This window comes from Mirounga leonina, unplaced genomic scaffold, assembly GCF_011800145.1.
Source record: "Mirounga leonina isolate KUSES-001 unplaced genomic scaffold, KU_Mleo_1.0 Mir_174, whole genome shotgun sequence".
In the NCBI taxonomy this organism is placed as follows: domain Eukaryota; kingdom Metazoa; phylum Chordata; class Mammalia; order Carnivora; family Phocidae; genus Mirounga; species Mirounga leonina.
In genome coordinates this window covers 63,461,833-63,686,560 of record NW_023270451.1, presented here as the reverse complement: position 1 = coordinate 63,686,560, position 224,728 = coordinate 63,461,833, and the positions used below count along the sequence as shown (strand labels likewise).

Below are 224,728 nucleotides of genomic sequence, written 5' to 3'. Positions count from 1 at the left end.
GACTCCACACGCAAACTGCTTGACATAATAAAGCAAGTATCTTTCAACACGTGGAAACCACTGCTGTATCCTCACCCTGACAAGATAACACCACGAAACTGAGGATAGGGATGGGCAGTGTAAAAACTATGAAGGAATTTTTTGAGAGTTGTTCCCCCCAAAAGCTTCCAAATACACAAGTTTTTTTTAAAAATATTAATAGGAACTGGTGGCTAAAGCAAGAAGGAACAGGAACGTAAGAAAATGTTCTCCTGTATCAAGTTCCCGAGTCTTCAAAAATTCCGACCTCTTATTTTTGGAGCTACTGGGTGAGTGCACTTGAATGCAAGTGTTATTATCCTAATGTCCTATGTTTAGCCAAACTACTTAAAATGAATTATTGTTACTGTAAATTGGAAGTAGGCCCCAGAATAAAACAAATCTGTTGTTCTGTACTAATACATCTCTAGATCAGGAAAATAGAAATTCACGTGGCCACATAATGCTAAGACCCACTGAGAAATCAGGCTCCCCACCTCCCCTGCCAACTTTGTAACAGGTAGTTTATTAAATCACCTTGATATAGTTTAGGAATAGAAGGTATGCTCATGACTGATCATGAGAGAATGGCTGACAGGCATGCATCAGTAAAACAGGAAAGGAGGCTGGAAAAACCTTGACACTGGATGCTGGAGATGCTCTTGTGTGGCTACCAATGCATGTGAGCCCCTTCCAAACCTGTCTCAAAATACAAGGTCCGCTCTAGCAGGTCACTGGAGATGCAACCTTAGAGCCATTTAATGTTATTTAAGAAACTGTCTTTGTGTTAGTGGGCATGAGCAGGAACATTTATGTATATTGATGTATACAAAATGTATTCATGGATCCACCTGACCTGCAGAAATTAGCTTGCCCAGGTAGGAGAAAGAGGAATTAGTGCACAAGGACTTGACTGGCTCCATTTAGATTGAGAAATAGCGTTTGAGCCATAGGTCAGGATTTGTAGAAAGTTTACATTAATGCACTCAGCCTCTAATGAGAAAATTTGGGGGGAAACAAAATGATAAGGAAAAGATTTGTATTTGTAATCATTACCCACAAGACTGGCAACGGGTCAAATGGTGAAGACTTAGGCTAGTTTCAAGATTCGCCGACTACTGGCTACTGAAAACAGGATTGTTAATATCAGTCTACTGTATAATTTATAAATATGGCAAGAGTTTAAATAAGTCACTGATACAACATAGGAAATATATGTATATCCTTTAAGAGTTGTCAGTGCTAAGTCAGGATTTCTCCATGGCTGGTTTTTCTTTTGTAATTGGGGAAAAGGACCAACCATTAGGCATGGCATTTTGGGCATGCAGGCTGTCAATATCCAACATACTGTCCCGCAAAATGTAGGTGCTGACAACATGTAGACTGTAATCTATTTCTTCTAAAATAAGTGGCCTGAATTAATGTGACCTTGACAGTGGTATTAATTGACTTACCAGAGCTGTTCTGGCAAATCTTTTGGAGGAATAAAAATGATGCTGTGTAAAGTTCAAAATAAAGAAAAATTTTTCCCAAGTTGTTTGGTTTCCAGATTTAAATTCCCATTGGCAATTTTTCACAGCATCTCCCTCAAAGATAGAAACTACTGCACTATGTTGAATAGGAAACCAGAAGAAACAACAGGTTTCAGAAAATTACGGGGATTGCTTTCCTGAGTTAATGTTTCTCCTGAAAGCATTGTCCCCTTAAATCACTCTCCAGCATTACTCTTTCTCTTAATATGGTAGCAATAACCTCCCTTGTGCTTACTCCTCCTAGAAATTATCTAATACAATTTTTTATTGTATGGCTCCTGTCATTCCCTTCTACTTCCTTCCCCCGTCACAGAAATGAACAGTAATTGTCAGGTAATTAAGAGGGCTGGGAATATAAAATGCACAGAATAGGATTGGGTTTGCATGTGTGTGTTCTTGAAACTTGTGAGTTGATATTGGGAAGTAATGTGGTGAAGATCCCATGGACATGTAAGTAATAGGAAGAAATATTGGCAATACATTTACTAACCTGTACAAGTGTTTTGCGGGTTTTTTTGCTTTCACTTTTTTTTAATTAAGTTTTAATTTTTTTTTTAAGATTTTATTTATTTGAGAGAGAGAATGAGAGACAGCATGAGAGGGAGGAGGGTCAGAGGGAGAAGCAGATTCCCTGCTGAGCAGGGAGCCTGATGCGGGACTCGATCCCAGGACTCCAGGATCATGACCTGAGCCGAAGGCAGTTGCTTAACCAACTGAGCCACCCAGGCACCCCAAATTAAGTTTTAATTTTAATTCCAGTGTAGCTACAAGTGTTTTTCTAATAAACACTTTCCCCAGAGGGCATAGTCAACACCTGCCCACTTAGTTTGCAATCCCCAGTGTCCACTGCTCTCTCTGACTTCCTCAGAGAGACACCCTGAACCCTGTCTCCCTTCTGCAGGGTGAACTATAAAGTGGACACTCATCCAGTTTCAGACTGGGCTACTTTTTGATGATAATGATGAAGCCATTTAAGGGGCCTTCCAAAAGCCCCATGGCCGTGCTTACTCTGTGCCCATTTATTTTTCCTTTGAGATATTTTTCCTTTGAGGAAAGTCATATTTAAAAGTATCCATTTTAATACTATCCAGTATTTATTAGAGCACTTACTAACATGCAATTGGACACTGCACAAAATATTTTACGTGAGGAACTTGTCACAATTTTCAGCCAAGGCAAACAAAACAGGTTAAACAATTTGCACAAAGTTAAATAGCTGGTACCTGGCAGAGCTGAGCCTCAGACTTAGGTCTGTCTTAATACAGAGGTTGTGCCTTTACCACTACGGTTCCCTGCCTCGCAGGTGCATTAAGTGATCAGTGATAGTCTGGGTAAAAAATAAAAATATTACTCCAGCAGCTTTACTTCAGATGTAGACGGCTTGGGATTGTTCTGATTATGCACGTGCAAAGCCCAAAGGGAAGCGCTGTCATTCTCTGTTTTCCAGAAAAAAAAAAAAAATTCAACAGAAAGGAAAATATGATCACACAGCTAATCCAGCAGCAACTGAAGCAAGCCAAGACCCAAGGCAAGTTGTGAGATTAGTGTACAGGCTCGTATTTGGGAGTATTCAGTGAATAAAATATAGTATTTTTATCATCTGTCTTTGGTTTGCTCATCCCCAACCCCCGTTCCCCTTTCCGTCAGCATTAAAATGTTTTTTTCTATTTGAAATATTAGATGAGGTAACTAACATGTTTGAGTAATCCCAAATGCTTAATAAATGATGACACAAGAATTTATTTGGAATTACCTCAGAGTCCTCTCTCTGAACTCAAAGTAATCTCTGCCAGTGTGTCTCCTTTCCTTAGGCATTTCCATTTATTTCATATTTTTATCACCCCAATGGTGACTTTTAATTTAAGAATATCATATGTGGAGACAAAATTGGATTTGTTTTGCCTTTTTTTTTGCTTACGTTAAAAAAATTCACATTTCTTTAAAAACAACATTCACCACTAATGGCTCCTGAGGTAAAAGCATAATTATCCTTCCTAACAAATCAAGATTCCTGTTAAACTTCCTATGAGTGTCTCTGAAAAGAGTCACAGAAACGTTCTTGGCAGCATTTAGAGAAAAATAAATGAGGGTGTTAGTATTACCTTGCTCCTCCTGAATGTGATATTTTCAGCTTTCTGCTGGTCTCCTGGGTAGGCTCCACAACTCCCAGATGGTACCATGTGGATAAAAAGTAAAGCTGCAGAAGACTAAACTATAACTTCTAAAAAGACAATCATAAATATATATAAATACATGTATTTTTCCCTCTGATTCCTCCTTCCAAAGTCCAAAAACAATATCCAAAAAAATGTCCTTTAATTTTCCCACTTTTGCTGAAGAGTTTGTAAAGAGTTCCTCTGAGCCGCTATTTGTTGGATTATGTTCAGATGGATGTACTGGTTTTTAATCCGGGGTGCTGCCACCACCCGGCCACTGGCTTGAAAAGGAATCAATACAGGATAAATTCACGGAGGGCAACTTGCAAATTGTAACCTGAGGCTGACTTTTGATCATCTGTTTTTGTGTTTATGTGACAGTGACCACTCAGATGGATCGTCTGAGATTCCATTCAGGAAGAGAGAAAATTTAGCAGTTTGTGTTAGTGTCAACACTATTTTGACCACAGATTAGTATGCTTTTCAATTACATGTCTAATTTTTAAAATTTCAAAATATATAACCCCACAAAAGTTGCGTTGCTAAGAAACTGTTCAGTTTATAATAAAGGTTATATAGCTAATTACACAGTGTTTCAATCTGGAACAAGTGATTAGTCATCTGAAAATTAGTGCAGCATATTAATATACAAATAGATAATGTATCCAAGTAAAAACTTCCACTTTAGAGTGCAAATTTGTCGTTAGGGTTTTAAAGATCAGACTAAGTTTACATCAGGATCGTTCATTTAGAGAATAGGACTTTCATTTTCCCGTTTTTCCTGGCTTGCTCAAAGATTGCATAGCCACTATGCAATCTAGATCCAGATCACACATAGAAATCCAGATCCACACATAGAAAAGGTGTGGGGGCTTTGAGCAGCAAGAGTGGATGCTAATATTCTTAGAACTCTGGCCTACAACGTGCACAAAGGAAATGGTACCATTGGGTGCTCACTGGAGCCCTTTAGCTCCATGTGTAGGATCTGGGACCGGTCTTGCGTCTAGAACTTCATTTCTCAACCATGTTCCTTTTTGATCCCAGACCACTGTTGGCCGCTCCAGGAAGAATGATGAAAAGACACTGTCATGTTGTCTCTTCATTGTTGTTGGGTAGCTAATATATCCGTCTATTCAAATACGGGTATCGAGTGCTTGGCTTTATTAGGCACAAAGGTAAGATACAGTCCCTGGTCTCCAGAATCTATAGTCCAGTAAAGATAGTGGGGAGACTAAGACATGTACACAAATAGTATATAATGCAAGGCAAAATGTATTGTGAGACTGTGGGAAATTGATTATAACAAGGGCAGGTGTTGAAGGAGGTAGATGAGTTCAGTTTTCAATACATGGTGTCTGATGTGAATGGTTGCATTCAGAATCACGGGGGGCATTTATTTGTGCTGGATTTGGGGGTCATGTGGTATGAGTAGTATTTAAAGATAGCACTTTGGATGAGATCATCCAGGAGAATGTGGAGAACAGAGGCTCTTTTGAAGGATGCTCTTGTCTACATCAACTTGGGTCAATAAGCTACTTGTCTTTCAAGGCCTCTTTGGAAGGAGGAATTAGGCGCTAACCAGATTTAAAGGGTGGAGGGGAACTCCAGGCAGGTAAGAGGGTATGTGAAAGGTGGTGTGTCAAGAGGGGGCACCACTTGTCCGATGAGCTGCAGGTCGCTCAGTCCGGCTTAAGCACAGGGTACATGAGGACAAGTGGTGCAGAAACATAATCAGGGCCATGTTTTGCCATGCTAAGGGATTTGAACTTCATTCTGGAGAATATGGGCTACCCCTGGAGAATTTCAAGCAGGTGACTGTTGTGATCGGAATTGCATTTTGTAAAAACGTATCCCTCTATAGCATGTTATAGACAAGTTGGGAGGAGTGAGAATGGAAGTGGAGAAGCCAGTTTGGAAGAAACCAGCTCAGAAGCAACAGTCCAGCCAACAGATTGTGAGTGACTCTGAGGGTTTTGTGGTGTTCAAAGAAAGCATATGCCATCTTCCAGGGGGGAAGAAATTCTCTTCAGAGCCGTAAGTCTAGGGGCGGCTCCTGTTAAATAAAAGGCTCCTGGCATCTGCACCACACTAATGAGTTTGGAGGTGTAAAGGTAGACAGGAACTGCACCTTGGGAGGGGACCAGAGACAGCTGAATTTGCTGTGCTTAATAGAGTGAAACGGATCTGGAATTCCCAGGGGTAACGTAGGAGGACAGTAGTGATGCAGAAGCTTGAGGGGAGAGGAAGGAAGTGATACACTAGCAAGAAAATACAGACTATTAAGTGGGGTGAAATAGCCAGTGGGGAAAAAATCTGTGATGGTCAGTGAGGCAGAGGACTTCTCACAACAGAAACGTCTCGTGTTTGGTTTGAAGTCGTTTGTGTTGCTCTAATGTCAGCCCTTCCTTTGTTTCCCAAATTGTCATGCAATGTTGAGGCTGTGGAAATGGAGAAAGAGGGCTAATTGCCACATTAGATCAATATAATTTGGAACAGGGCCATTAAATCATAGGTTTGCAAGGTGCGGGCTTGGAACCAGGGATGTGGAGACAACTATGAGCAGGAATTCTCCTCCATCCCAGGAATTCTCAGAAATCTTGCAGAAGACCATGGCCTGTCACAGAGATGGAATGAGATTTCCAGTTGACTTTATCTAGAACATACACACAGGTTTCCCCCACTATCCTAAAGTCGTGTTCCTATAAAAACTTCCACATGCAGAAATGGCCTAAAGCAAAGAAGCAATGACTTAATTTATGTGGAAAAACTTGTGAGTATTCCCAGACCCCAAAAATAACCTTTCTTAGGCTTTTCTAATACACATCTTCCTAAGAGAGGTACAGAAGAAATTGAGATAAAGCACAGATGCTCACAGACATGGTGCAAAGCTATGGAGGCTTGATGCTGAGACGCCGAGTGCAGGTCCTGGGGAGGGGACTTGGGGGCCCTCTCGCTGCTTGGCATGCACGCTACCTCTGCAACGGCTCGCTGACAAACAAACACTGAATGGTTATTCTCACTTTTTGTAAAAGTGACAATCCTCTTTGGATTCCTTCTGGTCAGAGAAAACAAGTTCTACTATACATCTTCCATAAAAACAAAGTAGCATAACGCAAACTTTAAAAAATCAGGAGATATATATATTTATGTACACACATATGCTTGACATAAAATATATATATATAAATTTATATGTAAGTATATAAATAATATTTTTGCTTGACATAAAATAGATATATAAATTTATATATAAATATATAAATAATATAATTTTTTCTCATGTCAAGTAAAAATGACATACCAGGAGGATGTGCCTTTTTTATTCTGAGATTTGGGGACACTCTGCTCTCCCACCAGCAGCATCCCCTCTAACGAAGCATTGCACTACTCCCTTCATCCTGGTGAGTGTCCCACCCCAGCCCTACAATCGGATGTCCATCTCCACTGCTCCCACAGACTTGCTCTCACCTGACTGCCAGTGAAAGTGAACACCATCAGGCTCCAGAACTTGCTGAGACACTTTATGGGACCAACGGCTCCTTCCTTAGGGCAACTCTCTGCTGTGCCACACGATTCTCCTCTCCTTCTGTCTGGTTATACTCTGCCTCTGCATTCTCCACACTCCCTGAGTGACCTCACCCAAACCCCCATCTTTAAATGCCACTCAGCCATGTGACCCCCAAGCCCCTATTTGCAGCAGGAAGCCCACCGCCATCATTCTAGACCCACCCACACATTCAAGTGGACCGGCACCTCAGACACAATGTACTCAATACTGAAGTCATCTCCTTCCTCCAACACCTGCTCCTGTCCCAAAAGGCCCAGCCAGGAGCACAAATGTCAACATAGACTCCTTTCTTTCATTGCCTCCTACCCCCTACACCTAGCCAGTTACTAAATTCTGTGGAGTGGGTGCTTTCTTAGTCTCTGCTCTGTTTGGACCCCTTTACACTTAGACAGCATTCACAGTTCAAATTTGTATCACTTCATTCTTAAATGATTATAATGGTCTGGACCTCACAGAATCCATCCTTCTCTTGGTTACACAGGTCGTATTTTCAAAACCTATATAAACATCATGTCACTCCTCCTCTTGAAATTCTCTGATGCTCCCAGGACTTTCATAATTAAGTCCACATTCCTTAGCTTGCACTAAGTTGTTCAGGTTGGGCTTCTGTAACTCTCAATTCCTCTTAGCCTTTTTTATTCAGAAGTAGAAAATTGTATGAAATTGTATGAACTTTTTGAAAGCATCTTACTAATGCATGTCTCTGCGGTTCAGATAGGCATATAATTTGGCTATGAGAAAGTTGGTAAACATGACAATTTGGTTGAAACCCAATTTCCAGTTTTGGTACCACAATGTTGGCTCCCAATTCTTGTCTATCTGGGAAATGGCTTTTTAGCTACCAATCATTCATCAATCAGTTCTTCTAAGGGCTTTCTGGAAGAGTTTCAAGTCAGAATAACTCAAAGGGATGGGTTGACACAAACTATATATCCAACATCAGAGGACTAATCAAAATAATCTAAATATCCAATAGTTATTGAACTTTCTTACATAAAATATGGTGGGTTGTATAATGGTATGTATGCTATCTTCCCCTTTTTGTAGAAAACATAGCAATATGTACATTTAAATATGCATTAAGGAGACTCTAAAAGATATACACTAAAGGGTCATCAGTGGTTGCTCTGTGTGGGTGGGAATATGGGGATTCATTAGGTTCTTTTGATTCCTGTACATTCTGATTTTTCTTAATGATCACATGCTATTTTTGTAAAAAAGAAGCCCACAGAGAAAATATACAATAGTTCTACTTTTAATTCACCAAAATTATCAATACTAGAAAAAAAAGACTGAAGTAGTAATTCTTTACCAAATCTTTGTTTTTACAGAATTACATTAAACCCTATGATTTTCAACTATTTTCTGTATTGCCCTGTTTCCTCAAACTTAAATATCCTTCCTTATTCCCTAGTCCCATCATTTGACTCTTTTTTTTTAGCCTGGCTAAAAAATCATGTGTTACTGTCCCTGAGAAGCCTTTCTTTTCTTGCCTTTTTTTTGAGAGAGAGAGAGGTGGGGGAGGGGCAGAGAGAATCCCAAGCAGGCTCCACACCCAGTGTGGAGCCCAATTCGGGGCTCAATGTGACAACCTGAGATCATGACCTGAGCCAAAATCAAGTCAGATGCTTAACCCACTGAGCCACCCAGCCACCCCTAACCCACTGAGCCACCCAGCCACCCCACTGAGAAGCTTTTCTTGACCACTTACCTGCTTTTGGTCAAGGGTCTATGGTAAACTGTGGCTCACAAGTCAACTACATCCAACAGCCTGTGAACTGTGAACTAAGAAGAGCATTTACATTTTTTAATGGTTGAAAAAATTGAAAGAGGAAAGTTAACTCAGGAAGGTTATATAAAATTCAAATTTGAATGTCTATAAATAAAGTTTATTAGAACACACACATGCTCTCTCAGTTACATATTGCCTGTGGCTGTTTTTGTCCTGCAGGGGCAAATTTGAATAGTTTTGGCAGAGACTGAATGGCCCACAAAGTCTAAACTATTTATTCCTTAATTCTTTACAGAAAAAGTTTGCTAGCACTAACTTTAGATGATGAGGCTTCCTCAGTGCCCACATAGGACCCTACACCTGTCTTTAAGTCAGTTCTTACCACATATTCAGGAAGGGATGGTTTTCTCAGGATTCCCACTGCTCTGAGGTGGAGGACACTTTCTAATTTAACTTGGTCTCCCCAGCACTGAGCAGAGGCACTTGGTAAGTAAATGCATGATGAGCTCCCTCCATGAGAATGTCAGTTACACAAGGACAGGGATTGTTCCTCCTTCGTTCACTGTGTATCCTCAGCGTCCAGAAAAGTGCCTGGAACATGGTAGGCCCTTAGAAAATCTTTGTGGACATTGTCAAAGGCATTAACATTGTACCATACTTCTGAGTTCTGTAATTCTTAGGTCAATTCTTAGTCTTTTAGACCATGCTCTTTGATGATTAATGAAAATAAGACTCCACCTTTCAAGCCTCAGAGAAATAAAAGATAGTGTTAACTCTGTCATGAAAGGAATCTTTTCAAGAATCTATGGATTTGCCCTACTCCTCAGTGCATCTCAGCAGCCTGTTAGTACCTCTACCTTTCTCTCGCTTGGAGCAACTACATCAGGGCAGGTATTAAATCAACATCCTGCTGACACTGAGTTATAAATGCCTGGGGCAGCTGGGTTCCTGACGCGCACTAAGACTCAGCATCCTGGCCCCGTTTCAAACCCGGATGATGTGTACTTCAAGAGATTAATGTGCAAGTATAAATCACAGCCTAAACACTTCATCTGGTCCTGGACACTCCTCTCCCTGTGAGCTGAAAGCTCTTTATAGAGGATGAACTAATTAGTTTCCATACAAACTCTATGAGTTTGCAGGCAGGATGAACTCATCCCTGTCCTGTGCTGAATGGAGTCATAGCACCTTGAATGTTTAAGCACTATATTCTGAAATAACCTTCTAGCAATGTCTTTCCTGAATGAAAAATGTCCCCGCTCGGTCTCTGATCACATCATACCTGTCTTATGATGGACTTTATAATATTTTGTTTGTTTTGCCCCTTTTAAAATTTTTTGGGGAGAAGTATACCTGAGACAATTCAGATAGTACAGAAAGCGTCAGTCACTCCCCACATGGAGCCAGGGCACTGACTGAGCTCACAGGCCTCTGGCCCCCTCCTTCAGAGATCATATAGGTGGTGCTCACCAAGTAAGAGAACAATAGAAACAGACTAAAAGAAACAGACCCAAGAACTATTGGACAAATTTCCTAGTGAAACATAATCCTCTTGATTGGAGATAATCCAAAGCTTTGTATGTAGAGCAAACAATCATTGAACGAGTGGCCCAGAGAGCTTTCCAGGACCACTGTTAGACTGTGCAGGATACAGAGGAAACATTGCTAATCATAGTTAATACAAAGGACTTTAGAAGAGATTTATAGCTTTCATAAGTTGAAGTGGAGCACTGGAGTGGGATGAAGGTAATCTCAGAAATGTCTTTCTCTTTTTTGAATTCAGACCTTCCTTGAGTGAGAGGGAGGTGGGATTGAATGATATTTGGGGATCAGAAATACATGTGCCTTTGTCCTGGGATGTGTGTCAAGGACGCCCATGTTACCATTTGTGTAGGGCACAAAAAGGCTGAGGCCCACTGGACTAAGGCTCATCTAAGGACAGTTCAAAGGGAAACTTGAGAGTTGTGAATCTTTAGTATCAGCCACAAGATAGCTCTGAATTCAGGGCTTATTTTCCAGGAATTCCCCTGACACTATTTCCTCTACCAAGAAGCCTTCCTTCATTTTTTTTTTTTCTTCCAGAAATAGTTGTAAATATTGAGTTGACTTCTTGGTACCTATCAGCCTTTTGGGAATGTGGGAGTGTCAGCTGACATTCTAGGTCTAAGGTCAATGTACCCACTATGATAACGGCCACTTTGGGGTCTTCTCTAGAGCTTTTATCTCACTACCAAGAAGACTTTTAAGCAAATTTTTGATTTCAGGATGCCTGGGTGGCTCAGTCCGTTAGGTGGCTGCCTTCAGCTCAGGTCATGATCCCAGGGTCCTGGGATGGAGTCCTGCGTTGGGCTCCCTGCTCAGTGGGGAGTCTGCTTCTCCGTCTGTCTCTGCCCCTCCCCACTGCTTGTGCTCTATCAAATAAATAAAATCTTTTAAAATTTTTTTTTAAAAAGAAAATTTTTGATTTCAGACTTTTTAGAAAGAGCTCTGATCGAATTTTCTTGGACATGAAAAAGCAAAGAAAGGAAAATGCTAAGGACCCAAGCCCTTTTTGGGTGAGAATGCATATTTTTAATATTTGGCAATGTTACATACATACCTGGCAGATGTATCAACTCACACACACAAAAATTGGTTTGTTTAAAAAAAAAAAAACTTCAATTCAAATTTATTGGGATTACAAAAATAACAGCACATTTCATTAACTCATTACAGCTCAGAGTTATCAACACATCCAGAGATAAAAGAGCATCTTTAAATAACCTGCTTCTTGCCAATACAAATCTCATAACATAAAAAAAAAAAGTAGTTTATTTTCATATTTACAGAAGAAACATGCCGATTGTTTCTTAAAATTCTTTTTGGAATTAATGGGTGAGGCTATTTTTAAAGTCAGGAAACATTTCAAATCGAAGAAGGTATTTTAGAAACATCTCACAATGTGTCTTATTTAATACCACTGAATGATTCTGCATCCTCTTCTAAAGATCATGTTTTTATCGCAGAGCTTCTGGAACTTCCACCTATAAAAATAGGGGATTTTCTTTCAATAAAACAACACAAATGATAAAGTGAAAAATATCTGTAGGGTATGTCTCTAAGCAGTATTCTCTGAGACAAACTCGGAAATAGATTGATTATTGCTGTGTGCTATTCGATATTCAAATTTTATATTATAAATGAGGTTGTAAATCACTTGCAACTCAGGTAAAAATGTTGACAAGTGATGAATCTTTTTTGGAATGTAAATTATATTACCCCATTTTCTTATTAAGGAAATCAGGATTTTTAAGTGTTGGAGTGTCTTAAAATAGTCCTGCTCTGTCCAGAACGGAGATGCTAAGAAGGTGGTCCCAGCACACGTCTCAAATGGAAATGTGCTCACTGGTGACCTGCTCCTGGTGTTACAAATTTGGAGGCTTGCTCTTGCATACTAAAACATTTTAAACATTAATAAACATCTTTAGAGGTGACTTCGGTACCATCGTGCAGTGGAGGCTCACTCATGTACTACATCCGTGCCCCAAATCTGCTCTTGGGTTACTTACCCGCCTTAGCTGTTTTATGCTGCTTCCCCGAATAGCTTCCATGAGATTCTCATGAGCTGATCTCAGTGGGGTAGAAGGTCGGGAACTCTCTTCCATTTTCTTTTCTTGCACTGACCTCAGGGAATTTTTAATTTCCTTTAGGATATTGTTTGGTTGTTTCTTCACCTTTTTCCCTTTTTTCTTCTTCTGTCCATTTTGTAATGCCCGCTGGGCACTCTCCTGTTGTTTGATGACTTCTGCGATATTTCGGGTGATTAGTTTTTTCTCTGGGAGTGGAGGAGGTGCTAGCGGAGGAGGAGGTGGCAGCCTTTGCGGGGGAAGTGGCGGGGGTGGTGGCGGAGAAGGAGGGGGTGGAGCCACAGGAGATAGAGGACGGCTCCTCACGGTTTGGACTTTCTTGGGGAGTTTGGGGGATGACCAGGGAGAGTGCCTGGGAGATGCATAAGGTGAAGAGCCAGGTGTTCCTCTTTGCCAGACTTTGGTCCTAAGATTGGCTCCTCCATCATAGCTCTCTTGCTGTTTTTGCTCCTGTATCCGCTTCTGCCTCTGTTTATCCATGTTTCTCGTCAGGAGGCTTGTCATGCTCATTCTTGGTCCTGGGAGCTCAAAATGGTAGCCCAGCCTCAGCAGTGTGGTGTTCTCCCTGAGCAGCTTGACGATCTCCATCTCCACCTGGCTGCCCATGATGTGCCTCTGGTTGTGGAAGCGCAGCTCCGTGACCACCGTGTTGTGCTGCAGAGCTCTCATGATGGCCAAGATCCCCTTGCCCGTGATAAAGTTGGACTCCACGTTGATGTTGGTGATGTGCTCGTTGACTTTGAGCATTTCCGCAACGGCCATGGCCGCGCTGTCGTCCGCGCGTGTGTTGGCCAGACTGAAGGTCTTCACTGCCGTGTTGCCCTTGAGGGCCTCAGCGAAGCGGGCAAGGGTCTGCGACGTGATGTTCTCGATGTTGTTCAGGTTGACCTCTGTGGTGTCAGGGTCGTTGTTCCTAATCTTTTCCAAGGCATCCTCGATCACCGTAGGGTTCCCGCAGGGGTGAATGGCAGCCGGGGACTCTGTGCTCCTTCCACTGTGGCCATTGGTCAAATTTATGTTTTCTATTTGACTTTTAAATGTCTTTGGCTTAGAGTTATCAGAATCGATGCCATCATAATTTACAGTTCCATTAATACCTTTCTCGTTTTCAGTTGTTCCTTCCTCTTCCTCCTCTTCCTCCTCCTCTTCCTCCTCCTCCTCTTCTGTATACACCTCCTCAGAAACCTCACTGTTAGTTTCAGTGAAGATGAGCTCTTCCTCACTCTCCTCTTTGTCTTCTTCGGCAACCTGAAGAGCACGGTATCATCATGAAGTTGGTCATTTTTAAGCACATTTTTTTTTTAATTTACAAAAGTCACACATGGTTTTGTAATATATGAAATCATTATGTTGTACATCTAAAACCCAAACAATGTTATATGTCAATTATATCTCAGTAACTAAAAAAAGGGAAATAACACATGGCAAATAATACAAAAGCGTGTAAGGAAAAAGTCCATCTCTTGCTTCTGACCTCTCTAGTTGGGGCAACCAGGGTTAACATTTCATTGTATAACTTTCAACAGTTTTTTTTAAACAAACATTTCTTTTGTTTTCTGCGGAATAAATATCCAGAATTCTATTTATTATATTAAGAAAATTTACTATCATTTTGCCAATTTGAAAAATGGGTTGGAACTTCAGCTTTGGAAAACCCTTGGTACATTTTTCATTCTCTTAACTACTTGTTTGGAACTACTTGACTCCCTGTCTACTTTGAATGTAGCAAATTCAACCCTCCCTTCTAGAATCACTCCTCTATCCTTCCTTATTTCGCCACCTCAAATAAAGAAATGACAACAAAAATATACAACATTTTAATGGATTCCCTTTTTTAATGTTCAAAAAGTCTTCCACCAATTTGCCTCCAGTAGCAGCTGTGACAGTTGCCAGGTGCTCTATGCCCTGGTTTGCGTACGTGTAGACAGAGGCAGGGGGTTCTTCGTTTTTCCAACATTCATCTACCTCTGGGGTAGAGCCTGGCACAGGGTCTCAGAGACCCCATAGCCGCGATACCTGCGGCTGTCCCTGGCTGCTGTGGGGAAGGGAAGCCAAGGGGGCAGGGCTGCTTGCTCATGGCAAGCAGCAGGTCAAAACCTAGCTCCGCAGAAAAGCATCCAGGTCACCCTTTGCTGCAAATCAACTTGAAATCTCATACTAGTGCAGGGTTAAAGGAGATGGACTGCAGAAGACACAGGGTGGGAAAGATAATCGCCCCTGGCACTAACTAGAGTCTAACCATAACATGAAACAGCAGAGAAAAGTAAAAAATCTTGAAGCAAGCCATTGCCCCAGCCTGATGGTCTTAAATTATTTACCATGTATCAGTTATGAAAGACTTTCGGGCAAACACAGTCTCAGTTCTATCTTTGTCTTTCCTGCTTATCAGACTTTATACTAAGAAGCCGAGTGACCCCTTCTTTCTTTTTTCTTACCATCTTTCTGATCAAAAAAAAATTTTTTTTCTGGAAATTGCTGACAGAGTCTATTTTCTCCTAATGCAATCTTTTTACTCCTTTCTTTTGTCTCTTTTGAAGCCCCAAGCCCTCCTCTGTCCCCAAAGCCTTGGTTACTCCCTCTACATTGGCAACTTTCTTTTTTTTTCACCCCCAGGGCTCCTGCTGCCTGAGGCATGTGGAATGAGCTTTGGAAAACACTGCCTGTCTCCAGGTTTGTTTGCCCAGTTGCTACCACAAAACAGCCTCCAGTTATCCACTTGTTTGGAGTGGCAGGCACCAAGTGATGGCCTGGGGAAGGGGTCAGCCACTCCTGGGCTGGTTGTCTGGTCTTTATTTACTACCTTCTTTAGGAGCAGGAGGAAAGGGGATGCTGTGTGCATGTGCGTGCGTGTGTGTTTGTGTGAAGCTTTAGCTGTTTCAGTATTTGGAGGAAAGGGATCTGTCTCAAAATCTAAGCTATACTGCCTTTCATGCCACCATTAAATTTTATCCACTTTGGTTTTTAAAAGACCTTTGGGCTCTATCTTCAAGAGATGTTTTCCCCTCAAAATGTGTCTGAGAGACAAAATCTGAAACTGTTATCCAGCAGTGAGTCATCGTGTAATATCTACATGACACTTCTTCCAGGAAACCTTCTTTGACACCTCCTCGCATTGTCCCCTTATATTATCCTTGCCATATATGGCATGGTAGTGCCCCCAGTAAAGTACCTATTTTAATTACTTATTTGTCATTTTCCCCAAAAGACTGTTAGCTGGGTGAGGACAGGGATCATGTCTGGTTTGTTCATCTAGCACAGTGCTTAGCATGTAGTAGGGACTCCATAAAGATTTGTTGACTGAATGGATCTACACTGACATTGGCTACCAGCCACTGAGGATCAGGACAGGGCCTGGGCTGGGTGAGTGACTGTCCTGGCTCGCCTGGGGCTGAGGGGTTTCCCAGGATGCAGAATTTTCAGTTCTTAGGCCTAGATAGCCCCAGACGATCTGAGATGGTTAGCTGCCCTAGGTGGGGGACATCTAGGAGAAGGACACCAGAAGGGAGGAAAGGGTCTGGAGAGGGAGGTAAGAGGATGCGAAAAAAATCTTTGCCTCCTTCCTGTATTATCTGGACGTTGTGAGAATGGGGGTGGGAAGGTGGGGATAGGTTGAAGCCTGAGGGGTGAGTCTAGAGAAGGCAAATGTTGGCACTCTTAGGGAATAAATAAGGCAACAAGAAGGGGCCAACTATGTCTCCTGATCACCTCCCTGGCATCATTACATAAACAAGGAGGCAAGAGGCTTGCCTTTTGGTTCTGGGTCTGGGTCTATCCCTGAAGAGCTGGTTGACTTTAGTCAAGTCATTAAAGTTCTGAGAGGTCTCAGAGAAAGTACGGTATTAGTTGAGTGGTCCTCAACTGCAGTGTGTGTCATAATCACCTGGGGGACTTGTGAGACCGCAGAATGCTGGGCCCCACTCCCAGGAGGTCTGGGGGAGCCCTAGAATGAGCACTTCTGAGAAATTCCCAGGTGACGCTGAGGGGTTGGGCACCCACATTTTGAGAATGGTGGTCTTGGCACCAGCAGACCTTGGTTAGAATGTCTGCTCTCCTTATAAGCTATTCATTTCAACTGAATTTCTTAAGCTCTCCTGGTCTCAGTTCTCATGTGCAGAAGGTGAGAATTAAATGAAATAATGTGAGTGAACTGACTGGTACCTATGCCTGACACCCAGCAGATACTCAGGTTAGGGGAGCTGTAGACCCTCTGGTCTCCAAGGCCCCTTGGAGCTTAAGGCAGCATAATTTGTGTGGACCCAAGTGAACGGAGGCTGTCATTCAACAGGCACTGAACATGAATTTCATAAGCCTTTACAGAGCCAACAGCCTGATAACCAAGCCTCCCGTTTCCTTCTGGTCCATTCTGCACTGCTCTTCACTTACACGGCCACTCTGCCCCCACCCACTTGCCCGCTGCCTGGAGCTTTGTCCTGTGGTGGGGATGGGTTTACACCCTCTACCCATTGTGTACGTATGTACAAGCACACACACATTATCTTAAGGAGAAGGTCTGTAGTTTATCAAAATCTCAAAGGGGTTCTTGATTTACAAGAGAAACCCTGATTCAACTCCCTCGAGGGACAGATGGAAAAAGGAACCCTGCAGAGATGACTACCTGTTCAAGGTCTAACAACTTAGGGACAGCAAAGGGACTCGAGATAAGGTCCCCTGGCTCCCAGTCCCACAGACTTTCCACCTCTGCTCACTTCTCGGTGTTGGAAAAAAAGAATTTTGTTTACTGTAGCCACCATCACAGTCAAAGCAACCAGAGTACCCACTTCTGTCTTTATAGAAAGAAATAAATTTACTCAGCTGCTATATATATATATATATATATAGTCACAGATATCATGCCTCATTAGCAACTCACAGCTCAAATTAGACTTATGTTTGGCAATATATCTAAACCCATGCCTTGCTTGTGGGTTTTTTTCCTCTAGAAAATCCCGTCTTGACTGACTAAAGTCAATCAAAGGATCCCAGCTAAAAGTATTACATATTATGATCCACTGGGTGGCCTGAGGAATTGTTCTGTAGCAGGTGCAAATGGGTTATGAGAAAAGACAAGTGAAGCGGACTGAAAAGTTAGGAAAAACAGGTTTCCCGGGTTGGGGGTGGGGGGCCGAGGGTGGGAGTAGCTAAGGAAAAACCCGAGAGCCTACCTTTCCACACTCCCCCAGCCTCTCCTTCTCCAAGAGTTTTTGGGACTCCTTTTCCCAATAGGCCATCAGTGCCTCTCTGCTGAATGTCCCCGTGGGGGTTTTCTCGGTCAGACTCTTTTGCCTTAGCCCCACGGGAAGGCTGTGATCAGGTTCAATGTCTTCCAACTCCCTCTCTAGCTCCTTCAGCTCCTCAGCTGACAGGGAAGCGAGAAGTTCATCCTCATCGATGGATTCATATTTGCTAAGTCCTCTCCTGTAGCCAAAGGTAGACATGGTCCCTGCTTTGTCAGAGCCACAAGGAGCTTGAAGAAGCAGGCATTCAAGGCGGCCAGAAACAGGCAGGGAGGCAAGTGGTCAGCAACCAGAGCTAGGAGTGGCCTTTTAAGAGCGGTGATACAGGGCCGTGACAATGCAGAGAGGGGGTGAAAGCATGGGCTGTTTTAAGCAGCAGACGTCAGCTAGACATTTGAACACAAAGAATGTCACATCGGTGGTGGAGGGAGGTCTCAGAACCAGTGGGGATTATGAACATACTGGCCAGGGACATATTTAGCTGAGCCTGATAGCTGAGGACAGGCAGAGAGTGTTTCAGATAGGCAGTAACACAGTTCTCACTTTATATTCAAGCAACAGGAGAATAAAATTTATTTTGAAAATGACTCGCTACCGCCACCATGGCCATGAAAAGATTCTTTGATGATAATCTCAGAGGTTGAGAAACGACTACACATCACTCTATGAGTGGTTATTCGGGTTCTTCTAAAAACATACTGTGGGTGGTATTGATGGTAACAGAAGGCCATCCTAATACACCTTAAACTTTTATTGTATTTTGCAGTTTACAAGGCACTAATCGTAACAAGTCCTGTGAGATGATTATCCTCCTTTACAGATTTTGGCAATGGAGGCTCTGAGAGTTTATGTGAAAACGTTGAAGTCAGGCAGCTAGAAGGACAGAAGTGGCTTTCTCCACTGCACGACATGGCTTCCTTCTCCTCAACCAAGAGTATTAGTCAACAGCTAGACTTGCAAATAAAACTCCACAACGACAGATAACAATACTGGGTCTGGCTTATTAGTGCTAAGCAGTTTAAACATTTTATCTCATTTAATCCCACAGTCCTGTCAGGGGTATATTATCCTCCAGATTTTACGAGTACAGCCCCAGAGAGGTTAAGTAACTAGCCTAGAGCCACAGAGCTAAAAAAGTGGTGGAACTAGAATTTGAACCCAGATTTGTGTCTGGGCTGAAAACTGAAGAGATGCTAACATGAAATTATAAACATATAATATATACATATATATATATGTCCATATTCTTATGAGTGTGAAAATTATATACATATATATATACATATATATATATGTCCATATTCTTATGAGTGTGAAAAATATATACACAGTTTGCAGGACTTCATCGATAGATCATTTTAACATACAGATAGATAAAGAGCTGTTAAAATGTGTATGCATAGAAATATACACTTCTTAATACATGTATAATAGACCATATTTTGTTTATTACATTCAGCAGTTGGTGAAAATTTGGGTTGTTTCCAGGTTTGGGTTGTTATAGATAATGCCATGAACATTTACGCGCAAGTCTTTGTGTAGCCATATGTTTTCATTTCTCTCGGGTAGATACGTGACAGAGGAATTGCTGAGTTATATGGTATATTTACAGTTAACTTTTCAAGAAATTGCCAAACTATTTTCCAAAATGGCTGCCCCCCCTTATGTTCCCATCAGCAATGATGTGAGTTCCAGTCTCTCCACATCCTAATTTGTTCCTGCTTGTCTTTCTGGTTATAGCCATTTTAGTGGGCGTGAAATAGATCTCCCTGCAGTTTTAATTTCATTCCTCTCATAACTAGTGATGTTGAGCATAATTTCATGTGTTCATTTCTACTTTGATAAAAAGTTTTTTGAAAGGAATCTTACATTCATTTAAAATTGAGTCGTCTTCTTATTAGTGGCCTGTAAGAGTTCTAGAATATATTCTGGACTTTAGCAAGTATATGATTTGCAGGTATTTTCTTCCATTCTATGAATTGTCTGTTGGTATCTTTTGAAGTGTGGATGCTTTTAATTTTAGTGAAGATCAATTTATCAATTTTTTTTTTCATTTACTGCTTGAGCTCTTGGTGTTACAGCTAAGAAATCTTTTCCTTACCCAAGATCAGAGATTATCATTCCTATGTTTTCTTTCTGAGAGTTCTACAGTTCTAGGTGTTTGTATTTTAGGTCTGTCACCCGTTTCAACTTATATTTGCATATATGTAACGTAAGGGTCTAAATTCATCTTTTTGCATACAGATATCTGATTGGCTTAGCATGTCTTTGGGAAAAGACTATATACTTTCCCCTATTGAATTTTGTTGGTGCCTTTGTGGAAGATTAATTGGCCATACATGTAAGGGCTTGTTTCAGGAGAGTCGCTTCTGTTCTGTAGATCTATATATCTATTTTTTATGCCAGTATTACATTGCTTTAATTGCTATAGCTTTGTAGTGCATGTTGAAATCAGGAGGTGAAAGTCCTCCAACTTTTTTTTTTTTTTTTGCAAGAATGTTTTGGCTATTATGATCTTAACTCATGATGGTATTCTGCCTCCAAAAATAACTATGACTCTTTTCAGTGATACTGATGAGAGAGATGATTATGAAATTAGAAATGGTGAGTTTGTTGGTTTTCTTTGGGCTGTGGCATACACCTCTTGTGTAGCCTTACTGGTCATACATCTTTTTTTTTCAATATGAAAATGGATTTGATTTTTAGAAATGACATCAAATCACTATAGCCAAATTTGGCGAATGAGGTGAGAATCATTCAGCTGTATAAAACATTTTAGGTAAAGAGATGAATGATGATTACAACTAAATATAAACCTCTTTGAAAGCAAAGAGATGAGAAGAAAATACAAGGAGTGTATAATTAAATACCAAAAAGTAGTGGAATTGTGTTTTTCTCTCTCTCCCTTCCTCTTGTTCTCTCTCTCATGTTTGTAATTTTTCTGTAACATTTTAATATTATTTTTATTGGACAATCGATTAAACACACACTTTATGCCAGATTCCAATTTAGGTGCTGGGGTTAGAGCAGTGAAGAAAACCAACAAAATCCCTTCCTTCATGGAGCTTACATTCTTTCTTTCTTTCTTCTTCTTCTTTTTTTTTTTTTAAGATTTTATTTATTTATTTATTTGTCGGGGGGAGAGGGAGCGGCAGGCAGAGGGAGAAGCAGGCTTCCCACTGAACAAGGAGCCCAATGCAGGACAGATCCCAGGACCCTGGGATCATGACCTGAGCTGAAGGCAGACGCTTAACGACTGAGCCACCCACGCATCCCTACATTCTTTAGTGGGGGGGGAGGGGGGAACAATATATAAATAAACAAAACCAAAACATATCAGAAAAAACTCTATGGAGAGAAATAGAGCAGGGTAAGAGAGAAGAAAGAAGACTGTGGGGTAATATTTCATGTAGGTAAGATCTCTGTAATAAGGTGACGTTTGAGCACACACCTGGCTTGATGCATGCAGATTATAATATACATTTAGTGTGACTATCAAACAATTAGATACTCCTGAATCACAGATTCTCAGCATTCAAAGGGACTTTGAAGTACATTAATCTTCTATCACTTCTGTAAGTGGTCATCTAGGGTTTGCTTGAATACTTCCAGTGAAAATTATACAGTAGCAAAAATCCATTTCATTATTTGGATAGCCCAAATCATTAAAAAAATTTTTTTCTATTGTGTTGAAACTGATCTCCTGAAAATCACCCCATATAGTTCAATTTTCTCGTTGGAACAACCCAGAATAAATGTAGTCGTACGTGACTTTCTTCTCTCAAATCTTGGATGGCTGACGAACGACTTTGGAAATGAATCTGGAAGAGTTTTGCTCTGTGACAGCATCACTGAAAAAAAAATTATGGCCTCTCAAGGACAGTACCTTCAGAACAATGGTCCTTAGATATCCTAGTATATATGTTACAAATTACTCTGATTACCATAACAATTATAATTCATGGATGATCTTAGTTCACTGGATCCCCTCTAAGTATTCTCCACAAACATTAAATCCATTGGATGAAATTCTGCTGAGCAATTAAACATGACTACCTGAGCCTGGCCAGACTTAAATATAATGAATAATTTAGATTTCTTTGCAACTTTGTCTACCTTGAGAAAAAAACCCTTTTTCCTTGAGGAAAAAAATCCAATCAAATGTCTTCCAGGCATCGGCATTTTCTATTTCAGGAGTTTTTTTTTACTTGATTACATTGTTTTGGGGGTTGAATTGTTTTTAGAGTCAATAATATACAAGCCTTTTGATGATTAGCATCTTTTGTTTAAAAAATATCTATCTTGGGGAGAATTATTTTCATGGTTCTTGATTCACAATCAGATACACACGATTTCACATTATATCAGCGATTTCCTTTTTAGTAAAAACAGAGTTGGCCCTTTGAATCTTTTTTCTCTTTTGGTATCCTCTTGAAAATGCTATCATCTGTTTGTTTATTCAACACACATTTACCAAGCGCCTGCTGTGTGGACAGGTACTGTGCTGGAAGCTAGGATTACAAACAGAAAAATAGAAATTGATCTGGTCCCTGCCCTCAGGAGCTCACACTCCTGGGAGAGAGGCAGACAGCTGACAGTAACACAGTGCAGGGACAGCTCAGCCAAAGTGCCAGCAAAAGGAGAGACGTGGAGTAGAGGAAGAAGCAAAGCAGCCCACGTGGGGGGAGTTGGAGAAGGCACAGAAGCTGATAAAGAGCTTTCCAGGCAGAGATAGCAGCCTCTGAACAAACACATAGGAGTATGAAAGCAAAAATAAAAACAAAACCTGGGGCATTCTTCCGCATCGGGGTGGGGATGGGCAGAAACTGACCCTGGCTCATGGACTATTTCCAATAGAATGCCTTGGTATCTTGCCCCCCAACCTTACTTCTTTTCTTTTTTTTTTTTTAAGATTTTACTTATTTATTTGACAGAGAGAGACACAGTGAGAGAGAGAACACAAGCAGGGGGAGTGGGAGAGGGAGAAGCAGGCTTCTGCTGAGCAGGGAGCCCGACGCGGGGCTCCATCCCAGGACCCTGGGATCATGACCTGAGCAGAAAGCAGATGCTTAAGCGACTACGCTACCCAGACGTCCCTTCTTATTTTTTTTTTTTTAACAGCCACAGCATCACGGTAGATGCATAAAGATGTTGGATACTTTTTACTTGAAAGGCCATGTCAAGGAGTTTTGGACTTCATTATCATCTACTGTTAAATGGAAGTCTTTGATGTTACACCCGAGCCATAGTTTGCCCTCTTAAATACAGGCAACTGTTAATCCCAGCAAGTGTCTTAATATTAATGGAAACTCAACAGGAGCAAAATTCATCAGCATCTTCAAAACTCAGCAATACCCGTCCTGCCAGCAGATCTGGTATTTCAGTAAATAGTATTTGTAGGCAGTCATCGGAGACCTCCTACCTCCTCTTGTAAGTAAGAAGTACGTCAGCCTAACACTCTAGGAGGCAGGAGACCCTCTGCCTGGGCGAACTACTTCGCTTGTGGGTTGTGTACTTTTGGCTCTCAATGTTTAGAAGTGTTCTGAGGCCCTACCGATTGTTTCTGTGTTTTCTCTAATAACCTTCAAATTGCTGGAAGAACTTGGTCATTTTAGGAATTGTTTGTATGTCAAAATATATACGCATTTCTATTTATAACCACATAACAGAGTGAAATGAATGCATGATAGGAATCTCTTTAATAAAAATCTCATTTCCGCGGGTCCTCTGTTTTATTCTGCAGTCAGACCTTATCAGTCACAGATTTCATGAGTAGTTTCAGTGATGTGAAAGGACTTCAAAAATCCAGATTTACAGTGAGGTGTTATTTTATTTTACTGAGCTAAAATTTATCTGCATCTGGGTGTCTCTCTGGCACCTAAAACTCAACTGGTCCCAAACCAGTATCTTGAATTCCCTCTTTCTGCTTCCCCTACCCCACACGCAGACTTCCTCATTTCTGAAAGTGGCATCCTCATGGCCCCATCCCCCCTCCAGCCCTCCCCCCCTCCCCAGTTACTGGAGCCCATGTGTGACCTTTGGCTCCCTCTCTCGCCATCCTGGGCGTATTCAATCACAAGGTCTGGACTCCTGGATTTTAAACCACCCTTGAATTCCTGCTTCATTTCTGACTATTCCTCTTTGTCTGAACTTGAGTATAAGCTGCTGTCCTCATTTTTTTGGAAGACTGACATTTTCCCTTTTCCACAGTATAGACAGAGTAACTTTTTTTTTTAATTCCGGGATAGTTCACATACAGTGTTATATTAGTTTCAATCATTATTTTAGTACAATATAGTGATTCAATAATTCTGTACATTACTCAGTGCTCATCAAGATAAGTGTACTCTCAACAGAGTAACTTTTTAAAAGCACAAATCTCCTTGGGTCATTGTCTGCTTAAAATCCTTGAATGGCTCCCATTGTCCTTGGGACAGAATCTTTACTGTACCCTCTGGCCCCTCCAGCACCAGGCCTTGCTGACATCACAACTCTCAGCTGGGTCACTTCCTGCAACTCTCACACTGGGCTTCTGAACTCCCCACATCTGCTGCATCATCCCCAGGTCATTGTCCATGCTCCACCCTGTGCCCGGAATGCCTTTGCCTCTTCTACCAGGCTCAGGTCTTAAGTGCGTCTCCCAAGGAGAGGCTTCTCCTGATGCTGGAGTCCAGTTTAGTTTTCCCAGCTCCCACAGACTGCATTCCGCAGCATCCCACTTAGGATGGCTTGTTTCAATTTGGTCTTTGCCCTAAAGGCATTTTCTCCAAAGGGAGGGGCCACACCTGCCCCACTCACTGTCCCCAAGGCTTTGCATAGTTATTAGGTGTTCAAGAAGTATGTTTAAAAAAACAAACCAGATGAATTACTGTATAGGCAGGAGTCGATCCAAGTCTTACAGAGCCTGAAGATTATCCAGTGTTAAGGCCTTCTTTAAGAAGAATAATATAAAATTATAAATATAAAATTAGTTATGAAAGTGAGGCTATATTTGAAACTAATAGAATCATGACAAACTTCTAGGTCTTAGGTGATCTGAGCTGCTTTCTTCTGAGGTCTCTTTAAGCAGTTTATCAAAAAGGCTTATAGAAGAGGGCTGCCTAATTGTAACCCAGCTCCTCGGCTCCCCGGCCCCCACAACACCCTACTCCTCCTGTGAACCCCAATACTCACAGGGGCACAGAAGCTCCTGCTTTATGGCCAGTTTGCCTCTGAGTGTGGTCTCCAACTAATGAACGAGCCCAGCTAGCCACAGAAGTGTTCATATCTCAGAATGGCATTCCTGCTCATTTCATGGAGACCTTTCTTATTTAAATTGTCCTCAATTTGCTGGTGAGGAAACATGGAAATCATACATGATCGTGTCACTTGCAAAATTGGGAAACTGGCAATTCTCTTATTCTCACAAATGCCAAGGGTCTCTCTACTCTTTAACAAGTTGTTCCTCACTTCTACCCTCCCTCCACGCTTGCCCCCCGCCTTTTAAGGCTTATCTAACCCCTTTCAATGTACAGGTGCAAGATCGCTTTCTGAACTCGATCTAACATATTTTATACTTACACGGAAGGATTTGGGTTTTCAGCATTTCCTACAGACGGTATGTCACAAGGGTGCTGGACTAGTGTAATGACCCCTAAGGAAGTGAAGCTTCCGACTTCCCTGTCTGTCTGCTGGTGCGTCTCAGATTAGCTCCCCGGGGGGAATGTCAGGCAAAGGTCAGGCTTTGTGCAACAACAACCCAACAGGCCACAGGGTTCAGCTGAGAACTGGCAATACCCTTATCAAGTCTTCTCTCTGAGGCCTGGCGGCCAAGCAAATCTCTAAGCGATGCCAGCTTACGGTAGTGAGCATGAGTCAAATTTAAAATTATTAGAGCTATTTATAAAAATAATATCTTGCAATTGTATAACATCTGCAGTTCACAACATGCTTTTGCATACAATGTGCAAGGCAGCCTTATGTACTAATACAGTCTCCGCGGAGTCATTGTGTGTTGCTCCCACTTACCGCGGGTAAGGCAGCCCTTGGTGAAAGAGGTATCATTACTTCTACTTCGTGAAGGACGGAAATGGGTTCTGAGGCTCTGAGAGGTTCCAAAAACTTCTTTAAGCATACCCAGCTAGTAAGAGATAACTGTGGTTATGTATCAGAAGTCCAAGCTGCTTCTCATACTGAGATTTACTCGTGTGTCATTTCAAAACGTACCGAAATGAAAGACAGATGGGATGAAAGACAGAAATTTTTAATAGAGCATCTGGTCCTTTGCCTTGTGTAGAGTAGGTCCAATTTTCGTTTGTTGAACTAATTCGAACATGTAGAAATGAGTCCCATGCAAGCAGATGGACAGATACACTGATAATGTGAAAACCGTGAAGGCAAAAAACCGATTTCCAGAAAAAATTCCAAAATGAGGACTGAACAGCTGAACTTCATCAGTCAGGTCTTTCATTTTAAGCTGCAGATCATGGGTATGGAATTGCACTTGCAAAGCAAGAGCAGATTTGATATATTTGATATATGTTATATGAAGTTCTAATAAAGGAAATTTTCCTTGGGGTGTCCTGGAAGGTCTGAAGCTTCCACTCATTTCAGGACCTAGTTATTTGTTACCTCGAGTGTTGATATTGCCCTTCTGGACAGATTTGCTCACTGTGGTATCAGAAAGAATGATGTAGATGGAGGGCTGGCTCCCAAGACATGGATCTTTCCCTTGGGATGGCTCCCCTGTCAGGTTCATGACAAGTCCTGCAGGGAAGTGGTATCTTAAAGGGCAGAAAAGCTGACATCCTGCTATGAAGATTGGCTCAAAAGGTAAATTCAGAGTGAGAGTACAGGAATATGGCGACTCGGTGTACCCAAACACGGGACAGTTCCTGCTTGAGAGCTGCTATCTGGCTACTGAGCTTTTTCATTTGCGATTGTATCACATCAAAGGCACTGTCTTTTCCCAGACTCACAGATCCTCACTGACTTTTACCTTCATAGCTCCCCTGTGTTTTTGAGATCTTGAATGATTGCCTTATTTTCCCCTGGCCCTCATTTCTGAATGCCACCCCCCCTTCTGCTTGTTGCCCTTTCCATGGTGTCCCCCGGGAATTGGAGCTGTTTTTCAGGGGTGTTACAAAAGCCCCAACCCACTGGTAACACAATTCCTTGCCAATTCATGCCCTCAATAGAACAGGAAACCTTCATTTTTAGCTCTCCAATTGGTATGTTTCTCTATGTTTTGTAATAGCAATAAGAACAATGACAACAATTAAAAAAAGATGGGAAAGTCGTATTACAATCAGCATGAAATCTCAGAGGTTGGCAGAAAGGCTACATTTGCCTGGGTTGAGGGCCAGTAAGACTGGCTAAGGCAGCAAGCATGGTGCTGCCCTTGAATGCTGTGTCATCTGCTTTTAATGGTCTTATCAGCAGAGCAAAACTAATAAATCATGTGCTGCTCGCACAAGAACCAAGTGCTTCTGAGCCAGATGATTCCATTGTTTAGCTGAGCTACTTCAGTGAGATTGTAGACGTGGCATCACCTGTTGGTGAGAGATATGTGCCTCCTGTTTTTTAAAAGCAGTTTATTCAGATTAATTTATATTCTATAAAATGCACTCACTGTAAGTCTAAAGTTCAATGATTATTTCCAGTAAATTTACCAAGTTGTAATTTTAGAACATTTCCAGTACCCCACAAAGATCCCCTCTGTAGTCAACCTTTGTTCTCACCTCCAACCCCAGGCAACCACGAATCTGTTTTCTGTCTCAATATATTTGTTTTGTCTGGACATTTTATATACACAGAATCATACAATAGTGTTCTTTTGTGTCTGACTTCTTTCACCTAACCTAATGTTTTTCAGATTCATCCATGTTTGTAGTATGTTTATAGTATTCCATTGTATAGATGCCCTGTGTTATATGTATTCATTCATCAGTTTATGGACATTTAGATTGTTTGCATTTTTTGGCTATTATGAACAATACCCTCCTAATCTGAACTAAAAATGATGGGGTGGTAAGAGCTTGGGATTTGGAGTCAAGAGTTTCAGGTTGAGCTCTAGCTCTGGTATTTACTACCTTAGTTAACTCTTAAGATTGTTTTCCTTAGTGCAGATAATTAACGCCTTCCCTGCCCTGCTCTTCCAAGAGTTGTAAGAATCAAGTAAGGTGAGATCTGTGGAATGCTTTGTGAGCTGTAAAACACCGAAAAAATGAAAGGCACTGTTACTGAAGTCGTCTTTCGAGAATGTATTAAAATAAATTAGCTGTTTCTCAAGATTCTTTCCACATTCATAGAACAAATGATTAAACTTTTGATCTGTAGGAAATATTTACCTGTTTCCTTCTATTGACTTAGGGGTCTCACCATCTTTTCCTCACTAAAGCCTGTTACTTAGAAAGGCTTTTAATATCATTCCACTTCTCTTAAATTTACTTGCATTCTAAACCTTACTTTTTATTGTCAAACAAAAGGTTGTGTTTCCTGTTGAAGAGAGGGTTTGCAGATATCCTAGAATCCCTGTAGGAAATTGGACTCAGTAAAGTAGAAGGTCAGATTTGATCAGGGAATGCTCCAATCCACAATTCAATATAGCCTCTTGGGTACTTCTGGTCCCAGTGCAGAGCAGAGCCCTGATGAAAGGTCTGGGAGCAGAGCTGAGCCAGGTTGAGGGCCTTCCCATGAGTCAAACTTAAGCAAATGTTATCATCCTCCAGTCAAAGGGGATTAAAACTGTCACTTCACTGAAACAATATTAAACCATTAAGGGTAACTAGATCAGGGGTATTCAGACATTCGGGAATGTAGATTGTTGACCACTGAATGTCCTGTCTAGTTACTTGACTTCTACAAAGCATTAAAAACAAATAAACAAACAACTTCCTCTGAGAAGCCAGTGCCGACTTCACTTCAGACAGAAAGAACCAGATACTGTTATCTCACACCCACTCAATCCCAAGGTAAGTATCACTTTTAGCGCCCTCCACACCTTCTACCTTATTCAACACTATGGGCTGCTTCCAAGGAGTTATATCTTAAATCTCATTGGGAGATCTGGGATGGAAGACTTCCAAGGCCAGAGAAATGGCTGTCCCCAGTTTACTGGAATCTCAAGCACAGAATGTGAGTACCCATCAAGTGCCTCGGGTGGCATCCCGAGCCAATCTGATATTAGAACTCAGGCGCTCCCAGTGCCCAGATTCAAATTACTAGACTGTCCCCTTCCAAAAACAGCAAATCCCCAGACATCTCTAGCACTCCCTGAGGTTGCAAAACATGGGCCACTGAGGTCAGATAAGTATTCCTTCCGCACATCTTCTCCCCTGAGAAACCTTTCTTTCTGTTTCAACGATTGATGACCAGGGGTTTCCTAGTAAAAGCAGAGGTGGGGTGTTATGTGCTTGGGACAATCCTCTGCAGTTTTCATTCTGTGAATCTTCTCACAGTATTTATAGATGATAGTGAGATGTCATATACATCTCTAACATTATTTTTCATATTTTCACATGCAAGCACGACAATTGGCAGACATATCCTAAGGCCAAGGTTCTTGGCTTTCGCAAGTCTGGCACTGACGCTGCCACTCTGTAGTAATCATGGTGAGAACTCGAGTTTCACACACACTCACTCTAGGTTGGATCTGGTGTTTGTATACTTATGTCATGTCTTGTGCAGCTGATAATTGGTGGAGCCTGGTTCAAACTCAGGTCTGTTTGACGACAAGGTGCATATTTCCACACGAAAATACCACACTACAATGCACTCATGTATGTATGTAGAATATATGTGTATATGTCACATAGATGTGCTGTGTGTGTGTTGAAAGTATGGACATAGGCATATAGTGTTTCATTTTTGACCCATTAAAAACTTGAAGCTGCTGAGAGTTTTTATATGTCCTACATAATTTCTGACTTGGAAGGTGACTATATACATTAGAATAATGTGACTTGAAACCAAAATTTGGATAGGAATGTGTGGCAAAAGTCAATGACAAGGCTTAAGTGTGTTCTCTGGGTCATAAAAAACTCCATCTTCTTTGTAGTTTCCATGCTGTCTGACCCATATGTTCAGAGTTTTCAAAAGCCTGCATCAAAGGGAGCGTTACCTATGAAAGTTTGCTGTATGGCATTGCTTAACACACTCCTTCTCCCATCTTTTGCACTGTCATCCTATTGCCTAGAAACATGTCCTGTGACCAACTGAAATGACTGAACCACAGTCTTCAGGAGGCACTTGGTTCCAATGTGCTTATAAAATTATTTTTAGTCAGAAATGTAAATACTCTTTCAAGATTGCCTCCTGAAAAACTAAACAAAACACACTCAAATGAGAGGTCAGAGCTGCTTCTTTGCATGCAGGCTGTCTGTCCGACATAAAACAAAATTCCCAGTGACCCAAACAACCATGCACATCTTGGCAGCGTGGGGCGATGTCATCAAAACTCTAGCACATCAATCCCACAGCGGTTCAACGGGCACCACGGTACCATGTTTGGCTTCTCCTATGGCTCAGTGGGGAGAAGCAGCTGTTGTCCTCTCCCGGATAAAGTGACATATTCTGGGAGAGACAGCCCTAATGAGATAATTAGTTCCCTTACCACCCAGCCCACACACAAACAAAAGCACAATTAGGAAACTTCAAAATATAAGAATAAAATATCAAATGCATTTCAGATACAGCGATTGTGTCGGGTTCATAGAAAATATCTCTCTCCTGCTTCACAAGTAACAGAAGACCCACTTGCAAAACCGCTAACATACGCCAGGAACTTGTATCTTTACATTCAAATGTTTCATGAATATATTTACATAAAACACATTAAAGAAAAATGTCACAGCTTTAGTGTAGTAGACTTTATTTACTATATGAAGCAGCTTGAATGTACTTACACAAAACTACATTAAAGAAAGTGTCAATGCTTTGGTTTATCTAATATCTGAAACATCAGAAAGTAGACTTATATCCCCAGTATTAGTTTTTATTTACTTAGAGTGCTACTTATAGGTAACAATGTCTTTAGCCACAACTAGGAGAACAATAGAGGAATCATGCAATACTATACACAAAACATTATGGTTATGAATTAAATACATTACAATTTATATAAAAATATATCCTCTAGGGAACACAGGAAGTTTACACTATAGCTCTAATTGCACAGGGTGTTTTTTTTTTTTATGCTTATTTATCTTTTAGAGATAACTGAAGCTAAATATAATTTGAAAAATTCACAAACCAATCAGCCATTGGAAAAATACAGTAACTCTAAAGATAAAAATAAATATAAGAAAAACATTATTAAAATCTAAGAAAACCAAATCTAAATAATTACATGATTAAGGTTACATAGCCAATTCACAGATTCAGAACTATCAATTTACCATGATAGTGATGAGGTCACTGATTATTTTTGTCTGGGTATTATACAAAATGTACTCATTCTTTATATTCAACAAATAATTATTGAACTTTGTGATCTAGGGAATGTGTTCAGCTCTAAGAAAACACTGGAAAACAACAGACATAGATCCTGCCCTTGTAGAGCTTCTAGTCTAGTGGGGCAGGCGGATGAGAACCAGGGTTCTGGTTCAGCCTGAGAAGTGCTGTGCTGGGGCCTCCCCTCCGATGGGAGGGATCGTCTAAGCTGAGACCTGGAGGAGAAGGGGTGACAGGGGATGGAAAGAGGATTCCAGGCACAGAGAGAAAGAAATGCAAAGACCCTGAAGTATAAGAGAGCATGGTCTATTGCTACAACAGTGGTTCCCAAAGGACCTCAGATATTTGTTGGGGCAGAATGAAATTTTCACCCATCAATGGGGAAATGAAGACAGTGTGGTAAGTCTTTTCAAACCTAAAGTCATTCAATTTTAATTACTGGGTTTAAGACCGACTGGCTTTCTGGCATTAAGATGGTCCCTCTTTTATAAAATGACAGTGATAGTAGATGATAGATTTTTAAAAAATAGATGACCCTATTTTTGAAATTAGCAAAGCAAAAACTACAGGTGTAGAAAATCTGAAAATCTGGGAATCACTGTTCAAAGAACATACTTCTAACCGGTGTTTAATATGGTTAAAGGAGAGGGAAAACGGAGAAGTCAAGAGATAAAGCTAAGGAGGAAGGCAGGGATTTGGATAGGGAAGGGCCAGGAAGAACTTTGGACTTTATCCTTAGAGCAATGGGAATGGTTTTAAGCAGGGGAGTCAAACTCTACTTAGATTTGTAAAAGATCACTCTGGGATGTTGTGGGTAGACTGTGTGTTGGATGGAACAAGACAACAGGAAGGAAGGCCAGTTAGGCAGCACTAGAGTATCCCAGGAAAAAGAAGATAATAGATAGCTAGAATTAGGGCCAAATCAGTAAGACTGAGTAGAAGAAGATGTCTTCAAGGGACAAACTTAACCAGGATTTGGTGATTTGCTGTATTGGGTAAGAAAAATGGGATGGTTAGATCTGACGTTCAGGTTTTTTCTTAAGAAACTGAACTGACCATAATTGGGCTTAACTAGTGAGCTAGAGAATGTAGGAAAGGAGCCTCTTTGTGGAGGAAGGTAGTGGGTTCATTTGGGGACATGTTGAGTTTCAGGTACCTTTGTGTTTAAAAGTCCATTAGAGGGGCGCCTGGGTAGCTCAGTCGGTTAAGCATCTGCCTTTGGCTCAGGTCGTGATCTCGGGGTCCTGGGATCGAGCCCCACATCGGGCTCTCTGCTCAGTGGAGAGTCTGCTTCTCCCTCTCCTTGTGACTCTCCTCCCTGTTTGTGCTCTCTCTCTCTCTGTCTCAAATAAATAAATAAAATCTTTAGAAAAAAACCAAAAGTCCATTAGAACACTTGTTTACATAGGATGAGAGAAAGAGTTGAACTTCTGATATAAATTGTCTAGCCAATAGCATACAGTTAGTTATTGAAACCATAGATGTGGATGACATTTCTCCCAGAGAACATAGCATAAGAAGAAAACAGGGCTTAAGACATCCTAACGGGTTGGCAGGAGATAAGCAACACAGAAAGAAGCCAGAGACAAGAGTGCTCAGTAGGGGAGGTGAGCCAAGAGAGCAAGGTGTCCTGAAAACAAAGGGACACCATTTCAAGGAGGGAGCAGACAGCAGTGCCAGATGCGCAGGATTCAGCTGAAAGGACTAAGAATGCTCATTGAAATTAGCAAGAAGGCAATTATTAAAGACTTTGAGAAAGGCAGTGGAGGGAGCCCAAGCCCGAGGACCGTGTGTGCATCTGCAGGCTGGAAGGAGCTCGGTGTGGGTATAAAAGAAAGGAAAGAGCCAGCAACTGGCTGGAGATGGGGGTTTGAGAAAGTGGTTCAATGTTTTATAAATGCAGGAGAGATGGATAATTTGAAGACTTGTTGGAAGTGAAGATAATTATTAGAAATTCACATACAAAATATTGACCAGCTTTAAAAACATCACAATGTAAAGTCTTTAAAGATGTAAAATATGGTGTCCCGATAAGAACACACGATCGTTATAAAATTGTTAATGGATTTAAATACACTTAAGGATGTAAAATGATTCCAAGAAATTCTGAATGAACCCCATTTTAAAATATTTTTTAAATCACATTTAAAAGATTATCTTTTAAATCACGGCAATTTTAGCTCTTGTCCATAGAGATCATACTCTTTAAATAATATATATCTTTGGATGGTTGGTGGTAGAGAGAGCTTCTTCATTGAGGCTGGCTGGCGGAGTCGCTGGAGTCCCATAAGCCTTCGAATTTTTAACCGACACAAATGCTTTAATGAGCAAGGATTCTCTAAAATGTTGGGAAAAAATAAGCAAAAAATAAAAACAATATTAGTAGATTAACCTGTAAGATACAGACTGTTTTAGAATAACATTAATAGTGTCATTCTGAAAAACAGGTATGTACCCATTAGCAACTAGCGATTTTAAAAGAAATTCAAAGTGTAATTAAGCATCCCAGACCCCTCCTCCAGAATGCAGTCTCCATGAAGACAAGCATTTAGCTTCTTCCAGTGTCAGGAAGAGCCTGGCTCATGGTGGGTGTTCAGCCAGGATATGTTAAATGAATGAATGGAATTGACTTAAGAAAGCAAATGCTCTCCTATTTATGTTTTAGAATTGAGTACTATAGAGTTTTATTTATTTACTTCCTCTCTCGTCTACCAATCTTTCTAATGCATAATTATCCAGGAAACGCGATAGAAATGATTCAATCTTAGGTTTGTTTCAGTGTCTGACACCAAACATTTTATATTAAAAAAAAATCTAACATTATTTAAATATTTGATATTAGTCTTTATTCTCAACTCTTACTTTATCTATATTACAACACTGACATATTATCCCAGCAGTATGAGCTAGTGAAAAACTGCTTGGCACTTTGTAACCACTCAATAATATGAACTATCACTCAATTCAGTAATAAAAGACATCACATTTCCATTGCCTTTGTGATTATAAACAAATTATCTTCTTAAAAAATTAGAACAATGGGGTGCCTGGGTGGCTCAGTCGTTAAGCGTCTGCCTTCGGCTCAGGTCATGATCCCAGGGTCCTGGGATCGAGTCCCACATCAGGCTCCCTGCTTCACAGGAAGCCTGCTTCTCCCTCTCCCGCTCCCCCTGCTTGTGTTCCCTCTCTCGCTAACTCACTCTCTGTCAAATAAATAAATAAAATCTTAAAAAAAAAAACAATGTTTTTCAAAAACTATGGAGGCAAAATTATTGTTACTGAAATAGGCAAAATAAGCCCATCTTTTTAAAAAAAATTACATTTTATTTTCTTCTTTAACAAATATATGGCCTTACATATGTCTGGACGAATCCTGACATCCAGTGGTTAATCACACTCACAGCATTCAACTGACTTCCACTCCAGTTGCATTAATGGATGACTGAAACAATATCACAACTTCCTGGTCTTCTTCTTCCTTAGATCGCCTTTCTACAGTTATCAGAATTGGTTATTCTTTTGTAATAAAAACACATGGACAATTGATTACCAGTTAGAAGCAAACTCTGTTCTGCCTATGACAGGAAGCACAGTGCTGTTGGAGAGAGTGGTTTGAAGTAAGATAGACAAGGATTCAAATCTTTGCTTTGTTGTTTTCTAGGTCTGTAACTTTGGGTAATTTGCATATTTAAGACTTCTGGGTTGTTGGGGTTTTTTTTTTCCTCTTATAATCTCCAAAATGTTTTAACCTTTTTATTGCAAAATAAAATATAAAGTAATGGGGCGCCTGGGTGGCTCAGTCGTTAAGCGTCTGCCTTCGCTCAGGTCATGATCCCAGGATTCTGGGATCGAGTCCCGCATCGGGCTCCCTGCTCGGTGGGAAGCCTACTTCTCCCTCTCCCACTCCCCCTGCTTATGTTCCCTCTCTCACTGTGTCTTTCTCTGTCAAATAAATAAATAAAATCTTTAAATATATATATATATAAAGTAACTACATACATGCATAGCTTCATGAATTATTATTATTAGTGATTATGAGATGAAGACCTTTAATCACCTGCCAGGCCATGAATAGAAGAATTTCCCCAGTCATCCAAGAATTCCCTCCATAATCCATTGCAATTTTCATTCCTTCCTCCCCTATAAGTTACCACTATTCGGACTTTTATGGTCATCTCTATTTTTTATTTATTTTTTTAAGATTTTGTTTTTTTAAAAGTGATCTCTACACCCAATACGGGGCTCAAACTTACAACCCCAGATCGAGAGTTGCATGCTCTACTGACTGAGCCAGGCCAGCACCCCGGGTAATCACTTCCTTTAGAACTCCAACATCTAAGTGTTCTATCTCTATGCGATTGTATTGACAATATATATATTTTTTTAATCTGTTAGGACCTTTAAGTCTCTTAATCCACAGGTTCTTTTCTCCATCCCTTTCTCTTTCCTTCAATTCATCTTTGAAGAACCAAAAAGCCCTGCATTTTCCCACAGCCTAAATTTTGCTGATTGATTGCCTTTTCATAGTGCAGCTCCATGTTTCACTGCCATTTCTATTTCTCACAAACTGATGGCTGGATCCAGAGACTTGAGCAGACTCAGGTTTGATCTCTTTGGCAAAACTATAGCTGGTGCTATGTTCTTTCATCAGGGGCCACATAATGAGATATTAGGAGCAGCTGATGCTCAATGATTATGTCCATTAGTTGACTGGGGGCTGCAAAGTGGTGACATCTATTTCTTTTTCATTTATTATTTGGAATACTTTTATAAAGAGACGTCTTTGCTCATCTACTCTTTGGTTACTAGTGGCACAAATCATACAGGTAAGGCAGAATAAAGGCTCAAATCTTTTCCTTTATCAATTTTCAAGATAATGAATTGATTTTCTTATTCTCTAGAGCAGACTGATTTTTTAAATATCATATTTGAGCATATTTAGTTGGTTTCAATTCACTAAAATAATTACCCTTTGGAAGCTGAATTGTCCCATCTTTGGCCAGTAGGAGCTTCTTCAAGTTGGCTCCTAAATTCTATTGGCATGCTCTGGTAGACAGTTTCTTTGCAATGTAGAATGACAGATATTCCAGGCTCATCTTGCACATTCCTTCCTGAGACCTGAAATCATGCTTTCTTTTTTTTTTTACTAGGAAATGGTCATTGAAGACCACAGTCTGGGGATGTTCATCGCTGCTCAGTTTGCTATTATTTCTAAGACTTTACTGTAGACAGACAGACATACCCAGGTAAAATAGCTTGAGTTCATATTGATATTTCCAATTCAAGTTCAGGACTACAAGATTTTTCTTTAACCTATTACATCTGTATTTCCTTTCTTCCACACTGACAATCCTTTGTATTCTCAAGGATACAAAGAATAATAGAGTTAGAATATCCCACAATCACTCACTTACTGAATGCCTCTCATTCTCAGATAACAATATTAATATGATGCCACCACCATATAATTTGGTATCTTTAAAAAATGTTTTTGTGTGTGCTCTCCCCATTTTAAAATATTTGTGTCATATGCACATTATCTGACCATGCAACCCTACATATGGTATCTCCTCCCTTTTAGCTCACACTTGGTCTTGGTCTTCTGTCTAATGCTCAGTACTAGTCCTTATGTCATTACTTCTCCAGTTATTTTGGTTTGTCTGAAGCTCATTTTCTAGTGGATTCTTCAGAAGGCAATCAGAGAAACAATATTGTCTGAGGGAATCTGATTTTTTCCCTCATAAGTCAGTTGTTCTTTTTGCCTACATGATTAAAGGACATATTAATTTGTAATTTGTAGCTTTGCCTTTTCTTTTTATCACAGATTTTTTTTGTAATATAGGTTTTTGTATTTGTTTTGTTTCCTCAATTTGGTTTTCCTTTTTAAGGAATCCTGTTGTTCATTTCTTCACTCTTTATTGCCTGTCTTCAATGTCTGGCACTGTCTTTCAAATCCTTTGATCTATTCCTTCATTTCTATTTTATTTAAACGTTTTTCTTCCATTTCAGCTTCTGTTTCTCTGAAGATATTATCTATTGCATTATTAGTTCTTGCTTTCATTCTAGTTCAGTCTTTAAATTTGAAATTATTTTTTTCTTTTTATTTCTAATTCTTCCCTCAGTTCTGTTACCTCATTTCTGAATTTTTGTAATTCTGAACTTGTATTTTTTCATATCTTGGATCATCTTCCTTATGCCGTTTAGCTTGTTTTGAAATGAAATTTTTAGTTTTCATCTGTTCTAAGGATATGCTTTTCTGGTGTGCTTTCTGGTCTGTGGGGATGTTATTCTGTTCCTCTTTCTTTATTTTCTTATAATAAATTTATATGAGACTTGACTGTGATAATTTTCTGTTGCTCATTTTGATGTGACGTTGGTTGTCCTCAAGTTTTAGAAGGATACTTGGTCCAAGACAGCTCTTCTGACTTTACAGAACTCCCTATTCTGTTATCTTCTAGTAATGATCCAAAATAGTGGCTTGCTGCCTGAAGTTGCCTTGTTCTCTTTGCTGCCTCTCCTTTTATGTGGACTTTCTCATGACTCTGTCCTATGGTTTCGATTTTATTCCCATTGCGGGCCGTGGCTCAGAAAGGGAGCCTTGACAGGTCAGCTTCAAGATTTTATAGGGTCCAGGGGCTCCTGGCTGGCTCAGTCAGTAGAGCACGTGACTCTTGATCTTGGGATGATCGTAAGTTCAAGCACCACGTTGGGGATAAAGCTTACTTAATAAAAAAATAAAATAAAGATTGGTTCCCAAATATTAGTGAGCTTCAGAATCACTTAACATCTTAAAAAAAAAAAAAAAAGAAGAAGAATTTATAGGGCCCAGATTGTTTTGTAATTGCCTTCAGCCTTAGTTTTGTATTTATAGTATGAATCACTTTTATGACTATAACTGAACTTTAAACTAGAGAATAGAAAATGGCCTGCCTATAAGACAAACTTTTGTTAAGAATTTGTCAATAAACACCTGAGAGAGAGCATATCAAAAAGGATAACTCTAATTCATTCCATTCACTCATTTACTCAGTGTTTATTATTTACTACTCACTAGGTATCATGCAAAGCCTTGAGAATACAAAAATAAACAAAATAGATGCCTGTTCACATGGAGACTACAGTCCAGGTATCTTAGGGTATTATAAGAGTAACCTTTTAAAAAATGAATTCTAGCCAAAATGGTAATATAGTTTTAGTAGTACTCATTACACAATTAAAGAATTGGAAAGTATCAAGAAAAGCAAAAAATTAGCATCTTATATCAGAGGAAGTACTAAGGATGATTTAAAAACCCAGATAATTATGAAAATGAAGTAGCACTGAAAAAGTAACAATGATGACATTGAGAGACTTCACCTATATACATTCTTCAGGAAAAAAAATTCAAAGGCAAAACCCTTTTTTTTTTTTTTTACCTAGTATTTGACGGATTTCTGGCCATTCTCTCTGTACTTCTAATGCAGACTTCAGCTTAGCACACAGAGGAATATAATCCATGTAATCGATTAACACACGAATAACGCTGCCTACCAAGTGTTTCATCCAAGGAACTGTAATAAACTCACAGAACTGAGAGAATTGATAAAATTTAATTTAGTAATACATTTATTATACTATGTACATAAGCACTCAATTTTGTTATGAAAAATTACTGTCTTTGTCTTTTTACAGAAAATAAAGTACCCTCCTTGTAATGAACGAAAAAGAAAAATAAATTGCTTGTATCTGTGAAACTATGAGCCCTGAAGCTATATGCAGGACTCTGCTGTTATTGTAGTCAACATAACCTGGAAGAATCGTGTTTCTTTCCATGATTCTTCTTTCCATGTTTCCATACCCAATATTCCACCAAAGAAGCATAAATTATTAATTGCATATATTTTCACATGCTTCCACATTCAGTTTCCAGCTCAAGAAAAAGAAGAAATCTTGTTTGCCTAGTTTTATGCTTATATCCCCATATTATTGCCAACCCAAATTCAAGAATAAGAAAAATATGAGAGTTGATTTTTCTTTTCTTGTAACGTCCCTAAATGAGCAAATGTTAGGATGCTGACCCAACAGGAAGAAGAAAAGGATGTAACTCACCGGGTTATCTTTTATTACACAAGATGTCCACCCCGGTAGTACCTCTTCTTCTATCTCTGACCACACAAATGAATTTCCAAAGATGTTCCCATGCATGCACTCAAAGCACATCTCCACTTGGTAGCCATTATTCAGCAACAGGCGCAGCATCACCTCGTCATTTAGGGCATATTGAATGGCACTGGGGAAACGCGTGTCATTCACGTGCATAAAATAACAATTGACGTTAGCTCCGTGGGAGAGAAGCAGCCGGACAATTTCATGGTTATTGGCCCTCACTGCCACAAGCAGACAGTTGAGGGGGTCTAGGTTTGGGTCTGCACCTGCAGCCAGGAGGACTTCTGTGCACTGGATGTCATTGTTAGAAACGGCAAAATACAGCGCCGTCTTCCGTTCGTCATCATAGCTCCCAGAAATGTGGTCCGCGAGCGGGGCATTGACATCAAAGCCACTTTCAATGAGCAGTTGGAGGCACTGCACGTTTTGTCCATCTGCTGCGGAGTGGACTGGTGTTAGCCCGCTTTTCTGGATTGCATTTTTGGATGTTACTGGGATAAGATACTTCAGCGCACTAAAAAAAAAAAAGAAAGAAAAAAAGTCAAATACCCTCATGGCCTGAAGAAAATGAAGAATTTAAATAAACCAGCTTCCTCACCAGACAAGTGAATGCAGGTTGTTTACTTTCTTTTATTTTCTCTAGATAACCTCGTACAAAAACATGTAATATTTAACCTTTGTCCATTGGCTGACTACTTAGTTTAGTATAATCTAGTTTTGTTTTTAGTTTCCCATTCTAAATATTCCCGGGGAACATGCTGGAGGTCCTATATTTGGTCCTAGAATTGTGGTTCCTCAGGAACCCTCCCCGTCTTCCAGTCCTTTTCGGAACAACATGATACTTATAAACAACCAAAGCTATTTAGTGGAAAAAATATAAAAGAAAGATAGGAGCATCTGATGCCATAGAAGAATGCTTCATAATCTTGACCATGAGAATCATGGAGTCACAGGAAGTGACCTTGGACATTGCTCAATCCAACCCCTCATTTAACAGAGGGGCAACAGGAAGTCTGCAGGGGTGAAATGACTTGTCCAAGGTCACACAGTTGGATGTGGAGCAAGGACGAGGGTTTAGGCCTTTTGAATTCTCATTCCTCACTTCTCTTTCACTGCTTCCTGAGTAGTCTATGTTTCAGGAGTGGCCACGCACGTCCTGCCTGCTTCCATAAACTTGCAATTGAATTACCAGCCACAAAAAAGAGTATTATTCCATCAATCTTTATCAGTCCAATGGGGATAACTAACTACAGCTTATGTTTCTAAGAACCTGTGATAAACAGTTGTGAATTTCACACTTGACCGAATAACTAGACACACATGAGAGCCACAGGCAAGGAAAACTTGATCTCTTGTGCCTAATTCAGAGCTACCATGTGTGAATTTATGAACGCTGGGAGTAAATCCAGGTAAACTTTAACAACATGTCACTTAGCGTCAATTATGTGTCATTGGCCACTTAGCCAATGTGGCCACTGCAAATGATAAAGCCTAATGATTTCAAAGTTTTTAAACTTATAAAATATATTTAATTGCCTAAAGCTGTCCTCTTACGGTGGGTAGCTTAATATAGTGATTATAGACTTCAACTGATGCGTTGATTGTGGCACATACTGTGATTTAAAAATCTATCCAACTTTTTTTTTTTTTTTTTTGAAAAAAAAAAACTGAACTTATAACAAAACTTTTCTAGTCAAGGATAAATTTGACATCATATCATAATATCTGTAGGTATTAGTAAAAATGGGAGTAATACTGGTAATATTGTCACAAGATCCTTTGCCAAAGGCAAAAGTTTTAGAAACCCTGTAGCCTTTTGTTAAACACATTGAAAAACAAAACAAAACAAAACAAAACAGAAAGGCGTATTTGGGTGGCTTGTGAAGAATGTTCGGTTGTAACTTACTTTTTTCTGAAAGAAAAATTTTTTATTATAAAAGTAGTATAAGGAATGTTCCCCGGACCAGGGCAGTTAGGAATAACACGTGAAATTTCATGAGGTAGGTGAGAATAAAAAGAAAGGGAAAAAATCAAACCAATATTTATACTGTCTTTTTCTTTTCAGATTTTGGGAAGTATTATATAGACAGACTTGAGACTATATACAATTTTGTACTTTTCAGCTGAAAACGATCATCTTACTGTTACTCACAGGTAGTGTCCCTCGTAGGCAGCTCGGTGTATTGGAAGATGGCCTGCTCTGTTGGGTACATTTCCACTTGCTCCGTATTCCAGCAGGAGGGAAAGGCAGTCGGGATTGCCGCCTCCTGCTGCCTCGAACAACACTGACGCCCCATCATCCGCCAGAGCAAACACATCACCACCTGGCGATATAAAACATATGCCATAGCGATAACTGGAGTTATCATGAAATCGTCAAGATAGTCCCCTTAAAAACAACCTGTTGTTTTCGTTTCTGGCTAGGACTTAAAAATATAGGATTAAGGACGTCTGTGTTCTCGGTTATTTTCAATAAACAATTATGCGTGCATGTTTTGTTTTATTAGCGAATCTTTGCATCACAACAATGTCTGAGAAATCAACAAGTCAGTTTACGCTGTAGACAAATGCTCCCAGGGAAAGGGGTAGTTAGCTTTTCAAATTTTTTTTTTAAGAGTTTATTTATTTATTTGACAGAGAGAGAGGTCGAGAGAGGGAATGCAAGCAGGGGGAGCGGGAGAGGGAGAAGCAGACTCCCCACTGAGCAGGGAGCCGGACATGGGGCTCGATCCCAGGACCTGAGCCGAAGGCAAACGCTTAACCGACTGAGCCGCCCAGGTGCCCCAGCTTTTCAAATTAAACGACAACGTTAACCCTCTCTTTCGTTTCAACAACTGCCCTCTAGGTGCTGTGTGTGACCCAGCAGAAGGTCCTAAAATGAATAGATACGACTTCCTGAAGCAGCTCACAGGGGAAATGAAACAAAATATCAAAGAACACAAACCGTGCGACATTCATGTGACATCAAGACTAAGTAGGAGTCATGATGTAGAAGGAGGGCTGCGTTTGAATTCTGGCTCTGCCGCGGCTGGGAGAGCCCGGGCAAGCTACTTTTACGAATATCCATCTCCTCGTCTGTAAACTAGAGTGATGCTGCTTATTTCATAGGGCTCAGATGACAATTAAATGGGGTTGCATGGGGGGGGACTGCCAAAATGTTAGTCTTTTCTCCATAGAGGATCCTTGAGGGAGCATGTGGTGCTAGCCTTTATTTACACATGGGGAAACTGAGGACCGGAAGTTGTAACAAGGCTAGGGTTGGACCGCAGGGCGGTGGTAGAAGCCAGTTGAAGAATTTGGCCTCTTAATTCTCGATTCAGCCCTTGGAGGGCTCAAAGGAGGGCTCAAAGGAGGGCAAGGTCACAACCTGTGCGAGAATCAAGAAAGGCTTTAGGGGGGAGGTGTCTCGAGAGAGCGAGTTCTGTCGGCGAATATTCCAGATGAGGGCAAGGGCCTGGCGCAAGCGCAGACGGAGGCAATGCGGGTATAATACCCAGAATCCTGCTGGGGTCGTGCAGCCGGGGTACAGGACGCACGTTGAGAGCAGTGAGGGACAGACCCGGCAAAACAGTTCGGGATGATGCAGTGGGGCCCTGCGCGTGACTCAGAGGCAGTGGGGAGCTGCTGAGCGTTTCCCGAGTACACCGTTGGGCTCGAGCCCCCGCAGCTGGCCTTCGGGGAGAACAGCCGAGTTGCAGCACGTCCCCTGGATCCTCTGACGCGGAGCCCGGCAGCCCGGAAACGGGCCGAACGGTTGGGAAACACGTGGTCCAGGGAAGACGTGAGGAGCCCGCCCGGGATGCAAACCAACGGCGCTGTCCCGGTGCCAACAGGTGGGAGACACCCGCGGGACTGGGCGGTTGACTGCATTTGGAAAGGAAGGCGATGGAGGGCGTAGAAGTCAGCCTGGGCCTTCCGTCTTGGTTGAGAGCGATTCTGTTGTCGAAAGTGTGAAAGAAGGGACGCCTGGGTGGCTCAGTCGGTTAAGCGTCTGCCTTCGGCTCAGGTCATGATCCCAGGGTCCTGGGATCGAGCCCCGCGTCGGGCTCCCTGCTCCGCGGAGAGCCTGCTTCTCCCTCTGCCTCTCTCTCTCTATCTCTCATGAATAAATAAATAAAATCTTTAAAAAAAAAAAAGTCTAAAAGTGTGAAAGAAGAGAAGTCCGCTTCGAGAAGCTCACCAAGTGTGAGGCCCTGGCGAGCCGTGTGTGCGAGGCCGGCCGCCGCTGGAGAGCGCAGCCGGGCCGGCCGTGCAGACGTGCAGGCCGGGTCGTAGAGGGTGTCCCTGAGTCGCGGAGGAGGCGCTTTCCGGGGGCTCCGGGGGAGCCGGGTACAAAAGCCTGATGCCCAGTTACACCCGGGAGAGGAAGGGGAGCCAAGGAGGGCTGGAGAACAGGAAAGGGAGAGACGGGGACTCATCCAGAACGTGCGATTCCTTTGCACGTACCTCTGTGGATGAGGTGTTCCAGCACATCGCAGTGACCGTGCTCGGCAGCAACACCGAGCGGTGTGACGCCAAATCCGTCTCTCAGGTGCACGTCGCCTCCGTGGGTCAGCAGCAGGGTTATGATGTCGTTGCGGCCCTGTTTGGCCGCTTCGTGCATTGCCGACCATCGCTTGACGCAGGGCTGGTCAAGGTTGGTGTTGTGTTTAAGCAGAGTGAACACCATGTCATAGGAGCCCTTTTTCACAGCTGGAAGGTGATTTTAAAAAAGAATATCAACGTAGGCATATGAACCTGGATCCTTCAGATGGTATGAAGCGAATTATGACGTTTATTATGAAAGTAGATATTTACTATTCCCTTTTCTTCTACAGGAGGATATTGTCGTTTCCATTCCCCTCTATTTCTCATACCCAAGATGATGTTGCCTTCTCTTTAAGACCCTGGCCTGAGGCGGGGTAAGAGATTCATGGAATACAGGGCTCTTCCCTATAATAGGATGTTGTGTATACTCTTTCTAAACTTTAGAAAATGAAAGTAAATGAAATGAAAATAGCCTCCACTATGGGGTTGTATAAATTAAATAATGTATGGAAATGCTCAGTGTATACTAGGAGCTCAATAAATTATAACCGTTATTAATCTAATTTCATCACTTCTAGGATCCTGGGGCTACATGTGTAAATAATGTTCATCAAGCCCCCTCCCCACCCCCAGGAAAGATTTTTTTGTTTTCCTCCACCAAACAAAGCATCGAGTATTAAATGAACTTCTCTTTTCTGTGATCTTAATGGCAGGTTAGCAATGAGAATGTTTTTAGGGTTTTTTTTTAAGATTTTAAAAATTTATTTATTTGGCAGAGAGACACAGAGAGGGAACACAAGCAGGGGGAGTGGGAGAGGGAGAAGCAGGCTTCCCGCAGAGCAGGGAGCCCGATGCGGGGCTGGATCCCAGGACCCTGGGATCATGACCTGAGCCGAAGGCAGATGCTTAATGACTGAGCCACCCAGGCGCCCCTGTTTTTAGGTTTTTTGGAGAGAAAAAGAGTGCACGAGCAGGGGGAGACTCCTAAGCAGGCCCCATGCCCAGTGCAGAACCCCACTCGGGGCTCAATCTCATGACCCTGAGATCATGACCTGAGCCGAAATCAAGAATCGGTAGCTTAACCAACTGAGCTCCCTAGGCACCCCAGCAATGAAAATGTGTAGAATCTGGGTAGGTCTGCTGTTGTAAACAGGTGAAGTATATGACAGATAATGTACTACAATGTAAGAGATCCACTAGATCAGAGGTCCCTCTCCCCCTCTGCTGTTTCTAATAGATAAAATTACAGTTAAAAGCACCCCCTTCCCCCGACTTTGAGTTATTAAGAGATTGTCCCAGTTTAGATATGAATAATTCTGGAAGATGTAATGTCTTTTTCTCTTAACAGTAAGTAAAATCTTTTTTTTTTTTTTTAAGATTTATTTATTTTAGAGAGAGAGAGAGTGCACGCACGCACGTGCACGAGTCAGTGGTGAGGGGAGGGTCAGAGGGAGAGACTCTTCAAGCAGACTCCCCGCTGATGCAGGGCTCAGTTTCACAAACCTGAGATGAGGAATGACCTGAACCGAAACCAAGAGTCAGACGCTCAACCGACTGAGCCACCCAGGCGTCCCGGTAAGTAAAATCTTAGTAAGAAACAGAAGGACGAGGGCTACTTCCTGCTAATGGAGGTAAATATAGTTTCATTCATTCATTCACTCATTCGGTTCATGCACTCTGGCTGTATGAAAGGCGCTGTCTTACACTGTGCACAACAGGAAAAAGGCAGACTTAGTTCTCACTTGTGGAATCTATAGTCTAGGGAAGAAGCCTATACTGTCTTCTCTTTGAAGAGAGACTCAGAGGTCAGGTCTTTGTTGGGAAGGCAGGAGAAGATGCAGGGCCACATAGAACATCCTGGGGAGCAGAAGGCAGAATACAGAAAGCATCAAAGTCCAAGGCGAGGGAAAGGGCTTCCACAGGAGGACGAAGACAAACTCTGCCTACTTCATTTGGAGGCAGGCAAGCCATCACTGTGGTGAGATTTGAGTTTTTCTCTTGCTCACTAAGTAGTCTGTTGACAAATGCCTTCCTCTGAATGGCCCACCGGCCACTGGCAGCTCTAATTATAGTGAATGACCTCATCCTAGCTGGTGTCATTGCAGAGAAAAACATCAGTAAGTGAAATGAACTAAGAGATATGTGTCCTCATTTATCTTCTTGCTCCTATTGCATTTTTTTCTAGAAAAAAATGTATTAAAATAATGAATCTCTTCCATCATGATCTATTTTCCTTTTGTCTGACTCAGAAGACATGTTGATTAGAGGTATTAGTCTTTCTTCATGAAAATAATATCACATATAAGCCACAACTTAAAATAAGTTTAAAAATAAAACCTTACATGCAATTTAACTGCTTTGGAACTAAGAATATATTTATTTCCTATAGAAATAATAATGCAAATCATGGGGAATCCCTCCCAACCTAACCTGTGAAGACATTCTTAATCAATAAGTGTCTGAAATAATGAAAACTAATAAGGCACAGATACAGTATTTGTGTAACATAACTAAGTAAAATAAAACTTAAATAACTTACATAGTAAAAATAAATATATATCTACATATCTTCAACAATAACGCTTAAAAAGAAAACCAAACGTCAATTGAAGAGTTAGGGAATTAGAGACTTTTCATAGGTTATAGGCACTTTTGAACACTTTATAGTTTGCTGGCACATTTCCTTTCAATTTCTGTAATTTTTTTTCATTTTCTGGATATATGTGTTTTGCTCATGTAATTGTCTTATTATCAGCACTGATTTATCTTGTGACTCATAAGACATGCAAGGATAATCCTGAACTGGAGAAAGGTGACACCAACTTTGGAGGGTGGGCAGAGAGGGAGTCTGAGTGCAAAATACCCTTAATAAGTGTCAGGTGATCACAAATTAGATAGCACTCAGCAAGTAACTGTGATAACTGTAATACATCAGAGTACTACGAGGAAGGACCAGATGGCTGATGGGGAAGAAGAGCCCTGGAGGGACACAAAGTGGTATTTGTTTGGCCATCTAAGGATATTCTATAATAAAGACAAAGATGATGACATTGGGCTAAGAAAAATAAAAATGACATCACACGGAAAATCCAAAGAATGGCATTTTTTCTCTTATTTTTCCCTTTATAAGTTAATGGGCTATAAATAGCAAATTTCAAAGTAGCCTATAGAGTCAAAAAGAAAACTGGGAAAGTGCCATGGATGATCCATTTACCTATAGAACCTGAAAATACTTGACATGGGCTCTACAAAGAAGGTCCTGGAGAAGGTAACCCAAGAAAAACTCCATTCTCCCGATACATCGGTGATGGAGACACAAGCGAACACCTTCAGAAAATTTCCTTCGTGAGACTTCTGTCTTCTCCTGATATTACCATTTAGCTTTTAAAAAATATTATTTCCAGATGTTAATTCTATTTTGGCTCTGATAACTCAGTGACCAACTCCCTTTCCCACACTTCAGATATCGCTAGAGTAGAGAAACAAACATATGCAACTTTGAAATGCATGTAAATGCTTAACGCTCTGTTGTAAGCATTAAAGAAAAACAGAATCAAATAAGGCAAAAAGAAATCAAATGAGTGGTAATCATGACTTAGTTGTCCCTTAAATAAGTGAATTGAGAATAGCAAGTAGAAAATAATTCTACATTTGCAAAGTGAGATAGTATATAAACTCTGGAAAAGTGTGTGTGTGTGTGGATGTGTGCTTTGCAGAAATCAAATATCTATAGATATCTAGAGAACTATCTAGAGAAACAGCAACACATATGTGGATGTCATTGCAAATACCCACTGGTATATGGTATATGCCTTTAAAAATAATACAGATCACATTAATAGTGGTGATGCAACCGTAGGTGAATATTCGTGTGTATAGAACCCGCTCAGGATAAGAGTTCTGGTTTACTTATAAGGAGCACAAGTGTTATTGTGACAAATTCCAAAGTAGCAGGAAATGTTATCTCTGGTCATTTGTAGTTAATCTCATGTCACTTTTGCAAGCAGACTTGCCAGTTTTTACTGGTCAACAAAAATAGCAGGATACACAGACTGAGAAGAAACGGATAAATGACACCTTTAGGTTTACCATCATTCCTTGTGTCATTGTTGTGAAACCGTTTGTAGGTGCCCAGTGCTGCATCTGTGTGATCAGAATCTGCTGGCACCTTGTTGTTCTGATGTGAACCTGATGTCTCTCTTTCGAACCCCCTTTCTGCCTCTTTCTTCTGGCTACATACACATGCAGCCCTACTTATAACCGGACCCTACCTAGAGAATATTCCTTTAGAACTGGCACTTCTGGCCTCACAACGCTCCGAGGTTGGATCCCTCCTCGTTAGTGGGTGCTGAAGGATCTTTCACATTTGACCCCTTTGTAGGATTAAAACACCAAACGCATAGGGCAGATGAGATGGGTGTTAGGGGGGAGGAGCTCAGGGAATAGTAGGGGATGGGGTCACATAACTTCAATACATAGCGGTTTCCAATACATACTTATTAAATATTTCTTTGCCTCAAACTCAAAGCTCTAGAAAAAGAAGTCATTTACCAATCAGAAGCGGTGTCTCTCCTTTGTCATTTTTGGTGTTTGGCCACACTCCCTTTTCTAGTAAAGTTCTTACATTTTCCACCAGACCAGCTTTGACTGCCAAAGTCAAGGGTGTTTCTCCATCAGAGGTCTTGAACTCCCAGAGTGTCTGGTAGGATGCTGAGATGTGAAAATATTGTATAAAGTTAAAAATCTTTACTTAAAGGATATCACAGAGATCAGAATAATCCAACATTATGTACTTTAGATTGAACAGTCAATTGATGAAAAAGATTAAAAGACATGATTAAACTTTATCAAATGATGATGAGTATAAGTAGATGAGCATGGACTTGACAGCTAGAAAACCAAAATCTATGTTTTAAGGGGTTGTTGTTGTTTTTAATGGATTGCAAGTTCTTATTTTTTGATAAATTGTAACATAACTCCTCAATCCTTTGTATTATTTAAATTGCACCTGAAATTGTTTTCTGTCAAGTGAAATCTGTGAATGTAGGAATAAGTATGTATTTGAATACTGTCAGAATATGTTAGAAAATACCATGCTTAACATCATCTTCTATATCTATTTGTCTGACTATCTGCTTAGCTATTTTTTTCTGGCTGGCTGGCTGCATAGTTAGTTATCAAGTAGCTATGATTGTCTCCTAGAGCATAGAATGAGGGAGCAACATTGATTGAAAGATAGGGCACTCACAAGACATGTTAAAAGTTGCCAAGATGTGACAAATATTGTGCTGCAACATCAGAATTATCAAAATTATTATCAATGCTTAACTCTGGGTTGATTTAACATGATATTTACTAATGTTTACATTATGAAAAAATTAATATAAGCACAAAATATTGTAAATATACTTGTTATACAATAACGATCTTTTGGAAATTGTTAAGAGATAGTTCAAGATGATAAATTAAAAACTGACTCTCCAAAGCAAAAAGCTTTATATTCGAATCAATTAATTCATGATATATATTAACTTTTATTACTTTTAGGTTATAACCACATCTTTTTTTTTTTTTTTAAGATTTTATTTATTTACTTGGCAGAGAAAGACACAGCGAGAGAGGGAACACAAGCAGGGGGAGTGGGAGAGAGAGAAGCAGGCTTCCTGCTGAGCAGGGAGCCGGATGCGGGGCTTGATCCCAGGACCCTGGAATCATGACCTGAGCCAAAGGCAGACGCTTAACGACTGAGCCACCCAGGCACCCCTATAACCACATCTTTGAGCCAACTTCTGTCATATTCGTAGAAAGATGCAAAGGGTGAACCCTGAACCTCACAAAATGTGCTAACTTTTTTTTTTTTAAGAGAGAGAGCGTGGGTGTGGGAGTCAGGGAGAGGCAGAGGGAGAGAGAAAGGGAATCTTAAGCAGGCTCCATGCCCAGTGTGGAACCCAACATGGGGCTCAAGCTCACAATCCTGAGATCATGATTTGAGCCAAAAATCAAGAGTCCAACACTTACTGACCTAGCCAACCAGGCGCCCCATAAAATATACTAATTTTTATAACTCTGAGTATAAAACATGGATATTTTCTTTTCCATATTCCTAATAATCTTTTATTCTGCTTTTTCTTTTTGCTTATGTTTGTTGGGAGCACTCAAAATTTCTACATTTTTCTTCGGTTTGGCTAAAGGGATTTTATGTTCTCTTACCATCCAGAACAACTTCAAGTATTTGTTGAATGGGTTGAACGACAGCTTCGTGCAATGGAAACCATCCTTTTTCATCAGCTTCATCCAATGCATATCTATATTTCACATATTCCTGGAGCGCAAGAATGTGACCTAAATCAAATACAGGGGCTGGTAACACATTTCTGTCTCAGCAAAGTGAAATCTCCAACCTGCCCCACTGTAGGCAATACACCCATTTACCTTGTTTTATGGCTTCCACAAGTTTTCTGTTTTGATCACTTAGTGGTGCAAATCTGCCAGAGAAAGAAAAATAAGCCGTATTTATCCCAGACTTCAAAAAAACCCAAACACTTAACTTATATTGAGTTTCTGTACATGATTTTAATAATCAAGATCTATAGGAAATGCACACAACTAATTTTATCTACTTTAAAAATGTAAATGTCTAAGAATCAGACACAGTACATTTATGATACACTAGACATAAGCACATTAGTACAGATGACAGAATTCAAGATTATAACGCTATCTCTGAAATTAGTTCTAAGCAATGAAAATGGAGTAAACAGTTGTAGTCAGAGTCAGAGGAGCTGGGTTCAGGTTTCATGATTTTGTGATCCTGGGAGGCCAATTAGCCTCTCTGGGTAGTGGTTTCTTCATCTTTAAAATGATGGGATTAGGGGCGCCTGGGTGGCTCAGTCGTTAAGCGTCTGCCTGCCTTCAGCTCAGGTCATTATCCCAGGGTCCTGGGATCGAGCCCCATGTCGGGCTCCCTGCTCTGTGGGAAGCCTGCTTCTCCCTCTCCCACTCCCTCTGCTTGTGTTCCCTCTCTCGCTGTGTCTCTCTCTGTCAAATAAATAAAACCTTTAAAAAATAAATAAATAAAATGATGGGATTAAATAGAAAGATCTCTAAGGCTTCTTCCAATTTTAAAAACTCTGTGCTCAATAAAGTTTATTGCTTTGAACTTAATAATTGCTTATTTGGGAGCTTATGATCCACACTGCATGTTAGAGCCTTTGATCAACTTATCTACAAGTGAAAGCAGGCTGAGCATTTACTGAACAAACTCCTAGTCGTTGGGCCAACAGGTCGTGATTTCAACCCTCATGGCAATTCTCTGGTGTGTGTGTTTATTCAAAGGAAACAAGGTATTTCATAACAAATTGATTCAAATCTATTAAGCAGAAACATCTGCTGGCATTCTAGGATTGTGAAAGCCTTCTTGGGAACTCTGTTGGAGATAAGGGAAAAATTAAAGAGACCTAATTTAAAGGTACTATGTCCATTTTTAAGAAGCTCAAAAGCAATAATTTTATAGCATGGAGCCTATTCAAAAGTATTACTAATTTCAGAATAATACAGGATTCTAAATACTACAATAGAAAGCAAACTAACGTTTATTTTTGTTAGAAGTATAATGTGTGTTGTTCAAGACAGAAATCTACTTTTTCAGTTTCAGACTCTGTAACTTCTGCTAAATCAGGATTGATTCAACACAAAATTGACATTTTGTGTCTAATTTGTTAACTTCTGTCATTTGGATAGCAGATAATTAAATAGGCTGTGGTTTACATAGTGCTTGTTTTTAATAAAAGCCCTCAACTCTTTCCCATTCTTTGGGGCTAGACTTAGGGGCTAGTCCACATTATTTTTTATAGTTTGAAGATGCAAAAATGAAATGCATTACTTATAAAGGTTGTCTGAGTCAGTAGCAGAAGGGGCTTTAAAATATTCAGAGCAGACTTCTGTATACCTATCTATATTTTAGTTGTAGAAACCATACTTGCAAATTTGTTCAAATTTATTGTCCTTTTTGATTCTATATTAATTTTTAAAAAATAGGCAATCTTCTACAATCAAATTCAACTAAGAATTTCCCATTGAGGTTATTTCCATCTTCCACCAGAGGTGGGGGTTTGTGGAAGATCCTATTGCCGAAGCCTCTATGCACAGTGGCCCTTGGAAAGCCATTGGATTCTCTGCCAGGAAAGAAGAGTAAGCATTTTCCTAGAGGAAGAGCCAGGAAATGTCTTTCATTTTATCTGACAACAAAATGAATGCCATAAAGAAATTCTGTTGAGGACAGTCAACTTGAATGTTACCTTTCAGAATAAAATGTAGACTTGCTGGCTTCAATGGATTCTTGAATACTGAGCTGAATATCATAACTTGTAAGATGGTCTTCATCGGGGTCATCATTAGTATCCATGACTGGATAGAATTTTTGAAAGAGGCAGTTTCTTATTATCAGCAAATGACACAGAGCAGTACATACAGTTAATGTGAACAATGCAAAATGAAAAAGTAAAATACATTCATCTTTCCCCATTGAACAAACATCAATGCAGTGAACATTTTAATCCGTATTCTATATTAAGCCCATCCTAAATTTTGAAACCTGTAATTACCTGCTCTTTAGGTATCTGCATTTTCTAATTTTGGGCTTTTTCTTTTTTCTTTCTTTAGTTAAGCTTTTAAGAACTCATTCCCCCATGCTTCTGACTTGCACTAATTTCAGCCCACTGGTTTTCTGAAGACACGGCTCTACAGAGCACATTAGAAGTTTAAAACTCAAGCCAAGAAGAAGTAAGGTGGAGACAGGAATAGAGAACAGTGAGCCTTTCACATTCCTAACTTTTAATTCTGTGTCTGCTGTGTTTGCTTGTTTGCTAATTTATTCATTTCCTCGCATTGGTAATAGTTTGCGTTGGCTGCCTTGAACTGCAGTTATTCTGTATTTGTGTTCAACTTCTAAGACTCTGTGCTCTTTGAGGGAGGGGCTCTACCTCATTCATCTTTGCACCCCTTGTGACTCTAAAAGGTGCTTGGCCCAGAGAAGCTTCTCAATGAACATTTGTTGAATTAAAATAGAAAGAACAGAAAGTCACAAATGTAGTGGCCTAGCCTTGCCCTCAAGAAATTACCAGAGCAAACAGAAGACATGAAGGAAAATTTAAACAGAAGGAACTGAGAACTGGGGCGCCTGAGTGGCTCAGTTAAGTGTCCAACTCTTGATCTCAGCTCAGGTCTCAATCTTGGGGTCATGAGTTCTCTGGGTCATGAGTTCAGTCCCCATGTTGGGCTCTATGCCCAGTGCGGAGCCTACTTAAAAAAAAAAGAAAGAAAGAAAGGAACTTTGAACTTCAAGCACTGTTCTTCCTGAGAAACTACTGTCTAGTTTCACATGTGAAGTGAACAAGTTTCAAAATTCCAGAACTTTAAAATAAAACAGGAGAGGGTTAAGGTGATAAAAACAAATAAACAAAAAAACAAAACAAAACAAAACAAAAAAACAGCTATAGGCACTTGGAGAATCTCCTTATTGACTGGCTCTGCTGGGTGTGATAGACTGCATGGTTCTTCCAGTGCTCAGGGAAATCCACCTCTATGAACTTGTGCTACCTGCATTCCTGGCCGTGGAAAGATCCTTTCAACACCTTGGCAAAAGTGCATCCTTAATACAGTTAGGGATACTGGACCTGCTACTACAGGCGTAAGTGTGGTGAAGACCAACTCTATTGAGAGGCTTCGTTGTGGGAACTGCCAGCAGGTAAATTAACCTGGCAAACAATAAGCAGAATAAAAATGAGTTTGTGCTTTTGAAGAAGAGCAAAAAACCAGAGAGGCTTCTGGGCTGATTTGCATCATTTATTGATGGCTATTTCAGGTCTCTAACACACTCACTCGTTTTAACCAAATCAGAGCCATCAGAAATGGTTGTGCAGGATGTGCACTACACAAGTCTTCCTGGCCGAGGAGGAAATCCAGCTGAATCTCCCCTAATCAAGTTGTACAATCTGGTAGCGTGCTACGCATGCCCCAAGGAGGCAGCATCTTCTCATTTGCACCAATGTGCTATGCTCTGTGCAATTCCTGAACTGAGTTGAGCATTTTTCAACAAAAGGAAGTTAAACAAAAAGATGCCAAATTATTTAGTGTTTTGAATAATAAATGAGGAGAGGTATCTTTTAGCAGCTAGTTTTCCAATCTTTTCCCAAAGTGGCAGGGTCTTAGGCTTGGGTTACTCTCCTTCAGAAAAGAGAAGAATACCGTGGCAGTGATGTTCATGATGCTTCTTGACTTGAACCTTCACATGGTTATTGTTTGGGCCCCAATTTTTGTTTTTTGGCTGGTCTGACAGGGCAAGTTGTAAGGTCTGACAGTCTCAGAGCATCGTTTGAACAATTGAAATAGGGACCATCTTACTCCATCCCCAGACCAGAGACCAACCCTCCTAGAGAGTCTCTATCCGTTCTCTGGCATAGCTCTGTCCATTACCAGCCACTTCTCTGAAGATAAACACAAAAATGTAGACTCTCATTGGCTTATGTCTTCCAAAGATCAAATTAAAGGACTGTCTCTCATTATTATTGGATCAATTGCTCTCTCTTACTTAGAAAGGAAATTTAGTAAGTGTAGAAATCAAAGTAGTTCTATGACTAGGTTTAATGATCCATATGAAATTATTTTTGATTAGTGGTACTTTATGAGCCAAAATGTATGATCTATTTGAAATTTTACATAGTGGTGTGTCTTCCCAAGGAGAAAAAAAAACAGTTTTCTGTGGGCAGTTTTCAAAACACAGTTGATATTTGCTTTACCACCTCTCATTGTACAAGTTAAGCTAAGCTCAGACTTTAAGGATGGTTCTACACATGCCGATAGCCAGGGTGCCTAACCTGTGGACACCCTGCACGTGAATTTGATGGCCTCGTTTTGATTGCATTTTCATTGTTCTGCACCAGTGCCCTACTATCATCTTGGAACATAAAAGAGAGAATAGTAGTAATGTTGGGAGGCTGCCCATGAGAGAATAACAGCATCCACTACGTGCATTTCCTCACACAGTGATATCTCAGTCTATTCAAAAAGCCAACATGCGCCCGAAGAGTCTGATTCACAAAATGGATTCAAGTAGTAGTTTACTTTTTATTAATTATTCATTGGCTCATTGTGTATCTTCCCCCCCAACCTAGAATGTAAGCCAGTAAGAGCAGAGCATTTGTATCTCCAGTGCCTAGAGAAACACCATCTCAAGGTTTGTGGTCTCTAAATGTGTGTCGAATGAATGAGTGAATGAATGAATGAATGAATGAATGAATGAATGAATGAATGAATGAATGAGTTAATTAAAAACCCACTAACATAAGCTGGGCCCTGCTTTATTCGTACAACTGACCATGTACTCAGGTATGGAGTCTTTCTTCCAACGAAACAAGTGTGATGGCCCACTCTGTGCTTGGCTTCCTTTTTCTCACTTCTGTGCTCTCACATCTTATTCCTCTTCCTTCACGAGCCCCACCAGCTCTTCCACACTCATGGCCCACCCTGCCTCAGGCCTGGCTCAAGATGTTCCTCCCGTGGAAGCCTTGCTGAAATGTTCCAGTTCCCCTTGGGCCTTCCTTATCTGTAAACATCTCCTCTTCTATGATATTTTTCCAATATCTGGATTTACCCTCCTTTTGTATTTGCCTGGGAAATTCTTCACGTATTTGTGTTTTGCATCACTGGATCATTAGTTTCCTGAGGGAAGTATCTTACTTTCTTTTTCTTTTCTATCTTTTTTCTCTACCTCCACTCCGAGTCAGCTGGGAGCAAATGGCTGTTCTCAGTAGAAAGAATTGTTGACTCCTTACTAGCAGACAAGCCCCGAGTCCTTCCAACAGCACAGTTAGGTCATGAAGTTCAGCCGGTGGCATTGCCGGCTGCCTGTCTTGCTGGTATCCCTGTGGTGATAGGGGGATTGCTGGCTCTGGGATTAGTAATGGGATCCAGAGCCTTTTTACCTATTTAAATCATCAGCTCAGCTCTAACCCTGCTTGCAATTTGGACTTCCAGTACCATAGACTCCTTATAGAACTGAGGTGATCTGTGAAAGTTTTGGTTTTGTTTTTTTTAGATGCCATTTTCACCACCATCCAGGAGAAAGTTATCTAAGACTCTTAACTATTTTGTCTCCTTAACAACAGCCGGATAGAAATAGTGAGGAAACGCTTAGCATGTGGAACAACCCCTACCTAACACAAGCTTTCTCCCACCTTTTACTGAAAGCTTGGGATGAAATGAAGATCTGTGTGCAGGTGAACGAATGTGTCAAACAGACAATCAAAGAGCATCATTGGAATGACCCCAGAGACATCGAGATGCAATGAGAAGAGCAAGAGGAGAGTTATTTATCTGCATCTCAAATTTAAAATAACCAGGACTCAATCCCAACTGAAGGCTGGCAGTACTCTATTGTCAGCCTTTATGTAAAATTGTTTAGAATAAAGCACCAACCAGGAATCTGAGGAAAGGCCAAATAATATTTTGACCTCCTTTAAGGGCTCCACTTCTCAGTCTAGAGAAATTAACTGATCCTTTCTAAATAATGGTTTGCCAATCTTATTCTGGAGAAGCCTACTAATGAGATTTATTTATTACCAATAAGTAGCAGCTAACAAAATAACTAGAACAATCATATCAGACAATTAACCTTTTCACTTAAAGCATGGGTTAACCACTGATAGATGAATGGATAAAGAAGAATGGGTAGATGAATGGCTATGTATCATGGAATATTACATAGCCATCAAAAGGATGAGATCTTGCCATTTGCCACAACATGGATGGACCTAGAGGGTATTATGCTAAGTGAAATCAGTCAGACTGAGAAAGACAAATACCATGATTTCATTCATATGTGGAATCTAAAAAAATAAAAGAAGAATAAACACACAAAAAAGTAGGATCAGGCCTATAAATACAGAAAACAAACTGATGGTCGCCAGAAGGGGATGAGAAAAATGCGGGAAGTGGAGAGGGAGTTACCGACTTCCAGTTATGGATGAACAAGTCATGGGAATAAAAGGCACAGCAGAGGGGATATAGTCAATGGTACTGTAATGGTGCTGTGTGGTGTTGTGTGGGGACAGATGGGAGCTACACTCGCAGGGAGCATGGCACAACATATGGAGCTGTTGAGTCACTATGCTGTGCACCTGGACCTGATGTAACACTGTGTGCCAACTATACTCAAAAGAAATTTATACATAAAAAAAAATAAAGTGCTGGTTAACCTTCCTCAAGGTCAAAAACACATTTGATGAAAGCGATGGATTCTCTCTCCAGAGGGATACATGCCCACTCAAAATTCCGCAAAAAATTTTGGGAAATTCATGGATCCTCAGAAGCCCTGTCACCTACGCCCGTAAAAACCCACCGAATTAAGGATTTCCAAATGCTAAATGTATTATTCAGGTATCAGTAATTAGTAGTTTACTTTACAGGTGGGCTGAGTAAAATCCTAGGTTTAGATAGTGGGAACAGGGTAAGTTTGGTGGTCATGTAAGTTTTAGAATATCTTTGGTAATTAAAAAAAAAAACTCGGTGATTATGAACCCACTTTGCATATACTGCCTTGCTTTAAACCCCCCAATTCTATTTTGTCGGTATTATAGATTCATTGTGCATAAGGGGAAACTGAGGCGTCAAGAAGTCAGGAGACCCACCCAATGTCACAGAGCTACTGCGTAGAGTCTGGAGAGGGCACAGGTACCTTCATTTTTAAGGTCTTTCCCAAGTGGCAGGAAAACAACCCACAGTCTGTTGCCCTTTAAAGAAAACACTTTGACCTTGCTCTTAACAGCCAGCTCGAAATGACAATAACTTCCAAAAATAAAAAATAGCTCCCAGGGACACATAAATCTTTCTCTTTGGCACCCTGCAATAAGGCTTTGAGTTGCGTAGGGTGGTCTGCAGTGTCCTAAACTTGCCTCCATTCTGTACTTTTTGTCTTGGAGTCCAAACATTACTGTCTTTAAAAAAAGGATCAACGTAGCAGTTGGTGCCCGACTGAAGTGGTCAAGAGGTTGGGGTGATGTTGCAAGCGATGGTGCAGGAGCGAATGTGGGTACATGACGCCTCTCTGCATCGGATTCTCTAAACTACCTCCAATCCATGTTCCATGCTAATGCTGCACCATTGATGAGTTTGTGGGCCCTAAACGGGGCTGACCATAACAGTTTCCAGCATGTCCAGTCACTTCCATGCAAGGAAGGCCTTTGTGTCCAGAAAGATCACGCTGCCCCCGGCACCTGTCACCCCAGTGTCATTCAGTTGCATCAGGGAGAGATTCTGTTCTTTATGGCTTATTGTTCCATCTTCCAGTGTAACCTTTTAAAATGCCGGCCGCACTCTTTGGGTTCCCAGTGCAGAACTAGGGTCTCTGGGAATGGTTAGAGGATGGCATGGGGTGAAAAGGGCAGAGGGTCTAAGACCTAGTCGAGTGGGGGGTGATAAGGGGGAATAAGAAAAGGGACATACAGTAAAATTTAGATTTCTTCACAGTTTTATACCCAGCCCCAGTCCAAACCCGGAGGTTCTGCCGTGTGGAAGGGGGGACCCTCATACCCTGAGGCAATTTTCTCTTACCTTGAAACTGCTACGGTTTCAGAGTGATGTGTTCATCTACTGGAGGTCCCAGAGAGAATCATCAGGATTTCTCCTACCAGAGGAATAGCAACAGTGAAAGAGGATTTTTATGTTTTGGTCTTGTTAAGAAAATACAGTTATTATATTCAAAGCAAGGTTCATTCTCACTTGCCTGCATTTTGACCATTTATATGTGTAATTTTATTTATTTTATTTATTTATTTGTTTTTGGATGTATTGGAATCAGTATGAATAAAACGTGTTATAACTTTGGTATTTACTTGGTGGTGACACACTTCTGCTCTTTCAGAATCCTGTGGCACAAAGTGGCCAATCAGATCAATGGCTTCATTGGACTGATTTCAGTGAGTCAACCAGTCAACCAAGAGATTTCAGAGAGTGCTAAAATTTTGTCAGAATTGGGGTCCAGCCCACAGACACAGCTCACTTTTTTTTTTTAAGATTTTATTTATTTATTTGATGGAGAGAGAGAGCAAGCACACAAGCAAGGCGAACGGCAGGCAGAAGGAGAAGCAGACTTCCCGCTGAGAAGGGAGCCCGATGCGGGACTCGATCCCAGGACCCCGGGATCATGACCTGAGCCGAAGGCAGACGCTTAACCGACTGAGCCACCCAGGCGTCGACACAGGTAACTTTTATTTATAAGTGATGTTACAGCAACTCCGTCCACATGGTGTAATCTGATAAATGACAGGGAGAACCAGACCAGTTCTCCTTCCTCGGTAGCACAACTTGCTCTGCTGGTAAATTGAACACAGACGCACGCATGCACAAACACACACACACCGTTCAAAAAAATCAGTGTTACTTTTACATTGCTTCAAAGAGATACAGTTTGACATTCTAGAAAAGATATAAAGAGGCAAAGTATACTAACTATTGGCTAAATAAATGATTGAATAATCAAATAAACACTACTCTTAAAACTAGCAAATTAATAGATTCACCTTGTGTTTCTTATGTCATATGTTTTTGCAAGTTCACTTCCTGTTTTAGAGCTGCATTAACTGAGGCTTAGTTTTTACGTAAATACACTAGTGATAAGACCTATCGTATTAGTTTCGCTTATCTCTAGTTTCATATTATAACATTAGATATTTTTACTCTCTACTATTGATTTCTGTGTCAAATCCAATTACAACAGAGATATAAGAAGATGCATGCTAGTTTGTGAAAATGGTACACAGAACAGGAAGGAGCTCTAGATTCACAAATAGGTGGATTTCTAGAGGAATATAGAATAGAAAAAAACAGCAAGATGGCCTATGAAAAGGCAACTTAATAGATAATGCCCTTACCACGAGCTCAAATGATAATATGATTTTTTTAAAAGCCCTACCCTTTGTTTATAATTCTAAATCTAGGAATCTATCTTATAGAAATAATCAAAGATATGGACAAAAAAATTATATGTGAAAATGTTCACCTCAGCCATATTTAACTGCCAAGACATTAGAAACAATCAGATGTCCAACAAGAGGAAATTTGTATAAGACATTATAGTATATCTAAGCAATGGAAAACTCTACAGTTACTAAAATTCATATCCTTGTAGAATATTTATTGCCATAGATAAAGTGCCATGTATGAGAATGATGTTCATTTCATCAGATCTGACCGGCTGCTTGGAAGAAACTAAAATTGACTTTATGGAACCAAAGTTTACAAAGCCTTCCAGAAAACTGGCCTGGCATCTGGCCCACAGGCTGAACCTTACAGGTAGTGAAACAGGTCAGGGACCGTGGTGACTTTGGTAAGAGAGAAATTTGCACAAATTTGTAGTAAAGCAGGTGAAATCTGGTGGAGAGAGTTTCTTGGCTTGGGGAAGAACAGAAATCTGAAAGACTGATCCATTTATCTGAATCATCCAAGTAAAGGCTTTGTTACTGAGTTATTCTGTCTGCACGAGACCAAAAGTTCATTTTCCACTAATTAATGAGTGGCAGCTTCTGAGGAAGATGAGGCCAGTTACAGACAAAATAGCTACATTTGGTTTAGACAACTGAGTGCTAGGGTAAAATGTTTTGACTACATTAATTAGCCACAATAATAAAAATGAAATGCCTCTAGACTTTAACAAAAGCATTGTTTATGTACTATATATGTATATGAACACACTACTATAGTATATGTCTATACTATATATATGGTATATGTATATACTACTATATGGACGTGTTCATTTCAGATGGCAGAAGTTCCTGCTTGAGGCTCAAGTCAAATCTTTACCCATTCGAAACTCAAGCAGTAATGAGCCATTGCATTTCTTCATCTTTTATTTTGAAATCACATACAGGCCATTGATTTCTTTCTGGGGGAGATAGTTGGGTGTAGCAGTTGAAACTTTGTTCAAATCCTGCCCTCTGGATTAGCTGCCTCATTAACTGTGTTTGATGTGAGTCGTCAGCAAACATTACCTGTTATTTTCCTGTAGTTGAACTCCTCTGGAATGAGGAACTAGAATTCTAAGGGTTGTTAGGCAGTTTTAGCTCTATTCCTCACCCTTGAACAGGCACTCTGACATACTCATTATTTCCGTCTCCTTCCTTTTCTCTAGAATCACCAGATTTCAGAGTTGACCATTAGGTAGCCCCACCTGTAAATTCCATTTACAACATGCCCAACGAGTAATTGTTCAGCTTCAGCCCTCACCACCAAAGTGACAGGAAGCTTATATCCCCACAGAGCCCTTCATCTTCGGCCAGCTTTAGCAATTAGGAAAACCAGTGAAGTTGAATCCATCTCCTCAAATCATTATTCTATGATCCTAGTTCTATTCCTCAGAGTCACACTGATAAAATGTTGTTCCTTTGCTACATGAGAGCCCTTTAATCATTCCCCAGGAAGGCTGTTAAGTCTCAGTGAGCCTTCTCCTCCCGAGGCAAGACAACTTCTCTTCCTGTGCCGTGGGTTCACCTCCCTCCGCCATCTTGATCACTTTCCTGTAAACACACTCGTTTATCCATTTCTTTCTAAAAGTGGCTCTGGACCATGGGCTCTGATGGGAGCACAACACCTGTAGTCAGACCAACACAACATTAAGCAGGTGTGACCACCTCCCTTTTCCTAGACACTATAGATCTGTTAATTTAGCCTAAGCTTAGATGAATATGGGGGCTATCATGTTACACGCTTGATTTGGACCCCTACTGGCCCAAATTCTACATCTCATATTTTTTCTCACATTGCTCTGCATTTCTGTGCAGGACTCTTTATTTAACCCTATTACATTTCTTTCTTTCTTTCTTTTTTTTTTTTTTTTAAGATTCCAGTCTGGGGGCGCCTGAGTGCCTCAGATGGTTAAGCATCTGCCTTCGGCTCAGGTCATGATCTCAGGGTCTTGGGATCGAGTCCCGCATTGGGCTTCCTGCTTTTTGGGAGCCTGCTTCTCCCTCTGCCTCTCTCCCTCTCTGTCTCTCATGAATAAATAAATAAAATCTTTAAAAAAAAAAAAAAAAGATTCCAGTCTGCTAAGATCTAATGCATTTTCTATCCCTCCAAGTATTGTTCTATTTGCAGATCTATTTGCATGTCTTCTATATGTCCATCTGCTCCATTAATAATGATAAATGTTGAACAGAAATTGACACAGGACAGAGAGGTCTTCAGGTTGACATTGATCTATTATTTAGCACCTTTCAGGAAAAACTGTTTATCTAGTTACAAATCCTCCCAAATACTCCACCATCTAGTATTAATGTCTCCTTTTTGATAACCATCATCAAGAAATACTGTCAAATACTTTGTTGAAATACAGGTGCATAATGTCTATTACATTTCCTTTCTCTACTAAATCAAAAAGATAAAGGAGGAATATTGACCCACCAGTTCTCGGTGATTATTATTTTTTTTCCTAAGGATTTTCAAACCATCTTATTCATTCATTAAAAAATATGTGTTCAGTGTCTGCTATGTTCCAGGCATAGTGCTAGACACAAGACAATAGGATCCATGCCCTCAGGGAGTTTGCTGTCTTTAAAAATGCATTCTAGACTTTTCCCTAGAAACAACACCAGTTGCTCCCCTCCTTTCCAAAGTTTGGCAGAAAGTCAAGCACGGCACATCCTCAATAAAAATTTGTTTTATTGAATTTAATAACTATTATAAGTAACAACTATTGAGTACTTACCTGTGACATGCATTATGCTAAGTACCTTAGTCAGTTATGACATTTAATTTTGATAACACACTTTCCCCTCTTTTGCAGATAAGGAAACTGAGGCACAGAGCTGTGAGGTAATTTGCCCACACTTGCACATCTAGTGAGTGGTGGAGATGTGGATAGAAACCCAGTTGTGTGGCATGAGAGGTCACCCAGGCTTAACCACTCTACTCTAACTGATGATTCATCTACTGTAATAGAATTCATGAAAAGAAGGTCTCATTTTGTAACCCAAATATTCGGAAGTTTTCTAAAAGTTTAAGCAAATGATCAGCAATCTATCAAACAATTCTAGTGGAAATATACATATTTTATGTAAATTTTCATCTGAAAACAAGCTATTCCCACAGAAACAACCGAAGTGTAAAATTACAATACTTTATGACGATAATATAATGTTCTCAGCACAATGCTGAGTTAGGACTTCCTCATCCACATCACTGCTATTTCACAGAAATCATTTCCTTTTAGATGTAGAAGGTTCTTTAGATGGTGTGTGTTCATTTACAAACCAGATGGGTGATGGGCTCAGGTAAATTCTAAGGGCTTTCCAGTCCCAAGATTCTATGATTTATTTTGCAGAAGTAAATTTCCAATTCTACTGAGTTCCTTTTTTTCATCTGATTTAAAAGAACTGAAAGGAATTTTTTGACCTGAACATAAAGCATCTATCTTTTGCTGTAAGTGATGAAAAAGCCTTGATAGAAATTTATTTTAATTAGTCACAAAAATCATTTAATATTTTTCTCAGAAACGAGGGCCAGCTAAGACCCTTCTGAGATTCCATAGTGTATATATTGACACTTTCTCTAAGCATACTCATTCTTGATCTGTTTTTCTCATGATATTATTATGCTTCATAACTATGCCATGGAGTTAATATTCTCTGAACAAACAAAAAATAACCCTGCCTTTATTCTCTGATTAAAAAGGCCCTAGAAAGGCAAACCCATGGGTGATCAATTAGAAAGAAAGTAATGAGAAGCTACCACTACATGTATTTCCATCCTTTTAAAATATTCCCAATACTAAACTACTTAATAAGCAAGCTGGTGAGGTACAGATCAAATATTTCATAATCTCACCTTTTGGAATGATCATCTTGTCATTCTTATCCAGGGCCTTGCCTTCCTAAACCAGAGGAAGTGCTTGGAGCCAATGTGTTCCTCTGTGTATCTAAAATTAAGTACCCAGTTGGTGGTTAAATTAAGATCTGACCTTGAACAACTGAAACATAAGCAGTTCCTGGCACACAATAAAGTATTACCCATGACTTCTCTAGACTCTCATCAAAAGAAACATAAGCCCACAGAGGTATAATAAGATTATCTGTGTCCTGATTGGTTCAAAGAGCGCTCATGAAAATAAATGATCTGCCAACCCAGCTGCAGTGAGGGGTCCTGCAGAGGGAACCAAGCAAAACCACTTCAGTAGAATTTTTACGTATCTTAAAATTAATTGTTTAAGAGACAAAACTGTGAGTCTGTGTGTCTACAGATCCAAATCCACTTGTAATCAATTTTTAACACACACTATTTCTCGTTCTTCATCTTTTAGACTCACATCAAATCTCATTAAATACAATCTTCTTGGTGTATGAATTTACTGCCCTTCATTTGATTTGCATTGCATACCTGCCAGTCTGATACACCGATGGGGATATGACATTCAGTGACATCTAATCTGATCAAGGATTTTTAGGTCAAGTTATAAAACATATAGTCTGAAAAAAAGTGAGCAGCTGATGTAAAGCAGCAGAAAAATCAGGATTTTAATTGGGGAGGGTTGTTTATTTCCTGTTTTAAAAAAACCCAATGCAATTGAGTGTCTTACTAATTTTCTAATGAAAATAATCGGCCTTAAATTTGTTTTGACATGGCTCTTCTTGGATTAGCTTGGGCCACTGTCAGCATTCACAAAGCCATCTGGCTTCTGTCCCCAGCACTTAACTAAAACAACTCTTCTAAAGGGCGTCAATGCCCCCCTAGTGTCTAAAGACACTGTGTGTATTACTTTTCAGACTGTCTGTTAGATTTCTGCCATCAGTCCCTCCCTTTCTCCTGAACTGACTACTCCCAGCCTTCGGGGAGAACTGTATGCTTTTGTTTTTCTTCTGTCTGACCCATTTTTTGGACTTGGTGTCAATGAATAAACACATCAACTGTAGTGAATTTACAGTTTTACTTTCAAACTTTGAATGTCATAAACATGAAATCAGAGGTCCTGGCTCTTCTTTGTGATAGAAGAGGCTGTACTTCAGTCATTCTCAGAGCAGACCTTGAGAAATATTATGTATTTATACCACTATTAACTGTATCTTGAAATGGTCAAGGTTGAGGGTTAGAACATTGTGCATGTTTTATAACTATTAATATAATTTGGAATTTTTCAATAAAAATTCTTATAAAAAACAAATGGCATTGTGAAACCCTTTAATTTTTATACAGTACGTTTTTAAACTAACAATATTAAAAATTCATATGAAGGCTTAGAGTACAATGCAATTTATGGATAAAATCTATACCCAACATTTAAAAATGTGGTTTGGCACATTTCAGGGACATTTCTGCTCTTATACCGATAAATTTATGGCTGTTTTATCCATTTATATAATAGTTATTATAGATCTCCTTAGATCACACAATATTTAAAATAATGCTTAAAATAACAAAGGACAAAAAAGAGACTGGGTGCCAAATAAATGAAAATATGTTCCTGATGTCGTAGGCCCATGAACAAGTCTTACCTTACCACTTACTGTCTCTGTCACCTTAGATTTGCTGTTTAAATTTTTTGAGACTCAATTTTTTCATCTGAAATGAATAATAATAATAACCATAATAATGAAAATAATAATATAATGACCATGACACCCACCATTTTTAAGAGGCCTATTCCTTGAACAGTTAATCTTCTCTACACACACAATAAAGCATGTTTTGAGTAATTCAAATATTTAAAAGAATGATCTGTTCATATGCTTATAATCATTTCCATATTTGTCTGTTTTGGAAGTTGGCTTTTCCTGTTGATCTTCTCAAAATGGAAACAAAGTGAATCAGATTTTTGAACAGTGGACTTCGGGTTTGCCTGGAAAGAGTGTTTCAAGCAGAGAGTATGATCAAGCTGTGAATTTTGTATACAACTGCTGTTCTGAGGAAGGCACATATAGTGATACTGACATCCAAATACATGTCCTTGCGTCTTTATATGGCAAGAAATCCATGTCCTGTTCCACAATGATAATTACAGCAACTAAAATGAGGAGTCTTAGGTTGAAAGGGTTGAATGAAGCACAGTGTCAGAAGGACTGTCCCTGGAAGCACCCATCTTATTTGGGGAACGAAGGATTTGGGTAGCATTGTACATTAACTTCCAGAAAGCACGTGGCTTCCTGGCCTCCATGTTTAAGGCACCTGCTGCCACTCACTCCTTACTTGCTCACAGGTACTACGTGTTCCTGAAAACATGGGTCTTGCAGGCCTTTGCCGGTGAGTTAAAAATACAAATCTTGCTAAGATTAGCCAAACAATCACATCCACCCCCACCCCGACAAAGCCATTTATCAGATTCCTTTGGGATCCGGCCCTTTCTTTATAAAAGCCTTATCAGACTGCAATTTTATCTTTGCCTTCTGGGCAAAATGGCATGGTCCAAACTCCTTGGAGAACGCTGCTTTGTTTTGTCCCATTATTTTGCAGTTTAGTAAGCAACATCTATGTATGTGTCACTTGGTTTCATTTTTACTTTGAAATACAGTATTTCCAATTTTCTCCTCCTCCTTCCTCCCTTTCTTGCACTTGTTCATTATTTTGGTTGTGCGGGGTTGTGATTAAAAAATGCACATTTTATTTCAATTGTATATAAAACAGCAGAAAAATGTGAGAAAGACAAAAGATACTTTATTTCTGGTGTTCATCCAGGGACTTTGATAATTGGTGGTTTGCTTTCACTGTGCTTTCTGCTGTTTTGTTTTGTTTCTCAGACTTAAAAGCCGAACCTGTGAGTCGAATGGATCAGCACCACACTCCACCAGGGTGCTGACGTCACAGGCCTCTGAGGAAGCTGCATCCTTGACATCGCTCCTGCCATCTTGTTTCCATATAGCAGCAAAGAGGCAAGTGACAAGAAAGCAGTTTTTAGTAAGGCACCACTGTAGACAGCATGCTAAGCCAATGGTGAGCAAAAAAGGGGAAGTGTTCTGTCCTGGCACTTAGTTATACGCACTTTATCCCCGGTGTCTGCTAAAGTGCTCACCATGTTGGGAGCATACATGAAATATATGCTAAATGCTCTCTAAACACTGTGACTTGTTCATCTGGGTTAGCAGTTTTTTCTTTTCCTTTTTTTTTTTTTTTTTTAAGATTCGTTCATTTATTTGAGAGAGAGAGTGGGGAAGAGAGACAGAGGCAGAGGGAGAGAGAGTCTCAAGCAGACTCTGTGCTGAGTGTGGAGCCCAACACGGGGCTTGATCTCATGATCCTGAGATTGCAACCTGAGCTAAAACCAAGAGTCGGAAGCTCAACCGACTGTGCCACCCAGGTGCCCCCGCATTTATTTCTTATTTATTTTAACTAAAGTTGAATTCAATTAATACTTAGTCATAGTAAGTTTCAAGAAAGCAGGTTGATGTAATTAATTTTCACTACCATGGAAGACATTTCAGGAACATCAAAGAGAAAGAACCCTGGATTGAAAGAAGGCAGGGAATTTGGATTTTAGTTTCAGGTGTGCCCATGTTTTTGTGAGTTAAGGCAAATCACTTAAATGTCAATGCCCTGGTTTCCACCTATATAATAATTCTGCTCTTGTTATTTCACATCATTCATATGAGAGTAAAATGAGAGCATAATTAGGAAGTTCTTTGAAAAAATAGTAATCACTCTACAGATCGAGTACTTACTATCATATTGTTCAGTTGGCCCTTGAAGGTTTGAACTGCATGGATCACTGATACATAGATGTTTTTAATACAATACCATAAATGTATTTTCTCCATAATATTGTCTTTTCTCTAGCTTACTTTATTATAAGAATACTATAGAAAACACATATAACATACAAAATGTGTGTTAACTGCTGTTGGTAAGGCTTCTGGTCAACACTAGGCTATTAGTGGTTAAGTTTTGAGGGAGTCAACAGTCATACACGGATTTTTGACTGCATGGGGGCTGGCGTCCCTAATCCCCATGTTGTTCAAAGGTCAGCTGTATTATATTTTGGAGACCTAAAATGGACATTAAAGAAACTATCCCATTTGGCTGCCTAGTCTATATGTGGACACACACACTGTAATATACACAGAATGGTGCAGTGGTGCGAGGCCACATCAGGATATACATGTGGAGAGAGGTGGGACATGCAGTTCTGGTCCTTAAGAAGTTTACCATTGTGGGGTGGCTCAGTCAGTTAAGCATCCGACTCTTGATTTCAACTCAGGTCATGGTCTCAGGGTCATGAGATCAAGCCCCATGTCAGGCTCTGCACAGAGCATAGAGTCTGCTTGAGATTCTCTCTCTCCCTCTCTCTCCGCCCCTCCGCCACCCACTGTCACTCACGTTCTCCCCTCTCTCAAAAATAAATAAATAAATAAATAATAAAAAAAGAAGTTTACCATTGTGTAGAGAATAAATAAGTAGAAAAGGAGCCAGAATTGGGTAAGAGTGATAATGCATAAGTAGCCTTAGAGGAGAAGGCCAGAGAACAAAGACATACACATGTTTGAGTTTTAAAAAGAGAAAAAAATGTCTTTACATCAATAGACCATCAAAGTACTTTGAGAGTATTTATTTTTCTTCTTGTCTTTTGTATATTGATCTCTTATCTATCCCAAATTGATTGGGATTGATACTCTTAGTATCTTATTTAAGATAAACATAATCATAATCAAGACTATATAATAGAACTTTATATTGGTAACCAAAGTAAAATTTGAATTACTGAAAATTCAGTATTGTATACTGTACTTTCTGAAAAGAAGGATGTTTTTCATGTGCACCTGTTATGTTTCAATGTTTTTGAAGCTACTAATGCATGAAATTCCATCAACTAATATTTGTTTATGAACAAGAACATTTTAATATTAATTGTTATATAAAAGTTATCTGAAGTTGGTAAAGAAAACTTACCATGTTAAAACCCAACAATCTCAATGTAAATCCATCCTTTCTACTATTAAAAGACCCTCTTCTTGCTGCTCTTGCTTTCAGATCTTTATTTTTTTATACTTCAACTTTGACCCACTGTTTTGTGTGTATTCAAATGATTTCAGTATAAAAGGTAAGTTTGGTGATTCTTTGAGGAAACTAGAAAAACGTGATTATTTCTGCTAGACTTAGATATATCTCTAGTAAAACAGTATAAGTAATGGGACAGAATAGTCTGGATTTTCCAAAATGGTATTTCTACTAAATATTTGGCTTAGTTGTGACTTGATTTGAGGCTCTAATATGCAATTATCATACAAATAGGGCAATTCGCATTTCCTTCACAGGTCCTATAATATCAAAAATATTAAAATCAAGTTGAGTTTTGAGGGTTTCTTTTTTTTAAAGATTTATTTATTTATTTATATGAGAGAGAGAGCAGAGTGAGTGAGAGAGAACACGAGTGGGGGAGGAGGGGCAGAAGGAGAGGGAGAAGCAGACTCCCTGCTGAGCAGGGAGCCCAAGGCAGGGCTCCATCCCAGGACCCTGGGATCATGACGCTTAACTGACTGAGCCATCCAGGTGCCCCAAGTTTTGAGGTTTGTTAAGGTGTTTTTATGCAGCTTGGAATGTTTAGGTAATTTCCCAATCCTGAAGATCTGAACCATTTAGTCTCAGTGTAAGCAAATACTTTCAAGGGGACTTTGGGTGGGATAGAACAGTGAACCGATTCACCGGCTATGGAGCATCTTACAAAGTCAAGAATGGTAGGACACAGAGAAGTAGATGAATACAGGATTCTCACCCGTGCTGTATTTGGCAAATATTTGTTGAGCATGTACTATGCCAGGTACTGCCCTAGGCCCCCAATGACCTACCAGGTCCCTATTCTTGAAGTATTTACTTTTACGTTGGTGAAGTAAATATTAAACAAGAAAATAAATTGTAGTAAACTTTATGAAGAAAATGAGCATGACAATCGTTGGTAACAAATATGTCACATAGGAATCCCCACAAGTAATGGCTCAGTTTGGGGACTTAATTCTAGTGCTTACTAAATTGGGATTTAGGGAATAAGGAGGCGTTTCCTGTTTCAAACAAGTTGTGTGTTTCTTTAATCACTTAACAAGGTTAAGCAGTTTATTTTTCAGAAAATTTAACCAGAAAAAATGAATCTCCGAGAGGGGGATTTGGTACCCAATTCAAGTACGAGATTATTTGATTTCGTATTGAGGTAATTATATCCCGCAACTGAAAAACACAAGGAAATGCTAACACATTCCTATATCCATCTGTTCCTTCACTAGGATAACACTATTTAGATTTTTACAGCTGAATAGAATGGTGTGTTATTTGGGAGGGCAAGTCATCACTCATCATTTTTCTTTTAAAAATATTTTTGTTATGGGGCACCTGGGTGGCTCAGTCGGTTAAGCGGCTGCCTTCTGCTGAGGTCATGATCCCAGGGTCCTGGGATTGAGCCCCACATTGGGGTTCCCTGCTCTGTGGGGAGACTGCTTCTCCCTCTCACACTTCCCCTGCTTGTGTTCCCTCTCTCGCTGTCTCTCTCTGTGTCAAATAAATAAAATCTTAAATAAATAAATAAATAAATAAATAAATAAATAAATAAATAAATAAATAAAATATGTACTCATTCTTACTTAGTCTCAAAATCATACATTCCCTTATTCGATAAGTCTTTTCAGAGCAGTGCTATGTGCCAGACATACTGTTCAGGATACAGGAATGAATAAAACATACAGGGATTTTTATCTGTTGGAGTATTGGCTTGAATTGAACATTGGGTTTATGAGAGAGGAGACCAGGATGGAGCCCAAGCAGCTGGAAGGATAGAGTTACCATTAACTAAGATGGAAAATGTTCCAGAAGGAGCAGGTTTAAAGAGGAGGAATAGGAGCTCAGTTTGGATCATGTAAAGCTTGAAATACCTATTAAAGTCCAAGAGGAAAAGTCCAATAGGCTGGTGAATGTGAGTCCATATTTAGGGAGGTAGAGGGAAGGCTGAGCTGCAGAAATAAATTAGTGATATTTAAAGCCATGAGGCTAGATGAGCTCACCAAATGAATACCTGTAGATGTAAAAATAAATACATTCAAGGGATGAGGCCTGGGGTTAACCGAAGCTTCAAGATAGAATGCAAGCCAAGGGAAGAAAAATATTTGCAGCATGAGGGAGTGACCAACTGTATCAAATTCTGCTGCTAGGTCAAGTAAGATGAGGACTAAGAACTGACCATTGGACTCAGCAAACTTTAGGTTTGTTTTCTATTCCAAAATCATCTCAGTAACCATCCAGGCTTCCTTTTGTGATTTCCCGTCTCTCTCCCACTCTGCCCCTCTTCTCGGTATGGGGAAGGGAGACAGTGTTCTTATGTTTGGGGGATTATAGGACCCATATGTAGCTCCTTCAATCGGGGAATGTTGCTTCCTTTTCTTATACCTTTTCTCTCTGAAAAATGTCTCTCTGCTCATTTTGTTAGCCTTATGTTGAATAAGGGACATGGATTTGTAAAAATCAGTTCTTTTAAAGTTTATACTAGCAACTGCTTTAGAATGAGACAATGTCATATAATAGACATTTAAGTAGAATTTACAATTCTAATAATTCCTTAGAAAATCACCCAGTGCAGGATGAGCAAGTGGGTGAGGTGCAGGGCAGGACCAGAGCACTAAGCACCACACGTGAGGGCTTTTGGAACTGTTCAGAGTTTTGCTGCACTTCATGGCCCTCACTTCTAGCTTCTCCTCCGAGCTCATTCCCCACGATAGCTCCTCCCATAACCTGAGATCAGAAATGGCTGGGACATTTGGAAATGGGTCCATCTCTTACCTCTTTTGATCTTCCCTTTCTCAGCGAGAATATTAAAATGAGGCCTGGAATTAGATGAGCTGTTTCCCTTTCAATTTTAAGAATCTATAATGCTTTCTACATTTTATGTTCTATAGCTTGAACAGTCTTTACTTTTAAAGTTTCTGCTAAAATATTCTGTGTGTGACGTTGGCCATTCCTTCGCCTTCTATCTGACTTAGATTTTAAAACAGGCTATTTGGGGGAAGCCTGGATGGCTCAGTCGGTTAAGTGTCCAACTCCTGGTTTCGGCTCAGGTCATGATCTCAGGGTTGTGAGGTCAGGCTCTGCGATCAGCTTGAGTCTGCTTAAGACACTCCCTCTCCCTCTCGCCCTCCCCCCTTTCTCTCTCTAAAATAAATAAATAAATAAATAAATAAATAAATAAATAAATAAATAAATAAATCCTTTTAAGAAAAACAGGCTAACAGGTTAGCCCTTAAATAGCATTTACATCCTACATTGCCATTGAGCTGAGCAACCTAAATGCAATGTGTTTCCCCTTGAATAGTACTGCATTCATTTATTTACTAGGCATGGATTTATTAGCTATGTGCCAGGTACAACGGTAATCTCCAAAGCAGTTCTTCCTAGAGAGATGGCCAAAAGAGGGTGATATTTAGTTTCCAGGAGGGGACAAAGAATGTGTCACAGAGAAGATAAGGGCTTGAGCTGAGAAGGATGAGAAGGACTTTTTTTTTTTTTTAATAATCTAAAAAAAGGACAGCCATTCCAGGCAGAGATAACACACATAACTGAAGGAAAATGGCATATGTGGGAGGAAGGTCACAGAATGCACTGAGGAGCCTGTAGTAAATGAGCTGGAGTTTTTGGCAGGAGTCGGCATATGGAGAACATTATATACTAAACGAGGTAAGTTATGTTTTATTTTATTTCTTCCTCCAGGGCAGTGGAATTGACAAAGGACTTACTCCTGGGCATTAACTGGGGTGTGTGGTATTGTTCACCAGAGTCTCAAAGGCTGTGTGTATATTCTGAACATTGAACATGCACTCCCTTGGGGCATTCCAGTATAACCCCACCTCCCATCCTCACACATCCTTCCCTTCCAAAAAGCCATAATCTTCAAACGCTGTGGAGTAAGTTTGTCCAAATGTGTCAGAGTCTGAGAACCACTACAGGAGGCAAGAAGCAGCCACAGGAGCATCTTAGGTAGGAAAATGTCATGATCTGATTTGATGATTTCTCCTCCCTCTTCTAGTTTTGCAGGTATGTTACCATTAAAATTGAGATGTAGATTCTGTTCGGAATTTAATAGGATGTGTTCTGTTCACAAATGAGTGTGGAACGAGAGCAGCATGTCTGGCCCAGCGTTGCCCAGAATGCATGACTGGAGCAGTCAAAAGGCTCTTTTCAGTTTGTTAACCAATCCATTTGCTTTACCTAAAAAGTTCATTTATATTGTTTTTAAATGGTTTGCAGAAATCTTTTGAAAAATACCCTCGAAGTCTCACATTTTTCCCTCAAAATCTGTCAGACTTCGGAGTGACAAAAAGGGAAAAACTATGTAAACATATGTGGTAAATTCCCAACTGCACTTCAACAGTAACAAAAGAAAGCTTTCGTTATACAAAATAATTTGTTGAATAATGTATTAAGTAGCAAGTTATCCTTATAATGTCATATGCACACAACTAAAGCTCAAGTAGAGGACTTGTCAGAAACCTATCTTTTGGGCAGTGACGCTCGCAAATTCCTTAGAATGAAATGCATTAAAAAAGAGGAAGACAGAAATAATGAAAATACAACCTTAGGACTTAAGTTGGGCAGGATCCTCCTCCCCCGGCTTGGAGCCTAGGTGTCTGAAGAAGAGCTTTTTATAACCACACAGTTGAATGATCTTGTCCTGCCTCCCCTCTTACTAAAACAGTGCCGAAGGGGGTCAAACGCTAAAGTGAGGCTGTTATGTGGTCAATTAATTATTGATGATGTTCTGGTTTCTGACTTTAAAGAGTCAGGAAGTTAATGGCTTTCTTCATGGCGGCTCACAGCCCTCCTGTAGCTTTCTACCATCTAGGGAGAGTCATTTCCTTGGAGCAGTGCTTAAGTATATTGTGGAACACAGATGCGTGGAGAGAGAAGGAACACCTCCTCCTCCACAAAGAGCTGAAGGAAGCCTGTGGGAGACAGATACCACCTGGCTATCGACCGAGTTATTGGTAAATAAAGGCCATTTCTAAACGGACATCAGTTCCCCCAAACAAGCTGAAGCTGCGCCTGCATTGAAGGACAGCACCATCTAGTGGGAGGAGAGTCACCCAGGAGTGGACACCCATTGGTATGCTTTCCAATTCTGTATTTTGAACACTTATTCTAAGACTTAGGGGTGCACTGTGAATACAGCAGTCTCTTTTCATCACCGGCTCACCCAGATAGTCTCCAACTGAGCCTCAACTCTGCATTTTGCAATGGTTTGCCACCTAATAGTTAGAATGATGGCCAATGTTTATTGTGGTCTTGTTGTAACGAAGTATTAGGCTGTCCTTTCCCCAGGGTTTCTGTGTACAGTTGTGCAGGCTGCGCCCTGCACAGGGATGCCTTGGGTGAAGGCACCAAGGGAATGAAATCATCTTCATCTCTACTCATTGATATGAGTGCTCTGGCGAACGGTTGTGCCTGCCTGGAGAGAGGGTCAAAATTTTCTAAATTGCACAAAGGTTCCGTATGATGCAGACCTGTATGTGCATTTAATCCTCACAACACTCCTGCAAAGTAGGTGTTATATTATCACAGTCCTTTCTCAACGGGGAAGTAAGCCTCAGGAAGGGTTAAGTAAATTGTCCAAGTTCTCATAACTATGAGGGGCAGAGCTAGGATTGTAACCCAGACGGACTTGACCATATGCTAAGAGACCTCCTGGAAGTGCGAGTGTGAGTGTGAGTGTGAGTGTGTGTGTGTGTGCGCGCAGGTGCTTACATGTCAGATCACTGTCTCCATCCCCATGCTGGAGCGAGAGATGTAGTGCAATGTCTTCTCACTACTGAGGAACTCCTGCTCAAGTGGCCCAAAGCAGCGGCCAGCTCAGAGCTGTCCCTGTGCCTGGCAAGTTTGATTGAATGGCTGCTTGGCTCAATGATTCAAGCACCTCAACAAGTAGCTAAATCAAAAACACATCGAGCATTGCATTGGAGAACCCAGGGTTGCCATGCACCTCAAGACTTCCCCTGCTACTTTAGCTTAACTTGTATGCTCTCTGCACAGGCTATGCACATTCTTCCCCCATGTCTTACTCACACTGTCACCCATCTCCAGTGTCCTTTGTCGTCACTCCCCAACTCTGTGTATAGAAGTCCTGCTCCTTTCAGACCCACCTTCACTCTTCCTTCTCCACTTCTATGACGTTTTCCCAATCCTGTCAGAGTCCATCTTCTTTTCTTCTTTATTTTCTGATTATATATTTTTTGTTTGCCTTATACTGAAATTAGCTATGTGCATTTCTTACATTGGGTTTTTATCTGTAACCTCTGAAGACACAGGATGTAACCTGTAGGATTTGTGCAAAGCAGGAGTGCAATAAATGGGAATTAAATTAAAGGCCTGGGGACCTAAACAAAAGCAAAAGAAACCTGCAGCTTCACCATGTTTCATGTTCTCATTTAAACTAAATGTCTAAATAGGCATTTCATAACACAGGGAATGAGAAGCTGGGAGTCTGAAGGCAAATCCACAATGCATTCTATAATACAATCGATTTGTTTTTAATAAAGACCCAGTGAATAATTTAATTACTGTGATTTGCCATAATTAACTCAGCTCCCAGGAGCCAAACAAGTTATAACTGCAAATCTCTTGGTAGCAGGCAGGTTGCAAACTAGTTCAGAGTTAATTTTTAACTTTCACTTTGGCTGACTGTCTATTAGACACTCAGGCTAAAGTTAAGCAAAAATTAAGTAGAAGAAAGAAATAGAAAAGCCATTCTGAATATTTCTGAGAATATTTATAGAGAATTCATTTTACATAGAAGTGAACTGGTATTAAAAAAAGACTTCAGAGAACAAACATAACTATTATAACCTCTGCAGTGAGTCTATAGCAATATAGAAATTTAACAATATTCATTTAAAAAATAAATTTAAGATTCTTCTTCTTTAATTCTAACTAACAAGATATTTTTATCTAAGATTCTTTCCCAATTAAGCTTTGCCATTATTAAGGAAGACATATTACAATGGAATCAATGTATTCAAATATAACTGGTAAAATAAACATGACCCCCATTTTCATATATTAGACAACACTATTAATACTGTTTCTTGTTTCTTACCTTTGCATATAAAATATCTTGAATATAAATTGTGTTATCATAGATTTGTATTAAGAAAGACAAAACCGAATATGTCAGATAAGAAATAGGAGAAATAAGGCTTCATAAAGTTTACTGATGGCAATGGTTCAGTTGCCTGAATATCTACAAGAGGGAGGGTGGACTATATAAGACAGAAAATTATAACCATGCACACACAGGTTTCACTGAGAAAGGAAAGGGTGAGGCATTGAATGAAATTTCTGTAGTTCATAGCAATCTCTCTCATGAGCTTTAATATTAAAAGGACATATCCAAAATATGGCCAAAGTCCCTATAATGCAGATACATATATAGATAATGTTAGGAAAACTAAAGCCTCAAATTAACTGAGCTCCCATGCATGCATGCATGCATGAATGAATGAATGAATACTAAAAATATAGAGATGACTGTTTAAAGAACAGTTCTTTAAAGAGAAAGAGAAGTAGAAGCAGGAAAGAGAGGTATGTTCACAGTTTAGGAGAACAGAAAATATTAAAATAACAGGTATGTAGGTCAAGGCAAGTTATTTCCTGGAGACTGAAAAACACCCAGTTCTGATCACAGAAATACTGCTGGTAAAGTTGGGAGCAAGACAGAGAATGAAAAAGGCATAAGATGACTTTGGATGGTTAAATGCTGTGGTGATTTTTTTTTTTAACTGATGTAAAATATAAGCAGCAAATCTATGAGCAGTTAGGACAGAAATAGATTATCCGGTATGGATTGTGAATAACTTTTATCATATGAACCTTATTTTACCACTCATGTACTCTTTTATTTATCCAATATTATAAAAACAATTTCTAAGTTGTTTAGAAACAACTAATGCTAAATGCTTGGCATTTTTTTCCACAAGGAACACTAGCTCGTAAATGGAGGTCATAATTTCCACAAGGCCTTCAACAGAAACTCACCTAGGAACCCTAAGGATGAGGTAAAGAAACATGGATGAAGAAAAGGTTAGTGGGTTCAAGACTGAATAACCATACCCAAAGAAAATCTTACTAAAAGGCTGATGTCGATTTGACCTTGTTGTTCAAGAAGTTCCATGTCTTTATTAACATTTTAAGTTATATTGCCATGAGCAGAAAATTTGGGGGTTTTCAAAACCTGGGAAGGAGAGAATTATTGTAGAAAGAATTAGAGTTGACTTAGGATGATAAATAGAATAGGACAAAACTGCATGAATTAAAATGGATCTGAATAAAAAAAGTGGAACTAAAGTAAAAGTGCATAGAATTATGATGGGGTCACCTGTCTTAAATGAACCCAAAATCGGGCCTTAAGTTTTCTGAAAGCTGTTAAGGGAAACCAGGTCATTTATAGAACTACTTAATGTAAAACATAGCGCTTGGTTCTAGAAGGGTGACAGTGCTAATAATATTATAGTGAATAATAGTAAAATAGTGAAATACATAGTGAAAATAATAGTGAAACATATCTCTGGAAATAATAGAACACAAGTGCCCATGTTCTTATCAAAATACAAAATTATCTCAATATGCTAGAAAGATGGGGAAAATCAAACAATGGAATTTATCAAGAACATAGTAAAGCCATACATTGAAGCTCAAAATATTAGTCATAGGTCTGTGAGGTAAAAACCCGCCAATAATATGGAAAAAAAAAAAAAAAACAACCCAGAGATTTCAGTTGGTGAATTAAGTATGAGTTAGTTATGCTATAGCTATTTTTTACAACTATAATCGTAAACTTATAGGACATTAATAAAAGAATAGTTTTCCAATCAAAATAGATGACAATAAGCTTTCTGGTTTGAACATGGGTAATACGTTTGTTATTTTTTTCTTTTTTTTTCCTGGAAAATTATGCCAAAGCAACAAGGAGAATGACCACAAGACAAATGTAAACGTCATTCTTAGCAAAACCAGACTAAAATAATTAGTAGACTTCACAAAAAAGTAAGGGCTGCTAGAAGCATAAAGATTAGAAATAAATCTTTGCAGGAGGATGTAAAAAGAAGTACAGAACAGCCAGAAGGCCGGTGGCAGCCGATCTTAAAAACACCAGCACATACACATTTTCTAAAGGTGAAGCCCTCACGTTCAGATTGAGTTCTGTAGTAAAAGCTATTACCTTTGACTGTAGCAATAAGTGTGGTGTCTAAAGACAGGACGGTGGTGGCACAAACTCTTCTTGTATCTGGTTTGGTTCAGAGAACCAGAGGGAGGGAGCTACACCAAGAACCACACAGAGGAGTGATAGTTGCAGGAAGCAATCTCTCTGTCCTTTCCCAAACATAGTCAGCCCAGGAAAATCCAACTTATTTTAAAATGATTAATAAATACCGAAATCTTATAGGATAGAGGTAAATACAATGAAAGATAAGGATGAGAGTAGCAGAACTTTCCAACAGATAAATTACACTCATACAGAAGGTGTTGCCATTGAATAGATGAAAATTATGGTCATCTATTTTATCATTAAGTGAAATAACAATGACACAATTTCATCAGTGAAAAGACTATAAAGTAGAAATGTGAGAACTAAGTGAACATATGGAAATAGAAAAGCAGAAAGTAAACAACAACAACAACAACAAAAAACCAGCAAGCTTTTTTGATCAAATTTGGAAGACTTCTCTAGGGAGGGTAGACCCTGAAGAGGACACAGTGTGAAATACAGGGGATAAAAATGAGAAAAGAAAACAAAATAGAATGACAAATTTAAAAGCATTAAAAAGGATAGTAGAGTATATATCTATATATCTTCATGTTTAAAACAGTCAAGGTCCAACAAACGCATAGTCAGATACTCTAAAGGAAGAAGTTAAAAAAAAAAAAAAAGAAGCAAAACAAGAATTGAAGGACATAAATAAAAACTTCCTGAAAGAAAAGATTTAAATATAAGTAGCTACAGGATGCACTGTGTGTCAGGGGAAAATGACCTAAAAAGTTAATACAAAGGTATAATCTACTAATGCTACTGGATTTTAAAGATAAAGAAAACTGTGTTGCTAGGGTAAAAAAAAAAAAAAAAAAAAAAATATATATATATATATATATATATATATATATATATATATATATAAAGGGAATAGCAATCTGACATAAAATTTCTCCAAAGCAGCACATAAAGATCCTCAAGGGAAAAAACCATGAGCCAATAATCTTGTATCTGGTCACACTGTCCCTCAAGGATCCACTTGTAAAATTCAAAAAATACTGTATATTGTTCCTATGAGACCTTCTTAAAGAAACTGCTAAAGGATTAATTTAGCCAAAACAATAAATGACTGGGGTAACTTTGACATATGGATTAGCAGAGAATATTGAAAAAAATATTTACTGTAGCACTAGTAATAAAAGCAAGGTAGGAATTAGAGTTACAGAAGAGATTGTTGATGTTACGTACCCTGACAACATAGAAATGATACAGCTAACATAAATTTGGGACAGAAAGGAATAGAAGGTTAGTGCAGTATTAACTGCCTCGGTGTGGCTGGGAATAAAATGATAAAAAGTAAATTTGACATACCATATCATGGAAGTATAAAAACATGTAACATATAAAGGTGAACACAGAGAAAAGTAATATTTTTTTTACTAAAATTGAGTGGTAGAGAAAACCCAGGGAGGCAGGGGGTGGGTGGGGTGGAAGAAGGAACATGACTATTTCATCAATTTTTTCCTAGTAGGGAACTAACAGCAACTGTTAAAAAATTGGAAACCAAGAGAATTATGTAATATTACAAATATAAAGTCAACCACTAAATAAAAAAATGCATGTTTTTCTAAATGTGTGATGACCTACCTGAGAAATAAAAGCTGACCGTGTAGGAAAAGGTGTTTTTAAAAACTACAAAAATCAGAGCAAATACACCTGTTATATCATTAAATGTAAATGAGCCTAACTTATTGATTAAGGAAGAGGATCAATTTCACACATTCATGGAGAATTCTTACCTTTCTCTCCATATTTTTCTCCCATTTGTGTCGTAAATAGAGCCCAAGGGAGCTGGAAGTTAACAGAGTAGGATGTGAATCCAGTAAAGTATCTGAGACTGAAATAGAAAAAATAGAGTACTGTAAAGGAAAATGAGACTGGAAGTACTTAAACATGATACGAACCACCCATTACTGGATAAGACATGACTCTGTTCTTCAAGAAAAAAATATTATTTGATACAAGTTCTTTTGAACAAAGTACAGTGGGTTAAGGAATTAACTGCCTCGTTGTATGAATGAACTGCTAGAGTAAATAGAGATTACTAAAAAAACAAATAAACACTAAATAGTACAGCCTCAGGCCATTTAGGCTTAAAGAGGAAAATATGCATGTGAAGAACAGAGAATAGCGTATGCAGGATCTTCTGGACTTGTCTTCAGAGCCTTCTTCAGTGTTTTCCTTCCGTGATCTTTAAGTCTGAAATACTGACGATAAAACCAGAATATTGGTGGTAAAAAAGAGAATGTTTTATGGTTCTCAAATCCCACCTCTTCCATCACTTCTAATTTCTGATGACTCCCTCAGTGCACTGACAATCTGGCAGTTGACTCAAGTCTATTTGTCAGGTTTGCCTACAATACCACTAGCTCCATAGAGAGTGCTGTGGGAAAGTACAAGAAGTAAAAATCTGGTTTTTGCTCTCAAAATTAGCAAAGAGGAAGCAGAAACTAAACTATTTCTAAATTTAGTGGTGTGCTGGTGATGTTTTAGTTTGCTCACTTTTCTGAGGTATAATTGACAACATTATATATATTGAAGGGTGCGATGCGATGATCTGATATATGTACATATTGTGAAATGATTATCACATTCAAGGTAATTCATACATCTATCGCCCATACCTCATATCGCTACCTTTATTTATTTATTTTTGGTGAGAAGACTCTATATAAAGGGCAAATAAACACATGAAAAGATGTTCCACATCAACAAGCCATTAGGGAAATGGAAATTACAACCACCATGAGACATAACTCTACACCAGTCAGAATGACGAAAATTAAAAACAAAAACAGTGACAACACTAAATGCTGGCAAGGACGTGGAAAACCGGATTACTTGTGCATTTCTGGTAGGAATGTAAAATGATACAGCCACTCTGGAAAACAGCTTAATAGTTTCTTAAAAACTTACACATGAAATTATAGTAGACCCAGCAATTGCACTCCTGCGTAGTTAATTATACCAGAGAAATGAAGACATATGTTCACTCAAAAATCTGACCATGAATGTTCATAACAGTTGTCCTTTGACAGGTGAGTAGTTAAACAAACTGTGATACATCCATACATTGGAACATTACTCAGCAATAAAAAGGAACAGACTATTGGTACATCTACTATCTGGATGCATCTCCAGAGAATTATTCTGAGTGAAAACAGAGAATCCCAAATGGTTATATACTGTGTGATTTCATTTATAGAACATTCTCAAGATGGAAAACAGACTGGTGGTTCCCTGGGGTAAAAGGGGGTGAATGAGAGGGAGGTGGAGTAGCTATAAAAAGGCAACATGAGAGGGGCGCCTGGGTGGCTCAGTTGGTCAAGCATCTGACTCGATCTCAGCTTAGGTCTTAATCTCAGGGTCATGAGTTCAAGCCCCGTGTAAAAAAAAAAAAAAAAAGGCAACATGAGAGATCCTTACGGTAAAGGAAGTGTTCTGTGCCTTGACTATCCTGACGAAAATTAAAAGCAACTTAATTCTAAATAACAGTCAAAACTGTTGAGGCTTTCTATGTGCAAGTGTGATAAATTGCTCCCAAACTCATCTGACCTCCACTAAGCACAGCACATATTCATCTGCTGTGCCCTTGGAGGCTTTCAGATATTCTTGTTTTTTTTTGTTTTTTAAAGATTTTATTTATTTGACAGAGAGAGAGATAGTGAGAGCAGGAACACAAGCAGGGGGAGTGGGAGAGGGAGAAGCAGGCTTCCCGCTGAGCAGGGAGCCCGATGCGGGGCTCAATCCCAGGACCCTGGGATCATGACCTGAGCCGAAGGCAGACGCTTAACGACTGAGCCACACAGGCGCCCCCAGATATTCTTGTTTTAATAGGAAAATTTTATTTTTTTATTTTTATTTTTTTTAAAGATTATTTATTTATTTGACAGAGAGAGACACGGTGAGAGGTAACACAGCAGGGCGGGTGGGAGAGGGAAAAGCAGGCTTCCCGCCGATGCAGGGCTCGATCCCAGGACCCTGGGATCACGACCTGAGCCGAAGGCAGACGCTTGACAACTGAGCAACCAAGGGCCCCTAATAGGAAAATTTTAAAGTGTTTATTTATGACCTACAAATAGAAGTCAAAACAAATACCATTACAACTTATATTGACCTGAATGCCCCAGAATGCAGTCTTGAACAGCTAGGGGTTCTTGAACCACCTGTCAGGAAATGATGACTTAATCCAACCATTGTGAGCTTCACAGATGGACCAGTGAAGCTGAAGGAACTGCCTACGCCATAAAGCTACATTCCTGCTTAGAATCCTTTTCAGTTCACAATGATTTGGAAGAAAAGACCATAGGGGAGAGGTATACATATGAGAATGGGAATGGGAAATGGGCAGGACTGAAAAAGTAATGATATATAAGCCCACTTGCCTCTTCTAAATAAAGGATAAGGAGGGAGAAATTGCTTAATATCCCCCTTGCAGTGTGTCCCTTGCAGAACTAATACCCACTCAGACCATCATCTGTCAAGGTAGGTGGGCTCAAGCCCAGGGCTAGAGGTGAGCGGGCGTACCTGCTGGAGTAAGTGAGGACATAGGAAGTCAGTTTCTTACTATATTCAGCTTTTCTTGCTCATGCCTAGAATATCCCAGAAATAAAGGCCAGTCAAGAAGGCATCACGTGAAGGAAAAAAAAAAAAGGCATCACGTGACTGCCAACTAGTACAGTGTCCTGGCAACTTTCTTGGAAGGGACAGTCTGAGACTTGTGAGCATGGTGCAATGGTCTGAAGAAAAGCACTACCACCCATGACAATGGCAGTAGTTATAAGCTTTCCGTATTGTTGACAAAGATCCCTGAGATGGGGGGAGGGGAGAGAGATAAAAAGAGCAGGGACAGGGGCAGAGGGAGAAGCAGACTCACCATCTCCCTCAAATAAATAAGAATTTCATTATCAACCCAGCTTTAATTCCCAAGAGCTCCATTATTTGCAATATATAATATTATGCAATTTATAATATGTAATATAAAATGTAGTAAAAAACAGGGATCATCTTATACATTCAGGCAACTTGCCTCTCTCCATTACAAAGTAATCCTGTAATATAGACGCATTACAAAATATCCCAAACTGCCTCTGTTTTCCGTAGAAAGCCAGTTATGACTTCATAATCCATGCAGTCAGGACCCTGAGCCGAAGGCAGATGCTTAACCAACTGAGCCACCCAGGCGCCCCTAGAAATCTTTATTGCTCGATCCTTCCATAGGTTCTGTTTTTCAATAGAGATACCTGTGTTTAACCTCAATGTTAAACTTATCCTAAATCTGGGTGGCAGTGTCGGATATCCCCATTTTCACACATCAGGTAACTCAAATACATGGAAGCTGACAGGCACTAGGATAAAACTTGGTAATGGCTTTCATCTAAGTTCTACCCCAGTTTAGAGTGAGGTTCTAAAAACCACCATATAGAAAACATATCGAAAATTATCTGGTTATGGATGCTTTTTACAAATATCCGTAGCATAGATAGAAAAGCCTGGAAAAAATCCAAAATGTTTTGAATATGCCTGATATGAATGGAGGCAAAAGAGATGGGTAATATCCAAACAATTCAAATTTTAATATTTCGGTCTAAGAACTAACTTGAAAAAAAATGATTTTCTTTCTTGCTAAGTCTGGGAGAGGAAAGAATACTCCCTGAGGGGACATTATTTTTACCCCTGCTCCCTGACCATGAAAACTAAGAGTAAACTGGCCAAGGTAGTACTTATCTCCTCTACATTATTAGGAATGAGCCCCTCGTGCCCTGAAAATTGAGATGCTTTCTTCTTTTTCAGCCATTTGTTTTCATGCCTCCTTCAAGTAACTGGTTGGGGAGCATAGCTCCAGAGCCCTAGATTCTAGAGAAACACTTTAACTACCTAACTTTGGTAAGACCCAGCCCTTCACAGAAGAGCCTCTGTCATTAAGAAGCAGGTAGAAGGTCATAACTCTTCCAGTTACTTAATTTTGGGGAAACAAGACCTCCTTATTGGATAGGCTGGGGTCCTCCACAGCATATTGTGTAAAACTTGAGATCCAGATTTTAGTTCTAAGTCACCTGGCCTGCTCTAATTTTGTTTACAGAACTTCCTAACATCTGTCTCCTTCCTTAGGAGGATTCTAACACTTACCCTCTGGGAACTCTCTCCCAGCTGAGACTATCATGCATTTGATGTCCTTGCTACTCACAATAAGATATTCCCAAATCCCTTTCTGATATCACAGGTGCCAAGGTTGATTTCTTTGTAGCCAATTCTACTGTCACCAGCCATAGGACACCACTATCAAGCCCCCTCCATACGTAGCCTCGCACTGCAAAGGATTTGCCTCAGAAAACCTACACATCTTCCCACCACATAGAAATGGTTAGCTATGCAGTACCTTAGCCAGGATCAGCTAGGTCTGTCTAACTGTGGTGTCTTCAGCAAATACGGTACGGCAGAAGCCTGAACTCCCAAAGCTACAACAAATGAAAATACATGCATCTTTTATAATCACATGATTCTACATTCTAGAACACATCCACAATGACAAAAATTCTTAGAATCTGGAGGGACAAAGAATAAAGTTTGTGACCTCATAAACTTCCATTCATTTAAATTCCGGTGATTATTTCAGTGTTATCTGGTTTGAAAAATAATGACATTTCCTCTCAATCCTAATATCGTTTCCTGAATCTAATCTAGTGTGTCCAAATATAAATATCACTGTTGCAGGAGCAAATTGATGCATCAGATGGTTTGTTCCAGTTCAGTAGTTTGTATTTTTGTATGTGTATACATCCATACACATGTCTGCTTGTATCTTTAGAATGCCATTCATACGTGCATGTGTGTTAATACATATTTCCTCTGTCCTGAATTGTCATGGTGAATGATTTAAATATTAGAAGTTAGAAATTGTGATGGAAGTTATGGTGAAGCCTAATTCTTGAATAATCTGAGCTGGAAAGATTATGACCCCCATAATGGGAATATGAAGCTGAAAAAACATGATCCTCATGGCTCATATTTCTAGGGACAGCTATCCTAATAGAAGAGAGGAACATATGATCAAATCAATCAATTACTCAATGTTAGTTTATAGGACTGCTGTAACAAAATACCATACACTCAGGGATTTAAACATCATTAAAAGTATTAGCTCATCTGTCTGGAGGCTAGAAGTCTGAGATCAAGTCAGAGTTGGTTTCTTATAAGGGCTAAGAGAATTTGTTCCCTGCCTGTCCCCTAACTTCTAGTGATTTTCTAGCACTCTTTGTTGTTCCTTGGCTCATAGAAGCATCATCCCTATCTCTGCCTTCATCTTTGCATTACGTTTGCCATTCTTCCTGTGTACATTTCTGTGTCCAAATTTTTCCTTTTAATAAGGACATCAGTCGTATTAGACAAGGGCCCACTCTAATTACCTCATCTTAACTAATTACATTTGCAATGATCTTATTTTTATATAAGGTCACATTTTCAAAATATGAATTTGGGGGGACATAGTTCAAGCTATAACACTCAGTTGTAGGTTTTGCGTATCTTCAACTAACTATTGTGAAATTATTCCCTAAAGTGATTATACCAGTTCACTCCCACCAGCGGTGTATGAGTTTTCCTGTTGCTCCACATCCTTGCTATCACTTGGTATTGTTGGTCTTTAATTTTTGTTCATAAGATGGCAGTAAAATTATAGTTAATTTGGATTTTATTGATTATTAGGGAGGTTGGATCTTTTTCATGTTTATTGACTGTTCCTGTCTCTATTTCTGTCAATTGCCTATTCATTTCCTTTGCCTGTTTTTCTATTGTATTCATTAGAAATATATTTATTGAGTGCTTATTATGTATGAGGTACTATTTTAGGCATTTCAGATATGGTAGGAAAAAATTTCCACTGCATATGGTTTATATATTCTAGAAAGTGTGATGCACAGTAACAAAATAAGTAAGATAAATTAGCATATTAGAAGGGGATAATGACTATGAAGAAAACAAAACAGAGAAGAACACAAGGAGTACATGGTAATTTGTGATTTTAAATCTCATGGCCTGGGAAGGCCATAATTAGAAGGTAATATTTGAGCAAGGACTTGAAGGAGTTGAAAGATGGAGCCATGTACCCATTGGGTGGAAGTGTTTTCCAAGAAAAGGGTTAGAAGAACAGCTACCTAAGCAGGGAGAGGGGATTAGGAGGTCAGGTCTGAGAAATGAGAGGCTGTGGGGCTATCTGGTGCAGGACCGTATAGGCAGATGAAAGGACTTTGATTTTTACACCTTGAGTGAAAAACCATGCGAGAATTTTGAGCACAGTACATTCTAAAAGGATTATTGTATTACTTGTTTGAGAATAATAACCATGAAATAAAAAATTAAATAACAATCACGTGTGTGGTACTGTGTTCCATGCACTGAGCCAGGCGCCTTACATATGTTAACTCATTTAATATATTCCAGAGTGGGAGGTAAGAATGGAAGAGGGGAGACCTGTTCTGGTTATCAGTTATCTTCTTACTGATTTATAGAAGTTTCCTATGTATTCCAGGTGCCACTTATCTTTTGATGATTTTATGTGGTTGTAAATATCTTCTTCCATTCTACGGGTTGTTTTACTATTTGTTACACCACTTGCTACCCAGAATATATATATATATATCTCTCTTTGTACACGTGTTCACTCAGTTTTTTTGTGCTTTTCTGCCATTGACTTTTTAGCAAATGCCTACTTTAATTCCAGTTACCTACCATTTTTGGTTAGTTATTTCCTCTTCCCTGCTACCACTGCACTTGGCACAAACCTCTTTTAGAACACTTACCAAATATTAATGCATGTTTTCATCACTGTTTAGTAAATTCCAGGACGTGGGATCCTGTCTTACAAATTATGTCCCGGTAACTAACACATAATGCGTACTCGATAAATGTTTGCAGAGATAACTGGGGAGACGTGGTACGGTCCGTTATCACTTCACCTGGGGAAATGAGAAAGTGGATGATGTACTTCCGAAAGTGAAGTGGGAAAGTGTTGAGACAGGAAATGGCCTCACACTGCAAACTGCTTTGGTGCATTAGACTGAGAACACCGATATGCTTGCGCCATGAATTAACCTTTGCTGCCATGAGACCACTTAGATGATAGCGCCAGAGAACTACTCTCATTTTACTACACACTACACTATGGAAGGGAGATTGAGGAATTCGCCAAAGGTTAAGCCGAGCGCAGGTTCTGTCGGAGCTTTTTGGAAATTTGGAGTGTTGCCCTCAACCTTTGGGCAAGCCGTCAACGGTAGTAAGGGCAAGAACCGAGACGTAAAACAGCTTCCTCCACCGTCTGCTTTAGACTCTTGCGTACTCGTTGCGCATGCGTCAATTTTCCCCTTAGAAATGGGCGGGGCGCAGCCTTTGCCTGGGTGGAAATCCTGAGCCCGGCGGAACGAAGCTGTTTCCAAGGTGACGACGGTGTGGCGGCCTCGGTGCTGGATTGAGCGGGTCTGAGCGAGGTTCCCAGAGGGCTGCGCGTCCCCGTCCTGTCGGCGCCGTCATGGCGGGTTTGCTGAAGAAGGTAAGGTGAATGGAGGTCACTGTTGGTATTTAGACTGTGGGGGTAGAGTCAGCCCGAAAGCCCCTCATCCCGCGGGTGGTGGCCGCAACTGGCGCGGGCTTGCCGGTGTTTTGGGGGGACCCATTTTGCTGTGCCTTCAGGGATGACAGATTTGGTAGCTCCGCTCGGAGAGGCAGAAAAAACGCTCCAAACTGGTGGCTCTGCGAGACCGATAGCTGCTTTTAGGCCAGTTGTAGCCAGGGGACTGGTGGTTTTGCCTTTCTTTAGTGTGGTGGGCGCGCGGGATACACAGCGTGAATCGTGTCTTGTTTTTGAACAGACCACCGGCCTTGTGGGACTGGCTGTATGTGAGAGTCCACACGAGGTACGTGCTGCTTCATTCCTGACTTCCCAAGGACGACTAGAACCCTGTGACCTTGTGGGACAGGCTCAGGGGATGCGGGTATTTCAAGCGTGAAATTACAGCTCAGCCTGAGAGCTGTCTTGAGACGAGAGCAGTATCTACTTTGATCGGTGCCGTGTGTTTGTATGCGTGCGTGCGTGTGCCATGACCGCGTTCTTAAGCCACTTTTTTCTTTTTTTTTTTTTTTAAAGATTTTATTTATTTGACAGAGACACAGCGAGAGAGGGAACACAAGCAGGGGGAGTGGGAGAGGGAGAAGCAGGCTTCCCGCTGAGCAGGGAGCTTGATGTGGGGCTCGATCCCAGGACCCTGAGCCGAAGGCAGACGCTTAACGACTGAGCCACCCAGGCGCCCCTTAAGCCACTTTTCTTGTTTAGTTTTTCCGTAGCCTTCTCGTGGCTTCACTTGTACTTTAATGAATGCCCTCCCGTACCTATATCTCCGTTTTCCACCTTTAACCCCGCCTCACATTTTCTGCCTAGCTGCCTTAGATTCCAGTACACTTTGGCTTACCGAATATATCGCTCTAGCAATTAACCCCCTGTGTCATCAGTTTTCCCTTTTAGTGGGAATGCTTCCATCTAAGAAAACTTCAAAACCTCCTGCCTCGATCCCTTTCTTCCCTTCAATAATCACACCATTTCTCTCCTCCCCTTTATAGATAACTCGGAAGAGTTATCTGTACTTAACTGTCTCCAATTTCTCTTACTCCCCTTTGAACTCACTCCACTCAGACTTGGCTAGAAATGCTCTTTTTTTTTTTTTCCCCTAAACATTTTATTTATTTATTTGACAGAGAGAGGTAGCGAGAGCAGGAACACAAGCAGAGGGAGTGTGAGAGGGAGAAGCAGGCTCCCCGCTGAGCAGAGAGCCCGATGTGGGCTCAATCCCAGGACCCTGGGATCATGACCTGAGCCGAAGGCAGACGCTTAAGGACTGAGCCACCCGGGCGCCCCTAGAACTGCTCTTTTTTCTTTTTTGATTTTATTTATTTGAGAGAGAGACAGGATAGTGAGAGAGAGAGCACAAGTGGGGAGGAGCGGGAGAAGCAGGCTCCCCGCAGAGCAGGGAGCCCGATGTGGGACTCGATCCCAGGACCCTGGGACCATGACCTGAGACGAAGGCAGATGCCCAACCAACGGAGCCACCCAGGAGCCCAGAACTGCTCTTTTCAAGGTCACCATGATTTCCGTCCTGCTAAATCCATTGGTCATCTCATGTTTCTCATCTTAATTGACCCAGTAACAGCTCTTGCCACATTTGGCACTGTCTCCATCAAGCACTTTGTGCTTGGGAACATCTCAGTGTCCTGGGTTTTTTTTGTTTGTTTGTTTGTCTTTTATCCCCCTTACACTTTTTGCCTTCTCCTTTTCTGGTTATTTCTCATATCCCAATTTACAAATTTTGGAGTGCTAAGACTTAGTTCTTGGAACTTTTCTCTATATTTGTCTCCTTGTCTGGACCCAATCTAGTGGTTTTATTATTGTTAATATTTTTTTGTTAAAGATTTTATTTATTTGACAGAGAAGACACAGCGAGAGAGGTAACACAAGCAGGGGGAGTGGGAGAGGGAGAAGCAGGCTTCCCGCTGAGCAGGGAGCCCCATATGGGGCTCGATCCCAGGACCCTGGGATCATGACCTGAGCCGAAGGCAGACGCTTAATGACTGAGCCACCCAGGTGCCCCAATCTAGTGGTTTTAAATACCATCTGTACACTGATAACTGTTAGATTTCTGTGCCAAGCCCTGACGTCTCTTTATGAGAGTCTTCTGTATTTAATTGCTTAGTGATATCTCCACTTGAATGTCAGACAGGCGACCCAGACTTAATGTCCAAAACTGGGTTCCTGTTCTTCTGCCTAAAACCTGCTCTTTTTTCGGGCTTGCTCACCTCAATGAATGGCAGTTCCATTCTTGTGTTCACTCAGGTCAAAAACTTTGAGCTCATGTTTAATTTCTCTCTTTTGCTCACACCCCATATTAAAAGTTTCTACTTTTAACATATATCCAGATTTTGAGTACTTCTCACCATCTCCTCTGCTACTACCATGTTCTCAGCAACCATCATTAAGCTGTAGATAATCGCATTTGCTTCCTAACTGCCTCTCCTTCCTTGTCACTTCTTCAGTTTGGTCTTTCTTCAACCAAGCTAGAGTCAGCCTGACAAATGTGAGCCTGGTCATGTCACTCTGCAAAACCCTCCACTGGCTTTTGATTTCACTTTCAATAGAAGAGTCCTAACAAAGGCCCTCCAGATAACTATTCAGCACACTGTATACTACTAATTTATTTTAATCATTTACTCTCTGTATTAGAAGATAAGTTTTCATGAAGGCAGGGATTTTTTATTATTTTGTTCCTTGCTAGAACAATAACCAGCACATGGTATGTGCTCAGCAAATATAAGGTTTGTTGAATGAATGTTGTGTACTTATGAGTTCATAATGACTCATTATTGTCTAAAACGGAACTCATGGTTTTCCCTTTCTAAATCTATTTCTTTTACTGTGGACTCTATTTTTCCTGATGGTATCAGAGTCTTTCTACTCCCTAGGCTGGCAGCTGAACATCACAGTTGATATTTCTCTTTCCCCTGTATCTTCATGTTAATTCCAGTGACAAGTTCTGTTGATCCTTTTCTGTAACAGCTCTCCAGTCTGACGTTTTTCCTTTTCTGTCTGTTACCCATTTTCGTCCTCTGCTATTGTTTAGAGAATTGCAGCAACTTTGTTACGGGCCTTTCTGCCTTTTTCACTTCCATCCAGTCTTTTAAGTCACTACTACCTGGTTAATTTTCCTGAAGCACAAATCTAATCATGCAATTTCCCTAAATCTTTTAATTGCCCATAGAATAATCTCAAATGCTCTAACTTGGCACACAAAACCACTTACAGTCTGACTCTTTCTCTAAGCTTATCTCCTAAACATTTCCTGTGTATTCTATATTCTAGCCACATGCTGTCCAATAAATGTATAATGTGGGTTATAAATGTAAACCATGTTTGTAATTTTAAATTTTCTAGGATTCACTTTTTTTAATACAGAAAAGGTAAAAACTAATAATATATTTAATATATTTAAAGCATATTAATATGTATTATTTATTTTAATAAAATATTTCACAATATAATCAATATAAAAATTAGTATATTATACTCTTTTTTATACTAGATTTTCAAAATCCACTGTATATTTACATTTATAGCACTCTTAGTTCAGACTAGCCACATTTCAAGTGCTCAATAGCCATATTTGGTCAGTGGCTATTGAACAGCACAGTTTAAGGAAAATAGAACTATATACTGATGGCTTTATGTTCCTTTTATTTTTGCCATTCAATCCTATGTGTGTATTCCATGTATAAAATTGTCTTTTCCTACGTCTTTAAAAGAGCATCCAAGTCCTACCATTCCTCCAGGTTTATCTCAGTTCTTTTTCTTGAAACTTGCTCTGATACCTGCTGAAGTGACTCCCTCCAATGGAATAATACTAGCATTTATTGAAAGTTAATGTGTGCCAGATACTGGTCTAAGTTCTACAACAACCTGTGAAGCAAATATTATTAACATCTCCATTTTAGAACCGAAGTCTCTTAATCTGACCTTTCTATTGCCATATCCTTTGCTAAAATTAAGAAGAAGTGAGGCTAGGGGCGCCTGGGTGGCTCAGTCGTTAAGTGTCTGCCTTCGGCTCAGGTCATGATCCCAGGGTCCTGGGATTGAGCCCCGCATCGGGCTCCCTGCTCAGCGGGAAGCCTACTTCTCCTTCTCCCACTCCCCCTGCTTGTATTCCTGCTCTCGCTCTCTCTGTCAAATAAATAAAATCTTTAAAAAAAAAAAAAAATGAGGCTAAAAAACCCACATATAATTCAGATTATATGTTATCCAATAATTTCTACATTAGTATAGTTACAGTACGCTCTTATGGAACATCATATTCAAATATATAATGTCTAAATATGCAGATTACTTTTTAGGAAAAGCAATTCTTAGAGGCCCTGAAGATTTATTTGCTTATTTGTATGTATATTGTGAATATATATGAATGAAACTAGGTATTAACACCTATGGATTTTGTACAATTAAACTAAAACAAATTTCAAATTAAATACAAATAATAAAAAATTCTTCATCATGTATGTATATTTATGACTATACTTACTACTTATGAACACTTGTGAGTTAGGATCTGCTATAACAGCTTCTTACCATGTGACTTTACTACTTTACTATGTGAACTTGAAGTTCAGTGTGCTTTAATACAGGCTATACAGTGACTCAGTTCTCGTGCTCCTTTTCTCTTAAGCCTGTGGTGAAACCTTCATTCACATGATACCAACTCAATCATCATAAGCTGAAGTATTATGACTATATTTAGTTAAGTTTGATCATCCTTTATAATCATTGTTTGTATGTTTTACTTCTACAGAAATTCAAATAAGAAAAATTGAAAAAAAAATCGAATTTGTAGTGCTTAGGATATCAGTTTGAGAAAAAATGATTTAATAAATGATTTGATTTGATTTTTTATTTATTTTATTTTATTTTTTAAAGATTTTATTTGACAGAGAGAGACACAGCAAGAGAGGGAACACAAGCAGGGGGAGTGGGAGAGGGAGAAGCAGGCTTCCCGCCGAGCAGGGAGCCCAATGCGGGGCTTGATCCCAGGACCCTGGGATCATGACCTGAGCTGAAGGCAGACGCTTAACGACTGAGCCACCTAGGCACCCCAAAATGAGTTGATTTTTATTTTATTTATTTTTATTATTATGTTAATCACCATACATTACATCATTAGTTCTTGATGTAGTGTTCCATGATTCATTGTTTGCGTATAACACCCAGTGCTCCATTCAGTACGTGCCCTCTTTAATACCCATCACCAGGCTAGCCCCTCCCCCCAGCCCCTCCCCTCTAGAACCCTCAGTTTGTTTTTCAGAGTCCATTGTCTCTCATGGTTCATCTCCCCCTCCGATTTCCTGCCCCTTCATTCTTCCCCTCTTGCTATCTTCTTCTTCTTCTTCTTTTTTTTTTTTTAACATATAATGTATTTGTTTCAGAGGTATAGATCTGTGATTCAACAGTCTTGCACAATTCACAGCGTTCACCATTAGAATGCAGTTTTATTTTTACTTATCATACCTTTGGCTTATACACAACTTTTGTTCATGCAACATAAAAAGTATCCATATTTATTATACACTTGACCCTTGAATAGCATGGGTTTGAACTGCATGGGTCCACTTATATGCTGATTTTTTTCAGTGAATACAGTACAGTGCTTAAGTATATTTTTTCCTTACGATTTTCTTAATAACATTTTTTTTTCCCTAGCTTACTTTATTTTAAGAATATATGTGATACATACAACATATAAAATATGTGTTAACCAACTGTTTATGTTATTGGTCAGGCTTCCAGTCAACAGTAGGCTATTAGTAGTTAAGTTTTGGGGGAGTCATAAGTTATATGTGGATTTTCAACCATGCCAGGGATCGGCCCCCTAACCCCAGCGTTGTCCAAGGGTCTACTGTACTCACATTTTTCCTCAGTTATAAAGGTGATGGATAGGGCATAGACATGAAGAAATTGCAACAAGAAAGAGTTAAATGCATTTTAAAAACAGATGTGAGGTTTTTTTTTTTGGTAATTTGTGAGACTTTTTAAAGTGTTCTATTGAATCTTTGATGATATTTTATTTTATTTATTTATTTATTTATTTTTAAAAAGATTTTATTTATTTATTTGAGAGAGAGAGAATGAGAGACAGAGAGCATGAGAGGGAGGAGGGTCAGAAGGAGAAGCAGACTCCCCGCCGAGCAGGGAGCCCGATGCGGGACTCGATCCTGGGACTCCAGGATCATGACCTGAGCCGAAGGCAGTCGCTTAACCAACTGAGCCACCCAGGCGCCCCTTTGATGATATTTTAAATTGGAAATGTGTATGATTTGTCTTTTCAGAGGCTAAGAATATTGTATACAAAGATTCTTGATGTTCTTGAGCAAATTCCTAAAAACGCAGCATACAGAAAGTATACAGAACAGATTACAAATGAGAAGCTGAGTATGGTTAAAGCGGTAAGTAGCTGTCTTGATTTGGATTTATGGTTTCAATGCAATATTAACAAAAAAGTTCAGTTGCTTATTTTTTGCATATTCTACATGCTTTCCTCTCCTCTATTCTTTCTTCTATGCTTTCCTTCCATCCTTTTTCCCTTTATTCAGCAAACTCCTGTTTACTAAGTGCTTTCCATGTGCAAGCCACTGTTAAATACCAGAGTGAAAGAATAACATCAAGTCTCTAAGTTCACATTGTTCTTTTACCTCTCTTCCCTATCAGGTCCTTTGTTGATTATTGACTTTCTATAGATACATCAATCCTTACCTCTTTTCTTTAGTTTCAGAGTAGAGAAGAATGAAAGCAAAACAAAAAATGTCTGTTGTGTTTAAAAAAAAATTCCCAGAAATTATTATTTTAGAAAGTGCTTTGTTGCAAAGAAAACCAAGTCAGTCTCTTAATTACCAAAAATTGTATCAAACATTGTTATGGGCTGACTGTATTTCCCCCCTCCCTCCCCAGATTCATATGTTGAAGCTCTAACCGCCCCCCCGCCCAGTATGGGTAGAACATCTATAGAAGTAATTAAGGTTAATGAGGTCATAAGATTGGCCCCTGATTCAGTAGGATTAGTGTTCTTATGAGAAGAGACAGTCATATGAGGAGGACACAATGAGAAGGTAACTATATGCAAGCCAGAAAGAAAACTCATCAGAAACTGACCCTATTGTACCTTGATCTTGGACTAACAGTCTCCAGAGCTGTGAGAAAATAAATTTCTGTTGTTGAAGCTACACAATCTATGGTATTTTGTTGGCAACCTTAGCAGACTCATACAAGCACTTTACAGGTTTTAAATCAAAGGCCCTAGCCAGACACACCATAGACTGCTGCTAGTTCTTTTATACCAAACTGTATTGCACTCTTGTGCAATTAAATTTTTAAATTATTAAATTTTCACACCAGCAATTATTTCACAGACTTTTGTGATTATCCAAAAATGTTCATAAACTCTAAAAGTAATTTACATGTATGTAGTAAGTGGCTCTAATATATTTTTTCTTATTATTATGTTACCAAACCCTAGCCCAAAGAGAATAATTATTTTTCCCTAGGTATGCAGCAAAACAATGCAATTTGATTTAGAACTTTTATTCTTAGTTTGGCAATTCTGAAAGTGACTTACAATTAAAGTCTCCAAGGGGAAGTTCAACATTTCTTTTGATTTCATGTTTTCTTTAAGGTAAGTGGGCTTATGAATTTTTTCCCATCACAGAGTAAGAAATTTCCCTTTCTTTTTCATGAGGTGAAGCTCTTCAACTCTGAGTCTCTGCTTTCCTTCTCCATAACCTTATTCCACTTCAATTGTTTTTCTCTATTTCTCTTTTTAGCCTCTGATCTTCTTATCTTTCAGATAGCCTCAAAATGTATTTAACTTATTCCTATCTTAAAAAGAAAACTGTTATCTTTATATCTTCCTTTACTTTTGCCCTATTTTTCTTTTCCGTCTTAGCCAGTGTCAACCAAAGAATAGTTTACTGTTATTACTTTCACTTACTAGTTCTAAAATAGTTTTCTCTGACTTGGGCCCTTTTAGTTGTCTTGTAACTTATTGGTCTGTGTGTAGTTCCATCATACTTCATTATATGCCCCACACTGCCAATAGAGTGATTTTTTTTTTCAATATATAAATCTGATCCAGGTTCTTCCTGCTTAAAAACCTTCCTGTGGTTTATTGGTTAGTGTTTCTCAGAGGCCGAGTTTAAGAATGTTTGCTGAGTTAATTGTATGAAACTCACCTAACTACTTTTATCTGCAAGTCTTTGATGTACAGCCAGGTTTGGGAACCACTGGCTTACAGGATAAAGTCCTTAGCATGGTATGGAAGGTGCCCCAAGATCTGACTCTGGGTTATCTTCTCAGTCTTACCTTGTCATTTCCATTTCGTACCCTATACTTCAGAATACCAAACAGCTGATAGTTATGTGAATTACATGCAATTTTATTTTTGTGTTTCTTTGTATTTTCTCTTCCCTCTTCCTGGAATGCCCTTACCTTGTCTTCCTGGCAGTTCTTACTTGGGCCTCAAGATCCGTTACTTCTTCCTCCGTGAAACCTTTCCTTATCTCCCCAAGTAGAGATTAACAACTTCCTTGCTTTTCTTCCATTGTACCTGTCACACTGTATTTTATTTATGTCCTCTCTACTAGTCCATAAGCTACTTATGATTGATGTTTGCATTCATCTTTGTATCCCAAGAACCTAGCATGGTACCTGGTGCTTATATAAGGTCCCGTAGAAATGTTTGTTTATCCAGAAGGCTACATACAAGTAGTTTTTAACAATCCCAAGCACTGCATAATAGTTGTATCACTGATTCCTATTTTTGGTAAAATTATTACAGATTTTTAACCCTCAATAGAGTCTTACACAAAGTCTTCAGTAAATATTGTTATTATTTTAAAGTATCTACTTACTAAGCCAAATATGAAAATAAAAGTAAATATTTTTTCAGATTATACTAGGGAGATAGAATATTGGTGAAAAGTATTGGTTTGTGGCCTGTCCAAAATTTTCATCTCAGCTCTAATCCTTATTTGCTGAGTGACTATTGGCATATTACCCATTTCTCTGTCTCAGTTTCCTCATCTAAAAGTTGGGTATAATAATACCTACCTGAATACTTATTGTTAGGACTGAATGAGGTAATACATATACAGTGCTTAACATAATTGCAAGCACATGTGATCAGAACATGGTAGCTTATTAAGCTTAATTACATTCTGCCACTGATAAATCGAGGTCATATTATTAACTTACCTTCAATAAGACAAATTTTGAGTTGTTTTCCTAGCACAAGATTCTCTTGAGTTGAAAATAATGAACCTTCCTTGCCTTCTTTTCTTCACTCTCCTGGGTCTCTTAACAGTGACCACCTTCCCTGTTTTGCTTTTGAAGTTTGGCTTTAAAGCTCAGTTAATTCTGAGTTAAACGATCTTTCTCAAACATGTTACTCTGCTTTCCTCCCCTTTCCTTTCCAACTCTTTTCATTTATTCAAGAAACAACTGAATGCCTGTTATATGCCATGTATGGTTGTAGGCATGGAAGCCAGTGCTTATATGACAATGAACAAAACGGATAAAAATCCCTGCCTTCTTAGAGATTATACATTAATGGTGGGAGGCAAAGAAGTAAGTAAGTAAACAAAGAAGTACATTACATAGCATGTTAGAAAGTAGTTAGGGCGCCTGGGTGGCTCAGTTGGTTGAGCGACTGCCTTCGGCTCAGGTCATGATCCTTGAGTCCTGGGATCGAGTCCCACATCGGGCTCCCTGCTCAGCGGGGAGTCTGCTTCTCCCTCTTACCCTCCCCCCTCTCATGTGCTCTCTCTCTCAAATAAATAAATAAAATCTTAAAAAATATATATATATAAAAAAAAAGTAGTTAAATGCAGTGAAGGAAAATGAAGAGAGAATGATGTGTATCCGGTGATGAGGGATGTTATAATATGTATTTGCTTCCTCTGCCTGTTCTAAATAACTTGGTGGCTGAAAACAATAGAAATTTATTCTTTTACATTTCTGGAAGCCAAAATTCTAAAATTAGTACCAACGGCCCAAATCAAGGTGTTGACAAGACTGCATTCCTTTTAGAGGTTCTAGGGTAGACCCTGTTCCTTGACTCTTCCAGCTCTGGTGGCTTTCAGCATTTTTTGGCTTATGGCCACATCATTCTTATCTCTGCCTCTGTGGTCACATTAGTTTCTCTTCTATGCATAATTTTCCTCTGCCTCTGTCTTATAAGAACACCTGTAATTGCTAGGGCCCACCTGGAGAATTTAGGATAATCTCTCTGTCTCAAAATTCTTAATTACATCTGCAAAGTATTTGCCACACAAGGTAACATTCATAGGTTTTACGGATTAGGTCATGTACATTTTGTGGGGCATTATTTAGCCTACCACAATATAAATTATTATCAGACTGGGCCTCACTGAGAAGGTGATATATGAGCAAAAACTTGGATGGAAGTGAAGGAACAAGCCATGCAGATATCCGTGGTCAGCCAGCAGATGCCCAGAAGCAGAAGCATGCAATTCCTGTAGAAAATAGCTTTGTTTTTTTCTCCCTCTTTTCATTTCATTTATGGGCCAAAAAACCATCCTATTTACACCTTACTTATATAAGTGTAAGTATGTATAGAACATGGTTTCTGGATCTCACAAAGCTCAGTTTACTAGCAATAAATACATGTCATTGTATTTTCTAGGTACCACATTAGCATTTCTTTTTTTTTTATTAAAGATTTTTATTTATTAATTTGACAGAGAGAGACACAGCAAGAGAGGGAACACAAGCAAGGGGAGTGGGAGAGGGTGAAGCAGGCTTCCCGTGGAGCAGGGAGCCTGATGCAGGGCTCGATCCCAGGACCCTGAGAGCATGACCTGAGCCGATGGCAGATGCTTAACGACTGAGCCACCCAGGCACCCTAGCATTTCTTCTTTAAAAAGCCTTTTATTGAAGAATAATGTACTAAAATGTACAAAAATCATAAGTGTAGAGCTTGATGAATTTTCACAAAGTAATCACACCCATGTTAACACCAAATCAAAAAGAGGACATTTCCAGAATGTCCAAACCCTCTCTTTCTCCCCTCCAAGTTACTACCCTCCTAAAGATAACTACTCTTCTGACCTCTGTCACCACAGATACATTTCACCTGGTTTTTAACTTTTTATAAATGGAATCATCAGTCTGTGCTCTTTTGTGTGTGGTTTCTTTCATTTAATATTATGTTTGAGAGAATCATCTATGTTTTTATGTATAGTTTTAATTCGTATATTTTCATTGTTATGTAGTATTCTGTTATATCCAAATACTATAATTTATTCATTAATTCTATATATGATTATTTGAATTATTTCTAGTTTGGGGTTATAATTTGTGCTGCTGTGAACATTCTTGGACATGCCATTTGGTTAATGTATTATACATTTCTGTTTGGTATATACCTAGGAGTGGAATTCTGGGTCATAGGATAGCATTTATTTCGAATACTAATGCTCTCAGACGAAATATAGGAAATACTAAGAAAATAAAGTGGTATTTTAAAATCTGTATTTTAGAAAGACCGGGTTGGACATCATATTTCTTACTCTTGATAAGCAAGTTAATATTAAGGCAGAAAAGCAATAAAATAGTAGAGAGATAAAATGGGTTTCCACCAGATATTTGAGAAACATTAGTAAGGGTTTAATGAAAGAAAAATTAATTATGTTTGCTATAGTAAGCGCTATTTTATATTTGGGTCTTTTTAATTAGGATATTAAAACATTCAGATACTCTGCTCCTTTCTTTAAATCTTTTTTTCTTTTTTTCCCTTAAATTACAGCAACCAGATGTTAAGAAATTAGAAGACCAACTTCAGGGTGGCCAGCTAGAAGAGGTGATTCTTCAGGTAAAGAAAAAGTTGAATATTTAGATGTTTGGCTTTTTAAATGGTCAGAGGCACAATACTTAGACACACAAAACTGACATTCCAGAAAAAAAGGGAAAACTAAATTTCTTTATATCAACTCTCAAATATAAGAATAATCACATATAGGAAATATTTCTATCATGTATATGTCAATTAAATATTTATCAATAATTATAACTTGAATTTATGAGGCTTCTTTAGGAAATTTGGAGTTGGATACACCTTGAATTTAATCAGCATGTTCTTCTTAGCCTTTAACTCAAACTAGTAACACAATATTACTGTTGCTTGAATAATTTTATCTTTTTAGATACATACTTTTATGTTTTAAAGGCTTAGTATATTTTGAATATGGAGAAATACAGATTTTTTGAATCATAAAATCATAAAGTTAGAATGTATTTTTATTTTTGACTTTGATTAACACATCTATGCCTTTTTCTTTTTAAGTTGTACATTTTTTCCCCAGTTACTAGTAAGGTTAAACTTAAAATACGTTCTTGTATTTTATGTTTTATAAATTATATCATTAGTGGTTTTACTCTATCATTTGTTTTTAGTGTTTTTCTTCTATATTTCTTTGAGTGTTTTTTGAAATAAAAGAGATACTAACCTAAATTTTGCTCTATTATCTGCACATTTTTTCTGTCTCTTCTTTGCCTTTTGACTTCAACTCAATATTTTCTCCCATGTAGAGATTTTTAAAATTTTTATTTGGTCAAATCACCCCCCCCGCCCCAATATTATAGGTTTAGATGTCTACCCTTAGAAGCCGTCTGATATTCAGTTCTGTTTCATTTAATTTGTACATTTTTTGTATTTTAAAAAAATACAACCATTTCTTCTTGAGTTTTATTAAAGGACAAATAAAAGGAAATATTGGGTAGTATTGGTGATTAGGGAGGTATATCACCAATAGACATGATATACAAATTCAAAAGAATAGTTAGATGGCACTGTTAAAAGAGGAATAGGGCATTCAGACAGCTTTTTATGAATGTAGACTATTTCAATCATTCAAAGGCCTATTTTCCTGGCCTTCTATTCATTTGCCAGCTGTTTGTTGTACCATATGGGAACTTGCTACTAACTTATTATTGTCCTTTTTCTGTTCTTTCTTTTCTGTCAGATCTCACTTTGATCATGACTTTAGTTTAACTTATACACTAATTTATCATGCAGTTACAGTCTCAGGGTACAATAGGTATTTTTATGTCAGCTGTGCCATTCTCCACATTTTCATGGGCAGTATTAAAGTTAAATTTTAATAATGTTTTACTTTACCTAATATATTTAAAATATTAAAACATATAATCAGTATAAAAATATTGACATATTTTATATTCTTTTTTTATACTAAGTCTTTAAAATCTTTTTTTTTTTTTTTAAAGATTTTATTTATTTATTTGACAGAGAGAGACACAGCGAGAGAGGGAACACAAGCAGGGGGAGTGGGAGGGGGAGAAGCAGGCTTCCCGCTGAGCAGGGAGCCCGATGCGGGGCTCGATCCCAGGACCCTGGGATCATGACCTGAGCCGAAGGCAGACGCTTAACGACTGAGCCACCCAGGCGCCCCTAAGTCTTTAAAATCTTTTGTGTATTTTATACTTGCAGCACATCTGAATTTGAACCAGCTGCATTTCAAATGCCTACTCAGTCACATGTAGGTAGTAGCTACCATTTTGGACAGCCCATTTCTAGAGGGATAGTATGAGAGGAATAAGGAAAAGGTGGTGTGTTAGAAGCCAAGGAAGAGGGGGCACCTGGGTGGCTCAGTCAGTTGAGCATCTGCTTTTGGCTCAGGTCGCAAGCGTCAGGCTTCCTGCTCAGCGGGAGGCCTGCTTCTCCCTTGCCCACTCCCCCTGCTTGTGATCCCTCTCGCTGTGTCTCTCTCTGTCAAAAATAAATAAATAAAACCTTAAAAAAAAAAAAAAAAGAAGAAGAAGCCAAGGAAGGAGGGTAGGAGTAGGCAACAGGGGTCTCATGCAGCTGGGTCAGCTACCTGAATTGGGGTTGACCTCAGTGATGTTCAGGCCCTCACACTACACAATGCCTTGGGGGCTTAAAGAAAGCATGAATGGTCAAGAGACCCAGGCCAAAGGGCCATCAGGGAAACAGCCATCTTTAGGGATATTTTTAGTTAGTATTTATACTATTTTCTCATTTCAGCATTAGTAAATCCCTCTACCCTCGATTTCTATTAATCTACTTTTTAACTCATTGTTTGTATACATTTTAGACTTGCTGCTAAACGTAGTTTGGCTCTTTTGCCCCACTGGCATAATGAGGCATTGCACTTACCTGGCACTTACTCTGTATTTGAATTCCTTCTCTGACATCCTGACAAGTGTTTAACAGCGTTCTTCTAAGTTGGCTAGAGTTGTCATAGGTCTTTTTGTTGTATAAAAATGTGGAATAAAAAGATATCTAAAATATTTGTTAAATATGTTATAAATTTGCTTGAAGGGAAACAAGTAAATGTAAAATAATCTGACTAAGGAAATTAATTCAGTCAATAAATAATTTTTGTGTACCTATGATACTCTACACTCCATAGATCACTGTTTTACAAACTGTGGGTCTTAAGTGATTATGGGTCAAGAAATCAGATGGGTTGTGACTAGCAAGTAAAAAAATAATAGAAAATAACGTATTATAGCTAGTAAAGGTAATGATATTTTTAGTTTTTTTTTTTTTTTACTTTTATATATGTATTATGGATCCTTTAGTAGAATTTGTTGTGTTTTACTGTGGCCCATGATAAAACATAGATGAAGAGACATACTTCTCATTCTCAAAGAATTTGTAGTCTAATGGTGAAACAGACAATTAAGATTGAAAATTCACCAAGTAAACTTTTGAACACTCTAATAGCAAATTTTAATCAAATAGAAAAAATCAAAAGCCATCCTTTCTTACTCATGATTATGTATAGCTATGAGAATTAAGATAATTTTATTAATAATGTTCAACATTTGATGGTAGAACGGTTTATTAGGTATTAATATGTTGACAATAGTTCTAATAATTATATTTCAATCATTAGCTATGATAAATACCTGTTGAACAGTGTAATCAAATGATCTTTTAAATATTTTTATTAACAGGCTGAAAATGAACTAAGTCTGGCCAGAAAAATGTTACAGTGGAAACCATGGGAGCCTTTAGTGGAAGAGCCTCCTGCCAACCAATGGAAGTGGCCAATATAATCATCATTGAATGACTAGTGTGTTCATGGGAAACGGATGTAATTAAATGTTCTGTTATATTAAAAATGTTTCTATATTATTGACATAATCAAGAAAACTAATACAGAGCATATTTAGGACACTTCTTAAAATTGATGACTATGGTAATAGGGACTTGTGAATCCATTTTTGATATGTAAAGCATTCATTTAAGCTGTCTTAAAGATTTTTTTGTTGTTGGGTTTTTTTGTTGTTTGTTTGTTTTGTTTTTTTTTACAGGGAGATTGTGGAAAGATTTGAAAGTTAATTGGAAAAATTCCATAGATTTTCAATGCAGAAGCCATAACCAGAATGTGAAGTATTTATAGTGGTATCTTCAACACATCATTTAATGATTTTTATCCTGAAAAAAAAACCAGGAAAGATACTTAATTATTATTATTGTTTAGACAAATTTAAAAGTGAAGTAGTAAGAGTAAAAACCATCGAGTTATAGTTGTACAGTTGAGGAAATTGATTTGGTATTTGAAAAAAAAATTTCTTTCTTGAAAGAAAAAATTTCTTACAGTGGTAGTTGGAAAAACTTTTCCATTTGTCTCATTTAAAGAAGTTAGCTTTTTCTTAGCCTTTAGTTTTCCTAATCACCCAAAGTACATCAGGATAGAGATAGAATTTATGTAAAAGGAAAGACATCAAGAGTTCCTGAAGTTTTTCATAGGCTTATATTCAGAACATCGTACTCATACATGGGTTGTAACTTCAAAGTGGAATCACTAGGTAGTTTTCACTAAGTTTCCAATATGAGTGCAGTTGGGTATCAAACCCAAGATAAGTGCTAATTCAAGGAAAGAAACAGTTGGCATAAATTACTTTTCACGTGTCCTCACCCTTTCACCCTAGACCCTATCATTTCTAAATACTTATATTTGGTATTTTTTAACTTCAAAGATAGTACTTTTGTGTGTGTTTATACACATATGTTTTTGTGTCTTTTGCTATCCCTTGGGGCAAAGTAGAATCATTCAGAATTTTCAGAAAGAGAAAATTGTATTTTTTTTTTCTGATATATTTCTCTCCTTACAGAGCTGTAAATTGAATGGTAAATAAATAGTAAATGAAGTGGATTGAGTTACTTTTCAGCAGTCAGAATGCAAGACAAAGCTTCTGTGGGGGAAGTGGGAAAAGCTTTAGAGAGAGTCAGAAGTCCAGGGGTTCTCATCCCAGGGGTCTAGTGCTATCAACTCAAGTGGAGGCAAGTTGTCAACCTCTCAGATTGACCTATTTCCTTCTTTATAAAAAAAAGTAGAACTTATGATTTATAACTTCCTTTTCAGTTCTAAATATTTGCTTTAAATATAATATATTATATTTATAGATGTAAAAAAAATACATGATCCTAAAGCATATCTGTATAGATACTTTCAAGCAAATTTCCTAACCAACCATTTTTTTTCAGGTCCTTTGAGCACATGAAAACAGAAAGATGGCTTGATGTGTCTATCAGACTTTTTAGCTTCACCTTCTACGATTCATATATTGCACCTACAGGGCTCCTGTAGCTGTTAATAAAAAGGGGACGGTATTAATGTTTGCTCTAGAAATGCTAGTGGTAGGATAGTAGTAGTATAGTAATAATATAATAATAGCTAATACTTGTTAATGCTTGCCAGGTACTATTCTAAGTACTTGACTAATTTCACTCTTATAGCTGCACTACAACTCTTAAAAGTGTGATCCTGCAAATCATCTCCATTTCTCCAGGTAAGGAAACCAGGATTCAGTGTGAGTAGTGCTCTTCTGCAATTGTAGGCCATTGTAGGCAACATGGGGCACCTTGGAAAAACAGGTGAAGAGGTGGTGTAATAATAACCAAGGTCGCATAGCTAGTAAGATGTGGAGCTAAATTTTGAACCTAGACTGTCTTGCTCCAGAACTCATGTTCCTAACCATTATATTATTTTTTACGAATATTCTTGGGTTGCTGTCACTCTTGCCTGTACCAAAAGAACTTATTTCCTGCTTTCTTGATTTGTTTTGTCAAAATGACTATAAAGAATAAATAGGAACAGGGGTAGTAAACTGGATTTCATTTTGTGTAAAAATCTTCATATGGATTATAGGAAAATAATGTAAATGGAGTACATATTTAAAAGGCATTGCTGTGTGGTCCATGTTTTTACATTTATTAACTGCCATTCCAACTGCTCATATACCTTACACCTGATAGTTTTTACTCCTTCAAATATTTTCTGGTTGCTTCCTATAACTTCCAGATCAGGCTTTCCTTACCACTTTACAAATAGTTCTTCAGATCCTCAGTGTTGCTGAGTGGCTTCTAGACTAATTTGAGTAATTTTCAGAATGGCTTATTTCAACTCCTCCTAGGCTCTCATGTTTCATTCAGATTAATCATACACCAGACACTTCAAAAGAAAAAGAAGCTAATCAGTTTGAGCTTTGCAAACAAGAAAATGGCAGCAAAGTCGATGCTCCCTTTCTTCTATCTGTGAACTGAGTGCAGAATATTCAAATTTATCCCATTCTTTCCTTTGGAATGGAAATGATTTGTATCTAGGATGATCATACAATTTTTCATTCAACCTGTAATGATTTTGAGAGAAAAAGGAAGTATTAATAATTTCATAAGGGTAACAGGTATAGACTATGACTATCGTGGGCAACAGGGTATGTGGCACCCACTGGAGTAACACTCAGTGTTGAGGGCTGCCATCGTTTCTACACCAGAAGTTAGAGAAGTAGTCTTACCTGGGTAGAAGGGATATGTCGGCAGTGGCAGCCATTGTGAACCACCAGGCCTCAGGTTTTATTGTGTCCCTTCATTCTCCATTATTCTACCGTCTGCCCCTCCTTCCTCCCTCCCCCCACAAGCTTCCCCTTAGAATTGAGGGATGGAAGAAAAGGAGCTTATCTTTGTCCTTTCCTTTTCTAATCTTAAAGTGCAATTAGAGAAGTGAAGCTAATTGACCTTTTTGCTGCTATTGTTATAATGCAAAGCAGATTTATTTTTAAAAATTTTTTAAAGATTTTATTTGACAGAGATCACAAGAGGCAGAGGGAGAGGCAGAGGGAGAAACAGGCTCCCCACTGAGCAGAGAGCTCTATGCAAGGCTCAATCCCAGGCCCCAGGGATCATGATCTGAGCCAAAGGCAGACAACCGCCTGAGCCACCCAGGCGCCCCTGCAAAGCAGATACATTTTTAAGCACAACAATGAGGATTAGGATACTAGGTAAAAGTGATAGCAGTCTTTCATAGCTGACTGGAACCTACTACAATGGGGAGGCTTGCTGTGTTGCCTTCAGACGTTAAGTCTTCACCTGATACTTTAGCAGGCTTTTCAGACAGATTCCCTTTGGGCCAGCTCTTGTAATTCCTTCTGACTGCGAAGATGGTATTTCAGAGAGTCTATGTTCTGTTTATTCAGGATCTCTCCCATGAAGTCTAAGAGATCAGTTTCACTGTTCTCAGAAGACAAGATCTTCAGGTCTTGCAGGACCTTGCTTCACATGTGCTCCAACTGCAGAGCAGAGTATGCCACTTCCCTATTATCTACAGGCGTCAATCACTGGAAGGCAGATGCTATACCCTCATGTTTTCCGTCAAAGGAAGGAAATCAACAATGTTCTGTATAAGAAAATTTCCATATTTTGGCTCATATCCGCTTTTTCTTTTTCCTCCCAGGCTCCATGGTTATATAAACAAATAAAAGTTAAAGAAACCGAGGCAAGTGTGTTCTGGTGTCTAGGGTAAAGTAGTAAATCGAGGAACATACTATGAGTGTTTTCCATCTGGGGATAGAATTTCCTTTAAAACTCAGTACTTAATGAGATTGCAGCCTATGCTACAGTAATAGTAATACTAACGTTTTGAGAAAAAAGTAAATGAGAAGATAGAAGTTTGGCTTACAGGGGGATGAAGAGGTTTATTTTTAATAGAGTTCACAAGAAATCGAAGTGGAAATGTGATACGTGATTTAAATTATTGATGGGGACTGGAGAAATTTAAAGTATTTAGAGGGAATAAGCCCAAACTCTAGTTAGTGAAGGAAAGTAGTGAGAAAAACAGTGAATTAGAATAGGCTACCCCCAAATCCTAATGTCTTAACACAACAGAAGTTTCTTATTCATATTACAGGCCTAATGAGGGTTGACAGTTCAAAAGAGTCACATAAGGGATCTGGGCTGAGGATGATGCCATCTCAACACATGCTTCCATAACCATAGGGCAGGGGAAAGGGAACATACCAATCACACACAGAAGCAAAAAAGGAAACAATTTTTGAATGTGCTTTAAAACTCATACATTTAGCTTGCCATGCATTGCTAATAATGAGTTTTCCCAAAGTGATCTTTAAGTTTATATTAGTAGCTAATTTTTTGTAGTGTTCTTAAATGGAATTTATGATGGATTAGCTTCTTTCTGTATATGACTAAATGAGAAGCATTGCAGAGATTGTTTTTTGGGATTTCTCATGATCTTCAAATATGTTTTTTTTTTCAGGTGAACATTTTAGGCTTTTTTTTTTTTTAAATGTTGTTGTTAATCAAGGCCAATGACTTCTTTTTTTTATTTTTTTAAGATTTATTTATTTGACAGGGAGAGACACAGCGAGAGAGGGAACACAAGCAGGGAGAGTGGGAGAGGGAGAAGCAGGCTCCCCACTGAGCAGGGAGCCCGACGCGGGGCTCGATCCCAGGACCCTGAGATCATGACCTGAGCTGAAGGCAGATGCTTAACGACTGAGCCACCCAGGCGCCCCTTTTTTAGGCATTTCTAAAGATAAACATTACCATTTTATGACAGAATATTTCATTTTACTCTTTTTTTCTATAACTGGGTAAAACCAAACTTTTTTGATAACTCATTTGGAAGCAAAATCTGACCTGACTTAACATAAAGCTATTTGTGGTCTTTATCTCACTTTAGTGTGAATATGAATACATTTTTGCTACAGAATTCTTAATGTATTTGATTCTGGACTACTTCCCCAGACCTACTGACAGTGTTACAGAATATACAGTATATGCCCATATTACCTTTCAAAAATCTGAATTAATTCACATCTGTCTGTTAAGGTTTCAGAAAAGGGACTATAGATCTGTATTTATACAGTTTCCTAACAAGGTCATAGAGGTATGATCCAAATTTAGTTCAAAAGCATTACTTTCAGATTTTCTAAATTCTTCTAATATTTTCTCTCATTCATTTATATCAAAATACATTTTAGCTTGGAGTAACAATGGGAAATACTTTGAGTTGCTTGATTTCATAAAGCCACTAGGTGGCATCTTTATGGAAATAAAAGCACATTAAAAGAAATACTTATTGTATAAATAAATACTGAGATAAAGGTAGATGTTTCATGAAAAATAAAGATAAGTCATTTTGGGCACTAAATCCTGAGAAAATGCATAAGTTTATTGTGAAAAGTAAAATATGAAATTTAAAAATTACCACTTTCAGAATTGAGAGTCTTTTTCCTATTGGTTTTCAGTTTGCATTCACATTTATTTTGTATAACCAAACAACTATATATTTGTGTGTGTGTGTGTATATATGTGTGTGTGTTTCGGTTGTGTGTGTGTGTGTGATTTTGATACGTAATAACCATTTCCACCTGCAGACACTACCTCAGAAACCTACCAATTAAGTTAGGCTCATTATTTTATTATTTTATTTTATTTTTTTTTAAAGATTTTATTTATTTGACAGAGAGAGACACAGCGAGAGAGGGAAGACAAGCAGGGGGAGTGGGAGAGGGAGAAGCAGGCTTCCCGCGGAGCAGGGAGCCCGATGCGGGGCTCGATCCCAGGACCCCGGGATCATGCCCTGAGCCGAAGGCAGACGCGTAACGACTGAGCCACCCAGGCGCCCCAGGCTCATTATTTTAAGATTGAGTTGTATAAGATCATCTCTACAGCCAACTATAAATAAAATATGAACATACAGTGGTTATCAAGTCACATTTAACACTGGGAAGTACTTAAAGTTCTCTACCACCAGGTTTTCTTCCCTCCATCTCTTGCCTGTATGCTTAAACCCAGTTTTTTCATACCGTCCCTAACATTGAGGACAGCAAATGATACATTTTAAAGAGAAGACCCAGAAAGGTGAGTGTTTTTAAAACCAATGGAATTCTCATTACTAATAAAATTTAAGATACATTATGATTTACCTGGTTTGCCCATGAAGGACTAACCCTAGCAGTTATATGAATGCTTCCCCCTCTTTTCTCTGCTCTTTATGAATGGTGGATTCATGAAGTGATTTAAACACATTTGCTTTTATTTAAAACCATTATTAAAGACTTGTATTTGAGAATGTAATGCATATTTTATATTCTGGTAAGAAATCTGTCATAAAATGGGATGAGGACATTGGGCAAAAATGAAATTGGACATTAGGAAGTTATTGGGGAGATGAGTGCAATTTGAGCAGAATGCTATAAATGAATGAAGGCAATGAACATTATGAAGGAAGAATGGACTTGTACTATAGACAACAAAAATTTTCATCACTTAATCTTACATGCTTTTTAAATATCAAAGGGTGTTAAATCAAACAGCATAAAATAGTGGTTTAAAATCGAGGTTCTGGAATCAGACTGCTTGGGTTTAATCCTGGCTCCCTGACTAAACCTCTCTGAGCCTTAGTTTCCTCGTTGGTAAAATGAGGCTAATCAATAAAATCCTTGTAAGGATTAAATTAGAAATATATGTGAAGTGCTTAGTAACAAGTAATACTTAATATTAGCTATTATTATGAAGCCACAGGATAGTTAGCACTACATTTGCAATAGGAACATAATTGATCCTTTTCCCCAATAACGTGCTTCTTTAAAAACCTTAAAGAATTTATAGTGATAGAAAAACACCTTTATAATTCCGTGATTAACAGAAGTTTTGCTTCTCCTGACTTAAAAAGGGGAATAGCTCCTGTCTCCCTTTTTTCTTTGGCTGCCAGGAAGCTAAGAGCCAAGTTCTAATCTTAATAAATGCAAGTAGGCACCTACTGTGTACAACTGTGTTCTCCTCTGTCAAGGTCTTCACTCTCACTTTATATTTACATTTTCGCCAATCCCGATCTTTTATATCTAAGCCAAATTGCTGTCAGCGTTTGGTTCAGAGAACTGTGCCGTTCACAAGTGTAAGGGAGTTTGGAGAAGAGCGTCCCATTCACTTTGGGATAGGTAACCTGAACCGGACAGCCCTCCCGGCCGCCTTCCTCCTCCCGCCCCTCCCCCTGCCTCACTGCTCCCCCCGCCGCTCGCCCCTTGGCCCCGCCCCTTCCCGGCCCTTGGCCCCGCCCCTTCCCGCCCCTTGGCCCCGCCCCTTCCCGCCCCTGCGTTTCTTCCCAGCGAGAGCACCGCCTCTTCTCGCGGGACCTGAGCCTGGCGGGAGGAGGTGGCTGCAGAGCCGTTGCTAGGATATAGCCGCAACACAGAAGAAGGCGGGCGCGGACGCCGCTTCCTCCGAGCGCTTCCTGAGAAACCTCTGCGACCCGAGTAGCTGCTTTTCTCAGTCAGGTAGGAGGACAGGTTTGGGCTGCCTTCTCCTGGCCCCACCCCAGACCGGCCTTGAACCGGGGACTACGGCGCGGGACTCCCAGAACTTTGTGCGGGGCGCTTGTCCCGCCTGAGCTCTGGGGACTGCGTGGCTGATGGAGAATGTCCCACCTCTACTTCAGAAATTGTGCAAAGCATCCCATTTTTCTTGGTTCCTTTTCTGGTTCTGTATCTCAGATTTGGGGTTCGGAAGCAGCAGCATCAAGGTGGGAGGTGTACCTCATCTCCCACCCGGAGTGCTTATCACAGTGACAGTAAAGAAGTAAGACGTGCGTGTAACCCAGATCTGGCATTAGAAGACGTGTAGACATCCGTGGTGACATTTCCAGTCTAGTAAACAGAGGGCTTTCACACTTTCCTCCTTGGCACTCTCCTCTCCTCCCATGGTCTTTGCCGTGCCTCCAAAAAAACTTAAAAATTCAACAGGTTTATTTGGTAGAAGGCAAAGCTGGACCCCTGCCTTACTAGTCACACTAACATTCTAGATACATCAGTGAAATCATGCATTGTTGGTGAAAGAGGGACATTTTTGGTATGCAATCATAATAGGGACTGCTTTTTGCTTTTTGCACAATTTTTTAAGATTAAAACATTTACAGTTGAATAGGTAAACGTAAACATGAAAGTTCAAACATAAAAAGAATGAATGTGCAGTGAAAATCTGTTTTACACCCGTGTCCTCCCGTCTGCCCTTTATCTTCCACAGTTATTCTATCCCTATACGAATATCTAGTTGCACCTGTGACATGGTAGCTCCTGGCATGTGTTATTTTATTTTATTTTATTTTTATTATGTTCAGTTAGCCACTGTATAGTACATCATCGATTTTTGATGTAGTGTTCAGTGATTCATTAGTTATAACACCCAGTGCTCATCACAACATGTGCCCTCCTTAATACCCATCACCCTGTTATCTCATCCCCCCACCGCCCTCCCCTCTGAAACCCGGAATTTGTTTTCTGGTGTCCATGGTCTCTCACGGTTCTTCTCCCTTTCTGATTTCTCCCCCTTCAGATTTCCCACCTTTCCCCTATGGTCCTCCGTGCTATGGGCATGTGTTTTTGTTGGAGGAGATGTGATTGCTGGTTGACCCGAGAACTGAACTGGGGCAATCACAGGCTCCCCCGCTGTCCTTAGAATGGACCTCCCACCCAAAGCCCCAGGGCAAGGGGCTGCTTCAAGGATCCAGCCTTGAGAGAGTGATGTGCTGTTGAGACCTCTAGACTGGATTCCTGACTGAACCCAGTAAAGGCCTCTCTGTATAAACTCTTTAAGATTCTGGCTGGTGGGTCCAGAGATCTACTGTCTTGCAGCTGCCAAAGATAAGCTTTGTGTGTAAGTTCCCTCACTTATTAAACTTGCCACCTACCAGTCTGGAGTGCTGCCTCTTTCCTTGGTTTCTCCTTGCAGTCCGTGTTCGGAGCTCAGTATCGGATTTTACCCTAGAGAACTCTAGAGGTTGTGAACCATCAGCTTTGCTTTTCCCATTAATTGATCATAAAGTATGTAGCTTTTAGAATTGGCTTAGCATAATTTGAGATTCACCCAGGTCGTATCAGTAGTTTATTCCTTTTTATTGATGAGTAGTAGTCCATTTTGTGAATGTCTCTTAGTATGTGGATCCATGCCTCAACTGAGGAACATTTGTGTTGTTTCCAGAGTTCGGTGATTAAGAATAAAGGCTTTATAAACTTCTGTGTGCAAATTCGGTATGAATGTAGTTTTTCATTCTGTCTGGGTAAAGAACATAGATTGCTGGGTCATATGATACGTGTATGTTTAATTTTATAAGAAGACTGACAGTTATTTCAAATGCTGTACCAATTTTCATTTCCACCATCAAGCTATGAGTTCCACTTGTTTACATACTCAGCAACACTTGATATTGTTGGGCTAAAAATATGTATTTGAAGTTGCATTTCTTTAATAACTAATGATACTGAGCATCTTTTCAGGTGCTTGTTTTCGGGGCCAGGGCTAGACTGAGGCAATTGAGGCAACTAGGCTCCAAATTTGAGGAGGCATTTAACTTCAGGTGCACCTGCAAGTGTGGCTCAGTCCACACAAGTCACACTTGTGCCACTCTAGTCCTGGCCCCCCTTCTTTGCCTTCTGTATATACTCCTTGTTGACTTACCTGTTAACTATTTTACTCATTTTTAAACTGTTACTCTTTTCTTACTGAGTTTCGAGAGTTCTCTATATATTCTGGTTACAAGTCCTTGGTCCAAAAAATTGTCTCCCAGGCTATGATTTGTCTTTTTATTATTCTAGTTATGTTTTTTGAAGAGCAGACATTCTCGATTTTGTTGCTGTTTTAGAAGATGACATCTTGGCCATTTGCGGGGAGGATGATCCACCAGATAGTAACAAAAACATTACCTCAGCCTCTCCAAAGGGGTGGGATGAGTATGTTGCTAGGAGTCAGGGCTTCTTTATAATGCTCTCTCTCTAATCAGACTATTAAGCCCTGTTACAGGAGAAAATAGCGAAAAGGAAAATTTTTTGTGGGTGAGAACCTGAAGAGGTTTCTTGAGCTTTTTAAAAATTGAGTTTTTATTCATTTTTTTTTCTAATTTTGCTTTTTTCTTTATTATTTTGGAAGTGTAAAACTTTATTTCAGTTTTTTCATTGGTTGTACTTGAAATTCAGCTATGCCTATTTAATTTAACAAAGTCTAGGGTTAAGAATATCATATCCCTGATACAAATATAGTGATCTGAAGGGGTACGTGCACCCCAATGTTTTTAGCAGCAATGTCCACAATAGCCAAAGTATGGAAAGAGCCAAGATGCCCATCAACAGATGAATGGATAAAGAAGATGTGGTATATATACACAATGGAATATTATGCAGCCATCAAAAAAAAAAACCCCGAAATCTTGCCATTTGCAGCAACATGGATGGAACTAGAGGGTATTATGCTAAGCGAAATAAGTCAGTCAGAGAAAGACATGTATCATATGACCTCACTGATATGAGGAATTCTTAATCTCAGGAAACAAACTGAGGGTTGCTGGAGTGATGGGGGGTGGGAGGGCTGGGGTGGCTGGGTGATGGACATTGGGGAAGGTATGTGCTATGGTGAGCGCTGTGAATTGTGTAAGACTGATGAATCACAGACCTGTACCTCTGAAACAAATAATACATTATACTTTTTTTTTTTAAAACAAAAAGATAGTAGGAAGGGAAAAATGAAAGGGGGGAAATTGGAGGGGGAGATGAACCATGCGAGACTATTGACTCTGAGAAACAAACTGAGGGTTCTAGAGGGGAGGGGGATGGGGGGATGGGTTAGCCTGGTGATGGGTTAGCCTGGTGATGGGTATTAAAGAGGGCACGTATTGAATGGAGCACTGGGTGTTATACGCAAACAATGAATCATGGAACACTACATCAAAAACTAAGATGTAATATATGGTGATTAACATAATAAAAAAAGAATATTAAAAAAAAAGATACGCTGTAAGTATAAAATAAATACTGATTCTGAATCTTCAGAAAGAAAAAAAAGAATGCAGAACATCTCACTAATAATCTTTTCATACTGGTTACGTGTTGAAATGATACTATTAAATATTATAGAATAAACAAAATAAATTATCAAAATTAAAAAAAAAGAATATCATATTCCTCAATTTTGTGAACACTATAAGAATTTGAGAACAGTTCACTCTATCTTTCCCTTCCCAATTACATATTCTTGTTGTCTAATATTTCAGTTTTCTACTATTATTTTGTGTTGACAGTATTTGTGTGTACCCGTATGTTTATAATTTATTTGTTCACCTTTCCTTTTGCACTTTGGACTTCTGTTGAGCCCATTTTCCTCTTCCTTCAAGTGTATCCTTTAGAACTTTCTTTAGAGCAGGTATTTGGTGGTAACTTATTTGCAAATATTTCTATTTTCTTTCTTGAAAGAGAATTTTGCTAGGTGCACAATTCTAGGTTGATAGTTATCTTCTTTTAATTATTCCATTGTTACCCTGGCTTCTATATTTCTGGTGAGAAATCTGCAGTGATTTTACTTTTCTTTCCTTTGTATTAATGTTAGCAAATTAATATCATTCAAAACAGTAGATGATATGTCCTTTATCACTATATGCTTTCTGGACCTTCTCTTTGTTATTCTGTAATGTAATTACAGTGTATATGGCTTTGAATTATTTTTACTTATCCCATTGGGTATCCCTTATATTTATGTTATGCCTCTTGGATCTTTGGATCCATATTTTTCATCAGTTTTGTAAAATTCTCAGCCATCACCTTTAAAAATATTTTCTCTCTTCTATCTTTTTGTTTTCTCTGGGATTCCAATTTGGCATACAGTAGATCAGGGGCTGGCAGACTTTTTTTGGAAAGGGCTTCTCAGGCCACATATAGTCTTGGTTGCATATTCTTTGTTATTTTTTTATTTTAAAAGTACAAAACCATTCTCAGCTCACAGCGAGATATACTTAGCAGTAAAATATGCTGGAGTTTTTCTCTTTTGCATGGCCCTTAATCTCTCTATTTTTCATATCCTTATCTCTTTGCAGCATTCTATATAAAATCCTTTTATTTATCTTCTAGTTTACTAATTCTCTCTTCAACTCTAATGCTATATTCATTGAATTCAACAAATACATATTTTTATTCCAGATATTCCACATTTTTGGAAATTTGTCATCTTGTAGCCAGAGAACTTCACTAAGGTTATTTTTTTTCTCTCTATAAGGATTTGTGCTTAATTTGTTAGCCCCAAACACAGCTTTCCCACCTCAATACTGTTCTAAATTTTTATCAGCCCCTGCTGTTGCCACAGAAATATGCCTCAAGGCCACTTCTATCCTCCCTTCCTGGCTGCCAGCTTCTATACTTAGGCTCCCTGCTGTACCGGGCTCCTCAGTGCTCCGATCCAGTTCCTGCCCCTGCAGCCTGGCTGTTGGCTGCCCTAGCCCACTCTGGCCCCAGTCCTGGATGCTGTCATACTGTCTCCCAAGCCAAAGCTCTTGGTTGCTGTGCCTCAGGCCCCAGTCAGCTCCAAGAGCAACTCACATTTGTTTGTTGATGTGTTTGTTTTGGGGAACAAAGGTCATTGGAGACTTGCTACAGTTTGTGAGAACAAAACTACTGCAGAGAGTGATGCTATCCAGGGTATGGTTGCTGTGGAGCTGGCAGATTCCTTGGAGCTTCTAATCAGTTGTAATACCAGAAGCATAAATCCTGTGTTAGTTTGTATTCAGGAAAAAAAGCTATTCAAATAAGTCCTTTCACAAGGCATTGTTCTTTGAATAAGGAAGAGGTGACAATATATTTTAAAATACTTTTCAGTATATTCTAGACAGTAGATTTTCCCCAAATTGATTGTGTTTTGAGGTTCTCTTTTGGTATAATTTTTACTTTCTGTGGTGTTTTTATTAAAAATTCACCAATGCTTTTTCCTGATGCCATTACTAAAATAATCAGTATTTTAAAAAAATAATGAGCAACATTGCAGTATGTTACGAACATTGCTGTATACCACCAATGAATTTGATATTTGGTGTAGAAATTTTTATGTGTAGTAAATGTATTTATTTTTCTTGGTTCAGGAAAATGTCTGATCAGGAAGAAGAATTTGATTCTCAGAATGTTGTTAATGCATCAGAAGAAAATGAAGATGCTTTTGGGATTATCAGTATTCCAGTTCCCCCAGAAGAGTTTCCAGAGTCAGATCAAACAGAAGATAATGAATCTGAAGTTGAACCATCCAGTGAGGGCCCTACAACACATGTTAAGGAGGAAAGTTACCAGAGCTTATCAAATGTGGAACCAGAAGATGAAGAACAACTCATGGAAGAAGCTTTGTTGCCCAAACAAGTTTCATATTCTCCCAGAAATTCTACAGAGCACTATGTAACTAAAGATGATAATGCAATGCAGTCAGCCAAACAGTATTCAAATGCTGGATCCCTGGCATTTCTGGATAAGATAAAGGCCATAAAGGAATCTCTGAAAGCATCAGTGAAAGATCCTTTAGCAACAGGTATTACCTAGGGAAGATAGGCATTTCTTTTCCTCATTTTGAAGAATGGTAGCTTTTTCAGATTTGTTTTGCTTGAAGATTTGATTACTTTCCCTTTCCTTTATCCACCAAACTTCTGTAGCTACTGCCACTTGATCTCTTAATTAAGTGTGAAGGTACTCTATTCTGTACTATTTTCCCTAAATAGACGAATACCATTAAATTTTAAGTTGATATTGATCCATTTTTTTTCTAAATAAAGTAGGTTTTTAAAATGTTTAGGGACCTTGGAAAATGGACAAATTTTTGAGTATAATTGTAATTCTTTTGCATGCCTCTTTGGAATTAATTGTTCATAGTTAGCAAGAAAGAGTTGGAATGGAACTTGACTCCAGATTTCCTAATTTCATATCCAGTGCTCATTCTTCATATCTTGTTACTTTTACATATTTCCATACTTCTGCTTAGGGTTAACTTTATATTTAGCTTTGGAAAAATTGTTGTTGTCTTGCATTATTGGTTAATACCCATCACCCAGTTACCCAATCCCTCCACCCCCTTCCCTTCTGCAACCCTCAGTTTGTTTCCCAGCCTCCAGAGTCTCTCATGGCTTGTCTCCCTCTCTGATTTCTTCGTATTCAGTTTTCCTTCCCTTCCCCTATGGGTCCTCTGCATATGAGTGAAACCATATAATAATTTTCCTTCTCCGCTTGACTTATTTCATTTAGCATAATACCCTCCAGTTCCATCCATGTCAATGCAAATGGTAGGTATTCATCCTTTCTGATGGCTGAGTAATACTCTATTGTATATATGAACCACATCTTCTTTATCCATTCTTCTGTTGAAGGACATCTCAGTTCCTTCCACAGTTTGGCTATTGTGGACATTGCTGCTATGAGCATTGCGGTGCAGGTGCCCCTTCTTTTCACTACATCTGTATCTTTGGGGTAAATACCCAGTAGTGCAATTGCTGGGTCGTAGGGTAGCTCTATTTCTAACATCTTAAGGAACCTCCATACTGTTTTCTAGAGTGGCTGTACCAGCTTGCATTCCCACCAACAGTGTAAGAGGGTTCCCCTTGGTATCCAAGATCTATAAAGAACTTACTAAACTCAACACCCAAAAACAAATAATCCAGTCAAGAAGACATGTTTGTTTGTTTGTTTGTTTGTTTGTTTTTTAAAGTAATCTCTATGCCCAACGTGGGACTCGAACTTGCAGCTCTGAGATCAGGAGTCACGTGTTTTACTGACTGAGCCAACCAGGCACCCCCTGGGCTCCATTTTTTGATATTTCTGTGATTGCCTGATATTGTAGTATATAACAAGCACATGGTGATTAGAATAAAGTTGTCTTGGTCCTGTACTTTCTGAGGCTCACAAATTCCTTCACACACCTCCCCTTCCCAAAGCTTAGGAAGTCACTGCTATGAAAATGTTAAAATATATTAATCATAGAAATTTGAATCTATAAAACAACTGAAATAGCTTTGTGATAATTTAACATCTCTGAGAGTATTTTCTTTGTTGATAGCTGTGAAAATAAGTTTTAACAATCTCAAAGAACCTCAGCATCAACAATGCCTAGTTAAATTTTATTCTGGGATTATTGATAAATGTCTCATTTAGCTTTATGAAAATTTTCATGTATTAGGAATCTAGAAATATACAAAACTTTTTCTGCCAACAGTGTACACTCTGCCCTCCATCTTACTTATTACTCACTTCTTACATCTTACTTATTACATCTTCTCCATTAAAATTTAAAGTCTGTAGATGTAAAAGAAAAAAATTTACCCCATTATAATAAGCTTTTAAAAAGTGTTTCTTTATTATCAACATGTAAATGCCTTGATTTTCTATTTTATAGAATGGGTAGTGAACCACATAATGTCTATTTTTGTGAAAAGTAGATTTGTATGTAGTTATTCTAGATATTTGTAATGAACAGTGATTTTCTGTTTTACATTTTGACAACTATAGACATAAATCAATTATGGGAAGAAGAATGGACTTAGATACCTTTTTCTTTTTTTTTTTTTTAAGATTTTATTTATTTGACAGAGAGAGGGAACACAAGCAGGGGGAGTAGGAGAGGGAGAAGCAGGCTCCCCGTGGAGCAGGGAGCCCAATGCGGGGCTCGATGCGGGGCTCGATCCCAGGACCCTGGGATCATGACTTGAGCCAAAGGTGGACGCTTAACGACTGAGCCACCCAGGCGCCCCTTAGATACCTTTTTCTTTGAAAATTTCTCTATTGGATTTTCTTAATTTCATGAATATGCATTGCTTTACTGACGCATGCTATCAATATGTAATCAAAGAATGCACATGCACATCATAACTTCAGGGACACTCTCTAGGTCTCTGGGTCTCTTGTCCCAATACTCAGTACACAAAAATGCTTGATTTTTCTGAAATGTTCCTATATTTATATCTGAGTAATATAATGCCAGATACCAATACCAGATTAGTACCAATTAATACCCGTATAATACCAAATATTGGGACTCTTGAAAAGCAGTTTAGTCTTATTTCCTATTTCTTGTGGTATTCTGAGTGAAGAGGTGATCCTGAACGTGCACTGATCCTCAGAGCAGCGAATAGAAAAAAGATCGGAACTGGAAGCTGGGGATGGGGGAACAGGTACTGACCACTGATGCTAATTCTTGAGATTCTGGATTAATCTGCAAAAGAAAATCTGAGTGTCACTTCTCATAGAAATTAAAAAGTAACTCTTACCATGGAAGTGCAGTTGGGGAACATGGTAAAGGCAGTCTGCATTCTATGTGACTAAAAATTGCTCCATCATTCTCTATCTGCTTATGGACTGTAGGTTGCTGACCCTTGCTTTTGACTATGGTTCTTTCTTTTCTCTTTTTATATACAGTAAAAGTTGTACTTTTTCCTCTGGGCCAGGAAATTATAATGCCTTTTAAAATAGACATCATTGTAAAATACCTCAAGGATCATTTTTCATACCTACTGAAGATCCCATCTAATGTACTGCAGATAAGATATTCAGGTAAGCTTGGAAGCTAATAAAACTTACTAAGACTTCTTTGGTTTTATCCTGTAAATAATCAAGATCTTTGATTTGTTAAATGAAATATATTGATATCTACTGTTTGAACATTATATTGTGATTATGCATTCATTCAACACATTTTTATTGAGGACATATTTGTTCTAAATACTTAGCTAAGAACTGAAGATGTAAAGAAACATGAAACAAAATCTTTGCTCTCAAATTGTTTACAGACTAGTCAGAAAGATGATGTATGCAATAGTTACCACATAATGTGTAAATGTTTTAATGGAGATATGCACAAAAAACTGTGGAGAACAGAGAGGAAAGAAACTGGGAGAGTCTAGAATGCTTCATTTAATAAAAGTGATAATATTTGTGCTAAGTCCCAAAGAGGTGAGAAAATCTGGGACTCTGGGTGAAGTTTTAAGAAGCTTAGAGCGGCTAGAAGTCGATTCTGTGTGGGGAGTGGGAGACAATGAGGTTAAAAGAAGTTGATGAGGAATGAGTATGTATAGAATAAGAAAAGGACTAAAAATGGTTTATCTATCAGTCTTTATACACTGAGGTCAATTCACATTCCCATGGTGTCCAAGTTTACTTATATTTTATGGGCAGTATTGAGCAGCCCACTTTATAGTAGCCTTGTGTCACGAGAGGACGTAGTCCTTGTAACTGAAAGAGTGAGCGAGAGCAACATAGCTAAATAAATGTTTCTATAGAATATGTCTGCACAGATGCTAATATTTTAGTTTTGAAGTTTTGGTATTAACTTATAAAGATGCCACAAAAAATTTTCCAGGGAAATAAAAACATTTTTTTTTTGTAGGAAAATCCTAAACACTAAAAAGGAGTAAGCCATACCTATTAAATTCTTCCTCGTCAAATCAGAGAAAACAATCAGTTCAATTTCAAAATTATTTTTAGAAAACTATTATAATGAATGTGCTGTAATACTAAGATGCTCATGTATTCAAACAACTGATTATTAAAGCCTGGGTCGGGAAACAGCGCTAAAATTTAAATAGTTATTAGTAATAACATTCATGATGGTTAATTTGTTGAGATGTACTCTGTGCTAGTCCATCTACAAAATGTTTTGCCTGCATTATCACATTATCATTCAGTCCATACAACAACCAACAGTAAGGTAGGTATTATTATTAACTTTTTTTGAAGGAAGGAAACTACAGCCTGGGAAGCTTGTACAAATTCACACAGCTAATGAGTGGTAGAATCTGAACTTAAATATAGGTATGACTCCCAAAAGGGAATTTGAAACTGCTTGCTTGGCATTAACTATAAGATGAAGTTCAAAACTGGAGAAGAGAGAGCACTTTGAGACTGGAGTAGCTAGCCAGTGGTACCTGAGACTCTCTGTTCTTTGTACTTCATAACCAACCTTTATGTGTAGGTGCCAGTCATCACCACTAGGTAACAGGCTTATGTCAGCCATGATAATAAAAGAGCTTGATTCTATGTCAACTGCTCTCTAACACAGGTGTTTTTTTCTAGTACTAGAATTGGAGTTCAAATTTGGTGGGACTAAGTCTACTATACAAACTAGAGGAATGAAGAGGGCTCTGGGAATCTATGTTAGTTTCCTATGGCTGTTGTAATGATTAACCACAAGCTTAATAACTTAAATGATTTCTCTTATAGTCCTGGATGCCAGAAATCGTAGATCAGTTTCACTGAGATGAAACCAACATGTGGGCAGGGCTGTTCTCCCTCTGGAGGTTCTGGGGGGAATCTACTCCCTTGTCTTTTCCAGCTTCTAGAGTTGTACACCGTGCATTCATTAGCTCATGGCCCCTTCCTCCTTCTTTAAAGCAAGCAGCAGAGCATCTTCAAATCTCTCTCTGCTTCTGTTTTATCATCTTCTCCTCTGTAATCAAATCTCCTTTCCTTCCTCTCTAAGGGCATTTGTGATTACATTTAGGACCCACCTAGATAATCCAGGGTAATCTCTCCATCTCAAATTTTTTTTTTTAAAGATTTTATTTATTTATTTGAGAGAGAGAATGAGATAGAGAGAGCATGAGTGGGGGAGGGTCAGAGGGAGAAGCAGACTCCCCGCTGAGCAGGGAGCCCAATGTGGGACTCGATCCCGAGACTCCAGGATCATGACCTGAGCTGAAGGCAGTCACTTAACCAACTGAGCCACCCAGGCGCCCCTCCATCTCAAAATTTTTAACTTAATAAAATTTGCAGTCATCTTTGCTATATAAGTTAACATTAATAGGTTCAGAGGATTAGGACATGGATATATTCTGGGGCAACCTATCACATAGTCCATATAATATTCATGTTAATTTTTTAAGTTAAGAATTTGGGGTGTGAAATTGAAACTCATGGATCTTTGTGCTTTCTTAAACATAGCTAAAATAGACTGGTGGTATCTGATATATTTCTAAGAACGAGTGTAACAAAATCTTTGCTATGTCCAAATTACTAATTGTAATTTAGGAAGACCATGCATTGGAAGAGTGATAGAGATTCTATCAAAACAGCAGCCAATAACATTATACATAGTTTTGTATTCCTTAAAATAGATAAGTAAACTTTGAGTAAATTTACAGAATAAACCAATGAAAGGAGAGAGAATTAAAAAAGATATAAAATAATGTAGAAATAAAGTGATGTACACTTTTTCCAGCACAAACCTGAGGCTTAACTCCACGTTTTCATGAATTTATTTACATGAGTTCCTGGTTGTAGAAACAGAAAGGGAAGGATGGAACTCTGAGTATATGCTTTTCTGCACTGGAGAGAGGAATGGGTATGAAAATAATCAAATTTTCCCTGATATAGATATTGCCTGTATTTACATATAACACATTGTGATTTTTTAGAGAGTCAATGTTTAGAGTATGCTCATAGAGTATGTTTTTTATTTTTAAATAGTTACAGAGTTGCATGGTTTATTATGTATTTGTATTTCTGATAAGAAATCCTGTGAGCGTTGTAGCTTTACTTATAATGCTGAATTCTTGCACTTAACTTTTCCCGTTGTGGTGTTTTCTGTACTAACATTTCAGCAAGGGGTGGACATCATCAATATTCTGTTCAGTAATTGAACTATATGTGTTCATATAATCATCTTTGACATTTTCCATCCCCTTAAAATGAGTATGTATAGTTATTTCTTTGTCATAACACTTCTAATTTCATGTCATTTTTAGGAATGATTCTTAAAAATAATGAGACTCTACTGCAACATGGAGTTAAGCCACAAGATATTGTACAAGTGGAAATTTTTTCTACAGATCCAGATCTATTTCCAATCAAAAGAATACATGGATTAAATGATGCCTCTCAAATCATAACTGTCAGAGTACAAACTGGTTAGTTATGCAATGTCTTTTAGATAAAGTATTTTAGAGTCCCTTTGTAGGTGAACTTTCATTCAATCTTGGTTTTACCTCCTTAGGTATTACTGAGTACCAGGAGGTAGCTGTTGAGATTATAAAATCTGACTTTCACAAACCATTTCTTGGTGGATTCAGACATAAAATAACAGGAATAGAATATCACAATGCTGGAACACAAACTGTACCTAAAAAGATTCCCGAAAAAGACAATGTATTTTGTAGGGATACCCAGGTAATATTTTTATTTTTATTTGTATGTTTTGAAACTGCAGAATCAACAGATGTTCTGTGTACCTCTCTAAAATTAAAAATTTCCCCATTTGCCATGATGTGGATGGAGCTAAAGAGTATTATGCTAAGCGAAATAAATCAGAGAAAGAAATACCATGTGATTTCATTCATATGTGGAATTTAAGAAACAAAACAAACAAGCAAAGGGGAAAAGAGAGAGAGAAGCAAACCAAAAAACAGACGCTTAATATGGAGGACAGACTGATGTTTATCAGAGGGGACGGGGTGAGGAGATAGATAAATAGGTAATGGGGATTAAGGAGTACACTTGTTGTGATGTATGAAGTGTTCAATCGCTATATAGTACATCTGAAGCTAATATTACACTGTATGTTAACTAACTGGAATTTAAATAAAAACTTAAAAAATTAAGTTAAAATCTTCCAAGGAATTATATGGTAGTTCAAATAATAATAGAAAATTAACTGAACACAGAAAAATGTGCTCTTTACTCACTTAGATGTGTATATAGTGGATATTTAAATTTTTATGTTTTTATTTTAGACAGTTTTTCAGAGAAAAAAGCTCCAACAGACTACAAATACAACATCCACACAGATGACTAAAATTGGTGTGTATGTATCAAATATGACTGATAAACTGATAACACCAGGAAAATATTTTTCGGCAGCAGAATACCATGCTCAAAGATTACAGGCGGTAAGATAACTTTTATTATGAGTGAATACTAAAAATGAAATAAATGAGCCAGTTGTTCTGTGTGTGTCTCTGTGTGTTTCCTTAAGCCACACTAGCTTACGAAACAACCCGCATGGGTGTTGTCAAAGAAAAAATTATTCATAACACATATTAAAGATGGTAAGGCAGACTTTATTTAAGAGGGGCTACTACAGTGGAGTTTTGTGGTAGGGAAGACAGACTGGGCTCAACTCTACATACAAGGAAAAGTGGAAATTTATAGCCAAGGAGTAGGGTAGGGGTCAATGTATGGAAAATTACTAAGAAAACATCAGGGGTAAGGGAAGATTCTGGCTAAACCATTCTAACAGGATATTTTATTGAAGGCAGGCCAAACTGATTAGGCATCATCTGTGGGGATATATTGTAAGTTAAGGAGCCTCATTAAATATTGAGGATGGGATTCTGGTTAAACTGACTTAACAGGCTTTTGCTAAAATTGAACAATGCAGAGATGATCACAGAAGCCCAAGAGTTGAGGCCTAATTGAAAAACTGCTCAGAGGAGCCTGATTAGAGTTTGGTCAAGGAGAGAATCTTTATCAGTGTAAGTTATGTTTCATTGGTATTAAAAGCAGTTTTTATCTCCAGTCTCCCCCCAGTAAAAGGAACCATAATCCTAAATGCTCCTAATCCTTCCCTTTCCCTTAGGGATTCCTAAGGGTTGTGTGTTACCTTTGGCCATTATTAGCTTTGTCTTCTCTATACCTTGGCCTTAATCTTTGGGACAGTAGAATCACCTAGGGAGCTTTCCAGAGTAATTGAAACCAAAAGGACACTAAAGTCTGTTTTCTCTGATATTAATATAGCCACTCCATCCCTTTTATGTTATTGTTTGCATGGCCTATCTTTTTCTGTCCTTTTACTTTCAACCTATTTGAGTCTTAATCTAGAATATCTCTCTCATAGACAGCATATAATTGGATCTTGTCTTTTTATCCAGTCAGATAATCTCTACCTTGTGATTGGAGTGTTTAATACATTTATATTTAATGTAATTATTGATAAGGTTGGATTATATCAGCCATTTGCTATTTATTTTCTGTATGTCAGATGTCTCTCTTGTCCTCTCTTCTTCCTTTACTGTCTTTTATGTTAAATAGGTATTTTCTTTTCTTTTTTTTTTTTTTTTTAAGATTTTGTTTATTTATTTGACAGAGAGAGATATAGCAAGAGAGGGAACACAAGTAGGGGGAGTGGGAGAGGGAGAAATAGGCTTCCCCCTGAGCAGGGAACCCAATGCAGGACTCGATCCCAGGACCCCGGGATCATGACCTGAGCCAAATGCAGACGCTTAACGACTGAGCCACCCAGGTGCCCTAAATAGGTATTTTCTAATGAACATCTTAATTCTTTTTTTTTTTCCCCATTTAAACCCTTATTTTCAATATAATATATACTTTTAAAAAAAGTATACAATTCAATGATTTTTACTATATAAACAGAGTTATACAACATTTTAGAATAGTCTCATCATTCCAGAAAAAAGTCCTGGACCCAATAGCAATCAGTCCCTATTGCCCTCCAATGTTTTCTGCCTTAGGAAACCACTAATCTACTTTCTGCCTCTATTGGTTTACCTATTCTGGATATTTCTTACACATGGAATCATACAATATGTAGTCTTTTGTGATTGGCTTTTTTAAAACATAACATAAGGTTTTCAAGGCTCATCCATGTTTTGACATGTACCCATACTTCATTCTTTTATATTGCAGAATAATATTTCATTGTATATACTCAATTGGATTTACCTATTGTATCCATGCCAATGTATATACTGAATTTTGTCTGTTTATCGGTTGATGGACATTTGAGCTGTTTCCACTTACTGGCTGTTAGGAATAAAGCTGCCATAAACATTTGTGTACAAATTTTTATGTGGAATATGTTTTCATTTCTCTTGGATATATGTCCAGGAGTGTTATTGCTTGATGATAAGGTAAGTATATGTTTAACCTTTTTGAGGAACTGCCAGATTGTTTCCCAAAGCAGCTGCACCATTTTATGTTCCACCAGCAGTGTATGAGGATTCCAATATCTTCACATCCACATCGACACTTGTTACTGTCTGTATTTTTCATTATAGCTATCCTAGTAAGTGTGAAGGGATTTCTCATTGTGGTTTTGATTTTGCATACCCTGATGGCTAATGATATTGAATATCTTTTCATGTGCTTATTAGCAACGTTTTACATTATTGGAAACATTTTTGATTATGATGACATTGGGGAGATGCTACCGTACTTTAATGGGTAGAGAACAAGGATGCTGCTAAACATCCTATAAGCATAGGAACTCCAACCCCACTGCAACAGATAATTATCTGTTCCAGACTATCAACAGTGCCATTGCTGAAACCTGCTTCAGAGTCTGTCTCTATCACAGTAGGTAGCCATTGATGTCTCTGCTCAATTTTTTTTTTCTTTTTTTTGGTTGTTGCCGTTTTTCTATTTTAAGTCTGGCTTCCTGAGGGTTGCACCTGGTTTAGCATAGCCTAATGGTTAGGTAACGATTGATCAGAGGTTGTACTCAAATTCCGTGATCTAGTAAAGCTTCCACTTTCACTAATGGACCCATGTGTGGATTAAAGGATGCATTCAAAGTTCAGACAAGTTCAGTTTCTGTTTATCCTGGCTTTTACTTTCTGCTGGGTTTTCTTCTTGCATTTCTTCTGCACAAGACCTCACAGCCTGGGATATGGAAATAGGGAGGGCCTTTTCCACTCTCTCCTGAGTATGTGTTTATCCTTGTACATGTGTTCGGCCTTCAGGCTACAAGGGATATTTGGGAGGTTATCATGGTTCACTATGGCTATCTCCTTTTCCTGATCTCCCTGATTGATTTCTGGCTAGTCTGCCTATCTATTGCTTGCTCCCGAATACAATCTCAGCTGAGTTGCTGGCTGGTTTGTTTTTAGTTTTTTGTGGGGTTTTTTTTTTTTTTTTGCACTGAGATTACTGTTGTTTGCGACATTGCTTAGGGCGTATGGAGTTTTTCCTTGCTTCACTTTAAATCAATTCAGCCCCCTGAAAGTGGACACAGATGAAACCAGGGTGAGGAGAAGGGGGATATGAGAGCAGCCCTAAGTTGAACTGCCACAGACTATCAGTGTTCCTACTTGAGGTTTAGTAATTTTTCTTCAATAAACATTTATTTGATGTATGCCTTTGGTCAATTTCCAGGATCCTGAGATGGTTATTATTTTTTAAAAACAATTTTGTCCAGTTTTATCATTCTTTTTTGGACGGAGTATTTGCTGAGACTTTTACTTTTCCAATCTGGTAGTCCTGCTCCCAGGTCCAAATAGAATTTTCAGTGACTTATTTTGACATGACAGAATTTTCACAATTGAAATAAGAGATATTTTAATATACATAAAATCTATTTTAAAATATGAATCTCTTGGATCTTTATCAGAAATGTGCATGCATGCACACACACGTGTTCCTAAAATTGTAATCTGTAATCATTTATATGTATGGTCCAGTCACTGTTGTCTTCTTGTGTATTTTCCTAAAGGAGCTTGGCAGATGTCTGAACTTGTATAGAATTGAGGCTGCAGGCAACCCGTAGGTAAGGTGGTTGCTCTTAATTTGAGAAGGTATGCCCTGTCCATTTCTTGCATCATCTTTGGAAAGTCGGCCAGACACTGTAGCTGGTACAGGCTTTTAGGGTCTGGGGAAGGTAGGCTGGATTGGTTGCTCCACAGCAATGTAGTTTGGAGAGCAAGGAGGCCTAAGAACACACAGGCTTCCTTCCATGCTCCAGCTCATTTGTTACCAGATCACTCATATAACAACTACCATACTCTCACCACCTGCAAGATCACTGTCAACAGCCCTGTGTTTGACCTGAATGTGTCCTGAGGAACCTACCTCCATGAGGAAGCAAAGAAATTACAACCCATGCAATAGGACTCATTAACTTGAAGGAGGGAGACCAACCAGGACAATTTGCTTGGCTTTTATTAAGGGTGAAGTTGAAATAGAAATTTTTAAAAAAATAATACTCTCTCATATTATTGTATTGGCTAGAATATTTCCTTTCAGTAATTTTCCACATGTATAAAACACAATTGTGAGCATACTGTGTGTCAAATTATGTGTCTTGAATTCTTTACTGAATAGCTTCTGGATTGGGTTAAGTTTAAAGAATACCTATTAGTTTCTTCCTACCCCAAATTGCTCAACTAAATTGCATACTTTTAACACTAGGCATTTGAAAGTGGAAAAGAAGCCTACTTAATAATGAAGAAAGTAGTACTGACTAGCAATCCTCCTTCTTCCTTGCTGGATATTTCTGGCAGATTAGACTCAGTGTTAGGGTCCTCTTGGATTATGACTCAGCTTTGCTGGGTCTCCTGCTCAGGGTACCATTTGAACAGAAGGAGTCCTTGATGATGACAAAGACTTAAGCCTGTCAGGCTAGTGCAACACAAGTATGTGAAAAGTTAAAGAATTTGTGCCAGAATATGTCAATTCAGTGCTTCTTTCATTGAAAAAATCTTGCTATGAGAAAAAAGTCAACTAAATTAAATAGTGTGTTTGATTTACATCATGGTGCAGGGTTCTTGAAGACAGTTGTAGCCTGGTAACAAGGTAAGAAGCAGTCCGTGGGCCAGCACTAGAATCATAGGCCACATTTTGTGTACCACTATGAGAATTATAAACAGGTTCCTCCCCACTCAATGTCCATCTAGTGCTGAAGGCTGTTAAATCAGAAGATGTTCTTTGTTCTTTTAGTCCTTCTTTTTGAGATTCAGAAGAAAGCATCTAATTATTAGGGCCAAAGATTGACTAATTTTCTAAATTAGTCTATATCAAATTCTTTGAATTACCGTCTTACTGACCAACTCAAAATTGTCCAGTACACCATATATTTTGTTATTTGTTTTTTCAAAATTAAAATTTTTATTGAGGTATAATTGACACATAATATATTTTTTTCAGGTATATAACACAACTTGATATTTGTAATACATGTGAAATGATCATCACAGTAAATCCAATTACCATCTGTCACCATATGAGGTTAGCTTTTAGGATTTACTCTCTTGACAACTTCCAAGTATGCTTCAAAATATTATTGACTGTAGTCACCATGCTGTATATTACATACCTATGACTTACTTATTTTATAACTGGAAGTTTTTACCTCTTGACACCTTCACTCACTTCACCTGTGCCCTAATCTTCCTCCCCTCTGGCAACCACCATTCTGTCCGTGGCATCTGTGATTTTTGTTTTGTTCATTTGTTTTTCCCACGTGTTAAGTGAAATCATATGGTATTTGTCTTTGACTTATTTCGCTTAGTATAATTCCCTTTAAGGTCCACCCATGTTGTTATAAATGGCAAGATGTCATTCTTTATTATGGCTGAGTAGTATTCCATTGTGTATATGTATCTTGCATCTTTTTTGTCCATTCATCAGCAATAGGTTATTTCCATATCTTGGCTATTATAAATAATGTTGCAATGAACATAGGGTTCATGTATCTTTTTGAATTAGTGTTTCTTGCTCTTTGGATAAATACCCAGAAGTGGAATTGCTGGGTCAAATGGTAGTTTTATTTTTAATTTTTTGAGAAACCTCTATACTGTTTTCCATAGTGACTGTACCAATTTATATTCTCACCAACAGGGTATAAAGGTTCCCTTTTCTCCACTTCTTTGCCAACACTTGTTACTTCTTATCTTTTTGATAATAGCCATTCTAACAGGTGTGAGGTGATATCTCATTGTGGTTTTGACTTGCATTTTCCAGGTGATGAGTGATGTTCAGCATCTTTTCATGTGTCTGCTGGCCATCTGTATGTCTTTGGGAAAATGTCTATTCAGATCCTCTGCCCATTTTTTAATTGGATTGTTTGTTATTTTGCTTTTGAGTTTTAGGAGTTCTTTATATATTTTGGATAATAACTGCTCCTCAGATAGATGGTTTGCAAATATTTTCTCTCCTTCAGTAGGTTGTCTTTTCATTTTGTTGATAATTTCCTTTGCTGTGCAGAAGCTTTTTAGTCTGATGTAGTCCCACTTGTTTATTTTTGTTTTTGTTACCTTTGCTTTCGGAGTCAGATTAAAAAATCATTGCCAAGGGGCTCCTGGGTGGCTCAGTCGTTAAGCATCTGCCTTTGGCTCAGGTCATGATCCCAGGGTCCTGGGATCGAGCCCTACATCGGGCTCCCTGCTCCACAGGAGGCCTGCTTCTCCCTCTCCCACTCCCCCTGCTTGTGTTCCTGCTCTTGCTATCTCTCTCTCTCTCAAATAAATAAAATCTTAAAAAAAAAAAAATCATTGCCAAGACTGACGTCATGTAGCTTACCACCCATGTTCCCTTTAGGAGTTTTATGGTTTCATGTCTTACATTCAAGTCTTTAATCCATTTTGAGTTAATTTTTGTGTATGGTGTGAGATAATGGTCTAGCTTCATTTTTTTGCATGTGATCGTCCAATTTTCCCAGCACCCTTTATTGAAGAGACTGTCCTTTCCTCCACTGTATATTCTTGCCTCCTCTGCTGTAAATTAATTGACCATATATGCATGGGTTTATTTCTGGGTTCTCTATTCGTCCATTGATCTGTTATGTTTGTTTTTATGCCAATACCATACTGTTTTGATTACTATAGACTTGTAATGTAGTTTGAAATCAGGGAGCATGGTATCTTCAGCTTTGTCCCTTTGGTAACAAAGTTAAGAGAGATGAAGAATGTTTCTTCTTTGAAGTTCAGTATAATGGTTGTAAATCAAGGCTGCTTTTCTCTGTCAAAGTGACATAGGTCCTCCTGGCAAGAGTGGGATAGTTCATTCTTAGTTATCTAATTTCAAATAGCAGAGTTTCTGATAGATGATGATTTTAGAGAACTAAGTTTCTCAGTGAGTAAGAAAATAGTAGTTACTCCAAGGAGGGAATTGTTAGGACATTTTATAGCTGTAGAATGTCCTTGGAAGAAATACTGTTTCCTGTTAACTTCATAGCTTACTTTATTAGTGCCTGTTATTCCAGCCTGATAGATTTTTATGTTTTCAGGCCAAACTAATTTTTACTTTCTTACTGTACAGGGGACTTGGTTGGTGGCTCTGTGATGTCATTAGGAACCTAACTCCTTTTACTTTTTCATTCCATTAAACTTATCATGAGCTTGTTACTATATGATAATGAAATGGTTAGTCAACCTTCAGCATAGTGTCTGCATTCTATGCAGGAAGAAGGGAGCAGTCAAGGGAGCATGCACCATGTATGCTACCTTCAAGAGTTTTTCCTGAAAGCCCCACCCAGTGACTTCCAGTTACATCTTATTGGCCTGAGCTGCATCAGGTGATATCCCTGCGAGTGTGTGATAAATTCATTTTTAAAGTTTCATACTGTTGCTCCTTAATAATTTTTTTAGTAAGGAAGTTAGGGAGAATGGATATTAAGTGAGGAGATGGAAATCTCTACAACACTTTCCAAACTCCAGTAAAATGATTTTAGAGGAATAAAAAAATATAAACATACAGGAACAAAGAATACATGAGAGAAGAGTAAATGTGTCAATTATTTTAAAGTTGTAAAGCAGATGGAGAAATGTTACCTTGACTTACTTAAACTGAGGAAGTGAAAATCTTTAACAGGCTTTTCTGTTTTTCATTTCCTTGTCCTCCTCCCTCATTCCTCTTATCGAGTGAGATTTGATCTGGAATTACAATTATATATATAATTTACTATATAGTTATAATTTCCTACATAATTTTTACTGCTTATTGTTGTTTCATATATTTACATTGATATATATGATTTTTCTGCCCCAAATAATATGTGTTTAGCTTGATAGCTCTCTTGGAAGTTTTTGCTCAATTCTTTAATTTTTCCCTTTTAACTTATTTTTCTTTCTGGAATACATTCTCTAGTAATTCTTTCAGAGATTATGCATGGGAGATAAATCATCTTAGTTCTATTGAATCAACCTCATTCTTAAAGTTTAATTTGAGTGTGTGTAGAAAGTTAGATTTAAACTTATTTTCAAGATTATTTTTTTATGACTTTTGAAGCAATATTTGATTAAAAGTCTGACATCAATTTCTCATTTGTTTCCTCTTTCTGGAAGCTTTTAGGATTTTTACTTTATGCTTAGTAATCTTATTGTGATATGCTTGAGACTTGGTCATGAACCCTTTCTATCTGAGTGCTCATGTCTTTCTTTAGTTTGGGGACATGTTCTTTTATTATGTTTTGAGTAATTTCTCTAATCAACTTTCTTCATTCTGTCTGGAACTTAGACATATTTTGGAATGTCTGCATTTATCTTCCATGTCTCTTAACTTTCCTTTATTCTTTATAATTTTTACGACCTTTTACTCTACATTCCAAAAGATTTTCTCACCTGTTTCTTGCTTACTAATTCCCTCTTAGGCTCTGCACATTCTGCAGATCAGCTTACAGTCAACTACTTATTCTCAGCCAATATCCATTCTTCCCATTGTGGTAAAGCTTTAGCTGGGCACATGGCTGCCTCACTGCAGACTACATTTCATAACCTCTTTTGTATATTGGCAAGGCCAAGTAACTAAGGCTTGGAAAATGAAATTTGAGGGTAAACGATGTGTGCCACTTTTGGATATTGCTTGTAAAGTGACTGGGTTGCAATTCTTTTGTCTTTTTCTCCCTTTCTACTGGTTGAAAGATGATGAGAAATGAACCAGCCACCTAGGGCATAAAAGTAGGAAGCCCTAGGTGTTGAATTTGTTGAATATCATAGAGCTTTCTACCAGTCATTCTAAAACTTTAGCATGCATCAGAAACACCAGGAGAACTTGTAAAATACAGAATCTGTGCCCTACCCAGGATTTCTGATTCAGTAGCTCTGGGGTGGCGCCTGAGAATTTGCATTTCTAATAGTTTTCCAGATGAAACTGCTGGTCTGACCATCACTCTTTGAGAACCACTGTTCTAGTAATTCTGTTTCACACAATAGTAAACTTTTCTTTGTTGAGTGAGGAGCATTATATTTTGTGGGCTCTTCCCGAATGTTTGGTTATTCTCGAGTGTGTGTAGGTAGGGTATTTGAGGTCCCTGATGTCCAGTGTGCTACGCATATTTGTTTACTACAGCCTTACCACAGTGGATTTAGGGGATGGCCAAGCCTTGATTCTGGAAGAGAGAGAGTTTTCTGAAGAGGGAGCTGCTATTCATCCTGGGTGTCACCAGCCTCTGGGACACTAACTGTTCTTGCCTAGAGGCAAATATTTTTGTTGCTGTTTACCTAAATTGCTCTAGAGAAGCCTGTTCCTTTTGCATTTCTCAAGCGGTCACCTTGTCAGTTGCCCTAACACCTCTTCTGCTCATAGGATCCACTGATTTAGGGCTTGAAGCTGTCTTATAGAATCTTCTGTATTTTCTAGGGGCGCCTGGGTGGCTCAGTTGGTTAAGCGACTGCCTTCGGCTCAGGTCATGATCCTGGAGTCCAGGGATCGAGTCCCGTGTCGGGCTCCCTGCTCGGCGGGGAGTCTGCTTCTCCCTCTGACCCTCCCCCCTCTCATGTGCTCTCTCCTCTCATCCTCTCTCTCAAATAAATAAATAAAATCTTTAAAAAAAAAAAAAAGAATCTTCTGTATTTTCTAGCTTGCCTTTCCACCTTTCCCTTGCATGATTAGGCATAGATTCTTTCTTCAATTTATTCTGTCTCCTTTCTTGAAGGGATTCTTCATAGTTTCTGTTCCTTTGGAGGACTCCTTTAGTATGATTCAGTGTCCTTATTGATTTCTGCTTATATGATTTTCTGTAATTACCAAGGATTAGGATATGGTAAAGGGATGAGTCAGCATATTCTCTGTCCTCAATTTTGATCTAGCCTCTCCACATTTTATTTTTATTTATGATTTTAGTAAATACAAATATAAACTGTCAGCTGCGTTGCAAGTTTCTTGAGGATCTAGTATTATACTATAACCTCAGACATATTTATATTTCTCATTATCTCAAAATTATATATTTAATAAATACTTGTTTGCTTAAGTCTCTCCTTTATCTAACCTGCCTTTGGTGGGTTCTACACATAACCTACCTGCCTTGCGTTTAGTTAACGAAATTTTGTTTTAAATATGAGCCTAAGCTAATGATAGTTAAGATAAACTAGAGACAATATTTATAACAATAGTAGTATTTATTGAGGACTTGTGATATATCAGGGTTAAGCTAAGGACTTTATATGCAAAATAAACCAAAATCAAAAACACTAGTGAGTAGTGGAGGGAAGATTTAGACTAAATTTTACTCCAGAGCCCATGCTCTTTTTTTTTTTTTTAAAGATTTTATTTATTTATTCATAAGAGACAGAGACAGAGAGAGAGGCAGAGGGAGAAGCAGGCTTCCTGCTGAGCAGAGAGCCCGATGTGGGACTCCATCCCAGGACCCTGGGATCATGACCTGAGCCGAAGGCAGACGCTGAACCATCTGAGCCACCCAGGCGCCCCCAGAGCCCATGCTCTTAAGCATTGTACTAACTGCTGCCTCCTAGGAAGGCGTATTTGCTAAATTTCAAAGCCAGATTGCTGATGTGCATTATCCACAGCTTGTATGTTCTAATGTGTGCGAGATATCTGGCATAGAGCTAAATCTAGACTCTCGGTACTTTTTAGTAATTACCACATTGGAATAGAAATAATCACCATTGCCTTTTGTTATTATCTGATATAGTTGATAATAAACACTTTATTTCCTTTTAATTTAACTATAGGTAATAGTGCTACAGACTTACTATAGACAATGGCATGCTAAGGTTGTGGTAGAGAATTTAAAAAGACAGAAAATGTTAAGATTGAAGTGGGAAGCAGAGGAAGAACTAAGGAAGGTACGAGAAAAAGAAGAATGGATCAAATTGGACTATTACCGGAGGCATAATCCTCAAACAAAAGAAGATTTTGAGCTTCTTTATAATGCACTGGAACGTAAGTTTGAAATAGCCTTTGCATAAAATACTAATTTTATAATTTTTCACTAGTAGGAAAAACAGGTTTACTAAAGACAGAAATAAGACCTTATTATTTCAGGATGGTGTCTTGGGAATCTTGGACTGGAGAATTTAAAGAGATAAATAATGTTTTACATTTGGGACAGGAATTAAGGCAGGAATGAAATTGGGAATGCTTTTATATTAACAATGGGTAAGTAAAATGTGCATACTGCTCTGTAAATTATGTGGTTTTAGTATATTATCTCATTTGATCATCCCTGTGAAGTAAAAAGAGAAAGTATTGTCCAATCTGGTTCTCTGATGGTCTTGGGAGTTTGTAAACTCAGAGTTGAGCCATTTGGAATCCCTCACTTCAACATCCTCTTTAGGAGCAACATGCTCTTTAGAGGCGGGATGGGCAATACCTTTTAATTCCCACCCATTAATGATCAGTATAAATGTATATTCTCTACACAAGTGGCTTTTATGCCTTATTTCTTCCACAAGAGGTGTGCTAGTCATTGACACAAAAGCTTCAGTGACTTGACTGGCCAAGCAGTGCCTCCTCAGGGCAGAAGATATACTGTTCTTGAAGCCTTTTCTTATTGCCTCCTTCCAATCTCAGCTGAAATTTTGTCGCCTACTCAGAGGCTTCTGTGACTGACAGTAGAACTTGGATATCCCGTTGTCATCACGGTTCCCAGAGTACCCCAAACTTCTCATTTATGTCACCACCACAGTTTGTAATTTATTTGTTTAACATTTTGTTAAACAATCTGTTTAACATTAATTTTCACCACTGGATTATAAGCTCCATGAGAGAATAACTTAGTTTGTTGTTGGTGGTTTTTTTTTTGATGATCTCTTTTTCTGTGCTTAGTTCAAATGCCCAACTAATATTGATAGAATGAATGAGTGGGTTGATGAAGGGGACCCAAAGATGATGTAATGGAGCCATCTCTAGCTTGAGTAACAGAACATATAATTGAATACAATTATAGGTGTCAGATATTGGGTCTGTTTAAATAGCTATATGGTAACATGCTATTTACCAGAAGATGAAACAATTAAACACTAGGTCTAACAAGTAACATTAATAAATTTTTCTCTTTGGTAACATGCAAAATTGAGTGGCTTTAGGAATGTGGCAGTGTTTGAGGTAATAGCCTTCTCCCTCGGCTTTACATCTGCCTTCTCTTTCTCCTGATCGTTGACCTCTGCAAATACTTTGTTTTACTTTAAACTTCACTTCTATTTTCATTTTCTCGCAGATGAAAACAAAGTTTGTTTCTAAGTGTTAAGAGTTAAAAGACAGCACTGTTGGCAAAGTGTCTGTGAAAGGTCTTATTAACAAGCATAAAACTGAAGTTCTGTTATAGTAGAACTCTATCCAAATAATTTTCCAAAGTCACATATGAACAAATCAAAGGATATTATTGTTATTTTGTTCGGTTGACAGGCAGTTGTGCAAAACAACAGAAAATATACTGAATGAGGTTCTTCTTTTTCTACTTACTAATGGCTGTTAACTTGGACAAGTCACTCACTTCTCCTAAGCCTCAGGTTCTTCATCTATAAAAGGATTTAATGATCTCTGGCATATTTACTGCACAGGCTTTATAAAGTGAAAATAAATATTGCATTTATGAAAGTACTTTTGGGGCGCCTGGGTGGCTCAGTCGTTAAGCGTCTGCCTTCGGCTCAGGTCATGATTCCAGGTCCTGGGATCGAGCCCCGCATTGGACTCCCTGCTCGGTGGGAAGCCTGCTTCTCCCTCTCCCACTCCCCCTGCTTGTGTTCCCTTTCTCACTTTGTCTCTCTCCGTCAAATAAATAAATAAAATCTTAAAAAAAAATACTTTAGAAGTGCAAAGATTTATGCATATATAAGTTACTGTTACATGGTAAATAATTTTATACAGATTTTCTATATTAAAATGGAACACACATACTTTGTATGTCTACACATGATTTGTGTGGGAGAAAACGAAATTTCTTACATAAAAAAAGCATTTCTTAGTTTTCTTCCAGCCCTAAAATTATAAATTAAAACTCTCAGATAATTTGTAAGTTGTTTTGTTGTTGTCTTTGAAACTGCTGCCCTCTTGTGGCTCCTAGTGACAATTGCTTAGTTTGAATTACAACTCCTAATAGAAGTTTTATTTTTCCTTTGGGTATTATGTCCCTCAGTAATAAAAGCAAATTATATCATTTTAAGAAAACGAATTTAACTATGTATGAAAATGAATTTAACTATGTAAGATAACATAATGGATCAAAGTCAAGGCCATTTCCAGGCAACACTATTTTATTTTTATGGTTTTTTTTTTTTTCTTTTTCTTATAGCAGTGTGTTGAAGGTGACTCCTTCATTGATCTGAATTGTCACTCTTACTTCAGATTCAGCATAAGAGTCATTATCTTTAGGAAACTTCTCTTGACAGCACGAATTAGGCTCAGAGCCTCTTTTCCTTGTCCATGATTCTCTGTAAACACCACTTTCTTAACTGTCTACATTTGTACCAAAGGTGCCTGATAAGATCCTTGCTCATTATATCTAGTAAATATTTGTTGAATTGAATCCCCTAACCCCTTGCCTTGTTTTAACTTGTGCTGATAGCATTTTCTCACTCTTCTCTAATTATTACTTCTTGATCTCAAGGTACCTTGACTTCTAGCTTCTGGAGGCCATTGACATAATCGGGCTCTGGGCATTCAGTCTGAATCTTTCTTGGTTCTCTCCATTCAGGCTTTCAGTCTGTGAATGAGAATTTTAAAAAGCAGATGCATATAAACTGCTAGTGATGGACAAAATCTTGTATGTTCTGTTATTTCTTATTTGGAAATCGCAAGTTTAAATCTCAGAAATTTTAGAATGTGGGGTACCTGGGTGACTCTGTCGTTAAGCGTCTGTCTTCAGCTCAGGTCATGATCCCAGGGTTCTGGGATTGAGCCCCGCATCCGGCTCCCTGCTCAGAGGGAAGCCTGCTTCTCCCTCTCCCACTCCCCCTGCTTGTGTTCCTTCTCTCCCTGTGTCTCTCTCTGTCAAATAAATAAATAAAATCTTAAAAAAATTTTTTTTAGAATGTGTATAGACTTTAGGACTAGTCCTATCATTTCATTTTATAGTTGAACTTCAGACCCTGGAAACTGGATGATTTGTCCAGGAAGATAAATTAAGGAGATAAAATAGATATATTCTATTTTATAATGAACTAGTTCCTTAATATCTTTTTCTTTAAAAATATTGGTGGCTATTGACATCTGTTATGGACTGAATTGTGTTCCTCCAAAATTCATATGTTGAAGTCCTAACCCCCAGTACCTCAAAATATGACTGACTTTGAGGACAGGACCTTTGAAAAAATAATTCAGAAAAAAATAAGGTCATATGGACAAGCTCTAACCAGTATGACTGATGTCCTTATAAGGAGAGGAGATTAGGGGACACACACACACACACACACACACACAGAAGATCATGTAAAGACTTTGGAGGATGGTGGCCCTTTAGAAGCCCAGGAGAGAGGCCCTGGGCTTAACCCTGCCATCACCTTGACCTTGAACTCCTATTTTCCAGAACTGTGAGGACATCAATAAATTTCTGTTGTTTAAGCCACCCAGTCTATGGTACCTTGTTATGGCAGTCTTAGAAAACTAATTCAGTATTCCAGTTTTGTTTTTGTTTTTATTATCATCATCCCTATGGAACATATGTTTTATGAAAGTGGGCAGAATTTCTCTTGTTTTCTTCAATGTCTTTTCTGTATAGGTCTGGAAACTGTTAATTCAGATAGAAAATAAGTTTTGTCCATCTACTCCTGATTCCTGTGTGTTTCTATTCCTTATTGGTAGTTAGGACATGGTATTTCTCTGATGTCATGTTCCATTCCTTACTATAGATTTACAGGGAGGTTGTTCATCTAATGGAGAATTTTATTGGAATTAAAACCCATTATTTTCATTTCTAATTAGCTTCACTGGATCATTCCCTTTTAAAAAATCATACTAATAATTTAAGCAAAATGTAAAGTCAATATATATGAATATAAGTGAATTTGAGTACATATATGTCTATATCTCCAGATTCACCCAGGACTTAAGTATTAATCTAGGAGAGCAATAAATTGCTATTTGAGGTTGGCAGGATAGCTTAAGTAGTGTCCTAGTGGCCTAAATTTATTACTGGTCCCAAAGGTTTCTAATGTAAAACTAGAAGTAAAATAGGCTTACTTATATCATTCAATTTTTATTTGCTTTCTGGAAACATCTATATAATCCCATGAGATAAATATTCTCAGTGATTATTTCCACAAGCAAGCAATTTTTCTCTTCATTCATATACTGCCTTTGGATATATGGATTTTGTCAAATTTTAAAGTTCTTTTGGTTGGGAGAACTACTCTTTTTTTTTTTTTTTCAGATGGTTTGATTTTTTTTGTTATTGAGTTGCATGAGTTATTTACATATTTTAGATATTAAACCCTCATTGGATATATGATTTGCAAATACTTTCATTTAGTAAGTTGCCTTTTGTTTTCTTTTTTTTTATTCTTATGTTAATCCCCATACATTACATCATTAGTTTTAGATGAAGTGTTCCATGATTCATTGTTTGTGCATAAAACCCTGTGCTCCATGCTGAATGTGCCCTCCTCAATACCCACCACCAGGCTAACTCATCCTCCCACCCCCCTCCCCTCTAGAACCCTCAGTTTGTTTTTCAGAGTCCATTGTCTCTCATGGTTCGTCTACCCCTCCGATTTCCCCCGCTTCATTCTTCCCCTCCCGCTACCTTCTTCTTCTTTTTTTTTTTCTTAACATATATTGCATTATTTGTTTCAGAGGTACAGATCTGAGATTCAACAGTCTTGCACAATTCACAGCGCTTACCAGAGCACATACCCTCCCCAGTGTCTATCACTCAGTCACCCCATCCCTCCCACCCCACCCCCCCACTCCAGCAACCCTCAGTTTGTTTCCTGCAATTAAGAATTCCTCATATCAGTGAGATCATATGATACATGTCTTTCTCTGTTTGACTTATTTCACTCAACATAATACCCTCCAGTTCCATCCACGTTGTTGCATATGGCAAGATCTCATTCCTTTTGATGGCTGCACAATATTCCATTGTATATATATACCACTTCTTTATCCATTCATCTGTCGATGGACATCTTGGCTCTTTCCACAGTTTGGCTATTGTGGACATTGCTGCTATAAACATTGGGGTGCACGTACCCCTTCGGATCCCTACTTTTGTATCTTTGGGGTAAATACCCAGTAGTGCAATTGCTGGATCATAGGGTAGCTCTATTTTCAACTTTTTGAGGAACCTCCATACAGTTTTCCAGAGTGGCTGCACCAGCTTGCATTCCCACCAACAGTGTAGGAGGGTTCCCCTTTCTCCGCATCCCCGCCAACATCTGTCGTTTCCTGACTTGTTAATTTTAGCCATTCTGACTGGTGTGAGGTGGTATCTCACTGAGGTTTTGATTTGGATCTCCCTGATGCCGAGCGATATTGAGCACTTTTTCATGTGTCTGTTGGCCATTTGGATGTCTTCTTTGGAAAAATGTCTGTTCATGTCTTCTGCCCATTTCTTGATTGGATTATTTGTTCTTTGGGTTTTGAGTTTGTTGAGTTCTTTATAGATTTTGGATACTAGCCCTTTATCTGATATGTCATTTGCAAATATCTTCTCCCATTCTGTCGGTTGTCTTTTGGTTTTGTTGACTGTTTCCTTTGCTTTGCAAAAGCTTTTTATCTTGATGAAGTCCCAATAGTTCATTTTTTCCCTTGCTTCCCTTGCCTTTGGCGATATTTCTAGGAAGAAGTTGCTTCGGCTGAGGTCAAAGAGGTTGCTGCCTGTGTTCTCCTTTAGGATTTTGATGGACTCCTGTCTCACATTGAGGTCTTTCAACCATTTGGAGTCTATTTTTGTGTGTGGTGTAAGGAAATGGTCCAGTTTCATTCTTCTGCATGTGGCTATCCAATTTTCCCAACACCATTTGTTGAAGAGACTGTCTTTGTTCCATTGGACATTCTTTCCTGCTTTGTCAAAGATGAGTTGACCATAGAGTTGAGGGTCCATTTCTGGGCTCTCTATTCTGTTCCATTGATCTATGTGTCTGTTTTTGTGCCAGTACCATGCTGTCTTGATGATGACAGCTTTGTAATAGAGCTGGAAGTCCGGAATTGTGATGCCGCCAGCTTTGCCCTTCTTTTTCAACATTCCTCTGGCTATGCGGGGTCTTTTCTGGTTCCATACAAATTTTAGGATTATTTGTTCCATTTCTTTGAAAAAAGTGGATGATATTTTGATGGGGATTGCATTGAATGTGTAGATTGCTCTAGGTAGCATTGACATCTTCACAATATTTGTTCTTCCAATCCATGAGCATGGAACGTTTTTCCATTTCTTTGTGTCTTCCTCAATTTTTTTCATGAGTATTTTATAGTTTTCTGAGTACAGATCCTTTGTCTCTTTGGTTAGATTGATTCCTAGGTATCTTATGGTTTTGGGTGCACTTGTAAATGGGATCGACTCCTTAATTTCTCTTTCTTCTGTCTTGTTGTTGGTGTATAGGAATGCCACTGACTTCTGTGCATTGATTTTATATCCTGCCACTTTACTGAATTCCTGTATGAGTTCTAGCAGTTTTGGGGTGGAGTCTTTGGGGTTTTCCACATAAAGTATCATATCATCTGCAAAGAGTGAGAGTTTGACTTCTTCTTTGCCAATTTGGATGCCTTTGATTTCTTTTTGTTGTCTGATTGCTGTGGCTAGGACTTCCAATACTATGTTGAATAGCAGTGGTGATAGTGGACATCCCTGCCATGTTCCTGACCTTAGGGGGAAAGCTCTCAGTTTTTCCCCATTGAGAATGATATTTGCTGTAGGCTTTTCATAGATGGCTTTTATGATATTGAGGTATGTACCCTCTATCCCTATACTCTGAAGAGTTTTGATCAAGAAAGGATGCTGTACTTTGTCAAAAGCTTTTTCTGCATCTATTAAGAGGATCATATGATTCTTGTTCTTTCTTTTGTTAATGTATTGTATCACATTGATTGATTTGCGGATGTTGAACCAACCTTGCAGCCCAGGGATAAATCCCACTTGGTCGTGGTGAATAATCCTTTTAATGTACTGTTGGATCCTATTGGCTAGTATTTTGGTGAGAATTTTTGCATCCATGTTCATCAGGGATATTGGTCTGTAATTCTCCTTTTTGATGGGGTCTTTGTCTGGTTTTGGGATCAAGGTAATGCTGGCCTCATAAAATGAGTTTGGAAGTTTTCCTTCCATTTCTAGTTTTTGGAACAGTTTCAGAAGAATAGGTATTAATTCTTCTTGAAATGTTTGGTAGAATTCCCCTGGGAAGCCATCTGGCCCTGGGCTTTTGTTTTTTGGGAGATTTTTGATGACTGCTTCAATTTCCTTAGTGGTTATAGGTCTGTTCAGGTTTTCTATTTCATCCTGGTTCAGTTTTGGTAGTTGATATATCTCTAGGAATGCCTCCATTTATTTCAGGTTATCTAATTTGCTGGCATAGAGTTGCTCATAATATGTTCCTATAATTGTTTGTATTTCTTTGGTGTTGGTTGTGATCTCTCCTCTTTCATTCATGATTTTGTTGATTTGGGTAATTTCTCTTCTCTTTTTGATAAGTCTGGCCAGGGGTTTATCAATCTTGTTAATTCTTTCAAAGAACCAGCTCCTAGTTTCGTTGATCTGTTCTACTGTTCTTTTAGTTTCTATTTCATTGATTTCTGCTCTGATCTTTATGATTTCTCTCCTCCTGCTGGGTTTAGGCTTTATTTGGTGTTCTTTCTCCAGCTCCTTTAGGTGGAGGGTTAGGTTGTGTACTTGAGACCTTTCTTGTTTCTTGAGAAAGGCTTGTATTGCTATATATTTTCCTCTTAGGACTGCCTTTGCTGCATCCCAAAGATTTTGAATAGTTGTGTTTTCATTTTCATTGGTTTCCATGTATTTTTTTAATTCTTCTTTAATTTCCTGGTTGACCCATTCATTCTTCAGTAGGATGCTCTTTAGCCTCCATGTATTTGAGTTCTTTCCGACTTTCCTCTTGTGATTGAGTTCTAGTTTCAAAGCATTGTGGTCTGAAAATAGGCAGGGAATGATCCCAATCTTTTGGTACCAGTTGAGACCTGATTTATGACCTAGGATGTGATCTATTCTGGAGAATGTTCCATGGGCACTAGAGAAGAATGTGTATTCCGTTGCTTTGGGGTGGAATGTTCTGAATATGTCTGTGAAGTCCATTTGGTCCAGTGTGTCGTTTAAAGTCTTTATTTCCTTGTTGATCTTTTGCTTAGACGATCTGTCCATTTCAGTGAGGGGGGTGTTAAAGTCCCCCACTATTATTGTATTGTTGTTGATGTGTTTCTTTGCTTTTGTTATTAATTGCCTTATATAAGTGGCTGCTCCCATGTTAGGGGCATAGATATTTACAATTGTTAGATCTTCTTGTTGGATAGATCCTTTAAGTAGGATATAATGTCCTTCCTCATCTCTTATTACAGTCTTTGGTTTAAAATCTAATTTGTCTGATATAAGGATTGCCACCCCAGCTTTCTTTTGGTGTCCATTAGCATGGTAAATGGTTTTCCACCCCCTCACTTTCAATCTGGGGGTGTCTTTGGTTCTAAAATGAGTCTCTTGCAGACAGCATATCGATGGGTCTTGTTTTTTAATCCAGTCTGATAGCCTGTGTCTTTTGATTGGGGCATTGAGCCCATTTACATTCAGGGTAACTATTGAAAGATAGGAATTTCGTGCCATTGTATTGCCTGTAAGGTGACTGTTACCGTATATTGTCTGTGTTCCTTTCTGGTCTGTGTTGCTTTTAGGCTCTCTCTTTGCTTAGAGGACCCCTTTCAAGATTTCCTGTAGGGCTGGTTTTGTGTTTGCATATTCCTTTAGTTTTTGTTTGTCCTGGAAGCTTTTTATCTCTCCTTCAATTTTCAATGACAGCCTAGCTGGATAGAGTATTCTTGGCTGCATATTTTTCTCATTTAGTGCTCTGAATATATCCTGCCAGTCCTTTCTGGCCTGCCAGGTCTCTGTGGATAGGTCTGTTGCCAATCTAATGTTTCTACCCTTGTAGGTTACATATCTCTTCTCCCGAGCTGCTTTCAGGATTTTCTCTTTGTCCATGAGACTCATAAGTTTTACTATTAGATGTTGGGGTGTTGACCTATTTTTATTGATTTTGAGAGGGGTTCTCTGTGCTTCCTGGATTTTCATGCCTGTTTCCTTCCCCAAATTAGGGAAGTTCTCTGCTATAATTTGCTCCATTATACCTTCTGCCCCTCTCTCTCTCTTCTTCTTCTTCTGGGATCCCAATTATTCTAATGTTGTTTCGTCTTATGGTATCGCTTATCTCTCAAATTCTGCCCTCGTGATCCAGTAGTTGTTTATCTCTCTTTTTCTCAGCTTCTTTATTTTCCATCATTTCATCTTCTATATTACTGATTCTCTCTTCTGCCTCATTTATTCTAGCAGTTAGCGCCCCCATTTTTGATTGCACCTCATTAATGGCCTTTTTGACTTCTACTTGGTTGGATTTTAGTTCTTTTACTTCTCCAGAAAGGGTTTCTCTAATAACTTCCATATTTTTTTCAAGCCCAGCTAGTATCTTTAAAGTGATGATTCTGAACTCTAGATCTGACATCATACTAATGTCCGTATTGAGTAGGTCCCTGGCAGTCGGTACTACCTCTTGTTCTTTTTGTTGAGGTGATTTTTTCCGTCTTGTCATTTTGTGCAGAGGAGAATAGATTAATGAGAGAACAAAATGCTAGCAGAGTAACAACGTCCCCAGAAAATATACTCTAAATAAATCAGAAAAGACCTGAAGCAGTGGGAAAAGAAATGGAAAGAGAGAAAAAAGAAAAAAAGGAAAAAGAAAAAGATAAAAACAAATCAAACAAAACAAAACAACAACAACAACAACAACAAAAAACCAGAATGTGGTCAAATATGATCAGGCTGGTATATAGATCAGTGCCACACACTAGATTTGGGGTGTATTTTGGTCTTTTAGAACAAAGTGCCTCCCAAAATTTTAAAGAAAGAAAAACTTATATATGTACAAAAATAAGGGTTGATATGATGAAGGGATGGAATATGACTGTAAAGATGGAAATTATAAAAAATTTTATAAAAGGAATTGATACGAAGTTGTTTGAAAAAAGAAAGAAGAGGATTTAAAAAAAGAAAAAAGAAAAAAAAAGGGAGAGAATGTGATCAGGCAGGGGAATAGAAAACACCATATACTAGAGATTTAGGGTATATTTTAATCTGTTAGAAGAAACTATCTCAAAATTTTAAAGAGAGAACAACTTATATATATAAGCCAAAAATATGGGTAACTACTATGAAGGGATAGCATATGACTCTAAAAATGAAAAATAAAAATTTTTTTTTAAAAAAAGGGATTGATAAGATGTTGGTTGAAAAAGGGAAAAAGAAAAATTCAAAAAAAAAAAAAGTTAAAAAAAAATTAACTTTGAAAGACTAAAGAACCATGGTAAAAAAGCCATGAATTCTATGTGCAGTATTCCCCTAGCTCTGGAGTTCTGCCGTTCTCATTGATCGGTAAACTTGGTCTTGGCCGGCTGTTCTCACTGATCTTCTGGGGAGGGGCCTGTTGCCGTGGTTTCCAAATGTCTCTGCTGGAGGCGGAATTGCCCCGTCCTTGCCCCCTCCCGGCTAAGTCATCTGCTCGGGTTTGCTCTCCGGGGCTTTTGTTCCCTGCGAGCTTTCCGTACAGCTTTGGAGGCGGAGAGTGAAAATGGCGGCCTCCCAATCTCCGCCCCGGAGGAGCCGAGAACTCGGGGCCCCGCTTCTCAGTGAGCCCCCAGAGAAAAGCCGTCAGTCACTCCCGTCTCCCCGGTCTCCGGCCGCACGCCGTGCTTACCCGGCCTGTGACCGCATTTCTATCTCTGGCACCCGACCCCGGGTGGAGTCTTCAAACCCAGCAGATCCCTGCGGTGCGCTCCCCCATGGCTCCTCCCCGGGGAGGAAGGTGAGTCTCCCCGGCTCTGCCGCTTGTTGGGTCCCTGCTGGAGGAGCAGGGGCCCGACTGTGCCGCGGATCCCGGTTTATGGCCACCCCGAGCTGAGAGCCCGCGCCTGGGTTCCGTCTCTGCAGCCGGCTTCCCTGCTCCGATACCTGGGAGCTCTGCCACACTCAGGCACCCCCGGTCTTTCTGTGACCCCGAGGGTCCTGAGACCACACTGTCCCGGAGGGTTCCACCCCCCGCTTAGCCACCAGAGTGACGTCCCTCGGCGGAGCAGACTTTTAAAAGTTCCGATTTTGTGCTCCGCGGCTCTATCACTTGCCAGAAGCGGCCGACGGAGGCCCCTCCCCCGCCGTCTATCCTCCCGAATATCGCCTCGGATTCACTTCTCCGCACATCCTACCTTCCAGAAAGTGTTCGCTTTTCTGCTGAGACAGTTGTTGCTCTTCTTTTCTTCGATCTCCTGTTGAGTTTGTAGGTGTTCAGAATGGTTTGATCCCTATCCAGCTGAATTCCTGAGAGGAGACGAAATCTAGGTCTCCTACTCCTCCGCCATCTTGCCGGGAGAACTACTCTTAAAGGATAAACTCATCAATCATAGATTTCCTGGACTTTCATAACATAATTTAGCCCTTAAATTTACAACCCTTTTGCTGAAGACAATTTAGCTTTTAAATTTAAAAATCTTCTTTTTGAACAGACGAAGCTGTGCAGTGTCTGAATAGTGTATTCCCAGTAAGGGACAGAGTGGATTCTTATAAAAATATCACTGGCATGTCCTTGGCCTGATCAGGATGATTTCAAATTGAAAGTTGAGAGGAAGAAGAAAGAGTCTGATAAAACTTTAAAACTAGATATCATCAAAGGCAGTGGTTACAACAGAAGAAGACCAGAAGCAACTATTAGAGAGAGAGCATGAGCGGGGGGGTGGGGGGCAGCAGGGAGGGCGAGGGCAGAGGGAGAGAGAGAATCTCAAGCAGACTCCTGGCTGAGCACAGAGCCCCTCGTGGGGCTTGATCCCAGGACCCTGAGATCATGACCTGAGCCAAAATCAAGAATCAGCTGCTCAACCAACTGAGCCACCCAGGTGCCCCTAAAATAAATCTTTAAAAAAAACAGTAATCATTATTTTTAAAACTAAGAACTTTGAGTCATCTGACAGGGTAATTTAGCTGGAAAGGTAAAAATCAATTCAGTGATAGGTATTTTCACATATATCAAAATAGTTAACACATTTATATATATATGGGAAATACATATATATCAAAATATTAACCACATTTATGTATATACACACACACACACACACGGGAAGGAAATAACATGTTACCCTCTGTGTATCTTCTTTTGGGGGGGTATCTTCCTGAGGGAAGTTATTCTTTTTTTTTTTTTATCATTTTGTTTTATTTTTTTCATCATAAGTGTACTCCTTTTTCTTTCTTTTTTTTTTTTTTGAGTAAGCCCTACACCCAAGGTGGGACTCAAACTCACAACCCCAAGATCAAGAGTTGCAGCCTCCACCAAATGAGCCAGCAATAAGTGTATAATCCCCATCACCTGTTTCCCTCTCCTCCCACACACCTCCTCTCTGGTAACTATCAGTTTGTTCTCTAGAGTCTGTTTCTTGGTTTGCCGCCACCCCCCCCCCCTGCTTTTTTTCCCTCCCTTTATTCATTTGTTTTGTTTCTTAAATTCCACATATGAGTGAGATCATATGGTATTTGTCTTTCTCTGACTGCCTTATTTTGCTTAAGTAGCAAAAGCAGGTATTCTCTTGAAGGGGGGTCTAAATAGTACGTGTTCGTGGCTGCTACAAACCCAAACCATATATTTTTCAATCCTGGGGAGAGCACGTGCTTACTTGGATGCATAATTTGACATTACCTGAGCTGATTTCCTTTGGCTTCTCTTTGTTTGACTCTAATTTTATTGCTTTAAGTTTCTCAGCTTCCATTTTATCCTATTTTTTCATACATCAGGTGTACAGTATGAATGCTTATATTCGTGTATAATTTTATTTAAAGTGACATAAAATACTGTTTGTCAGGATATGATGGTAAACAATTTTCTGAAAAGGTGTGGGATTTTAAAAACTCAAGAGTGATTCATGTTATTCCTCTAGTCTGGAAGCAAGAAGAATTTGCACGCATTAACCAGTCTTTCACTGGAGCTGAAAGGAAAGCTGCTTTGTGTGAACTTCTGGAAAAAGAGACCCAGATAATTGCTTCCATTGGGAGGCATAGATACATCGCATATATAGCAAACCGGGAAGCATTGATACAAGCTTTTTTGGATAAGGTTAGTAAAGTAACAATTATTTAAGTAAGAATGTATCCTGAGTTTATGTAGAATAATGAACTAAAGAAGAGACTTACATTGTATGAATTTGCATGTTTAAATTTTGTGTGTGTGTTTTTCTTTTTTCTGATACAGTTTTAGACTTTTCTTTTTTAAAGATTTTATTTATTTATTTGAGAGAGAGAGAATGAGAGAGAGCACATGAGAGGGGAGAGGTTCAGAGGGAGAAGCAGACTCCCTGCCGAGCAGGGAGCCCGATGCGGGACTCGATCCCGGGACTCCAGGATCATGACCTGAGCCGAAGGCAGTCGCTTAATCAACTGAGCCACCCAGGCGCCCACAGTTTTAGACTTTTAACTGTGGCTTAGACTAACAGTTGACAATTAACATGAAATTAATATGTTCTTTTTTTTTAGGTATATATATATTTTAAATTTTATTTTATTATCTTATGTTAATCACCATACATTACATCATTAGTTTTTGATGTAGTGTTCCATGATTCATTGTTTGCGTATAACACCCAGTGCTCCATTCAATATGTGCCCTTAACTAAAAAGTTTTGGCCATGAAGGAAAAAATAAAGATACCTTCCTTCTGACTGTTCATTTAGCTTTAGGCTGGCTGTGGAAGTTAGATGAATTGCACACCCTGATGAAATGGAGAGTTATTGAAGTCACAAAATGTCTGGGTTTAGGATGCCTCATAGAAAGCAACCCAGGGAAAAGAGCTATAGACTAGTGTTTTTGCTTTTGCTCACCAGGTCATTAACTGACTAGAACTTTCTGATCAAAAGCATATATGATTATTGAAAACCATGAAAACATACAATTAAGGGAAAAACTAATTATCTTTTTGTGTTGAAACTGCCTGTTTGATATTGATTGCATAGCCTGTTTCCATAGTGACCAATCTCCTTTTGTAATCCTGATCTTTCCAGACAATTAAAAGCCAATCCAGACACAAGAAGAAAAGGGATAGTGTTCTTCAAGATCTTTGCCTATAGTGACTCTAGTCGTAAGGTTCTTGTTATTTGAGAACATTCATTCTTAAAAGCCATGTTTTTTTGATACTACAAATGCCCTCTTCTCATTTTACTAATATACTCTCCTGTTTGATCTCAATTTTTCTTGTGGCTTTTACTACCTACAGCCTGGAACTCCCTGCAGGTTCTTCCAAATCACATATCCAGTTGCCTATTGTTATTGCTCTGTGGGTGTCCCAAGAGTACACCTTAAGTTGACATGTCAACACTGAAATTAAATCATCTCACCATTCCCTGGCCCCTCATCTCCAAACTGATCCTGTTTTGTAGCACTCACATAATTTATCTTCATGAATGTTTCATCATCTATTTATTTCAGGCAGACACCTGGGCATTATTCTTGACATCCCATCCAACCACTGACCAGTTTGTTCTATTACTTTAATAATCTTCTCCATCCTTTATTTCCTCCTAAGCCACTACTACCGCGTATGGGGAAATGGCTCTGCCATGGCCCCCTGATGACCTTGCATGTACCCAAACAGGCCAGTAGGCAAAGACTTGAACCACAGCTAATCTGTGGTTCATAAGGTTCATTCATAAGGAATGCCTTGTGATCCTGCTGGAAAATGAAAGGATGGGAGGCTTTTGAAGAGATGCTATGGAGCGGGTCCTTTCTTTTGCTTCCCTATGTTCCCTCAGAGACTGTCATGAGACAGGTCTTGTGTGTGTGAGCTTGACAGTGATTCAGTTGAATGTGGATTTCCTTCTCATTTGGATTACTTTATGTCTCCAAATTAGGCTCTCAGCCTCCAGTCTCCCTTCACAGTACCCTCCTGTCATCCCTACGCTGCCATAGTGACCTCACTAAACACAGCTCTGCTCCTGCCCCTCCTTGTTGTCCTCAGGGAGGAAGGATTTCCATAATCGATTGCCAGCACACCTCACCTGTCCTCTTGTCTCAGTGTCATCTCTCCTTGCACACTGTGGCCACACTGCTCCAGCTATGCTCAATTACCTGCACGTCCTCAGAAAGACCGTGTGCTGTCCATGCTTTTGCATCCAGTGTTGCCTCTACATGGAACATCCTTTCCCTCCTTCCTTAGTAGCTAGCTACGCACCCTTCAAAACAAGCTCAGATGCCCCTTCTTCTTGAAGGGGTCTGCTGATCGTCCTACTCTAGCCTGCACTATACACTTTCATGAGACCCTGTTTCACTTCTGTTTTAGTACATAATGGTCAGTTTTTATTATATCTATTTACATGTCTGAGTCATTCCTAGATACTGAGTTTCTTAAGCAGGAGCTTTTATCTCTGTATCCTCATATCCAGCACAGTGCTTATCATTGAGTATTACTAAATGCTTGTGGAGGAAGGCAGGGAGGAAAACTAAGGAACAGAAGTAATTGTTGTGTAATTTCATATTTCAGGTATTATCAAGAAATTATGCAATGTAGATTTGCCATTTCAGGTTCTTGAACATCTTCATTCTAGGAAAGATGGAAACATAATATGCATACTTTTCCAGAGTCATATTTCAAACTAAACTTATTCCTTTAGCAAGTTTCTTTATCTTGAATCCGGCTTCACCACCAGGAACTGTGTTCCTTATGTGTCTGACTGTTAACCTTACCAATGAGGACAGCATGGACTTAGGGCAGCAGAGATCCAGAATGTTTGAAGGAGCTGGGGGCCTCTGAGGTACAGTGGACAGGGAAGACAAGTGACACCTACCCTTCCTTATTTGAGGCTGGAATGTCTACAGGAATTCCTACTTAGGCTTTCTCTGATGCTTTGTTTCCTATAAACTATTTTATTTATTCATTTATTTATTAAAATTTTATTCATTTATTTGACAGAGAGAGACACAGCAAGAGAGGGAACACAAGCAGGGGGAGCCGCAGAGGGAGAAGCAGGCTTCCTGCGGAGCAGGGAGCCCAATGTGGGTCTCAATCCCAGGACCCTAGGATCATGACCTGAGCCGAAGGCAGATGCTTAACGACAGCCACCCAGGCACCCGTCCTATAAACTATTTTAAATTCTTCTTGTTAATGCTTATACAGTTAATCTCACCAGTCCTTAGGCTAAGATTTAGAGGAAATGGACATTTTAGCTGATACAAGGGAATTTTACCTCCGTTTTGACCAAAATGTTGTATAAGGCAGGGAGAACACATCCACAGGTTGGAACTGCTACACTTGAAATTGATCCTAATCCATTACATAGCTTAATTAGTCTAGTCGTTAAAAATATTGACTAACAGTGACTTTGGCCTACTTTTAACCTGTTACAGTAAATTCTAAAATCTTCGTTATTCTATTTAAATTCATTTAAATAAACTTTTTGTATAGGATGCTATACTAAACATCATAGAAAACAATAGAGATAGATTTTATAGTCTTTCCTTGGAAATACTTCTACAATATCTATTCCTCTTTAGGCCTGTCTACCTCTCCCCTACCCCATACCTAGCATTGTCTCTAATATTCAGGAGGAGACAGTGCTGATTTCATAAAACTTGAAGTAACTTATTATCCTACAGTTAGTTTTTGTTTTTTATTATTAAGAAAAGGTAGCTTATACTTAATCCCTGAAGCTAGACAAGGTCAGAGTTTTTTCAAATGTCAAAACTAACAACCAGAGCCATAATGCAGACTTTAAGATCCACACTTAGCACCATAACATATAGATATATAAAGAAAATATTTACTTTCCTATAATTTGGAAATAACTTTGGAGAATAAATTTTATGTTTGGTTTTAGCTTAACTTCATTGTATCTAAATATTATGTGGTTTACTGAACTAATATTTTATTTTTAATCTTATCCTGAACATAGAATTTCTCTGAGTAATGAATGATAGGATTTCCAATTAGTCCAGTCAAGGCATTAAACTAATCAGCTATTATGGATTCATATTAAGTCTTCATTCTCCATAGAAGTTAAATAATTTGTCATTTTAACCATCAAACATTGACCTCGGCGGCAGGTTATCAAATGTTAAAAACTCACAAGCTGACAGAGATGAAAAAAAGGCAGGCCAAGAAATTCGAATAAAAAACCATCAGCCAGTTTCTAATGTATCTTGGGTTCTCTTCACCCAAACTGTGTTAAAGAGACAATTTGAATTTCTGCAAGACATTTCCTCTAGAGTCAAGGCCGTTTATTTCTTTGATTCCCATACCACTTCTCACAGTCACAAGCTACAAAACCGCAGTCCTTGTGAGCTCTGTTATTTGAATGTTTTTTCTCCCTCCTGAACTCTGGTGGCCAACAGCTAGTGGGATGGAAAAATACAATGGATTTTTGCTTCTCTCTGAGCACCGCGGTTTACAGGGGTGTTCTCTGTGTACGAACAAAACCGCTTTGCTGTGTAAAAGAAGTTGATCACTACGCAGTAGCTTTTGGGGGCCAGGCTTCTTAATTCGTGCCCTTGGGGACCTGAGTATGAGTTTAGGAGGAATAGAGCGCTCCTTTCACAGGGCGGTCATGTCTTCTCTTCCGTGGAAGCCTGCTGCTCTCGGGGGCTTTGTTACCCTCCACCTTCCCTTCCTTGAAACGTCTTCCTGCTGCTCTTCTGTTTCTCTCCTCCGGAGTCTGCCCCGGCTCAGTTGTTGGCAGCTTGATGGAATTTATTACACTCCTGTCTTCTGAAGCAATTTAAGACCATGATTGTTGTACATCTCTTATTACAGCCAAAGCTTTCAAAGAAAAAAGGAAAGAGGAAAGAGAAATAAGTAAAGTTGACGCGTGTTCCTGTGTCAGATTAAAAAAAAAATACCTTAAGGCCTGAAATCAAAGAAGCTTAGAACTGAATGAAGATCAGGTTATCAGTGTTGGCAGAAATACATCCATGTATAAAAACAGCTTTGTGAAACAGAATTTTTTTATATCTTTTAGTGCTAACTGGGGAAAGTCAAGCTTCACATCTAGACTTCTTTGATTATATCGCACAGTTCCCTTTATTCTGGCTAATTCCTGGTTATTTTTCAGGTTTTATCCTAGACACGATTTTCTTTTCACCAAGTAATTGCTTCATAGCAACCTGTGGTTACTTACCTATTTACCTGCAATCATCAAGCATAATTACCCTTTATTTTAATTATTTCTTTTCTTATCTTTACATATTATTAGATTTGAGAGTTCTTGAAATCAGTATAGTATTTTATTTACTCTGCCTAGTACACTGACTAATATATAGTAAACACAACAAATGTTTGTTGAATGAATGAATGAGTATGGTAGGCCCTATCAGATATACAGAACTACATGAGAAGTTTATTTCTTATAATCTTTCGGGAGAAATAAAATTAACAAACAAGATAACTCTAGAACAATTTGGATTTAAATTTCATTGCCCTGAGTGATTTGAAATAGAGACGCTGCATACTTGTGTGTGTTTGTGTGTGTGTGTGTGTGTTTACAAGTACAATAGCACTTCGGATACTAGCAATTTCATTGGTTCAAAACATAGTAGTTAAGAATTTTTATGGAAAGGTAGGGTTTGAGTTAAAAATTGGAGGGTGGGAAGGTTTTGGATGTTGAGTATATTTGGAAAAAATCCAAGATATTACCACATCATACTATATTATATGGGGCTAAAAACTTGAAGGGGAGGTGGAGTTAAATCAGTCTATCAGCTAAAATACAATTTAGTAGATGAACTAGGCATTTCCTTTAAAAGGTAATTATACTTGGATTATTACAAATGAAGTAAGTTACCGCCTGCAGAGCAAAAGGTACTGTCCACATTACTGGAAGAAAGGAAATTGCATTTAGTAGAACCACCCTGAAGAAAATTTGTGGAAAGATTAAGATATTAGTTAGACTTTAAAATATCACAATATGAAACTTAGCCTAAGATTGCTTATTCCTTAAAACTTTCAAAAGGAGCTTTGAAACAAACATTAAACTTTAGTAACACTCTGAGGCCTACTCCAAGGAAGGCTGTATCTATTTAAAACAATATATATATAGATATATATATAGTATATATAAAAATATATAATACATATATATTTATTTATTTATTACTTATTCTAAGTGATAATAAATGACAAAATATTTTCTTTTTTTAAAATTTTATTTATTTAGTTAGAGAGATCGCGACAGAGAGAGAGAGAGAGCACATGAGCAGGGGGAGTGGCAGAGGGAGAGGGAGAAGCAGACTCCATGCTGATGAGGGTCTCAAGGGGCTTGATCCAAGAACCCCAGGATCATGACCTGAGCTGAAGAAGGACGCTTAACTGACTGAGCCACCCAGGCCCCTCTACAAGATACTTTCTTGTTGAGCTATTTCCCTTTTATAATCCTTAATAAATTTTAGTTAATTCTATCAGTGTGCTAAGTAGCAGTACATTATTTAATATTAGATTTACGCCTTAAAAATATACGTTAATTATAGGGTTGCAGCCTCTCATTTGCTGAATTAAAACTAGAACTGAGAATCTAAAGTTTCTGATGAAAATTTGTAGCTCTGAACTGCACTTATTTTGCCTTTGATTAGAAAATGCTGCCATTACTTTGAAAACATATCAAATATAGTTGTTTTTAGATGGTACTTTTCAGTTTTCAATGTAATTTAGCTAATATGAAATGTAAAAAATTTTAAAAGTAATTTAAGGCTGCAACTAAAAATTCCTCATGATAACTGTCATTTTAAATACAGCCTTATATTATTTCTTTGTTTGGCTAGTCTGCATTCCTGATGATTTGTTCCCATACATGGGCTTCTATTTAAACTTTAAATTATATAAAATCTAAGATTTAAATGGCTGCAAGTATGGCATAAATTGGACTGCAGGTCTCCAAAGCAATTACCATTCAGCCTATAAAAAATCCAGCATTTGGACAGTTAATAGTCGTGATCAAAATAGCCTTGTTTCTGATAGATTAAAATCAGGGAAAGAAATTGAGCAGCTTTATACCATAAAGAAGAAGAGAAAATAGTGAGTTTTCACAGTGAAATTTCTAGGTGAATGCATCTTTTCTTAAAGTCTTAGTAAGGGGACACCTGGGTGGCTCAGTCGGTTAAGCGTCTGCCTTCGGCTCAAGTCATGATCCCAGGGTCCTGGGATCGAGTGCCGCATCGGGCTCCCTGCTCTGCAGGAAGCCTGCTTCTCCCTCTGCGGCTCCTCCTGCTTGTGTTCCCTCTCTGTGTCTCTCTGCCAAATAAATAAATCTGGAATAGATCTGGAAATAGGGAGTGAGAATATTAGCCATCATCAGGAGGCAGGGACCACAGCACTGCTAAGATAGCTAAATATAGCAGTTTGACTATCGACACCTGCTTTGTGAGGAACTGTGAACTTGTTATAGACTTAACGTTTATTGGAAACAAAACCATAACTCACAGAGTCCCATTTTGCAGTATCTGTAGGTCTAATGCATTGAGGATTGTAACAATTGCTCCGCAAAAGTTGTCTTCAATTGGCAAAGCATGATCAAGACACATTTCTATAAATTGTAACTGAACCAAGCAGATCCTTTTTTTTTAAACATTCCAAATAACATGCCTTTCCCAAAGGGCAATGAGTTATTCCATATACCCATTAAGCCATTCAACATAAGAATTAGTACAAACTAGTAGCAAATTCTGAATCTTGTAGAAATGTTTGCACTTCCACAGACTAAATAGCTCTTTTATATCTTTTTTCCTAGAATGTTTTACTTTCCCATGGTCTACAAATTCTTCAATTAATTTCCTCAAGTTTTAGTGATACTTTTATTCATAAAGCACATGATACTAAGGTAGCTTTTAGTAGAAGTAACAAAATTATTTTTTAACCTTTAATTAACTGATAATTATAAACTTATATTATTTTTAAGTGTTCAGCTCCAAAGGTATGGAGAACATTTAGTGGCAAAATAATTGAGATGGATACACAGTTCACCATCAGAGCCAGAGAGCTGCAGAACATCTATAAATGCATTATGCTGAAAAATATCTCTCAAGATGAAAGGCTGGATGTACTCCTAACTCTTAAACATACTGTGAAGGTATATTAACTTTCTCTTAGTTTTGAGGTATCACTATCAATTAAAAAAATGAATACTAAAATAAACTGTTTTGTATTAATTATAAAGATGATTCATCAATGTTTATATATATGAATTTATTTTGTCAACAGCTCTACTGTTTTGGTATAATTTGGGGAGGATGTGGCTTATGCATTAATATTTATCTAAAAGTTCTCAAACTATACATTATGATACATAATAAATATAAATGTAGCACAATGAATATTCTAAACATAAATATACCCATATCTATGCAATGGATACAAATATATAGCATGGAATTAATACTCCACTCAGTTCAGTAAAGCAGCAATTGTCTATGTATTTTGACACTTTCCAGTGAAAATTTTATTTTTAGCAGTTTTAAAGCAGCATTGGAGTATTTTAATTTTTTTCTCTTTATTTATTGATTTAAGACACTTTAGTTGAGTAAATGGTTCTTCTTGGGAGGTAAGTCTCCATAGATCTCTTGTATTTCTTCCCATCTTTTTTTTTTTTTTAAGATTTTATTTATTTATTTGAGAGAGAGAGCAGGAGTGGAGGGAAGCAGCAGAGGGAGAGGGAGAAGCTGACTCCCCAGTGTGGGGCTCCATCCCAGGACCTGGGGATCATGACTTGAGCTGAAGGCAGACACTGAACCCATTGAGCCACCCAGGCCCCCCCATTTCTCCTCATCTTGAGAACAGAGGCATTGACTTGATTAGGCATTGACTGTCTTTGTTCTGGATTACCTTTTTAAAGATGTTTGTGTAGTGACTAACATTGGAAGATAGAGATAGGAAGAAAGAGAGAAGCAGGAGGTCCAGAGGTTGGAAATGAACATGATATCCATGGTGGGCATTAAAAAAGCCAGATTGGAAAAAAGAGTGCAGGTAGGGAATACAGTAGAAATCCTCCTAACTGACATTTTTAGGAACATAAGCTGGTTAATAACAATAATAATAATAGAAAACAAAAACAAAGGATAGGCTTAAAAAATAAATTGTGCATATCTTAAACAATATGTTTAACCTAATATATCTACATGTACATTTATTTAACAATATTTTGATGGAGGATTAAGGCCTTTAAGCATGACTCAAATTCTGGATCTATTCATTAGGCTGTATAATCTTAGATAAGTTATTTAACATTTCTGAAAATCAATTTCATCATTTGTAAAATTAGTTGCTTGGAGGTTATAAATATGTGTGTATATATGTACATATATATCTATTTATAAAATATAAATAAATATAATCTATATATCTCAGTGCTTACAAATAGGGAGCCCTCAATGAATAATAGGTATTACTTTGATGACAATTACTAAGAGAGACCAGGGACTCTTAAACCTGAGTACACATTAGAATCATCTGGAGAGCTTGAAAGAGAGAGCAAGATTCACAGAGACAGAGACAGAGAGAGAGAATATGAGAATAAATGAATAAGGGATGGTATCTAGGCCCCATTTCAGAGAAGTTAAATTAGATCCTCAAGTATGAGGGCAATCTTAAAACCTTTAAAAATCTTCCCCAGGTCATTCTAATATGCCTTCAGGGTCAAGGGCCCCAGATATAGACTCTTGAGTTAGCTTTACCAAGTATGTATTAAAAAGTACAGGAGAACATTATTTTACAGTCACACTGCCTTCACGTTCTGACTCCTTCATTCAAACTGTGTTTCTTTTAATCCTCTCTTGAGCAATTGGATCAACTTACTTCTATTTTACTACTCATAAATCCTACCTTAATCACTTAACTTCTACTTGGGGCTTTCTTATTCAACCACACTCATTTCTGTGACTTTATTAAAAAATTGTGAATTATACAAATTTGCAGAAAAAATGTATTTTATACACATACACACACACACACAATTTAACAAATATGAAGTCACCAACCATGTAACCTTCTCTGACCCCAGAACAGGACATTGCCAACATTGTGAGTATCCCCCTTTCTCTTTATAATCCCAGTTCACCCTCTCATCCCCTAGAATATTGACTTTCATAGCAGTCATTTCCTTGATTTTCTTTATAGTTTTGCTACTTATGTGTATGTATGTATCTCTTTCTCTCTCTCTAGATATATACTTATATCTATATATATGTCTTTAAATAATATGGTTTAGTGTTGCTTATTTTTAGATTTTATTTAAATGGAATGATACAGTATTATCTTGTGCCTTGCTGCTTTTGCTCAACGACATTAATTTGTAAGATTTAAGCTTGTTATTGTATATAGCTGTAGTTTACTCATTTCCATACATTTGATATTCTATCAGTATATGTATTGTATGAATAAGCCATCACTTATTTATGTCATCAATTTATTTGTGGATATTTGGTTGTTTCTAATTTTGAACTTTTGTGAACAATGATTCTATATGCACATTTCTCTAAAGCACTCTAAAGAGTGGAACTGGTGGATTGTAGATTACACATATCTGAAGCTCTCCTAGATAATGTCAAGTTTTTTTTCCAGATTAGTTGTTGGTACATTCCTACCAGTTTCTTTTGGAATTTCTTTCTTTTGGAATATAGTTTTCAGTTTGTTTGGTGGTAATTTTGAAAATTAAATTAGTGACTTTAAAAATTCTATACTGAATATGTTTGTTTTGTATAGGAACATGAATGTAAACTGACTCAGGAAATTCTAGAACTGATTGACAGAGAGGTGGACCTTATGATGAGAGGAGTCAAACATCATAATCTTGAAGGACTCAGAAAAAGAATTGCAACACTCTTTTCTCATTATATCAAAACACCTCTATTTAATCCAGAAGTTGCAAGACATCTTAAGGTACTCTACTTTTTTTCCTGTATTCCTTTCCTAGGATTCTGAGAGATGCTATAGTAAATTGAAGTACATTCAAATTTTGCTTTAATGCTTTACTTGGGGTCCATGTGGAAGACCATCTTGTTGGTGAAATCTCTTTTGAATGATTGTTTTTTATGTCAATATATTAAACTTAGTCATTTAACTTATTCTGTGTCTGTATTTTTAAGTTTGAATTCTTCCCTCCTCTCTGAACCAAACTGAATATTGCACTGTGCAATCCTGACCTCTCACCCTGTCATGCTTTCGAACATACTGTTACTTCCACCTGGAATGCTGTCCCCTACTCCACTCAGCTAACTCTTGTTCATTTTCTGACATTTAATTCATGGGTCCCCTCCTTCATGAGGCCTCAGAGAGAGTTAAACTTTTCATTTCTGAGATTTTACATGTGCTTTGTTTGTGTTTCCTTGTAAGACTTATTGCTTAGTCATAGTTATTACTGAACAGATCTGTGTAGATATCCTCAGAGAACTTCAAATGTAACATGTATTTGAATTAAACTACCTTTTCCAGCTCCAACAGGCTTAGGCTTCTACGAGGATTTTGCTTTCTAGAGCCAAGAAAAGTATCTTATTGCCTTTTTACTGTCCAAAACTATTTAAAACACTTTTAGTAAAGTTTGGAAAGGAGTGGTTTACTAAAGAATTCTAAATAGTGTTTTATTCTAGTGATTATATTTAAAGTTATAATTTATTAAGAAGCCAGCTAAATATCTATTTTGCTTTTTTGATATAAGATCTCAGTATTTGGTCAAACCTTTTAGAAAAATAAAATTAATTTTTATATTTTCTTTTTTAATGGATCTTTATTTATTTTATTTTTATTATTTCTTAAAGATTTATTTATTTTTAGAGAGAGAGCATGTGCAAGCAGGGGGAGAAGTAGAGGGAGAGGGAGAGAGAGAATCCCAAGCAGACTCCCCACTGAGCCCAGAGCTTGATGTGGGGCTCGATCTTAAGACCCTGAGATCAGGACCTGAGCAGAAACCACGAGTGGGATGCTCAACTGACTGAGCCACCCAGGTGCTGCTTTAATGGATTTTTAAAACTTAATTGTATTGCAAGAGAATATAACAAAACGTCAGTGGTGCCCGGCTGGCTCAGTCTGTAGAACATTCAACTCTTGATCTCAGGGTTGTAAGTTCGAGCTCCACATTGGGTGTAGAGATTACTTAAAAATAAAATCTTAAAAAATATATATATATAATATATAACAAAACTCCAAGAGAAAAATTGCCCATTATATTATTTCTTATTCAAATTAGTGTTTTATTTGCCCAAGCTACCTTCTAGTCCTCTACATACTTAACTCAGCTTTTATAGATTTGCAGTAATAGATTTTAATATTCTACACATTCACATAACATACCATTTTATTCAGTTTTTAAATTTACCTTTGGTAAAATTGACTATTTGGTTATACCTAAGCCAGTTTCATCTGTTTCATCGCCAACGGTAATGTGAGAGTTCCACTAGTTCTGCATCCTTGTCAGCAGCTGGTATTGCCAGTCTCTGTTTTCACTTTTGGAGTTCTAATAAATGTATAGTAGTATTCCATTATATTTTAGTCTGTGATTTCCTAATGAATATAATATTAAGCATCTTCTCATGCATCTTTTTTTGCCATCTATATAACTTTTTGTTGAAGTATCTGCACATATCTGTTGCCACTACCCCCCCTTCTTAAAGTTGAGGTGTTTATTTTCTCATTACTGAGTTTTGAGAATTCCTTATATATTTTATATATAAGTCCTTTGTAAGATACATGATTTGTAAATATTTTCCCTCAGTCTGCAGCTTGTCTTCTCATTCTCCTAACAGTATCTTTAATAGAGCAGATGATTTTTATTTCAATGAAGTTGAATTTATCCATTTTTAAAATGGATCATGCTTTTGGCATTTATTTTGTAGTTAAGAAATCTTTTTCAAAGAATTACTATTGTTAAAATGTTCATACTATACAAAGTGGTCTATAGATTCCATACAGTCCCTATCAAAATTCCAATGGCCTTTTTCACAGAAAGAGAAAAAAAACCCCTAAAATTTGTATGGAACCACAAAAGATCCCATATAGCCAAAGCAATCTCGACAAAGAACAAAGCTGGAGGCATCATTCTTCCTGATTTCAAACTATATTCCAAAGCTATATAGTTCAAACAGTATGATACTGGCACAAAAACAGACACATAGATCAGTGCCACAAAATAGAAAGCCCAGAAACAAACCCACAAAGGAGCTAAGAATGTACAGTGAGGAAAGGATAGTTTCTTTACTGAATGATGTTGAAAAAACTGGATAGCCACATGCAAAAAAATCAACCTTTGTCTCACACCACATACAAAAATCAACTCAAAATAGGTTAAAGATTTAAATATAAGACCTGAAACTATAATACTATTAAAAGGAAATATAGGGAAAATCTTGTTGACATTGACCTTAGCAATGATTTTTTGGTCGTGATAACAAAAGCAAGGGTGACAGAAGTAAAAATAGACAAATGGGATGTGTCAAACTGAAAACCTTCTGCACAGAGAGGAAACAATCAACAAAATGAAAGGCAACCTACAGAATGGGAAAAAAATATTTGCAAACCATATATCTGATGAGTTAATATCCAAAAAAAAAAAGGAAATTCTACAACTTGATAGCAAAATAATTTTAACCCAATTTAAAAATGGGCAAAAGATCTCAATAGACATTTTCTCAAAGAAGACATACAAATGACCAACATGTACATGAAAAAGTGCTTCATGTCACTAATCATCGGGAAATGCAAATCAAAACCACAATGAGATATCCTCTTCTACCTGTCAGAATGGCTCGTATCAAAAAGACAGGAAATAACAAGTGTTGGCAAAGATAGGGAGAAAAGGGAACCCTTGTGTTCTGTTCTCTGAAATTTAAATTGATACAGCCATTACAGAAAACAGTATGGAAGTTCCTTAAAAAATTAAAAATAGAACCACTATATGATGCAGAGTTTCAAGTTTTGAATATCGATCTTTGAGTCAATCCAAATTTAGTGTTAAGATAAATGAAATGAGAAAAACACTTAGTTTAGTGGGCTTTTACTTATATTTGAATCTAGCCTGTAAGATTAATATAGCATGACACCAAAAATCTAAATTCTTTTTAAAAATAATACAGATTCCTTAACATTTTGGCAGGATAAATGAATACTGCTTGAAATTTAAATTTTGTGTAGAATAGGAAGTTAAGGGAAATAGGACTTTAAAAATTAACCAACTTTTTATCTCATTCTAAGATAAGTTAGCCCTCAGTGCTTCGGTTGATTAGTATTTAGCCTGACTTTTGTAACTTTTTTGTTTTTTACTATTTAGGTCCCTCAAGACCCATTGAAGTTTTATAAGAAGATTTACTTTTGCCACGGTTGCCAGCTCTATTTGCCTTCCACAGAGTTTGCTGTCTCATCCACCTTACACCGCATATACCGGTGCCGTCACTGTATTTACCTTGACAATGAGACTCGACAACGAGAATCATTTTTGAAGTACAAATGTTTACTTCAGCGGCTCTACTATTCAGAAGCTGATTATGAAGATGATTCCAAAATTGCTTTCCTGATGCAGGTATGATCAGTAAGGGTTGCCAATCATGGATGAAATTTCTTCACTGATTTTACAGAAAAGATTCCTGCTTTCCCACAGAAACCTTTTAAAATAATGGTTCCTTTGTTTATGCTTATACTTTGTGAAGTTTGCCCCTCTGGCAATTTTAAGTCTATACAGACCTCGTGATAAAAAACCATTTCAAGGGGCGCCTGGGTGGCTCCGTCGTTAAGCATCTGCCTTCGGCTCAGGTCATGGTCCCAGGGTCCTGGGATCGAGCCCTGCATCGGGCTCCCTGCACAGCGGGAAGCCTGCTTCTCCCTCTCCCACTCCCTCTGCTTGTGTTCCTCTCTCACTGTGTCTCTGTCAAATAAGTAAAATCTTTAAAAAAAAAAATTTTTTTCAAGAATTTTAGCTACTCTGGTTTAGATTAAAAGAAAAAGTTTTTTTTTATTTTATTATGTTATGTTAATCACCATACATTACATCATTAGTTTTTGATGTAGTGTTCCATGATTCATTGTTTGCGTATAACACCCAGTGCTGGGGGGAAGGAAAGATGGTGGAGGAGTAGGGGACCCTATTTCAACTGGTCCCCGGAATTGAGCTGGATATCTACCAGACCACTCTGAGCACCCATGAAACCAGCCTGAGATGTAAGAAGATCTGGATCTCTATAAACAGAATATCGCAGGTGGTTGGTTTCAAGGTACGAAGCAGGGAGCAGTGATTCCGCGGGCAGATATCAGAGGATAAACGGCAGCGGGAGGGTGCCTGGCCGTGGGGATCCTACACCACTGGTGAGCAACAGCCTCGCGCGCTGGGGACGGGGCACAGACTCACAGACCAGTAGCAGCGGGGAAAGGACTTTAGGACAGCCCCCGGGGCAGAAACCCGGAGTGGCGGGGTCTTGCCTGCAAACTGGGGGCGGCTGGCGGTTTTAGAAGCACAAAGGGCAGAGATGTGCCCCGACCTGGAGGCAGGACTGGGAGCATGGCGGAGGGGCGCACAACCCAGGATGCTGCAGTTTATAGCAGCACGGACAGAAATGGAGATGGTGTGGCCTGGAGAGCTCACTGAAGAACAGACTACGGTCTCTCTGCTCTGAGGCAGAGAGTTGGAAACGGTCTCTTCTGCTCTGACTCGTGGAAGAGACGCGGAAAGACGCCAGGGAAAGGCGCCAGAGAACAAAAGCCCCAAAGACTGATTCCCACTAAACCCATCCCCCGCCACAGGGGCGCAGGGCAACTCTGCCCAAACAGGGTTGCCTGAGTAACAGCGCGGCAGGCCCCTCCCCCAGAAGACAGGCTGGGAAAACAAGAGGCCAGCAACCCTAAGGTCCCAAGAAAACAGGTGCATCTTGCTTGGGTTCTGGTCAAGCATTTGGACTGTATACATTCCCTCAAACACCCATCAACAGACTGACTAGGAGGAGGAGCCCCCAAAATAGAAAAGACGCAGAGATTATGACTTATGCAGCAGATTTACAAATGGATGCAGATATAACCAAGATGACGGAGATGGAATTCAGGCTAGCAATTGTGAAGACAATGGCTAGAATGGAGAAATCAATTAATGGCAACATAGAGTCTCTAAGGGCAGAAATGAAAGCTGAATTGGCAGAACTTAAAAATGCTATCAATGAGATCCAATCCAATCTAGATAATCTAACAGCTAGGGTAACTGAGGCAGAAGAATGAATAAGCGACCTAGAAGACAATATAATAGATAAAAAAGGAAAAGAGGAGGCCAGTGAAAAACAACTCAGAATCCATGAAAATAGAATCAGAGAAATAAGTGACACCATGAAGCATTCCAATGTCAGAATAATTGGAATCCCAGAGGGAGTGGAGAGAGAGAGAGGACTAGAAGATGTATTTGAGCAAATCGTAGCTGAGAACTTCCCTAATCTGGGGAATGAAACAAACATTCGTGTCCTAGAGGCAGAGAGGACCCCTCCCAAGATCAAAGAAAACAGACCAACACCCCGGCATGTAATAGTAAAATTTGCAAATCTTAGAACCAAGGAAACCATCTTAAGGGCAGTTAGGGGGAAGAGATTCCTTACGTACAGAGGGAGGAACATCAGAATAACATCAGACCTATCCACAGAGACCTGGCAAGCCAGAAAGGCCTGGCAAGACATATTCAGGGTACTAAATGAGAAGAACATGCAGCCAAGAATACTTTATCCGGCAAGGCTTTCATTTAGAATGGATGGAGAGATGCAGAGCTTCCATGACTGGCAGAAACTGAAAGAATATATGACCACTAAGCCGGCCCTGCAAGAAATATTAAGGGGGCTTCTATAAAAGGAGAAAGACCCCAAGAGTGATCTACAACAGAAATTTACAGGGACAATCTATAAAAACAACGTCTTCACAGGCAACATGATGACAATTAATTCATATCTTTCAATAATCACTCTCAACGTGAATGGCCTAAATGCTCCCATAAAATGGCACAGGGTTGCAGATTGGATAAAAAGATAGGACCCATCCATATGCTGCCTACAAGAGACTCATTTTGAACCTAAAGATACATCCAGACTGAAAGTGAAGGGATGGAGATCCATCTTCCATGCCAGCGGACCTCAAAAGAAAGCTGGGGTAGCAATTCTTATATCAGACAAATTAGATTTTAAACTAAAGTCTGTAATTAGAGACACAGAAGGACATTATATCATTCTTTTTTTTTTTTTTAAAGACTTTATGTATTTGAGAGAGAGAGAGTGAGCACGAGAGGGGGGAGCGGGAGAGGGAGAAGCAGACTCCCCGCCGAGCAGGGAGCCCGATGCAGAACTCGATCCCGGGACTCCAGGATCATGACCTGAGCCGAAGGCAGTCGCCCAACCAACTGAGCCACCCAGGCGCCCGGACATTGTATCATTCTTAAAGGGTCTATCCAACAAAGAAGATCTAACAATTTTAAATATCTATGCCCCCAACATAGGAGCAGCCATCTACATAAGCCAACTGTTAACCAAAATAAAGAGTCATATTGATAACAATACGTTAATTGTAGGAGACCTCAGTACTCCACTCTCAGCAATGGACAGATCATCTAAGCAGAAAATCAATAAGGAAACAAGAGCTTTAAATGATACATTGGACCAGATGGACCTCATAGATATTTACAGAACATTCCACCCTAAAACAACAGAATACTCATTCTTCTCGAGCGCACATGGAACTTTCTCCAGAATAGACCACATACTGGGTCACAAATCAGGTCTCAACCAATACCAAAAGATTGATATTATTCCCTGCCTATTCTCAGACCACAATGCTTTAAAACTGGAACTCAATCACAAGATAAAATTTGGCATAAATTCAAACACTTGGAAGCTAAAGACCACTCTGCTCAAGAATGTTTGGGTCAACCAGAAAATCAAAGAAGAACTTAAACAATTCATGGAAATCAATGAGAACGAAAACACATCGGTCCAAAACCTATGGGATACTGCAAAGGCGGTCCTAAGGGGGAAATACATAGCCATCCAAGCCTCACTCAAAAAAATAGAAAAATTCCAAATTCACCAACTAACTCTACACCTTAAAGAACTAGAGAAAAAGCAACAAACGACGCCTAAGCCATGCATTAGAAGAGAAATAATTAAAATTAAAGCAGAGATCAATGAATTAGAAACCAAAAACACAGTAGATCAGATCAACAAAACTAGAAGTTGGTTCTTTGAAAGAATTAATAAGATCGATAAACCTCTGGCCAGACTTATCCAAAAGAAAAGAGAAAGGACCCAAATTAATAAAATTATGAATGAAAGGAGAGAGATCACAATTAATACCAAGGAAATACAAACAGTTATTAGAAATTATTATCAACAACTATATGCCAATAAACTGAGCAATCTGGATGAAACGGAGGCCTTCCTGGAAACCTATAAGCTGCCAAGACTGAAACAGGAAGAAATCGACAACCTGAATAAGCCAATAACCAGTAACGAGATTGAAGCGGTGATCAAAAACCTCCCAAAAAACAAGAGGCCAAGGCCTGATGGATTCCCTGGGGAATTCTGCCAAACATTCAAAGAAGAAATAATACCTATTCTACTGAAGCTGTTTCAAAAAATAGAAACAGAAGGAAAATTTCCAAACTCATTCTATGAGGCCAGCATTACCTTAATCCCCAAACCAGGCAAAGACCCCATCAAAAAGCAGAATTTCAGACCAATATCCCTGATGAATATGGATTCCAAAGTCCTCAACAAAATCCTAGCTAATAGGATCCAACAATACATTAAAAGGATCATCTACCATGACCAAGTGGGATTTATCCCCTGGATGCAAGAGTGGTTCAACATTCGCAAATCAATCAGTGTGATAGAACACATTAATAAGAGGAGGGAGAAGAACCATATGGTCCTCTCAATTGATGCAGAAGAAGCATTTGACAAAATACAGCATGCTTTCCTGATTAAAACTCTTCAGAGTATAGGGATAGAGGGAACATTCCTCAAGTTCATAAATTCCATCTATGAAAACTCCACAGCGAATATCATCCTCAATGGGGAAAAGCCTTTCCCTTAAGATCAGGAACACGTCAAGGATGCCCACTCTCGCCACTATCATTCAACATAGTACTAGAAGTCCTAGCAGCAGCAATCAGACAACAAAAGGAAATAAAAGGTATTCAGATTGGCAAAGAAGAAGTCAAACTCTCTTTTCGCAGACAACATGATACTTTATGTGGAAAACCCAAAAGACTCCACCCCCAAATTACTAGAACTCATACAGCAATTCGGTAAGGTGGCAGGATACAAAATCAATGCACAGAAATCAGTTGCTTTCTTATACACTAACAACACAACTGTAGAAAGAGAAATTAGAGAAACGATTCCATTTACAGTAGCACCAAAAATCATAAAATACCTCGGAATAAACCTAACCAAAGAGGTAAAGGATCTATACTCTAGGAACTACAAAACACTCATGAAAGAAATTGAAGAAGACACAAAAAGATGGAAAAATATTCCATGCTCATGGATCGGAAGAATAAACATTGTTAAAATGTCTATGCTACCCAGAGCAATCTATACCTTCAATGCCATCCCGATCAAAATTCCAAAGACATTTTTCAAAGTGCTGGAACAAACAATCCTAAAATTTGTATGGAATCAGAAAAGACCCCGAATCACCAAGGAAATGTTGAAAAAGAAAAACAAAGCTGGGGGCATCACGTTGCCCGATTTCAAGCTATATTACAAAGCTGTGATCACCAAGACAGCATGGTACTGGCACAAAAACAGACATATAGACCAATGGAACAGAATAGAGAACCCAGATATGGACCCTCAACTCTATGGTCAAATAATCTTTGACAAAGCAGGAAAAAACATGCAGTGGAAAAAAGAGAGTCTCTTCAATAAATGGTGCTGGGAAAATTGGACAGCCACATGCAGAAGAATGAAACTCGACCATTCTCTAACACCATTCACAAAGATAAACTCAAAGTGGATGAAAGACCTCAATGTGAGACAGGAATCCATTAAAATCCTAGAGGAGAACATAGGCAGTAACCTCTTTGACATCGGCCACAGCAACTTCTTTCAAGATACATCTCCAAAAGCTAGTGAAACAAAAGCAAAAATGAACTTTTGGGACTTCATCAAGATAAAAAGCTTCTGCACAGCAAAGGAAGCAGTCAACAAAACAAAGAGGCAACCCACAGAATGGGAGAAGATATTTGCAAATGACACTATAGATAAAGGGCTGGTATCCAAGATCTATAAAGAACTTCTCAAACTCAACACCCAAAAAACAAATAATCAAGCAAAAAGTGAGCAGAAGATATGAAAAGACACTTCTCTGAAGAAGACATACAAATGGCTAACAGACACATGAAAAAATGTTCATTATCATTAGCCATCAGGGAATTTCAAATCAAAACCACACTGAGATACCACCTTACACCAGTTAGAATGTAAAAATGGGCAGGGAAAGAAACAACAAATGTTGGAGAGGTTGTGGAGAAAGGGGAACCCTCTTACACTGTTGGTGGGAATGCAAGTTGGTACAGCCACTTTGGAAAACAGTGTGGAGGTTCCTCAAAAATTTAAAAATAGAGCTACCCTATGACCCAGCAATTGCACTCCTGGGTATTTACCCCAAAGACACAGATGTAGTGAAAAGAAGGGCCATATGCACCCCAATGTTCATAGCAGCAATGTCCGCAATAGCCAAACTGTGGAAAGAGCCGAGATGCCTTTCAACAGATGAATGGATAAAGAAGATGTGGTCCATATATACAATGGAATATTACTCAGCCATCAGAAAGGATGAATACCCAACTTTTACATTAACATGGATGCGGCTGGAGGAGATTATGCTAAGTGAAATAAGTCAAGCAGAGAAAGTCAATTATCATATGGTTTCACTTATTTGTGGAACATAAGGAATAGCTTGGAGGACACTAGGAGAAGGAAGGGAAAAATGAGGGGGGGGGAATTGGAGGGAGAGATGAACCATGAGAGACTATGGACTCTGAGAAACAGTGTTTTAGAGGGGAAGGGGGAGGGAGGATTGGTTAGCCCGGTGATGGGTATTAAGGAGGGCACGTACTGCATGGAGCACTGGGTGTTATATGAAAACAATGGATCACGGGACGCCTGGGTGGCTCAGTCGGTTAAGCGTCTGCCTTCAGCTCAGGTCATGATCCCAGGGTCCTGGGATCGAGTCCCGCATTGGGCTCCCTGCTCCGCGGGGAGCCTGCTTCTCCCTCTGCCTCTGCCTCTCTCTCTCTCTCTATCTCTCATGAATAAATAAATAAAATCTTTAAAAAAAAAAAAGAAAGAAAACAATGGATCATGGATCACCACATCAAAAACTAATGATGTATGGTGACTAACATAACATAATAAAATTAAAAAAAAAAAAACAAAACACCCAGTGCTCCATTCAATACATGCCCTCTTTAATACCCATCACCAGGCTAACCCGTCCCCCCATCCCCCTCCCCTCTAGAACCCTCCGTTTGTTTCTCAGAGTCCATAGTCTCTCATGGTTCGTCTCCCCCTCCGATTTAAAAAAAGTTTTTAAACCGTTACTTCATTTCCCCCATTTTCCTTCTTTTTTCATTAAAACAAGTCTTTTTAATAACACTAAGCAAATTGCTTAATCTTTATCAAATCTCAGTTTCTTCATTTGTAAAGTGGAAAAAAAAATGACCTACAATAACCCTGCAGATAAGGGTTAGGATAAGGATAAGGATAGTGGCAAATACATTTTGAAAAGCACTGAATACCATTTACATGTAAGGTAAAATTAGCATACTGGAAGAAATACATGCAGCTTTCTCTGGGTTAAAGATGCAATCTTGACTGTGAAACTGATAATGTAGCTTGGGAAGAGTGAGCAGAGATTTGGCAAAAAATAAGCTGTAAGAAGCACTAAAAACTTCATGAATAATGTTTCTCTTTTAAACATATACTCAATGTGATTATTTCCTCAAGTAATAGAATAATCTTAAAGAAGTGTTATGTTTAGAAGAAAACATGATTTTTCAAACTTGTTTCGACATGCAGCTACAAGATATTCAGTACCTGGTAGAGAACATCTGGGCATCGCAGTCAGTGCTCAGTGCCTGGAAGGATCTCAACGATCTGGTCATGGTCAGGTGGGATAAGTCCTTGGAATGGTCCCCCTGGAACTGCATTCTTCTTACCAAAGATGAAGGTGTTGCTCATCTCAAGCTAACAAATATTGAAGAGGTAAGAAAGTAGAATTTGAGGAATTAATTTAATCATTGAAAATATTAGAGGATAACTTGACTGCCTTTTACTACATTCCATGAATAATTTACATACTTCCATTGGATTAAGAAACAGAGAATGAATAACAGTAACAAAATGTGTGGATGGTATGTATGGCTGAGATTAAAATTAAAAGGAAGCTAAGGCATAGAAAAAGACAAGATAAGAGATCCAAACATCTTACAAGTATCTAAACTTGATTCCCCTCTCTGCTAATAATAGCAAGTTCGAGCATGTCATTCCATGGTAAATTCCATGAGGGCGGGGATTTTATTTAGCTTATTCATGTCTATATCTCTTAATAAACTACACCAGTGCCTGTCACAGACTAGGGGTTTAGTGAGTATTTGTTGAATGAATAAATGAAATACCAGATAGATATTATATAACCTAGAATCTGCCCTTCTTTGATTAACCATCATGAGTCTGCCTAAAAAGCACACTAAATTCTCAAATTTTTCTCATAATCTTGTGCTCTAAATGGAAATCATACGGATGGGATATGGTTTTGAGGCTCCATTTTTCATTTTCTCCCAACTGACTAGGAGTGGGGAATGCGCTGTAAAAATTCAATACCATTTAATTTTAGTAACTTACAAGATGCAATCTGTAAAACATTTGATGAGCAGAATTGAGTTCATCAGAGAGCTTCACTGACACTGAGCAAGCTTAGGATTCCAACAGCTGATACTGATTCTCTGCCTTCTATTGATTAAATTTCTATACTATTAATTTCATTCAAAATGTCAGTTAAGAGAAAGAAATGACTTCAAATTTAATAGTCATTTTGAATGGTGCTATTCCCTGCTTGTGTTTTTATTGGGGAGGGAGAAGGTATAAGGAGGAGAAACTAGTTAAATTTTTAGCTTTTTTGAATAATTTTCTAGTAGAAGCCAGGCTAAGAAAAATTTCACTCTAGGGATCAAAAGAAAGAGCAGCATGAAACTGAAACTGTGTTAAATATTATATTTAGTAAACTCAACTGCTTCATAAATATTTAATCACTGGAGGCATAGCCAACACTACAATATTATTTCATCTAGGACCCATAGTGGGATTGAAGTTCATTCCCAAAGCTGATATTCTACTGCTTCAATTAATCCACACACTCCCTTTGTGTATTCAATCAAATTACTGCAGTACCAAATTAAATGTTCTATTCACATGCATTTCTAATTTCAGGATACTGATCTTACTGAATTTCTATAAATAGAGCTAAGGTTCTCAACCAGGCAAACTAAAAAAAAAAAAAAATGCCTTTTTATGGTTTTGGCCTACATTAATCTTGTTAAGTATTAATTTTCAGCCTCGTTAAAGAACAGTTTATATCTTGCCACAAGTTAAAGCCTTTCTAGAATTTCCTTAATGCACAGAGATATTTGCTTTCCCAGTAAGTAAAAAATTGCTCAAATTTTAAAATAATCTTGGCTCCCTGCAGTCATGACACAAGTTATACGAAAAGCCTGGAAAAAGACTTCTGTTCTCTGAACGTAAATGAGGCAGAGCAGTTTCTTGTGGTGTGCACATTGGTCAAAGTAGGAACAACAGTGGATTTAAAGTCAGGAGACCTGACCCAGTATTTCCCCATTTCTGTCACTAATAATCAATCTATAGGACATTAAGACCTGCCTTCTTTGCATCATAAATTTTTATAAAGGTCAGCTAAAAACATGAAATCAATACAGAGGATCAGAGCAGCCCTCGTTGAATTCTGGCTCTGTCACTCAGGAGCTGAGAGAGGTTGAGCAAATTTGCTGATGTCTCAGTGCCCTAGTTTTCTCATCTGTAAAAAGGAGATAATATGAAAAGGGGATAATATATATTGGATATCTTTCCATATTATTCTTTAAAAGTTGCTTATTGTTCCTGTGCTTGTATGTACCATACTATGCTTATCTTACCTTTAATGATTACATTTTTGTTCTATAAAGGTGCTTTGAAAACCTATAAAGTTCTGTACACATGTAATTTAATGTTGCATAATAGAAATGTGTTAGTTTTCTTAATGACGTAAGGACTAAGAAGTGGTAGAACACACTTAGTGCAAAGGATGAGTATTTTGCCCTGTTATATGTGTCTGTAGAGAGGAAACTTAAAAACAAGCCCAGTATTCTCCTACATAATTCTCTCTGCCAGAATATTGTGTGCTTTGGCTCCTTTTCTCCAGGCTTTCTTTACCTTTGTTTTGACACAATGGAAGGATCTTTAGTGAGGGATGTCTTACTTTTAGAAGACAAATTTTAAGAGGAGGTACAAGTTGTATTTGTGATTTGGTTGAAAAGAAGGGTTGATAAGATTAATAAAGGAAATAGATGGTATTTATTAATTAACCAGAATTTTCTTTTGAATGTGCTTTCCTCATACTGTGCTATGAGCTTGGAGAAAAACCAGGATGTGTAATGGACACAATTCTTCATTGTTTCAGTTGTATTCAAGTTTGGTTGCAAATAACATACTAAGCAATTGATAATGACTTAATCAAATGTGAAGTTAGTGTCCATCAAGCAAGAAGTCCAGAGGTTGGCAGTCTGGGGTCCGGATGGTGGCTCCACAATGCTCTCAGAAACCCACGCCCTCTAACTTTTTCTTCAGCTGTACTTAACATTTGACTTTCATTCTCATGCTTGTGGACTCTTAGGGATAAAATAGCTACATCATCTCCTGCATTCTCTTAAAAAGCTTTCTTGTAAGCTTTGTCCAATGGCTTCTGTTCTATATATACACATATGTATAATGGCCTGAAACTTGTCACATGCCCACCCCTCACTAGAATAAAGGCTAGGAAAGCTGAGCACATCACAAAATACAAAATCAGGCCTCTAAATACCAGTGGAATAGAGAGTGGATATTGGGTTGGCAGCAAGCAGTCTGCCACTCTCATTAGAAGACAGATGGTCTTATACGGTGGATTGCTACATAACAGAAAAAGTTCAAAGTTCTGTGCTAGCTGTGGAGAGACAAGAAGCCTAAACATTAATTAAGAATTAAAGTGGAAAGGTACAGAGGCTTGATAAAGACAGAAAGGTTATTTTCTATTTAGAAAACAGAAAATGGACTCATGAGGTGGGAATCTAAGGCAGTAAAAGGGGAGCAAAGAGAAGTTTATACTGTCAAAATACCATTGAGATCTTTGTTTTGGACCCTGGAGATCGGGATATAAGTACCAATTTTAGAAAAAATAACTCAGTCAAAAGCTGGTAATTGTATCAGTGTTGAAGTAGATTTAAAGAGTGAAGCAAGGTGACAAAATCGTTCATTCAAAAATAATTGAACTTGGGTGGTGTTGAGAGACACTTATATTAAAAAAACCCAGTTTGAACCTTCAAGGAGTATTTCTTATAATGGAGAGACTCTCAAGCAGGTAGTAAAATTGAAGGCAGAATGAACTAAATATTACAATTAAAATACATAATAGTACTTGCAAGTGAGAGGAAGGAGGGATTAGTTTGGACTCAGAGGTCAGAGGGGGAGAGTCAGGAAAGGCCTCAAGGTTAGAGCATCATAGCCGAGCCCTGAAAGATGACAGACAAAGTAGGAAGCAGCATTCTCTGGGCTGAGAGAACAGATAAGTAAAGGCACCGAGATATGAAAGTGTTTTTATTTTTTTGCTTGGCAAAATATATCTGTGACATTTAATAGAATTTGATTTTCTTTTCTTTTCAGGGATATGAACCCTTGTTTATTCACAAGATCAAACACAAACATATCCTGGCTAAGAACTATTTTTCTCAAATTCCAGTGCTGGCTTCATTTGTACTTGATGATGGTGAAATAGATGAGATCAGAAAGAAATATCACTCAGAAACAGCTCCTAAGATTATAGTGTCCCAGAGGTCTAGTCCCTAGAAGATCCAGGACTACTTGATGATCAGCATTTTTGTCCACTGCTAATAGAGGAATACAGCGGCTACACAGTATGGAAATAGAATTTTATCTTTTTATTGATTTTAATTGTTTTTTGTTTCTCATAGTATCATAAGTTGTATGAAGACAAAACATCCCTATATAAATGTTTTATTGTTAGACATTTCGTGAAAACTGAAATACAGTTTTGTTCCTGAAATTAATATTTTAAGGCAAAGAGAACATTTTATTTTTCATATTTTCACATTAAAATTTTTAAGAAATTTCAAGTACACTATAAAACCACAAACAAAAGCTAGTTTTAACTTTCAACTCAAATAATTTATTTTAGGTTAAATGTAGTTGTAGAATAGTCAGTATATGGATGATAGGAAACATAAAATTCTCTTTCTTAAAAATCTTTACAGGTAGGATAAAAAATGCTATGTTTTAATACAGCGATTTAAATCTTCACTTTTTTTTTTCAAAGATTTTATTTATTTTTTTGACAGAGAGAGACACAGCGAGAGAGGGAACACAAGCAGGGGGAGTGGGAGAGGGAGAAGCAGGCTCCCGCCGAGCAGGGAGCCCGATGCGGGGCTCGATCCCAGGACCCGGGGATCATGACCTGAGCTGAAGGCAGACGCTTAATGACTGAGCCACCCAGGCGCCCCAATGAATCTTCACTTTTTGTTTTCTACTTTTACCTTCCATCCTTCCTAAAATCCCAGTAAAACAACTGGAATTATTTCTAAACAAACAAACAAACGCATTCCATGCTGGAAAACAGGGTAAACAGTAGAACTATATTTTATCCTATGGGAAGAAAACTCCCAATGGGGCAATGATGACATTCTGGAGGAAGGACAAACTTGGTTAAGTAAACTGTAACAGCCCCATCCCCAATAAGCCAAAGGAATAACCTTGACTACATGCATGTCAGAGACCTACAGTGATGAACAGGGTATGTGTGTCAGTCTTAATAGGAAATTAATAGCACACTCAAAATAGGAAAATTCAAGGAGGGTATATTTACAAAGGACTTATTATAATGTGTGGGCAGTATTTAGGGAAACTAAAGGAATAGTGCAGGAACTCAGGGCCAATATGAGATAAGCTGTCTCGACCCCTAGTCTTAAATGAACCTGCGGAGGGAGATGTCTGAGAATGCTTGGTATAAAGATGATCACTGAGAGAATCAGAAACCAACTGTCATGGGATAGTCAACCCAGGTGGTCTCATGAACTAGAGAAATAAATACTCTGATTTCACGCTTCTCCCTTCCTCTAGTCTCCTGCTTGCATTTCCCATCGGTAGAACACAGAAGGAAAGCAGGAGAAATAGAATTCTGTTGGCATAATTCATGCAGTTTCAGGGCAAAGAGTGGAGTAGATAATAGGGATAGAGGATCTGGATGGCTAAATCGAAGGTATCTTGCTAGAGAGAAAGAATTTAAAGTGAAGCTCTATAACTCAAGTAGCAGTATTTCACACACACACACACACACACACACACAACATAATTTGAGAGAGAGAGGGGTGAGGGGAGAATTTTTCTCCTAATTCCCATCAGTAGTTAATGAGCTGTTCTCTTCAGTTTAGTGCTCAAGGAATTCAATCTAAATATTAATATTTGTTCTACATAAATATTTGCCAGTATTTCAGCAACATATTTTCTAGGACATCTACAAATATTTTTTTTATTTTATTTTTTAAAGATTTTATTTATTTATTTGAGAGAGAGAGAATGAGAGACAGAGAGCATGAGAAGGAGGAAGGTCAGAGGGAGAAGCAGACTCCCTGCTGAGCAGGGAGCCCGATGCGGGACTCGATCTCGGGACTCCAGGATCATGACCTGAGCCGAAGGCAGTCGCTTAACCAACTGAGCCACCCAGGTGCCCTACAATTATTTTTTTATTTAGCAAAATCATGGCACATGGTGATTGTTTTTAAGGAAATAAACATCAAGGAGGGAAGTGCTATAATGATGTTATTTTCAGGTTTCCATGGACAATTCAGACATTCTGGGAACTTTCTAAATGGCAAATTACAGATGGGATTAGATTGGAGACCATTTTGATCACTAATAAACAGGTAGCAATTCAAAGCAGACAACAGTGGGTTTACACTGGAATGTAAATGACCAGATTTTCACAAGACAGTGTACGAGAACATCCTATCTTAGAGAAGAAAGGGCTGGGGAGGCAAGCATCAAGGGAGAAATATTCAGATAGGGGCAAATAAGGGTCTTTGGGAATTCCATTATTTACCCTAGGGATGAAGCAACTGACTAGATAGCATTTGCTCCTGGTATGGAAGATTTGTGGAATACAACAGAGAGGGGTGGACCAGCTAGAGCAATTGAATTCATGTAGGGAAAGGGGCAGTACCTATAGGACTGGGAGAATAACCACTAAGGGGGAAAAACAGCTCAAGAACAGACTTTCTCCAATAATCTGGTAAACGCTTTTTAATCCTTCTGGAAGTACAGTTCTCAATTTAGACAGCTATCTGAAAATCCAAAGCAGAAGGTGCTAGAAGAGGTATCTGGTTAGAGAGCCGTCAGTGGGGGAAAAGTCAGGTTGCTACCCACTAAAAACCTAACTCTAGCATACCGGAAGCAACAGCTCATTTAGCAGTTGGTTCTCCTGCCTTCATAGTATCTGCATTCCTCTAGTTTAGGACCTGATGATGATACTTCCCTTGGTCCACTAACAAATGAAACTATAGGAAGTGTTTCCTTCTTTCTCCTTAATGAGGACTGTGTTATATAGACAGATGCCTAAATAATATAATAGGACAGAATTTCATATCTGCAAATTATAAAAACAAGCTGATGAAGAATAGTCACTAGATAGACAGAGATAGAGATTCAAAAATCAAAAAGGGACCCTTCTGAGGAATGAGAACAAATATTCATTTATCAAATCTCTTGATTCATGTTAAGGATATTTGATAGCATTTTTCATCCTTTGGGCAAAAAATGATACTGGGGAAAATTGCTATTACACAAGATAAACAATTGCTAAATTACCAAAAAACAACACATAGATGGCAATGAACAGCAGATTTGGTACATTAAAGATGAATCTAAAATAAAGATTTGATGGATTAGCTCAAGATAGTTCCCTAGAATTTAGAGGAAAAGGACAAATTAATGAAGTAGATGAGCAAAAATAATAAGTTTAATAATCTTGCTCTAACTACACTAGAGATAATATGAACCTAGAATGGAATAAAAAAGAAGAAACAATTAGCAAAGAGAGACTTTAAGCCAATTTTCCTAAGATAAAAAGACATATAACTTTAGTTGTGTAAAGAATCTACCAAGTACTGGGAAAATTAATATAGACACACACATAGACACAATCTCATGGTATTTCTGAATTTCAAGAATATTGGACAAATTCTGTAAGCATTCAAAGTTGGAGAGGAAAAGTTAGCCACAAGAAAATAAAATCAATAGCAACATCATAGATTTCTCTTCTCCAACACTAAATGCCAGAAGGGAGGAACATTTCTATTGAAGGATTTTGAATTTTGAGGGTAAAAAAAAATGACTTAAGAATTTTACTTTGGGGCAAATATTTATGAAGACAATAGAAAGACATTGTTAAGCGGAAAGCATATCATGAATCTCTGCGTACCCATTCTGTACTCCAGCCTGACCTTAAGACTGTAGAAGTAAGGTATGGGCATGATATCATAAATGAGAAATGGCAGTGAGTGCTACAATCTCAAGATCCTTTCTAAATGATCATTTGTATGAAACAATGTAATGAACAAAAATAATTCCTCGAGCATCTATACGGCAAAAAAAAATCTACAAAAATAATAGCCTGACTATTCCAATAAAATGTCTGGGTTCAGAGGGATGAAAGTGTTCCAAGTTTTTTTTTTTTTTTTTATGTTATGTTAGTCACCATACATTACATCATTAGTTTTTGATGTAGTGTTCCATGATTCATTGTTTGCGTATAACACCCAGTGCCGCATTCAGTATGTGCCCTCTTTAATACCCATCACCAGGCTAACCCATCCCCCTCCCCCCTCCCCTCTAGAACCCTCAGTTTGTTTCTCAGAGTCCATAGTCTCTCATGGAAAGTGTTCCAAGTCTTTTTAATGGGAGAAGGGTCAACAGATAGGTCGGAAAGTAGATATTCGAATATTTAGTTTAAAAATTTAAAGGCAACTGCTAGCAGAATGAGGATGAAATTATAAACACATTTCTAGAGAGAAAAAGGGAACAACAACAAACTTGAGACTATTGTGAAATAAAGGGTTTTGGTTTTGTTTTCCAAGGTTAGCAGGAAGAAGTACATATTAGAGAAAAAACAGGTTAAAAATATCACAGTGCATAAATTCAGATATGTTAAAGTTCTCTAGTAAAGGATAGTTATTATATTGTATCAAAAGAGTAAACTAAATGCTCTGTACCAGATATGTACCCCAAATGAAATGACATATAAAGGTTAAAAGTAATGATATTTAGTAAAATTGTAATAGTCACATATAAGCACACAACAAAAAATGTTGGTAATATTAATTTCAAGGATGAAACTGAGAAGAAAAATAACAGAGCAAAGGGAGTTACTTTATATTGATAAATTATTATTCACAATATAAATGAATAATTAATCTCTGTTAGATACAAAAGTAAGTTTTTAAAAAGTCACTTGAAAAACCATTCTCCATAGGTTTCTTGCACTTCTGCATCTCTTTTGAGCAGAGATAGTAGTTCTTTTCTTTAGACTTATTTTGAAGGATGTTTGTATAGCAAGCAGTCTTGGAAGATAGGGATAGTGTTTACTGTTCGCTATAAAAGATTCAGAGTTTCTACGCCTAGTATTTCTACCCTGCAATGTGTGTGCTTGTGTCATCCGGACTTTATATCACCCTGGGGGAATTAGGGCAAAATGCTGATATTCTGGCTGCTGCTATTTCTGTGAACAATGAATTGTACTTCATCTCTGACCCAGGAGTCTCATGTCTTCCGCTGTCATCTATGAAATTCTGGCAGGCAAATTTGTTAGCTTGTAATTGGTTAGTGTCTCAGACCCTTCACAGTTCTTGACCCAGATAACTTTAAAAATGAAAAAAAGAGCAGTAAGTCAAGAGGTAGAGAGTGTTGTTTATTTTCTCTTTCCAGGAGCGCTGGGTGACTGATTGCAATTCTCCATGCTCTCGAAATGAGGCAGGATTATATAACATGCTTTGCCCAAAGTGTAATGTGAGTAAAATTGTCTTGTGTCACAATTGAGCATTGAAAGAACAAAGAATTCTGATTCTATAGATATTCTTCTTCTAAGGAATAGAAGAAGAATGAATACTCCCAAACTCATGAGGCCAACACATCCTTGATATCAAAATTTGACAAGGCTTAGTACAAGAAAGAAAGTGATAGGCCAACTTCACAATGAATATAGATGCAAAAATCCTAAACAAAATATTAGCAAATAAAATTTAAAAATGTGAGAAGATAAAATAACATGGCTTTTGCTGGATATTCTTCATTTGCTTCTTCAGATCTACCTTCCACCCTTCTCTCTGCTTTGTGCCCTGAGAGGCTGCTCTTTATGCACCGCATCAGTGACTATGTAATGTCCTCCAGTTGTCTTTGGTCAATGGGAAGCATCAGCAGGACATTTGAGGTCTGAAAGACAGACAGAGGTACGGTGTTTTTCCCCTGGCTTCTTCTGTCTTTTCGATCTGTTATTGTCAGTGACTGCATTTATGTGCCTAAGACCATATCTCTGGTTGCATGGTCAGCCCTTCTACTCTATAGCTCTCTTTGAATTCTGAGGTTCATTCCTTCTTTTTACTCCGTCAGCTTATGGGTGAATTGCTTTCTTTTTTAGTTAGGTTTAAGGTGTTTCCGGTTTTCATTTTGATTTCCTTAAACAGTGCCCTTCCCTTTGTAAACAAATCTTTTTCTAAATACTTCTCAAATTAACCAGTTTGAGTGTACCTGCTGGACCCTGACAAAAACAGTGATTGGTACCAGGAACGATCCCAGCAAACAGACTTCAAAATGGAATCTAGGCTTTGGCTGTTCACATAATAGAAGAACATATGGATAACCTCCTTGCCAGGGGGAAATAGGACACTGGTGATACGCAGCATGTGGTAGCATCATGATTACTCAAAATATCACAAGTGGTGGCATAGACTGGGGTGCATGTGGAGGATAAGCATAGCGAGATCAAATGGGTGAGCCAGTTAGTCACTTTGATGACAAAGATTGCACCATAGGATGGTATTTCTTACACCAGAAAGGGTTCATAAGGGAAAGGATAAACTGAAAGCCTTGAAGGTCCAACACAAGGCCCAGAGAGAAATTTAGAAAGCCTTTATGAGAACTCTACAGAAATTACTGATCTCATGTGTTTACATGGCAGAGGTGGCTGAGGATTAAGTCTAGAGCCGAGTGTAAGGCTTATAGAGTTGTATTGTCAATTAAGTGTGCACCGCAGCTAGATCTCATGCTAAGGTAAGGATAGTGGTGAGGAAGAACAAGCAAGGTATGGTCTGGTATGAGTTAGCCTATATACTGAAAGAGTTGTAGGATTGTGTCAGTTTTTATTAAGAGTCAGGGGAGCATGTATAAGAGTTTATTCTAACACTATTAGACCAAAAAGGATAAAACAAAAGACTGTATCAAGCCAAATTCACGTGCTTGCCTAGAATTCAGGATTTTATATGTTGGTTGGAGGCCCTGTGAATTGCTAGATGTGTTAACTGAAGCCTGGACTCAAAAATGGCATATATTGATGAGCTCAAAATGTACGAACTTCTCTGGAAAACATTACTCAGGAAAATGGGTTGTAGGGGTGGGCTCTATTATGTGTGACTTTCTCAGACACCTCTTAGAGGTGTTGGTACTCCACAAGAGGATCTTCACCAAGGCATTAAGAAATGCAGTCATGAGTGGATTACCAGCATCCTTGAAAAGCTCTGTGGTAGTTGTTCCCTATAGGCTGGAGATGACAGGGGACATGCTGTACTAGAATTTGATAACCTGATTTGATGGGAACAATGTGATCCCCAATGCTAAAAGCCAACTGGTGAAGTTTAATCATCAGAGAAAAAGAGAGCAGAGTTATGATAAAAAGCCCTAGGAGCCAAGTGATTTGACCCTGCAGGGGTTTATAACGATTAAATGATAATCAGATCCATGGGAATGAAATGGGCAGCTGTATTCATTTCCTAGGGCTCCTATAACAAATTACAACAAATTATGTGGCTTAAAACAACAAGGATTTATTCTCTCACAGTTCTGGAGGCCGGAAGTCTGAAATCAAGGTGTTGGCAGTGCCACACTCTGGATGCTATGTGAGAGAATCTTTTCTTGCCTCTCCTAGCTTCTGGTGGCTCCAGGAATTTCTTGGCTTCTTTGACTGTATTATTCCAATCTCTGCCCTTATGGTCACATGTGGCCTCCTTCTTTTTATGTGTCTATCTTCTGTTCTTCTTTCTCTTATGAGGATACTGATCACTGGATGATTCACTAAGTGACTATATTACTAAAAAATGCCCATAATGAACTGTGTGTTATCAGATTCACCCTGTCATAAAGTCAAATGTACACAGCATCATTCCAATGTAAAGTGGAAATTGTATATCCAAGAATGCCCTTGCAGGTTTGGAAGTTACGGGTAAACCACACGAAATAGGTACTTCAGACTCCTGTGGTATATGCTCCTCCTGATTTCCCACTTAGCCCTCAACAAACAACTATGGCTCATGGAGAGTTCCCTCTGGTCATTTAAATGGAAGAAAAGAAAACTGGCGTTTGGAGGATCTGCATACCATAGTGTCAATAGATGGTCTGGTTTAGGGAAAGTTCTGCACATATGCTTCCACTGTATTACAGCTCCGCTTTGGAAGGCCATGAAAGACACAGATAAAGAATTCTCTCTGAGGGAAGAATTTCAAGTGGCGCCATCTCATTATCCACTTTTTGTGCAGTGGGACATAGTTGGTGGTATAGATCCACAGAGATCCATGGGCAGTGCCTAAAAGATTAATCAACTGGAAGGAGACTTAGAATAATATTTAAATATTGGTGATAAGGAGTTTGGGGGAGATGTGTGTGGGTAAGCCTGTCCTAGGTAAGAGCACTCCAGATGGCATCCCACTACAGAGGACGCTGTCAATCAAGCGTTCGAGGTTATCGTCCTGTGTATCTCAGTCAGCTTCTTTTACTAGATTTCTGGGGTTTGCTCAATGACTTCATGTATAAACTAACCTTGACAGTATGGATGGGACTCATCTATGGGTTTAACAACAGGGATTTTGCTTCACCAAGGCTCATTTAGCTACCCTCACAGCTGGGTGTCTAATTTACCAATGGTAGAGGACAATAATAAGCTACAAGCTGATAATATTCCCCAGGGAAAGCAGCTGGTGATCTGATGGATAGTTGAGTATACCGGATTTTTTTTTAAATCAGGGAGAGGGCATTCTCGCAAATATGGATGTTTAATACGCATACGGATTTGTCTTCCTTGCTTCTAGTAATTCTGTCATGGACCTACAGGAAGCATTACTTATCACTATGATGTCATGTATTACATTACCTTCAACCAAGGACTCATTTCACAGAGTAGGAAGTGAGACAATGGGTTCATGCTCACAGAGTTCACTGGTCTTACCATGTCCTTACTACCTAGAAATATCTAGCTTGATAAAATTCTAGAATGGCCTACTGAAGGCTCAGTTATGGCATCATCTGAGTGACAGTACCCTGGAGTATTGGAGTGCTGCCTTACAGGATGTAGTATATGCCTTAAATCATTAGTCAGTATGTGCTGTCTCCTTCACAGCCAGAATGCATTGTCTGGGGAAAAAAATGGGCAGAGCTGACTAGTGGATGTTGCTGTCTCCCCATCCTAAAAGTACACAGAACTGGGAACCAAAGGAAAAAGCTGAATGCGGCCCCTTTCACTATTATGCCACATAATCTATGTAAAATTATCACTTTCCATTCCTTCAACCTTGGACTCAATGGATTTGTAGGTCTTAATGCACAAAGAAGAAATTCCTCCAGGGAACACAATAATATTCCCACTGAATTGGAATTTGAGACTCACAACACAATTCTTTAGAGAGCACAAATGGTCAGATAAGTGTGTCTAAGTGAACAGGTCATAATTTCTATCTTTTACAAGTTGAGAGTTACCAATACCTGGTTGAGAAAGAACATTTTCATAATTTTTTTCATTTTAAGATTATTTTATTCTCATCAGGTCTCACAAAAGTCCCTGGCAACTCCAAATGATATTCCAGATAGTATGCTATGGTGCCCTAATTGAGGCAGTACTCCATGTTGCTTTATGGGAATAATGCATCATTCCATATGGGCATTATAAAATATCATTTTGCACTCTCAAAACTATCACACATAAAATTTTGTAGAATGGTAATATATATATTTAGAGGGAAGACTTTCAGAGGGAGAATTGAAAAAATTTAGTCAAAAGAATAATATACTGGATGCTTTTTGCTTGAGAAGAATGTATATTCTGTTGGATGATGTAGTCTGTAGATGTCCATTATATGCAGCTAATTGGTGGTAGTGTTGAGTTCTACTATGTCCTTACTGATTTTCTGGCTGCTGGATCTGTACATTCTGGCAGAAGGATGTTGAAGTCCCTAACCATAACAAAATAATCCTAATTCCTCCCTTCCATCCCTTGTATCATTGCTGTTATTCATTTCACTCATATATATAAGCATATAGGTGATATATACAAACACACACAATTGAATGCATTTTGCTATTATTTTGAATAAAATGTGGGGACTTCTAAGCTTTTTTACGTGCTGTATCAGAAGCCCCCTGGATGCTCTTGGCTTGGAAAGAATTCTAACAATCCTTTACAAACTTAAATTTAATTCACTGTAGATTTTTTAAAACATTTCTTATATTACACATATAATACACATAAAATAGATAAGAGTCAATTTAAAAAACATATACCTATACTCGGTTTTCAGTCTTAATGATTCAGGAAGAAATATTTCCACTACAGTCCCCATAAATATTATGCATTTATGTAATCAGGAAAGGAAAATATATACCAAAGAATGAACTGCTCAACTATGAACGGTTAGTGACAATGACAGTGTCTACTTTTCATAGCATTTTATGTACAGCTGTTGCAAGACGTCTGTGAAATCTAAACTGAATTTGACCTTCTTCTTTCCCATATACAATGTAGAATTAAATTACAATCTCAACGAATACATGTTAAAAGTGATCTCAGAATCTAGAGAGCTGATACATTTGCATCGTGTCAACTGAAATTACGAGCTTATCAAAAACTGAACTGAGCAATGTTTAATCATTGCGGATGCAAATGACCTAGTGTGAAGATGAATATAGGGGATGCAGAAGCAAATTGATACTGAACAGAGTATAAAAGTTTTGCACAAGTCGAAGTCTGTATTTTCTGACTCTCCAATATAATATACTGGAGTTTAGTATTTCATGCTAGTATTGGATCTGTGAATTGAATTAGGTGCAAGAACAAGTAATGAAAGAAAGAGACTGGATTGTTTTTTCCTAATAGCTCTTCAAATTGTTATCTACACAGTATTCATTTTCACATGCTGGATATTACCCTTGGTTGTTTTTTTTTTTCTACCTTCTCTCCCATGTCTCTACTTAATTCTAATCTTATTTTATTTTTTAAGGCCAGCCAGTTGTACTTCATTCACTCATTTACTCATATATTCAGCACATAGTTCTCAGGTTTACTATGGACTAGTTATTATGCCTTGGGGCCACAATGTTAAGTAAAATACTATCCATGCCCTAGAGGAACCCAGGTAAATGGATAGACAAAAGTTGCAATCTTTCTGTGCTTCCTCATCTATAAAGTAAAGTTGGCAATACTTCAGCTGCAGGATTGTTAAAATATAGATGGTATATGTAAAATATAGGGGAAAGGAAATATTAAATGTTAAATGAAGGATTAAAGTTTGCTTCCTTTAAATGTTTTTTAAGACAGCATTTTTTTTTTTCTTTTATGATTTTATATGCAATATGTTGTTGGGGGGACACTCAGAATTAGATCTGTCCTCTCATGACTGGTCATTTTTTGTGTGTGGCCTACATGCTTGTTAACTATAAGATAGTGACATGGCTCTCCGGGAGTTTGCCCAACAGCCAGTGGATGCTAATTTGACCCATGAGTCATCCCTTGTCTTTACTGTTTCCTTTTATTCAAAAGAGACAGAACTCTGAGAATGTTCCAGGTGTATAAAGTGAACAACTACTGTGATACTTTGCAGCTGTGAGCTTTACAGGTGTTCAAGAGTTTATGAACTTCTGTGGCACTTCCTCAGAAAAACCCATCTTCACAACAGCTTTATCTGCAAATTGTTTGCTTGGTTCTCTCCTCCACTCAGCTTGGCTCCTGACTAATGCTTGTGTTTGGCAGCTTCCAATGGTCTTCCTAACCTGTATTTATCTTCCCTGAATTAGAAGCAGCTAGGCAATTTTAGGAAGACAACAACTCACTAATTCTCTCTTTTCTAATTTGTAAAGCCAGTAAATCTCTCAAACTTTGGGAAACTGCTTTGACTTTGAAACAAAGAACTGTATATGGTCTTTAACTTTTTAGCCTTTATAATTTACAAATATCCTCTTAATGTAAAAGTTTTTAAAATACCAGTTATTAGAATAAAAATATTACATATTGTGATAGCTCTATTTTCCTTACCTGTTTTTAAGTTGATATGAATAAAACCAACTGGAGTTGGTCTTGCATTGTAAGAAACTAATTTGTATTATGTACAGCAAGTAGCCAGAAAAGACTCTTGAGTTGAAAAAAAAAAATTAAGTTGCTTTGAATAAAGAATAAAGAATTCTTATCTGCTAAACAAAAACCCCAGCTGTTTTATTTATTTATTTATTTATTTATTTTTAAAAAGATTTTATTTATTTATTTGACAGAGAGAGACAGCGAGAGAGGGAACACAAGCAGGGGGAGTGGGAGAGGGAGAAGCAGGCTTCCCACCGAGCAGGGAGCCTGACATGGGGCTCGATCCCAGGACCCTGGGATCATGACCTGAGCCGAAAGCAGCCGCTTAACCGACTGAGCCACCCAGGTGCCCCACCCCAGCTGTTTTATAGTAACAATATATTTTTGTGATTATTTTCTTTGGAGAAAATTCCAGAGATATTAACTATCTTTAGGATGAATTTAATGTCTGCTGTTTTTTCCAGCTTTTAAATTACATTATTATTCGACTGAACTTATCTCGATCTGCCTTTTAAACCACTTGTAAATAACCATTAGGGGAAAACCTACTGTGGAAGCCAAAATGTCACAGTAGTGGTCAGGATCCCTTCAGGTATGCAAGTGTGGAAAAAGAAAGCAGCCTTGGATATTTGATAAATCATAATAGTACTTTGTTTTAAAAGCATCGATATGCTAATAAAAATGCTATGATAAGAAATAGCAAAAGTAGTCATGTTATTCTTTTAATAAAAGCCATATTACACAAGACATAAATTTGACAACCTATGACTCATAAATAGGATCCTAAGTCCCTGAGTATACCTATAGTTGCAGTTTTTATTCGCAATGGGTGAAGTGTATGTAAGGAATTTATTTTTATTGCATCATTTTATTGTTGAGGTAAAACTTGTAAACAGTGAAATACATGGACCCTATATGTATGATTTAGTGGATTTTGAAAAATGTGTATACCTATATAACCAATATGTTATAGAACATTTACATTACTTCAGAAAGTAGTTTTGTGGTCCCATACAGTCCATTCTTACCCACCATAGACAATCACCATTCTGACTCCAGTCATCAAAGATTAGCATTGCTAGTTCTTGAGTTTTATAAAGAATTCTTTTGTGCCTGGCTTCTTTTGTGTAATATAATATTTTTGTGATTCACTGATGTTGAATGCATCCGCAATTTGTTCATATTTATTGTTGAATGATATTTTATTTGGATTCCTGCCAGGTTTTGGGGGCTGGTATAAATAAGTTGCTATGAACTTTCCTTTACCAAGTCTTTTTCTGGGCATATACTTTCATTTCTATTGAGGAAATATCTAGAATTGAAATTGTTGGGTTGTAGGGTAGGTGTATCTGCAACTGTAGCACAAAGTGCTAAACAGTTTTTTCCATAATTGGTGATATTATTTTGCATTCCCACCAACAATGTATAAGAACTGTATTTGCTGTGAATCCTCACTAGCATTTAGTGGTGTAGGTCTTTTTGTCATCTTATTGGATGTGAAGTGGCATCTTATTATAGTTTTAATTTACATTTCCCTGTTGCCTAATGAACAACTTTTCATGTTCCTATTGTATCATTCTTATACACTCTGTTTGATTGTGTTTCTGCAAGTGCTTCACCCATTTTTTTTTTTTCCAATTCCAAAGGGAATGTTTATTAAAGGTTCAAGAGTAACTGTCAAGCCAGTCTTTCTCAGGCTTCGCATGCATAAAGAAATCATTATGACAAAGGAAGGTATCAACTACATACTAAAACTTAGAGCTTGCTAGAACAAGTTTCAGGTGTATGAATGCCAGCCACCCAGGACATACCTGGTCTTCATAATTTTATACAGGATATTCCGTCAACTAATTTCAACACAAGTTTATTTTGTGTTGAAATTAAATTCATTTAAATGTGTTAAATTCAAGTAAGAACTAACACTTAAAGACATTGATAAAATAATGTAGTTATTTCAATAGCAAACAAACACTTTTTTCTTAAAGATAGTTACCACTTTTTAAGATCAGTAATGCGCTACACTGGGAAAAAAAAAAAATTAAACCCTAGACAGGGGAAGTCAACTATACTATTCACAGCAGGAACTATTCCAGAAGCAGCAGAAGGTTCAAGGATATAAATGAGATTTAAGAGGAGGTAGACTTGAGTTTACTGCCAGAAACTCACAAAGACCTCTGTTGATCTGAGAAGGTCCTCCAAGCTGGCTTTCATTCAAGTCTCTTAAATCTCACTGAGAGGGAGAGAAGAAAACCTAGCCTTGCCCCCAATTTTCTGCTATTTAGTGCCAGCTCTCATCAATTTTCGCTCTTCTTTATGTAACTTAGGAGTTCGTCTTTCTCCATTTGGTAGCCGCTTTTTTCCCACTGTTCTCGCAACTGCTGCAACAGAGCCCCAATTTCTTTTCCTGAAGAAGTGCCCACTTTTCTGATGTCATGGCCACTCACAGGAAATGGAGGAATGCACCACTGCTGCATCTGCTGCAGAAGACCCCGCTCTCCCTGGTACTTCAGGAGTTCACACACGTGGGTCATTGCGTCAGATTCCCTAGAATCTATAATGAAGTCTTGATAGGGTTTCAGTGGCTCTGAACTATCCGTTGCTTTAACTAAATCTTTCCTGTTTTTAACTATGAATATACCAAGGTTCTTCTCTTCTTTTGAAATCTTCAACCTCAAATCCAATTTTGTGACATCATCCTGTACTTTGCATAATGAGGCCAAGAGAGTCATTGGCTTTGGTGAAAAACCATCAGCATTTTTACTAACTTCATTAAATTCTTCTAAACTTGCACTAGTAGGTAAGCCTATGTAAGGAGCCATATCAAGATCATGGAGGAGGTGAATCAAATGATTTACATGGTTACCAACAAGAATTTTTTTCAATTCCACCCAAATCCTCTCTCCTGATATTCCAGCTAAGCCTTTTGCATTTTCTGCAATTGCTTCCAAAGTCGCAGGATCATGGTCACCAGGTTTGTCTACAATTCTCCCGTAAAACCGGAAATATCGTAAAATTCGAAGATAATCTTCTTGTATCCTCTGTTTAGCATGTCCAACAAACCTAACTTTCTTATTTTTTAAATCTTCATAACCATTGAAGTAGTCAAATAAGTTACCATCAAAACCTAAAAACACAGAATTTATAGTGAGATCTCTGCGTTCAGCATCTTTCTGCCAATCAGTTGTGAATTCTACCTCAGCATGTCTTCCATCAGTGACAACATCAATCCCCACAGTGTAGTAATTTCAAAATTTTCTTCATGAAGCCTGGCAGTAATTGTTCCATGCTTTTCTCCTTTGTTGTTTATCATACGAATACCCGCAGCCTGAAACATGTCCTTCATTTGAGCAGGGGTAGCAGTGGTAGCAAAATCCACATCTTGAGGCTTTACTCCATTTAATAAATCCCTCACTGCTCCTCCTGCTATTCTTAATTCATGATTTTCTTTGACAAATAATTCTGTCAGACTCTTCAATCCTGCTGTGAACAGTGACTGGAATTCTGGAGACTGCAACTTCATTGTAAATAGATACTGCTTGAAAAGGCACAGCCTACTCCAACTACCGCTCAGTAATGGCCTGCACCAGGGATTCAGGCACCTCAGCATCTGGGGGCAAGGTCACCAACCACACATCCAGACCACGTGGGGAAGAAAAACAGTGTCCTTCCAACTCCGCCTAAAATTAGAAAAACCCGCTGAAGACCCTGGCCTTGAAGAGGCGTGTGCCGCCCCTCACACCACGTGCCAGACCGAAAAAGCTTAGTGAGACCCTCGGGGGGCCGGCCCCAAAGAACGGAAAGTGCCGGGGAAGCCTGATGATTCAGCCTGCAGTTACTGGAACGTGGCAGGGACGCGGCCCCACGACCTGCACGTTGAGCTCTGTTCCGCAGTGGAGAGAACGCCTCTCACCGCCACAGGCTCGCACCCTCCCCAGGAGGCTCCATCGCCCCACTGCCCTCCCTGTGGCGCGCACCCGCACGCCCGCCCTCCCTGCCGCTTCACCCATTTTTTAGTTGGGTAGGTTTTCTTATTATTTAGTTGTGTTTTTTATACATTCTGGATACAAGTCCTTTGTCAGATGCATGTATGGTGTATATTTTCTTCCAGTCTGTGGCTCTCTGTTTAATTGTATTAGTTGTGTCCTTTCATGATAACAGTTTTTACTATGAAATTATAAAATTATGATCATTTATTTCTTTGGTGGTTAATGCTTTTGTGTCCTAAGAAGAGTTTGCCTTCCCTAACGTTTAGCAGGTATTGTTTCTTTCTACTTGCTTTGTAGTCTTAGCTTTACATTAGGTCCTTGATTTATCTGAATTAATTTCTGTGTATTAAGTGAGATTGGGATTGGTTAAAGTTTCTTTTTTTTTAAATATGAATATCTAGTTGTGCTAGCACCATTTGTTGAAAGGGATATCCTTTCTCCATTCTTTATTGGTACTTTAATTGATTTTCTGTATTCCTTGCTGTCTACTTCATTGATATCTGCTCTTTTATTAATTTATTGTTTCTATTTATTTTGGGTTAATATGGTTTTTTTTTAAGATTTTATTTATTTATTTGACAGAAAGAGAGAGAGAGAGAGCACAAGCAGGGGGAGCAGGGGAGGGAGAAGCAGGCTCCCCACAGAGCAGGGAGCCCGATTTGGGGCTCAATCCCAGGACCCTGGGATCATAACCTGAGCTGAAGGCAGATGCTTAACCAACTGAGCCACCCAGGTGCCCCAAGAGTCCATGAAGATGAACCCAGGTGCCCCATAATCCATGAAGATGAACTCTTGTTACCTGTCCCTTAATTGGGGAATGCATTGGTTACTGGGAAGAGCATTGGCAATAGGCACTGGGCTAGTGATCAAGTACATTTTCCTATTTATCACTCTAAAAAATAGAAGTAACCAATACATGAGTGAATATAGATTCCAAAATGCTTTCACTAATGAAACCCTGACAGCTTAACTTCTTAACCCCTTCCACAATCTACAAGTCCTCCCTGCTGGGAAATTCCTATCATTTAACCAACTTCTCTCATGTCACAGACAAGGCCTATGTGCTCTGTTCCACTGTAAGTGAGGATAGAAAACCATTTTTACCATTTTTGGTATAATAACCTCTCATTTGATACCTAGAAATTGCATGGTTAACTTTTTCACCTGATGTCTATTACTTATTTCCACAGAGACTAGCATAAATTTTGAAATTTCTTTACAAAGGGACACACCACCCCAACTCCCTTTAACTCCAGCTTTACTGGGAAGCACCACACAGTTTTCCCCAAGGCCATTCTTGATTTCAGGTGACAAAACACAGGCTACTTGCTATAGGTATATTGACTCATGCCTGTTACTTCTTCTTGAGTCTGAGTCTGCAATTGGTTCCTCTGTAAATCTCCCTCTTTTGAAACTAAATGTTCAGAAAGGATATCTAAACTGATGTGAGGCTGTTTTTTTCAGCACAAGTGATTTCTCAAAGCTCTATGCCACTATTCTTCATTCCAGCTATTAAAATTCATAGCAGCAAACTCTGTGAGCACTGGATCTATGTGGGCTGGAGGTAAATTTAAGCCTTAACAGAGGATATCACTCATAAGGCAAGATAATTTAAAGATGGTCTCTTTGCATTTGAATTTTAAAGCATTACAGCAGGAAGAAATAAATGTTGCCAGTGTAAATTTATGTATGGATATGGCTTCTGAAAATTATCTTTAGAATCAACATATGGATCCCAGAGATCCTATAATAAGCTTGGATAATGGAAGATCACTTATTTTTATCTCAGTTTATTTTTAAGGATGATTTTATACATTTTAATATCCACAGGAGCCAAAACTGTATTTCCACAGGAGAAAGACATGTATGGCAATCCAAAAGATTGAAGCCAAGTATCTGTCCCCAAACTTAAAGTTATAAGACGATCTCATTTGACCATCTGGGAAAACAGTATTAAATAGATAAATTGCAAACAGTGGCCATGACCTGCAAAAGTAATCTTTTTATTGTAGCTGTATCCTGTCTCCCACATAGGATGGCAGTAACATTACAAAGGTAATTTTGGCACTGATAGGCGTAGAACGTCCAGTTAAATTTAAATGTTTATTTGCTATATTTTTATTGGCTAAATCTAGCAACTCAATTATAGGGGTAATTCTTTGGTCTTGTGTGCCTCATTTCATTTGGCAGCAGGCAGAGAATTGGAGACTTTCACTAGAACCAGAAAAATTATTCATTATTTTTAATAAACTTTCTTCATTCTTCATTCTCCTCCCCAGGCCTTTCATTCTCAAGAGCTATAAAGCACAGCAAAACCAAACAGAACATGGTGAAATTAATTAATGGTGTTTTAATTTCACTTTTATCTGTGCTTATCTATATAAATAATGCACATTATTATAATGATTTTAGCAAGACAAGTTGTTCAACCAATTTATGAAACCCTTCTAGGGCAGCAGAAGGTATCCTGCCTCCCAATCTAGATTCCCTGACGTTCTCTGCTAAATGTCTTATGTTTTTAAATAAATTTAGAAAATCTATGCACTAGTACTCCTGTTAACTAAGCCAGGGAAGCCAACTCTTTAGGTCAAGGAGGAACTTCAGTGTCCTGTTTCCTGTTTACGTGGAATTTACATCTTGTTCTTGGCAAGGCACCAGGATAAACAAGCTTGGACTAAGGTTAGGGAGACAGAGGGAGGGAACGAGAGAGTGTTGGGCGAGGGCTAGAGAGGAGCCTAAGCAAGTGTGTCGTTTGGGAGAGGTTCTTTGGGAAGGACAAAGGCACAGTGCTCTCCATCCCCCTCAAAACACACCAGGGAACAGCAGCTGTTTGAGTGGAGCTGTTGCTTGGGCTTGCCAGGCTGACTTGGGTTCCAAGGTTTTTTTGTCTTTCTGGTGTTAATTTTACTTGCTTTGTCATCATTCTAATTTTTGTCCTGCCTTCCCCCCCCCCGCCCCCCTTTGGAACTGATCACTTGTTCACTACATGTATCTCTAGGAGATCTCCCTGTGATTATTGTGGGAGACAGTGATTGGGAAGGGAGGATGGGCATAGGATTTCACAAGGTAGCCGTTCAACCAGAGTTCTGTGATATTTTTATCTCTAGCATAATTTATCCTGGCCACAGTATTTGGGAGCAAATATCTTGGATTTTATTTTTAAGGCTTAAGTGTGAAGTGTGATGATGTAGTTTCTTTCTTGCAAGTCTCTTAAGTATACCAAAAGCATTTCCTATTGGATTTAAAAGCCAAACTGATGTGCCAAAGGGCCAACGGTGGGCAAAATTCAGACCCTGGAAAAAGTGACTGGGGCTCTCTTTCACCCTACCACGTATTCACTCATTTGGCTGGCCCTTCTCGGACCTCAAATACCAGAGCCCGATTCCCTCATATTACATTCTGTTTTCCCACCAGGGTACTCTATCCAGCTCTTTACCTTTTTCTCCTACCTGTCAATTCAGTTGTTCATTCAGTTATTTATTAGTTCATTTTGCAAATAATTATTATCAGCTATGTACTTGGCTGTTCTAGGTGCTGAAGTGCAGCAGTGAATAAAGCAATGTTCTTGCCCCCATGTGCATGTGGGGGTGGGGGGCAAATAATAGATAAGTAATATAGCATGTAAGTATATAAATATATATAAATATTTAAATATAAAAGTATAAGTATATAATTCAGCTAGAGATAAATACCATTAAGAAAAGTCAAAGTGAGAAGTTCATGGAGGGCCTCTTTGATGAGATGAGGTGATATTAAGCAGCAACCTAACTGAAGTGAAGGAGTAAGGCAGGCAGATAACTGGGGTGGAGAGTTCTGGGCAGAGGGAAAAGCAAGAAAGCCAGTGTAGGAGAAGGTGAGATCTAAGTGGTAGCCAGGGTCCAGATCATGCAGGGCCTTGTAAGGACTTTGGGATTCCTTTTGGAGTGAAGGGACAATACTGTAGGGTTTTAGATGCAGGAAAATTACAAGGTAAAACTGATATTGTGAAACACTTGGGTAGCATTTCCCAAACATACCAATTGTTTTCATGCATCTGAGGCTTTGCATATGCTATTTTGTCTGCCCTCAAATGTTCTCTCTTAACCCATCTCTCTGCCCCCATTGTGTTTTGTACAGACAGCTGTTATGCGACATTCATTATAGTATGCTCTAATTCTTTATTAGGAGACTATCTCTTTCAATTGTGAAGCTGCAGATGATGCCCTCGTGCATTATCCACCAAAGTTAGAACAATTCATGTAGCCCTTCCCTTATCAAAGTGTTGAGTGGGTACCTAAATGATGTTGAGTGGATAAATAAATAATAAATGCTTCAAATTCTTATTTCACTAAGAAGTGAAGTTCCACATTAGAAAATCCCTTTAACTCTGAAGATTGATTTAACAATATACAGCATGAACTTGGCTTTTATGTATTTTTCTAAACAGACTCTAAAAGCTAACTAGAGTCAACAGCCTGTTTTACTATGTATTGTTCTCTAAATTTTTTTTCTTGAAACTATATATACTTGTATCAACCCAGTGCTATTAAGATAGGAGCTTGCTTAAATCGTATCATTCCTACCTGTTTTTTCTTGTTAAAATCTGTAAGTGTACCAGGTACTTGTTGGCTAGTACTGGATTGCAACCCCTCTCTTTCCCATGCTCTGCTGTTTCCAGAAAGATCAAAAGTGCTTTCTAGAACCCCTTGAGGGTTAGGTGTCAGATAGATGGCTGTCAGTGGGGAGGTACTAAAGCAAAATTAGAAGGTGGCAAGAAGAGAGACACTGTTCTGCTTCTGGCTCTGGTAGTGGGAGATAACTTCAGGTTCCTCAACAGTGACCTTGGATCCAGCAGCCCCGGAAACAGCTGCTCCATAGAGTTAGTACAGTATAGAGTTAGTTTTGTTTTTTGTGGTTTTTTTTGGATTTTATTTATTTATTGGACAGAGAGAGACACAGCGAGAGAGGGAACACAAGCAGGGGGAGTGGGAGAGGGAGAAGCAGGCTCCCCGCTGAGCAGGGAGCCCGATGCAGGGCTCGATGTGGAGCTCAATCCCAGGACCCTGGGATCCTGACCTGAGCTGAAGGCAGACGCTTAATGACTGAGCCCCCCAGGCGCCCCTATAGAGTTAGTTTTGTCTTTAGCGCAGGTAGAGGTAGCGGGGCAGCCCCTTCTCAGCTGCAGTGCGCAAATCTCCAGCAGGGTCAGCGACGAATCTAGGTTCCTGGTTCCGGCTCCACAGTGATGGTAGCTTGAATACATATGCCAAAAATAGGGGCACTTTCAAAAAAAAGTTGTGGAGCCAAGATTTCTGAATTCAATCAAGGTTTTCAGATTTAAAAAATTGGTATGTCCAATTTCCTTTGCAGCATTATCTGGAGGACATGTACTATGCTTTTTGCAAATGAGAGTCACCATCTGATTTGATACAAAAAGTGATCATCATTGTAACTTTTCTTTATATCTTTAGCTGTAATTTATGGGACATTTGGGAGAAGTACAGAGTCTCAGACTGGGATTAGAGCAGGGTTAAACAGAAATGGAGGGATGGATAGAAGAGACAGCATGAGAAAGGAGCCAAAAAGACAAGTTGATACACATATTGTAGAAAGAGCAATGGGGGGAGTGGAAGAAAAGCCTGAAGATCTGAACCTGAGAGCCTCAGTTTATTAAAGGGGGTGGGATTTATAGAGTTGTAAGGGTATAGAAAGGAGCGCTGGGCTTAAGTGCCTTCAATGCTTGCTATTCTACAAGTTTCTAATGAATTTTAACAGTTCTCTTGTATAATGGAACACTGTTATTGGCTTCATTAGTCATAGTTTTCTATGCTTTATTCAAGCTCACCCTTCTTTGCTTCTTCTCAGGAGTCTTCTGTGCAGTTTCGGGGAGGTTTTCCACCTGCCAAAGCTCCAAGCAAGGACAATAGATTTTATGAAATTCAGAAAGCCATAATAAGGAGGATTACTTTAAAAGATTAGAAAAGTCTGCTGAAACACTGAGAGATTTCTCCTAGTGTATGAGCTGTCTATAACCTCTAATTTCAAGGGTTAGTAATTCTTTTTTTTTTTTTTAAAGATTTTATTTATTTATTTGAGAGAGAGAGAATGAGAGAGAGAGAACACCTGAGAGGGGATAGGGTCAGAGGACGAAGCAGACTCCCTGCCGAGCAGGGAGCCCGATGCGGGACTCGATCCTGGGACTCCAGGATCATGACCTGAACCGAAGGCAGTCGCTTAACTGACTGAGCCACCCAGGCACCCAACGGTTAGTAATTCTAATGTTAACAAATTACAGTTCTAAGCAGGGAGACAACAGCTGGCTTGTACTAGGGGAAAATTTGGTTTCAAGATGAAGGCATTACTAGTAATGACAAGATGAGCACTGAAACATTTAAACATGAATCTTTTTGATCTTGATGTGGAAAGCTATTCAAAATCCCAACAAATGAACTAGTGGTTGCTTGCTATATCTTTTTGTTGACACAGAAATATCCTGATCTGCATTCTATCTAGATCTAATTACTGTGGACTCTGTGAGAAAGGGTGGCTTATCTTTTTTCACTTCCTTGGGTTCATCTGGTTCTTTTTTGGGTCTTATTTGGTTAGGATCATGGCAGGATTCTATTTGAATTTCTTTTTCTCTTGAAAGCTTCTTTGGACCACTCTGGGCAATCTCTCTAACTCACTTTTGAATTAATTTGAATCTTTGTTTAAGTCATAAGAAAGTGATTATTACAACCTATGATGTATTATGAGTGGCAGTAGAATTTTTTTTAAAGTTTTTATTTATTTATTTGACACACACAGAGAGAGAGAGCACAAGCAGGGGGTGTGGCAGGCAGAGGGACAGGGAGAAGCAGGCTCCCCGCCGAGCAGGGAGCCCAACTTGAGGCTACTCAGCCCCAAGCCCCTGAGATCATGACCTGAGCCCAAGGCAGCTGCTTAACCGACTGCCACCCAGGCGCTCCTGAGTAGCAGTAGAATTTATAAAATGTTAGTAATTGGGATTGATTTTCTCAGGAAAGGAAGAGAAAGTAAAAAAGTTTGTTTTATAATAATAAAAGCTTAGCTAGGAAAAATTTTAACAATGTAGTTGTAGTTCTCTTCCATATAAATGGTATTTGCATCTAAGTATTTAAAGAAAACTACTTTGGGAATTTCACTAATTAGTAGTCAACAATGAATTGCAATTAGATTTATTAGCATCCTTTGTGTGACTGCTGCATGCCAGCCATATGTTCTGTATATAAGTCATGCTTCTAATGTGCTTGAAAATGCTTGTTCTCTTTAGTAGGTAAAGTGCTAATTTATTACACCATTAATATACACATTTCCAGTATCCTACAACCTAATATTGGAAAAGCATCCTACATATCTAACCATCCTCAGGTAAGCACAATGAATTAGAAGATATAGTTTTCATCATTCTCTTCACCTCATCATTGATTTTTTGAGGGTTCATTGTTTAATATTGTTAATTGGTAATACTTTATGTACTTGGGGTGCCTGGGTGGCTCAGTCATTAAGTGTCTGCCTTCGGCTCACGTCATGATCCCAGGGTCCTGGGATGGGGCCCCACATCGGGCTCCTTACTCAGTGGGGAGCCTGCTTCTCCCTCTGCCTGCCTCTCCCCCTGCTTGTGTGCTCTCTCTCTGTTAAATAAATAAATAAAATCTGGAAAAAAAAAAGTAATACTTTATGTACTGTATCATCAGACCATCACAAGTATTTCAGTAGGTGGTGAATTTTAACATTTTGTAGTGGTTCATCTGGACCAATTCACTTACCAAAGAAGCTTTCAGTGAAAGCTGGTGCGTACATGTATCTATATATATGTATACACACACATACATAGATATGTATGTGTGTGTACAAATATTCTCCACATTACATAGAATATATATATATTTATATATATCCACATTAGAAGTGTTATTCATATTTAGAGATTGATCAATTTATCATTTATCCTGGTCTATGATCTGAAGAATGTATTCAATTTTATCTTTTTACCATTTGTTATTTGGTTGTCTCACACTTATTAGAAGTTCTTTCTCTCTCTGATTTCAGATGATGCCTTCATTATATATTGAGATTTCATATTCCTTTTGGTCTATATCCTGATATACTAAATTGTTTCATTAGTCTGCCTATTTATGCATCAATACTACACTGTTTTACTTAGAGTGACTTTATAACATGTTCTAAAATTTGGTTATCTTTCTCACATTGTTTTTCTTTCACAAGGTTTTCCTGGCTTTTCTTTTTAATCATTTTGACAAATAGGCTAAAAAATCAACTTGTAACTTAAGAACAATATGATGGTATTTTATTAGGACTGTTTTAAATTTATAAATTTCCCTCAGGAAAATAGACATCTTTATGATGTTGAATATTCTAAGCTAAGAACTCATCAGTGTCTTTCCATTCATTCAGGTTTATTTTTGTGTTTTTTCAAGAATGCTTTATAGTTTTACTCATGTGAGTCTTGCACTTCTCTTTGTTTAGATGTTTAGATATGTTATTTTTTGCAGAGTAAATATAGTAAATATAGTCGGCTCTTCCATTATTTCTTCTAAGTAAATTTTATTTGTATCCCTAAAGTCTATGGATTTCTGTATTTTAGTTTCCACTCACTCTGAGCCATGGAGGGAACAGATATTATTTTAGTTTCCTTTGAGATTTTGCCTCAAGTAGGCAGATTTTCTTCTATCCTATAGTTTGATGGTAAGTGTGGGTCTTTGTGGGGATCTCAGGTTTATTTCCCTTTCTTCTCACTCTTTAGAAACCCAAGGCCAGAATCACTGGCTGCCCCACAGACTGCCATTTAATCCCTCAAACCCTAGGATCTCAGATCTTTAGTTCCCATTTGGCTGAGTTTAATCTTGGGAATTTTAAGTGGCCTACAGGGAGAATGTTTCTCTTCATAGAGGACGTAGATAGTTCTGTCAGATGCCTGGAGGAACTGCCAGTCAGGAGCAAACGGAATTTTCATTTTGGAAGGCAGCTATGCTCACCACTATACCACCAACGCCGGAATTTTCAGTTTGGGACGTTGTGGCCTCACTGGAAATGTGAATTCCAGCCCCAAGTTCGCATGAGTGTGAGTTTGTGGTTTTGAATTCTTAGGAGGCATTTCCTCTACCCAACCCCTTTTACCAGCCAAGGCTGAGATAGGTACATTTTCTTACCTGCTCCCTTTGTGTTTATGTTTGCTTGATTTTTAACTTTACCCATTGAGAGTGTTGACTTTTGGAGGTCATTTATCTGGTTTCATCTTCCCACATGATGAGAGGGCTTGGTTTTGTCTTCTCACCTCGTTATGTTCAGCTAAACCAAAAACTTCCAGGGACTGACCCATGTCCTTAGAGAAATTGTAGTGTTAGCGCAGGCTCAGAGAAATTGTAGTGTTAGCGCAGGCTCAGCTCTCTAGATTTGTGCTTTTTTTGTGGTTTGGGCTTGTGAATTTCCTTAGCTTTCTCATTGACCAGGTATGCATTAGAAGGGTATTTAAAAGGGAAGATTTTTTTTCCTGGATATTTGGTCTTTTACTGTTATGAGGAATAGAAGTAAATGTTTTAGTTTTTAAGCTAATTTGAATTGAGTCATGGGTTCTGAAAAGGAGGCATTAAAGGAAATAAATTCTAAAAGACATTGATAGAGATTCAAAACTATCTTGACATTAAGGCCATTTTTTAAAATTAGAGCAGGTTCTAGCTAATCAGCTGTGCCAAAGGACATTCAAGGAGAAAAGCACTGACTCTGATCCAAAAAGATAGGTATGGAAATGAAGTTCCGAGAAAAATGTTGGAATTTTCTTGAGGAAAAAAAAAATCACCCACAACTCTGAGATGTGATCCATCTTCAGGATCTAGGGCTGCAAACATTGCTAATAGCATCATGCTGGCATTGATGACTGAGAGACGGCGAATGTCAGATAACAGGGTAGCTGATTAGTAGAGAAAAAATTATCTTTCAGATGACAAACTTATAGCTCAGAGAGGTTCGATGGTCAGCATATAATCACAAAGGATTGTGGTGCTATCTTGTGGCTGCTTTGCTGTAACAAGCGAATCTAGGAATGAGACAGATTAAATCAAACCAGATTTCTTTGTTTTATTTTTTTAGAGACAATGTGCACAGTGGGTTTCAAATATAAATTATTAACTTTCAGTTTTAATGATAAATCCAGGACATGCAGATCTTGCATGGTGTTTGGAGTGGGGCTGCTAGCATGTGCAGTATAATGAGCACTTTATTTTGTATATATTGTACTGATTTAATATTATCTCCAGTTGGACAGAGTTTACTTCAAGAGATTTATGTTATGAGGACAACTAACAACTAGCTTTTGCAAATATTCTTGCTCCTTGGATTCCATTCTGAGTGAACTCTGGGTTAATAATGAGAACCAGTCTGGGTTGGCTCTGCTCTTTTTTTACTTTTCCCAATGCTATCTTGCCCCTCACTCTTCTCATATGTCTCAGCAAGTGCTATAATAGGGTTGATGGGAGATGTGTGTGTGTGTGTGTGATATCTTGAAATGAAAGTCTAAAATATATTCGGAAAAAAGTAACAGTAACAACACTTTGGGCATAAGCAAAGGTGACGGATGTTGTTAGGAGAAGGGCCATATTTTTCACGGATACAGAGCCCCTTTCTCTGGGGCCAACATTATGTTCCTTCCCAACACACCATGCGTCAATGACTCCACATGCTCCTTCTGTGACAGAATGACAGAAGCACTGATCCTTGAGGCTGTAATCACTCTTGCTATAATTGCTCTTGTTATGGTACACTTCATGCCATCTACAGTGTTTTCCGTCCTGATGGCTAAGAGCTTTCACAGCTATGGAGAGGTTCAGCTCTGTGCTGCTTCCAGAGTCTTGTGTATATGTGCTAAGTCCCTAGTCTCCCACTCCGAGATCGCTGGGCTAAAGGGAAGAGACTGGGTGATGTAGGTCTTGAATTGGCCCTGACGCCAAAACCTCTGAATTGGATCGTTGTCCATTGTTGTTGCCCTTCTCTAAGGATGAGAGGGTAGCTCTGATTAATTCAGACTTATTTCTTTAGTCTCACTGATTTTCTTGGAAGGATTTAAATTCCCTTGTATTATTTTCTACTTATTTTCCGTATATTTTAAATGTTTTTAAGGGAAAGGTGACCTCTACTGTCTTTCAGACTTCGTGCATCTGGCCACACTCACCAGGTATCCCTTTGTAATGCACCCTTGGAGAGGGTGGAGAGGTGTACCTTGCAGGACAAGGCTTGCTGCCCTCAGGATCCGCCCTAACCGTCCCTCCTGGCCACCAGACCAGTAGCTAGGTCCACCAAGGAAAGGAGAGTCCTCTGGGCCTTCCAAGAAGCAGTCTGTTGTAAGTTTGGGGGATTTGCATAATAGATTCATTCTAACAAGCCCACTCCCCTGAGCCTTTGATTCCTTTCCGTGCTCTGCCAGGGCACTTCTGCCAGTGCTGTTCATTTGATGGAAGCCAGCACTTTCCCAAGTGTGCTTGGGACTGGCACTCTTGCCAGGACACTAGATTTTGATTCACAGGAGAGGACCTCCATATTGATAAATTTTGCTTAATTCAGCTTTACATTTTGCCACTCTTGTTTGGTCCAGCAAGCATCATTAGCACCCTTCCCAGGTATACTTTCCTGGTTTTAGCTGGAAGAGCCGAGGCCTGTAGCTCCTTTGAGTAAAATCTGAGAAAGAGAGTATCGGGAAGAGGAAAGAGATATGGAAAAATCCAATCCCTGGTAGTTTCAGAAGAGTCTAGTGTCGTCATGATATGATGGGGAATTCTGGAATGTGAATTCCACCACAAATACTGTCCCACCTTGGGACACGGCAGTGGGGCTTTTGTACCCCCATCCAATCAATTACTGGCATTGACAATGGGATAAGTGGCGTAAAGTTAGTTTCAATCACAGGCCCTCTTCCAGAGATCAGTAGAGTGAACTCTGAGCTAAAGCACTCCATAGAAACTAGGGTTTGGGTGCATCAACCAAGGCAGTAAAGGGGATTGGAGGGGACCAGAACAGGCCACCAAGACAGCATGTTGTGCCATTTATCAAAAATGTTTCTGGTATGTTACTGCTTAGCTGAAAGATAATTTCCAAGTTTTTACTAGTATTTCAACCAGAATGTATTATTCTCTTTTCTCCATGTTTACAACGTGTTGTCTAAACCCCTATTTGTAATTGGTTTAAAATTTCTGAGTTATAGTTAGTCATTTATGTAGCTGTACCCAAATCAGTTGTACATTTTTGGGGAGCAGTCATTCATTCTTTAATGGACCTAACAGAGTGAACTTACACATAGTATTTAATAATTTTTTTTTAAAGATGTGTTTGGTGATATGCATCAGAGTTGGCAGGAGAAGACCTATAGCAATTCCTTTCATAAAGAAGAAATATTCTCAATTTATCTTTTAGGTCAATTTGAATTTTCACATGTTATATCTGCTTAGTGGTTGTGTATGTCAGCAAAGATCTCAGAGATCCTTGGCTATATACGTGTACAACCTGAGCAAACTCAAAAGGGTTTACTTTGTAACTGACAGATAGCCAATGGTGGTATCCTTGGGAAAAGCTGTGGTCATGGTCTCAGAGAAAATCCTTGAAAAGGGATTCATTAAAGTAAATGTGGAGATAAAGTTTACTTAAGTAAACTTTAGAGATACCCAGAGGAAAACAAAATGTACCTAGTGAATTTTCTTCTCTAGTTTGGCAGAAAAGAAATATCTGTCACCCATTTAGTGTCAGTAGAGTAGAAAACAAACAGAAATGATGCTTTGACAAGAAAATATCAAATGTATTAAGGAGCTTTTTAAACTTGTTAAAAGGCAGATGGGAATAGCATGAATTAAACCAATTCTCTTCATAATATAACTCTTCTTTAAGGCATGAGGTTGAACACTTTCAGTAGTTTGCTTTTTGGTTGTTTGGTTGCTTTTGCAATCTAATTAAAAATTATTCTTTGTAAAATATTCTGTCTCTGATGCTTAATCTACCCATCTTTCAGACCAAGATCCTGAGGTACAGAGTTTGGAGGCAACTTACAAAAACCTAAAAGTAGAACTATTATTATTAAATCCAAGTCTCTAAAAGGAGAGGTCATTCTGTATATGCCAGAGCAGACTGACTCCTTGATGGAACTCTGTAACTTGCCACAGCTCTCCAAACAGTCTTTGAGTCTTGAACAAATTGGTTTGAAATTGGATCTTCCCTCTAGCATCAAGGAGAAACCAGAAGAAGGGCCTATGTGCTGTATCTCTTATATCAAGATCAGTGTGCTTGTTTGGCATGCAATCAATATTTATTGAAAAAAATCAATATTCTTCTTGTTTTTATGACAATATTCATTTTCTACATGGTTACTATATTGTTTAACATTTTATCTCAGTACATTATTGAAATTTCTAATTTAAGTTTAAAATAGAGAAATATTAGGACATGAGGATTATCAAAGATTGGAATAATTTAGCTTAAACATGCTTTTGTTTAGCTGAGCACATTTGAAAACATCTTTATATGGCTTGTGAGTATTTTTCAGTGAAGACTCAGGGATATCTGTTAATAATGATTCAGAAAATAAAAATGAAGTGTTCAGTTAAGTCCACATTTTATCATGTTTGGATTTTAAATTAATGCGAGGTATATTCTCAGATCTGCTCTAACCTGAAAACTCTCAGTTAACTCCTTGATGCTTATCTATCAAGGTCCACAAAAGCAACTTCCTCTTCTTTCAGGAGGCCTGGCTTTCCCCACATTGTCCATAGGAAGCTGGCTTGTGTCTCCAGGACTGAACTAAACTTCTCTATGTTGTGAATAACCAGAGGAAGCAAATGATACACAACTGAAGCAAGTTTCCTGTATTTCTCTTTTCTTGGCATAGGTTTAAATCAGGATGTGATCATTTTCAATCCCTCCCTATCACTTTGCCCATTTTATAAGCAGGCATCTTCTTCCAGCTTCCATTTATCATATGAGAACTTTGTCAACATAAGGTGCTGCAATACATCTACACACACATTTTTTTTTTTAAGATTTTATTTATTTATCTGAGAGAGAGAATGGGAGACAGAGAGCATGAGAGGGGAAGGGTCAGAGGGAGAAGCAGACCCCCCGCCGAGCAGGGAGCCCGATGTGGGACTCGATCTCGGGACTCGAGGATCATGACCTGAGCTGAAGGCAGTCGCTTAACCAACTGAGCCACCCAGGCGCCCCTACACACACATTTCTAATCTTCATACTATCCTAGCAAGTTCGGTGCTACTGACACATTTTATAGATGAGAAAATGAGCTTTAAAGAAGCTCACAAGCAAGTGGCAAAGGCACAAGTGGAATCTTTGTTTTACTCTAGCACCGTGTTCTTCCCTAAATTCCGTGCCGGCATCCAGGTCCTCAGGGAAGAGTGGATGATTGTTTGGATGGTACATTCTCTTCCACCTTTCAGCTTCAGCACAGTCCTGTTTAGCCCTTTAAATCAGTCACTAGGAGAAGAAGGGTCTTTCCCCTATGGGCTTTAGGTTCACTCACATTTGACTCTTAAGTTTGTTCTCCTTAATTAAGGAACATTTTTTGTAAACTGCTGATTCTACCACTTCAAAGAGGCATATATTCTAGAATAAGGTCAGCTTTGAGTTTCAAATGCTCAGCAGCAATTCTTACCTCCCTCAGGGAGTTTTAGGTTCATAAGCCATGAACTTCCAATTTTGAACCCAAGAATCAGGCAAATTTCTCACCTTGTCCTGAGCAACACTGTGTGGGAGCAGGCCTCTCTTCCGCCCCTTCCTCCTACCATGGGGTAGCCCTGCATACCTTACAGCACAGAGGGCAGAGGAGAACTTGGCGCTCTCTGGAGGAGGTGCTTCCAAAAGGAGGAAGGGTGGAGCTGAGTCAAGCATGGGTTGCTCTTATAAACCATTTAATCTGCACAGGGGTAGAGTGATTTGAGGCACAGAGAGGAGCCAATAGTTACTTTAATTGGGCTTTCTTTCCTCATCAGGAAAGGGGAAGAAGCTGTCCTACAATAAAAGGGCCAATGTAAGAACTACGACATAACACTCTATAATCTCAATTTCAAGTATCCTTCTGAGATCACCACCTCCTCTCTGCCCAGCTCACTCCCTTTGATACCCTGACCTTATAGGAGAACTTACTATTCCTCATCTCATTTTCCCATCTCCATCTCTCTGGGTGATGTCAGCTGGGCTATGATTTTAAATACTAATCCTGAGGTGCATTCTATGTGGTTTGTCAGGGGCCCCTGTAAGGTTAAGTCCCAGTTGGCCATGGCAGTACCAGCTCTGTAGTACTGTGACTTAATATAAGAAACTCTTATACAATTGATGCCTTCATATAATGGGTCAAATACTCAGAGGACTATTTGTACTAAGGGAAGTTGATACTTGGCCCAACGACTCCATCACAAGGTTGTTGACACACTAGTTGACATTCGAGAGAAGTACCCAGAATCAACTTGCTTCCCTTGTGTTGGACATGGGTGACCTTGTAGCTTCAATTCAATGTACATTCTTGAGGCTTAGTGCCTAAAGAACTAAGGACTAGCAGTCCGGCCTGAGACTTTTGGCTCTTCGGTCAAAAAGCACCGGTGTTGGGTGCCTGGGTGGCTCAGTTGGTTGAGTGTCTGACTCTTGGTTTCAGCTTAGGTCACGATCTCAGGGTCCTGAGATCAAGCCCCATGTCAGGCTCTGCACTCAGCAGGGAGAATGCTTGAGATTCTCTCCCTTTCCTTCTGCCCCTGCCCCTGCTCATGAGCTCTCTCTCTCGCTCTCTTTCTGAAATAAAAAAATAAATCTTAAAAAAAGCACCAGTGTTTTGGCAGAAAGGACACTCGTCTAGCCACTAACTCCCCGGATGTTTATCTAATGATGGGCATAATGAAGGCTCCAGTTGTGTCTCTAATTCACTCTCTCCTCACTCACATTAGTGCCTTCTTGAGGCCACTGATACAGCATCAATGTAGAGGCCTGAATGTCTCTCACTGTTTGTTGGAAATTGGAAGGTAAATCTCTATCAGCCTAAGGAACTCTTCTCTCAACGACATCTGACCTCATAACTGGAATTTTAGCTGTTTAATATAATAGCTAAGACAAAATAGATAAGAATGTCAGGAGGTAGAGTGGGTAACAAATATATGAACATAGTTGTAGAGGAGAGACCCAGAAGAAAGGTTTAAACTTTCACTTTCCATATCCTAAACTTATATAATTAACAATAGATATATGATTTGTTGAGTTCCTTATTACATGCCAAGGACTTGCATTATTTTATGACCCTGGGAATATTATTGTCTTGTTCAATAGGTGAGAAATCTAAGGCTTCAGAAGTTAAATAACTTGCCAAGGTGACATGGCTAGTAAGCAATGAAGTCATATTGGCTCCACCCACTCACTCCTGAGGTCAGCTCTGAACCATTCTGTTGAGATGCTGCAAAGATTATGTGAGGGGAAGGGCACCCCTGGGTCTGTGAAAATGGCAGTCCTTTCACTCAGCTCTGTTGCCCTGAGCAAAGAGAAGGGTGGACTTAAATTCCCCTTGTTTTGTTCTCTAGCGAATAGCCTCAGATTGTAGGTAGTCTCTGTTTTTGATGCTCTAAGGCCCTTGAAGGAAAGGCAGCGCTAGGAAAGGGAAGATCATTTTTTTGTTGCTCCTGTTTAGTGTCAGTCTGGTTTTAGGGCAGTGCCAGATTGATTTATATTCTTTCTTGCAATGAAAAAAATAAGACAATTTTTATTTAAAAAGGAAAGATTCTTGAAGTCTGTGAGAAATGAATGGAATTAGAGAAGGTTAAATTTTTTTCTCTTTTGACATTTTCTGCTATGTTGACATTTTTCTGTGGTGTTTGGTAGGGGGTGAGACCTTTTCTGTTTTGCTTTATTTATATTTGTCTTAAACCAAGCAAGCTCTTTGTTTTAAACCATTTCCATTGTTTTTCTTTTTCTGTTTTATATGAGCATGTCTTTCCAAGAAAATACTAAATTGCTTCTATTTGGTTCAAGGTTAAAATACATTTGTTGAAAAGATCTATATTGTTTTCCTTTGTTTAAAAAATTTACACTAGAAATATATGTATCCTAGAAGGGAAATGAACATTTCTCTTGTTTAAAGGATTTTAAATATTTAGTTTCTGAAAAAAAACCCCACAATTATATGAACAGTAAAGCCATGTTTATACAATACATGCAATTTTGTTGAACTTGATTTTGATAGGCAGGATGGAAAATTTAGGCCAAAAATTTCCTTTGGTATAAAGAAATATCAATATGATATTTCATCAAGGAGCACAGGTGAAGGTTTCCTAACCCAGACTGTAAGGCTACCTTGCCACATTTTGGAGAGTTCTTACATTAGTAAGTTGGTCCTTGTGTGGATGATTGCTTGACTACACAATTTTTCTAGTTTAAGAGTCAGAATTATAGAAGTTCAAGCATTAAAATGACTATCAGCTGGATTTAGCCTTCCTATTTTGTTAGATTTTTTGGTTCTCTTTTTTCAAATGACATTACGCATAGTATAATGAAGAAGATACCCTGTTTGGCCCTCCCTTTGTACAAAGCCACTGGCACCTGTTTTAGCTTCCTAGGGCTGCCATCACGGGTGCCCCAAACATGGTGGCTTCAAACAGCAGAGATGTTTTCTGTCACGGTTCAGGAAGCCAGAAGTCCAAAATCAAGTTGTCAGCCAGGGTGGTTTCTTCTGGAGGCTCTGGGGGAGTATCTGTTCCATGTTGCTTTCCTCGCCTCTGTGGTTGCGGCGATCCTTGGTGTTCGTGCCTTGTGGACGCGTGACTCTAATCTCTACCTCTGTCTTTCCTGACCTTGTCTTCTGGGTGTTTCTGTCCAAATTTCCCTCTTCCCATAAGGACCCCAGTCATTGGGTTAAAGTTCACCCTAGTCCAGGATGACCGCATTTGAACTTGAATATCTCTACAAAGACACCATTTCCACATAAAGTCACACTCACAGGTACTGGGGATAGGACATCGACATATCTTTTTGGGAGATACAATTCAGCCTATACTGGCACCACGATGACATATTAGAAGTCGAAGTCTTGTATTAGGAGAGGGAGTCCATGCCTGAGTGCATAGTCAATGAAATGCTATTTATTCATTAGTTCCATTACTGCAAATCTTAAAGGACTTGTTCAGAATACTTTATTTTCCCAGAATATTGACTTGAAATGACTCAGCTACCGATTGGTGCAGGAAAATCTCATGTTGTTTTCATATTATTGATATTTGCTATAATAAGATTTAAAAGCTGGTAATTTTAGTGGTCTCAGGAGTTTGTAGGTATTAAGAAAATGAGTCAGGATGTATGTGTAACACTCTGTGGCCAGAGGAAGGATTCTGAACTTGGCACTTCCCAGTCCTCAAATTTGCTTGAGGAACTTGAAGGCTAGTCCCAGGAGCTAGCAGAAGAAACAGATTTGGGTGGGGGCAGACTTAGCACTGAACATGTTGGGTGGCTTCACTCTTGAGGATGAGCAGCCTCACTCTGGAGTCTTATCTCCACATACAGTGACATGCTGATGTGCCTGGATGAGGACTTCTGTACATCCTCAGCCAATATACATTTAAGTGCACAGGAGATTGTGGAGAGGTCCACATGAAGAACGGAGGCCTGCATGTTAGGGTCTGCCTCTGGATAACAGGACAAAAAGAACAGGGTGGGAGCATCTCACTGAGGAAAGATGAAAAAATCTTGAACCAGGACCCTATGTGTCATGTGGGAATACTCATGGTCAGACATTATGAAGTTACTGAGAAACCATAACTTGCTTGGTGAAGAGAAACATCTTTGAATTTTTCTACGCTGTCAATTAAAACTTCCTTCTGTTGTTCATTGGCGCTTGTGCCTGTATATTGGGGAATTGAGGGCAGCCTGCTGGGCTCTCCAGTAGAGAGATTGTCTCCAGGTGTCTGCGGGGAGGCTTTGAACGAAGGAAAGTGTTTCACTCACATGAAGTGGTCTGGGTCTTTTCTACTAAGGACAAATCAGGTATGAATGTTATTCTTTGAAAAGCCCTAAAATTGTACACAAAATTTCATGTGAATTTTCATTTTTGAGATGAGGGTCCCTAATCTTAAACTGAAGGCCTTCACGACATAGAGGAGGCTAACCTTACCTCTTTCCAATCTTCTTTGAGTCGATTGAACACAATGAACTTTGTTTCATTTAGGACTTTTGTTCTATGTGGGATACTTTCCCTTCTCTTCCTGTCTTCCTTCCACCCATCCTTACTCCCCCCTGGACGCCTTCTTAGACTGCAAGTCTTAGCTTACATTTCATCTCTTTGACTGTCCCATCTAAAGTATATTCTCTTCTCTCTTTTTCTCTGCTCAGCTCCCTATTTGTTTCCTCTAAAACATGCATCAGTCAGTTGGTTAAGCATCTGCTGACTTAGGTCGTGATCTCAGGGTACCGGGATAAAGCCCCTCTCTAGGCTTCCTGCTCAGTGGGGGGGGTCCGCTTCTCCCTCTCGCTCTGCCCCTCCCCCCACTCATGCATGAGTGCTCTCTCTCTCTCAAATAAATAAATAAAATCCTTAAAAAAACCATGCATCAAGACCTACATAATCCATTTATTTTTAATCTCTTTTCCAAAGGGCAAGGATCTTGTCTATCTTACTTCTTTTCAAATTCCAAATGCCTACCACACAGTGCCTAAGTGTTCATAGTAGTCTGGAGTAGATGTTCAGGAAGTATTTGTTGAATACAAAATACTTAGAGAACACACTCTAACATGAGGTAAGAACCTAAAGAGCACTAGATTTATAGAATCATAATCCTAAAAGGTCCAGGTAGTAGTTTTTTATACTACAATAGCAATTATTTGTGCTGATGAAATCAGTGACTGTACCCATAATTAGAGCTTAATATACCTTTGCAAAAAGAAATGGAGTTTCTTAAAGTTCCGTTTAAAAAAAAAATCCAGATATTAGCAACCAGTGAACCAAACTCTAAACTGAAATGAAATTTAGAGAAAATTTTCTTCAGTCTAATATAACTTGCTAAAAATAAAAGAACCCAAATATTTCTTGTTACCAAGGCCCACATTTCTGGGCATGTAGAAACACGGTGTATTCTGTTAATCCTTCATGTACCAATAATCTCAAACCTAATGCATAGCAACTCACAGAACAGTGCACTCACAAAAAGGGGGCTGACTTTGGGCCCAATTCACTGACAGGTTTCAATGGCTAAGCCTTTCTGTGTCTTTTATTTTAGTTCAGTTTTTTAAAGCGAGATCTATACCTACAAACACTAGACTGACTTTCAATAGTAGTTTACTTTTAAATTTCTGAAGACAGTCAGATGGGATATGTGAATCTGCATCTTTGTACTTACGTGACTTCATTTTTTAAAAAGTTCCTCAGCTGCTCCTTTCAGGGGAGTGTTAACAGTGAAGGGTTTAATTATTCATCCAGCGCAATTCTTCAATTTAGGACAGTTGTCACTGATGTAATGGTATTTCAATTTAAGCAACAGAAAACTTGCTTTCTACAGATTATGGTTCTTTCATATAAAAATATATTATAATGCACATCAGAGAGGACTAAGTTAAAGCTTGATTACCCAACGAATTATTTCACAAAAAGCTTTTTCTCCAGTCCATTGCTTTAAGAAATGTCCTCATTTTTCAGTCAGAGGTCTCAACTAATTGCACCATTTATCTAGGTTAAAGCTAGACTTCTAGGTTCAAGAAAATATTATGTTAAAAGCAAGTTTTGTATTTATTTATTTGTGACTTAATTTTCTATAGACATATAAGGAAATATGCTTAAAATTTTAAAATATTCTTTTTCTAACAAAAGCGCTGCACAGTCATTGTAGAAAAACTTAAATGTGAATTAAAAAAATAAAGCATGCCCTAATAAAACTGTCATGAATATCCTTTTGGTGAAATACTTTTATCCATTTTTGAATTATTTCCAGAATAAATTTTCAGTGTGTACAATTTTCAAGTATATTATGCATGTTTGAACTACTTACTGATACTTGATTATTATTAATAAATCAGATGTAATTTTTCTTTAAGAAGCAGTCTAAATATTAAGATAAAGAATAAAGCCAGACCAACTGAAAAAAAATGAAAAGGGTAACTTATTCCTAAAAATATTAACTAGGAAAAAATAAAATAAGCCAACTCAGTCCTCTAGATCATGTTAACTTAATTACACTGTGATTATGTTCAAGCTCCATGAGGGCAAAGATTTTTGTTAGTTTTGTTCACTGCTTAATTCTTATGCCCAAAACAGTACTTGTCATATATTAATACTAAAAATCATTTGTTGAATGAGTTAATCAGGGAAATATAATAAAATTATGGTTTGTAAGCAGTTTATAGCCCCTTTTGGCAGTATAAATCTAAATAATCAAAATGTATTCATTCAGTACCTTTCATGTTAGAAGCCCACCTATATTTACCTCTACTTTACATATGAGGAAACCACAGCCCATATTGGTCTCTTTGGTTTTTCTTGCTCTGATTGTCCAGCAAAATTAAGAACTGATCCACACAAAGAGAAATGAGCCACAAATCTACTATGATATTTATTAGCTAGATATCTAAAATCGCGATCTATATTTTCTACATGACTTACTAGAAAATAGTTCTCTCTCTCTCTCTCTCTCTCCCTCTTTTTTTTTTTTTTTTTGGAAATTTTAATTCCAGTATAGTTAACACACAGTGTTATGTTAGTTTCAGGTGTACAATTCCATACATCACCCAATGCTTATCAAGACAAGTGTACTCCTTAATCCCCATCACCTGTTTCACCCTCCCCCCCCCCACCTCTCCTCTAGTAACTACCAGTTCTCTATAGTTAAGAGTCAGCTTCTTGGTTTGTCTCATTCTTTCTCTTGCTCCCTCTCTTTTTTTCTTTTTTCCTCTTTTGCTCTAAATGATAGCCTTGCTGGATAAAGTATTCTTGGCTGTAGATTTTTCCCTTTCAGCACTTTAAATATATCATTCCACTCTCTGGCCTGCAAAGTTTCTGCTGAAAAATCTACTGATAGCCTTCTGGGCTTTCCCTTAAATATGTAACTGTCTTCTTCGCTATTGCTATTTTTATTTTTCTTTCTTTAGTACTACTTTTTGCCATTTTATTTACTATGTGTCTTGGCGAGGACCTCTTTTGGTTGATTTTGTTGGGGGACTCTGTGCGTCCATGATCTAGACATCTGTTTCCTTCTCCAGATCAGGGAAGTTTTCAGCTATTTTTTCATCAAATAAATTTTCTGCTTCCTTTTCTCTTTCTTCTCCTTCTGGGTTCCCTATAATGCACATGTTATTATGTTTGATGGAGTCACTAAGTTCCCTGAGTCTGTTCTCATTTTGCATAATTATTTCTTCTTTGATTTGTACAGTTTGATTACTTTCTGTTACTGTCCTCGAGTTCATTAATCCATTTCTCTGCTTCTTCTAGTCTGTTATTTATTTCATCAAGTGTATTTTTAATTTCATTTATTGTGTTCTTCATCTCTGATTGGTTCTTTGTATTCTTTCTCTTTCTTAAGGATCTTACTGATGTCCTCCACTCTTTTCTGAAGTCCAGTGGATATCTTTATGATTAATACTTTAAGTTCTCTATCAGGCATGTTACTTATATCCATCCATTTCACTTAGATCTCTTGGTGTTTTGTCCTGTTCTTTCATTTGTGACATACTCCTGTATCCTCATTTTGCCTATGTCTCTATGTCTGTTTCTCTGTGTTAGGAAAGTCAGCTAAGTCTCTTGCTTTTGAAAGTAGTGGGTGGGAGGTGCATTTTTAACTAGGTGGCGCTGGTCCTCCTCCACAGGGGATGAGCAGCTTTCATGGAGATGTGGACCGGCCTTACCATCCACAAAGCATGCGTGGGCTAGGGGTGCAGTTTTAACAAGGTACATGCATCCTCTATGGGAGGTTGGGAGATGCAGTGTTGGCAAGATTTGCCTTGGTCTTCTGGGGGGAGAGGATCTGCAGCACCAGGACTGAGGCAGGCCTGGCTGGAGGGAGTGGGTGCAGTGTAAGCAGGTTAGATAGTGAGTGCTAGCTCTGGGCTGGTTCCTGCAGGACGCTATGTGTTTATGATGAGGGGCAGGGGAGGAAAATGGTACTGGCCAGCTCCCCTGTTCTTGGAGTAGTCTGTTAGTGAACTAAGATCAGCAACCAACTGTCCCTCTTGTGAGCCCCAGGCACCCCCTAAACTCTTGCTCCCAGGCTGCATCTCCACAGCCATTTGCTGTGCTGTCCCTTCAATGGCAGGGGCTCAGCCCCCTGTTGCCCTCCACCCCCGGCCCCCCGCCAACTCCCCACCAGCCAAGCCCACTGGCCTTCAAAGTTCCAGATTCCCAAGTCCCGCTGATTGCAAGCACTCACAAAATTTGGCCCTTCTGATTCTCAAAGCCAAATGCCACAGAGATTTCTCTTCCCCCTGTAGGCTCCCCAGTATGCTAGTCTGTTTCTTGCTCCTCTCCACACCTGTGGCTCCCTCCCTCTGGCCTTTAGGTAACTGGGGTTTAGGTTTCCACCATGTCCTCACCCTTCCTACCCTCTTTGCTGTGGCCTCTTCTCTACATTTAGGTATGGAGTTTGTTCGGCCAGTCTTTGGGTCCTTTTCTGGGTTATTTGCTCTGACGCAAGTGTTATCTAGTTGTATCCAGGGGTTGAGATGAGTATAGGGTCCTCCTACTCTGCTATTTTCCCTGGAAGTTAGAAAAGAATTCTTAAAACAAGTATAAAGAAACTCATTGGAGCTCTTTATGTGTAATCCTCTTGGACCTGACTGTTGTGCACTCTGGGTTAATTTGCTACTTTGCTAATTTAACTGCATTCTCATTTAGTTTCTCCATCTAGTAGCCTGTGTGTTTGTTTACATTTTCTGATTAGGCTGGATAAAGGTAATTGTTAATAATATCTCCCTTGTGATCAACTTGAAATGAATGTAAATCACTTGGAAAATGCCTTTTCAGAACTTGTTGAACTCAAAGTTCTTTGTCCTGTAGCAGACAATCTCTGTTCAGTTTCCCAAAGTCTTACCTTGTGCATCTTCAGCCAACCCTAATGACCCAAGTTCAGTCTCTATGCAGACTTCTGCTTGTCCTCTACCATTATAACTCTGATAGTTTCCCTCTAAATTCTAAACTCTTTAGCAACTCGGAACTCCAATTTTTGCTGCCTTTTCTTCTGTTACTTCTCTTAGTGCCCACTCCTTGAGTCAGAGTAGAAAAATACCTCCAGGCAGAAGTCTAGGGCTATTATGAGGCTCACATTATGTGTTTTTGTTCTCTGGAGAATCATAGTCCTGTGCTGCCTGTTGTTCACTACCTGAAAACAGTGACCTCATATAATTTTGGCCAATTGTGTAGTTTTTACAGCACAAGTGACAACCCTGCTTATACCAGTTGCTCTGTCAAGTTCAGAAATAGAAGTCTTATTTAATTTTTGTTATGCCTTCTTCACCATGTTCTTATCTTTTTTTTGTCCTGACTGAATATGTGTATTTATTTTGATTGAATACATTTCATTCATTCATTCTTTTTTTTTTTTTGGTGTGATTTGAAATCAAAACTATTTCTATTAGATTAATGGTCATTTAAAAAAATAAATATATTTGACAAATATTTGAACCTTTATATTTGTAACAACATCAGTAATTAAGGAGTATATTTAAGATTGCTTCCTCTAAGAATGTGGTCATGAAAATTGAGGCATAAATATTAGATAAGGAACTTCTGAGTTATAATTTAGAATGCTGTTATTTATACCTAGAAAATCTAAAATAATAAACTGAAATTTATTATATCTAATAAGATAACTTAATAATTTGGTCACAAAATCAAGAGCCTTTCTGTATACTACGACTTGTATTGGCTCCTGGCGAGTAATAGCAACGGCCCTAGGTAGACTGCCTTGGTTCCCCTCAACTCTGGCTAAGACAGTCGGGATAATTGAAGTTCTCCAAAGGGAGTTGAAATCCCACCAGGGTGAATAGCCTGAGGTTAGGATTGTAATCCAGATATCTCAAATAGATGACAAAAGGGAACCCTGCCACTGTGCATAGTAATGTAACAGGCTGTCATCTTTGTGGAAAACGCCTTCCTCAGTGTTATACTGCCTCTAATCCCCGCTACTCCCCTTTGGAGGTGTGTGTATGTGTTTAATAGTTTCCTACTGATTATCTTGGAAGGATAAGAAAGATTATCTTCTCTTAACACTGGTAGAGATATCTTGGAAGATTCTAAGCCTTGGAGAGTTAAATTTTTAACCGGGATTGTTCTACTGTCTGTGTGCTTAACGACTAGCTATCCCTCAAGATGTAATTCCAAATTGAATAACTACATCTTTGGGAAAGGTGTCAGAGTACATTATGTTCTATGAATCACATTAGTAAGAGAAGGGAAATGGATCCTTAGAAGAAAAATCTGTGAACAGGAAAGGGTGATGTTTTTCTAAAAGGTGGTGGATACTGGCTCTGTGAAAGTATAAAGAAGAGAGACTCTTTAAGGAGAAGGAAGAAAGGCAGCTGTCAACTCAGAGAAGCAAAGATAACAACTGGGTTATCATTGCAGAGAGGTGATTTGTGAAAAAAAAAAATGACTTTCTTTTTCCTAGGACTGTGGGCAGCCACAGTTACTTACCAGGTAATTTAAAATTTTTTCCCCAATGTTCTAATTTCTTTAATTTACCCTTCTCATTTCTGGTATACTTCTGTAGCCTGTGCATTATGTGGACAGTGCCATGATGAGGAGTTAAGGAAAGTGCGGTTTTGCCCAGCTTGTGGCATTAAAACTGCATCAAGAAGGACAGTAGATCTCAGTGAAGCAAGGGAAGCCCAGAAGAGCCACAGAGTGCTAAGAGGATGACTTAGGGGAGGACATAAGACAACCCACAACCCATTTGTCAAATGTACCAAAGAAAGGCAACACTTGATGCAGGGAAGCCTAACAATTGGGTTTATATAGCAATTTAAGTAAGTTCATGGATATCTTCTTTAATGTAATTTTAACTTCTGAGCTATGATATGCATATGTAACATCATTAACAAAACAATAATACGGAACATTTATTGAGTGTCTGCTATTTCTATACTTTGTGTTATACTTGAATTATCTCATTTAATCCTCAAGAATACTGATTTCTTGAGGATTAAGAACTCAAAACTGATTTATGAGGAAGATACTACTCTTTCAGTGAGATTAAATAACTTGGTCAGGCTCACAAATCTAGTTAATGAAGTATCCAGCACTCAAATTCAGGTACCTGATTTTAGACTCTACCTTTTTTTTTTTTTTTTTTAGATTTTATTTATTTATTTGACAGAGAGAGAGAGACAGTGAGAGAGGAACACAAGCAGGGGGAGTGGGAGAGGGAGAAGCAGGCTCCCCGCCAAACAGGGAGCCTGATGCAGGGCTCGATCCCAGGACTCTGGGGTCTTGACCTGAGCCAAAGGCAGACGCTTAACGACTGAGCCACCCAGGCGCCCCTCTACCTTTTTTATTCTCTGAGTAAGTCAAATATATCGAGTACCAATATGTAGAATAAATAATACAGCCTGTAGCACAGCCTCATGGGTAGATACCATTACTTCCAGAAGTGACCTAACACACCGGAATTTTATATCCTCATGAAGTAAGTAGAGGGAGTATTTTCTGGAGGCAGGGTGAGCTGGGCATTCCATTTTCTGTCTGCTAAAACAATAGGAGTTCTTTCCTCCCAGTTAAAAATATTAAGCAAGTCAAGGCCATCTATGAGCAATAAATACTGGGCATGTAAGGTCTAGAAGACAAACACCTGTTGTACTAGTACTAAGGCCATCTAATGGTTTTTGTCCTAGACAACTCAAGGAAGGATATTTCCTAAAAGTTGTTTTTGAAGTACGTAGTGTTTTATGAAAAAAATGAAGATAATAAATATTACATATTAAAATGTTTGTAACAGGTGCATTTAAAGTCTTTTCTAACCTCCTGCCCCTAAGTGTGTTCACATGATAACTTCCTTGAATAAATACTTAGTCTGGAGGCTATTCTGGAAAGCAGAGGTCCCTGATACACTTGGTAACTATAGTTACAGTTGTCTCTTCTTTTCCTGGAATATAAAATAATATATCATCATCTCAGAAGTCATTTTGAAAGCCTTAATGAGATAAACACTCATTTTTTCAGGCAATATTCTTATTGTTGAATGCCAGTCATAATTTCCTTAATGATAAAAATGATGCCTAGCCATAAAGCAGAGGCGAGATGTGAATCCTAATGCCTTACAACTTGAAGAACAAATCTATTAATTAAAAAAGGTATTTCAAGGAAAATGTTTTTCTTGTCTTTATTAAAATAATTTAATTAATGATTATTCCAGAAAATGATTGTCTTGTGTTTTAATTGGCTAATCCATACAAACTTGGCAAAACATTAATACAAAACTCATTTTTAAAAATGTTCACCAAGGGGCACCTGGGTGGCTCAGTTGGTTAAGCAACTGCCTTCGGCTCAGGTCATGATCTCAGGGTCCTGGGATCGAGCCCCGCATAGGGCTCCCTGCTCAGCGGGAAGACTGCTTCTCCCTCTCCCACTCCCCCTGCTTGTGTTCCCTCTCTCGCTGTCTCTCTCTCTGTCAGATAAATAAATAAAATCTTTAAAAAATAATAATAAAATAAATAAATAAAAATGTTCACCAAAAATGAAATGTTCCTCTCAGGTTGGGAAAGCCATTGTAACACACAGAAGAAATGGGAAATTAATCCAGTGGCTTGGTAATGTGAATCATACCCTCAAGCCCTTCATGTCTCTTGTGGGAAGGGACTCTTTTCCAAGGGTGCACAAGGAAAGAGGTTAACAAAATTTTTCTCCTCAGTTCTTATTTGTGAGAAAGCATTTATGAGGAGATTAAAAAAATTTTTCCCTTAGTTATACTAAAAGGCATATCTATAGTAAAATAGAACACTTTAATAAATATCCTTTAAGATTTGCCAATATTTGCTATTATGCCCAAGGTATGGTATTTTCTCTCCAAAGAAATAGAGTACTTGATATGCCAAGTAGAATTCTTCTCCAACTTATTTTCTATCGCCATTGCCGAGGTCTTGACTTAAGCTCAACTTGGGCTGGGAAGCTGATTTGTGTGGGTCCTGGAGGCTGTCCCTCCCCCCTTTATATACTATTGTGAACACAATGGATACCAAGAAAACACACTGACAAGGACACAGGAAATGATTTGACTGCGAATTTTTATTCCTTAAGCAAAATTTTGTTATTCTGTTCACTTGTACCTCACCTTCAGAATTGACTTCCTTATGAATTCGGAGCCTTCCTTCCACTGTAGGAGAACCCCAACTCCAACCACTGGGGAGACTGTGACTGTCATCATGACTCCTTATTCTTTTCTTTAACCCTTACATTTCAGTATCTGATGTGCTTTTTTAGATTAAGAATGTTGATTGGGAGATTGTCAATAACCTTTGGTTTCTGCCATTTTTATCAGATCAAGACCTTCAAGGGTAAACAAACAAACAAACTATGAAGTAGACACCTTTCTGGAGTATAAGTAGTTAATGTTGTTCTGTGAGTGCTACTTGGTCTGAGCCACCTCCATGAGAAGGTTAAGTGTAGATGGATGATTGGAGTTGGGGGTTTAAGCCCAGAGGTGCTCATTCTTGTTAGTATTCCACCAGGGTAAGTAACCAGAGAGAACTGATTGGGGATCCAAGTCAGAGCCATAAGTAAGTCAAAGAAATCAGAAATAAATGCCAGGTCCATAGTAGCAAGCAAGTTTTAAAAAATGAGACCAAAGCCAAAAATCAAGATAAAAAGATGAAGTGGGTTAAAGCAGGAGCTCAAGAACAAATGAGAAGGACTGCAAACAGCTTTTGGTGTTTGCATCCTGTCACCATGGACCAGCAGTTAGGTAGCTCACACATGAGTCAGACCATATTGAAGAAACAGAGTTGAAATGGCCATTTTTCAAGACACTAGCATATAAGTGGTTTTTATAGGTGTGGCATATAAAAAGCAGGTCTATTGGCTATATATTTCAACAAATTGCTAAATTATCATTTATACAGGTGACTTTTCAGTATTTTATTTTAAAATAAACATTGATTTACTCTATCAGAGAGTGAGCTGCTTGAAGACAGTGTTGATTCATATTTATTCTATCTATCTATCTATCTATCTATCTATCTATCTATCTATCTATCTGATCTATCTAAAATAGTGTAAGCACCCTAGCAAGGCTGGAGAGCTCTCTCTTTCTGCCTCTTCTGCTGTGTACGTATCTCTCTATATCTCTATCTATCTATCTATCTATCTATCTGGTAAATCTCACCAAGGCTGGAGAAAAATAGAGAGAGGTAGGGAGGGAGGGAGGCAGAGAGAGAGAGGGTGAAGGGAAAGAGAAGGGTGGGGGGAAGAGAGAGAGAGAAATATGCAAATTTCCCATTTTTTCCTTCCTTTAGTGATGGAGTGAGAAAAAGAGTTGCCAAAGACAGCTGTGTTCTTGGTTGCATTGAGAAGTCATTTCTCATTCTTTGGTTGGCTGTAACTGCTGCTCCTTGTGGACATGTAGTAAATCCAACATTACCTCCATCCCACTATAGAATGCTTAAGTTCAATCAGCTCTCCTAGGCACCAAGATTCTCAGAAGACTTACCACATCTTTTTGAGGTATCTACCTCTTTACCTCAGGTTGTGGTAGTGAACCTCAGTATTTGGGGTTCTGTACCTGGTTTTAATGTTGTGGGGGAGGGTGGTTTACCTCCACACCACCAAGCAATGCTTTGGACACCAGCTGGGTGTCCTACAGTTCAAGTCAGTTCTGATGATCCTCACTCAGAGATCGCATCAGATCCCTCAGGTTCAGTCCCGGAAGACTACTCTACTTCAGGTACCAGTTGCAAGTCCAGGTTGTTGGCTATACTTCTGACTTACTGGTAAATTAGAAGTTCCCATGACCCCCTCCTTGGTATTGATTAATTTGCTAGAGCAGCTTTAAGAACTCAGGGAACCTGTTAACTCATTAGATTACTAGTTTATTACATAGGATATTAAAGGATACGAATCAACAGCCAAATGGAAAGGTACATAGGGCAAGGTATGGGAAAGGGGCACAGAGCGTCCATACCCTTACCAGGCACACCACTCTCCCTGAATCTCCTCATGTTCACCAAGCCATAAGTTCGCTGAATCCTCTCCTTTTGGCTTTTATATAGGCTTCATTACATAGGCATTATTGATTAAATCATTGGCAATTGCTGATTGATTCAACCTCTAGTTCCCTCCCTACTCCCTGGAAATCATGGGGTAAGACTGGAAGTCCCAAACCTTAATCACGTGGTTGGGTTCCCTGGTAACCAATCCCCATCTCTAGGTGCTTTCCAAAAGTTACCTCATAAACATAAACCCAGTTGTGGTGGAAAGAGGCTTATTATGAATAATAAAATGCCCATTTCACCTTTATGGCTCTGAATCAATTTCAGGAACTGGTAACAGGAGACCAAATATTATAACAAAAGGTGCTTTCATTGCTCTTATCCCTCAGGAAATTCTAGAGGTTTTGGGAGCAATGAGCCAGGAACCATAGATGAAGACCAAATATACATGAGAAATATATATTAGTCATCTGAATGAACAGAAATATATGTCAAAAAGCGAGCTGCACTCAGAGTAAAACAAAGCAGAAAGATAAGTTTATTGCAAGGGTTTTGACCTGCAAGTTGGGAAACTACAGGCTATGGGAGCTGTGAGTTCTGAGTTGCTCACAGACTAAAGGGTTTTTATGGGGTAAATGTGGAAGTTATTTGGCTTTTTCAGCTGATTGGTTGCCTAGCGGTCTTCTTCTTTATTTGCATTAGGGTAACTGAGGGGAACAAGGAAGTCGAAAGATGACGCGAGCAGACTTGGTGTTTGGGGAGTGGCTGGCATCTGGGGATTGACTGGTATCCTCTGTTGATTTCTGAGAAAAGCTGTAAATTCCTGCAATTTATGTTAGGTAAGGTTAAGTTTTATTTTTCTTTAATGGACCTGTGTTGGTCAACTCCATTTTGTCACCAACATAAATGACTGTTTTTGTTTTGGTTCTACATATATTTCTTATAAATATCACACTCTGCAAGGTGGTAGATTCTAATAACACCACCTTCTGCAGCCCTCAAATCTGATCACTTATGGGACTCATATTCTATGTATCTTGGGGATGGGTGGGTAGTGATAGAGGTATGGTGGTAGTTATGTGGAGTTTTGTCATAATGTTGCTTCTGAACAACCTTTCAGAAAAGTGTTGGTCCTGATATTTCTAAGTTTTCTATTCTTAAAATACAGGCCATATGTGCCCAGGATAAGCTTTAGTTGTCAATTCCTGGAAAATAAGATCCTATGTGGCATCTGACACTTTCCTGTTCATATTATATGTCAGAGTAACACTTTAACATTTCTTCATGTCATTTAATTCTTATTAGTAACTTGTTTGTTTGTTAAAATAGCATTAGGAGCTAATTCATTTAATAAACTGTACTTTTCCAGGATGGTCTTTTGGTAGCTTATGGGTATAGAAATATGAAATTTCCCTAAAGTATGATAAATAAATTCATCTCTTTCATCATTGACACGTGATCTTTAATGCCAATAATCTAATAAATGTCTTAGAGTAGACTCATAAAAATAAGTAAAGATTAGAAAATGAGACCTGTGGGAAAAGATTAAAAGTTCATTCAGGAAAACTGAGAACCCTTTTTACTGATAATCTTAATTTTGCTGGTAATAAAATAAGGAGAATGTTGGTCATTCTTCATAAAGGAGAATTATTGTTCTTCATAAATAATAGAAGGAAGAGAGAATAAAGTGTTGATGGCAGTACTTGAATGGGTCAGAAATTTCAGCCAGTTCGAAAATATTGAGGATTACTTTGGAAATGAAAGAAATTTAGAATTGTTCTTTCTGGATTAAGATGGGGCAGCTTTCTGATTTGTTTGTTGTGATCTGGGACAGGTTAACTAAAGCACATGGACAAATTAGATAGCTTTAATAAAGTTCACTCAATGGTTAAATCTTAGAAACCCTCTGTCATTCTTAGAATGGCCTCTGGAGGTCAGGGTTGAGGCATGGTGCGTCGTTAAGCTCCTTGGTTCACTGTCTTTGCAGTCAAAATACAGCAAACACTGATACTTTTGGTTCTCCATCTGGTATCATTCATGAGCTCTAAGTTTGTTTACTCATAGAAGACAATTCAACCAACAAGCTAATATGCAATATTCTCTGTTACTGGATATTTGCATATATTTTAATTTATACATTTAAATAAGAGTCTATATTAAGTAAGCATCTATATTAATTTCTATTAAAATAAAGAAGTTAAGTCTCAAAGAACATTTAAAAAATCTATTTAGATCTCGAAATATGGAAGGATTTGTAAAATAATATGTATTAAGAATGAAGGTACCTCAAGTTTAAAATAATAGGATCATTTTAAGTTTTCTCACGTTCCTAAAATTTAGGATTGCAATCATTCTTTTAATTCAAAAGCATTTGAAAGCTCTCCAAAAATTTAAAAAATCATTTGGAACAAGACAGAATAATTTACCATTATTATTGTATTTAGTGTTTTATCAGCCCCAATTCAGAGAATGGCAGGCAGCCAAAAGACATCCATCCTCCCCATAGTCCCTCCTGTGCATACTCCACAATTTAATGACTAGTGAAGGCTGGCATCCAGAAAGAGGGAATTAGAGGAAGACTCTGTATCTAAGAAGCTCTTTACCAATTTTTGGAGCTACATGCTTTCCTATTATTTAGCTATTTTCTGCTTTCTTCCCATTTTTATTTATTTATGTTTATACAGTGCACCCAGATATCTTTAAATATTTTGGAAAAATATGAATAGTAGTCTTATCTTTTAAACATCTAAATGCTTAAAACATTTTAACATCTAAACATCCAAATGGGTTGCTATATTTAATTATATATTGTGTGGTAGTATGACTTGAGCTGCATCCAAATATTACTTGGTTAGAAAGAGTATGCCCTGGTAATTCCAGTAGTACCCAGATTTACCCTAGTCCTTTGAGTCCCTTTCACCATTCCTTCCCCCACTCCCAAACCTATTCTTTAAGGCTCCAATGTCTTCGCTATGAAGGTTTCTCAAATGCCATCATGTGAATTTCATACTCCTTGCTGGGTTTTCTCACTGGCCCTTGTATATACCTCTATTAAAACTCATGCAGTGGCATAGTTTTAAGTTCTTCCATGTTCCTTAGATTTATAATTACAAACAACAAGGTGATAGAGGATATTCAAAACATTTAAAAACCAGCAGAGTACAGGTGTTGACCAATCAGAATGGAAACTAGCTTTTAAGTACAGGACTTTTAAGTACACTAGCATTAAGTACAGGACTTCTGAATAACTTGGTATTCTTAGGACCAAGCACAGTACTTGGCATTTGATTGATAGACAAATGTTTTACAAATGAATGAATGAGATATCAAGAAAAGTTATGCGTTAATTCCAGAACAAACCCTGAAATCTCAGTAGTGACTTTGGGATTGCCTGGCACCATTTAACCTTAGACATTCATTTAGCTTGAGGCAAGTGTGTTGTTCCGCATATGAGTGATCCTAATGGCAAGGTCCACAGGATCTATGCATTGAATTGTCCCCACAGGCAAATCGCCCTGGGCTATCTGGTCTCTCACACTTTCCTGATGTATTTTCAAATGACAGAATGGGTTAATTACATTGGATCTGTGGAAGAACACATAGTAGAAAAACCTTTCTTTCTTTTTTTTTTTTTAGAATTTTTAATTTATTTGTTAGAGAGAGCACAAGCAGGGGGAGCGGCAGGCAGGGGCAGAGGGAGAAGCAGGCTCCCTGCTGAGCAGGGAGCCCAATGCGGGACTCAAACCCAGGACCCCGGGATCATGACCTGAGCTGAAGGCAGACGCTTAACCAACTGAGCCATCCAGACATCCCATGAAAAACCTATTTCTCAAAGAAAACAGTCTATGATGCCATTAAAAAAAAAATAACCTGTAGTTAATTAATTAAAAGATCTCAAACATTTTGAAAGCTGTTATTCCTTGTAAGTTGTTTTTACATATGGTAGGATACATACCAGATGAGAATCATTCTTCGTTTAATGTTTATCTATTGTGGAAAAAGATTCTTCAGATACAATTTGCAACTATTTAAAATGAAGAAGCACATGTTCAGTTCCCCTCAGGATAGTAATTCTTCAGAGACTTTTTTTTTTAACCTAAAAGTAAAGACGGTACATGTCAACCTGGTTTCCAACTATCTTTCCTGTGAGCAATTCCTTTATCCTATTCATAGGGATAGCTCTGGTTCCTTTCTGCTTCTTTCTAGCAGTTGAAACTTTCTGCTCAGCAGAGTAGTGGTTCCTTCTCTCCTACCCTAAGAAGATGTATATACCCCCCAAAACACATGTTGAACTGAAAAGTCAATTGCTCGTATTAGACTGACTCAGGGGAATAAAGTTTGGGGCCTGTGCTGGTCAATTTGAGGTTAATTAAATCTACATAAAATAATTATTTACCTTTGCTTAATACAGTGCTTCTAAGTGATGAAACCGCAGCAAGGATTAAAGGGCATGAGTTCTGCCCCTCAGTGCAAGTTAAAATGGAAACGAGGGTGGAGCTATAGGGAGCTTTAAACCAACAGTCCGAAGGTCCCAGCTTTCTCCTATGAAACTGTGTGATGGCAGGCACATCCTGGAACTTCTGGCAAAACTTTTTCTCATCAGAAGTATTAAGCATTTGACTTAGCTCACCACTA

At 38.6% G+C, this 224,728-nt stretch overlaps 5 protein-coding genes across 8 annotated transcripts; 2 read left to right on the top strand and 3 right to left on the bottom strand.

The window, feature by feature from the left end:
* Positions 1-11,637: 11,637 nt before the first annotated feature.
* On the bottom strand, positions 11,638-18,213 carry LMOD2 (leiomodin 2). Its single transcript, XM_035021030.1, has 3 exons — positions 17,795-18,213; positions 12,555-13,880; positions 11,638-12,029 (listed from the first exon to the last, which is right to left on the bottom strand). The coding sequence occupies exons 1-3, from the start codon at positions 18,065-18,067 to the stop codon at positions 12,003-12,005; spliced, it is 1,626 nt and encodes a 541-aa protein (XP_034876921.1). The 5' UTR covers positions 18,068-18,213; the 3' UTR covers positions 11,638-12,002.
* A 15,053-nt stretch (positions 18,214-33,266) lies between these two features.
* ASB15 (ankyrin repeat and SOCS box containing 15) lies at positions 33,267-63,930 on the bottom strand. Of its 2 annotated transcripts, none has more exons than XM_035021029.1 (11): positions 63,845-63,930; positions 58,577-58,649; positions 52,267-52,404; positions 50,402-50,454; positions 50,180-50,311; positions 48,521-48,679; positions 43,889-44,134; positions 41,595-41,766; positions 39,386-39,956; positions 38,713-38,866; positions 33,267-33,635 (listed from the first exon to the last, which is right to left on the bottom strand). In XM_035021029.1, the coding sequence occupies exons 3-11, from the start codon at positions 52,371-52,373 to the stop codon at positions 33,463-33,465; spliced, it is 1,767 nt and encodes a 588-aa protein (XP_034876920.1). In that variant the 5' UTR covers positions 52,374-52,404; positions 58,577-58,649; positions 63,845-63,930; the 3' UTR covers positions 33,267-33,462. The 2 variants fall into 2 exon arrangements, with proteins under 2 accessions (XP_034876920.1, XP_034876919.1); XM_035021028.1 differs by having other exon boundaries at positions 33,269-33,635; positions 52,267-52,375.
* An 8,606-nt stretch (positions 63,931-72,536) lies between these two features.
* NDUFA5 (NADH:ubiquinone oxidoreductase subunit A5) lies at positions 72,537-105,023 on the top strand. Of its 3 annotated transcripts, XM_035021025.1 has the most exons (6): positions 72,569-72,646; positions 87,634-87,813; positions 88,133-88,177; positions 94,176-94,292; positions 99,665-99,730; positions 102,859-105,023. In XM_035021025.1, the coding sequence occupies exons 2-6, from the start codon at positions 87,793-87,795 to the stop codon at positions 102,958-102,960; spliced, it is 351 nt and encodes a 116-aa protein (XP_034876916.1). In that variant the 5' UTR covers positions 72,569-72,646; positions 87,634-87,792; the 3' UTR covers positions 102,961-105,023. The 3 variants fall into 3 exon arrangements, with proteins under 3 accessions (XP_034876917.1, XP_034876918.1, XP_034876916.1); XM_035021027.1 differs by lacking the exon at positions 88,133-88,177 and having other exon boundaries at positions 72,566-72,646; XM_035021026.1 differs by lacking the exons at positions 87,634-87,813; positions 88,133-88,177 and having other exon boundaries at positions 72,537-72,646.
* A 5,320-nt stretch (positions 105,024-110,343) lies between these two features.
* IQUB (IQ motif and ubiquitin domain containing) lies at positions 110,344-174,706 on the top strand. Its single transcript, XM_035021022.1, has 13 exons — positions 110,344-110,484; positions 116,097-116,530; positions 119,401-119,535; positions 122,724-122,885; positions 122,972-123,144; positions 123,708-123,863; positions 134,619-134,829; positions 148,009-148,184; positions 155,998-156,168; positions 158,796-158,972; positions 162,352-162,600; positions 170,120-170,305; positions 174,011-174,706. Exons 2-13 carry the CDS (start codon positions 116,101-116,103, stop codon positions 174,191-174,193), a joined length of 2,409 nt encoding a protein of 802 aa, XP_034876913.1. The 5' UTR covers positions 110,344-110,484; positions 116,097-116,100; the 3' UTR covers positions 174,194-174,706.
* Positions 174,707-187,568: 12,862 nt separating this feature from the next.
* LOC118021035 (CCA tRNA nucleotidyltransferase 1, mitochondrial-like) lies at positions 187,569-189,897 on the bottom strand. The gene is given in 2 exon segments (XM_035021024.1): positions 187,569-189,190; positions 189,193-189,897. Coding segments are annotated over 2 exon segments (1,311 nt in total). The 5' UTR covers positions 189,568-189,897; the 3' UTR covers positions 187,569-188,254.
* Positions 189,898-224,728: the final 34,831 nt, after the last annotated feature.

Excerpts from the sequence above, each read along its gene's own strand:
- IQUB (XM_035021022.1), top strand. The coding sequence starts at position 116,101 with ATGTCTGATCAGGAAGAAGAATTTGATTCTCAGAATGTTGTTAATGCA. Across the intron at positions 134,830-148,008 it reads TCTTTATAATGCACTGGAAC|TCTGGAAGCAAGAAGAATTT; the intron begins GTAAGTTTGAAA and ends TTATTCCTCTAG. Across the intron at positions 162,601-170,119 it reads AAATTGCTTTCCTGATGCAG|CTACAAGATATTCAGTACCT; the intron begins GTATGATCAGTA and ends TTCGACATGCAG.
- LMOD2 (XM_035021030.1), bottom strand. The coding sequence starts at position 18,067 with ATGTCTACCTTTGGCTACAGGAGAGGACTTAGCAAATATGAATCCATC. Across the intron at positions 13,881-17,794 it reads GGCTGGGGGAGTGTGGAAAG|GTTGCCGAAGAAGACAAAGA; the intron begins GTAGGCTCTCGG and ends CGTGCTCTTCAG. Across the intron at positions 12,030-12,554 it reads GCATAAAACAGCTAAGGCGG|GTGGAAGTTCCAGAAGCTCT; the intron begins GTAAGTAACCCA and ends CTATTTTTATAG.
- ASB15 (XM_035021029.1), bottom strand. The coding sequence starts at position 52,373 with ATGGATACTAATGATGACCCCGATGAAGACCATCTTACAAGTTATGAT. Across the intron at positions 50,455-52,266 it reads TCTACATTTTATTCTGAAAG|ATTTGCACCACTAAGTGATC; the intron begins GTAACATTCAAG and ends TTTCTCTGGCAG. Across the intron at positions 44,135-48,520 it reads AGAGACACCGCTTCTGATTG|CTGTGAAAAAGGGCTCCTAT; the intron begins GTAAATGACTTC and ends ATCACCTTCCAG.
- NDUFA5 (XM_035021025.1), top strand. The coding sequence starts at position 87,793 with ATGGCGGGTTTGCTGAAGAAG. Across the intron at positions 88,178-94,175 it reads TATGTGAGAGTCCACACGAG|AGGCTAAGAATATTGTATAC; the intron begins GTACGTGCTGCT and ends TTGTCTTTTCAG. Across the intron at positions 99,731-102,858 it reads TAGAAGAGGTGATTCTTCAG|GCTGAAAATGAACTAAGTCT; the intron begins GTAAAGAAAAAG and ends TTTTATTAACAG.